Source organism: Python bivittatus, unplaced genomic scaffold (genome assembly GCF_059951505.1).
Source record: "Python bivittatus isolate LINGU-HERP-01145 unplaced genomic scaffold, Pbiv_v1 ctg000850_np1212, whole genome shotgun sequence".
In the NCBI taxonomy this organism is placed as follows: Eukaryota; Metazoa; Chordata; class Lepidosauria; order Squamata; family Pythonidae; genus Python; species Python bivittatus.
In genome coordinates this window covers 14106029-14355887 of record NW_028277112.1, presented here as the reverse complement: position 1 = coordinate 14355887, position 249859 = coordinate 14106029, and the positions used below count along the sequence as shown (strand labels likewise).

The 249859-nt window shown below is 37.6% G+C and overlaps 8 protein-coding genes across 20 annotated transcripts; 4 read left to right on the top strand and 4 right to left on the bottom strand.

The window, feature by feature from the left end:
- Positions 1-5051: 5051 nt before the first annotated feature.
- RHOBTB3 (Rho related BTB domain containing 3) lies at positions 5052-92407 on the bottom strand. 2 transcript variants are annotated; one of them, XM_088129910.1, is made up of 14 exons: positions 91232-92407; positions 68664-68789; positions 44952-45136; positions 44528-44750; positions 40934-41126; positions 32407-32558; positions 28939-29050; positions 25482-25847; positions 23024-23136; positions 20011-20131; positions 16789-16962; positions 15663-15829; positions 10492-10588; positions 5052-7986 (listed from the first exon to the last, which is right to left on the bottom strand). In XM_088129910.1, coding segments are annotated over exons 3-14 (1836 nt in total). In that variant the 5' UTR covers positions 44954-45136; positions 68664-68789; positions 91232-92407; the 3' UTR covers positions 5052-7870. The 2 variants fall into 2 exon arrangements, with proteins under 2 accessions (XP_087986036.1, XP_087986037.1); XM_088129911.1 differs by lacking the exons at positions 68664-68789; positions 91232-92407 and having other exon boundaries at positions 44952-45410.
- On the top strand, positions 49506-69030 carry LOC103059017 (carnitine O-palmitoyltransferase 2, mitochondrial-like). The gene is made up of 5 exons (XM_007430928.1): positions 49506-49681; positions 51945-52025; positions 54067-54173; positions 58758-60056; positions 68702-69030. Exons 1-5 carry the CDS (start codon positions 49506-49508, stop codon positions 69028-69030), a joined length of 1992 nt encoding a protein of 663 aa, XP_007430990.1.
- On the top strand, positions 74761-90920 carry SPATA9 (spermatogenesis associated 9). 4 transcript variants are annotated; one of them, XM_025175569.2, is made up of 6 exons: positions 74761-74846; positions 77572-77660; positions 82577-82738; positions 87389-87616; positions 88688-88783; positions 90328-90920. In XM_025175569.2, exons 1-6 carry the CDS (start codon positions 74771-74773, stop codon positions 90550-90552), a joined length of 876 nt encoding a protein of 291 aa, XP_025031337.1. In that variant the 5' UTR covers positions 74761-74770; the 3' UTR covers positions 90553-90920. The 4 variants fall into 4 exon arrangements, with proteins under 4 accessions (XP_025031337.1, XP_025031339.1, XP_025031340.1 ...); XM_025175571.2 differs by lacking the exon at positions 88688-88783; XM_025175572.2 differs by lacking the exon at positions 82577-82738 and having other exon boundaries at positions 90328-90919.
- A 390-nt stretch (positions 92408-92797) lies between the features above and the next one.
- Positions 92798-100774, bottom strand: RFESD (Rieske Fe-S domain containing). 2 transcript variants are annotated; one of them, XM_007442049.4, is made up of 4 exons: positions 100656-100774; positions 95504-95684; positions 95209-95243; positions 92798-95014 (listed from the first exon to the last, which is right to left on the bottom strand). In XM_007442049.4, the coding sequence occupies exons 1-4, from the start codon at positions 100662-100664 to the stop codon at positions 94751-94753; spliced, it is 489 nt and encodes a 162-aa protein (XP_007442111.1). In that variant the 5' UTR covers positions 100665-100774; the 3' UTR covers positions 92798-94750. The 2 variants fall into 2 exon arrangements, with proteins under 2 accessions (XP_007442111.1, XP_087986039.1); XM_088129913.1 differs by lacking the exon at positions 100656-100774 and adding an exon at positions 100383-100600.
- A 5877-nt stretch (positions 100775-106651) lies between these two features.
- GPR150 (G protein-coupled receptor 150) lies at positions 106652-110948 on the top strand. Its single transcript, XM_088130153.1, has one exon. It carries the CDS (start codon positions 108179-108181, stop codon positions 109517-109519), a length of 1341 nt encoding a protein of 446 aa, XP_087986279.1. The 5' UTR covers positions 106652-108178; the 3' UTR covers positions 109520-110948.
- Positions 110949-113244: 2296 nt separating this feature from the next.
- On the bottom strand, positions 113245-144673 carry ARSK (arylsulfatase family member K). Of its 3 annotated transcripts, XM_088130385.1 has the most exons (9): positions 144019-144673; positions 140918-141047; positions 140426-140585; positions 137810-138092; positions 128578-128749; positions 125246-125467; positions 121115-121339; positions 119084-119139; positions 117377-117501 (listed from the first exon to the last, which is right to left on the bottom strand). In XM_088130385.1, exons 1-8 carry the CDS (start codon positions 144196-144198, stop codon positions 119123-119125), a joined length of 1389 nt encoding a protein of 462 aa, XP_087986511.1. In that variant the 5' UTR covers positions 144199-144673; the 3' UTR covers positions 117377-117501; positions 119084-119122. The 3 variants fall into 3 exon arrangements, with proteins under 3 accessions (XP_087986509.1, XP_087986510.1, XP_087986511.1); XM_088130383.1 differs by lacking the exon at positions 119084-119139 and having other exon boundaries at positions 113245-117501; XM_088130384.1 differs by lacking the exons at positions 119084-119139; positions 125246-125467 and having other exon boundaries at positions 113245-117501.
- Positions 144674-145162: 489 nt separating this feature from the next.
- SKIC3 (SKI3 subunit of superkiller complex) lies at positions 145163-203763 on the top strand. 6 transcript variants are annotated; one of them, XM_025165263.2, is made up of 42 exons: positions 145163-145257; positions 146196-146413; positions 147473-147564; positions 148935-149078; positions 150756-150847; positions 151713-151788; positions 154126-154266; positions 155694-155792; positions 155946-156054; positions 156505-156645; positions 157041-157142; positions 157802-157941; positions 158920-159006; positions 159097-159200; positions 159280-159406; positions 161296-161475; positions 162640-162764; positions 163706-163959; positions 164519-164621; positions 168623-168799; positions 169664-169808; positions 169955-170033; positions 170129-170190; positions 170278-170334; positions 171593-171661; positions 172197-172271; positions 172499-172640; positions 173478-173571; positions 176047-176124; positions 176915-177039; positions 179992-180115; positions 182221-182442; positions 184210-184282; positions 186224-186277; positions 186378-186474; positions 188078-188206; positions 189655-189776; positions 191199-191357; positions 196296-196448; positions 197360-197490; positions 198234-198357; positions 201362-203763. In XM_025165263.2, exons 3-42 carry the CDS (start codon positions 147475-147477, stop codon positions 201440-201442), a joined length of 4686 nt encoding a protein of 1561 aa, XP_025021031.1. In that variant the 5' UTR covers positions 145163-145257; positions 146196-146413; positions 147473-147474; the 3' UTR covers positions 201443-203763. The 6 variants fall into 6 exon arrangements, with proteins under 6 accessions (XP_025021031.1, XP_025021030.1, XP_025021033.1 ...); XM_025165262.2 differs by having other exon boundaries at positions 147470-147564; XM_025165264.2 differs by having other exon boundaries at positions 145204-145257; positions 146341-146413; positions 147470-147564.
- A 514-nt stretch (positions 203764-204277) lies between these two features.
- On the bottom strand, positions 204278-228857 carry FAM81B (family with sequence similarity 81 member B). Its single transcript, XM_025165260.2, has 8 exons — positions 228814-228857; positions 219397-219655; positions 216274-216392; positions 212724-212853; positions 209606-209712; positions 208116-208251; positions 205569-205764; positions 204278-204552 (listed from the first exon to the last, which is right to left on the bottom strand). The coding sequence occupies exons 1-8, from the start codon at positions 228855-228857 to the stop codon at positions 204422-204424; spliced, it is 1122 nt and encodes a 373-aa protein (XP_025021028.1). The 3' UTR covers positions 204278-204421.
- Positions 228858-249859: the final 21002 nt, after the last annotated feature.

Genomic DNA, 249859 nt, shown 5'->3' with positions numbered 1-249859 from the left:
TCTCTCTCTGATTCAGCCAACCTGCATGGCACACAAAGGGCAATAATTTTCTCTTTTGATTCTTAGAACTATTTTATGGCCACTTCTGATGTTAGTTGGGTACCTCCTAAGAAGTCTATAATGAGCAGAAAAGCAAGATGAACATAGAAGTATGTACGTCCTAGACTGGTGGCCCTCTGGTAGAATGTTTGCAGTCCCAGTTAATAAAAGCTAATGAAAGTTGAGCATAAAAACATCTGGCAGCTGTTCTGTTCCTTTGTCATTGAGGGGCACCTGAGATGAGTCAGTAATCAATAAAATTAAGACAAAAATGGCCTTTTAACATTCTTCAATCCTTTGTGCGGATATTGGGTGAACAATTACTCAAACTTCCTCTGGGGGAAGAAGAAATTCTCCAGGCATTTTTCAAGGGCAGAAGATGCTTTTTGACAGCAACACAGTTACGGGAAAAACTCAATGAGAGGAATTCCCTCATGATCTCATCCTGTAAGATTTAATAAAATGTAGGAAGCCAGGAAGAGGGCAGATCCTGGAGCAATTATTGTGCAATGGCTAGCATGCAACTCTTGGTCAAATGTGAGAACAAACCATTTCAATCATGAAAATTTCCGATTTTGTCCCCTTTGTAAGAATTTTTAAAGCAAATTTTGATCAAGTTGAGAAGGAGGAGGAGATTTTTTTTGTCCAGCACTAGTAAATGATGTTTACATAAGAGCTGTGAAATAATTTAAACTTTGTTTCCTAAGGCTGCGATGAGTCAATAGGTACATCTACATTTTAATAGGGGTGATTTCAATATCTGAAAGCTTAATTTTGAAAACATATAGGTTTTATTACCTATATTCAAAATTTATTTCAAATAAATTCAAATTTATTACCAAATTTATACCCTGCCCCCATCCAGAGACACTAAGTATGTCACAGATTATAAAATTATAATCCAACAATCTATTAAAATCCAGTGTTAAGCCAGTTACTACTTAAACTGACAATAAAAACCTTGAAAACCATTATTTTTTACACAAGAATTACTCTGCTTCTCTCTCCCCACCCCCCTTCCTTCCCTGTGCAATCTAAAGAAGCAGAAATGAGCTTCAACACATATTTGCTTTTGTTTTTAAAAATTCAGGTTTAGCTGCCAGATATCGCAATTAGAAACGAGTCTCTGTTGTGGTAGAAATAATTCTTCATGTGTGTTTAGCAGTAGAATTGATGAGCCGTCATCCAGGTTAAAACAGGCTGGCATCTTATTATAGCCTTCCCCAGTTGGGTGCACTCCAGAGAGGTTGGATTTCAATTCTTACAATTCTTTATTAGACTGACCCGGTTTTCCTTTGCTCCATGCATATGAGAAATCTTATTTTTAATAGAAGTTTACACTTCTTTTAACCATAAGAATGGTTGTATTAGGAAAGCAACTATCTTGAATGATAGAAGAATTTGAAACCAGTGTTGCCTCCTGTTGTGGAGAATAAGCACAGTAAATAACAATGTCAGCCCTGTAGATTTAAATGTGATTTTCTGTACCCAAATCAACTCATTTTTTTTTAATTGTGTGTTCATATATGTATACACAATACATTTGTTTAAAGAGTTGCTCTTTAAAAATATTTTGTGTTGTAGAAAATGTTGTGAAATTACATGAACAAACCAAGGTGGTAAAGAGGAAGAGAGTCCTTCTCAAACTCTGTTTCTACTTATGTGACAAATTCTCATGTGCTTACATATTTAGAACTCAAATACAATAACTACTGTGAAGCATACATTCAAATTTGTACAGCCATGTTGTTTAATTCTGTAGCATGCAGAGGTAGTATCAATTTCTGCTCTCCTGGGGGTTCATCAAAACACATAATTTGACCATGCCTAAGCTTTTGCATGCAACTGTACTGTATGTAAGGTTTCCAATCTATTGGGATATGTGCTCTGCCACCAAAAAAATATCTGGCATGTTTTGGATATTGTTTCCTATATTTGTTTCTGCACAGACGTAGACCAGAAAGTGACATGGACCTCTTGGATTTTTGAGTACAGTAATGGGAAGCATTAATGTTGAATGAGTCTGTTGAAAGGTTTGTTATTACTTGATAAGCACATTTTCTTGTCATGTTCAGTCAAGTTGATTTAGCTTTTCCATCTATGAAGTTTCATTTTTTTAAATGAAAATTTTTTGAAAGGAAGAGGCCATTATTTTAAGTGTTGCTATGTAGTGTAATAACAGGTTCCTTTTTGAAGCCCATCACTAGATACATGTGTTAATATAACATGATTGATTTACAAAATAGGCCTTTTAAACAACATGAAACTGTGTACACCATTTAGCTTCTTCTTAGCTATCTTCTGTCCTTACAAGTAAATGCGTGATTTAAAGGTAAATTGCTAGAGCAGAATTAGTTACTGCTCATGGGAACATACCCACTAAGTTATAATCATAAAAGGTTATTGTTACAGTCAAAAAACAACATACATCTGGTCACCACCAAAAAGGATATAAGTGCTGGTAAAGTGCAGAAGAGGGCAACCAAAATAATCAGGGGGACTGAATACCTTCCCTATAAGAAAAGTCTAGAATATCTGAAAATCTTTAGTTTGGATAAAAGGCAACAGAATTTGGGGTAAGGACAGGATTGAGGCATAATAAAATCATGTATGGTACAGTGACAGTGGACAGATATTTTCTTTCCCTTGCAAAATAGTAGGACCAACCAAGGATCTTCTGATTTTGACTAGAAGGCAACCAAGAACAAGCAAAAGAAAGTACTTCTTCAATCAACATGTATTGAATCTATGGATTCATTACTACAAGCAGCAATGGCCACTATCATGTACAGTTTAAGAACGAGTTCCATTCCCAAGATCTGTCCTTAAGTTGATTTTATATGTAAGCTGGAACAGTATTATTGTATAATACTGTATAAGTAATATTGTATAATGAACTCAAACCCTTGTGTATTTAATTTGAATTTTGCTACAATAGGCTCCCTTCTTAACTATGGGTTGCCTGTAACTGGGTGTACTTAACCTGGGAACTACCTGTATTGTTTTAAAAAAGGATAAGATAAATTCACCTGGGTCAGATCATCAATGGCAATTTGTTTTGAAGACTCAATATTATCTCTGGGTTGGGGGCAGAATATTTCCAAATACCAGTTGTAGGAGAAACTAAAATGGGAGATGGGAAGGCCACCATCTCCTGTTTGCAAGCATGATGGGAGGCGCCTTGTTGGCCACCATGAGAAACAAAATGATTGGCCTTGGTCAGGAGCATCAATAGAGTTTTCTGGGCCCAAAGGCAAACATCTCAACGGGAGCCTTCATCTCACTATTAGTCATCTAAATTCGCTGCTGGATGTTAGGTGTTGGTGGGATGTTTTGGGGTGTCTATGGGTTTATTGCCAGCATAGGAGGGAAGGAGTTGTGAACTGAATCTGAATCTGTAGCTTTTTAACTAACATTAAATATAAAATGGTGTTAATGTAAACATTGAAAAGAATACTAAAATGCATCCCTTTAATTGGTTTAAAATCTACAAATGCTGCAAAAATCTCTCATGTTAGGAAGAATACTTTTTAGCAAAATTGTGCAGAATTAACCCTTGCTCCAGAGGTATCAAACTTTGCCAACATTGCTTGCTTTTCCACTATTTTTTCACTAGGTAGCAATTAACTTCCAATACAGATGTCAGGGATAAAACCTATTATATTTAACAGACTGGTCTATAATTTGCTGAATCAGCTCTCCTTTTGTAAAATGAAATCATAATTGCACAGTTCCAACCTTTCAAAATATTTGTCTCAGATGGTTTACGCAAGTAAAAAGAGTCGCTTGAATGGGTGTCCACCCATTTATATTTGTTATTAGCAATTCAAGTGAGACAAGAATCTCCAGTAACTTTTCCTGCTTTCAGTTGTTTTACAAGCTTATTTTAGAAACTACAAATATATACCAACTAAGTAGTTCACCCAAATGTGGCACTGGTTGAGATATGCATTTGGAGCCTATTGCAAGAGGAGGAGGAGGAGGAGGAGGAGGAGTGCCAGTCTTTTGGGTGTCCCCCCCCCGATGAAAGCTTGGGGGGGGAATAAATACAGACATTGTGGCAAAGAGGTCCATTTACTTTCCCTATACATCTAGCAGTTGGTTATAAGCCTTTTTCCCCCTTTATTCATTTTTGATTGAATGAAAGGATGGCTTTATGATTAAGCCTTTGAGGTCTTTTAACATAATCACTGAACAGAAAATTTCACAAAATTTGCAGCTTTATAAGCTACTATTCAGCCTATGCAAAGGAATTTGTACCAACAGGGCATCTGTCATCTTCTTTTAAAGATGTTACTAACTCAAGTCATTTTAACTGAGAACAATGTCAGGATTGGCTGAAAAGAATTTGATTTGTTAAGAAAAACATAGCTCTTGACTAAAGCCTCATTTTCAATGGAGAAACTGAACCCAAGAATGGAGCACAGTGATAGCATCGTGCAAATTGATGGGATTCTAATATATTTATGAGAGCCAGTTTGGTCTAGTGGTTAAGACATCAAGCTAGAAAGCAGGAGACCGTGAATTCTAGTCCCACCTTAGGCACAAAGCCAGCAGGGTGACATTGGGCCAATCACTCTCCCTCAGCCCTAGGAAGCAGGCAAGGGCAAACCACTCCTGAAAAAAACTTGCCAAGAAAACTGCAGGGACTAGTTCAGGCAGTCGCCAGGAGTCAACACTGATTTGAAGGCAAAGATGATAGATAGATAGATAGATAGATAGATAGATAGATAGATAGATAGATAGATAGATAGATAGATAGATAGATCAGGGCTGTGAAGTGCTCTGAAGAACGAAGCACTGGTCTCCATGTCAGAAAAACTGCTGTGTCTGTTTCCCAGCCAGGGGCTGCATTCACTCAGCCACACATCATGACATACCTCTTCCTAGTCAAATCTGCAGCATTGCATTGCCAATGAAATGCTCATAATTAAGCATCTATAGTATGTGATTTTTTTTCTACGTTAAATGCTATGACAAAATCAAATACAAACTGCTTCAACAGTGTTTGAACTACAGCTATTTAATGGATAGTCACATGAAATGAGCACTTAATAAAATGCCATATTACAAGAAATTAAATTGCACAATTAAAATCTTGTGAATTTAAAGAATCTGTTAACCTGTGAAATTATTATATACCCAACACATGCCAAAATAAAGGTGTTTTTTTTTTTAGCCAAGCCATAAACATTCTTATCCATCCATAAAAAATCAACAAATATTTTAATTGTAATCTTAGGGTTGCATCTCTACAAACTTCCATGCTGGCTTGATATCAGCATTTATTCATTAAAAAACTAACAGTGTGCTACTAGAAATGTTTTTCTTATAAAAATATATTTTAAAGTAATCCATTCAGTATGTGAATTCTATAGATTATTATTTATCAATTCTTGGGTATTAATAAATATAATACTATTAGAAATGTAGAAGCTGCTGCAGATTATCCTTCACAGTAGACATAACTGTCCATAAAAAAACTTTAAGAAACATAGTAACTTACAACTTAATCCTATGAATCTGAAGCAGTGTGAATAGATTTCATGATCTGAGATTATAGTGCAGTGTGTGTGTATTCCGAAGAAACCATGAACGCTCTGTCATTTTTATGAGCTATTTTGCAAAACATACTATCCAAGGATTTGCAGGTCACTAGTTATGAATATCTGCAGTGTCACAGGATTGTTCATTTTAATGAATTCAAAGATATTCAACAATCCAGTATTCCTACCTACACTAAGAACTCATGAACATACAGTACTCCATATGTGTCTTTTAATTCTGTCCCCATACACTAATTTTCCTTGGCTCTAGCAGCATTTTTTAACTCTCATTTTTTCTAAGTTGCAGAAAATTGAGTGCTTCTGCTTCATACTGTTATATACAATTACCTTTGTATACTACTGCTACATTGGGATGTTAATATTTTGAGGATAAAGTGTAAGGCATAACTACTTGTATACACCTATCAACTTCCAGCTGAAAGGAACATTTACACTAAATCATAATCTTAAAGCATTTCAGTCATTTGAAAAATGATGCCTAGATTTACAGATAAAATCGTTGTAATTAACTACCAGATCAATTTGTGATTTATTGTGGTTTTAGTACAGAGAATCTATGTGCCTGCTTACTTAACAAATAGTTAGGCATTGTTATATGGGAAATTAAATTCTTACTGAACTGATTTACAAAGAATATATTACAATTTTGAAATTAAAGCAAAGGAACAAGTTATAACTTGATTTTAATGTATCTATTTCTATGGTACTTACAATCATACAAAAATGCTAGAAACATTTTTAAGTTTCCTTAATAAAAATTCCACTGCTAGAAATAAATTAGTTTGTAGTATTCTCCTTGGCATTTTAAAAACAATACAAAACATTGTATAAAACACTATTTATAAGAGCCATTATAATATATCTGGGTAATGTGTGACCAATACTTAATGCAGTGCATTGTCTACAAGTGTGTGCTATGGGCCAGGTAGTTCCTGATTCAACTGTTGCTTCACTAACACTGGAACGTTCCTGTGCCATTTTTGTACACATAGAAGATACAATGTGGTCTCTACAGGTCCAGGTGGGTTATAAAGCATACACTTAGCCACATGTGCAGACAGAAAAAACAGACTACAGTCTTAGCAATAATGTGTACCTACAAAGCAATGGGAGGTACTTTCTGCCTTCTAGAAGAAACCTGGAAAATCCTCAAATCCTCAGAAACCTGGCCAGAATGTGCAAATCTATCTGGGAAAACTGACAAGTATGCCTTAACAGATAAAGTATTCTGGGAAAAGTGGGCATGCAGCAAAATCCCTAACTGAGTTTATTAAATTCTTCAGTGAAATGAGAATGGAATCATAGAAAGGACTCAGTGGAATAGTATGCTTATGCCCCAAGAGCATAAAAGGCCTGGATCCATATGATCAGAGTAAGTCAATCTAGTGTTTCCTTCCTTTTCCCTTGGTGCCTGTAGCATATTAAATATAGAAAACAAACTATAGTACAGCTTTCAGGAATGAAAGAAATATACACATGCATACATGTGGCACTGCTTGAATTTACACACTCCTTTTTAGGAATAGTGTTCTTTAAAAAATTGTGAAATGATTGTTCTTAAATTATCATCTACTTGGAGGCAAGAATGTAATATTCTTATTGTCAGAATGCTCAAAATGGGTTATTATTTTTTTCCACAACAAAAAAACTTCATAAAATGCTTCTATATAGGCAGTTATACTGGAAACAATAACAGTAAAATATTTTTCAATCATCTTTTGCTTTACAGGAACTAGAAAACCATACTGGGACTCTTTTACTATATTAGATTCCTCAGTGAGGGGAAAACTTAAATAATTTTCTGACAAGATTTTTTTTTCCAGAAATTTGATGCAGAGGAGGTACATTTTTAATTCCAAAATAGAATGTCCTTTTTACAAGCCCTTTGTTTTTACAAAATATAAAATTCCTAAAAAGCTCATAAATAACTTACTAAAATCTTTAAAAGAAATAGCTAAAAAAAATGAGCAATGAATGCAGAATCTCTGTTTCAAGCTCCTGGAATCCTAGATACATTATAAGCAACAAATATTTCAAATTAGTACATGTTCCTCTAAAAAACCTGAAATAGTATAGAATCAGACCCAACAACACAACCAAAATACATCTTGGGTAAATGCATATGCTTACAATATGTTTCACATGCTTTTAAAAGGTACAGTAGTTATTCATTAGCAAGTGCAACATTTAAGCTTGATATCGACTTTGAATTTTAAGATTCTTGAAGCATAGCTTTCAATAATTCATAAAGACAATTTTTTAGTTTACATTATTATACAATGACATTTCCGAGAATGAATGTAGTTCCTGTACTCTGCAAGCTGTCTCAGGTACATACTAGAAGGCCATCTATGCATCTCTATGAAATTGCGTTCCTCCACTGAAGAAAAAAAAGCAAAGCATTGTATATCTTTTTAATGCTAGAAGACTGCTTATCCAGCCTAGTAAGTCTGAAAGTCTAACATTTTTTCTTTATAAGCCAGAAATCTGTGTGGTTTACCTTATCAAAGTATGACCGACACTTCCTTGGTCCCACAAGATGACAACATTTAATTGAGGGGACCTGGGGTGCGCCCACTCTGCCTGAAGATATTGGACAGGTAGAAGCAATTGGAGACAGATGGACCTGCAAATAACCAGGCCCTATGCCATGAAGGATTTTATAGGTAATGACCAGCACCTTGATTTGCACTCAAAAGCCAGCTGGTAACCAATGCAGCTCATGTAGCAGCTATGACACATGGGTATGAGAGTTGGGTGGCATAAATATTTAGTAAATCATCATCATCATCATCATCATCCAATATTGCTTGTGCCACTGCATTTTGAACCAGCTGTAGCTTCCAGATAGTCTTCAAGGGCCGCCCCATGTAGAATGCATTGCAACAGTCCAATCATGAGATGACTAGGACAAGAGTGACCACTGTTTTAGGCCTGTATTTCCTTAATCCCTCAAAGCCATTTGCCCCCTTTATAAGCTTTTTGGAGTTTCCCCTGCAACCTTTGACAGTTTTGGAAAGGTTTGTAAATCTTAAGTATCCAAGAAATTGCTTCATGCAATATTTGCTGAGTAAGCCTCAGTTCTTAAGGGTTAGGACCTAAGTAAATGTAGAACGACAGATTCCACTTGATTTAAAATTGGTGGCAAGACAAAAACCTACCCTCTTGCTGAAAGAATATCAATTTATACACCTATTTGATATAGAAAACTATACAATTTGTCCCAAAATATTAAGTTATTTAGGAAACAATTCTGAGAGGAGTTCCAGTTTCTATATCTGGAAAATATTTTCAGAAAACAAACTATTTGTTTGGAAAATTTCTATGGGGTTCTTCAATTCCGAGAATATCTTTACAGAAAATGCAATTACCAATTAATAAAGGAGGATTTGGCTTTCTGAATCTGGAGCTATATCATCATGGTTACCTATTGTAAAGTATTAAACACTGAAAGCCAACAACTGGTGTTAATTTTCTGATTTGGGTAACTTTGGAATATACATATATAGCACCTTTGGTTGGATGGACAGTATCAGGATCTAAATATACTAAAACTCTAATATCTTTGGAAACAACTTCATCAGTTAGAAAGCTATGAAATGTAATGTCTAATAAAAAAAAAGATTTGACCCTTTTTCCCATGCCAAATTGACTTTATGGGGAAACCCAACTTTAAAAATTGGGAAAAGGTGGTGATATGGAAAAATTGGATGGAAGTGGGGATATTTACTTTGGACCAACTGATGGATGATGAAGATGAGTTTTTAACACACTCTGTGCTAAGAGATAAATAGCATCTATCAGATGTAACCCAAAGGCAATATTTACAGCTACAACATTTGTTAACAACATTGTTTGGACCAGCAGAATTTTCAGCTTCTGAGACACCTGAGATATTAGAACAACTTGTTAAACCCTTTAAAACTAAAAAAACTATTAGTTTTTATAGATATTGATTATCAATAAATCAATTTGATAGGCAGATGTTAAGAAATGAGTGGAATAAAGAATCAGAGGTTCCTCTATTATCTAGACAATAGGAGAGTGTTTTAACTTCTATAACAAGAATATCAATGGACCTCAAATTATGTCTTATACAACAGAAGATAATATTTAGAATTTATTAGACTCCATTACATTTGTATAGAAAAGGATTGTCAAAAGCATCATTGCTGGAGATGTAATAAGGATAATGCTTCTTTAAAACATATGTTTCTACAATGTCCTATACTTACCAAGTTTTGGGAGAAAGCAGTGGACTATATAAATATGATTCTGTGACAAAAGCTAAAATTTTCATAGGATAATATTCTTTTGAACTATATACCTAGTACATGGAACTTGACAACCGGACAACATAAATGGATTCTCGGCACCCTTACTATGGCCAAAAGACTGATATTGCAGCATTGGAGAGATAAATATGTGGCCCCATATATTCAATGGATTGATTGCACTTGCTACTTACGAGCGGATTGCCTATAGACATAGACTTTGCATGCATAAGTATAATGAACTCTGGGACTCACTTATAAAAAATACAGTAGGTTAAAAGCAAACATGATAATCATATAAATCTATTAGAAATATATATGTACTTGAATAATATTTATACTAGATAAGCATATACAGAATTGTAATTATTTACTGTTATAATGACATATTGTTTTTTTTCTTTGTTATATTTCTTTCACTTTTTTGTTAAAGCACTTTATGTATTTTTTTCTTCTTCTCTTTTTGGCAACGTATGTATCTCCATTATTATTATTTTTGTGGTTTCTTCTTTTTTTCTTTTTTGTTATTTATTTTTTATTGCTTTTTAATTAATAACAAAAAAGTTTTTTAAAAATTAAAAAAGTTATTTAGGAAACAAGTTGTTAATTACCTGAAAGATCTTCAAACTCAGGTTTCTGACTGAAGATTAAGTAATTAGAAGCAATAAAATGAAGCAGCCAATTTGAAAGGCAATCAGAGTTATGAAACTGTAAAAAAAGATTTAAAAGAAAAACAGAGGAGCATTGGTACTATAGCAAAGAGTTTGAATCAAATACAGTAACTAGAGCTCCTTAATTTGCAGAAAGATAAGTGTCCATATATACTTCTAAAGTACATCATAAGTAACTTGATTCCTGAAGTATGTATCATGGGTAAAAAAACATATATCAAATATGTTAGATGTTAGCGTTTTCAGCATAATGGATAACCATCCTACGTCTACATGTGCTACGTTTTGTGACCATAATAAGAATCTGGAGAAACAGGTTTGTATTTTTAAAGTTGCCTGAAATTGGTGAAAAGTCTATACCCACTCCTCGTTTAGTGACCGAGTTCCATTCCAACAACCAGGTTGTTAAGAAAAATGGTTGCTAAGTGAATTAAACATGACTGAGAAAGAGAGAGAGAGATGCGGCAAAGATCACTAGTTGCTGCTGTCTCAATTCAGATAAAAATTCTCTCGTACAGTTATGCCAGCATTACTCTCACTCCAGCACACACTGTCATTATTCATTATTATTATGTACTAGTATACTTTGTTGATTAGTCAATTGACCATATCAAAGCATAGGCATCAGCCAGAGTAAGATACATTAAAATGGAATAAAGTGAGGTACAGTATAAGATAAAATAGAATACAGTGAGATAAAATAGATAAATGTAGTAAGGTAAGATAGAGTAAGGACAAAAAGTAGGGTAAAATAGTATAAGATTAAATAGAGTGCATAGATATATAATAAAGTGAATATTAAAATTTGAAAACAGTATGTGTTTAGGTAAATTCATCACCTTTGCATGCAACCCCGATGTTGTTCTCTGTTGGACAGCCCTGACTATAAATTTGACTGTTCTAGTGACTACATAATTGTTTGTGCCCTGACGGAAATAAGATAATCTTTTGTTAGAGTAAATGCACTCATTGGTCAGAAAATGATTTTTTTATTACTATTTATTACTGTTGGAGTACCACCAAACAAGGAGTAGGTATAGTACTGTGCAAAAGTTTTAGGCAGGTGTGAAAAAATGCTGTAAAGTAAAAATGCTTTCAAAAATATATATTGTAATTGTTTATGTTTATCAATTTACAAAATGCAAAGTGAGCAAACAGAAGAGAAATACAAATCAAATCAATATTTGGTGTGACCACCCTTTGCCTTCAAAACAGCATCAATTCTTCTAGGTACACTTGCACACAGGTTTTGAAGGAACTCAGCAGGTAGGTTGTTCCAAACATCTTGGAAAACTAACCACAGATCTCCTGTGGATGTAGACTGCCTCAAATCCTTCTGTCTCTTCATGTAATCCCAGACAGACTCAATGATGTTGAGATCAGGGCTCTGTGCGGGCCAAACCATCACTTCCAGGACTCCTTGTTCTTCTTGACACTGAAGATAGTTCTTAATGACATTGGCTGTATGTTTGGGGTCATTGTCCTGCTGCAGAATAAATTTGGGGCCAATCCCTGATGGTATGGCACGATGGATAAGGATCTGCCTGTATTTCTCAGCATTGAGGACACCATTGATCCTGTCCAAATCTCCAACTCCATTTGCAGAAATGCAGCCCCAAACTTGCAAAGAACCTCCACCATGCTTCACTGTTGCCTGCAGACATGCATTCTTGTACCGCTCTCCAGCCCTTTGGTGAACACACTGCCTCCTGCTACCGCCAAATATTTCAAATTTTGACTCATCAGTCCAAAGCACCTGCTGCTATTTTTCTGCACCCCAGTTCCTATGTTTTCGTGCATAGTTCAGTTGCTTAGTCTTGTTTCCATGTTGGAGGTATGGCTTTTTGGCCACAATTCTTCCATAAAGACCACTTCTGGCCAGACTTCTCCAGACAGCAGATGGGTGTACCTGGGTCCCATAGGTTTCCACCAGTTCTGTGCTGATGGCACTGCTGGACATCTTCCGATGTCAAAGGGAAGTAAGCATGATGCGTCTTCCATCTGCTGCATTAAGTTTCCTTGGCCGACCACTGCGTCTACAGTCCTCAATGCTGCCCATTTCGTTGTGCTTCTTCAAAAGAGCTTGAAAAGCACATCTTGAAACCCCAGTCTGCTTCGAAATTTTTGCCTGGGAGAGACCTTGCTGATGCAGTAGAACTACCTTGTGTCTTGTTGCTGTGCTCAGTCTTGCCATGGTGCATGACCTGTGACATGAAACTGTCTTCCACTACCTCACCTTGGTAGCAAAGTTTGGCTGTTCCTCACCCAGCTTTAAGCCTCTCACACAGCTGTTTCTGTTTCAGTTAATGACTGTGTTTCAACCTACATATGAAATTGATGATCATTAGCACCTACTTGGTATAATTGGTTAATCATACACCTGACTCTAATCCTACAAAATACCTGACTTTGTGCAAGTGTACAAAGTGTGCAAGTGTAAGAATTGATGCTGGTTTGAAGCCAAAGGGTAGTCACACCAAATATTAATTTGATTTAGGTTTTTCTTCTGTTCGTTCACTGTGCATTTTGTAAATTGATAAATATAAACAATTACAATATATATTTTTTAAAGCATTCTTACTTTACAGCATTTTTTCACACCTGCCTAAAACTTTTGCACAGTACAGTATATCTGAGGACCAAATTATGTGTTGTATTAAATATATAGTGTGATGCTGCATGAATCTTCTTAAAACTATAAGTAGCAAATGCTAGGGAATTTTATGATGACTTGGATTATGGTGTGGGGATTAATCTTCTCCTACCCTCAATCCTAATGAAAACTACACATGAAAAAGGAGGTCTTGAAGTATTTAGTTCAGACCCAAATTTGAAAAGTAGATTGATTTACCTGAACACATTAAGAAGCTACCTGATTTAACTCATGGCCAAATATAAAACTTGATTTGGAAAACTAAAACCAAACAAAATCCATAAAATATTTTATAATGTTTTCTTTGTACATGATATAAAATGATGTAAAGCTGTATATATTTGGAAACACTTATACCAAATAATATGAAATGGTACAAAAAATGATCTCAACATAGTAAAACTTCAGTTTTCAGATGTTCATAAATGTTGAGTGGGTTGAACACTCCGGGAGTCACAGGAAACACTGAACCCAAGCCGCGGTTCAGAGCCTTCAAAAGGACACTAGATTCACATACACTTCCTCTTTTAATTGACAACAGAAACTACTTATCATCAATTTATTTGGAAAATAAAAACCTTCTGAAGGGCAAGTTGCTGCATACCGGGAGAATTTCCTTCTATCCTTGAAGAAAGAAGATTTAAGTAAGTTTAAAGATTAAAAAGAAAAAGTTTAACTTTGGGAAAACAGCAAAAGGGAGAATGTTGATTGTGGACAGTCAAGGGGCCAGATGGATTTGAAAGAATAGTTCTTATGGACTGTTTCAAATTTTATAAAAATACAGCTGAAGATTTTGGAATTAATTGTAAGAAAACTTACTGTGGGAAAGTTTTGACTTTGAAAATAAACAAAAGATAAGACTGGGCTTTGAAGGTTAACTAGAGAGAATCAGAGAACAATTAAAGGAGAAGACACCTACTAAGATAATGGAGGAAGATTATTTTACTTTTGATTATTTTACTTTGGAAGAAATAAAGTCTGTTTGGGAACAATGTACTCAGAACTTACTTGTAAAATTTTCTGATACTTTCAAAGTGGGTCTAATAGAGCTTATAGAATAAGAAAAGATTCTATTGGATAAAACTATTCTATTGGTTTATTATTGTGAGCCGCCCAGAGTCACCCATTGGGGGAGATGGGCAGCATACAAATTTGAAAATAAATAAAAAAATAAAATAAAAACAGAGGCTGAGGATTATTTGAATAGGGATCTTAAAATGGATTTTAAAGAATTGCCAGACTATAAAAGTTATATGGAAGATATGGAAAAAGATGTTGTGGACTTGAAAATGGAAATGTGTTTGACTACAAGAGTGATATTGAGGAAGAAATTACATTGGACCTACAAAGTATACTGTTTGATGTTTTAACAATTAAAGGGGACATTCAAGTTATAAATCAGAAAAGTAACTTTGAGAGTTATCTTATTTTAGATTCACAGAAGGGAAGTACTAAATCTCTGAAGTTGTTCCTGAAAACAGACAAGGATAAAATGATAGGAGATCAACCTGTGGGATTTTATCTGAAGGGGATTGAAGATCAAGCCTTTAAAAAGAAGGAGGAGTTTAAAGTGGACTTATTTGATCAGGTTTAAATTGTGTAAGTTATGATTTTGGGTTGTTATTACTGAAATCTTTTTTTTTTTTTAACCAGGATTGTAAGACAAGACTTTAAAGATTTTTTCATATGGGGATAAACTTTCTATGTCTTATTTGTTACAGAAAGTTATAGATTAGAATGTAAAAGGGACTTATTTGATTTAATTTAAAATATATACATTATTATTAGTAGTATTCTTTATGCTATGGGTATAAATCTTTTATGTTTTACTTATTAGAGAAAGTTATAAGTCAAAATGTAAAATGGACTTACTTAAGATTAAAACATATAGGTTATTATTACTGGTACTCTTAATGCTTTTGCTGAGTAAGATTGACTGATTTTTTTATAATTTGGCTATCATTAAGGGATGTGAAATGGGAAGAAGATGGTTTTTTTCTGTAATACTAGAGAAACTGTTAAGATTGCAAATGTTTATACTTGTTTGGAGGGGAGGGGGAGTCACTTTTTATATCTGTTTCTCTTTTTTCCTTTCTCTTTTTCTTTTTGGTTTATATATCTTTTTTAGTTCTGTATTACCTTTTATCTGTGTAAAACTTTAATAAAAATATTATTTAATAAATAAATAAATATTAGTATTGAGCAGTCTTTTCATAGATCACTTTGTTAATACTGAAAAAGGAAAACATCTTCAGCTAGTTCTTTCACCTCAGTTTATAGTTGCTCCTTTAACTGCAGTTTAATATAATAATGTAATATTTAGCAACCTGCAAGTGGTTATGTTTCATTCCATTACATAAAAGCAACCCTTACTTCCAAATAATATTGTGGAATGAGTCAGCCTTTGTTAGCTAGGGAAAAGATGTAGACAAGCAATATATCAACAGGGAATACTTACCTTTGCTTTTTGAAGCAAGCTGACCACACTCAGGCTTGTAGATGCTAATTCTCTACTAGGCATGCTCTGGAGTTGTGTAATGATATAAAGCTCGCAGATGTGCTGGAGCCTTGAAACCTGGTACATCTCAGCACATATTAAAAGTGACATGGCTTGCAAAATGCTGGCTGATTAAAAAACCAAACCCAGATTAAAATTGATGCAATAATTACATACCGATTTACATACCATATTAGTTTGTACTTCCTATGCCATGGATTTAGCATTAGTTTTTAAAGAAGCTTTGCCACTAAATATAATCTATTATAAAAATCCTTGAGGTTTGATATCTGTGAAATAGATCCTCATCCCATCTCTTCAGAATGGCAATGCCAAGGATTAATGCAATGCATGTTTAAATATGATGCTTTCATTTCTTCACACCCAAACACATACCATAAAAGTCACTTGCAAATTAATAAACAAAGTTTCCTTCTTGATGTAAAAACAAGTTGTATAAAAACTTTTATTCAACATACATGCATTTAGCCTATTTATGTCTATTGGAATCTGTGTGAATTAACTAAATTTAAATCCCATTAATTTTATTTTAATGAATAAAGATTTAGATTTTTAGGAATCTCATTTTAGGATACAATCAAGCTTTAAGAAGTACCTCTTTCTGACTACTATTGCTAATGTGTTGTTGAAATATTTTACTATCATTTAATCTTAATCTTAAGTAATAACAGAATGTTCAAAATTATTTATATCCAAATGCAAAAATCAATATATTTGCAGCTCTCTGAAAATCAAAGCCAAGATTTTCAGTCCAAGAATTCCTGTTTGAGCTATCACAGTATATTACGCTATTCAAAAATAAACCCACTAGGTTTAATATAACTTTTCCCCAATATCTGTGATTAGCATTGCAGCAATGTAATACAGTTCTATGCATGTTTATTTTTCAAATATTATGTTCAGTGGGATTTACTTCCAGCAAAATAAGCTGAGGATTGCATCCTAAGTCAGTCATGAAAAAGAATTGCAGAAATAAGCCTTTTCCTGCTTCCAAATGAAAGAACAATCTGATATACCACAAGCATATGAAATTTGAAAGTAAAGTAATAATTTAATATTTGCATACCTGGACAACAGGAGTCTGTATACAGATACTCTAGAAAAGATAGAAATGTATCTTTGGAAATTCCATAAACTGGAACCAAAAAACTATTTGATTCAATATAGTTGCCATTAAACATAGCTGCCATTACTTCACAGCGAGCCACCAGGACTGCTTTGTGAGCTGGTACTGTAGTACCTATAAGGAAAGAAGTAGGATGAAAACAATATCATGTGAGTCAGGCAGCATTCAATTTTTGGTAAGAAATAAATAAATGCTTCTGCTGCAAAATATGTATAAAGAGCAAGACTGATCAAGCATCAACATTTCAAGAAAAACCTCACACTTCACCTCACAAGGTGAATAAATCTATAGTTAAACTTGGTTTATGGTAGTTTATAACTGCCTTCCCCAATGTGATACACTCCAGCTGTTTTGGGACTGCAAATTTCCAGCCAACAGGTCCCATGCTATGCTGGATGAGAAATCTGGGTGTTACAATTCTAATACATCTAGAGGGGTATTCTGAAGCAGGATGATTTACAGCAATGATTTTATTAACACAGCAGTCATATACTATTCATTCCAATGTAGTTTTATCCTAGATAAATGTATATAGGAATTCAGATTTAATGGAATCTGTATCCACAATCTGTTTAGCATAAAATATTCTGTTTTGTGAATCTACTCCAACTGCCTTTATTATATCTAAAATTACTATCTTCTATATGTTAATTTTGTGATTCCTATTCAATTTAGTGGGATTTTTTAGTAAATATACTTCAAAATAAACCATACTATGGCTCAAAATCCATTCCTAAATAATGCTGCTCCTGTGCATGTGCCTCAGATCCAAGATTGGTACTGCAAAAACAAGTTAGCTTTGGAAATGTCTATTCTCATTAATTAACACAGTAGCAATGCCCAACACAAATTCTACCTCTTTCTCTAAAGGAAAGTAAAGAATAGACTGAAAGACATTTATTTTGCAGGTACAATGGAAAGCTCCAATTAAGCAGGCTATTTTTCTGAAAATGAAGTTGCCGCGAAGCACTTTGACATTTGATCTACTGTTATGGGGGAAAAAAACCTTTTAAATATTGCCCAACATTTCCTATTTATAATGCATTATTCCACAGCAATATATTCCAGCAAAGGTATTTATCTATAAGCACATTCATGCATGGTACTCACTAATGACTATTTAAGTGCCATCATCATTTATTCATCAAGGTCAGAACAATACTTTGCACATCCACAAAAGTATTCCCAATTATTACTTCACATATTCAGCTGAACCCTGTCATTAAAATGATTTTGGAACTGACTAATGTATTTCTTGCCAACAATTCAGTCATCATAAATAGTATGCAATTTTCATTCTTCTGTGCACTACATTCTATCAGCCCCACAAGGCAGACCAGAGCAGGAAATCAACTCCACAGGAAGGCTAAACTACCTTTACTGAGATTGGTTATAATAACAGAATCTTGCAAGTCTGGTCGTGCTGTACCTCCCCTCACTCCCCTCTCCCCACTTCTTATACTCCAGTGAATCAGGGAGGTGTTTGCTTGAGCCACTTCCAAATATTATCTTGTTTCTCAGGGCTTCAAAAATGTTTCAAATTCTTTTGCCTAGGTAGGAGTTCTTGAGCATGAAACTGAGCAAACTCAGGGAGGCAGTGAAGGACAGGAAGGCCTGGCGCAATATGGTTCATGGGGTCACGAAGAGTCGGACACGACTTAACGACTAAACAACAACAAGGAGTTCTTGTGTATTTCTGTCAAGGTCATCTTCCTTACGCTCTGCACATTCTTAAAGTATATTAAAAGAGATTCCCTTTTTAATTTCTCTAAGAAGGGCTTTCTTTAACATACAAAATATTAAATATTTTCATTGTACTCTGTTTTTAGTAGACCATGGCACCCTGGTTAATATTACTTCTTTTCTCTTTGGAATTCTGAGACAAGCAATGGCACCCATTGTTCCTTCACTTCCTACACAAAATGTCCAAAGATTAACCTTTAAAACTAAGCAGTCTCTTTCACCAAGCTATGCGGTTGCATTTTCTTCTCCTTTCAAAGGATTGTTTGTTTTTAGTTTGGGCTGAGGATTCTTTTCATAATAAAAGGATATTCAAAAAATTTGTGACTTTTCCAAATTGAAACCAAAGTAATTAAACATCATTTAATTAAATAACAATTTAAAGTCAATAAAAGCTCTTGTTATTACCCTTATGTGTGCATATGGACAAAAGCAGCTAAAGGCAGAATTTTTGCTCATAATGTGCTTAAGTATCACTAAAGTCAATGAGGATGTAATGATACACAGGATGCCCCTCTCCTCAGGTTTTTGATTGGCAACACAACAAAGTAATACAAAAATAAGTGTCCAAGGAATGAGATTTTGTTTTTCAGTTAAACACTCAGTTTTGTGGAGTCCTTGGGGTTCTCTGAGCTTGGTTGTTTTCTTGCAAACGTTTCCTTACCCCGCTAGGTAACATCTTAAGTGCTAGAATGGAATGGGGTTCGCTCTGTTTATATACTGTGGCATGCCCTGCCAGTGTTGGTGGGGGGGGGGGGGGTGTTTTGTTTTATTTTTCCCACCCTCTGGTAGTTCCTTGATTAGGGTATTGTTTACTGCTTGTTTACTTATTGTTTACAAGCAGTAAGCAATACCCTAATCAAGGAACTACCAGAGGGGGGAAAAACAAAACAAAACCCTCACCAACACAGGCAGGGCATGCCACAGTATAAAAACAGAGAGCAAACCCCATTCCATTCTAGCACTGAAGATGTTACCTAGCCGGGCAACGGAAACGTTTGCAAGAAAACAACCAAGCTCAGAGAACCCCAAGGACTCCATAGTTCAACCCTGAGCTACACATATTTGCTTCTATTGGTACACTCAGTTTTTTAAGAGTTCCTTACTTTTTTTTTTAATGTACCTTTGAGTCAGTGTTGACCTCCAGTGACTCCCTGGACCTACTCCTGGCAGTCTTCTTGATAAAGTTTTTTTTTTTTTAAAGTGGTTTGCCATTGCCTCCTTCCCAGGGCTCAGAGAAAGTGACTGGGCCACGATCACCCAGCTGGTCCTCTAATTTCTCATTTTTATGTTAATGGACTTTCAATATTGTTTCCTAATTAATTCAAGAAAATGTTGCCTTAAAGGTTCAGGAGATACATTATAGTTATTTTGTATTATTTAAACAAAATATGAGAAAAAAAGTGATACTTCATATCATACCTTGTATTTTGAACATGACATCAGCTAATACCGTTGTGTTAAAGAAAAGTCTGAGAGAGCTGTTACATAATTGTAGAGGTCTTTCTGACAAATAAGTTCTATAATTCTGTGAACTGTTAACCTGCAGAATGATAAGATGGTTAAATATTTGAGAGCTAATGCTTTTTAACTATCTATCTATCTTTGCTACTGCTTTTATAACAAATGAAATCAAATTTATCTTTGGTCCTTCCATTTCACTGTTTTATAAACATCTGCTCCATGACACTTGATCTCCAGATCTTCCTTAATTATTTTTCTACTACCATCAATTTGTATCATATAGTGGTTCATACTTTCTAGGTGTAACTGTCATCATCAGACATTTATTTTGATTCAGGCATGCTGAGTTCAAAGCAATTGGAAGATTTCAGTTCTCATTCACATTATAGATACTCACATAATGTCAGTAAGTATATTTTTCTCTGTCAACTGTGGGAGGCACAATCTCACTTGACAATTATGGTACAATATTTATTGCAAGTATCAACCTTCCAAGGGAGAAAGGGTGCCATGGGCAGAATCTTACCAGCTGAGATGTTTGTGCTCATTCCTAAATGAAAATCCAGGGAACTGGAAATCTAACCTCATAAAAAGATGTCCCAGAAAAGAACAACTGAATGAGTACTGGGCTCTTTTGCAAAGGTGAGAGAACAGCTTAAAGTGCTGCTAACATGATGGGTCAGAAGGAAGCTTTAGTACTACCACAAACAAGCAGAACCCAAGTCCTGAAAAGATAACACAAGGGAACTCCTGGGAAGGCAGTTGTGAGAAAAGAGAGACAGTCTTTATTATAGTAGTACTGTTTCTGTAAAGAAGTACACCTGTTATTCCAGATTTGGAAAATGAAGTTACCAGGAAAAATATAGGTTAGAAGAATTTGGCTTTCAAGGAAGAATTTAGTTAAAAATTCCATAATGTCTAATGCTTTAATCAGAGTTGTGTACTCTTGCAATCAACACGATTCTGCCTCTCTTTCAATCCAAAGTATAACTTTTTTGTAATAATGACGAAGCACATCTATACAATCTCACCTCACCCTACTTTGCTCTGTATTTTATCCAACAGGAAAAAATATTATATTTTATCTATCTTCGGAATGTTTTCTCTCATTATGCCATCCTACATCCTACTGATAGTGAAAGAAGGAAAATGTTGGTCTAAAGAAAAGATCATGCCAGTGCATAAACAAATAAAGACCTCTTCAAGTTAAGCTCAGCTCCCACGGACTACAAAGACACATCCATGTAGTTTTCCTGGCAATGTTATACAAGTGGCTTACTAGTGTCTTTTTCTGGGATATGTTCTTAATTTTACCAATCCTACAGCCCTAGAACTCCTTAGTGGTCTCCCATCTAAATACTAACTATGCCGAATCCTGCTTAGCTTTCAAGTTCAGACTCAGATAAGGTTGAGCAGTTGTTGCCACCTGCTGAAACATGGAAAAGGATAAAAGGCTAAATTGGCTTTTCTTTCTGTAGAATAAACAGAGAGGATGAGGGAACTTGGGAGATGGATATGTATCACCCTAGAAGTGATACATCCTTGACGTGACAGCAATTACAAGTGCAAATATTATTTTCCAATATAGCATCCACTTTACACATACAGATGCAGCCAGAAGTATTGGTATCCTTCTACTTTTTCCCAAAGAATCCCAATTTGTCATGAAATAAGTTAAAACTGACACAAGTAAATGGCATCCACCATTCTTCACAGGTAGTCCTAGGGTTACAATGGCAATTGGGACCAGGATTGCCGTCCATCACTGAGTGATGGAGTCATAAAAAGCGACGTCACATGACCACATTGCTTAGCGACAACAATCCCAGTTGCCATCATAATCCCAAGATGTGCAGGTCGTTAAGCGGGAAGTGGCAGAAGTCCCAGGTAAGAAGCACAGGGGTGACATCAAGGGGGTGCTTCGGGGGGGTGGGGGAGGCCAGGGGAGACCCTGGAAGGGCCTTTGCAGGCCGTGCATAAGTTGGGGGAGGCTGGGAGAGGGCTTGAGAGATTTGACACAGGCCGCATGCATGCAGGAAGATGGAGGGAGTGGATGGCACAGCAGGGTGTGAGTGCAGGAAGGCCAGGAGGCAGATGGCGCAGCACAAGCACAGGAAGGCTGGGGAGCGGATGGTGTGGCAGGATGTGGGGGGTGGATGGTGCAGCATGACCACAGGAAGGTCAGGGGATGGATGGCATAGTGGGGCACAAGCACAGGAAGGCCAAGGGAACTTACCAGGGCGACTTATGACCTTCCCTGCCAGCTTCCCCATTGACTTTGCTGGTGGGAAGCCAGCATGGAAGGTCGCAAATGGCGTTCAAGTGACCACGGGATACTGCAACTGTTGTAAGTGTGAGCTTGTTGCCAAGCACCTGAATTGCGATCATGTGACTGTGGGGGCGCTACAACAGATGGAACTTCAAGGACCAGTCATAAGTACTGCTTGTTCAGCGCAGTCGCAACTTCGAACAGTTGCTGAATGAGTGGCTGATAAGTGAGGACTACCTGTATTCCATAATCCATAGAGCAGGCATTTTTGATGTATGAGTTAAAATATTGTTATTAACATATTAATATTAATAATATCAGTTATTGTCTCAAAACAGTGTGCTACAAAATATTAGGTTAGAGGTATCAATAATTCTGTCCATGCCATTTAAATTGGTTTTATTATTTACAAGAATATGTTAAGTCATACATCAAAAGTGTCTGCTCTATGAATTATGGAATAAAGAACGGTGGATGCCATTTACTTGTATCAGTTTCAACCTATTTCACAGCAAATTGGGATTATTTGGGAAAAAGTGGAGAGATACTAATACTTCTGGCCACATCTGTATTAGCATTTATTTCAATTTAATATTTATTAAAAATATTAACATTCTAATAAGTATAAGCTTCATATCTGAAGGATAAAAAATAGGTCTCTTTACATCTTGTTCTTATAATAAAAATAAGATGTTAACTTGCCTTTCCTGGAATTTTCAAGATACATTTTACCCTCTCAAGAACAAGCTCAACATTACCAGGATTCTTCAGTTTCTTTTTAATGTGCTCTTCCAATAGTTCCCATTGGAAAGCACCTATAAGCATGAAACAAGTAATACTTTTAGAATGGCACACAGAATATCACTTTTAGCACAAGAAATACAGTTGTTACCAATCTGAGTCGTATAAGATCTTCCTTAAAAATTGTAGCTCTATTGCAAGGGATACTTATTTTTTATAGTTCTCACTGCATTGTCATACACTGAATCTAATAAAAGGCAATCTTACCCATTCACCCATGCCAACAGAAATTCTACTGGTACTGTGATTGAGGGCACTGTCACCCTATCACCATTTTTACTCTCCAATATGTATAAGCAGTAATTGTCTTCACTTCCAGTTCAAATGCTGATGACAAGAAGTAAACTTCATTTCTTTTCCTTGACTTTTTGCAGATCCCATAGCAAAAAAAAAATTTTTTTTCACCTCTACTCCACACAAAAAGGAGAGAAGAAAAATAAACCAAGCAGACTGACACCTTATATGCAATATAGGATCTGTGGAGTCCTTGGGGCTCTCTGAGCTTGGTTGTTTGCTTGCAGACGTTTCATTACTCGACTAGGTAACATCATCAGTGCTAGTGAATGTGGGGTTTGCTCCCTGTGGAGTCCTTGGGGTTCTCTGAGCTTGGTTGTTTTCTTGCAAATGAAGTGAGGAGTTGATAGAATGTTCATTCTTCTCTGTTGATACTTGATCAACTCCTCACTGCAGTGCCCAGAAAATCAAAGATGTACACATAGATGAAGATGAAATTATGGTCTCATTTGATGTCACAGCACTCTTTACATCCATAAAGCCCAGAACTAGCAAAAGAATCCATATCAGCAGTACCGTACAAACCGCATTCCATTTTAGCACTGAAGATGTTACCTAGCTGGATAATGAAACGTTTGCAAGAAAACAACCAAGCTCAGAGAACCCCAAGGACTCCACAGTTCAACCCTGAGCTACACATATTCGCTTCTATTGGTTTGCTCCCTGTTTATATCCAGTAGCTTGCCCTGCCAGTTTTGGTGGGGGTGTGGTTTTCTCCTTGGTAATTCCTTGATTAGGGTATTGTTTTCTGCTTGTTTGCCTGGTGTTAATCCCTGCTTATCTGGGTGTTGACTGCTGGAGAGGATGCGTTCCGGTCTTTTTGTTTCCTTCTTAGCTTTTTTATTGTTTCTTTTGAATGGTGTGTAAATGTGATTTATCTCTATATAGGATTTTCCCATGCTGCAGAGAAGTAGAAAACTGAACCAGGACTATGATGTCTCTAGAAAATTCTGTGCTATAGTAATAACAGTTATAAACTAAAGGATCTGAACATAATCTAGGTATGCTTAGTTTCTGCTGTGAACAGGACTTTTATGCTCAAAGTTTTATATTTTAATCCTGTTTGTTCCATGACTGTACATTAAATAAACAAACAATTAAAAAAATAGCTCAGGAGCCAGGAAAAGGGGTGACACAGAGGTTGTTCCAATTGGAAAACAGAGCTATAATATTTCTACCCACCCACTCCCCAAAATGAGATTCATATCACTTTCATTTATCACTGAGCCAGATATAAGTCAGCACAGCAATCCAAAACTGTTAATATCATGGGAACATAGAGCTCAAAACTTGTTTTCCAACTGGACAGAAGTCACTTCAGTTGATTACTTTGGCTGCGCTGAGATCACCAGAACTAGCAAGATATAGGTACAGCGTGAATGGAAACAAGTAACACATTCTCCCATTCATATCTGTGCCATTAAATGACTTTTAAATGTTTATCAAAGAAAATAGGAAAGAATATTACAGACTCTTCAAATTCTGCTGGGAGTCCTCTACAGATATGGCTGGCGTTCAGATTGCTGTGCTCCTACATGGTTATAAGTCTCCCTTCTGGATTTGGAAATAGAGAGGAAACATTTTTGTTCTGAAGCAACTTACAACTTACGTTGTAAAAACTTATCCCTCATGTGTACACACATATAATATCTTCAGGATCAAATTCTTTTGTGTTCCCATACTCCTTTTCTGATGCATACCCAGACCTCTTGGAGAACATGGGCATCACTAGCAATACATCTAGTAAACAAGTAAGTGGAAGTTGGTGGGAGCCCCATGTGCTTACAGGAACAACCCTATGCTAAACCCTAACCCTTTTGATATGGATATCAGGACATTGCATAATTGCTATTTCTTTTTTTTTAATGGGCTTGTCTGGAATAGTTTGATCGACTAGGCACATGTGTCTCTACCTATATCTGGAAGTGATATATCCAAAATATATGTTAACTGACTGAAAATGCACAGGCCTCCATATTAATGAAATAATATGTAGCCCCTTTGCAGTAAATAACTCTTCCTTGCTAACAGACAATAAGCAGCTGAAACTATTGTGAGAGGATACCTGAATAAATGAAGTGCAGAATATCTGTCAAACAAGAACAGAAGAATGAGTCTTTAACAATGACTCTTACGGGTGAACTGCATGATGTGCCATGTTTTAAAATGGGAAACACAGTTTCCTGATTGGCTGCAAAAAGTGTTTGAGCAGTTCTAATGATAGAAGAATCCTGAATGTCAGTTGGGCTCTTCACATTAAAAAGCAACATGAAGACGTGGCTAATAGAACATAAAACAATCCTGTGTGCTTCTGCTACCTCCTTCAAGTCTTCAGAGTAAAATATCACATCAACACACTGGCAGCAGAACAACAACTTATGTAAATCAGAGTCATAATGTGAGGCTTCACCTTTTAAGATAGGCATTTTTTCTAAAAAAAAGAAAAAGCATATGTTAGAAAAGTATTCATGAATAAACTGTTTGTAAAATCATTGTTCATAACATCACAATTGAAGCTCTGCCTTTTCATACATATGATACCATAATGCACAAACAAAAGAGACTTGGCTTGTCTTCGACCAGGGTGACTGCTTTTATCATTTGCTCACCTCCCCTTGATATACTCCCTGTAGATAACACTACATTTTACATATTTTTAGAAGACAGTTAATCATAAACTAACCAGATTGGTTGGCTTCATACAAATACTAAGCTAAAATGTGGCTGTCTTTTTCACAGCTTAGTTTGTCTCAGAGAAAAGAGGGACTATAGAGAATTTCTTAGTAAGACAATTCCATCACCAGATAGTAGACTTGGAATATCCAGGCTACAAGGATAACAATACAGAACCACAGAGTTTCATAATTCTTCCATATTTGAATTAATGGCTGATCATCATAAAGACATGTTCTTAAAGTAGTTTTGCAGTTATTCAATAAAAATGTAATAATTGAGGCAAAAAAAATCAACTTGACCACAAAACAACTCTGTGAAAGAACTGGTTGTTCAGCATCAGATTATAATTATTATGATTGAGGTGAGGGAAGATGGAAACAGCAGCAAAGAAAAGTCAGAAAAAAATCCATTAGCTCTTACAGTATTTGGCAAGCCATGAGGAGCTGCTGCCAGACACTGGTAGCTTATTACAAATTTGTGCTCTAACTACATTTATCCTGAAATCTTAAAGACTTTTACCCAAGTTAAATCCTCATAGGTAATAGCATTAAAAAAAATTTCCAGCACACAACTGCACTGTAGAATTCAGATATGATATTAGGAACCTAATTTCACTCCATATGCAACAATTATATTTCAAATCTAGTTTTTTATATTTGTATTATATTCAGAGAACAAAGAATGTTTGTAGTCTGAATGCCATAGACATTTTTGTTGCATTAAAGATGACTTAATTTTTAAATGCAGTACAGTTGCTGAACGCTTTGTTTCTTTCTGACAGAATACCTTCTGTTGAAGAAAGCCTAACTTCTTAGAATAACAGAACTAAGATGCTATCCAGGGAAATGAGAAAACACACTAAAGTTGCCACCATTGTACACATGAAGGAGAGCTAGTCAATGGACTGAAGTCACAAAAGGAGGGTGAGCACCAGAGCAATATTGCTCTCAGCCCCTTTTCTGCAGCCTTTAGAAGCTTCCCTGTCTATGAGGAAAATCATGGTTAGTCCTAAGATAGGCTTAGTGCAGTAAAATAAAAACAAACAAACAAACAAAGCTTAACCTATTGTGTCCCAAATCCTAGAAAAAAGTAAAATAATTCCTAAGCATCCCATGTATATGACATGGCTCTGCCCAGTTTGCATCATTATTTCACCTACTATGGCCTACTGCTGTTCCCAGCCACAACAAGGTTGCTCAGTCTTGTATGAAAGGACTTTGGAGATCAAAATCAGATAATTTCTTTTTTTTTTTTTTGTGCCTCCAAATCAGTCTTGACTCCTGACAACTGCCTGTACTAGATTCTTTAAAATTGAAATGTGTGGAGAGAAAATTGCATAAAGATTATGATATCATCTTATTTTTCTGCTATTTTTTAATCAGCCACTCCATGGTTATGGTAAAGAAAATAAAGAGCATTCTGAGATATCCAATTTATACTGGGGAGTGGAAGCATATATAAGCCTCTCTCCTAGCGTATAGTCTTGATGCAGATCAATATGTTCACACATGTTCTAAAAATTTTTTTGAAGAGAGCTCAAAAATTGCTGATACTTTACATCATACTAAATTTCTTTCAGAATTATCTGTACCTGGAAAGTCAGCATTAAGAATTTTATATCAACTTCTTCCTGTATTTAATATAATAAGAGAACACTATGCCCTATGTAATTGGTAGAAAATATACCTATATTCAGACACAAGTATCCACATATTCATAAAGTCCCCAGATGATACCATTATTTTAAAGAAAAAAAATTGAAATGGAGGTTCTGGTTCCCATCCAGTTACCATTTTATTCTTCTGAATGCTTCTGGACTCATAGATCATATAGTAAGGATGATATATGACCAGAGAACAGCACTTCATTTTAAAGTTCTCCTGTCCATCTTGAACAAAACAAGAAGGAAAGGACAAACCCTACAGGTAGTCCTCGATTTATGACCACTCGTTCAGTGACCATTGGACCATTCAAAATTACAATGGAGCTGAACAAGGGGGACATACGACCATCATAATTTGCACAGTGTCCCCACAATGACGAGATCATGATCCAGATGCTCAGGCGTCTGGCCAGAGATTAGGACATTGCAGCAAGTCACGGTCACATGGATCTCGTACTCCATAGCACTTCCTTGCCCACCCACACTCTGTAGTGCATGCCCCCACAGCACCCCTCACCCACCTGTCCTCCATAGCATGTGCCTGCCGCCCACCTGCAGCCTCCTCATTCTTCCCAGTGCCTACCTGTGGACCTCACCAACTCACCTACAGCCCTCACTGGCCCATCCACAGCCCTCACTGGCCTGCCTGCGCTCCCATCTATAGCACTCCACCCCCACCCCACCTGCACGCCCCCCCATGCTCCTTTTGTGGGGCTCCTACCTCTTCCCGCTTAACAACCCGCACAGTCCTGGGGTTACAACAGCAACTGGGACTGCCAGGATTGCTGTCACTAAGTGATACAGTCACATGACATCACATTTTACGACTGCCTTGCTTAGCGATGGCAATCCCAATCCCAACTGCCATCGTAACCCAAGGACTACCTGTATTGCCTCTGCATGTAATACAGGAAACTTGTAGATGGCAGCAGAAAAACTGAAGGAAAACTAGTTGGATAGTGGAAGAAGAAATAAGGAAACCACAGCTCAGTATGGAGCGACTTAAAGTGTAAGAGGAAGATTAGGACTTGGGAGGAAACTTTGGCTAGGATGAGGAGGGTTGAACAATTATCTCAGATGGAGATTCCATTAGGAAATACAATTTTAAATTCTAATTTCATGAGCTCTGCAAGTAAAAATATAATATAATCCACAGTATCACGGTCATTGGAAGGCATTATACCTGGTTGATCAAGCTGAGGTGGCTTAACTCCATGGCATTTATGGCTTTTCTTCCTTTTCTTCATTTTTTCAGATGATTTCTGATTCAAGCTTTGTATCATGAAATATTCCAGCTAAAATCAAACAAAACATGTATTACTAAATATCGTAAACTAACTCATTTAAGAAGATACAATTGATCAGTATCATCCAAGTATATTGAATTATTACTGTTGCTGCTAATCTAAGCTTTCCTGCGTGAGCACTCTAATATAAATAGTTTGAAATCCTGCTTAAAAACTGTTTAATTCTCACTAAAATCAACAGAAAGCAATCAGAGAATTATATATTTGTTACAAAAACATAGCTGACTGTAGAGTACTAAAAGAGTTAGAAAATACTCTTTTATAGTGTCAAGTATGTTTGAGACAAAAAGGTAGGGAAAATCCTGGTTCCTGGACCAAATCATCTCATTTCATTTTCTGTGAAGTCATATAAATGCCCAGCTAGAATGGCTACTAAGGGTTCTACTTCTGAGAGAGTAAGAGACAAACAGCAAGTGGTCACAGTTAATCTGATGGGACATGAGGCATCACCTTTCCCTGCGACAGGCAGGCAGAATGACATGTGGTATAAGGTCTATATGTTCCTTCCTGATTTAATGCCACAACTTTCTAAGCTCATCATAATAAAATAATAAAAGTATATCATAATAAAAATAATAAAAGTAGAATTTATATAACAAAGAGCTAAGTAATGATCCCAACTCACATGTGTGATTAAAGCCATATTATTAGTGATTTAGCCTTATGGCAGAACTAGGAATAATTAACTTATGCAATCTTTAAGGATAGATAACACAAAAATTGTGTATGTGTATTGGAGGGTGTATGCTTAATCCTAGAGTGCAATTTTTCACAACTAGTAGTTACTAGTAGAATGATCTAGTGTGATAATGCTGTGTGAGACAGTGAATATGTGCTGACATTTCATTAACCATGCTGCTTGCTTCTTCAGAGCAGATCAGAAATCGAACTTGAACTAGTAGTATGGTTAATGAAATGTCAGCACATATTCACTATTTCATAAAGCGTTACCTAGAAGTTATTTCACTATTATGAATGCTTAATCTGATTAGTTACAGATTTAAAATAATATGCAGGTGGTACCCTATATCTTTTATCTGTCTAAGGAAAGGATATCGCTACACTTCAAAATTACAAAGAGATGTATCCCAGGCTACAGAAGGAATCCAGAATATTTTTGTTCTTATGCTGCTTCTAGTAGACAGAGACAAAACTATGTTGGCAGTCTCAATGTAATCTACTTTAGTCAACAAACTGAATTCTTAAGAATCTAAAAGGAAGGGAAGTCTTAAATTTAGAAATTGCTACATGATTAACATTAACATATTAATAATATGCTCATTAACATAACCTGTGTTCTACAGACAATAAAAAATATTCCTATCTTATAAGCAGATAGAACAGATATGTTATTGACAAGCAGCAAAGCAAGCTAATCACATCCCATGTATCATAACAAGGATATCATCATCACAGAAGAATAATGTCAGAGTACAAAGAAAGTTACTTTTAACTGTGAATAACTGTTACCCAAAGGGACTTTCTGGTACTAACATATACCACTTGGCTCAGAGCTTCAATTCAAGGCGCTCATTTTTACCTAAAAGCCTCCAGCTGAGATCCAATTACTTTAGGGAACTACTTTCAACCATATAAATCTATTCATTGTCACAGTTCTTGTCCCTGGTCTTCCATTAAATCAGACTCATTTTGTGAGTTTCTAATCCACACATCCATTTATTTATTTTGCAATGGTGTCTTAATTTTGGAACTCACTTCCTGAGAAAATCCAGGAAGCTCTCTGTTTTATAATTTTATTAGTGTATTATTATAAATTCTAAGGGATGGAATATAAATCATAGAATCAATGCATAATTTTGTTTTGGGGTTTTGGGGTTTTTAACAGTTAAACTCTTGGGTTTAACTGTTATAAATCTATTTCTGGTGCTGTTACTATACATCATGCTGTATTATGAAAATTAATACATAAAGCCAACCCCATAAAGAACTAAGTCATCCTTAATTGTTAAGTAAGGCACAATGGTATGTTTCATAGGTCACACAATGCTATAAATAAGTTTAAGACACATGGTTTACAACAACATAGTTTTTATTATATATATAAAAAATAGCTGTCAAAACCAAACAAATCCATTATGGCGCAATGTGATGTGTAAACCCAATGGTTATTTCCCAATACATAATAAACCGACCTATAATATAACAAAGGTTTCTTCCCAGTAACAATAATTTAAATATAGAATATAATGACAAACCTTCATAATACCTAATCTAGTTATAGAAGTTAAATTGCTTGACTTGGACAGGCAAAATCCATATTTGAGTTTTCATTGGACTATGGAATTCACTGGATGATTTTAGGTCAATAATTTTCTTTTGACTATCCTACTTCACAGAATTGTTTTTGTGTGAGATATAAATGTAATAATAGTTATATATTACATAACTATAGCGATCATTTTTGACTATTCTATTTTCACTGTGAAACACTTCGTACCCACTGAAGCTCATTTTTAAAGTAGCTGAATCAGCAAAGTAAACTGCCTAATTTTTGAAAACAGATTAACTGGAGAAAAAAAACTTACTTCCAAATGAAGATTGGTGAATAGCAACACATATCATTTCTGATAAATAATTTGAGAACTCTTGTTTATATTTTTAAGACACTTATTCATTTGTGAATGTCATTTATTCTATGACTTTGAGTATATCTCATCTAATTCAAATTAATGGTGGGGATTATATTTACAATATCTAACATTGGTTTAGCCAGTGATTAATTGCATTAATGAACAGAAATGAATTAGCTGTCTTCCCAGCAGACCCCACAAGAAGTGATGACACTGATCTGGAATAGGAACTTCAAGTCATTAGGTTCTTAAGTAGCTTGTGCTATTCTTTTAAAATGTATATTAGAATATGAAGTATAAGAATCATGGCTAGAAGGACTACACTGACTTCTGTTGATGACTATCACTCCCTCTTTCTATGACTTTCTGCAGCATACTGAGAAAAATTACTAATCACATTTCCTTTACATAATTTATACAGTAATTATAAAAATGGTTTGGAGAGCATAAACTGAGGAAGTGACACTTTAAGTCAGCTCTCTCCAAGCTGTTGGCCTTCTGAGGTATTGAGACTGCACTTTTCAGCATTTTCAGCCAAAAGTCATGTTGGCTGAGAATACTGGAACTTTCAATCCAAACATATCTGGAGGATGCCAATGTGGAGAAGGCTGACTCATCCAATTATTCTCAGGTAAAAGCGTGAGCCCTGATTTTGTGTCACATACCTTCACAACTGTTCCCACCAAAGTCTGAAATTTGCAAACTCAAAAGAAGAAAAGTCAAAGATTTTGCATCTTAATGTATTATACTTACCACTCCACCAAAATATTTTCCTATGTAAAAATCATTGAGGCTATGCAGTTCCAAGTAAGTAGCTCCTAGTTCTTTAGCAAGTTGAATTCCTTCAGAAGCCGTAACACAGCTCCCTCTGTCTGAGATACACAAAGGACAAGTACAAGGGACTTCTGTGAAAACAAACCATTCGTGCAAAATAGTTAAATACATTGGCTCTTTTTCAATGACTTCTAATCTCCACTATATTAGTTATACGTTGAATCACAGACTATTATACCACTAAGGACATAATTGGACAAGAATTATATTATTATTTTAACTTGAAGTTTAATATTAGATGTTACTTTTCTTTTCTATATAAAATCTTTAAAATTCTTCATGCTACTTGGCATTTATTTGAAAAACAATTGGATCAAAGTTTTCTAATGATGCTGGATTGCTTCCCACTTAAATACAATTGTATACGATTTACCAAAATTACTGTTCTTGTACTGGAGTAAAAAATCTTTTTGATAAGAGGCAGAAATCTCATTCCTTGGTCTCCTTTTTGGATTACTTCACTCTGATTATAATAATCACTCCTAAAATACTTAGAATTTGGCAACAATTTAAAGAAATAAACACTTAATGAGAAATTATAATATTATTTAATGATATATTGTTATAACAGGTTAATTATATTTTAAGATATATATTTAGAATATGCCAAGTAAAATTTCACTTGTGCAACACAGTTTTTGTATTCTTCTCCAGAGCTCTTTGTAACCCCCCAAACAGTCTTTGAAAAGTTGATGGATTTTCTGGAATAATGGGGATGGAGCACTCAAGCCTCTAAGAGATTCACAGAGGGTCATGTTACTTTAAGGTCCCAACCACACTAAAAATTTTAAAATGACAATATATTTTTAAAAAGCAAGGGAGACATAAATTAAAATAAAACAAAACAAATACCTGTCACTGATCTCCTCCCAAGGGATCACCCCTTTACTTTGTGGGAGGGCTAATTAGACTGTATGATTGTGAAAGTTGGACTTTGAGAAAGAGTGAAAGAAAATAAGGTAACTTTGAATTACAATTCTGGAGAAAAATACTGAGGGTACCATGAACTGCAAGAAGAATGAATCAGTCCCAGACCAAATACTGTAAAGACTGTTCTCTTGAGCTGATAAGCAATAAGTGGAAACCACATACTTTAACATGTGATGTGAGTGGATGATTGCTTAAAAAAACTACTATGTTTGGCAAGGTCGAGGTAAGTAGAAGAAGAGACAACTGAAAAGGCGTGTGGATGGGATCAAAGAAATTACAAGGATGTCTTTGGGAGTTATTACTAGAGAAAGGCCATGGTAGTGAGCATTTGTCCATGAAATTACTTGATGGCACCAAACATCTGCACCCTGCTTTCACCTTGTTCTGTCCCCACTCTCCGATTGGCTGAAGGAACACAAAGGCTATAGGAAGCACTGGAAATTTGACTCAGTGAGACCTTGTGTGCATGAAAACACTTTGCTTACACAAGGTTCTCTATGGATCCAAACCTATGAATATGATTCTATGAATGTCTTCTCAAAAGTAAATCCTTCTTGTTCAATGAAATTCATTCTCAACTACGGTTATAGCCTAAGTACCAAAACATTCAACAGGTTTTCTCCTGGTTTATTATTAATATTGACAGTTATTGTTTCTATTAAAAAATCATAATTCATTTCACTGAAAGTACATTATCTGTGCTACAAAGAAATAAGCATATTTTTTCATTTAAGTTTTCAGCTGATGAAAACTTTCAAACTTCAGTATGAATTACAGTCATAGTGGACAGGATATCATACACAATGAGGCGAATTCTGAAGTAAAAGCTGTCGCTCAGCAAAGGTATTGTGGTTAATATTACAACATTCCTTGCTAGGCAGTCAGTAAGCCTTGTAGACTGAATAAATAATCTCTGCAAAAAATATATTCTTACAAGTAAACAAGTAAATATATATCTCCATAAAATTACTAAGACTTAAGCTTAGGTTAAAGGCTTTTTAAAATGTATAACTGTACAGACTTCTTCACAGTAAAATCAAAATTAGCTCTGTATCCATTGACTTTAAGCTTTAATGAACTGCAAATGAATTCCACTTGATAATCCCTAAAGCAAAAGGAAAAATGTTTCATCTATTAACAGTGGCACAATCGCATTATAAATAACTAAAATAAATTATTTCAATCAGCTTATCAACCATTCCAAATAAATTATATCCTTGTAGAACAACAGCAAAACAATGTAAATAAATATTTATAATTATTTCTATGAATCCACCTATTTGCCCATCTACATTGTTATTCTTCAGAAAGTATTGGGGATAGTATGTGTAGATAATTAATATTTACTCCATACTAAATTTTCATTCTAAACCAAATATTAGACAAGTGAAGACAGCCATCAACTTTAAAATAAGTTAACATTAGGGATGTGCCGCAATTCAAATCTGAGGTAAAAAGGTATTTTCATGTAGCCATCAGCGCACATACCTGCTGATGCCTCCTTAAAGAAGCTGTGTCTTTTCCTGGGCTTGCATGATAGCTGCACAAGTCCAGGAAAATATGGGATTGAATTAAGAAGGTGAGCCCATTCTTCCTCAAGGCACTATTGCACCCTGTGGTGCTCCAACTTGAATGCAGATTTCCTGGGATTGCAAAGCCACCATGTGAGTCCAAGAAAAGATGCAGCTTACTTAAGGAGTTACCAAGTGATGCAGCATGCACGCCCATAACTGCTCCAAAGCACACCACACCACCATAATATGATATATGATATTCTTAGTAACAGATACTGAAAAGAACATAGTTTTACTCTTCACCTTATTGTCTTTTTATTTGTAATGTGACTCTGGTACTGTCTGCTATTTCTCTGTGCACTGCCATGAAATACAACTTCATCAGAGTGCAAAAATGTTTTTTCCAAATCTGAGAGCATTTTATTTTTTTCTTTCCCACATAGAAATGGTCTGCAAAGCATAGAACCTGATAAAGCAACCAAGTTTAAGAATTCATGTATCAAAAGACTACACCGCTGCAGTTGCATTACATAACAGGTCCTGATGTAGCTACAATGTATAGCAATATAATAAAAAACATGCCACTGTATAGACCATGTATAGATTATAGAACAAAAGAACTTTTAGGCAAATGCTTCCACTTGAAAATAGAAATCCCGAATTACGAAATTGGAGGGTGCCATTTAAGTAGTGAAGTCCAACCCGCAGTTCAGTACTGGAATCCAGATGAAAGCACCCCAAACAAATGGTTAGCTAGCCTCCACCTAACACAAAGGGGAGTCCACCACTTACCTGAGCACTTGGTTCTACTATTAAACTGCTCTTACTGTTAGAAAGGTTTTTTCTAATTCAGTCAGAATGTATCATCCTGCCCTGAATTTGTTCTTTGTGACACCATTTCAGGTATTTGGAGATTGCCATTATATCTTCCCTATCATCTTTTCTAAGACTAAACACACCCAGTTCCTCAAAACTTTCTTCATGATCATCCTCAATGCCCTTCTCTGAACATGTCACAATTTCTCTGATTTTTTCTTCTAAGTGCAACATCAAGAACTGGGTAGAACATGAAGTGGGGTCTGACTAAAGTAAAATAAAATGGAAAGATTACATTATTTGGACATTATACTTCTGCTGATGCAATCTAAAACTGCATTTGCCCATTTTGCATCCACATTACACCCCTGGATCATTTTCAGTTTGAAATCAAGTACTATTCAGTATCTTTCTCACAAGTACAATACATACATGCCCCATGCTCTACCTGCGCATTTGACTTTTGCTTCCTAAGTAAAGAACTCTATACTTGTCTCTGTGAAAGTTCATTTTGTTATTTCTAGCCTATTTCTCTAAGCTATTATGATTACTTTGAATTTTGTTTCTGTTTTCTAACGAATTAGCTATCCCAGCCAATTTTGTGTCATCTACAAATCTGGTAAGCATTCCTTCCACCTCTTGAACCAACTTACTAAGAAAAATATTGAAGAGTTTCAGACTTAGGACTGATCCTTGTGGCACCCTACTCAATACCTCAATTCAATATGATATAGCACTGATGAGCATTCTCTGAGTACAATTTTGAGCCAACTATGTAGCTTCTTAATAACCATGTCACCCACACGTAACTATATTGCTAATCAGCTTGTTTCAAAGTGCTCTATTGAAGTTAAGATATATAGTGACTACAGCATTCCCATAATCTATTAAGGAAATTATCTGATAAAAAAATGAGATAAGATTAAGTCTGGCAAGAGCAGTTCTTGACAAATCCTTTCTGACCTAGTAATTACTGTGTTACTTTCAAGGTGCTTACAGATTGATCTTTTTATGATCCGCTCTAGAATCTTCCCAGGTATCAGTGTCAGACTGATTGGTCTGTAGCCTGTTGGAACTTCCCCATTTGGAAGATATGAACAACAGTTGAGTTGTCTCCTCCAATCATCTAAGCACTTCACTAGTTGTCTAGGATTTTTCAAAGTTATTACGAAAAAGTTTGGCTAGACCACTATCTACTACCTTCATTAATCTATTCAAAGCAAAGAGGTATTCCCCAATTCAATCAGTGTCCAGCTTTGATCCTGCCCCTTCATCCTGCTCTTCAAAATTTCCTGGTGGAATATATACTTTTTGTTGAGGAAGACCAAAACAAAATAAAACTTGAATAGTTCTGCCCTTACCAATTAGCGTTTTGCTATCTTGGAGCTGACAGAAGACTTACTGTTTTTATTTTAAACTTAACTAAAGCAGCCCTTTTTGTTATTGTTGGTGTCCATTGCTAATCTCGACTCATTCTGCATTTTTGCTTTCTTGGCACTACCTATACATTTATGGACTAGCTGTTTATACTTTTTTTTTACTTTCTTTCACTTAGCTAACTGCTGTAGCTACATTCTAATAAATGTATTAGTTGAGGAGACAGAACTTGAAGAGGAAAGAGTATTATTGGAAAATTTCTTTTCTAACCAGTGCTATACAGGTAGTCCTTGACCTACAACTATTCATTCAATAACTGCTTGAAGGTACAATGGCACTGAACAAATGGTGGTTATAACAGGTCCTCAGAATTCTGACCGTCCCAGCACCCCCACAGTCACCTGGTCACAATCTGGGCACTTGGCAATTGGTTTGCAGTGGCAGCACCCCATAATTAGGTGATCACCATTTGCAACCTTCACTGCCAGCTTTCCCAGAAAGTCAATGGGGAAGCCAGCAGGGAAGGTCGCAAGTCACTGGGGTAAGTCTCCCTTACCCACACACTCTACGTTCCACCAGCCCCTCTGCGCTCATGCCACACTGGCCACTTGCACACCCCTGTGCACCTTCACCTCTTGTGCATCCCCACACTCCCTCATGCACCCTGCCTGACCCGCGTCTCTCGCGCACTCCCTCACACCCTCCCTGACCCATGCCTCTCACGCACCCCTTGCAACCCTTCCCCGACCCACGCCACGCATCTCACACACCCCTCATACCCTTGTGCACACCTCTGCACCTTCACCCATCCTCCCCAACCCTTGCCGCAACTCTCCCGCACCCCTGCAACCTCTTGCTCCCTCCCCCACCTGGCAGCAGCCACTTACCTGCCTGCCAGCTTAGGACTTGCAACTTCGTGCAGGCTTCCCCACTGACTTTGGTTGTGGGAAGCTGGCAGGAAGTTGCCTCACCTAATGACCACAGGATTTGGTTAACAACAATGACTGGGACTCCAGGGATTGCTGTCACTGAGCAATGTGGTTGCGCTTTATGACCACATCCCTTAGCGACAGAAATTCCGGTCCCAACTATCATAACTCAAGGACTATCTGTATCTTATTTCACATAAATATTGCCTTAAAGTCATTAAATAGCACTATAAGGAATCATACATAGCTCAACTTCCAAGCATGTTTTATGATCAGATACTCAATACACCAGTAGAGAACTCATGGAAAATAAATTATTAAAATTATTTTTCTTGCAAAAAAGAAAAAAAGACTGCCAGTAAATCTCTCGACATTAATCAGTACTTTCTGCCTTCTTGCATTAAGAGTTATTGATTGAGAAATTCTGCTGCAGAATTCTTAATACTCAACTGTTGTAAAAACAAAGATAATACTAAGTTACTACCCTAAAAAAAGGGAGTACCAAAACTTTGCCTAAGAGTATAGTATAGTGTATACAGTGGGGCAAAAAAGTATTTAGTCAGCCACCAATTGTGCAAGTTCTCCCACTTAAAAAGATGAGAGGCGCCTGTAATTTTCATCATAGGTATACCTCAACTATGAGAGACAAAATGGGGGGAAAAATCCAGAAAATCACATTGTCTGATTTTTAAAGAATTTATTTGCAAATCATGGTGGAAAATAAGTATTTGGTCAATATCAAAAGTTCATCTCAATACTTTGTTATATATCTTTTGTTGGCAATGACAGAGGTCAAACGTTTTCTGTAAGTCTTCACAAGGTTTTCACACACAGTTGCTGGTATTTTGGCCCATTCCTCCATGCAGATCTCCTCTAGAGCAGTGATGTTTTGGGGCTGTCAATGGGCAACACGGACTTTCAACTCCCTCCAAAGGTTTTCCATGGGATTGAGATCTGGAGACTGGCTAGGCCACTCCAGGACCTTGAAATGCTTCTTACGAAGCCACTCCTTCGTTGCCCGGGCAGTGTGTTTGGGATCATTGTCATGCTGAAAGACCCAGCCACGTTTCATCTTCAATGCCCTTGCTGATGGAAGGAGGTGTTCACTCAAAATCTCACGATACATGGCCCCATTCATTCTTTCCTTTACACAGATCAGTCGTCCTGGTCCCTTTGCAGAAAAACAGCCCCAAAGCATGATGTTTCCACCCCCATGCTTCACAGTAGGTATGGTGTTCTTTGGATACAACTCAGCATTCTCTCTCCTCCAAACACAACGAGTTGAGTTTAGACCAAAACGTTCTACTTTGGTTTCATCTGACCACATGACATTCTCCCAATCCTCTTCTGGATCATCCAAATGCTCTCTAGCAAACTTCAGACAGGCCCAGACATGTACTGGCTTAAGCAGGGGGACACATCTGGCACTGCAGAATTTGAGTCCCTGGCAGCATAGTGTGTTACTGATGGTAGCCTTTGTTACTTTGGTCCCAGCTCTCTGCAGGTCATTCACTAGGTCCCCCCGTGTGGTTCTGGGATTTTTGCTCACTGTTTTTGTGATCATTTTGACCCCACAGGGTGAGATCTTGCGTGGAGCCCCAGATCGAGGGAGATTATCAGTGGTCTTGTATGTCTTCCATTTTCTAATTATTGCTCCCACAGTTGATTTCTTCACACCAACCTGCTTGCCTATTGCAGATTCAGTCTTCCCAGCCTGGTGCAGGTCTACAATTTTGTTTCTGGTGTCCTTCGACAGCTCTTTGGTCTTGGCCATAGTGGAGTTTGGTGTGTGACTGTTTGAGGTTGTGGACAGGTGTCTTTTATACTGATAACAAGGTCAAACAGGTGCTATTACTACAGGTAACGAGTGGAGGACAGAGGAGCCTCTTAAAGAAGTAGTTACAGGTCTGTGAGAGCCAGACATCTTGCTTGTTTGTAGGTGACCAAATACTTATTTTCCACCATGATTTGCAAATAAATTCTTTAAAAATCAGACAATGTGATTTTCTGGATTTTTTTCCCCATTTTGTCTCTCATAGTTGAGGTATACCTCAATTTTATGATGAAAATTACAGGCCTCTCTCATCTTTTTAAGTGGGAGAACTTGCACAATTGGTGGCTGACTAAATACTTTTTTGCCCCACTGTAGCTTATTGCAAGTGTATAAATTGCAATTTATACACACACTATTTTGAAAAACTTTTGTCACGATTAGGAATGATGTGTTTCTTTAGCATGCCTCATCTGTTATGAGGAAGGAAGGAAGCACTAAAGATATCATACTAGTTCTGTCCCTATACAAGTTCAGAAAAGCATACAGGTGTCCACAAGAAGGATGCAAGAGACAAAATGAAATGCCATAACATCATGATGCAAATCGCATGACTTACATATAATGAAAGTACTCAAGTACGATACAGCAGGGTTTGTGTCATGACATCAAGATGCACATTTTGTCATTTTTCTATCATTAATCGTGATTGGTTATGGACTTCTATGGAAAAGCAATACAGTACACCTAAAATCAGTGTGAAAGATCTCTGCTTTGCTCTTCATAGTTATATCAACCAAATGTTCAAAGAATCACATTCTTCAATTCATAATTCAGAATATTGCTCATGCTTTTAGATGGTTTTATAATGAACATATAGCATGATACTGTTCTGAGTTATTCTCAGTTTATTTTCTCTTTCAACTGGTACCAATCTTACATAAGTATAAATGTTTTCTGACAGAATATTAAGTGACACTTGATCAATTCTAAGAAGTACTAATTTTATCATGAGTGGTCTAATAACCAAATTTTCTCATCATGATTCGTCAAATACTTAGCATAATACTGATATCTCAGCTGTTTATAACATGACTTCTAGCACATACCGTTTTGTCTTGCACCAACAGCAGAAATTATAACTGGAACTGAACAGTGACTAAGTGTTTTCTTTATCAGTGGTGCATAAATATCTTTTACTTCTTGAAATGAAGACTTGTCATTTACAGAATATTTAATCACAATGATATCTGCTTCTCCAATGAGGTTCCGAGATGTGTACCAGTCACTTTCAAAAATATCCTATACAAAACAAAAAGATGGAGCTAAATTCCCTTTTTTATTGATCAAAAGAAGATCAGAGCACACAAAATTATATAATAACTGAAAGTTTACCAAAACTGAGCATACAAAATTTGTGGACAAGTTTTTTGGGTGTTAAAAATGTGTAAAAGTATCCAGAATGAATCAATTTATAGGCATTAAATGTATTGTTTAAACTTAATCTTGCTTTCTATGTCTTGCTTGTAGCAAATTTCATATTAATATGTCCATTTTATAACTATGTTTGCATACACAGGATAACTAGATGAAACTAACAAAGAAGTTAATGCCAGCAAAGGATTTTGAATCCAGCAGTCTAAATTTTAAGATAAACTTTCTATTCAACTATTGATATATTTTATATATAAGATACATGCATCAAAACTACCACATTTTGGTTAATTACAGCAATATCAGTTCATAAGTACACCACTAATACATTTTGATAACAGAAGCATTTGCCTTTCTAAAACTTTGTCCTTGCTAGAAACTAAGAAAACAATATAACTGAAAGTTATCTGCTTCACTGGCAGTTTATTCCTGACCTGGATTTACTGGATGAATAACTGCCATTACTTAAATTAGTTCTTCATTTCTGAAGATCAGTAAAACCAGCTATTAGGAATTAAATGCTGAAATCCTAATAAATGCAGTATTCTTTAAAAAAAAAAAAAAGCTGTCCCAACTTTCTTTTAATGATTGAAGAGCAAATAGCTAACTAAAGAAAGCATTTTACAAGAGCAGCTAGAAATACTTTTTCTGTGACAATGAATTAATATGCTAACTTACATTTTCCCACATTTTCCCAGCATGTAAGAATACCAATATACCCTTTTGAATAGTTTGTTACTCCATCTTTTATTGCAATCTTTATAATATTTATAAAGTTCAAATTAGAATCATGATATGTTGTTTATTCTTATAAGAAATGGAAGTCTGTTTCTCCAGTTACATTCTGTAAAGCTCACTACTATAGAAATGAAAGGCCAATTCAATGTCCTTATTGTCAGCTGATGAAAAGCTTAGCCCTGCTCTGCTTTTTTTTTAGCCTGTAGTATCACAATTTGCATTACTACAAAAATCACACAATATGAAAATTCTATTAGATTATCCAATATTTTAAGTAACATCAGAAAAAAGAGAACATAAGCTAAGTTCAGAATATTCAGAGGTTTGAGAAGTACCTCAGAGTGGGAATGGAATCAAAAAGAAAGGTCAAGACATAAGGTATGCAGGGACAATATCAAAACAGAGGAGACAGAAAAGAGGGCAGGAATAGCAAAATTGAAATGACATAATAAACTAGTTTTGTGAATATTCTGAAAAGTTTTACACCATGAGCATGTGTATGTACACTTCTCAATGCACATTCTGAACCTAACCAAATGATTAGGAAACATCAGTGTTGAAATTTCCAGATTTTTGCACATACAAGATATTGCTCAGCTGGTGACAGATATTTCTAGATAATGTCTTCCTATATGAGAGATTCAGAGCTTATTTAAGCAAAACAGTATCATGCTTTTACAAGAGTATCAGTAGCCTTTGAAGAACAAAATGTGCAAAAATCATGGGGGGGGGGTAGGGAGGTCCATTAGAGAACAGCAAACATTCCATCTATGAGTACTAATTAACATGGTAAATACCACAAGTGATGTCTGATTTATAATTATATAGAACACTTTACAAACATGCTGCAAAATAATGATCTGTTTAAAAAGTTACTTAATTTCAGATGCAGTTCATTCCTGAGGTCTTATATAAGACATGTGTAAGTAATGATGTCAAATTACAGTTGAGACAAAAAGTACAGGATTATCTAAATCAATAATCTACAATTATCTATAATGTTTGCATGTAAACATATGAATGCAAAGTTACTATATAAGCTTAGGGCACATTTTCATAATTACTTGGCATAGACTGTTACCTTCAGATGCACTGCAATTACTCTTCCATCCCATGATTAGAAAAGTCCTGAGTGCTAAATATATTATTTTCCAAAGTTATCTCATGTATATTTCATGTACAACATACTTCATTGAGTGGGTGGAGGGGAAGGGTGGATTGTGGCTGAATACAGAGCCAGGAAATTATACTTGTCCTAGATGTCATTATCAGAATAAATTAGATAAAGTGGTTTTGAGCATGTGTCTTCAAGCAAAAGTATTTAACTAATTTTTGCATTAATCAGTTATTAAAACTGTCACATCTCCAGACAGGAAACCCTAATCCTAAGTGAAACTTCTATACTGACACACTAAAAGAAATGCGTTTGTCTCGGACAACTGCAGTGGTTATAATAGTGTTATATAATTCTACTACTCAAGAGTGTCTGTGACAACAATGTGAAAAATAATACTGTGGTGAGTGTAAGAACTTTCTCATTGCCTATCCCACTTGTTTAGCTTATTTTTTTAGTTCTCCTGTCCACTCTGCAGATAATGATTATTTCTGCTGTGCTCTCCTGGTATTCCAAAAATAGTTACACATCCACCCCAATATTCTCTTAACTTCTCCATGCCACAGATTTAAAATATGTTATTGACATTGTAAAAGATTAATATTTTATCATTTAAAATTAAGACCTAAAGAATATTGTCCACAGCCATCAGATGTTTCAGGGGACGGAACGTACTAAAAATATGTTATCTATCAAACATAACTAAGATAAGCAGCATCTCACTCATAAGGATTATACTCCAACATCTTCTGACAATATTTATAGATGTTCATAGAAATATATCTCTGAGTTATTTCAGAGATGGGATTGTTTCTAGTGTTTAAAATTTAAACTGTTATTATTCAACTCCATATAAATCACTCAAAATCTCACATAAAGATATGAATCTAGAATCTTATAAGCAATTCTAATACTAATATTAGAAACATCACTAAAAGTTATTTTTGGCATGATTAATTAAGCAAAGTAACAGTACATGAGCATTTTTACAATTTTACACTCATGCAGTGTAAATAATATTCTAAACTGAAAGCTAAACAATATGTTTAATTCCTAACTGAAATTTAACATTGTCAAACCAGATTATAGAATATAATTCTATATTCAAAACTGTTTTATTCCATGAAAAAAACCTGTCTCAATGTAGGAATAAAAATGCTGCTTCTTTATATTTTAAACTTGTCAGATACCCCAGGTTTTATTCAACTGGGAGCCATTTATAAAAGATTCATTCTCTTTTTTTATCTAATTTAACATTTTAAGAACTGAATACCAGTTTAGCAGTTGACCCAGATTAGAACTACAATTCTAGATGTGATTACAATGAAGTAAGCCTAATGGAACACTTTGAGACTTAGGTACTTCTAAACAGACATGTTTAAGATTGGTCTATAACTTTTTTACTACATTCTCTTACCCAGAGAGGACAGTCATGTACCACCAATCTGACATTTCCAAACACACAAGCTTGATACTCGGTGAATGCAGGATTTCTAAGGTAGTTGGCAGAGTTTAGCAACAAATTACTATCAGTCTCTGAAACTAGAGCACTTCTCCCAAGATAGGTCCAGATCAAACTCTTCTGATCATCCTCGGAAAATCCATCTCTTTCATTCCCAAAGGCTACAATGTGAACAGACCTACAAATAAATAATATTTTAATGTATTAAACATTTACTAAAGCAAAATAAAGAAAAAATGGGGTGGGGAGAAGAGGAAAAACAAATGATGTTTTTTTTAAAAAAGAAATTAGATATACAGACCGGTACACACACATATAAACAGACACACAAATATATTTTAGTGGACTCAAAACGTTGAAGGAACAATAATCCACATACATGATTTTAAATCCAGAAGCACGAAAGCAAATTTCCTTGAAATTCTGCAAAAGCTGCTCGCATTACAAATCCAAAGCCATTTGAGTTTATTCTTCCTCCATTTCCTGAGGCTGTTTCATTCACCTAGTCGCATACGCGGTAGCTCTGGGGAGTTTCCGTCCATGTGTCGTTGAGCAATCTTGTCTCTGTAAGCCAGAAAGAGGGTTAGCTCCGTGACAATAGCTTGCTACTGGTGCTACTGCTGTGCTGAAGATGAAATTAGCACATAAACTCAGCAGCTACCAGCCTCAAGCTCAGCCATTGCCTCGTGACGTCAGTATACGCTACCAACAAAGAATATTAACACCGCAAAAGGAAGAGAGACTCTGTTTTCTGCAAAGCATGATACAATCAGGTAAAACACACACACAAACTACAGCTTTGGGAATAGTAGAATCTCACTGAACTGAAGGAGACTACGTGATATATTGCTGCTACTGTGAAAAAGATGCATAATAAATCCATGAGCTCACTGGCAGCCAATCCACTTCCAGAGATTGCCATATGCAAGAAGTCAGGCAGCTCAAGTTAAGACAGAGATGTCAACATTCTAGAAAGAAATGCCCCCAATTTACGTTTCTTTCCAGAACTTTCACTTGCACAATATAGTAGTTTTTAAAGCAGCAATATTATAAAACCCTTCAGATGTCACATTGTGCTGTTTTATCAGCTGGCAGGCTAATGTTAATTTTTACTTGATTGTAAAATAATCTATTGGATGCATTTTTCAAAAAGTTTGCAATAATCTTCATGTAACATCTCATTTTCTGTGATCAGTTCAAACAAATGACATTTTGAAATAAAAAAATAAGCATTTTAATTACAGTATTTGCCCTGCTGTTGGCACTTCTATAAATCAACAATATTATAGAAATATGATTGTCAACAAAATTCTTAAGAGAATATTTCTATTACAAAATCTGGTATTTGCATGAAGTAGAGAGGGAAAGAGTTTCCTGTATTTTAAATTCAGTACTTAAATCTGTATTGGTGAAATAGGAGAAAAGTATGCAACATTATTTCAGTTTCTTTCCCAAGTGCTAAGGTACGGTTATTCAGCCTCAAAATTAGAACACGTTAGATTTACAGTAACCTTAATAGACAATAAAAACCTATTGCTGCTTTTTCAATTAATTTCTTTTCCAAAATTTCAAATATAATCTCTTATTTAGAAAATAACTTGCTTAATTTAATGAATTTTGCACAGCATACATAGCAAATATATTATCTATCCAACTACCCTTTTGCAACCAACACAGCACTCTCCAGCACAAGATACTGCGCAGTACATAAATACTGTACATTTATATATTTATTTTTTATAAATATTTATATATTTATGCAGTATAAAAATACTGACAGGCTTGGGGTTGCAAAAGTACAAAAACAAATTTAGAGGAAAAAATTTGGTACCTCAAACAGCCCAGTAAGTACTAAGAATACTCAGTGTATATAGATTCTGACTGTTAGAGGGCAGAAACATAACATTCAGGTAAAGGTGAGGAATTAAGTATTTTTTATGAAAGGACTTCTGGAACCCTAATAAAATAAATGTTAATAATAAAATAACCCTCATTAAAAATGTTCCATGCTACAGTACAGTATTTTATTTTTGGTCCCACTTTTGTAAAACTTTTTTTCCTGGGAAAAACACTGTTTTGAACACTAAATACTTTCAGTGGTTTCCAGAAAATTTGGGCACACATACAAAAATCCTCAGATGGAGCAAAGAACCTGCAGCTTAGCTATCACTACTGTACTTCATATCCCCTGTCAATTCAACAAAGAAAGAGGTATCATTATTTGCTATTTCAATGTTTAGGTCCTTTCATTTTAATTTTTCTTTACATTTTACCCAATTGGGGGTGGGAGTTATCTGTGCCAGTTCCAGGCTGATAAAGTTTTTGAGCTGCTGTGGGCAACTCTCAAGGCTCTAAGGAGGCTTAGGGTCCTATAGGTCAGCTAACAATGTAACATGCCTGTTCTAGTTGATATTGCAGGCAAAGAATGATGGAAGTAAACCTAGACTTCTTTGTTCACCATAGTGGGATCTGTAATTTCCTAGAGACAGGAAGATGCTCTGCAAAGTTAAAAGAATCACAGACTTAAGCTTCATGTTTGTATGTTTGCGTGCACTGTACAGAGAGGACCAACAAGGATATGCAGTTAGAACTTAGCACTGAAAAACACACTGCATAGTGTCCCAAAATGTTATGGTCTTATTATTCTTCTAGAAAGCATTAAAAGCAGTAAAATTAAATGAAGACTGTTTGTTGCAAGCCAGCATGTTTTATTAAAAATATTAATGTGCATGTCTGTTCAAAACTATATGAATTTCAAATAAGAATCAATATATTGAAATTAAGGTTTTTTCCTTAGTAATATAAATTAACTAAATCTGTCTATCCTGATATCCTTTCTTTATTGCTGAACAGTTGTTTAACAACCACAATTGGGACTGGCAACTCAGTCATTAAGTGAAGCGGTCTCTAAGTGAAATCACAATTGTGCTTATGATCTTACTTCAGCTTGCCTTTGCTTTACAGACCTGCAAAGATGGTAAATGCAAGAGCTGGTTGCAAAGTTACTTTTTCATCACTGTTGTAACTGAGAACAATAGCTAAATGAATCAGTCGCTAAACAACTTCAGTCTTTAATGTAAATATTTAACCACATTGTACCTTATTCCCAAACCTCTTGAATAAGAGTCTCAAACTATAGTCAAAACATGGCACATAAAATGATAGCGTAAACATGCACATTAATTTTGTTCTGATAATTCAGTTATAAAAATAAGTATCACAGGAATGCATATTCCTTCCCAGTCTGAAAACAAATTTGAGATAGTATTCAGGCCTGGAATGTAGAATTATGACCTGAACACATTATCAAATTTTATTATGATCTTTCTCAGGGATTATATTACAAAGATAAAGCAAGAACACTAGATGTCAAGGTGGAACTCAAGGTTTCTCTCTCATCACAGCAAAATTAATGGACAGAACTTTTAAAGACTACAAAACACTTTTTTAAGACATTTATTTCAGACTTTATATGAGAAAATCAAACTCATGGAGAAAATAGTAATTTTCTATTTACTTTGTTAGATACTTGAATATAAAAATACTTTGAGAGCACTTATAAAGCATAGGAGTTGTGCACAATTCCAAACATGTCTACTGTATAAGAACTGATAGCATGTTTATTGACTCCTTTCAGTATTTAAAGAGAACACTTTGAAATATAACAAAAATCACTTTGAACCCCCCAAAAATGGAAAGACACAAAACATCAATGTCTGAATCACAGGCAATGCTGCTTCATCATTTCATTTTAAATCTCCTTGATTTAAAATCTGATGCCTCTGTAATTCTTTATTGCCAAACTTTCATGACAAAAGTCTGTGTTAACGTAAGACCTGGTTATAGCAGAAATAAAGTGCCCCTAATTTGTTGCAGATGACTTGAAGAATAACTAGCATAGGGTGATTAGGGAAGTTTTGTTGGGCAAGCTGCTTTCCATTAATTAGATTTTTATGGAAAAGTCACTGCCACACTATCCCTCCCTACAACCACCCCAGAAAATAATGAAAATGCCAATGGCTTTTAACATTGACTACAATGTAGTGCCATCAGGTAAATTGGAATGATATATAGAAATGATTTGTTCTTGTGACTTTACTAGGAAAATGAAACATAAAAGACTCTGACCTATTTAATAGTAATAGTAATAACTATTGTCTGACTCCCAGCAACATTTCCCCTCATGGCAGGTGAAATGCTTTAGACAGAAATGAGTCACCGCCCCAGTTTTGTTTAAGAAGGAAGAAAAACTGAATTGGAATGTTTATTTTCTTCCCAAATATGGCATATTTCTGTAATGTTTAGATTTAACGTATACTCAAGAGCACAGATCTCAAAGTAATTGACAGACTACCAAAAAACAACCCTAGGAAATTGTAACGGGATTTAAAACAAAAAACAAAAACGAACGTATACAGAGCTTTGTTTTCTTGTTACTTTTAATTTATAGATCGTGTTTTAATCTATTTAAACCCCACCACATGCATCTCCCCTGTTGGGGAGAGATGCTGCCTGTTTCTGTAAACGGGACTGGCGCCGGTGTGGGCTCTCTCAGCTATTCCCACGGCACGGTGGGTACGGAAAAACTTCCGACGCTTCCCACGTCAGTCAGAAACCCCATAAATAATTTAGTAATAAAAGCTCGTCCAGTCAGCGCTTCCTCAAACGTCGCGCCCCAGCATGAGGCGAGGGGGTCAAACGCGACGGTCAGTGAGCAAAGTAGCACCGCGCCCTCGTTCGTCGTCGGCGCTGCCCCCTCAGAAGCGGAGCGGCTTCTCGCGTTCTCTGGTTGCCTTGGATACCAGCCGGAGGCCTTCTTTCCTACCACCTTCGGCCGTTTGCCGCCATTCGGAGGAGCGCGTGCCGCCGAGGATCGGTTGCGGTGGGTTGCGCTTCGCCCTTTCCCTTCACTCTCCGCTCCGACCAGCCTGACATGCGCCGAGCGAAGCCCCCATGGGGCGCCTCGGTGCTGCAGAGCGCGGTTAACTGCCGCCAGTATTGGAGGACCGTGGGACAGCCGGAGGGGATCGTATCGGAACAGGACACGGACCATCATTTCGTGCATCGAAGCACCATTCCTACCATGCATTTCCAGCTCAGCTTACCCAGGTTCCTCAGCCTTCACCAAGTTTCAGGGAAAGTGGGAGGGGAAGTAAGCAGACTTAGAGAACACCTTCTCCTTTTCCCGCCATTCCTGCCGTGTAGGTGGACCACTCGGGAAAAACACTAGGTTGCAGGCATTTCTCCAATACTCTTTGTGAATGTAACCCAAACCTTACTATTTTAAGCCCGTTGGCCACTTGCAAAAACCGCACCCCCTTGCTCTCGGAGGGAAACCAGGAGAGCAGCTGAGCTCTGGGCTTGACCTCTGGCCCAAGATGGCTTCTCGTTCTTCTGATATAGCCCTCCTGGAGATTCCTACGCAAGGATTAGATTACACGAAGGCCCAAGCCCTTTCTTCCCTGTTATACTGACCAAGCAAAAACACTCATGTTCAAGCACTCTAGACCAATATTTCATAAATCCAGCCAAAAATACTCTTCAAGGAGGTTCCCCAGGGAGTCCACTGAGGCAAACGTTTGTCGGGAGGAGCAATTACCCAGTATTATTGAGGCTGCTGTTGGTGAGGATAAATGGGATGAGAAAAATGATCTGAGAGTGCCAGGGGCTGATCTGTTACCTGAGGTGTATGTAACCTATGCAGATAGATTACCTGAGCCAGTAAACATTGTGTCCAAGCAAAAAAGTCCTATTCCACCAACCCATTTCAGTGCAGCCTGTTACAAACTACCCCTGGCGAAATATACTCTGCTGGAAAATACTGTGTTTTCCTTTGCTTGTCACCATTTCACTGATAGGGATATAAGTAGTAATGAATAAGTGTTAACCCACAAAGAGTACAGGATCTGGAAAAAGGCTACTGAAAATGGTTTAGATTTAAAGCTGCATAATATGCAGTCCACAATGACTGTATAGTGGCTTGGAAGAATTACAAATACAGGAAAAGGAGGCTCAGATTTAGCCCAATTAAGTGATGGCCATAAAGAACTCAGAAGAAAATAGCCATTATATGATTACACTGGCAGAATTTCCTTTGTTCATCTCTAAACAAGAAATTATTGAGCACAGACACTGGGAAAGTGAGGTGTGACAACAGGAGATTTTATTTACTATTTACATCTAAAACAGGTTTTTGTTTTGTATAAAGTAACATTATAGTATAAAGAAACTTTTTAAAAATGCCAAAAAGCACTATGTATAATAAACTAATAATAAAATGCAAAAACAAGTAAAAAGCTAGTAAGAAAAAAAGTTGATACAAAAATTAACCTAATAACATAGATCCACTTTAACTAGCCAAAAAAAAAAAACAAACACCAGCAAACATACTAGACACATGAAAAAAACAGAATACTTTGGTGAAGTATTTAACCTGATATTATGTATTATTACATAATTTAAACATTTAAAATATTTAATATTTTTCATATTTTCTATGAAGTTCATATTTTACCCTAAAGGTAGAATAGTCATATTTCACCTAAAAGTAGAATTATCGGAGTGTGTTGAAGAATTAATTATCTGAAAGGCATCAAAATAATAATGAAATATTAGGAAACCCCATCTTTCTGTTTGAGCTTTTAAATTAAAAAGGTGAATTTACATAGAGAGTTCTTCATGTCATTAAAAGTTGCTTCTGAAAGAATAAAAAAAATGTTTGAAACAAATGAAATAGTTTTGTGAAGAGAGTCATTTAAGAACAGCTAATCTACAAAGAAGGGAAATATTTAATTTAATAGAAGAGAATATATGTAGCTCAGGGTTGAACTATGGAGTCTTTGGTGTTCTCTGAGCTTACCTGTTTGTTTGCAGACATTTCATTACCCAACTAGGTAACTTCATCAGTGCGAGTAAGTGTGGGTTTGCTCCCTGTTTATATACAGTAGCTTGCCTGGCAGTTTTGATGGAAGTGTGGCTTCCTTCTTGGTAGTTCCTCGATTAGGATACTGTTTTCTGCTTTTCATCTGCCACTGTTCTTTTGTGATTTGACCCTTCCTGGTTGAGTCATTGAGGGTTCTCTTGATCTGGTTGTCCAGTTTCTGTATTGGATTGTTGTATACTGGGATGTAGGTTTCTTTGTCCTCCAGTAATTCTTTGGCTTTCTGTATGTATTGTGTTCTGTCCACGGTAACCGTGGTTTGGCCTTTATCTGCTGGGAGCTTTGTATGAACATTATTCAGATCAGCACAAACACACTGCAACAACCCAAAACAAATTGGTAATGTAATGAATGGCAGCTAAGTTCATATATGGGAGGGGAAGACTAATATAAAAAGCCAATTTATAACTTGTTAATGTTACCTATTTTTAGATTGCCTATTCCTAAACTGGAGGACACTATTAATAGATACTTAGCTGCTCAGAAGCCACTATTGAATGATCAACAATACAGGTATAAGAAAAGAAATTAGCATTGTATTATTGTATAAGAAAAAAACCAAATATAGCAATTATATTTTTAAAAATACAAAATAGATTAAAATATATGAAAGACTTGTTTCTCTATATCTGATTGCTTTTGATACCCTAAATAGTCAACCCTTTGTTGTGTTGCTGGATTTTCTCTTGCTGGCCATGCCTAGAGGAAAAGTTGTGGGGCAATGCTGAATTCATGTTTTGCACCGAAAAAAATCCAGATTCAGTCCTGAACATACCCTGGTTTACTGAGAAAAGTTATTGTCTGGAACTTTAGAGAGCTGTTCTCAGTGTGTAGACAATGTGAATTGATTAGATCAGTAGACTAAATAGCCATATTCATACATAACATTCTAGGTCAAAATTTCATAGAACCCTGGTTTATCATTTACAATCAATAAACATGTATTGTTGCATCTTTCCGAATTGCTCCCACTTGGTTTGTTTTACTAGCAGGAGAGACAATATAATTATAAACTAACTAGTCTCCTGAACAAGCTTAGAGACTAATTATAGATACTGTTTCTATATTCTGTTTCTTTAGGAGAGTAGAAAACCAGAAATTCCAGTTTAGAACTTTTCTTTCTGCTTAATTTCTGGTTACTTTAGCTTCTTTGACTAATGGGGAGAACCAAACAAAGTGATTAGGTAGCACTTTGTACATGAACATAAGCCAAGATTCTCTGAAATACTGTTATATCATTACGTACAAAATACAGGCAGTTATTAGGCAATTTCTCCATGGTGCCACTTTTTTTTCATTTTTACAAGCTGTCCTTTCAGTGAAACCGTTGGCTTGAATGTATATTAATCCACAGCAGTACAGTATAGCCTAAAGTGTGTAAATGTTAAACAGTGCTAAATATGCTTAAGGAATATATTTTTACTTCTACTTTTATCTGTCTTCATTCCTTTCCTTTTCATTTTTTTCCATTATTATGATTACTATTATCAGCATTAGCATCATCCTCCTAATATTGTTTGAGAAAGTATAATGTGTGTTGTTGATGCTAAATCAGTTTACATATTTTGGTTTAATTTAATAGCCAGCCTTTATTTTTATCAATCAGCAATTCATTCCACAACTTTTTTAGGATATGTAGATAATAAAAGATGGTAAGGGATCATTCAGTTATTTTGAAAAGCAATAGAAAAAGGAGCAAAAATTTATTGTGCTGTTTCTCATTCATAAAAAATTCAAAAGGAAGGAGAGGGCTTTTCATGACATATTGAGATTGAGAAATCCATTCCCACCCAGAAGATATTTTTCTACCTCTTTTGCTTGCTAGTGTGAAATACCAATTTTATCCACTTATGATTTTTATTCAAAATGGCAGGGATTTAGGGCAGCTCAAGTCAGGACAGAGATTGGATTAGTTGCCATCTTCAATCTGTATTGTTGGAGCCCTGATTATAATTCATCTAAAAATTAATCCCTAAAGAACCAAAGCCTAGAATTATTTTTTAAAATTATTAAACTAATCTTTGCAGATTTAACTGCTAATTTTCTCTCTCATACTTGACTGTAAAATTAATTTTATGTTTATTTGACTCAGTAATTTCATGTGATAATTATTTAAGATATAAGCCACTAAAACACTGCTGCACAATCTGCATTCATTATGGTTTGTGTAGGAGTCATCTACAACATTGCAGATGGCATCTGAGAGACAACAGATTAAATTAAAAATAGCTGAAATCTCATGAGATTGCAAATCTCATGAGACTTCAGTGTTCTCCCCTGAAATCTTGCAAGATTGGGAAGAAACTCCTAATCTTGTGAGGTTAGGCAGAAACTCTGAAATCTCACAAGACTGAGCAGTTTCATGGTACATTAATATGTTTGTTCCCACATGACAGTGCACAGCATCTAGAAAAGTTCTGATGTCTAACATATATGGAACAAGAATATTATAATTAAATTATACATTATAACCTTAATTATAATTATAACAATTATAATTTAAATGACTATTCAAGTGTAATAATACCATAATTAATTCATTTTTAATTTCTAGAAATACTGTAAAAATTGCCAGAGAGTTTGGGAATGGAGAGGGGAAGATCATACATCGTGATCTTCTTGAACATGATCGGATTAATAAACATACAAGTTATATAGCAGGTTTGTTTTTCATATGCTTAATTATTCCTACATTATTTTCTTCAAGCTTGTTTTATTTGCTATTTATTTTTATTGAACAGATATATTTTGGTTTTGATGATCTAGCTTTATAAGGATGCTACTATCTGTTATTGAAACTGTAGTTCTTTATCCCGAAACTTAAAAAATAGGTTATGCGATGGCATGTTCACTCATGATGAAGGAAACAAGATAGTAAACTGTTTCTTTGGAGTTCCATGGCTCTCAACTAAATTTTGATTATCCCTTAGAGTAATTTAAAGGTAATCTGCAAACAAGTAATTTGCACTTTGATCAGGAATGATTTAGTTAGCCTCCATGATAATGAGAAAGGAGTCATAGAAAAGGAATGGACTATTTTTATCACTGTCTTACCTAGTGCTATGGCAGCAGTCCCTTACAGACTCTCTCTGAAGAAATATTATCTTGAATGGAATATAGTCATCTTCTGAACTGGGGCTTCATTGAAACCATACACGATCACTTGCAAATTTAAGACAAAATATTACTCAAGCAGAAATATTAAATAACCTGTCATGATGAAAATGTGCCTCTGTTGAAGTGTTATGTCAGGTAGACTATTTTTGAAGTTCTGCTTATAAGCTATGTTGTCTCATCCTCATTTAAAAGCTGAGAAGAATCATGTATGTAACTGTATAGCAGTGAAAAACAGGTGAAAATCCAAAAGTTTCAGACTGTTGTTTTACAAAAGCAAATTAAAATGTTTACTGCTTACCTTATAAAAAGTTCTAGGATAATATATGGATGGAATATTGTTTAGAAATCTCATATACTTATTTTGAGAAATTTGCAAAAAAAAGAATCAGACACAAAGAAATAAAATGAATAAATGCTACACGGCCATTTTAATTAGGTTTTCTTTACTTAAAGTATTTCAGCAGGTGGTAGTACCTAGCTGGCCTTCTCTGGGATCAGAAGCTAAGCAGGACTGAGGCTAGTTAATATTTGGATGAGACTGGCAGAGAATACCATTACCTTGTCTCTATGAAAGAGCTTGCCCTATTCTACTGAGTGTTGGGGAAGGAAGTCATGTTTAGGCTACCTTCTTTTGAGGATTTGTTTTCAGTTTTATATTATTTTGCTGTTTTAATTAGTATTTGTTTTAATTGTAGAGAACAAATTAAGTTCTGCATTATTGTTTGTTTGGTTTGCACAATAAAACCCTATACGGCAAGGTATGTCAGGGTCTGCAAGGCATTGCCTTGGTATTCCATGGAATACCTGACATTGAATCAGCATTTGTGTGAAATGGTATATTTGAGATTAATATTATTTGTGATTGTGTATGCCAGCCTGGATGAATCCCTGCAGTTTTCTTGGCAAGATTTCAGAAGTGGTTTGCCACTGCCTTCTTCCTAGGGCTGAGAGAGAATGACCAGCCCAAGGTCACCCAGTTGGCTTCATGCCTAACACAGGACTAGAATTCACAGTCTCCCAGTTTCTAGCCTGGTGCCTTAACCACTACACCAAACTGGCTCTCTAATGTAATATAATTAATATAATATATTTATGGCTTCATCACACTACCACTTTTTGGCTTTAAGAACAGCCATCCAGAGGAGAAAAAGCTATTGCCATATTCCAACACAGACTGTAAGAACTCAGAAGAGATTGCATGAGATCTCTCCCAGCAGTTTATTGCATAATGCTCAGTATTATTCAGTTAACAGAAACAACAGTTGAAACAATAATTTTATTTGAAATTAAACAAAGTTGCTCTGTGGTAAGTAAAACAGGTTTTTTTTTAACCAATTAATGGTACAAGTGATTAACACAGAAAGTGATGAAAAATGAAAGGGAAAAAAAGTTTATTGGTTATTGAAAGCTCTTACGTAGTGGTCATGCAAAATAATAACAAAACAGAGTGCAGAGCAACTTTATACAATGTACCTAGTGATGAAGTATTTTTAGCATATATGTTTTTAATAGAATAACAGATATGATTATGTGCTTAGGAACTTTCATAGATTTAGTAACATAGATTTAGTAACATAGTAACATTAACATAAAGCTGTTTTTTCTTCATTAAGGTGAGTTATGTTAGCAAAAACATAAGTGCTGAAAAGGGAGTTGTGATTAAGTCATTCGATTTTTCAAAATTTAATTCCAGTCAAATTAATTGCCTTTCAACTATATCCAAATTAGCAGTGTTTTATTAATGCCATCTTGTGAGTAAAGTAGAAAAATTGCTTCCCATTAATCATATTGATATACCAATACCAATAATGCAATCCAATAATAGCACAGAACTTATGAATAGCTTTGCATTTGTTACCATTTGAAGAGCTTTTGATCTGAACTTACAATCATTCCTGGAAGACTATGGTACAAACAAAGGTTTGGATAATGCTAACCAGACAATCAAAATTATCAATCTGACTGCCAGATTAAGGAAAATTCTATCCTATCCTATCCTATCCTATCCTATCCTATCCTAACCTATGGTGTTATTCTGAAATTAATCCAATTTTCCACAAGATGTTTAAATAAAATTAAGGAAAACTAAAACTGGAACACATTAATTTAATTGCAGATGTTTCCAGTATGGATTGTTCCCCCAGAATTATGCCAGAGAAATCAACGACATGCTAGAATCTTAATTGTTCATAAGAAATCCGAGAACTTGTTTAGTCAAGTGAAAATAATGGAAATACAGTACTGTATTGGGACTATGATTAACAAGCTGTTTCATGTATATTCAGGAAATGCTAAAGGGTTGTACGCTATACATCTGTTATACCGTACAAAAAGCCAAACTGAAGGGCTCAGCAAAAAAACAACATTATGTACAGGTAGTCCTCAATTTACAACCATAATAGGGACCAGAAAATTCATCGTTAAGCAATGGTCCTCATTGCTTAACGATGAATTTTCCGGTCCCTATTATGGTTGTAAATTGAGGACTACTTGTATATAATGTTATTTTTGTAATAAGAGTCACCTGTTATATACCTGTATATAATTATACATTTGTATATAATGCTATTTTTGTAATAAGAGTCACCATGACTGAGTTGGGTGGCCATATAAATTGTTTAAATAAATAAAATCGGGTGCGGTCATGTGATGCCTCACTTAATGTCCTATTAAGTGAGGCATCACATGACCACACCCGATTTTATTTATTTATTTAAACAATTTATATGGCCACCCAACTCAGTCATGGTGACTCTTATTACGAAAATAAAAATCCCAATACAAAACCCACTCCACGCCCCCCACTCCTCTGGTGACAACAATACATTTACACTAGCCATTTGATGGGCTCCAGGTCAGCCTGGGATTCCGAGGCCCGCTGGCACAACCTACTGGCAAAACCAAAAGATTTTCTGACCTTTTTTGCTGCGGTTGTTAAGCAAATCACTGTGGTCGTTAAGTGAGACATCACGTGAGCACAACTTGTGACCTTCCCTGTCGGCTTCCCCATTGGCTTTACTTGTCAGAAGCCAGCTGGGAAGATTGCAAATGGTGATCATGTGACTGCAGGACACTGCAACTGTCATAAATGTGCAGTGGTTGCCAAGTGCCCAAATCATGATCATGTGACCTCAGGGATGCTGTGATGGTCATAAGTGCAAGGACCAGTCATAAGTCACTTTTTTCAGTGCCTTCATAACTTTGAACAGTTGTTAAATGAATGGTCGTAAGTTGAGGACTACCTGTATTACCCCATGCAAGTTGGGGGGTGCTGCAGTGCAGCGCAAAGCAGCGCTTACAACTGCAGGGGTGCTGCAACTCCCCCCACCTGCCGATCTCCCCCCAATCTATGCCCTTTTGGCCGCTTCATTAAGGTGTAGGTAGGAAGGTATGGGACGCGCAGCTTTGGGAAGGAACAGGATGATGGGACGATGGCTTTGGGGAAGGAACAAGAGGCACGGCTTGGGAATGGCACTCAGCAGCAAAGGCCAGCAGAGTGGAGCTTGAGGCAGCATTTCTCACTGGCAGCAGTGGCACTGGGGTTGAAGTCAAGGCCCGGAGGTGGTGGCAGCTGGCTGAGACTGCTGAAGGCCTCGGGCCTCTATTCCAGCTCTGGTGCTGCCACTGCCAAGTGCCACTATGCAGGACAGCCAAAAGGGCATAGATGGAGAGATAGGCAGGTGGGGGGAGTTGCAGCACACCTGCAGTTGTAAATGCGAGCAGGCTGCCAAGCACCCAAATTTTGATCATGTGACTGCAGGAATGCTGCAGTGGCCTTCAGGCACAGGTCATAAGTCCATTTTTTCAGCACTGTTGTAATTTCAAGTAGTCACTGAATGAATGGTCATTAAGCGAGGACTGTGTAACTGGATTCTCTGGCTTCTTTGTCTCTGACTTCACAGATCATAACTAAAAGCACACTCAAACATATATTAAAGAAAATTGTTTTTTAAAATTGTATATTAAGAGATGTACATTTTACAGAAAATTACAAAAATAAATGCAGCTTTTCTTGTTCTTAAAAAAATGTGGGACCTGTTTGATTTTCCTTAATACCTCTGTATTAAACATTAAATATATCAAACAGCTAAATATATTTTGTTAACTGAATTCTTTTTATTTTTGTAGGACCATGGTATGACATGTATCTTTCTTCAAGAGATCCAGTTGTTTTCAACTACAACCCTTTCATTTCTTTAAATCCTGATCCCAAACCTGGATACAATAATCAAGTAGTTAGAGCAACCAATCTTGTTGTTTCAGCATTAAAGTTTCTTAACTCCCTGAAGAATGACTATTTACGGCCAGATATATACTATGTAAACCGCAAATGGGGTCAAAGTAAAATGTTCAAACATTTCATCCGTGCTCTTCCACCAACTGTATCCTGGTATGGAGCATATCTGGTAAATGCTTATCCTTTAGACATGTCACAGTATAAATCTCTCTTCAATAGTACCAGGATACCTAATTTAAGTAAAGATACATTATTTACAAGTGAATTTGCAAGACATTTGTTGGTGATGAGAAATGGTCATCTTTATGTTTTCGAAGTACTAGATCCTTTTGGTAATATTCTACATCCATCTGAAATTCAGGCTCATTTAGCACAAATAATATTTGATGCTGATCGTTTGCCTAGTTTTGAACTTTCGTATCTCACAACTGAAGAAAGAAATACTTGGGCAAATGTAAGACAGCAACTTGTCCAAAAAGGTAATGAAGAAAATTTGAAGAAAATTGATAGTGCAGTCTTCTGCCTTTGTTTAGATAATGCTTCCCCCCAAAATGAAATTGAACTCACTCATTGTTTTCTTCATGGATATGGTTTTAATCGCTGGTTTGACAAATCCTTTAGTCTGATTGTCACTAGTGATGGAAATGCAGGAGTAAATTTTGAACACTCTTGGGGAGATGGAGTCGCAGTTCTGCGTTTTATTAATGAAGTCTATAGAGACAGTACAGAGCATCCAGCTCTTGTGCCAGAATCCAGTCCAGCTTTATTTGTAACATCTTGTGACAAGCTTGAATTTAATCTCAACCATTCAATAACATCTGCTATAAGTGCTGCACGTACAAAATTTGATGAAACATTGAAAACGTTTTGTGTAAAATCATTTAAGTATGAAAAGTTTGGGAAAGAGTATATAGTGAATAAAAACTTGAGTCCGGATGCTGTGTTTCAGCTTGCATGTCAAATGGCTGTCTATCGTCAGTATGGAAAGTTTCTTCCTTCTTATGAAGCATGTAGTACTGCAGCTTTTAAACATGGTCGCACTGAAACAATTCGTCCAACATCTGTGTACACTAAAAAGTGTGCAGATGCATTCATTGGTGAACGAGGAAAGCATAACATTGAAGATATGAGAAATATAATTGACGAATGTTCAAAGTACCATAGACGCTTGCAGCTGGAAGCTACATTAGGTTAGGTCTTTTCAATATTTTGTCATTTATATGTTTTAGCTAAGTCTTGTGATAAAGTCTATGAATGATACTTACGTGGATTGTTCAATAATACTTTATGTGTTGTTTAACTCTGTAGAATATGAAAAGGATGGGGTGTCTATTGTGGGATGTACCTTACAGAAAGGATCGTTAGGAAAGTTCACATAGTTTAACTAGTTCCTAATTCTAACCTTGTTATAGTTATAACTTTGATAAGTTATGGAAAAATATAGAATGCAGCAAGCTTTTTATAAACTTTAATTCATTTATATCTGTCTTTCCTCTAAGTAACTCAAATCATTATGCTTCCTAGTTGAATGGGGATTTGAATCCTCTCTAATCCAGTGCTACTGCTGCACTATATAGGCTTTTTTAATTATTGGAAGAAAAATGCTAAAGGACACATCTTTTTCTTTCCTTATGAACATTGTGAAAATGGATTGCTTGCCTTATTCAGTATTCTACAGTCCTGGGATTTCCTGGTGATCCCCCATCCAAGCACTAACTAGGTCTGACTCTGCTAAAATCTGCTAAGATTTTTTTCCATATCAGCCAAGGTCATCTAGGAGCTACCATCTTCTGTCATCAGGAACTGAGCTTGACTTAAGGGCTATTTTTAATGATATTAACCTATATCCACTACAGTCAGTCCTCATTTAGCAATTGCCTCATTTCGGAACTGTTCATGGTTACAACAGTGATGAAAAAATAACTTCATGACCAATCCTTGCATTTTTGACCTTTGCAGGTCTGTAAAGTAAAAGAAAATGAAGTAAGAACATAAGCACAGTTGTGGTTTCGTTTAGTAACCTCTTTGCTTAACAACCAACTTGCCAGTCCCAATTGTGGTTGCTAAATGAGGACTATCTGTAGCGACTTTTTTTAAATGAGAGAATATCATCTGTCCAAATGGAGGATAGTTAGGACACACAATATTTTAAAAGGGGATGTATGATTGTTTTATTGTATTAAATAAAAATTATTTGTATTAGAGAAAGGTTTTGTGGAAAAAACAACAATAACCAAACACTGGATTGCAGTTCTATTCGGGAATTCTACAATAGAGGGAAGGAAGTAACTTATAAGCACTACATAAACTCTGTAATTTATATCTGGATAATCCCAAATTCTGCAGAACTATATATATTTATATACATTCTCTGTCTTCCAAAAATTCTGTGGAATTTTGACTTGTGATTGTTATAATTACGAAGAAGTTCTTTTCTTTTATGTCAGTAACAGCCCATGCCTTGTGAAACACCCTTCCCCTGGGGATCTGCCAGGCCCCCACACTTTTAGCCTTCTGGAAAGGCCTGGCTTTTCCTCAGGTACTGGGATAGAGGTAAAGTTGGCACCCGAGGATTGGAGATGGTGGGTCAGGCACCTTTTTTTTTTTCTTGTTTTTGCTTATTATTCTTGTGAGCCACCCAAAGTTGTGTTTTATGAGATAGGCGGCCATATAAGTTTTTAAAGTAAATAAATAAATTAGAAGCTTTTTGCAATAATTCTACCATTAAAACTTACCTTTTTCAGCATTTGCATTTTAAATCTTCGTTTATTTGTTTTACAAGCAGGTATCTCTAGGTAACATCATCCTAGAAATACAGGTTTGGATTTTTAAAATTTATTTCTTTAGACTGAAGAGAACTATTTGAGAACCAGTTTTTAATCAATAATTGTATAGAAATTACCTCTTTCTTGATGTGAGTTCACATGTCTCCTTTACAGCTTTGTTATTAGGACTAACCATGAAAGTTCTGAAATAAGCATGTATTAGTTATACACATGTTTATATTGCTGGTAGTTGTACATGTTAATAAATATATTTAGGTACCTAAAGTTATTACCTTATTAGTGGGGAATATTTATTAGTTTCTACAGGATCTACTAGATACTGTTGAAGACAAATATGCAAATCAAACATACCACAAAATTAAAGCTCATAAACAGTGTGAATCAGAAATATTCTTCACATTGGGGAACAATTATGAGCCATTACTAAATGAAGTCCATTTTCACAAATTATATTTAAGTAGGATTTCAAATTTAACAAAAGTAAATAGTTTTGGGAAAAAACTTACCTTGGCATTTATTATATTTAATTTTTCCTCTTATTTTCTATCATGCAATAGCAGTATTCAGATATAATGCATTCTCAGCATTGTAAAAGCCAATTTGCATGTTACAAAGAATTAGCATAAATGAACCCCTTCTAATATTACATTCAATGCTAAATCTATAAGATCCATTGGTATTTTAGCTTAGAAAAGGTTTGTGAGCATTTTATACATTGCATCTGACATGCAAAATAGTATTCAATTTTACAGGTAGTGTTCGCTTAACAACCATTCATTCAGTGACCGTTTGATGACGTTGAACGAGTGGTACTTACGACCAGTCCTTAAAGTTCTGGCTGTCGCAGCACCCCTGCGGTCACATGATCTCGATTCAGGTGCTTGGCACCCAGCCCACATTTCTGACCATTGCAGTGTCCCGCAGTCACATTATTGTAACTTGCAATCGTCACTGCCAGCTTCCCACAAACAAAGTCAATGGGGAAGCCTGCAGGAAGGTGGAAGTTGCGGTCACATGAGGTCTTCACTTAATGACCCATGGTGATTCGCTTAACAATGGCAACTGGGGACTGCCCTTAGCCATTGCTAAGCAGCACAGTCATGTAATGTCGCACTTTATGATTGCATCATTTAGCGACAGAAATTCCAGTCCCAATTACCGTTGTTGAGCAAAGACTACCTGTAATTCTTAAACTATCAGTATATTAATTACATGAAACTGGGAGACCTAATTCAATGTTCCCTTTTCATTTAGATCTTTTCTGTCCTATATGTAGCATGTCACAATATTACTAGTTCTTCATTATTGTGGTCTCTGTGCAAAAGGCATATGTGTTCTGCATTTGCACTGAAACTCCATCTGGAACCTTCTTCAAATGAGATTTTTGCAGGAAGTGAATCCATGCAGTTCATGCTCCTAGGCCAAAGATACAAAAATTGGCCCACCAATGCCCCTTGGGGTCCCAAGAGCACTCCTACTTGGGTGAACAGAGCTAAGAATTTTACCTCTCCACCCCATCTTTTGGAATTTGGGAAGGTAAGGAACAAAATGGAAAGAACATTTTACCCCATCAAACCTCATCACTTACATGGAGTATAAGTGGCATTAATATAAGCAATTTATTTTCAGAGAGAAGCCTATCAAATGTTAGTTAGTATTACTCTGCTTTTCCCTCTGTCTGTCTTCCTTGACATCAATAAGTGGAGCCAACTATTAGTGTCTAAGCCAACAAAAACTACCTCTGCTAAGGGATAAACCCAGCCCACGTACCTACAGTATTAGCTGATCCTTTGTTATCAGTTCCATTTGCCATTGTGGATCATTCCAAGGATACAGAACCTGGCCAGTGTTGAAGTAGCCCTTTTGGATAAACTGCTGTTATCATCTGAACAGATTGTCCACTATGGACTTGACAATCCTTGCCCTAACACACTGCCATCTGTTCAAGATCTCTACCAGCTGTATTCAGAGAATCTAATCTCCAGAAGCCCATCTGTTTTATTTTCTGGTAGCAGCTGAATTAGACTCATTTCATAGTATCCCCATTGGATATTAATTTGGCATACTGCATTGCCCCAAACCCTTGGTCTTCAAGTAGTGTAGCCAGCTTTTAAGGGTGACACTCTGAAATGTTTTTCATTTGAAAACTTACACAGGACAACATCAGTCCTTTCAGACCTTTTCCAATTAGCTAAGGATTTGCAGCAAATTCAGCTTTTAAAGAAATGGAGAAGGTTGGATTCCAAATGATCAGGTATGCTAAGTTTTTCTCTTGGAGAATATAGCTTCTTTTCTCTTATTTAGCATACAACAAAAAGGGTCTAGGTATTGCTTTACTCTTAGAGGCTTTGCAGCTTTCCAAACAACAAATTAGTATTACAAGCGTGTCTTGACTGCACCTCTACATTCCTGGTAGAGGCCACTGAATTTTGAACCTATGCTTGGCTATGTACCACAGAGTTTTCACAGGAGGTTCAAAACTGACTAGAAGGCCTGCTCTGCCAGGACATAGTGTTATCAGCAGATTACAAAAGATTTAAAAACATTGCCTGTTGGATAGATATAGATCCAACTAACTCTTCATCCTCTTCTCAGTTTCACCCTTGGTACTGTGGCACTGGGACTTTCTTATGATAAGCAGGAGATGGCATATTGAGAGAACAGTGTAGAAGCATAGGATGCCTCTAGATGTATATTTGACACAACAATTATATCAGATGACCTTCCCTTTCATTCTAGGCTCCCTCACTAAAGCCTTGCAGGGTATTACATTGGATATTTCAGTATTGACTATAGTGGCTATGATTATCCAGCAGAATTCCAATAGCAGAATGCAATAACCATGCAAGGATGTCTGTCACACTTTCCAGCCAGCCCAACTGTATTGATTATACTTTTGCAGGAAAAGGCTCCAGCCCCAATCAAGCCTGTTCTACCATCCCAACTAAGCACTAATTTCTATTATTGGGTAGCAAAGCCAAATGGAGAGGTGCAATTAATACTAGATTTTTGTGGTCTCCAGATAAATTCAAACTGAAATTTAGACAAATAAGATTGTAGAACAACTGGCCATTCTTCTATCTAAGGGATTTATTTGCATCATAGATGTAAAAGATGTTTGCTTCCACCTAGCCTGTCACCCATACCACTAGAAGTATCTGCTTTACACTGGACAGCTCTTCTCTCCAGTTTCAGGTGCTGCTCTTCAGCGTCTCCACCGCCCCAAGGGTTTCCATCAAATGCATCTCCATCTCCATCTCCATCTCTTGGGCATTCAAATTTACTCTTACACTGATCACTGGCTTATAGCTTATTTATCTCATCTGTTGTTACAAACAAAACAAAACAGGTCCAATATATTAAGTGAAAATAGACCAGAACTCATGGTTTACACAGCAAAGCCTTTCTAATCCCTTCTTGAGTGTGACAGTGTATATCGACACCCAGTTGGATTTTCAGGTAGTATGCACTTTCTAGACTTATCACTAAGCCACTTTTCTGTCATCTTTCACCCACAACACAGGTCAACAATCTCGGATTGGGCTTCTGTTATTCAGTGTTTGCTCAAATTCATGGTGTCAATCATATTGGTTATATAGCATACCAGACTTTGGAAGTAAATCCTGAAAAGGTTGTATTTGATTGTTTTTTAAAGTGAAGTATCTATTCCAGGATCATGAAAAACCCTCACAGATGTTATCAGTTTTCAGCTAACCGCCTCCATCCTACCACAGTGCACAAAGTTCAGTTGATAGGGAAGTACCTACAATAATGTTATTTATAATAGCTCTGAATGTTCACTGTGATTGCTGTTGTAGCCAGGAGACTGAGTTTCAAGTCAGTAGAAAATGTTTTTCTCCAGAGGTGGAATGAAACACTACTGTATGCATTTTATTGAATTTGAAAGATCACCAAGATTATCCATTGGATATACTTCACCAAAATGCTTTCAGATTCTAGCGACAATTTGGTGGCCACGTCAGCTTTTTTTTCTTTCTCTATTGAATTGATCTCAGGGCTTCAACTCCTACAGCAGCACATTCTCTTAATTTTGAACATGGGAATGTGCATCATCACTGTTTTTGCTATCTTCATTTGGCAGTCTTATTTCTGTGGACAGGACTTGCTAAAAGGATGTGATGGAATTCCTTGTAAAACACGATATGACTTTTTAAGCACTGCTTATATGTCAGAAATGACCTACTGTTTCATCTTTTGTCTCCCTGACAGTCAGTGCCATGGTGGAATCTTTCCATTATGCACTCCTATCTCATAAGGAGGCCATTCAGCCATTCAAGCCATTGGCCACCACAAATCTATATCTCTTTAAATTAGGTTTCCTTGTAATGATTATGTCAGTTCACTCATATGAATTGTATGTCCTTAGAGCAGATTCTCCCCATTCCTCTAATTATATCCAGATAAAATGATACTGCAAAAGAACTGGACTTTTTTTTCTAAAGACGAGTTCAGATTTCCATTTAAATACGCCATTAGGACTTATTGCACTCTTCTCTCCAATCCAAGAACATTCTTCTTTCACTGGGTGTACAGTGACCCATCGCATTTTGTATAGGCAACATCAAGGAGTTCTGTTCTTCTCTGCCTTTAAAAAGTTTCTTTACAATATTATGCAATCTGGTATAAATCCATCATTGCTTTATATTATCAGTTGGCTTATCTCACATCTGCTTCTCTCTATGGTTTGAGAAATGCCAACATCAACTTACAGACTTCTTTTTCATGGGGTCTGGTTGGACCTCTATAAAGAAACTACTTGGTCCTACCAGCTGAAATTTGTAAGACGCTACCAGCTAGACTTTTGGCCAAGAGTAAATGCCAATTCTGGCAGAGTTGCATTATCCTCTGTGCTTTCTTAACTGCAGCACTCGACCCACAGCCTTCAAGGTTCTCTTACTTATTATCCATATATGTGGTGCACAGAGACCATAATGAAGAACAGATTGCTTAACTGTAACTGTAGTTCTTTGTCTTGTCATCCGTGCATTTACTCAGCCAACATTTTCCTTGCTGTAGGTGCCTGCCTCGGTAGGTATTCCTGATTTCTGGGCTGAAATGACAGTCTCTTGAGAACTGAGGGGAATGCAGGAGTTTCTTCTAGGAGCATGCACAGTAGGGATACACTTTCTGCCAGAAATCCCACCTACAGAAGATTTCTGGTTGGGCTTGGTGCAGGCACAGAACCCATATATTTGTTGGACAGATGATCACTCAAACAACCATAGTTACAGGTAAGCAGCTAATATTTATGTTGCCCTACATTTGCATACAATAGTTGGTTTTTGAGTGTTTGGTGAAAAACAGACAAAAAGATATTTTCATAAGCATCCTATATTCCTCTTGACAAAATTCAGATGTGCGTGTATGTGTGTGTCAGTGCTTTATTAGAATCCCATGAAAAATTCTGAAGTTTTCATATTGTTCTTATTATCATTTATGAAATAGCTATTTGGTATTTTGAATAATTTGGAAATAATGAATAAAAAGGAAGATGAAAATAGTAGATAAACAACAGAATGAGGAAAAAGGTTGGGGAAAAAAATAGCTAAAAAAATAAAATACTAAAAGCAGAGAGCAGATTCGCTGTACTAATTTATTAATTAAATTATTTATTAATTAAATTTTTCAACCGCCCATCTCCCCCCAATGGGGGAACGCTGGGCGATTCACAACAAACATTAAAAACATAAAATATATAAATAAATAAAACCTTAATTAAAAACATTACTAAAAAGAAGAAGGAGAGACCAAGAGGATGAAAAATCTGAGGCTAAAGGCAGAAGGCCTCTATGGGGCGAGCCATCCCCATGCTTGAAGTATTCCCACCCCACCCCAGGCCAGGTGGCAGAACCAGGTCTTCAAAGCCTTACGGAAGGCCAGGAGTGTGGGGGCTAATCACATCTCCAGGGGCAGAATGTCCCAAAGAGCAGGGGCTACCGCAGAGAAGGCCCACCTTCTGGACCCCGCCAGTCGAAGTTCTTTCACTGAGGGGGTCCGAAGCATGCCCTCTCTGTGTGATCAGGTGGGACGGGTTGAAGTCATAGGGGAGAGGCGGTCCCTTAGATAACCTGGTCCCATGCCATGTAGGGCTTTAAAGGTGATAACCAACACCTTGAATTGGACCCAGAAGCAAACTGGCACCCAATGCAGCTCGCAGAGCAGAGGCGTTACATGGGCCCTCCTTGGGGCTCTAACAATAGCCCATGCGGCTGCATTCTGGACCAGCTGTAGCTTCCTGATACTCTTCAAGGGCAGCCCCATGTAGAGCGCATTGCAGTAGTCTATCTGGGAGATAACAAGGGCGTGAGTGACTGTTTGAAGGGCATCCCGATCCAGGAAAGGGCGTAACTGATGCACAACCCGAAGTTGTGCAAAGGTCCTCCTTGCCATTGCTGCCACCTGCTCTTCAAGCAGGAGCCGTGAGTCTAGGAGGACCCCCAGATTACTCACTGGGTCTGTCTGGGGCAGTGCCACCCCATCATTCATGGTTTCATGATTTGCTTAACTCATGGTTAATTTCATGGCTTGCTTAACTGGAGTTTATTATATAAGCCACTAATATTTGGATTCATATACCACAATTAATTATACCCCAAGTTACACGAAGTACAATGGCTAGATTCACGCAACAAGTTAAACCAAACCCAGACAAATTAATTCATGTCTTAGTGCACTATGAACCTCTTCAATCTCTTTTTGGAGGGTCATAATACTTACACTTTAACATGATAAAATAGGAGGCTTTTTTCTTGCATAGATACTGGAACATCAGAAATTATATAAAGTAGCAAATCTAATCAGATCCCATAATCCACCAAACATGAAACACTCTGAATTCCAAATTATTTCAATGCAAGAATGTTGATTGTGTCCAGAGCTTGTTAGTACTGATGAATCTTCAGAGTGAATGTATTTGGTTAGAGGGCGCTTGATTTCATCTTATTCTGTACAACAGCTATAATGAGTTCATAGTATAAATATCCTACTCACTCTTTATGTTCAATGAATCTGCCTCTTTTTTTATCCAGGTCAAGGATTTGATCGCCACCTATTTGCCTTGAAGTACCTTGTCCAGCGCAGAGGTGGAAATATTCCTGATATTTATAATGATCCAGCCTATAAAAACATAAACCATATTATCATTTCAACTAGTACGCTAAGCACTCCAGCAGTTAATCATGGTGGATTTGGACCAGTAGTGCCAGATGGCTTTGGGATTGGATATAACATGTTTGATACCTGGATAGGATGTCTCATAACTAGCTATTTGGAGCGGGACTTAGATGAACTTCTGAGATGTCTTGAGTATACACTGAATGATATATTTGAAGTCTTAGAAGAAAGAAGACTTAAGTAGTATTAAAATATTTTGAATTGACTAAATAATGATTCAAAAACAGCTGATATTTAAATAATGTATATATTACTATGAAATGTAATAGTAGATTAAGTAGCACAACAAAGCTGTAGAAAATAAACATTTTAAATAAACCTTAAAACAGTTTTAATGACAAGATATTAATACTGAAATCTTGTGTTCTCCATGTATTTCTGTTATTTCTCTTATTTAAAGATTAAATAAAATATCAACGTTTTCAATTGATTTTATTGATTTTCTGGAGCTTTACATGCCTAACAAATCAACATTTGCTGAAAAGCATAAAATTCTGGGAGTTCCAAAACCCTTATGTAAATTATTTATTAGAAGTATTTTATTTGACAAAGTAAATGCCCAATAGAATTAAAAAATAAAATGTTGGGATGGTATTTCATGACATGGAAAGCTGTGCATATATGTTTTGTCATATGAAAAGAGGGGATATTAATAGAATAATGTTAAGTGACTTTTTCCTTTTATATATTCATGCTGAAATTACTTCATATATATGAGAATCACCAGATATAGTATTGGTGTATTGTATAATGCAGTGTACTATACCAACCGTTAATAATGAGCATTATTATTTTTGTAACATTGCTTTTTTATTTGATATTTAGATCTAAGATATTTAACATATCTTATGGCCTCTTCAGCCATATACTTCTCTGAAAATAACATGTATTTCAAGCTTTTATTAGAATAAATTTAAAAATTCTGTTACTGTGCAAGTTTCACATAATGTAATGCTTGAGAGTTTGTAATCTCATGTGAAGACAATCTCCATTAGAGGGAACAAGAGACCAATTTAGAACAGAGAATTAATTATAAAAAAGATTATGGGGGATTCTGAAATCGGAATATTTTTAAATGGGATGGAAATCAGGAAATCTTGAGTCCTATTGAATATGTAATCAGATAAGTCAAGTTTCTTAAGATGAGTTGAGCAACATTACCAAGGATTCAGAAATCTTTTCATACTGTTTTTTCTGTCAGTTAATTTGTACACCCTTAACATGGCAAACCCCCTTCATGGATCACTGCCTTGTCGTGGCGAAGGGGCTTGCATAACTCAGTGAAGCCATGAGCTATACTGTGCAGGGCCACCCAAGACGGACAGGTCATGACAGAGAGTTCTGACAAAATGTGGTCCACTGGAGAAGGAAATGGCAACCCACTCCAGTATCCTTGCCAAGAAAACCCCATGGACAATGTTAAAAGGCTAAAAGATATGGCACCGGAAGATGAGCCCCTCAGGTCGGAAGGTGTCCAATATGCTACTGGGGAAGAGCGGAGGGCAATTCCAAGAAGCTCCAGAAAGAGTGAAGCGGCTGGGCCAAAGCCGAAAGGACGTTCAGCTGTGGATGTATCTGGAAGCGAAAAGAAGGTCTGATGCTGTAAAGAACAATATTGTATAGGTACCTGGAATGTAAGATCTATGAACCAAGGCAAGCTGGATGTGGTCAAACATGAGATGACAAGATTGAACATCGACATCTTGGGAATCAGTGAACTGAAATGGATGGGAATGGGTGAATTTAATTCGGGTGACCATTATATCTCCTACTGTGGGCAAGAAACCCTTAGAAGAAATGGAGTTGCACTCATAGTCAATAAGAGAGTGGGAAAGGCAGTAATGGGGTACAACCTCAAAAACGACAGAATGATCTCAGTGCGTATCCAAGGCAAACCATTCAACATCACAGTCATCCAAGTCTATGCCCCAACCACTGATGCCGAAGAAGCTGAAGTTGACCGCTTCTATGAAGACCTACAACACCTTCTAGAACTAGCACCTAAAAAAGATGTCCTTTTCATCATAGGGGATTGGAATGCTAAAGTAGGAAGTCAAGGATTAATCGGAATAACAGGCAAGTTTGGCCTTGGAGTACAAAATGAAGCAGGGCAAAGGCTAATAGAGTTCTGTCAAGAGAACAAGCTAGTCATAGCAAACACTCTTTTCCAACAACACAAGAGACGACTCTACACATGGACATCACCAGATGGTCAATACCGAAACCAGATTGATTACATACTTTGCAGCCAAAGATGGAGAAGCTCTATACAGACAGCAAAAACAAGACCAGGAGCTGACTGTGGCTCAGATCATGAGCTTCTTACTGCAAAATTTAGGCTTAAATTGAAGAGTGTAGGGAAAACCACTAGACCACTCAGGTATGACTTAGATCATATTCTTTGTGAGTAAACAGTGAAGGTGATGAATAGATTTAGAGGATTAGATTTGGTAGACAGAGTGCCTGAAGAACTATGGACGGAGGTCTGTAACATTGTACAGGAGGCAGCAACTAAAACCATCCCAAGGAAAAAGAAATGCAAGAAAGCAAAATGGGTGTCTGATGAGGCATTACAAATAGCTGTGGAAAGAAGGAATGTGAAAAGCAAGGGTGAAAGGGAAAGATATAAGCAACTGAATGCAGATTTCCAGAGAATAGCAAGGAGAGATAAGAAGGCCTTCTTAAATGAACAATGCAAAGAAATTGAGGAAAACAATAGAATGGGGAAGACTAGAGATCTCTTCAAGAAAATTGGAGATATCAAAGGAATGTTTAGTGCAAAGATGGGCATGATAAAGGACAAAAAAGGCAGGGACCTAACAGAAGCAGAAGAGATTAAGAAGAGGTGGCAAGAATACACAGAAGAACTATACAAGAAAGATCTTAATGTCCCTGATATCCATGCTGGTGTGGTCACTGACCTTGAGCCAGACATCCTAGAAAGTGAAGTCAAGTGGGCCTTAGGAAGCATTGCTAACAACAAAGCTAGTGGAGATGACAGTATTCCAGCTGAGTTATTTAAAATACTAAAAGATGATGCCGTTAAAGTGCTGCACTGAATATGCCAGCAAGTTTGGAAAATGCAACAGTGGCCACAGGATTGGAAAAGGTCAGTTTACGTTCCAATTCCAAAGAAGGGCAATGCCAAAGAATGCTCAAACTATCGCACAATTGCACTAATTTCACATGCTAGCAAGGTTATGCTCAAAATCCTACAAGCTAGGCTTCAGCAGGACCGAGAACTACCGGATGTACAAGCTGGGTTTCGAAGAGGCAGAGGAACTAGAGATCAAATTGCCAACATTCGCTGGATCATGGAGAAAGCATGAGAGTTCCAGAAAAACATCTACTTCTGCTTCATTGACTATGCAAAAGCCTTTGATTATGTGGATCACAACAAACTGTGGCAAATTCTTAAAGAGATGGGGGTACCAGACCATCTTACCTGTCTCCTGAGAAATCTGTATGCAGGCCAAGAAGCAACAGTTAGAACCGGTCACGGAACAACCGATTGGTTCAAAATAGGGAAAGGAGTACGACAAGGCTGTATACTGTCACCCTGCTTATTTAACCTATATGCAGAGTACATCATGAGAAATGCCAGGCTGGAAGAATCACAAGCCGGAATTAAGATTTCAGGGAGAATCATCAATAACCTCAGATATGCAGACGATACCACCCTAATGGCAGAAAGTGAAAAAGAACTAAAGAGCCTCTTGATGAGGCTGAAAGAGGAGAGTGCGAAAGCTGGCTTGAAACTCAACATTAAAAAAACTAAGATCATGGCATCTGGACCCATCAATTCCTGGCAAATAGAAGGGGTAGAAATGGAAGCAGTAACAGACTTCATTTATTTGGGCTCCAAGATCACCGCAGACGGAGACTGCAGCCATGAAATTAAAAGACGCGGAAAGCTATGGCAAACCTAGATAGCATATTAAAAAGCAGAGACGTCACCTTGCCAACAAAGATCCGCATAGTCAAAGGTATGGTTTTTCCAGTAGTAATGTATGGCTGTGAGAGCTGGACCATAAAGAAGGCTGAGCGCCAAAGAATTGATGCCTTTGAACTGTGGTGCTGGAGAAGACTCTTAAGAGTCCCCTGGACTGCTAGGAGGTCAAACCAGTCAATCTTAAAGGAAATCAACCCTGATTACTCATTGGAAGGATGGATAATGAAGCTCAAGCTCAGATACTTTGGTCACCTAATGCGAAGAGAGGACTCTTTGGAAAAGACCCTGATGCTGGGAAAGATTGAAGGCAAAAGGAGAAGAGGACGGCAGAGGATGAGATGGTTAGATAGCATCACTGAAGCAATGAGCATGAAACTGAGCAAACTCAGGGAGGCAGTGAAGGACAGGAAGGCCTGGTGCAATATGGTTCATAGGGTCACGAAGAGTCGGACACGACTTAACGACTGAACAACAACAACAACATGGCAAACAGGCAGCTGCCAGACTCCTGTGAGTTAACTGTTCAACCAGACATGTTTATTTGAATATCTAATATTAAAACAATTTTTTAAATGCAACAAACATCTTTTAATATCAAAAGTGCATTCTAAAACTGCTAAACATGCCTGTGATCTTTATTTAAAGTTTCTATATATCAAATAACTACAGAGAAACCATTTGCTAATGTCCCAGAGTACCGAAGTTTATATTATTCTGGGTGGTATGGGAAATTAAAATGACCACCTTGTGACCTAGAACAAATTGGTGGAAAGGAACAACATGATCAATCAGCACAAAAGCACAATATGAGTCCCACAGAGGAAATTATGACAATGGCTGGTCAAACTGGAGCCAACCCTACAGATATATGAAAACCTCTGAGGTCTTAAGAGCTACAGTTTTGTGAATTAGGCAAACATACCTTGATGTGTATAGTACATTATACAACCTCAGTCAGAAAGAGGTTGGGGGGGAGTCTCCTTTTACTTTACCCACTTAAATACATTATTGTTAGGCTAGAGTATTCTACTTTCTCTTAATATTACAAATAAGAGAATTAAGGCAACTAAAGTAAAAAAAAAATTACAACAGCTAAAACAAATCTGTTAAAACTATTGAATAGTTTTCCCTGGACTACAATAGTCATCAGAAATAATGCTCCCAAATACAGGTAGTCTTTGTTTAGCAACTGTCTTGTTTAGCAACCATTCTAAGTTACAGCAGTGATGAAAAGTAACTTTGAGACCAATCCTCACATTTACGACCTTTGCAGGTCTGTAAAGCAAAGGAAAGCCGAAGTAAGTTCATAAGCATAGGAGCAGTTTCATTTAGCAACCGCTTCGCTCAACAATCGAGTTGCTGGTCCCAATTGTGGTTGCTAAATGAGGACTACCTGTATTAAAAACAGTTGGATACTTGTGAAGACAGAAATGGAATGCACATTAAAAGCAACTGATTAACATTTGTTCTGAGAAAATGACCCATTTTTAAAGTTAAAGGTTAGAGCAATCTGCAGGTTAGATGAAAAAGCTGTGTTTTCCTCCTTTCAGTTTCCTATTACTCATGGAAAGCAATTAAAAAAATAAATACATAGTTTTTAAAACAGATCAGATAGTAGGCTCTTCCCTACATCTGTTGCCATGTTCTTTCCTGATGCCTTTGAGATGGGAGAAAAGCATCACTTATGAAACCACTGCCTTCACACAAGGATGCAGCCATCAGTTTTGGCTGTCCTGGGGGGCGGGTGGTGAGGTGAATCCAGGGAAGTGGATTCTGTCTGCCACTCTCTTCCTCCCAAGCACAGATATCATTGCCTTCCCTGCTCCCTTCCCTTCCATTTCTCTTCCTCTTCTCTTACCGCTGTGCTCAGGGGAGAGCAGCGCTGTGGCCTTGACAGCAGCTGCTGCTGCAACAGGTCACACCTGTAGCCAGGCCAAACGTAGATCTTTCCAGCAGCGGTGCTGTGCAGCAAATGGCCACAAAGGTACAGAGCTCCATAAATGGATGGAGGGGCCAGTTCTGTGGTGACCATATGTCCTCCACAAATGGTAAGCAGTCCATCCTGGAATCAGGGCAGGGAGAGTGTGTGGTTGAGCCCACTGTCTTTTATTCCTTTTTAGAAAGATGAGATATCGTGCAAGCTGAGTTCTGACTATATTTAGTTTATTTTTAGATAAGAACATTTAAAAAGCCATGTTGGATCAAAGGCCAGCATTCCGTTTCCAAAATGCTTATCTAGGTGCCACAAAGAGGATATGAGGATAACACCAATATCCAATTTATGTTCCCCAGAGTTTTGTTTTTTGCAGCCCAGTTGTGATAGTCCGAGCTATGCAAACATAGAATTCTAGTTTATTAGTATCTTGTCTGAAGCCACTATAAACTGTCAGGAGCTTGTCTCCTTCCCTTGTTCCATCTGGGGAAGCAACAGTAAAATATGCAAATTTCATTTTGCTTTCTCTTTCAGTACTTTGCTGTCTTTTTCTTACCCTTTCAGAAGCTAAACAGTCTTTTCTGTTGATATGCCACAATTTTTGTACAGTTTTCTAAGTAAATGATTGATTATTGTAATTCACCTGTCAGCTCTGTAAATCAGGCAAGCAAAAATAGACAGTTTGCTTTCCTCCTGAGATTTTGTAGTGAGATTTTGATTGCAACAAAAGTGTATCAACATGCTTGATTTCAACAAAAACTGTATTCTTTGATAGTTGGTGCTACTTTAAGGATTGCCATTGGTGGAACTTGTTTATCTGAAATCCTTTCTATTAGTGAAAACCTAGTACCATGAAAGCATCTTTTGTTTCTGTCCTTCAAAAGAGGTAATCTGAATGAAGCATGGGGGTGATATGGTTTATAAATGCCTACCTAACTCTATGATGGATTATACCTATGGATTTCAGGAAGGTTAGGGTTAGGGTTAGGGTTTCAAGCAATGAGCATGAAACTGAGCAAACTCAGGGAAGCAGTGAAGGACAGGAAGGCCTGGCGTGATATGGTTCATGGGGTCACAAAGAGTCGGACATGACTTAACAACTGAACAAAAACAATTTTTTATTTTCAAAGCCAGATTTTTCTTCCCGGGGAAGGCAGCAGTAATATCTAAAAGTCAACATGTACAATTCATAAATAGCAGCTAAATGGTCAGATAAATTTATTTAGGGCCCAGTAATCTATACATTGTCTGATTTTCTTGAATGGGACTGTTATTTTATTCTGTGGGTAGATTCACACATTGCTAAGCGATGAGTAATGATGTTTATTAAATAAATCACAATTGTCTACTATGCTGTAACCCATTCTTTACAAACTATAATGACTGTGTCCTTTGTGTTATTCCAAAAAACCCCAAGCCACATTTTGACTTAACATTGGCCTGCATTTTAAAATTCAAGAGTAGGAAATTTGGAACATTTTATTTGTTCTGAACTTTGTATAATCCAGTCTTGTTCTCCTACTCCCCCCATCCCCATTGATCTTGAGTTTTGAGGTTGAATCTGTTAATGATTATAAATCTTAACAATGCTGCAGTTGTCACAGTCGCTTTCAGGTAATGTAGGAAAAAAACCTCTCATACATTCCTTCATTCCAGTATACTGGAACTATTTGAAAGCCCTATCTGTTAAAATGAGGGTAATTTAGTAAACATGACACACACTGATTGCACCAGGTTGTACTGTGTTTTAGAGGTACATTGTGTTCTCATAAAGGTCTCCTGCCTTGAAGGTAGAGATATGCATATGTATGGATGCTGTCATTTGTGGCCTGAACCATTCATTTGATTGGGAGGCACCATCTTTTAACTAGTGGTAGCAGGCATCAGGAAAATGGCTCTTAGGCCAATTGGCTGGATATGTGGGGAGCTTGTCAGGAAATTTGCTGGACAAGGTATGAATCTTTTGATGCCTGAGTCTTGGATATAAAAAATACTTACATCTTTACATCTTCAAACCCATTTAAAAAAAAAAAATCCAGCTTCTACCAAATATACACATTCCCATACACATAACTTTGTTGAATCTGGCTAAAATAGCCAAACTCAGAGAGAAATGTCATCAAAGAGAAGTTTCAGTGAAGTGCCTACACATTTAGAAATAGACACGTATATGTGAGGGTTGGGTTAAGTTCCTACAATATGCACTTACCAACTCAGTGCCTCCAACTGCCCCCACAATTACAATAAACAGTAGTCAGTAATGAAGGTCTAGTCCTGCCAAATTATTAGCCCCTCAGAAAGAAGTTAGGAGCAGACCTGGTCAAGCTGGCTAATCTTTGATTATAAATAAAGTTTATACATATAAGAAGCTGCCTTTAAGCCATACTAACAATCCATTTAGCTCACTCTTAATGACAACAGTTCTTTGAATTCTCTAAACCCCACTACTTAAGATCCTTAAAAGGGAAATCAGGGAGTGAAAATGGGAATGGGCTTTCCCTGGGACAGAGTCACTGTAGAATACTGAAAAGAAAGGAAAGGAATATTGATACTGGGCATAGTCACGACATAGGCTTTGGAATATTATGGTTCAAACTGGGTAGGATATGGTACTCATTGATGTGGCCTAGCAAAATCTGAATGGCATTTTATTTTCCAATACTAATTTAGCAATATAATGTGTTTTCCATTATATTGGTCAAATATTGGTTGATCACCGACTCAGCCCTGCTGCTATAGCTCATTTAACACAATTTTTTACAAATATGCAGTGCTTCATATCTGAAATTTAATTTTGAAGATCAGGATTTTATTATTTTAATTATTGTATTTCAATTCAGCTGCGGTTATACAGAGAGCCTTCTTGGAAATTATAGATGAGATTAGGGAGGAATTTCCAAACCTATTGAGGCTGACACGTTCAAACCAGGTAATATTTCTTAATTATTGCATTTCCTTGCTATTTGAATGTTCAAACTTTTCATAAGGTGATTTGTTACAAGTATGTTGTATTTACTTCTCATTTTGCAAAATTTCAGCTTACATATACAATGAAAAATTTGATGGTAGAGATATTCAGCTCACTAGATACATTTAAAAAGCTGTTGCAATATTGCATGCATCTGTATGTGTAATGATATGTGGGAAAGACCTTGGGAGAATGGGCCCAGAGACTCTGCCTAGGGAACAGTCAGTTAAGAGACAGCATAACCTGCAGCTGGATGTGGGCAGGGCAAGAGGCTCAGAAGAGAGCCTCCTTAATTTCTTCAGCTGTAAAGGAGACGGAGAAGAATTGTACTTTCAGACTTGCAAGATTAATGTCAGCCTTACTAGGCATACCAGACAGGAAACACAACCAGATGAGCTAATTCCACTTTATTGTAAGGCTACAGGAATAGAATTTTACAAGTCTGAAAGTACAATTCTCCCCCGTCTCCTTTACAGATGGAGAAATTAGGGAGGCTCTCTTCTGAGCCTCTTGCCCCACCCACGATCCAGCTGCAGGCTATCCTCTCTCTTATCTGACCATTCCCTAGGCAGCATCTCTGGGCCCTTTCTCCCAAGATCTTTCCTACATACTATTACAGTATGTCATGTTCAGTTTAGCCTCAACTTTCTTACGTATGAGCACCTTAATTGAAAGTGTCAGGTAAGAAATAGGGTATGATTAAAAACAACAAAAAGAAAATAAATATCTAATTATTCAGTGCTGCAGGTATCCATGTTACACCTTTATATCATACTAAAAATGTACAAGTATAATTTACACTAGAACAAAGGTGACCTTAAATTTATCTCTGTCACAGTGACAAACTTGTAAATACTGTAGCTTATAGAGGAGATAGAAATGAGGGAAGTAGGTAACTGTTTTCTATCTCCCTGCAACATTTTTTATCAGTCCATGTTGGTTTGGTTGATTGCTGCAACTATTTTTTAACAGAACAGAACGAATAGTTTTGTTTTGTTTTTTATTGTGAACCTCCTGTGAAATCAAACTCTTGGCAAATGTTGAGCATTTCACAAAGTAATGACCATGCTGGTTCATGATGAGAGGATTTGTTCAAACGCATGTGGCAGGGAACCAAGTTGGGGAATGATGTTGTAGCAAATGACAATACTTGTTCATAATGTGCAACAGAGTTGTGAAATTGCTTTCATTTTTATAAAACAATATGATTATATAATAGCATATTGAGTAGAAACAGGCACGCTGTTCATATGATACATTAAGCCACAAACTTGCCAACTAAACTTTAGGCTTAATGTTCTGCAAACTCTATCTGTGATCATTTTATGGTTCAGTATGTTGTGAAATCAAAGAAACTGGGTTGGATAACCCACAGTTAGCTACAGATAAGCAGATCACATGAATGGAGTCACTCAGTTGCAAGGCTGAAAGCTATTGTTACAAGTAGATGCATTTTAGTCAAACAAAATATCTGTTATAACTAGTAATGTTTTAACTAATGTTGATGCCATTTATACAACGGAAGGACATAGATCTATCTGTCCACATATAAAGAATATTATAATAAGGCTTATCCATCATAAAGACATTGTCAAAACCCAAGTGAAGGAGAGTTTGTAAATTTGGAGCCACCAGATCTGGGCTACAAAGATCCACAGGATCACTAAATGTCAATAAAGGCCTTGGCTGCCACCTGGAACAGGTAGGCGGCCAGGGCCTTGGACAGGATCGCGTCTATGCGACCTCTCTTGCCACATCGGCCCCGACACTCCCCATGGTTTATGGAGGAGTTGAGGGTGCTGAAGAGGGTCAAGAGACATCTAAAGCACTGCTGCAGGAAGACAAAGACCGAATCCAACCGAACACAGGTTAGAGCCACTATCAAGGCCTACATTGTGGCGATAAGAGCCAATACTTCCCTGCCCTTATCGCATCCGCAGAGTACTGCCCGGAAGCCCTGTTTGGGATCACTAGATCCCTCCTTGGTAGGGGGGATCTGGTGATTCATTTGCAGGGCCACGTGGAGGAATTTTCAGAACATCTGCAGGACAAAATCGCTTGGATTCATTCCAAGTTAGACTCTGAGCATGGGGCACGGTCTGGGGAGATACCAGAGGATCATTCTTACCAAGTTATCTGGGAACAGTTTGATCCTATTGTTCCTGAGGAAGTGGACAGGATCCTCCGGACTGTGAAGGCCACCACTTGCCATCTGGACCCATGCCCTTCCTGGCTGATGAAAGCAGCTTGGGAGGTGACATGTAGTTGGATCCAGGCGATAGTTAATACATCCTTGCAGGAGGGAGTGTTTCCAGCTGCCTTTAAAGAGGCATTGGTGCACCCCCTCCTCAAGAAACCCTCCCTGGTTCCTACCGTACTGGACAATTTCCATCCAGTCTCCCACCTCCCTTTTTGGGGAAGGTGGTTGAGAAAGTGGTGGCATCACAGCTCCAAAGGGTTCTGGAGGAAACGGATTAGCTGGACCCTTTCCAGTCAGGTTTCAGGCCCAGATATGGAACGGAAATGGCATTGGTCACACTTATAGATGATCTCTGGTGGGAGTGGGATGATGGAAGTGCGACCATCCTTGCTCTCCTTGATCTCTCAGCAGTTTTTGATACTGTCGACCACGGTATCCTGTTGGGACGACTCAGGGAATTGGGGATGGGCGGCACAGTCTTGTGCTGGTTCACCTCCTTTCTTCAGGGCCGATCCCAATTGGTGGTGATAGGGAGCAAGAGGTCCCATCCTCGGCCACTCCTTTGTGGGATGCCACATGGTTTGGTTCTCTCTCTGCTCCTGTTCAACATCTACATGAAACTGCTGGGTGAGATCATCCGCCATCATGGGATGAGGTATCATCAGTATGCTGATGATACGCAATTATACATCTCCATCCCAGGTGAGGTAAGTGATGCCGTGACTGCCCTTTCGCGGTGCCTGGAGGGTGTAAGGGTCTGAATGGGGAAAAACAGGCTTCAGCTGAACCCTGGTAAGATGGACTGGCTGTGGGTTAATGGCTCCTCTGTATCCAGGACTTTGATATCTTTGGTGCTAGATGGGGTAGCACTGCCCCAGACAGACCCAGTGCATACAGTAATACCTCGGTTCACGAACGCTTCTTTTCACGAACAATTCGGTTTGCGAACAGCAGCGTTCACAAATTTTTGCTTCCATTCGCAAACTCCGCATTGAGTGACGAACACGACCCACGGCCATTTCCCTGCTCTGACACGTGGTCGTGGCTTCCTCTAGGCGAGATCGCGGTCATAGACAGACACTTGCTGTGAAGCTTTTTGGTGTCACCTCAAGCGAGGTTAGTGTTCTCTCTCTTCATACTGTACTGTACTTTGTTTCATATTTTTGTGGTTAAAAAAAAATACATATGGTTCAGAATGGATTAACCTTATTTACATTGAACCTTATGGGAAAATTTGATTCGGTTGGTGACCGATTCGGTTGGCGACCACGTTCGTAGGGGTCAGAACAGATCAACCTTATTTACATTGAACCTTATGGGGAAATTTGATTCAGTTCGCGACCAATTCGGCTTGTGACCAGAACCATGGAACAAATTAAGTTTGTGAACCGAGGTACCACTGTAATTTGGGGGTCCTCCTGGACTCATGGTTCCTACTTGAAGAGTAGGTGGCAGCCGTGGCCAGGAGGGCCTTTGCACAACTTCAGGTTGTGCATCAGTTAAGCCCTTTCCTGGACTGGGATGCCCTTTGAATGGTCACTCATGCCCTTGTTATCTCCCAGATAGACTACTGCAATTTACATGGGGCTACCCTTGAAGAGTATCCAGAAGCTACAACTGGTCCAGAATGCAGCTGCATGAGCTATTTTTGGAGACCCAAGAAGGACCCACATAACACCGTTGCTCTGCGAGCTGTATTGGGTACCAGTTTGCTTCCAGGTCCAATTCAAGGTATTGGTTATCACCTTTAAAGCGCTATATGGCATGGGACCAGGTTACCTGAGGGACTGCCTCTTCCCCATGACTTCAACCCGTCCCACCCGATCACACAGAGAGGGTATGCTCCAGACCCCCTCAGTAAAAGAACTCCAACTAGCGGGGTCCAGAAGGTGGGCCTTCTCTGCTGTAGCCCCTGCCCTTTGGAATATCTTGCCCCCAGAGGTGAGATTAGCCCCCTCACTCCTGGCCTTCCGGAGGGATTTGAAGACCTGGCTCTGCCATCTGGCCTGGGGTGGGGTGGGGAGGGAAGACATCAGGTGTGGGGATGGCTAGCCCCTTAGAGGCCTGGTGTTTGCTGCTCTGAACCATTGGCCTCCTGGACTCTTTAGTAATTGTTTTGTACAGGTTTTAGGTTTTATGTATATTTATTTATTGTTTTAATGAGTTGTGAGCCACCCAGAGTCCCCCATTAGGGGGAGATGGACGGGGATTAATAATAATAATAATAATAATAATAATAATAATAATAATAATAATAATAATAATATAAAGAAACTCCTTTGCTCCCATCTAGTGGTTTTCCAGCCTTTTGCACCCCCAGTCTGGTAGTTCTACCTAATGACTTCTAAAATAAAATGGATATAATGCAGTCAGGTAGACACGTCAACATTTGGGGAAAGATTATGTTAGTTTTTTTAAAATAGCAGATTGCGATAGATTGAGAAGATTGAAGAAGTTGATAGACATGTCATCATTTGGAAAAAGATTGTGTTAGGGGTTTTTTTTTAAACAGAAGGTGGATCTAAGCCCTACAAAGCTTTGGTTTTAGATATATCAGAATGCTTTTTGCTTTTGTTTCTTAAGAGTATTTGGTGATGTTGTGCTGACCCTGAAGCAAGGGGTTTAGATAGGAGCTTTGTGAAAGATTTTCCTCTTATAGATTCCTTTGTTTCCTCAGACGTTTGTCTGCAAAACTGGGGCGAGCCTCAGGAGCAGAGTGCTGCAGGGGGAACTATGCAAAAATCATGACAACCACCTCTTCCTCCTCCTCCTTTCATGGAAGAAGCCCTTCTGGCCCTGGAGCGGTCAACCTGGATCCAACGATTTATATATGCTAAAGGCAAAGCAAACCACTTCTGAAAATGTTGCCGACAAAATTGAATGCACTTGTCTAGGCAGTTGCCAAGAGTCAAAACTGCATTTTAAATAGCCTCTCACCCCTGCTTGTATTTTTAAAACATATCAACTCTAAGAGCACAAATGTTGATGTGGAAAGTTATGGAAAGTAATACAGATTGATAAAGACTGCTTAAAGGCAAATCTGTTGCATTCATAAGCAACTTGCTCCCAAGTAAATAGGTACAAGATTGCATCCTACAAAATACAGAAGAATTTTGTAATAACATATGGCATTAGATAAGAGATTCCTTTCTATGACAACAATAATTGATATTTGAACAACCTTTGGAAGATAAAAATTGCTAACTAGTTTACAGCAGAACAATCCTAGGGCCCAGTTAGAGCACACTGATGTTGAAACATTCTGACAAAGCCAGTGCACTCTAACAATAGGCTGAAATTTGGAAGATGAGTAGCATTTTCTACTCTTTTACATTTTTTAAAAAAAATCTCATGTGAAAGATAGGAGAAGGTTTAACTTAACTAACAAGAACAGGACTGGTCTAAATTTTTCTACATGTTGGAATATCCCTCCATTTGGGCCTTTCTCATGTTAGACTTTGAAAACAATCAATCTCATAAATTGGCAAGGAGATGGGAGGAACAATCCAAGATTTCTGCTCACTGTCATTCAAGCCCTAGTCACCTCCCGTTTGGATTTCTGTAATGCACTCTACATGGGGATGCCCTTGAAGACTATCCGGAAGCTTCAGCTGGTGCAAAATGCAGCGGCGGGAGCAGTTAGGTATGCCCCTATATGTTACACCTCTGCTCTGCAAGTTGCATTGGTTGCCAGTTTGCTTCCGGGTCCAATTCAAGGTGTTGTTTTTGACTTTTAAAGCCCTTCATGGCATGGGGCCAGGTTATCTGAGGGACTGCCTCTCCTCAGTTACATCTGCCTGCCCCATCAGGTCTGGCAGAGCAGGCATGCTGCAAGTCCCATCTGCCAGGGAATTACCTTTGACGGGTCCCAGGAGGTGAGCCTTCTCTGCCATGGCACCTCCTTGTGGAATCTTCTCCCCCCCCAAGAAGTGAGATTAGCTCCATCCCTCTCAACATTCTGCAAGTCCCACAAGACCTGGCTATGTTATCAGACCTGGGGATCCCAGGGGACCGGGGAGATTTTGCAATGGCTCCCTTATTGCGGTTAATATCATCCTCTCTGTTTTGTGTGCTTTTTATAGTAATTTTTTTAATTGTGAAAATTTTATGTATTTATTGTTTTTAATTAAGGTCTGTACACCACTCAGAGTCATTTTTATGTGAGGTGGGCAGCTATATAAATATGATAAATCAATAAATTTCCAACCTTCAGATCTACAGCCCTCTCTCATATTTCTCAAGGGGACAATCTAAGTTATTGCATGCACCCCAAATGCTTGGATTGGAGGCAACACATCATTAAAATCCCCCCAAGCTCTTTTATACCAAACAAGGTGGAGTAGTAGCATTTCAGAGAAGTGTATACATTACAAAACCTTTAAGACAGTGCGCTCATCAAATTTATTGAAAGGTGGAGCTGATTTATTAATCACTAGAACATGAATCATTAATATTATTTTGATGGATATATGCTTGGTTTGTATAAACTGCTTTAACTTTTTAATGCTTTACTTTTATTTAAAGACAAAGAGATTTATATGTTTATAAATTTATGATTTATATCTGTACTTTCACATCATTTTCAACAGTTTCACATGTGTTACTAGATTCACAATCTGGTATATTCAATTAGATCCCCAGTTTAAAAGTAGACAGGAACAACTTTTTTTTAATTACTATTTTTCTTTCCCTGAGCTACCCACTGTACTTCCTATTCTGTTTTGTTTTTTAATCAGTGGCCTGTTTTATCATACTTGCTGCCACTGGAGGCAGCAGGGATTCATCCCAAATAGCCCAAATAGATAAGTGCTGCAAAGGACCTGGGCCTGATTTTAAATAATAAATCAAATAAATCTTATCACTAAATAAACAAACAAAGCTCCAGAGTTTCAACTTTCCACCAGCGATCTGACTAAAAAAAGAAAAGTCCTCTGGAAAAATGGGTAGTTTGGGGGGAAAAAAATAAATGAAGTTGTTATGGCAAATTTCAAACCTGGTCCTTCCACATGTCAGGTAAGCATGATAACCACTATGCTACCAAGACAGTACTGTAGCAATAACAGGCAGCAGAGTCAAGATGGCCATCCTGGGAAAGTGCAAGAAAGGAACTTTTATTTTAAAACAGGTTGCCCTGTGTACACATGAGGCTTTAACTTTTTCTAAAAATTAGATATAAGTAATAAGCCAAAGCAAAAGTCTTTGACAGTGTATAACCCACCAGCATAAATAAGAGGCTGTATTCATGTCTCACATGTAACCAGATCTAGCAGATTATGTGAACTTGTCCCCTTTAGAGGAGTTAATGGTTCAACAGCTCAGTGTTGTAAACCCTAGAAAGGTTCTAGGTGTTAATCGCCTTGATGGTATTTCTTTCATTGAGTTTGGACTTTAAGATCTTCTTTACTCTCATGATATATTTGCTACTAACCTTCTTTTTGACTTCAGTGTGCTTGGTCAGCTTGAAGGATGCCCAGATATTTTTTGTTGTTATTGTTGGTTGCACAGTCAGCCAGATGTTTAAACTGGATTTGGAATTTTTATCTATCAAGTCCTTCCATGGACCTGGGATAGGCAGATGCTGTTGTTTAGTGGTGTTAAAGGTATCATTGCAGGATGTAAGCTGTTCCAAGTATAGTTGCCTTTTGCAATTCAGTGATGGTGACTTTGTCAATTTTGCATTATTATTTTTTCATCATCATCATCATCATCCTGCCTTTTATATATGTATGTACTGTACAGTGCATTCAGAAAGTATTCAGACCCCCTTCACTTTTTTCAATTTTGTTATGTTGCAACTTGATACTACAATCATTCAAATTCATTTTTTTCTCATTAATCTACATTCAGTACCCCATAATGACAAAGTGAAAACAGAATTTTAGAAATGTTTGCAAATGTATGAAAAAGGAAAAACTGAAATATCACGCTGGCATAAGGATTCAGACCCTTTGCAACAACACTTGAAATTTAGCTCAGGTGCCTCCCATTTCTCTTGATTGTTGCTGAGCTGTTTCTACACCTTGATTGGAGTCCACCTGTGGTAAATTAAATTGATTGGACATGATTTGGAAAGGCACACACCTCTCTATAGAAGGCCTCACAGCTGACAATGCATACTGTACCAGAGCAAAAGCCATGAGGTCAAAGGAACTGCCTGTAGGGCTCAGAGACAGGATTATAGCAAGGCACAGATCTGGGGAAGGCTACAGAAAAAATTCTGCTGCACTGAAGGTTCCCAAGAGCACAGTGGCCTCCATAATTCTCAAATGGAAGAAGTTTGGCACAACCAGGACTCTTCCAAGAGCTGGTTGCCTGGCCAAACTGAGCAATCAGGGAAGAAGAGCCTTAGTAAGAGAGGTGGCCAAGAACCCAATGGTCACTCTGACTGAGCTCCAGAGATCCTGTGTGGAGATGGGACAAAGTTCCGGAAGGTTCACTGCAGCCCTCCACCGATCTGAGCTCTCTGGCAGAGTGGCTAGACAGAAGCCTCTCCTCAGTGCAAAAGACATGAAAGCCTGTTTGGAGTCTGCAAAAAAGCACCTGAAGGACTCTCAGACTGAGGAACAAGATTCTCTGGTCTGATGAAACCAAGATTGAATTGTTTGGCCTCAATTCTAAACGTTCTGTCTGGAGGAAACCAGGCACTGCTCATCACCTGCCCAATACCATCCCAACAGTGAAGCATGGTGATGGCAGCATCATGCTGTGGGGGTGTTTTCAGCAGCACAGACTGGGAGACTGGTCAGGGTTGAGGGGAAGCTGAATGGAGCAAAGTACAGAGATATCCTCAATGCAAACCCGTTCCACAGCGCTCGGGACCTCAGACTGGGCCGAAGGTTCACCTTTCAACATGACAACGATCCTAAGCACACAGCCATGACAACACAGGAATGGCTTAGGGACAACTCCGTGAATGTCCTAGAGTGGCCCAGCCAGAGCCCTGATTTGAACCCTATAGAACATCTCTGGAGAGACCTGGAAATGGCTGTCCACCAACGGTCCTCATCCAACCTGACTGAGCTTGAGAGGATTTGCAAAGAAGAATGGCAGAAAATCCCCCAATCCAGGTGTGCAAAGCTTGTCGTGTCATATCGAAAAAGACTCGTTGTAATTGCTGCCAAAGGTGCTTCAACAAAGTACTGAATAAAGGGTCTGAATACTTATGCCAATGTGATATTTCAGTTTTTCCTTTTTAATAAATTTACAGACATTTCTAAACTCCTGTTTTCACTTTGTCATTATGGGGTACTGAGTATAGATTAATGAGAAAAAAATGAATTTGAACGATTGTAGTATCAGGCTGCAACATAACAAAATTGAAAAAAGTGAAGGGGGTCTGAATACTTTCCGAATGCATTGTATATGTATATATAATCAACTCACTGGCATATAATAGCATGTAACTATCTTTCATACAACAAATTGACTATTTTTGTTCTAAATCTAAAAGCTTTCACTATATTGTAATTATTTTTAATTTCTATTTCAGGAAACAGATCGCAGTGTTCAGAAATCTGAGTCAGTTACCACCAGGGTATTCTATTCAGCTCATGGAGCTCTCATTATGAATGGGCTAACTACACTATCCCAGTCTTCAAACTCCATTGCAAAAAGCTTGCAGCCGCAGCTTGCTAGAAAATTAACAGAGCTAAATATCTTATCACACCGTCTTTTGAAAACATTGAACACTCCCAAACAGCCTTTGTATAGGATGAAGGTAGGCAAATTAAGCTCTCTCTCACCATTTCTGAAGGTACTAATTTCTAACGTGTTAATAAGCAACAGTGTAGCTCACATAGGTTTAGCTTAATGTGTGACCCTAGCCATTGTAGTTCATAAATCATGGTTTATGACTTAGTTCAAATCTAGCTGTGGTTTACTTTTAGGAATTATGGTTAAACAAACCCTAGATTGCTATGGCATAGGAATCCAGCTCTAAGTTAGATGGACCTACGTTTTCAAAAAATTGCTTTTCCTCATCTCAAAATTATATAAGCAACAGATATCTTGGCCTAACTTAATTATTTGATGACTACATTCTTACAATACAGGTAGTCCTCACTTAATCACCACAATTGGGACCAGCAACTCCATTGCTAAATAACACAGTTGTTAAGTGAAACATCATGTGACTGACATTACTCCCACTGCAGTCATTAAGTATATCACCTGCGGCCCTGAAACAAAACATCGCGTGACCATGACTTATGATTTTACTGCTGGCTTCTCCATTGACTGCAGGGATGCTGCAACAGTTGTAAGTGCAAGGACCAGTCATAAAGTTACTTTTTCAGTGCCATTGTAATTTAGAACGGTCACTAAACAGGGCAGTTGTTAAGTGAGGGCTGTCTGTATGCTAAACCACTGATTGCTAATTAATGGCTTACTGAATGAACTACAAGTGGTTGAATTCACTTGGTATATAAGCTGAACAACATACTGAGTTACCAGCAAGGAAACTACTTTATGTCTTAGTGAGTCAGATAAAACGCTCAGTCTATTTTCTCATAGCTCCTTCCATCCTTTTTTCTCTGATAGGAAGAAAAAAAAAAATAGATGAAAGAGCTGCACCCTTCTTTTAATTAGTAACACCAGGAACTCTGTATGGAAGCCCCCTTGGTATAAAAGGCAGCTTCATATGTCTCCTAACAATTTGTTACACTAGAAAGGAAGAATAGCTTAATTCTTCTATTCAGAACAGTGGGATTTAAAAGTGCCTCTCTGAAAGAATCACACCCACCATATTGTAAAATGGATGAATGCTTTTTTCGCTTTTTTCTCTCTTCAGGACAAGAAAGTCTTCTTTTATGATATCATTTCCTACCCAGCAAAGACTGCCCTTACCAGCGTAATGTGCGCTTCTTATGCAGCACTAATTTTTCTGGTGGGTTAATAAATGTTACTTTGATCCAGCTTTTCTCATGCTAAATAGCATCTTATTCTTAGCAAATAAACTAAGCTATTATCAGTAATTATATAACTCTTAGTGATAGACTTCATATCTCATTTACTAATGAGAAAAAATTGAGTTCACACATCACATTAAGCCATAAAATGGTTTGGTTGTAACTTAGATGTGTTAAATAAACTGTGAATAGTAAGTAAGCCTTGCTTTATGACCGATGTGTTTGGCAAATACCATCAAGTGTAGAGTATCCCACATGCCATGATACTACAAACCATGTTACAAATGACTTACCATGATGAAGGAACCCAGTCAATATACTTATAAATTTTGTGTTACAATAATGAATAATGGGTAAGAATGATAAAATAGTTATAGCAGCATGTCTTAGGAAAAGAAGATAGTCCAGCCTTCCTTCAAGGTTCTGGTTGAGACCATAAATATTAACTTCATTTTTTTTTCATTTCTCATAGGATATTATTAAATTTATGCTCTGCTCCATGTGGCTTACAAAGACAGTTTATAAAACAAGATATAAAATATGGCAGCAAAATCAATATAATTAAAATTAAAATCAAACCAATTAAAATCAACAGTTAAAACTTTGGTGAAAAACTTTTATTTAACACTAGAATTGAATTAGAATGGAATTGCTTAGAGATTATTACTACTAACATATATTAAAGTCATTAAAATGACACAGAACATTAATTTACAGTATTTGATTTGTATATCACCTTTCTATCAACAGTGACACTAAAGGTGACTAATGTCAGAACAAAATCAATGATCATGTTCACAAACAGCCTAAACTAAGTTTTGTCATCTGATCTAGAATCTCAGCCAGTTCTGGATTTTCCTGGTAGTATCTAAGTTTACTTGTTGGTCCTGCAAAGAAGTGGGAGGCTACAACAACCACAAAAATGGAGTTGTTCCATCTATCTTTTTCATTCCTCCTCTTTGCGAGAGGATAAAAGAGGGTCAGAAAAGAGATGAGGGAGGTGAAGCCATCATCATCCCCATCTATAATGTCTCCAACCTTGATCAAGCCACTGGATTTTTTAAAAATGCATTTTTTGAAGTGTGGATGAAAAAAGGAGGAAATGACAGGCAGACAGTCACCACACAGATGACAGTAATCTGCTGTGGGGTCAAAGAAGTCAAGGTGGTGGCCATGACCGCATAATCACAGCCTATCCTGTTTTCACATGCATCATGTCTTGACTTTTTGACTCCCCATCCCCGATTGTTAGGCTGCTCCTGTTATAAAGGGGAATCTTTGTTCCTTTCAGTTGTGTGGCACCTGAGCTCCAGGCAAGGTGTAGATGCCAATCTCCCCTACTTGTTTTTGTCATAGCTTTACTTTTCCAATGATTTATTATTTTGCTGTAATTAATACAGTCCAGCCAGTACAGTACAGTACTAATGCTACAGGGCAACACGCTCTCCTTAAATTGGGCAAAAATGTACAACATTGGAACCTCTAAAGTTAATTTTTAAAAAATCTCTTTTTATGTAAACAGGCAGTCTCCATTAACAAATTGCTGGCAAAAATAAAAGACATCATCCAAACAGAAGAGGCTTCTAGGGAAAGCAGCAGTGAAGATGTGGATGAAAGTGGATTTCCCAGAGCCACTGAAGCAACGTCCCCCCTTCAGCAAGAATCTTCAGTGTTTCCTATTAAAGCATCACACAATGGTGGAAGCATCCATACTCTACTTTCAGCAATGGATCAAGAAAGTGAATAATGGTTCTTTTTACGTAGAATAGGCACAGCTCTGGCTTTTCCGCCTTTATGCACACTGTTTTATTAAATACACAAATATATGAAAATAGTTCTCATTTTCCATTCAGGAAATGCCAATCTTTTTATATGCTTTGGGGGGGCGCAAAGCATTCAGAAGATACGTTTTGCAAAGGCAGAAGCTCAAATGCATCTTTTTCCACATTTGACAAGGCCAATGCAACTTTTGTAAGCTTTGGCACGGCTGCTTTAAAAGCTGCCGTATGAGGAAAAAGCCCTGATTTATGAATAAATGACATGGCACATCTCACATAAAGGTTTCAGAAAGCTTTCTCTCGAAAGAATAATATTATGAAATAAAAAGGTACATTAAAAAATTGGAAAAACATAATCACGCTATTTTAAAACATTTTATAATGTCCATTGATTGGTCAGAAAACATGACACCCCAACGTTAAAGATAAAAAGTGAAGAATGAGTAATGTTAGAACAAGAAGTTGATCATTAGAAAACCATTTGGGAAATGCTGACGTTTCCTTTGGATGACCCTTGTCATAGTTTCCTAACTCTTTTTCCTTTGCCTCTTAACTCTTCTAGTATGCATATAAATAGTATATACATTTTTCTCACAGGCTCGTTTTAAAAACAAAACAAATATACTCAAAAAATAATCCATAACTTACAATTCCAAAGAGCAGGCATTTGGTTCAGTTTGGATTCTCTCCCTTCAGAAACCTTAATTGCCAGACAGCTATCAACATACTGTGTGGAGGGCATGTTGCTCTGAAAAAGCCCCTCCTACACAACAAAGAGTGCCAAGTTGTTCCAAAGCTACTGTGTAAAGAGGTCTTTGTTACTCACAACCTTTCTAGTGCACAAATTCCGACCATTAGAAGAAAAGGGCTCTGTTTGCAGCGAGGGGAGAAAGAGAAGTCTTGTTTGCAAAAATCCCAGTCCTGATTAAGTGTTACAGATGCCATGTGACAGCTCCTTTAACCAGGCCCATGAGCTCCATTTCCTACAGGGTCTCTTCCAAAATCCACCAGATGTTTGCAGTGTTGGTGCACAGGTGATTCCTCTATCCAGCCTGGGCTGGATTTTAGCACATGTAAACAAGTGGTAGGTTAGAGAGAAAATGGGTTATGGTTCATACACCAACAAGAAAATTCCTACAAAAAAATTCCAATGTGCTCCCTGTGAACTTTTAGCATTACTAATGGAACATTTGTACAGTAAATAGTTTGTTACATCTTAGTGTATACAAATTTAGCACTGAAGCTCAGAGTAAAGCATGTATTCTATGGAGCAAGTAAACAGCTATGCATACCTGGATAATTTTGGTAGTCATCAGAAGAGGAACCAGACCTTCTGAGGATATTACTAGATTACAACCCCACCAAAATACAAACTAGCACTAAAAATGTCTGTTTAAAATGGTATTTAGGATTAATTAGAAATACACAGCAACAAAACACATACACAGGTTTCTTGGAGAAAAGGAATAGGATTCAGGAGAGTCAGTTTTGAACAAAGGAATAGCAGAGGCTCGTCCTAGATGGGGATTAAGCTACAGAGAAAAGAGCTTTAATGGAAGCTGGCTTTTAGTCTTGGGCAACTGCAAAATAAAATCAAATACATCATATGAGTGGGATCTAAATATTCACTGCAGGTACAAGTTTGGATTAGAATATATTCTTTCCTGGGTCCTGGAAGATTTCTTCCTATCCCTTCCTCCCAGCCAGCTGAAGTTCAAAGAATGAAAAGCCTCCAAAAACCTTCTGCCTCAAGGGGCAAGGAAATGTGTTCGCTCAGGAATTTAGCTATTGGCCTGCATAGGTTTACCATGCTAGAGATAGAGGGATTACTGTAGCCTACAGGTCAACTGTGTGTACGTTCTAATCTTGAGCAGTGTTTCTCAACCTTGGCAACTTTTAAGATGGGTAGACTTCAAATCCCAGAATTCCCCAGCCATCTTAAAGTTGCCAAGGTTGAGAAACACTGCTCTAGAAGCTTGCTTTTTTAGAAGGGCCTGTTCCGCACCCTAAAAACAGTTCCTGGTTAATGCAAATGACCTGGGTTCTGGGTGAGTTGCATTAAGCAGACTTTTGTGGTGTGCCTACTAAGAGGCACTATGCTGCAAAATAATTGGTGTAGTACAATAAGTCATTATATCAAGAGCCAACGTGAACCTTGCTTACCATTGTGGGATGAATCAGATCAAGTGCAAGAAAAAGAATGAAAGTCTCTTGACAAAATAATTTATTTATTCAAGATCCCCTATAACATGGAAAAATAGTATCTCCCTTTATTTACACTGATAATGCTTTTAAAAATATTTTTCATACATAGGCAATCCCTAGGCTACACAAGGGCTCCATTCCAAGGACTGTTTTTTGGGAGATAGACATTGTAAGTTTTAAGATTCCAATGAGCCAGCATTACCAGCCTGATGCCCTCTAAGCACGTTAGGAGTATTTCTGTAACCCCAAGGAACGGCAGAAGGCAATGCATCCAGCCTGGCCAGAGTGAAGACCCAGCAAAATATCATGACACTGATAGAGAGGTAGGAGGCTGGCTCATATCTAACTGAAAAGACTCCATGTCTTGCAAGACTGGGAACCATATTTTGAATGATTTGAAGATCAGTGTCCCAGGTACACTACTCAGGAATACTTCTGCTGTTTTCAAAGGCACTTCAACAAGAGATTTAGAGAGTAAAGCTTGCCAATAACTTCTAACCAGGCTGAAGATTCAGTGGCACCAGATCCACTGAGAAACATGATAACGTTAGCCACTGGTTAAAATGATAGCACCGGGCTCTAGCATCCAGAGACCAAGCCTATTTCTAAACATAAAGCGGCATTCTTAATCCATCTTGGGACTGCAAGGATAGCTCTAATATACTTAAACTGAATGGTTTCAAGGATGTAAAGCTTTCTAAAAATACAGACTTGGCCACTGTAGAGAAGCTGGGAGGCAACCTTGACTATGAAGCCCTTGCAGGGACATAGTGTTCTTCCTCCAAATGGAAAAAGCTCAGGATAATTGAAGAGCTACGCTGAACAACACTTGCCGGATATAAAAATGTTCTCTTCGGGATACTGAGGCCTGAAAAAACACTCCAAGGTATTTATAAGGGAGTACCTGCTTGTCCCCTTAATTTGCTTATTATAAATATTATAATTTCACACAAATACTATGATTTTAGTTTTCTGATCCTTTTTTACTAGTTTTTTCTCTAAGCAGAAAGAGGCCAAAGCCCTCAGTTCCCTTCTCATTCCTACTTAAGAGATGGACATGACCATGACCTCATCTGCATGTAAAGGAGCTGGGACCATTCAGCAGGCTAATACAGGGAGGTGATGAATGGGGAAGGGACCTTGCTTATTAATATGTAAATCAAAAAGGGGCTAGAATACATCTCTGCCTCACCCCTCTCTGAGCAGTGATAGCTCTTGAGATATGTCCCCAAGAGAATGAGAAGAAGCAACTTTTCATCTATTGAGGATTCCCTTAGTTTTTCCCATATCCTCTCCCTGAGAATTAAATCAAAAGGCTCTGGGCTGGAAAGAATATTTCTCAGACCAGACGGCGGTTAAGAGTTGATTGGTCCCTCTAAACTATGCCTCTTCTTCAGCTATGATGTTTTCATTTGGAGCCCGGTCCAATAGTTTTATGTACAGTTATTTAGTATTTAGCTTGCTGACTAATGGGTCAAAAAGGACAGTCTAATCTATTTTCTTTTGTTTTCATAGGATGGGATAACAATGATGTGGCTCCAGTCAATAGGAAAACATGCTGAGCTGTTAATATGGATGAATAAGACAATCAGCCCTAGATCTCACCAATCCTTGTTCTCCCTTAATAATTCTGGGGGGATAACATCTCCTCCCAAGACTTTTCCAGGCTTTAGTTGTGAAATGAGGTCCTTGATCTCAGTGTGGACATGGGAGGCAGCCAGGAAGAACTTCTGAAAAGGAAGTCCCAGCTGGATTGTCTAATGATTTTGTTTTGAAAATATTCTGGACATAATTCTCCCAAGATTCTGCAGATATTCTGCAGATATTGGACCAAAACTTCTATCACTGAGGGAGCTGTTATAAAGCTAATGCATCACCAAGAAACAAGAGTGCTTTTTAGATAGCAAGACCATCATTTACATTCAACAGCATCTTAACACAAGTGGCTATGAAGCACCAATGTTATTTTTCTGCAATTTTTTCTGTTTTGTATTTTTCAGCATAGTAGTCAGAATCTTTACTGTCCGTTAAATCTGAAAGAGTCACATAAACATTTCCATTGTCCACAGTGACTCTGTGAGTCCTTTGTTTTGCTCCTTTTGATTTCCACTTGGGTACTGCAGACGGTTCTTTGGGGTTTATCGCTTGATACAATCCTTCACCTGTATTCAGAGTTATTTTGTAGTGATGCCAAGGACAAATAACACATGGTTGTCCATTGATGTCCTATAGACACAAGGGAAGAACAAAGATGTTTTTCACTAGCTTATAAGCATTCGAAATAGACATACAGACTAAATATTCTCTCTGATCGTTCAGGTAATTGTATTTGTAATGTCCCTGCACTTTTATGCTTTCTTTTATATGAAGATGTTGGTTATCATATTAACCATCATATTAAGTTGTATTGTGTTACCTACCTCTATTTCACCAAGATGTAATGGACCTCCTGCATCTATTAAAAGATAAAAATATATTAGATCAGAGCTATTAATTATTGTGGCTGTACTTTAGCTCCAAGTACAAATGGTTGGGGAACATAAATAGAAGTGGGATACTGCATGCATTCCCTGCTTATGAGCTTCCCAATGGCATCTAGTTGTCCAAGTAGTGTACTGAACTAAAGAACATGTACAGGGGACTTGCTGTTTTCACTGAGTCTAGCTACCTTGATAGTTCTACAAGCCTCAAGACACATTCTTTTCAAGTTCTTACGGTAACAGCGGCAATCCAGAGCATAAAACTTTCCACCATGGTAGAAAATAACAACTTTTCTCTCATGGACAGCAACTCTTGTTCTCTGGAGCTTTTTAATATCATCTTCTCTACCAACATAAATTGGATTGGATACTTCCTTCCTTTGAGATGGTTTGACCATGCTGCTGTCATTAATATCCTGCAAAAAAGGGAAAATGGACTATATTAAAAATTAACATGAAAATTAAATAATTGACATAAGGGTAAAATCCAACAATGCACAGTAAGAAATCTGCTCTCCTATTCCTCATAGGTTCTTTCAATGCTTGCTGAAATTTTTTTCTAGAGGGTCTCCTAACACACTGCAGCAGATTTTGAGAGGACATTGTGGGCTGCAGGGAAGCAATGGGGAAGAACTTTCCTATCTACTGAGTTGCTCCTTCACAAAATAAATTGGATTGGATGCCATTATCAGTGAACTCACTTTAAAGCAGGCTTGTAAACATGTGATCCATCAGCCCTTTTAGGTGGAATATCACAATGGTGACACAAGTTTCCTGCTCATGTGAAATCTGCAAAAACTGAAAGAATCAAGTCTTTGGCAGTCAGCAACACTGGTAAACTGCATTTAGCTGAAAAGCAGGGGTGGTCACAAATTCTGCAGATAAGATTTATAGGACCATAAATCTATCACAAAACATAACAGAAGGAAAATAAACTAAGCATGTTTTTGTCCAAGAGTGGTGTTGGTGGTAAGGAAATAAAAAATTTTAAGGTATCTCATTCTGATCCATATGGTAAGTCCCTGAATGAAACTGACATTGAGCAAGTTCAGTGCTAACATGGTGTCATCTGAAGAAGAATTCTCAAAGGAGGAAGATATGTTGAGTGTGCCCTCTGTACCAGATGAGCAAGGCTAGCACAAAATCCACCCAGAATCAATCCCCACTAGTCCAAGATCTTCTGCCAGAAACTTCAACCTAGACTCACCAGCACATCCACCCAGCTTCTATGAAAGAGTGCTGCTAGGATACAGAGGCAAAGAGAGGCCAAAGTGCTCACTTACAAGGAAGAATGCTGGAGCAAGTAAGGCTAATTTTCATATAGCTCAATGTATCCAGATGGCTTTGGAACCAGACCAAATATAATGAGCATCAACTGAGTAAGAACAGGGTATTTACAGCCTACAATATAAAGTTCTCCACCTGAGAGTAATTCATTGCCCTAAGACTGTATTATCTACCATTTGTAGTGTATGCAATTGGCTATCAGTATGTCTTAAGCCTTGTTAGAAGATATGCTCCTGATCACAAGCAGAATGCTGAAAGGATACTGAGTAATTACAAAACAGAAGGCCCCATTAAAAATAAACTGTTGATAACATATTTTTAATTTTTTTTTAAATTCATAGCTCAGATGTCAATATATGCTAATCAACATTTGTTACATTTGAAACAAAAAATAGGTTTATTAAGAAATATATCAAGATAAAGCCTCACTTCTGTCTAAACTACATCTTCAAGAGAGGGAATTAGACATAAGAGAGTAGGGTGGAGTTCCCTTTGTCTTTTAATACAGAAACTCATTTAATTAGACAGATCAGGTCTGTTTTCAGATGGTAATTGAGTTACTGGCAAAAAGCAAGCCTACTGGGCTGTCTGGCCTGTTTTTTGCCAGCAAGCAAAGGACAAGAGGCACTTTTGTAGCATCTGAACATGTGTAGTGACATCACTACTCAAGTCCCATCCTGCAGCAATGTCACCAACCAAATGTATAAAGGAAGGCCATAACTTTTTCTGCAGATACTCCTAGGAGTTGTATTCCAAGTTAGAAAAGAAAATTTGCAGGAGGCTGATGTAGCTCCTCTATATAAGTCAATCTACATTAAATCATTACTGCTAATGGGATTGTGTAACACAAGAGCACAACAAAGCCAAACTGCATTATGGCTAAACGGATGCGTAAACTCTGTTCTTCAGGAAACTTATCCTGCAAAAAATCACTTCAAATTTGACAAGGACTGCTATATTTTCCAAACTAAAATTATAATTGTATAAATTGGATGCAGTAGAGATATCCATGGACAAACACACAAAAAGTCTTACATGTTATTAGCAAACAGGAGAAGGGGAAAGCAGTGCCTTATCTGGCAAAAAAGAAACTGAAAAGAAGCAGGTGTTAGCTGTGAGAGTGAGGGTTTTTATTAGAAAGAACACACTAAGGACTTTAAGCAGTTTATATACTTTGTTATACTAAATAAACTATGTTATTGTTGTTTTATTAAGAATGCCATTTATAAAGAATGAACACTATTCAATAAAGCATTGTTTATAAGCAGACTTAATCCAAGTGAGATGAACAGAGCTTACACAATATGAGAACAATTGAAATAGCATTTTCTTAATGCTATCTTCAGCAAATAAAATACAATCTCACACATCAATCACTCACCCACAGTGGAGTGGAACCTGATTATTCATATTAGTCGGTAAGCAGACCAATAAATCTCACTATAGACAATTTAGAGGATTTCAGCTACAAGAGCAGCAATCAGCACTTGCCAATGTCTATAGAAAATCCTATTTGCTATTTAGCTTGCATTTCCCAATCCTCATTCTTCCTGTGAGACAGCCTTGCTATTGCCATGCAGCCTCTTAGCAAAAGAAACAAGCTGAGATGGTCTGTGATGTTCTATGAAAGAACTGGCTGAAAGTAAAGATACTGGCACAGCATTAACAGTGGTACCAGGCTCAGAATACAAAAATGTGAAGTGGGGGAGGGAAAAAACCTTCAATGGCTGGCCTCTTCTCTGTTAGGACCTACAGGCTCTTTTATGATGCAGTGTTGTTCCAAACTAGATCTCACCATGCTGGTAGTTTTGTACTCTCTCCATCAAATAGACAATGGGCACAGCTCATCTCGGTATACTTATTTATATCCGTATTTTTAATTAGTCTGCTACCTATTACTTTTTTTTAAAATCCACCCTGATTTAAAACAGAAAATGTAAATCCCAAATGTTATTGTCTTTATACACACACACACACACACACACACACACAAACCCAAATAAATAAATCCTTACACATATTCTCTTGATATACATCTATCCTGACTGATAGTATCCCCTGCCTTAGATAATGGAAGCACTTGCAAATATGATGTTGAGACCCCAGAATTTGTATTCTTGGATAATTTAACATTCACATTAAGGCAGCTTCCTAATGTAGTCTCTTATTAAAGTTTGCATTATGGATGTTAGGTAACTTTCATATGGAGTCTTTGGCACCAGGAGGCTTTCCCAAATTATATAGATTGGCATAATCACCCTCCAGTTATCTAACTTTTTATACTTGGGCAAAGTATTGGAAAGTATGGTAGTTTCTCAATTCTAAGCAGTATTCTGCATCTTCTAATTTTTGATTATTTAGATCCAATCCAGTTTTTGACCTCATTTTTAGGTAGAAATAGCCTTGGTTTCCTTGCTGGATGAGTTACACTAGGAGATAGGTAGGAAAGTGCAAATTTGGCACTGCAGCTTTCATTCTGATATCAGTATCAGAGGTGTTACACACACATATAGTGCCTTTGACTCAGTCTTGACTCCTGGCATTGCCTGGACTAGTCTCTGCAGTTTTCTTGCAACATCTTTGGAAATGCTTTGCCATTGCCTTCTTCCTAGGGCTGAGAGAGAATGACTGGCCCAAGGTCACCCAACCCAGCTGGCTTTAGTGCTTAAGGCAGAATTAGACCTCACAGTCTCCCACATTCTAATCCAGCACCTTTAACCACTACATCAAACTGGATCTCTGCTACTCATATGCCGCCTGTAAAAGTGATATGACTGGCAAGCAAGAGAGACAGAGATTTTCAGCGATGATTCTCCATTGGTGGAACTGCTTCAGTTGATCTCCCTCAGACCTGGATTCTAAGTACTCATCTTGACCTATAACTGACTTATAATTCTCTTGTTGTTAGGGGGTTAACAGTTACTTTTTGATTTTATCATTGCTTTATTATTTATGTTCCATGGTACACTGTCCTGGAAGAGTTTATCTGAAAAGGTAACTTATAAATGTGTCGCATACAAAATAAACAAACAGCAAACTAAGCCTGTGGGTGCTACTACTAATTCAAAATAAAGTCTCCTTTGAATGTGACTCCTGGGTACCTCATTAATACATCCATGGAGTTTTCTCGGCAGCAGTTCTGAAGTGGCTTGCCATTCCCTTCTCTGGAGATTGTTTCCAACTTCCCAATCCGCAACTCCCTACAGGAATCCCATCTATATTAAACATGCTTGATTTCTACTGTCAGCTGCTGAGACTTATTATCATTATTAGGTGCCTTCGAGTCAGTGTTGACGCCTGGTGACTGCCTGGATGAGTCCAACAGTTTTCTTGGCAAGGTTTCAGAAGCAGCTTGCCATTGCATCCTTCCTAGGGCTAAGAGAGAGTGACTGGCCCAAGGTCATCTAGCTGGCCTTGTGCCTAAGGTAGGACTAGAACTGACCACCTACCAGCTTCTAGCCTGGTACCTTAACCACAACACCAAACTGGCTCTCAAGATTTGTTATATAAGGTTTAAATTATGACTGGGTTGAACTGCAGTGTGCAGTTGGGAGGAACACCATTTCTTCAGACATGTAATAAGCTCTATTCCTTATTCCCTAAATCCCTAAATTCTCTAAATCAAGGTTGTTGCGTACATACAGGTTTTGTAGGGTAGCTGTAATTGGATTTCAGCTCAAACTATGGGAGTAGACAAAGATCTGGAGAATAATAGTTTAGGGAAGGATGACAGTGAGGTGTCCCACAGAGATATTACTTAAAAGTCCTGCGGTGGAGCCAAACACAGCAGAATTTTTTCTGTATCGCCCTACTGCGGCCTGCCTCACCACTCGCTCATTTTCTTCCTCCGTCACACAATTTTCGCCACCCGCAAGGCGGCGATCGATGCCGACGCTCTTGCCCCATCAAGCCTGAGCTCATCCGCGGTTGCAAGACCACAACATCCAGCAGCCTTCGCGCTCCCGAAGACCACAACTCCCTACAGGCACTGCGTTCAGCCCTGTCCTATTCCCTCTTCCCCTTCACGTGTCTTTTGTATGGGTATAGGAATAGCTACGAAAAGAGAGAGAGAGAGGACTTTTTCTTAAAGGAAGACCAACCTGCTCCATTTCGCCCGCCGAAGGGGATACCGTTCACGTCAGGCACCGACTGCGACTCCAGCGCTGCAAACAAGATAATTTCCCTCAGTTGTTTTTTCTCCCTTGCTGTTGCGTCACATCTGAATGGTTACTGGCGCTGTAAGCGTCACGTGATAAAAACTGGACTGCTGATTAGCGTTTCTTTATGCCCTGTTGCTTTGGAGGAAATTTACGCGGGTCTTTTTTGTTTGGAAATCCCTAATGTTTGTTTCTGCCTAGCCTCATTTATTAAAGAAACAAAACCAGAAGCAGAATGGTAACTCTGGGTTTTTGGAAAATGCCACAAAGGTTTGGAGTTGTCCAGATCGGAAGGAATAAGGGAGAGAAATGGTTAGGAAAAACCTGGATCGCAGAAGGAACCTTAAAGCTGCAGGTTCATCACATTTGTAATTGGAAGAACAGAAGTTTGGTGGGCAGATCAACCTCATTAGACGCCAAAGAGGTTGAAGGATGCCCTAGAAGAGTGTATCTCAATTTTGGCAACTTTAAGATGCGTGGACTTCGACTCCCAGAATTACCCAGCCAGCATGCTGCCTGGAGAATTCTGGGAGTTGAAGCCCACGCATCCTAAAGTTGCCAAAGTTGAGATACACTGCCCTAGAATATGCAGGCTCTGGAAGGCAGAAAACAAATGGAAAAATACTTGATCTTTATACTGGCCAAAGCTTGTCATGTGTTAGTGCACTGGGAAGGGCAGATGAAATGAAATATATTCTTCTCTCATCTCTCCCCCCTCCCCCCACTCTTTTAGAACTACCCGCATTTTTGAAGAATATGAAACAATTTATTACAGCATTTGACTTTTTCTTCCTATCCTGAATCTTGTGTTCTTTTTCAATAATATCAAAACTGGCAGTGTTTGTGGTACATGAGGCCATGTGTTCTGTCATGGCTGAGACTGGAGTATAAACACACATTTGTCAAACTACCCCAGTCTCTTTATGTAATGATATTTCTATAATTATACATTATTTAACTAATTGGTAAAATAGAAACAACGGTTAGCATAATGCAGCAGACTTGGTTATTCTATGCAATAAGCTGAACATTTGTGCATTTAAGCTGATATGTGGAAAAGTATCAAAAATAATGTATATTTCTTTAGGGAGCGATAAGAGCTGATTATACAAAAAGGGCTCTCCTTTCTAATTCAGTGGAAAATGCAGAGAGGCTTCATTTTCTACCAAGCATTCTTGTCAGCAGTACAAATGGAGCAACACAAGTGGAGCTTAGTATAATAGTGCATCAGATTTATACACCAACATACCCACTACACTATTCTGTTTTGGGTATGTAGTACTATGCAACGTGCAAAAAAAAAGTTTTAAAAAATTAAGACACAAGAAGAAAAAGAAATACAGCCCAAGCTAGTTTACATCTACATATTCAATATACCGTACCTCTCCATACATTTCTATCCTTACAAACTGTCTTCATATCCATATACCACTTCATGGATTGCTTTTATTCTTTAAACTTATCACTCTCTTATTGATGATCTCATCCAACTCCATCCTATTACAACTTTCGGTCTTTCTCCCTTTTTCCCACCTATTCACTTTTTGTATGCGTTTTGCAATTCATTCTTCAATAATTCTTTCTGTATGCTCAAACTGCCTCTAAGTACTTCTTTTGAATCAGTCACTCACTTTTGCATTCGGTCACATTCATTAATCACTCATTTGTTCTTGGCCCTATTTCTTCTGGTTTTGCCACACATAGTTAAGTATCCTATTCCATTCAATTTATTTCTCTGTTTCTGTTGACAAACTTAACTCTCACATCCATATAGCAAAGTGGACCGATGGTTTAACAGAAAATAGTACTTCATTCATTCCTTGCAACAGCTATATAATGCTACTTTTCTACCAGCATTTGCACATCTTAATCAATTTCCCCATTCTTTAATTCTATCAAAGTACACAACTTGCTCTAGTTTTTATCACTGATATGTAACCTGCAATTTATCCCTCGATTTTATCCTGTCAAACACAGCTACTTTGATCTTTAATGTTTCAGTTTTCGGCTTCATTCTTGTTTTTGCATCATACAATCTATTTAATGAATCATTTGGATTGTTAGCCAACAATAATCACATTCATGCCCCCACAAACTCACCTCTGAAGTCACTAAGTTTTTGTTATGCATTATATCCATAAGTATATTAAATAAAGGGACATTACATATCCATTCAGTGTTGAACCATTATTTGCTAAGCATCCCATTTATTCCTCACATATGCTTTCTTCCATCATATATTGCTCTTACCACATTCAGCAGCCAACCTTCTACTCCATATTTTGCAAAACACTCAAGCCTATTCATTTTATCTTATACTTCTTTTAAATCAACAAATGTTCAATAAGTTGAAATTCTGTATTTTTTATTGTAGTGGAAGGGGCCAAACATAGTATTAATAGGCAACCAAAAGGTGAAGTGTAAGCCTGGGAAATTGTTGGGAAATGAACGGAGATTTTTAAATTTGCTGCTAGTAACTTAAAAGGTTTCAAACTTCTTTACCTGCTATATTCACTGCTTTCTTATTTTGGATAAGTAAACAATTGGACATAAATCTTAAGTTGCATTCAAATTTACAGGAAGAAAAAATTAATTTTGTACCATGCAGATGTTGTATCAGCTTCTGATTACCTGGGGATTAATTGAAACATACAATTTGACAATGCTTTCCTAAACTTTGGCATGCAGGTATAAGTTGCTTATTGTGCTTTTCTATTTTTATTTATTGTGAATTCACCTTTATTATTTTTTATTATATTAAACCTTCTCAAGGCTTTTAAGTGTTTCTTCTTCTGTCATTCCTTAACTATCAAACAGATGTGTTATATTGGTATATACAAGTTGAAAAATAAATAAGGAACAACACTACTAACAATCCTTGTTACAAACTATCCATGGTTTCTTTTATTCTATTCTCCCTGCTCCTTTCTAAAAATTGTGCCTTGTACAGTTCTTATCTTCAAAATTCCAATGTTTCTAATTAATGGGGAGGGATGGGGGGAGAGGAATCACTCCAGTATGTTATGGCAGACCTATTAAGTGCATATTCTGTTTATTTGGGTTATAGGTAGGCAGCCTGCATTTCCTTTCAAAGTCTAATATTTGATGGTATGCCTTGAGATTCTGACATCACCTTGCCAACAAAGATCCGCATAGTCAAAGCTATGGTTTTTCCAGTAGTAATGTATGGCTGTGAGAGCTGGACCATAAAGAAGGCTGAGCGCCGAATAATTGATGCCTTTGAACTGTAGTGCTGGAGAAGACTCTTAAGAGTCCCCTGGACTGCTAGGAGATCAAACCAGTCAATCTTAAAGGAAATCAACCCTGATTGCTCATTGGAAGGATTGATAATGAAGCTCAAGCTCAGATACTTTGGTCACCTAATGCGAAGAGAGGACTCCTTGGAAAAGACCCTGATGCTGGGAAAGATTGAAGGCAAAAGGAGAAGAGGACAGCAGAGGATGAGATGGTTAGATAGCATCACTGAAGCAATGAGCATGAAACTGAGCAAACTCAGGGAGGGAGTGAAGGACAGGAAGGCCTGGCGTGATGTGGGTCATGGGGTCATGAAGAGTCAGACACAACTTAATGACTGAACAACAACAACTTGAGATTCCCATTCCAAAATGTTTTTCCGTCCTTAATGCACACTTGTAGAGGTTCCATGGTTATCCAGAGTCCTGTTAGCAGCTCAGTTATTCATATTACAGAGAGGGATAAAAAAAAATCTATCTGCAGACAACTTGAACTGGCTTGGAGCTGGATATTGGGAAGGCTTATCGTACCTCTCAAAGTATGGCTATAACTAGATTAAAATAATTTCATCAAATTTAGTAGTTTTCATCAAATCTGTCCCAAAGGTATTGGGAGTGCATTTCACATAATTCTCAACCTAAAACTAAGAAGGGCATTCGATTAGGAAACAGTAGTAAATACATTAGAATTACTGCAGAATAATGATGTTTGAAGATGTTGGTGTCACAATATAATTTTCAAGTTAATTTATTATAACTACGTCTCTTTAGGTCTGGATCTAGATTTATTCAAAGTACAGCTGCTAAATAGAATTTCATTTAAAATAGTTAATTTATATAGCAAGTCCTATTTGATTTCATTTTTAAGTTTGGATCCAACCCAGTGCTTGAAAGATTGAATGCTTAATCAGTGCTTTGTGCCTATATTCATTTCTTTTGTCCCCTACCCCCACAAGTCATATAACAGATAAGCTAAATTGCCCTAAATCCAAGGAATATTTCATTTAAACAACAAAACGTTCTAAAACTTCTAAATTTATTTCTTGATTCTTAGATTATATTACTTAATATAATAAACCCTGGGGTCATTTTTAAAATGTTTTCTGCTTATTTTGTCTTTCATTCAGTGAAGGTATACTTATCGGTAAGTTTGCTCAGGTGGAAATAATGTTAGAAGTATAGGAAATTTATGGCTTGAGATGAATATACAAGTGAATTAATATTGCAGTATTACTCTGCAGCTGACCTTCCTTCTTTCTGTGGCACTTGTTTGTTTGTTTGTTTGTTTGTTTATTTATTAAAAACTCTTGGTGGTTACAAAAAAGAGACACAAGAAACAAAATATAATAAACCAAATGGGTAAAAGTAAGAGGCACACAAACTAATGAAAACATAGACTAAAATTAAATTAACTAAACTGAACAATAACCAAGCCATATGGCCCAAATGCCCTCCAGGAGAGCTATTTTTGAACAGCTTCTGGAAGGCAGTCAAGGTGGGAGCCAACTGCAGGTCCACTGGGAGGTCATTCCAAAGGACTAGTGCAGGAACTGAAAAGCAGCACTACTGAACCTTGGCCCCTTCAACTCTCTGAAGTAGGATAGTATATTGCTATTAGATTCTCCTGGTTGGATTGAACTGGCCAGCCAATTCCAATGGGAGAATGTGGTCTGGCAGATAACAATGATATTCTGGACATCTAGAAAATTTTACTGTGGTTCTATTCCAGCTTTTCAGATAGATTCAAATAGTGTTTGGTTAGAGAAAGCTGCTGCCGATCTTTTGCCATGAAAATACAGAACAATATTATAAATCAGAGCATGACACATGCCTCTTAACAGGATACAACTTTCATTTCAAACTACAAAGACGATAGGATTATTATGAGTGGAATTAAACTTGCAAACAGGTTTTTCTAATCAATTGGGATAGAAGGATGGTCACTACTGACATAAAAGTGCCATATAATTCTTTAATCCTAATGCCATTTTTATTAAGTAGAATGCTCTGACAGCCAAATTGCCATTTTATGCTTGTGATCTACTCAGTGTTCACCTTTCTGATTCCAGATTGGCATCACAACCATCCACTGAGGCCTGTACCCCAGTTAAAGGCCCAATATTGAGCCTAGACCCCTCATCCTTACTGTTTCTTTCTTTCAACCTCCTCCTGAAAACCTTAACAAGAGCAAGAAGCAGCAGCAACCTTCCTTTGTCTTCCCTCTTCCGATTGCTGGTGAGGATTATTTCCAGACGCACAAATGGTCAATGGAGATAGTAGTACTGTAATGTGGTAGACCAACAACATCCAGAGTCAATATTGCTACAAAACGTGCCCAAAGTCATATCAAAATTGCTGTGTTTGTCTATCACCAGAAGCCAATGAATTTCCTTTAAAAATCATTGTTCTTTAGACTTCTTTTAAAAGTCAACAAAATAACAGCAATGTTTAAACACACAAAATGAGTTTCATGAGGAAACATGAAAAATGTGGCACATTTGAAGCCTGACATATTTATTGCTTCATGAAAAGGCTTTAGAGTTTTAGTGTGCCTGAGTTTTCCTCTTTCTACTATGCTGGTAGAACAGACAAAAGTGAGACAGAAGCTGGAGAAGTAGTCCAAAATACTGGGAATGCATAGAAGCTATTTATTTATTTATTTATTTAATAAAAATATTTCTCTATCATCATATTCCAAGTGTCTCTGGGCAATATATAAACATAAAATCAAAAACACAAAGTGCAACCAAAACCCTAACTCTTAAAGCAATAAATAATCATAAAATGGTGTCAAAATTTTATGAACTATCAGCCACCGAGGGTCCTATGAAATAAAATGCATGCTTTCTAAAAGCCAAAAGGATTGGTAGTGTTCGGACCTTTCAGGGAAGACTATTGCAAAGGAATGAGGCCATGACATTGGGCAACTCTCTCAACCCCTCAGAAAAGAAGAATCATAAACTTCCTCTCAGGAAGAGTCAATTTTATCAGGAGGATGGAATCACAAATATATGAGACCCAATTCTTAGAAGGTTACCCTCCTCCCTCCAAAAACAACCTGAAACCACATTAGTCTTGTTACCAAAACAAGTTAGGTAGAAACTGTCCTACCTACCCAAGAGTGGCTTCAAGCTTCTTATACCATACGACAGGAGAAACACAAGAATCTGAACCTTGGCTTTTCTATAAATTGGATTTGCATTTGATACACATCAGTCACTGAAATTCTTTTGTAATAGCTTCATAAACCTATTTATCTGAGCTTTCATGTCCTTAGAAATTTTGTGCCAATTTCTTGCCTAGCCGGTCTAAAGAAGCCTGACAGACACCCTGCATTCAAGCCAAGTAGGGCTGTATAGGTTAAAACCAACAATGAACAAAGAATTATGCTACTTTAGCCAACATTTTGAATTGTGTCAATAGATTTCACTTTGAAATTATAAAGCTCAAGTTACATTAGCAGCTTAATCTTATATATGGCTGTTCAGAAGTAAATCCCATTAAGTTCAACTTACTTCCAGGTAACAGGATAGGATTGCAACATTGTCATTCAAGGCTTAGGACCTCATCAGTGTCTGTGTGTGTCTGCTATGAAAAAACTTCACTTGCTAATTTTCAGAATCAAATTGTAGCCTAGCCAGCTAGGTTTTTTTGGATCAATTGGTACTTTTTACCTCTGATAAGCTTACGAAAACATATGCAATCCTGTTTCTAGTGAAGGCAGTTGCAAAGCTTCAACGGATTTTAATACATCAAGATTTCAAACCACTAATTTTTGTAAAAAAAAAAAAAAATCCCTCTTCAACAGGTTTCAGATACACGGCCATATTTTTGCCAGATACAGGATTCTACCGAGCAAGCAAACAAGCATCGTGGTGTCTGTAAAGGAAAGCGGGGCGGGGTAGGGTGGGGGGTGGGATGATTTCATTCAGATGTGGAAGACAGCTTTACAGAGTGTGCGGAGAAACCTTGCTCAGCTCAGGTAGGCGTGAGAGGCTGCTACTATCGCTGAACTGGAGGAAGGGGAAGATGGCTGAGGGGTGGGCAGAGCACAGGCGCGAAGGCTCTATTCTGGAGTGCCCACCCACGGTGAGTGCCAGGTGACAGGCAGAGCCCCTATATATGCTGCCGAGGCACGTCCGTCCACACACAATCCTCACGGCTTCTTTCTAAGAATAAAGTTTGTTCCCAGTCTGGCGGCCAGAGGGAGCCATGGATGATGCGCTCAAGCCAGACAGCCAAGCTCTCGGACTCAACTTGTCCAGCCCTCAGCATCCCGCCTGGAACTTGAACCTCTCTTTCCCCTCCCGCTCGGCTTTTCCCGGACAGCCTGCGCGGACCATCGGGGCGGGAGCAATCATGCTGCTGGCGCTGGTGGGCAACTGCCTGCTGTTGTACAGGCTCCGCTGCGGAGGGTGCTGCTGCGGAGGTCGGTTCAGGAGGCGGCGGAAGATGGATTTCCTTTTGGCGCACTTGGCCATCGCCGATCTCTACGGATGCGGGCTGGCGCTGCTCTCCCAGCTGCCTCCAGCAGAGGACGACGATACTGCAGAGCCCGGAGGCGCGGGGTGGCCCGCCGGAGACGCCACCTGCCGCTTGCTCCGGTTCCTGCAAGGCTCTGGGCTGTTGGCGCCGTCGCACATGCTTGTTCTTATCGCGCTCGAGCGACACCACTTGGCGAAGGGCCCTCCGCCCCCGCGGGAATCGCCACCGCCTTTTAGGCTAGCCCGGAGCACTCTGGCCGCGCTGGGCTGGCTCTTGGCGCTGCTGCTCGCCCTGCCTCAACTCTTCGTTTACAGAGTGGCCCCGTCGCAGCCCGGAGGCCGCTGCCTCAGCATCTTCCCGCAGCTGCCCCGATGGCACCGACAGGTCTACGCCGGGTACGAGGCCATCACGGGCTTCGTAGCTCCGGCCTGCCTCTTGGGCGGGACCTGCAGCCGCATCCTCGCGGCCCTCAGCGCTTCCCAAGCCAAGGAGGAGGGGCCGCCAGAGGGGGGGGCCGGCGGCAGCGCTCGCCGTTGTCGCGTTGAGCTGCCTGGCGTCCCCGGCCCCACCCCGCCCCTTCTCCTGCGGCTTTTGCCAATCGCCAAGTGCGCTTCCCGCTCGCCGTCTGCCCCCCGAAGTCTGCCCCGCGCACGAGCCAGGGCGCTGCAGCTGACTCTGGCGCTCGCCGCGCTGTTTGCACTCTGTGGTTTCCCGCGTTTTATTTTGGAAATGGGCGTAGCCTTTGCCTCTCCCGAGGGCACTGCCCACGAAGCCCGGACGACCCTGAGCAGCATGATGGCGGCCACCAACAGCGCCCTTAATCCCTACGTCTGCCTCTTATTCCATAGCTACCGGCCCTGGGCGCAGCGCCTCCAGCGCAGCCTCTGCCGGTGCCCTGATGGACAGCCCAGACGGCGGGCTCCCCACCGACAGCGTCTGTCGCCCCAGGCGGTCGCGGATCGTGCGGAACTTTGGCTCTGCCCCTGCCAAACTAAGACGCCTGCCATCGCAACAGCAATCCCCCAAGAGAAGGAGGAGACCCGGGCAGTTTGTGAGAGCGGCTTCTAACGCCAAGGGCCGCGTTTGAATGCTGCGTACGATGAAGGAAAGAGAAGAGACCTTTCGACGATTAGGATGGTGTTAAGTCTGTTTGGGTTTTTGACATTATCTGCTCCATTGACTAGAGTAAAATAAGAGATGCCAGGGCACTTGCCTGCCTGCAGGTCATACTCTCTCATCTTCAAAGGCTTTACACTGAAAGACTGAGAAGGGAAAAAGCACTCTGCACTTGCTTAAGAGCCCACTTCCAGAACTTGATCCAGTGTAGGAATTGTGTCCAGCAGCTGAATCTCGGCACATCTTGCTCAATTTAAGCCCATATAAAACTACATTCCCATTGTAAATGAATTCTGTTTTTACTGTTTTAAAGCTGGCTCTTACTGTAAACACTCATATGGAATATCAGAATATCTCAACTACGTGTCTTCAGCCTTCTGAGGTTCTATTCATTTTACTATATTATCAGTGTTCAAAGCAAATGGGACTGTTCACACTTTCAGTAATTTGTATCCAAAATCTGTTGGACAGAACAGAATCTCACAACAGAATTTTCTATTTGTACACAAGGGGATATAGCACATCAGTCAATGTAAACTGTTTAATCCATTGCTTTCACCATGTTCGGACATTTTGTCTTGTAATTTGATTGTTACATTTAGAGATGTACATGAACCAGAAACTGTTTTTGGTTGTTTTGTGCACAGAACAAATACTGTTACTTGAAAGTTCAGCTGGACCATTCTGGGTAGGTCCTCTTGCAGCTAGACAGAAACCTGGAACATTATGGTGGTTTGGCATTTTGTCCAAGCACTTTCCTAGTGAGGAGGACAAGGTTGCTGCACCTTGGCCCTGTCTCCCTTTCCCTACACAGTTTGTGGGCCAGCCTATTCACCAATCTCCCCAATGCCTTGATCTCTGCTGCTGTACTTCTGTCAGCCAGCCCCCCTGACCCTCCCTGAATCTTTCCATTCCCTTATCTCCATTTAGTTGCTGCTCTTTCCAATAGACTTGCATTTTCCCTGCTGTCTCCCACCCCAGAATATTTCTGCCCCAAAGGGTGTTCTGGGTCTGTGCTCAAACCAAACACACAGTAGTCCAGTTCATGTCCAGACGAAATGCATGTGCTTCGATCTAGGCACAGACCATCAATTCTGCATATCCCTAAATACAGTTTTATTTTTTTACTTTACCAGACAGAGCTGGAGAAACAAGGAAGGCTACTTTTGTTGCTATGCAAAGAGATTGTATTATTAATCCCTTCTGTCATTTTGTCATACTCCATATAATAATTGCAAATAAATGAACCAATATAAAATGAGATACACGGTTTATAATAAGAGTCCTTTCTGTTCATTATAAAGAGGTTTACTTAGATTTATATTATGAATTCCAATGAAGGCTGTATTATTGATACATGCATGTACATAGAGAATGGCAAAAATCAACAGATACAAAATAAACCTTGCAGAAATTGAAGGCTTTCAACAATGTTTTATAGAAATCCATCTGCCTTACAACTGAATATTAGTAGTATTTCTTTAGCTGTAAAGAAATGTCTTGTATATAAGCAACCAACTTTGTCAACTGCAGATATAACACAGAATACTTTTACTTTTGAAAGCTAATGTTGAAGGAAGGCTCCAAGATTTAAGCAAACTTTCTGTTTGTTTTGTTTAGTTTAATAGACTTACAATCATCTGCATGACTACTAGCAGTATCAGAAGGAGTTTATCCTGGTCAGTAATTTTTTTTTAACAATTTGTTTCTGAACTATTTATAATATAGCATTTTAATCTTCTATTTATATTCACAGACACCCCCAAAGATTTCCACAATAAAAAGGCACAGTGCAACAAACGTTTGTGCAGTACCAACCAAACTTATCCTCTGTCCTTTCTGTTTTAACTGTGCTATATCAAATGGCATTAGGATGGGTGGAATGGTGGGTAAACACTAGAAAAACAGAATAAATTTTATAAAATCAAATCCAGGATATGGAAGCATATTTGTACTGGAAAGATGCACCTACAAGTGATAGGTGACTAAGGATGATTAAAATTAATCAGTGATAACAAGTACTGATCAGGACAAAGTCCAACTTGTTTATTAATGTTGAAACAAATGTCAACTACTAATCCAATCGGTCCTTTCAGAGGCAAAATTACAGATTTTATAACATCTAATAAGATTTTGGGAAGCAGAGAAGGAATGACGGGAGCACAGGAACATCTAGATTTATTTATTTTTCTCACAATAGGAGCAATGACATTTTTTGGAGTAGCTGGTTGGCTGGCAACCTGTCCTACCTGCCTTCCTTTCTTTTTGAAGGCAGGACTGACTTGACTAATGATTTTGTTGCACTAGGTTCAAACAATTATTAGCCCCAATATCATGACTAAGCTAGAATGTGAATTCAGGTGGCCCCAGCCAACTGTCCTTGGGATCCCCGAGATGCTGTCACAGGTATCAATAGACTTGTAGATATCTTCTTTGGGCTCTATTAATGTTAAAATAATTTATTTTTAAAGAAATAAAAGCTGTGTTTTGCTATAAAACGGTGCTATTTTCCAGCATTTTCTTTCCCAGGATACCATTGGGTGCTACATGGAGCTCATAAATATTTTCAGAATATAAAAATAGCACCCAACTGCAGGTCAGTGTGTGGCTTGGAAGCATTTTCCTTCCACCCCTGAAATGAGATAAAAATAAGCTATGGGGCAGGTATGTAGCACCCAGAAAGGAAAGAATGGCGGGAAGGGTTCCCACTCATTTGCATGCTGGTAAATGTATACTTCTTGGCTGGCTATTCCCCATACAGCAGTTGTTATGTGAAAATGTCCATAAGATGCAGTCCAAATTCCAGAAGTGCCCACCAGCCCAAAGAGGTTGTGAATTTGTCTTGTAAAGAAAAAACTTCATAACTGGTGAAATGTTATGGTCTATAGCAGGAGTACTGTTGTTCAGGCCTTCAAAAAATCAGGTACAAAAGTCTGTGTATACAATATATACAATTTGCAGGAACAAGAGATCAAGATGAGAAAAACAAAGGGACAAGCAATGACACCCAGTGAAACCTCCCGCTGTTCTATAGCCTAAAAGGGGACGGCCAGGTCTGAATGTGACACTTTATTATGACAAAGTGGGAGAGGCAAATTCAGCAGAGAAGGAAATGGGAGGGGCATCCTTTTTCTTCGTCTTTTTTTTTTTTCCTGCAAGAAGTCATCTAGTTAGGAGGCCTTTTTAAACTTCACATGTGCATCTTCATTACTCTAACCCAGTGTTTTTCAACCTTGGCAACTCTAAAATGTGTGAACTTCAACTCCCAGAATTCATGCTGACTATAAGGACGTATACATGTATTTTGACAACAGTAACTCTTCCAGAGTGTTTTTGACTTTGAAGTTAGCCTTGTGATTTCCTAGGGGCCTCCCATTTAAGTGTTAATCAGGGCCTACCCTGTCTAACCTTTGAGCACAGACCAAGTCCAACCAGGGGCTGCCATCTTCTGAGACATTAATGGAAATAACGTTGCTATTTGTAGAAAGCTATGTTAAGAACCAAATGTGTACATGTCACTGTAATGACTGATATACATCTTGTTCATATGTCCCATATGCCCAAAGTGTTAAATATGAAATAGTAGTTTAGATCCAGCACAATATTTGAATTAGACTATAAGGTTTGTAGCCCAGAATCTATACTTTCCAATGAGACTCTAGACTGAGGTTTTTCCAAAGAAAATACAGCTTTTATTTTGGCCAAGAGAAAAGCAGGGTGGACCACTCTCTGTCCGACTGGCAGAGAGAAGACAGAGAACAGCCACACCCTAAAACAGTTTACAACAGCTTTTATACCTTTTTGTCATCAGGAAGCATCTAGGAGGAGGGCCACACACACAAGTGTGCCCGCCTTCTAAGGCTGACATAACATTAGCTTAAGCAGCATAAACTAATAGTCAAGTCTCTAGTCCTCACTTGTTCCAGGGGTTCCTCATATAAGGCATTGCTATCTAGCTTGCCCAAATTGTGCAGAGGATGTGGTTGCATTGTGTGGTTAGAAGCAAGAGCAGGTGCAAAAGTTCATGCATGCTCAGGAAATGTGTCTAGGAGCTGGGAGGAGGAAAGGGGAAAACTGCAGACGTTTCTCCTTTTCAGGACCTCTGATACGAGCAAGCAAGACACTGGGCCTTTAGCTTAACCACATCTTCCCATTTCTTTTTGCAACTCTGCAAACTGTTAAAATGTCCCTTTACAATCAGCATAACTTTTATATGCTTAGCACCTTATAACTTTTATAAAATTCCTACTTGCAAAAGCATTCCTAGCTTCTTTAATAGCATCTAGACTGACCCTTAGCCACACAGTCACTAGGTCAGCAAAAGCTTGAGGTACAGAAGCAAAGAAGCAACAGGCCGTTAACGCTCACTACAAGACTAAATGAAATCAATGGGACAAGTTGATCATTACTAAATCAATGTACTTTAATGTATTTATAAGCATAGTTAACTCTGACTACTGATAAAACAACAAAGCTATTGCACAGTATAATACTAACAGTGGCTATTGGTCATGCCTGATACCAAGCTCCAATATGCCTCAGAATACCATGTTGCTGGAGAATTTTGTGTTCTCATGTCCCATTTGTGAGTTTCTGTTGAACATCTGGCGAGTGTGAGGGTAGTCCTGATGCACTAAATGGGCCTCTAGCCTGGCCCTGCATGGTTCTTCATAATGAAGATAAATCCAATTTAAAATTGTCTTGAAAACAAGAAATCATATGAAGAATGGCTCTTTAATAATTTCAGCCAACATTTTGATAGTTCTAAACAGAACATGTCTGGGAAACAGTCCTGCACATGCTATCATTGCTCAATGGTTGGGCCAAATGTTTTCATGCAACCTGCTACAGTGTTAAATACTTCATCTTGGAAGACTTACTTATGAGTCACTTAGAGCATTTGTTCTCAAGTAGAAAAATAAGATAAAGTGCTTAGAAACAAGTGAGAAGGAACAAGGAATTAGGCTTTGGCCTTTCAACTGCTCCAAATCATATACAATTGAAAGGCTGCTCTTAGCATGCTGTTTAGTCTAAAAGTCTAGTTTTGGCACAATATGCTCTGCAGAATTATGCCCTCATGTTTGCTGTTGCAGAATGTGACAAGTCCCAATGTCTATGCCAAACGTAATTTGGCCTCTGTCTACTGCAGCAGGCTGCAGAGCTGCTTTTGGCTTCCCTATCCTCTAGCAAGCTGTCATATTCTCATCTCAGCAGGTTAGAATAAGTATAAGGACTGATTCTTGAGATCATTTATATTACCTTCTTGCCTCATTTCTTTGCTTTTTATGAGAGACCGTCATACTCGGACTCTCCTCGGAGGGAGTAATTTGGGGGTCTACCTTCAGGGCCGTTGTAAGGAATATGCTGAGTATCTGGCGGGTAAAGTTGCTCACATCTGCTCTGTGTTGAATTCCAGTCTTGATGCAAGGCCAATGGGGGCTATGGGGACTGAGTCTTGCATGGTTATCTGGGAGGAGTTCAAGCCTGTTGAACCTGAGGAAGTGGACAGGGTTCTTGTAGTTGTTAGTTCGGCCACTTGTGTTAGATCTGTGCCCCTCCTGGCTGGTCAAGGAGAGGACAGGTAATTGGGTCTGGGCGGTGGTTAATTCCTCTTTGAGGGAGGAGGTGGTCCCACCGGCTCTTAAGGAGGGCATGGTGTCCCCCTTTCTCAAGGGGCCATCGCTCAACCCAACTAATAGTTTTCATGCAGTCTCCAACCTCCCCCTTTTAGGGAAGATTGTTGAAAAAATGGTTGCACGGCAGCTTCAAAGGGCTCTGGATGAAGCAGATTATCTGGACCCTTTCAGTCAGGATTCAGGCCACGATATGGGACTGAGACAGCATTGATGACCTCTGGCGGGAGCAGGATGGGGGCAGTGCTTCCATCCTTGCTCTTCTTAACCTCTCGGTAGCCTTCAATACCATTGATCATGGATATTAAGACTGCATCTGCATCATGGTTTAGGCCTTGCATGATGGCCAAAGTGGGACCATTGGTTAAAAGAGCCTTAATTACAAACTAAAAACATGGTTTATAATAGTTTTACTCACCTAAACCAACTAACTCAGAGGAAGATTAATCTGTGGTTAACTTTGATTTTCAGCCTCTGAAAATGAGAATAAACAGATATAGGGAAGGTTCAATCTCTCCCCCACTGTGATGCTGCAAACTTAATTGGGCTACTACCCAATTTTAAAAAAATGTTTTATAAAAAAGTTTTTTAAAACAGGAAGTTTGGTTGACTAACCGAAATGGGGTTAATCAACAAACCACAGGTGGCTGGAGACTGAAATATTATTTGGCACTGAACCAAAAGTACAGACTTGGCTTAGGTGTGTTATAGAAATATACTTTAGGTTAAACTGTGGTTAGCTTTATGCATGCATAGATCTTAGATGCCTTTTCTTTCCTTCAGTGTAGTTGTGAGAGTATCATAATTTTCATTTCCTTTCTAATTAACTGCACTTTATAATTATGTCTCATAACTGAAACTATGATTCCTATTAGCTTGTTTTGTTCAACCATTGTTGTTGTTGTTTAGTCGTTAAGTCGTGTCCGACTCTTCGTGACCCCATGAACCATATTGTGCCAGGCCTTCCTGTCCTTCACTGCCTCCCTGAGTTTGCTCAGTTTCATGCTCATTGCTTCAGTGATGCTATCTAACCATCTCATCCTCTGCCGTCCTCTTCTCCTTTTGCCTTCAATCTTTCCCAGCATCAGGGTCTTCTCCAAAGAGATCTCTCTTCGCATTAGGTGACCAAAATATCTGAGCTTGAGCTTCATTATCGATCCATAGTTAACTTCATAATTGCATTATGAAGTTGGCTTATTTATCTAAACAAGTCTTTGGATCAATGTTATTGGACTGAGAATTTCCATAAGCCTTGCCAATTAAAGCAAATAATGCTGTGGGGAGCCAAGGTTCTGATACCCTCTTAAATCACAATTAAGGCTAAACAACATAGTTTGTTTGGTGTTAGATAGAATGCATTTATACCTCACACTAAGCCATGTTTTCTTCATGGCTTATTGAATAAACATTGGACTGGATTCATACAACACCAAAATCAAACAAGCCACCACTTGGAGAACCTTAGTCAAAAGGAAAAGGCATGGTTCTGATCTCCTCAGTGCCACATTATAAGAGTAGAGAGGGAGGAGCTGATGAGCTTGAAATTTTTTGCATTGAAATAAGGCCATCAGGGTAGCCAAATCATTTGGAATGTAAGGTGGTCAAAGGACACAACGTGCATGACCATGTCATTGCACAAACGCCACAACTTACATACTTCTGTTAGATGTTGGAAGGCACAGATGTGATGGCATCAGCATTCACCCAATGATGCTACTGCACAGGTAGGGTCACCACTTTCACTGCAACATAACTAATGGCAGCAGTATGTTACCCGTTATCAGGTTTTCCTCTTAACCAGTTTTGAATCTGGCTACCACATCCTGAGTAAGGAATTGGTAATGTTAAGTGCAGTATACACTGGCATAATACTTAACAATATTTACATGTTAATAGGGTGAATTTATATAAGGAGATGGGGAGGCTGAAAATAGTGAACAATCCTGATTTTATGGTTCACTCGTCATAGCAGCAAGGTATAATCATTCATTATACCCATGTTGTCTGAACTTTTACTAATTCATTAATTAATATTTCCTTTAATCCATGTATCAATGGCACGTTGAAATTTCTTTGGGTTCTTTTTCCAGCTCCAATGCCATCTGAGGTTAGCTATTGTATCTGAATAATTCTGTCCTAAACTTTGCTTCCAGCTGATAAACTGCTGTTTATTATATTGTTCAACAGCAGCAGAAACTTTTGGATAGTTAATGATAAGGTAGAGCTTTTTGTTCAAAGATTGTGTGACTGCTGGAAACTTTGTAGCTACATTTGTTAGTTCATCTGGGTCAGTTGAAAGATCTGCAACAAAGAAAAAAATAGGTTAGGAGAAATTATAGTAAATGTACTGGGGCTTAATTAGTTAAAATAAGTTTTAAATTTAATTTAATTTAATTAGTTTTCTAAAACTAAAATTACATAGTCTGATTCCAATCCAGTTAAGATGTTGAATCACCCCAGTAACAATTAATGTTCATTAAATCAAGAAATTATTGCACTCTTGCAGTAAGCACTGCAACTGTGCAATTCCTCCACCAGTTACTGTACGTTATCATACTAGAATATCACCTACACGCACACACTCTGCAGCAACTACAGAAGAAAAATAGGCCTCTAGAATTCAACATCATGCTTACATTGTTGGTGACACCGAATTCATAGGTTGCTCCATCTGCCATCTGAGCAAACAGAGTGGGTGGGTGTGCTTATACTATCAGCGGTTTGAGAAAAGCCGCTGGAAAAGGATTTTAAAGTATATGAGTGCACCATAGCTCTCTCATTTGTAGAGGAAGAAAAAAAAGCTATTCCCTTCCATTTCATACGCAGTCTGCAGTAAATGCAAGTCTTGATAATCATAGCAGTCTCCTGAGTGGGAGTGGGGAGGAGGTGGGGGAAGAAAAGTTCCCAGTGAAACTTGGCTGGTATTTTACAGCCCACCTTTGAAAGTAGAGATGGGGTGGGGAAATAAGTTCAGAGAGGAAGAGTGCTTTGATCCTCTATCAGCAAGGTAATTTAATTCTGTAAAGGGAGACAATAAAGCTGAGGACTTGCAAAAGCTGTGGAAAAAAATTGAAGGTCTTTTTTTAATGATCTAATTGGTCCTCCTTCACAAAGGGTTGCCTTCCAAGAAAGGGAAAGTGTTGGGGATGTACAGACTTTTGAACCATTTCCATTAATGAATAATTTTATTAAGGGATCAGAGGTTACTTATAGCTTAGGGGCTGCATTCTATGTTCCCTCTAAGGTGCATGTGTCTGCATGTACACACTGCTCATGAAACCTGTGCATACGGTAAAAAGTAGAGTGCACACAAAATTAAGTTTAAACAATAATAATAAATGTAGCCACATAAAGCTCCAGGCTTGTGACCTGCAAGGAGTCCTGCACAAGCTCGCTGCCTTGGCTTAATTGCAGCAGCGAGGGTTCCTTGGCACCACCACGATGCGGACTGAGCTGGAGCGCCCTGTGACAGGAGTTCCTTCTCAGTCTGCAATGCAGCAGCAGCGCCAAGCATCCTCTTCTGAGGCAGAGGGCCTGTGTCTTTTGCCCAGGACAGCAGGCAGACAGGCCTTTTGCCCAGGACAGCAGCAGGCAGGCAGGCTTAAAGTTGTAGCTAATCTGCTCCAGGCCCCAGAGCCTCCTGCAAATATAATAATAATAATAATAATAATAATAATAATAATAATAATAATAGCAGCAGCAGCAGCAGCAGCAGCAGCAGCAGCAGCAGTAGTAGTAGTAATCAGTAGCAGCAGCAGCAGCAGCAGCCAAAGTGCTCTGGGACTTTAGAATTCAAACATACAAGCACCTGCCACACAACACCCCAGATTTAACAACGTTGATAAGAAAGACAAAAAAGTCTGGATAGTGGACATTGCAGTACCTGCAGACAGCAGAAGAGAAGAGAAAGAAGTGGAGAAAATCACAAAACACAAAGACCTGCAAATAGAAGTAGAACGACTATGGCAAAAGAAAGCAAAGTACCAAAAGTAATAGGTGCCTTGGGTGCAATTCCAAAACTTCTGGAGCACCACTTGAACCCCATCAGCATTGACACAATCATCATCAGTCAATTGCAAAAGGCAGCTTTATGTGGAACAGCATACATCCTGCAACAATACTTTTAACACCATTGAGCAATAACATCTGCCACCCCAGGTCCTTGGGAAGGACTCCATGAGCAGATACAAATGCCAGATCCAGTCTAAACAACTGGTTGACTGTGCGACCAATAATAATAAATTAAATTTATATGCTGCCTGACTCCCAGCTACTCTGAGTGATTTACAGTTGTTAAAAACATTTAAAACAAAGAATGATATAAAAACACAAAAACAGCACAAGACAAAAGAACAAATATGGTACAGAAAACAAACTCAGTATCTTCAGTAATTCTCAAAACTGTTATTTTCCCAAATAGTATGTGTGTGGTTATGCAAATTAAAAAGCAGTCACTGAAAAACTACACAATCAAAGTAGAGAACTTATCATATGACAAGATTTTTCAGTGAGAAGGCTTCATCAGGCATCCAAAATCTAATTCTGCTAAGTGATACCTTTCTCTTTTGCTAGTTTCAGTCCATATAACTGAAAATATGCATTATTTGAATTCTGTTCTAAATTTATATTATATATAGTAACATTGTAAGAATATCCCTGTCTGGATTCTTTAAACTGTTAACTTCAATATAATGGCATGTAGGTTATAGGATAAATTTAATAAATATTGGGACTGTACACCAATACAGGAACTCAATTTATTATTAAACACAGATATATATTCATTAGGATTTTTATTTGTTTGTTTGTTTGTTAGATTTGTCACTAGGACTCAAACCCAATTTTTGCATGGTGCTAGTGTAAGTCCAACACTGGATTGACAAAGAATAAGGGATTTTTAAATTTTTTAAATAAAAGCAACAAGTAAGGATTTGACAATTAAGTTAAATGCATCATGTCACAGAAGGCCTAGTTCTGCACCTCAATGTTAGCAATCAAAGTAGGGAACCTATCATATGAAAAGATTTTTCCTTGTCATATGATAGGTATTTTCAGAGTAATGAAATTTTCAGGTTAACCTGAAAACAGACCAAGGAAGCCAACGAAGATAGAGCAACACAACTGAGCAAAATAGCCCTGAACAGTCTCATTGGCAACTTTACTAGTTCTAGTTCTCCCAAAGTTTTTGGGCAGAAAGTCAGAGTCTTGTGTTTCCGTAGTTCTTTCTGCTTTCAGGACCTTGCAGCCCATTAGACTGTTGAAAAAAAAAATGTTGAGCATTTTTCCCAACCTGGATCCCACCCTCTTGTCTCTCATTGGAAAAAGGATTGTGACTTCTAGAAGTATCAAATATTCAGAGTTACTGGCTATCTACAGGCCATTAGATCTGCTACTTTTTTCTGATTCTCACCACTTTGAATCATACATGGATTTCTGAGGTACTTGACCATACTGGCTCTTCTCAAATTGGACACAGTTCAAGATGAGATTGAAGCCCACATTTATGGGCCCCAGGAGACCGGAGTAGGTGCTGGAAACTTAAAAACAGAGCTGTCTCCTGCTGTGGCCAGTGCTTCTAGCACCCTTTGACCTATAGTTCTCTATTGTACTGTATGATGAATTAAAACTGCCTGCTAATTTGCATTGATACAAATTCTTACAGGGATTTGTTGACATGATTTTTATTTTTAATCACTATTCTTCATCCTAGATGTGCATCATTCCTTTTCTGTTCTTTTGCTGAATGGAACAAGGGATGACACAAATGCATTCTTTTGCAATTTTGGGTCTTGTGCTGGTACAAGATAAGGATGTGTAGCTGAACCTGCGCAGTATGGAAATGAATCAGCTTATTTTGATTGTGCAGATCACATCAGAGAATGAGAATGATATTTTCATCAAATGGTAACCGTACCAAACAACTGAGGAGACACAGAATGGCCATCTGAATAAGCAATGTATTTCCACTTGTCAGTTCGCAGCATGTAGGTTGAAGAATTCACATTGCAGCCATGAAACTCACTCAGAACCCAAGGAGGATGTAACTTTCTAGATAGGGCTTTATAATCTCCATTTTCTAACATCAAAGGCATCAGCGAATATCCACTGAGGTTTTTTGGTATGGGGATACATGCAATATCTGAAAAAAAATGTGCCAATTTGTTAGAAATAATTAGAAGGCTGAATTAAGAAACAAAATGTGTAAAATTGGAGGTAGAGGAAGAGAAATTATACCATATCAACCAATTCAACTCTTTGTCATATCCTTTTGCTATTCTGGTAATATTCCTGCTCCTCTTTTATTTTAAGTTCCAAATGGATCTTAGCAGCATTATTCTATACTCAGAGTTAAGACCCGTTATACTGAATAGAGCAATTCTCAATTTTCTGAGCATAGGATTGCAATCTAATAGTCTTATACATGGTTGTCAGACAAAATAAATTCTACATGAAGATCTCAGTTCCACTGAGTTAATGAGATGCACCTTAAATTTATTTATTTATTCACACACACACACACACACGTGTCTGCTGAGTTCATATTGATAAAGAGATATGAACTTAGATCATACTCTATCATACAGATATTATCATAATACTGATTCAAAAAGGCATAATATTCATTTTCTATTATATTTTGTGAATATGTTTTCAGGAGATGGTTGCCAACATTGGTTCTTCTCACTGGGGTCAAATTTAATTAATTAAATGTACTCATGGGACATTTAGTATTCATGTTTAGAATATGGCACACACTATCTTTTATACTCTTTTTTCAATAGTTCAACTCAACAGATATTGCAGTCATTTTCGTGTGCATTTACATCCTTGAAAAGTTTATTTCAGTTCAAGGAACATACATCCTGTAAAATTACTCAGAACTGAAGCTACATCAGATGCTCTTTTAGGGTGCTGGCATTAAATGCATAATTATATATTTAAGGCATGAACTGTAGAGATAAATGGAGAGCATACATGTAAAAGAACATATTATAAAATAAAATGGTGTGAATAGAGAAAATATACTATTTATTAGAGAAAAATAATTTATTTCTTCATCAATCAGGATGGCTGAGAAAGTAACATTAATCATTTGTTTTATTACTCATCTAAATAAATTAAACCTTGTTGATTTGTGTTTTTATTTTTAACTTTCTGATTACAGGATAGAGCAACCAGGAGAACATATGGGGATTAACAGAACAGGAAGGACAGTAATTTAAAAATACAAACTTCAGGAAGAGTGGGGGGAAAACACAATTGGAACAAAAAATCGCCAACTAGACTGGAGGGTTGAGGATTTGAAAAAATTATGTGCTACATGATTCACCTGATTAGTAAAGATCCTGTTAGAATGTAGCCTTGGAAAAACTGACTATTTTGTAGCAAGAAAAAGCATTCTCAGTTTTTGAACAATTGTTAAATCATTACTTCAAAAATATCAACCTATTGAGAAGGCTTAGCCCTTATTCCAAATTAACTTTATTTGCCCTCAATAGTTTTGACAACTCAAGTAAGTATGTTAATTAGAAGTCATTATCAGTTCATTACATTCACAATGTAATTCCCTATTGGTTGGGATCACTAGAACAACCATCCAAGAAGCACTGTTCTTGCTTTCATTAATGTATATAGTGCCTTACATCCATGACACTCAAGGAAACTGTATCGATCAGATGCAGATCTCCATTTTAGAAAGATTGTTTTATGTCGTATACAAGGCTTAGATTAATACAAATGAAAAGGAAGGCAATTACAAGTCTGAGAGACTTTATTAGTGTATTAGGTGTTGCATATCTTCCACTAGGTAGAACTAAGGGCCAATAATTTAGACAATATGTAACAACAACTTGGAGATTTCAAAAAGAGATCACTTCCTTGTAAAATGTGCCAGTGCCACAAACTGCTAATTTGAAGAATTTAGAGGCAGGAATGCCCCCTCCCCCACAAAATGCAAGGCAGTCTATAGGCTGAATGCCAGAGACTTCCACAGATCCCAGTTGAAAGTCAAGCTGAACATCCAGTTGTAGGGGAAGAAAGAGGAAATTGGAACAGATATCACAGGAAAACAGGTCAGGAAATAGGAGAGTTGTTTCCAACCAGAGATGGGGATCTTCAAACATCAGATCTGATGGGTGACCAGCAAAAAGAGGGCCAGTTTGGTCTAGTGGTTAAGGCACCGGGTTAGAAAGCAGGAGACTGTGAGTTCTAGTCCCACCTTAGGCATGAAAGCTGGCTCGGTGACTTTGGGCTAGTCACTTTCTCTCAGCCCAACTCACCTCACAGGGTTGTTGTTGTGGGGAAAATAGGAGGACGAAGGAATATTAGGCATGTTTGCCACCTTGAGTTATTTATAAAAATAATAAAGGCAGGATAAAAAAGATCTAAAAAAAGAGTCTCTTAAGATCAGATAGAGAGTCCTGAAAAATCAAGGTGTCCTGTGGGGGACTGTTGTGGCAAGCTGCAAGACTTCCTCCACAGCAGAACAGTGAGAATGTAACAGCAACTTGGTAGCATATAATTCCATTATCCCAGGACCATTGGTAGGACAAAACTAGTAGCATTCTGGATTTCTGAAGCTGCACCTGAACATAAGGATCACTCTATAGCAACTGTTAAAGAGCCTGCAAAGTTGTGAATCTCCAACTCCACAATATTCCAGTTTCTGAGACAATGCATGGCACAATTGTTGTGGGGACTGGGGATGTACCTCACTTGGAAAACGGAGGAATGTGGAGCAGGATATTACAGGAACACAGGTCAGAAAACAGGGTATTTTTTTCTAATCAGGGGAGGGGATCTACAGCACAGTCTTATTTAGCAAGAGTTCCTGTCTTTGCTTAATTAGAAAGGAGCCATGCTGATCTCTACTGCTTGGCTTTCTTAGCTGGTAGTTGTATTTAGGGCTTGGCATTTTCCTAAGGATAGTTTCTGACTTCTTACTAAATGAATCAGTGACCATTTGCACTCATTCAGACCTATAACTCACAAATGGTTGACAGCATTTGAATCGCAGGCTGAGAATCTACTATGTTTTCCTCTTCAGCCTTAGAATCAGAAGAATCCATAGCACTTTAATCAATTACCCCAGATAATGTCATCAAACCATACATTGATAGGTTAGCTTTGTTCCTTTCCATCATTTGCAGGGCTATATAACATAACATTACAAAATACTCCTAGCCAAGACAACAAAAATATGAATTGTATATACAGTTATTCTAAGGTTTTCCAGATACTCCATAACTAGGAAGGGGTCCACCAGCTCCCAAAAAGGGGAAGCCCCTCTTGAGGAGACTGGCCAGAAAGCAACCAGAAAAACCAGCTACAGTATCTTACCATCTCTGTAGTAATGAGGGGCACTGGGCCAAATGAAAAGGTATTAATGCTTTGAAAACTGGAAATAGTAACAAATACACAAATCCTAAAACAATTGTGCCAATAAGAGCCACTGGATTGAGGATTAAAAAATACAAGTGGATATAGGGAGAAGCATTTTTTGATGCACTGTTTTGCCAGTTTATATCATGTGAGCACCAATCACCAAAAGGGAATTAGTTGCTAGAGTAAAGATAATAGTTTGAAGAACCATATTCCCCAAAACACAAGAGGTATAGAAAAGTGTAGATTATTAATCAGACTATTGGTTTAGCCCCCAAGAAAGACCAGGAGAGGCTGAAGCATATCTGGCCAATATCTTTAGTACGTGACCATACTTCTAGGACTACCAGTTGGCAATTGTATAATCTTACTGACTACATTAGCTCCAACTGGATGGGACCATATGACTGGTCTACAAGGCACCGGCCTCATTCTCAATCATCTTTCTTTGCCTTCAATGTCATTGCAAACTTTGATTAATTGCTTAAGGTCTTGGCAGTATTCTGATAACTTTGTTATTCCTATCAGCTAGGACTGCCCCATGTAATTAATCCAGAAAGAATAGATAAAGCAACAGGTAAAACAATGGCAACAAACAAAACTTTAAAAAGGTAAACAATCCCATAAATATTGATTTTACTGCTCTAGGATAAATGTTGCTTACCAAGCATGGTGGGATAGATATCCACAAGGGACACCATATTTGATACAAACTGTGACTTAATATTTGGCCCCATTATAAGGAGGGGAATATGGGAACTTGCTTCATACATGCTCATTTTATAGAACTGTCTGTGTTCCATAGCAAGTTCTCCATGATCTGCACTAAATATTACATGAGTTCTTCCAAGCAGTCCTGTTTCCTTTAGAGCAGAAATTATCTCACCTGCAATACAAGACAAGAAAATACATATTGCGATATTAATTAAACAGCACTGATGATTGCAAGGATTCTGAAGAATACTTCCTTGCTAACAAGAATATTTGGTGATGAGTGATCAGGAAAGGCAGTTTAGTTTCTCCCTGAAAATTCTGACTAAGTTTCTTTCAAAGCTTAATATCACCAAATTAACTGATTTCCAAAACTCCAGAAGCTTGTACTTGAAATACTATTTTGTGAAACTTAGATTTAATATCTATGGCAATTCAAAATCAGAACAATGAAATTAAAGGCCTGTCTCAAAACTAAAATGTCTGGAGATTAAATCTTCGGATCGGTGTTACATTTTTTTCCTCAGATTTTACGAACTACCCCACAAAATTTAGCTACTTTTACACATACCTTTACGTCTGGGCTGAAATTTAAAAAAAAAAATGACTGATGTTTCTGAGTCATCCATATCTGGTCTTGGACCATAATAAGAGTTATATTATGAGTAGGTAATTAGTAAACAATGAACATCCTCACACCAGCTTAAAAGCACATAGTCTAGTGATTATATTGCTTCAAAGCCACAACAGCAGAATCTTCTTATATTTTCTATCTAGCACTTCATAGTGTAAGGCTTTGCATCCTATTAATAAGTATGTTTTTCAGTGTACAGAAGTTCTTAAGGTATATCTAGCTGGTTCAAATGAGCAATATAATATCAGGTTGTAATAACCCAGAATCAAAGGCACATATATTGAATGTTCCATATTACAGATGCTTACTTTAACATGATCAATTCCTAAAGCCAAGAATAATCCTGATTAAAAGCTATATAAACAGAGGTTAACTTCTAAATAGTTGTTTACTTCACATCTAATATATTTCAAATATATGACCTATGTCAAGCACAAAAACTGACATTTCCCTTGAGTTTGTGAACTCACTGCTGGTTTTCAAGCAAGAATAATTTGAAACGGCTGTGAATCTACAGTAACTGAAAACCTGTAATGCATGAAAAGCGAAACATAAATGTTGATTATATGTGAGCTGTTTCAGTCAAGATGTTTGTAGCCAAAACAGGACACTGAAGTCACTGAAAACTTGATCAAAACCCTTCTGGGTTATTAGATTTCACAAATTTGTTTGTTTTCATGCCTAATTTTTTTTATCCCACCTTTATTATTTTTATAAATAATTCAAGGCAGCAAACATACCTAATACTCCTTCCTCCTCCTATTTTCCCCACAACAACAACCCTATGAGGTGAGTTGGGCTGAGAGAGATTGAATGGCCCAAAGTCAACCAGCTGGCTTTCATACCTAAGGCAGGAGTAGAACTCACAGTCTCCTGCTTTCTAACCTGGTGCCTTAACCACTAGACCGAATTTTCACATCTTTGGATAAACGGGGGCTGACATTTTCTGAATAAATCAACATTCCAGCCTAGAAAAAGAAGATTTAAAAGCAAACTCTATGGCATAATGTAATTTCAAATATTTGAAGAGGAGATTTTTCATTTCACCTAGTTCCAGTGAGGGTTTCTGGATAATCTTCCTCTTCTTTTTGCTATAACAATGGCTACGTACTAATTATCAGAAGTCATGAGCCTAGATCATTGGTTCTCAATGGGGACGGTACCGCCCCCTGGGGGGCGGTGGGAGGATGCTGAGGGGCGGTGAACTTGTTTTGGGCGGTAGGGGGGCGGTGGGCATGTTTTGGGCGGTAGAGGGGTGATGAGCATGTTTTGGCATTCAAACTTAATTTTAAAACTCCCCCCAAAATTTATTAAATCGATTATCCGGTTTACACCATTTGTACCAGCAATAAAACGAACTTATGCGACGGCTGCCCTCACACACTTCTAAGAATGGTGAGACGAATTTGTATTCTAGGTAGGCTGACCTTGAAGAACTCGACACTACGATTCTTCTCCGATCCCAACCAGCACAGCGCATGCGTCAGATGTTTTCCCGCGCGATTAATCGCAGCGCGTGCGTCAGCTGTCTTCCCGCGCGATTAATTGCAGTGCGTGCGTTGAGTGTCCTTTCAATATGAATGTTTGATTTGACCCGTGTTTCTTGAGTTGCTTTTCGTTCGCTTCATTTCTGTTTTTTCCCCTCAGTTTCGATTTACTTTCATTGTTTATTTGGCCAGTCGGCTAGGTAAGTGCGCTTATTAGTTCTTTATCTTTATTTTTTTGCATTAGTCATTTTAATTTTAATAAAAGGAATGCAATTACCTTCCAGGGCAAAAGTATCGAGTTAAAACGAACAAATTTGGTGTGTAAGTCTACTGAAAAAAATTACTTAAAATCTTTGCCTTTTATAATTCAGTAACTCCCCCCCCCTCCCCATACCCTAAATTACAGGATTTTCACAAAGGGTGGCGTTGAAAAATTTTCCGCTCCTTAGGGGGGGTGGCAGCTTCAAAAAGATTGAGAATCACTGGCCTAGATGCTAGGTTGAGGCCACAAAGGAAGATAAGGTACAGGAGTCCAAACAAATACCTCTCCCTGAAGTCCCTCCAGGATCCCACCCTTCACCACATTCCTTCCACGCAGCCAAAAGACAGTACTACAAGTGGTGGTGAACTACCACCAACTGCCTTCAGCAAAGTAGTAGGAGCCTATTTAAATACCAAGAACTAGCCCCTGAGGGAAGAGCTGTTTTCCTTGATCCAAAGAAATATCCTTTTCACGAGGGTGCACGTGAAAGTATTCCAGAATGTTATGAATCTCCCCTGCTCTAAAGGGCCAAGAAAGTAATTGATCTTATAATTGGTAGCGGCTACATATGCACATTTCCAGATATAGTTTTGATGTCATCACGTGAAAGACTTATAATGCTGAGTATTTTAACATGGCTGTATTATATTCTTCATGAATCTATACAGGCAGATATCTAAATAAATAAAGGATAAAGGAAGATCTAATATAAAATACCTTCAAGCACATTCTGGGAAAAAAAAAAAAAAGCTTCCAACAGATAAGAGTTCTAAAATTTCTGACAATGTACAATTAAAGACTACAGCTTCTGCATCACTAGGATCAGGATGATAACCACGTTCAGTGTTATACCATGAATATATACATTATGAAAGTAGTAAGATACTAGGACTATCACCTACCTAGCATGGCATCCGTTTCTGCACACATGGCATAATAATGTGCTCGAATGTTTCTGATTTCTTCCTGTGTAAATTGCCCACTGCAGTTCTTGGTGTAAGAAGAATAATAATCAGCTGGGTGCATCTCTGAAAATGGAGACCATTTTGGAATCTTTATGGCATCATACCTCACCTAATAACAAAACAGAAATGTGCCACATCTGATAAAAAAGCACTATTGTGCATTTACAGTTTGCCAGAAGTTTTCAAGTAGGTGCCAAAAGTAAATATGCTATTAAAAATGAGATTACAAAGGAGAGTTTTTCTTCCCTAAACTGGTGGCTGCACAGAAAAGAAAAAACTGTTTCCGAGTTGACAGCTCCTGGCACTACTAAGACCCTGCAGAGCCGCACCATCTTTTTATCTGTTACATATTTTTAAATAAGAAAAAGATGGAAAAGTGATGGGACGGTTACAAATAGAAGACAATGTTGTCTGGACATTTTGTTGAAGTCTGTGACTGAGCAAGGTAACAGTACAAAAACCTTGTTTGAAACCACTCCTGCAAACTTTAATTTAGTTACAAACCTAGATCTGGATGGGAGAGTCACAACACAGTTTGATTTCTAATCTGTCTTCTTAAAAATAACTTTTAGTTCAAAAATACTGTTCTTGAAATATTACTGAGTTACTGACTTCTGGGGAAGAAATGGCGAACTGCAGACAACTGTGGTGGAATGAAGAGCCACAGTTCTGGAAGCTAATTCTTCTCCAGACAAGGAAAAGACTTGAGATTGCCCACAAGTACTCCATACAGTTGCTCCTTGCGAGGAGACCACAAGACAGTGATCTCCGGTGAGTTTACTGCTCTGAGAGATGAAGGAATAGACATCTCTGTTCAAACTGTGGTCAGCGCCTTTCAAAAGGACACTGGGTTTGTATACTTTTTTTTCTAATCACTTTTGGAAATTGGTTGTTAACTGCTTTTCAGCTATTAGGAACCTTTGGATTGACAGGTTTTACAGCATTGGGTGAGTTTCTTTCAATTCTTAGCGAAAGAAGTTTTAACTACAAGTTTAAGGACTTAAAAAAATTTTTTGGAATAAACAGAAAAAGAGTGATTAGAATCTTGATTTTGGAAAGTTACAAGTGGACTCAGGGTCCAGATGAATTTGAAATAAGATTTTGGAATTAATTATAAGAATCCTTCCCATGGGAAAATGCTTTTGTTTTGAATTCTCTTTAAAAAAGTGATAGGATAAGATTTTGAAGGTTGGACACTAGAGGGAACCAGAAGGAACTAAAGATTACAAATAAAAGTGGAGAACACTTAAATTTGACTTACTATTACAGAATGGAGCAAAATTTTTATTGAAGGATATTTTTGAACAATGGACCCAGAAATTAATTTTAAGAGTGTGTGCCATTATAGATAGATTGTGCTTGAAAGATGTTATGGAAGAAGAACAAGTTTTACTGGATAAGACTGAAACTGATCTGAAAATGGATTTAAAAATGATGGACTACAAGAATGATATGGAAAAAGATGCTACACTGGACATACAAATGAAACCGGCTCATGACTTAAAAGGGATATACAAATAATATACAAAAGAGTGACCTGGATAATTTTCCTATATTGGATTTACAAAAGAGTCTTGTTAAAGTTTTGAATAATTTTGTGAGAAGGGACAAAGAAATAATGAAAAGAAATCAAGTTCTAGGACATTATTTGAAGGGACTAAAGATCAAGATTATTAAAAGTAAAAGAAAAGAATATAAAGTTGGTTTATTTGATCAAAGTTAAAATAAATGTGTTGTTATCTCTGGTAACCCTTAATGGACTTTTACTGATCAGGACTGAATGATGAGGGTTTAAGGGCTTGTTTATAGATAAGAGATGAGATATGGGAAGAAGAGATCATTTGTGGTATTTTGATAAGTTACTAAAATTGTTTATACTTGTGATGAAGGGGGAATTCATTTCTTTATATATTTCTTTTTCTTTACTGTATTCTTATTTCTTTCTTTTCTATTTTTCTTTCTATTTGTTTTTCTTTTTTGCACTTTGTTTTTTCTTTTTTTAGTTTGTATTAGTTTTTATCTTTTTAATTGTAATTTTTAATAAAATACTATATAAAAAAAGAAATGTTACTCAGTTACTCATTTCAGTTACTCAGAAATGTTACTAAGCACAGAGGTCCCTTCCTCTGAGACTTACAATCTATTTTGAGGACACAAAGGAAAATAGAAGCAGGAACAAAAGAGGAATCATATGTATTCTGCTCAGTAATGTCTACTTAAACTTAATTGAAGAACAATTCCCTATGAACTGTGCCAAAAGAAGGATTTTAAGGGAGGTGCCCAGCCTGATCCTCAGTGGACATCAGTGCAAAAAGTCCCACAATCACTGCTGTCTCTATCATGGTTGATTCAGCAGTGTTGCATGTCCTTTGAGAGACTCCATGTCCACAATTACCATGGCAATTTTTTTTTTCTGCCAGTGTTAAAACTTTTAGATATCATAAACTGAATATTGAAGCCAGTGCTGTTTATTGTCATAAGGTACTGCTGGTTTTAAAGAAGTATTGAAGTAGGCCTTTTGAAGCATATACTCATATCCTATAAATGCCTTACGCATCTATAATGCATTCTCTGGCTGCAAAACGTATCTTTCCTTGCTTATAACAGCTCATGTATCTTAGAACAAACCACATGCCTCAAAGATGAATTCAGCTGATATACTGCCTTACAGACCATCTGCTTAGCAACATAGTGTACTATGAGAGCATCATGTTGATGCACTTCTCTGAGCTGAATCACCAAAGGAACAGAGAAGATGGTTTAATGCTAAGCTCTATTCCAGTCAAAATGGGGGAACCACAGAATTCATTCCACATCTCAGCAGAACATTCAGCAGCACGTGGCCATACGTACCAATGGCAAACTAGTGTTTAAAGAGAGAAAAAAAGACCAAGTCATCATTTACATTTACATGATGATGCATCTGCATTTAGTGGCATGATGACAATCCTACAGTTCTAACTCTGCTCAGGTTGATTATTTTGACAGAATGCTCCAATTAGACAGCCATACTTAGATCAGTCATTTACATTGGAGGTGGCACCACAGGTATATAAATGCATTGCGTTTGTCACTAGGCAACCTCATAGACAGAAAACAAGATGATGTATTGGTTCCTTCAATAGGGCTCCAATATACTTAGATAAAACACACGTTTCTCCTTATAGTAGCTAAGAAGAAACAGCAATACAAAGTTGTTCTGGCTTTATTTTTCTGCCACAAAACACCTCCCATCAAAACACCTCCCCAGAATTAAAGCCCTAAATCAAAGATAGGCTACTACTGCCCTCCAGATAACTTTGGACTGCAATTTCCACAATACCTTGCCACTGTCCATATTTGTTGGAGGCTAGGGGGAAATGAAATCTCACCAATTTCCTGCAAAAACTTATTTAGTATAAGATGGGACAGAGCAAAACTTGGACAGGCTTTCAACATTCAGTTATTCTACCTTACAACAATAAACAGTATTCCTGGAATCCCTGCTACAGTGGGGCAAAAAAGTATTTAGTCAGCCACCAATTGTGCAAGTTCTCCCACTTAAAAAGATGAGAGAGGCCTGTAATTTTCATCATAGGTATACCTCAACTATGAGAGACAAAATGGGGGAAAAAATCCAGAAAATCACATTGTCTGATTTTTAAAGAATTTATTTGCAAATCATGGTGGAAAATAAGTATTTGGTCACCTACAAACAAGCAAGATGTCTGGCTCTCATAGACCTGTAACTACTTCTTTAAGAGGCTCCTCTGTCCTCCACTCGTTACCTGTAGTAATGGCACCTGTTTGACCTGGTTATCAGTATAAAAGACACCTGTCCACAACCTCAAACAGTCACACTCCAAACTCCACTATCGCTAAGACCAAAGAGCTGTCGAAGGACACCATCAATAGCTAGATAGCTAGATAGCTAGATAGCTAGATAGCTAGATAGCTAGATAGCTAGATAGCTAGATAGCTAGATAGCTAGATAGCTAGATAGCTAGATAGCTAGATAGCTAGATAGCTAGATAGCTAGATAGCTAGATAGCTAGATAGCTAGATAGATAGATAGATAGATAGATAGATAGATAGATAGATAGATAGATAGATAGATAGATAGTAGACCTGCACCAGGCTGGGAAGACTGCAATAGGCAAGCAGCTTGGTGTGAAGAAATCAACTATGGGAGCAATAATTAGAAAATGGAAGCCATACAAGACCACTGATAATCTCCCTTGATCTGGGGCTCCACGCAAGATCTCACCCCGTGGGGTCAAAATGATCACAAGAATGGTGAGCAAAAATCCCAGAACCACATGGGGGGACCTAGTGAATGACCTGCAGAGAGCTGGGACCAAAGTAACAAAGGCTACCATCAGTAACACACTACGCCGCCAGGGACTCAAATCCTGCAGTGCCAGATGTGTCCCCCTGCTTAAGCCAGTACATGTCTGGGCCCGTCTGAAGTTTGCTAGAGAGCATTTGGATGATCCAGAAGAGGATTGGGAGAATGTCATATGGTCAGATGAAACCAAAGTAGAACGTTTTGGTCTAAACTCAACTCGTTGTGTTTGGAGGAGAGAGAATGCTGAGTTGCATCCAAAGAATACCATACCTACTGTGAAGCATGGGGGTGGAAACATCATGCTTTGGGGCTGTTTTTCTGCAAAGGGACCAGGACGAATGATCCGTGTAAAGGAAAGAATGATTGGGGCCATGTATCATGAGATTTTGAATGAACACCTCCTTCCATCAGCAAGGGCATTGAAGATGAAACGTGGCTGGGTCTTTCAGCATGACAATGATCCCAAACACACCGCCCGGGCAACGAAGGAGTGGCTTCATAAGAAGCATTTCAAGGTCCTGGAGTGGCCTAGCCAGTCTCCAGATCTCAACCCCATGGAAAACCTTTGGAGGGAGTTGAAAGTCCATGTCGCCCAGTGACAGCCCCAAAACATCACTGCTCTAGAGGAGATCTGCATGGAGGAATGGGCCAAAATACCAGCAACAGTGTGTGAAAACCTTGTGAAGACTTACAGAAAACATTTGACCTCTGTCATTGCCAACAAAGGATATATAACAAAGTATTGAGATGAAGTTTTGATATTGACCAAATACTTATTTTCCACCATGATTTGCAAATAAATTCTTTAAAAATCAGACAATGTGATTTTCTGGATTTTTTCCCCCATTTTGTCTCTCATAGTTGAGGTATACCTATGATGAAAATTATAGGCCTCTCTCATCTTTTTAAGTGGGAGAACTTGCACAATTGGTGACTGACTAAATACTTTTTTGCCCCATTGTATGTGAAGATGGTTTTGTGGAGAAATTGTTTCATTGTAGAGCTGCAATGCAGGAGCCATGGCAACAGAGCTAGAGAGTGTGGTAGCCATTGTAAAACATCTGGGAATAATTCAGTAGGAATAGAAATAAACAGCAGCAGTTGACTCCTCTTCATGAAAATAATAGTATCGTCTGGTTCTTATTCAAGAAAACAGTGGGATTTTTCCTGCCTCAAAATAGAAAATGTAAACAAGTAGAATTACATTTTATGTCCTATCAGACAGCAATCATCATATAAAAAAAAGGCCTTGCAGTTTCTAGAGAGGGCGGAGCTGGCGTCGCGGCGATACGGCGGGCGATCCTGGGCTCCCAGGATGGCAGCCGATATCTCCTCCCCCGGACGGTCCCGATGGACCTAAGCCGTCCCGTAGAGATGGCGATCGCAAAGGGCACGTCCCGCGGATCTCAGGGACGCCGCAAGTCCCAGATTGATCCCGGGAGAAGCTCTTGAAGCCGGCGGAGGAGAGCCAGCCAAAATGGCTGCGAAAGCCGGGACAGCTCCAAAGGAAGAAGGAAGAGAAGGGTGTCAACTGGGTGAGATGGACTTTTACTATTCAATTATTCTTAGAGAACACCTTAAGTAACTTAAAGAGATTTTTAAAAGTGAAGAAAAGTGGATTAAGCGGCGAGATCGAGCCTTATAAAAAAAGGGGGGGAAATTTTTTTTTTCTTTTCAACTTTCCCTTCTTAGTGGAATTGGCAAGATGTTTTTCTCTTAAAAAAAATATATATTTTTAACTGGATTGGCTTTTTCTTTTTAATACTCAATAACTCTTTATCTTAAGCCTTTTTTTTGACTAAGATTTCTTTATTGTTGTAAGAAATTTATACTTTTTGATTTTGAAATGGGGAAAGTGGAGTTAAGAGAAAGTAAATGAAAGAAAGTTGCACTGCCATCTAGAGGCTCAACATAGTGCTCTTTTTCTTCTATTGTGACGCATGCTCAAGGACCCTGTGCTTTCTAAAAAGATAGTGGGATGTGCATGTTTATACAGGTGCCATCCGTAACTATAAACAAGAAAGTGGAGTTGAAAGCGATTTTGAAAATATTAAGATGGAAAGTTTGAGCTAGTCACAAGAGCCCTGATTAGTGGCAGTAGCTCTTCTTTCTGCTAGAAGCTCTGCTTTGCTCTCCATTCCCCCCTCAGTTGGATTTTTTTTAAAGAGACTTAGTCTTTCCCTTCCTCTCCTTTTTTTTGTTTTTTTTGTTTTTTTTTGTTTCTTATTTTTGGCAAGAACAAAGATAAAGAATCCTTTGACTCAATGAAGGTTTATCAATATAATAAACTATACGAGAAACACAATGCAGAAAAAGATTTTTAAACTATTGAGGATGACTATAAAAAACTGGAAGAAGAGCTGCAGAAATTCCCGCAAAAAAAAAAAAAAAAGAAAAAAAGATATTAAAGCTAAAATGGATTTAATTAAACATAAAACGGGATCAATGGAAAAGGAAGAAATAGTACAAGAAATCAGAAACATTAAACAGAATTATTATGAGGCTTATAAACTGAGAATTAAAAGGGTTAATCAACTGATAAATGAAGAGGGACAGACTTGTTCTTGGCACTGAGGGTGAGAAAAAGATTATACAAGATTATAATGGAAAATTGTACTAAGAGAATGCACAAAAAGAAGAAGTAAAACAATATTGAAAGAAACTACTTCAGATGTTTAAAGAAAAAACTAGGGGAATGCAACAATGATGGAACTGACAGAAGCTTCAAAAAGCAGAATGTTTGAAAGGACATTTATTATTACTTTCTCTTATCCAATAATATAGAAAAAGGAATAAACAGCTAGATATTTTGGGATATTGAATGAAAAGGGTGAACTCAAAATTATGCAAGCGCTGGAATAAAGTATAAATCTGAGATATATAGTTAAAAATTGTATTTGATTCTAAATGTTTTAAGAGATTAGACATTTATATATGATTGAATATAGTAACATATAGATTTTAAACTAGAGATATTTTTGTTGAAACATGTAGTGAAGAATCTGGTTAGAACTGTAACCCGGTTAGAACTGTAACTGATATTGTAACTGATATTGGTTAGAACTGTAACTTTTAAGAATTGGAAAAATTAAAAATTACTTATGCAGGAGGAAGTTATTGAAAATTATGAAATGTGCAGAGATGAGTTAAATTGAGATTTGAAATTAGAGTAAGAAGATAAGTAACTTGTTTTTATTAATGATTGGATGAGAAAATATAGTAATGTAATGGATTAGGAAACTTTATAATAGAAATTTGATATTAATTATTATATATATATACATATAATCGATAGATGAAAATGTATTACTAATCCTATTGAAAGTTAAAATTTCTTGTAATAAATGATTTTATAGATTAGCTATGAATGATTAATAATTGTTAATTGATAAGTATACAAGTATATTTTGAATAGATGATATGAGAATTTAAGATTATGAAAGGGGCACCAACGAGTTGGTAACTGGTTGACACACGCTATAAAATGGAAGATGCTTTTTTTTTATGCCTTTTTATGGTTTTGTTTGTCCATGTATGTTTTGTGTTTGTTGTAAAAATAAAAAATATTTAAAAAAAAAGAAAAAAAGAAAAGGCCTTGCAGTTTCTCTAGGAAAGATCAATCCAAGAGTCAACATTGTGGTAGGACCTTATGCTTTATATACAACAAGAAACAGATTGGCAAAGTCTATACTAGGAAACAGCATAGTTGCTCAGTTTACAAAATGATGTTATCATATGCAACATATACTAACTTCGGCAGCAGGTCCTATTTTTTCTGAAAGTTAAGAACGTTGCCTAAGGGATACAAGGTGGGCAAACTTTTCAGTACCAAAGACTACATGGACATCAGTTACTAGACAATATACTGTATCTGTTGCCAATTTAAATCCCATAGGATTCAAGCACCCACACATGAAAACCCACCTTTTAAAAGAATGATACCAATGCTGTTATTACTATGCCTACATGATGTTTAACCATTCATAATCCACCATGTGTGGGACAGCCATGTTTTTTGTAAAGCAAAATGCATTTGCTCACATTCGCTCCCCACATCATCTTACTATCTTCCACATTTTATCCCATTAGTGACTTTAGTGTGCAAGCTCTTTCCAGACAGCAATCTTCCTGTGCAGCTCTGTAACATGCTATGTATGTTTACAGAACAGTAATAAATATTAATAGTGGGTTGGATCCAGATTTAGATGCTTGTAGCATCTTGTTAGCAAATTTCCCCACTAAGTACTTCCTGTACTTCCTTCAGTCTCCTGATGCTGTTATATTACTGAATGGGTAGCACCCACGGCAAACTACACTGCTAGCATAGGTGTTTCAGAATCACTGGTGATGCTAGTGAAACAATTGTAATGCCAAAAGATGTTGCTAGAGCAGATGTGCCCTCCTTGGCTTCCAATAATCTAGCCCAGTTTATTTTAGAAGTGCTGGCTTATAATAACCCAGCATCTTCATCCAGGCTAGCCAATGGCTGACTCATGCAAGCTGAGGATGACACTGTGGTCCAACACTTCTGGAAAACACCAGACTACAGAAGGCCGATCTAGCAGCACGGTCAAAGTCCCCCAGCCGTGGAAGCTCACTGGATAACTCTGGGCCAGTTACTTCCTCTCAGCCCAACCTATCTCACAGGGTGTTGTGGGGAAAAACTGGGAGGAAGGAGTACTATATACATTGCCTTGAGCTCCTGAATAAAAGGAAAGACATAAATCAATCAGTCAAACAAATGAATAATAAATATTAGACTGAGGTTGGACTATGTACAGATAAACAATAAACTGATAAAGGAATTCTTAAATCCTTTTCAAATGCCATGTATATACATACCCTTTGTAGCCAATATGGAGATGTGAGAAATGTAGATGCCCCATAATTTTCTCCTGAGGATGGTGAAGGATATGGGTGAGGCAAATTTAGTCCCAAGTACAGAACAAAGGACTGTGATAATTTAGTTGCCTCATTTTTTATCCAAGTTGTTGCTTCATCAGTAACCTTCCAATCTTTTTGCATGACTCTTATGTATGTCTTGTTACCTATGAGTTTAGCCACAGGTCTGCCTTCTTGCTGAAGCAAAAAATCAACATTTCTGGTCCAAGCCTCCACACGGTTACTGAAAATAAGAAGAGCTTTCAAAGTATGCCTTTTTAATCAACACATAATTGCAGGCAAATTACCCAAGATTGTGATGCTAGCTTATTTTTATTAACCATAGCTAAAGTTAAAAAGTTCAGGCTTTATATACACATAACCAAGCTACACATATTCTAAACAGTGTTTCCCAACCTCAGCAACTTTAAGATGAGTGGACTTCAACTCCCAGAATTCCCCAGCCAGCTCATGCTAGCTGGGGAATTCTGGGAGTTGAAGTCCATATATGTTAAAGTTGCTGAGGTTAGGAAATACTGTTCTAAAGCTTCTATGTTCCTATTTCTCTCACAGCAGCAACAGAGTTAGAAAGCAAAGGTAAGAATGCATGAGTCTGAGGCTAGCTGTGATTCACAGAATCATAGAACTGTAGAACTGGAAGGGACCACAAGTCCAGCTTTCTGCAATATTCCGGAAAACCAAGTACAGTAAGGTTCTTCCTTGTAATAGCAAATACAGGCCAAGATATGCTGATCCAGTTCATACAACATACTAAGTTTGTGTGAATTGAGATCATGGGACAGATTGTGATTAAGAAGTACTTCAGTCACAGTCTACATCTGTCTATGGCTCTGTTTCATTACTGACCTTAGCCAAATATCATTCAAACCGGACTAATAGCTAGCAGAGACTTAAGCAACTATTAGTTTCCATGGAAACAATGTACAGTAGACTGGAGAAGTGACTTCAAAGCAAAGCAGATTCTGAAGCAGATTCTCTTCTGCTTCCAAACGTTATTATCCTCCATCCATACATGTACATTTCCCATGCCCCCCCCGCGCCAAAAAGGAATTGGCAAAGAATTCAACTTCTCTATGATGAACCACAACATTTTCCCTGTCCTGCTTGGGGTTTTTGTTGTTATCAAAAACCAAACAATCTCTGCTTCATATCATAGATTTCTAGCTACTACAAAAGTCATGTGACCTAACGAGTGTGACCTAAATCTCTGCTAAAAAGTGGCCTATTGTGTTATATGGTATATTAGTACATCTCTGATTAATGCTAAAGCGTGGTTTACCACATCATGCAAATCAGACCACTTAGATAGTTTTCTGTTGGCTCCTTTTGTGGCAGCCTCCCATAGAATTTCTAAATGCAGGGGTTTGAGTGACTGGTTGTTATTTTACTTTAGAAAATAGTTTGGGGTTATCATTTCTGGAACAGACAGACATTTTCCTATATTTATTTCTATTCTGCTTCATTTCAAAATGAACGGGTTGCATACAAATCAAAACGAGAGGGCAGGGGACACAAATGATATACCACATTCACATCTACAGCTTTACAGCGGGACAAGTTAAGGGAAAGGATTGCTAGATTCCCCTGGTTCTGTTTCCTCTCTGACTGATCAGCATCTGCCTGTTGAGAGAACAACCATCAGTCACTCCTTATCAGCTTTAACTTGTGGTGGGACAGGGCTAGGTGAGTGTAGACAAGTGCTTTGAATAACAGGTTTATGAATTAAGTAATTCTAAATCCATTTTGAGATTAATATCCATGTCCATTTGAGATTAATATCCATGTTCATTATTTTTTTTTTAAAACGATGAAAAATATCAAGCATTTTATAGGCTTTGTCCATTCTCATCCTCACTCCACTATCTCTTATTTAAACACTTACTTCCCCTTCCCTGAAATTCTCAAGAACTGCATATGGCTCCAGAGAAAAGTTTGTTTATATTCTGTTTTCAATATTTACAACACGGTTTCTAGCACTATCTGAGCAGATAGACATACCAGGTTGGATTCTATCAGATAATAAAATCCCTCTACACTTAATTTTTGTATTCTTAGGACTAACGCAATATCCAGACAAGATTTGACATAACGTATGAAGTTGGATACCAAACACGACTTTGAGGAATGTGAAATACGCAATGCCAAATTAGTACAAAATATACAAGACACGTGATTTTTAAGCAGTGTCAAGCATACCTGCCTTCCTTCAGTTCATATTTCAGATATAAAGCACCATTTTAAAGGGAAGAATGTCTAGTAGTAGAGGAATAGCACTGACTGAAGCAGTCCCCTAATTAAAAATTTTGTTCAGCTATAAAATGGAAATCATCAAGTTCCATGAGGCTAGGGTGGGAAGGAACCGTTCCTTACCACAGTTATTTTTTTTTAGGAATTATATTGGAAACAATGTTTACTGTATGCCCTTGACCATGAGACACTTTGCTTTCATGCTGAAAGATAAAGCACTGAAAAGCATTTAATCAATTAAAAGAGAAACAACAAAATGACCCAGATTTCATCAACAAACCCCAGAGATATATTTCCTTCTTTTCTCACCTTAGTGAATGATGTCCAGAAGTATAATCTAGTTTTCCATATTTTTTAATATAGTAGCCTTTATTTTCCATAAGGTCCATCCATGTTGTATAATTTGGATCTAAGCCCTTGAAGTTATTCCAGGACTCGGTTAAGTGAGTGAAAAGGCCACTCCACATAGCTAAAAATATATATATATATTTGTTGAAGACCTCATCAATACATAAAGCCATAATAAAACAATGTGTTTATACAACTGTCTTCTTCACCTGATACAACCTACAAGGCACCCCATAAGACAAGAACCTGCGACTTTGAGGATAATTTCTTGCCACTGTATTTCTATGGCACATGCTGTTCAAGCTCCAGGAGAACTCCTACAGCATGAAAACCCATCAAAATCTTCTCTCTCTCCTTTCCAAGGAAAGAATATATTTCCTCTGTAGTTCCTTTATTCTTTTGCTCTGCCTTTTACTCAAATATTGATTTCTTCTTTTTTATATACAATTTTACCTGCACGGGATGGACAGCATATGGGAGAATTGGTGTAGGCATTAAGAAAGAGACTGCCTTGCCTCCTCATGAGGGTTATAAAAGGCAAAGCTACTGTTTCATTTTCTGGGTGAAATGTTAGCCTTCCATCCTGCAAGAAAACAAAAAGGCAGTGTGGGAATACATCTGGAGATTAATTTAAGCAATATTACAAACCACAGTGTAAACTGTCCGCCAAAACTCACAATCCATATATACTAGATCCAAAAGAAATCTATTCTATGTATTTTGTTGAAAATTAGATTTTTTTTTTCCTGGGCGTTTTTAGTGACAGAAGAGAAATGGTTTGGTGTAGGGGTTAAGGCACCAGGCTAGAAACCAAGAGACTGTGAGTTCTAGTCCCCCCTTAAGCAAAAAGCCACCTGGGTGATCTTGGGTCAGTCACTCTCTCTCAGCCCTAGGAAGAAGCAGGCAATGGCAAACCAGTTCTGAAATCTTGCCAAGAAAGCTGCAGGGACTTGTCCATGCAGTTGCCAGGAGTCAATGCTGGCTACACACACACACAGACACACATACACACCCCCGAAAAATGAGATTGGAGGCTAAAATCAAGGCAATTCAGAGAGAAGTTAGCAGCTGGTGGAACTACAGAAGAGTGTGGCGATTAAGGATAAGACTTGGCTACTGAAAAAATACAAGGGCGTGACTTCATCTGAAGCCCTAGAGACTGCTAAACAAAGGCTCACAGCACTGGCTACCAAGCTAAGGAGATACACTAGAGAAGCAGAGACCAAGAAGGTAAATGTCCTGTACCCCAAACACCGTATATGGGGACGTGGTGGCATAGCGGCTTAATGACGCTGAAAGTTGCCAGCCAGAAATGGTCGACACTTCAGCGGTTCAAGCCCAGCTTTCGCGCAGCAGAGTGAGCTCCTGCTTCCTCCCCCAGCTCCTGCCAATCCAGCAGCTCGAAAACTTACGTGAGTAGATAAATGCGTACTCTCACCCCAGGGCCAGCCTTATCCTCTTGTAGTTCCCATGCTCTTGCGGTGAACTAAGAAAACGCTTATCTCCCTGAGCCTGGCCTTCATAATTCCATTCCATCACACATAGGAACCACAATGAGGAGGCAAGGAAGACAGCAACATCCAAGTACTACCAAAGGATAAGACAGGTCCTGAAGAGCCAGCTCAATGGGAAGAACAAGGTCCCATCAACATGTACGTGTAGTCATCAGATACCCTGCTGGTATAGTGAGCTGGCCAAAGGAAGACATGAACGTTGCTGATGTGAAGACCCAGAAGCTCCTTACAATGTACAAGTCCAACACCCAGAGACTGTACACCAGCCGGAAAGAGGGTGGGTGAGGTCTGGTGAGTGTCAAAGCCACTGTCCTGGGTGAAACCCAGAGCATCCAGGAGTACATCAGTAAGTTGGCATGCAAAGATGAGCTGCTGAGAGAATGCCTGAAGCAGCAGCTGACACGGGAGGAAGTTCAATCAGAGGAAGTGCTATGGCAAGACAAGACCCTGCATGGGATGTATCACTGACAGATAACTGAGGTGGCTGACATTGGGAAATCCTACCAGTGGCTGGAAAGGGCTGCACTAAAAGACAGCACTGAGGCACTGATCATAGCAGCACAAGAACAGGCAATAAGTACCAGATCCATAGAAGCAGGGGTCTACCACATTAGACAAGACCCAAGGTGCAGACTGCAGAGAGGCCCAACACATAGTGGCGGGGTGTAAGATGCAGGCAGGAACAGCATACACTGAACGGCACAACCAAGTAGCTGGCATTGTCTACAGGAATGTCTGCACAGTGTATGGGCTAGACCCTCTCAAGTCCAGATGGGAGATTCCACAGAAGGACATGGAGAATAACAGGGCTAAGATCCTGGGGACTTCCAGATCCAGACAGACAGGCAGGTACTGGCCAATCAACCAGACACTGTGGTAGTAGACAAGGACCAGAAGACAGTGACAGATAGTACTATGATTTTTAAAAAGTTCCTACGTACATATGTATTTAGAACCAGAATTTATAGCTACGAACCAGATAAATTTCCACTAAAATACAGTAACTTTACAACAGCATAATGAAACCTATTGGGTCAAAAGTTTAAAGGTTTCTGGTTAGGGTTACTTCAAATGATGTTACAGAAGGAATTCTAATTGAGAATATTCTCTGTTCTGCCTTCCTCCTCTAGATATTGGAACTGAGAAATTTCCTGTCCTTGTAGCCATAAGTGCTACAGTTCTGATTTCAGTGAACTTATAATTTGATTGGCCTAAGAAAGATACCATGATTTTTAAAAATTTCTCATAGTCTACATTGTGTTTTAAACATGGTATGTTTAAATGCTTTTGTCTTTTAATGGGATCCTACAATACCAGTCTGACCTGTGCTCAGGCAACTGTGTTTTTGCCAGCGATCTCATGTCGAAAAGCACCAGGCCTATTTTTTCACAAAATCCATTAGTTTTTTTTCACTAAATCCACTAAAGGTAATCCCAATCACCTTCCTCACCATTGTCTAAGAACACAGAAACAATGTTGCAAAATGTCCCACATCCAACCTATCATTTTATTAGTTGTGTTGGTAGGTCCCCTAGTGTACACAAAGAACAGTGTGAAATGTCTGCACAACCTATTTCCTCATTCTGTGATCCCAGTTAGGAGAGCAATTATCTTGGAAAGATGTAGTTTCATGCAAGTTTACTTGGAAGTATATGGCATTGGTTCAATGGGCAGATGTTCACAGGATTGCAGTTTACACAGTGGATGTACCCAAACTACTTGGATAAAATTTAGCAAACTATAAACTGTGCACCAGATTTCTAGCATCCATATCTTCTTCAAATGGGAAGAGACAGAAGGGTGAAGCAGCCAAAAGAGATATATGGTAGGAGAGCTCTCCAGAACATGATGCTCTCCTAAAGTACAATTAGATCTTCCACTAATGATACTCCCAAGATAGCTGGAGGGCACTACATTGGCGAAGCCTATGGTAACTGAAAATGTGACTCTTTCATGTCATCACCCCTTTTTTCCTTTCGATCAAAGACAGTGGAAAACAAGATCTCTAAAAGGCTTTTTCAAAGAAAACAAAATACTTACAAAAGAATCACACATCACCATCACAACATTAGGCTGTCCACAAATGCCACATTTCTCTTTAGGACCGAGCAAAGGCCTCGCCTTTACATGTCTCCAAGAAGCAAATCGCACCAGCAGGAGGCCCAAGCCAATTATCATATAGTTTGAAAAGGATGCGGGGTTTCTACCCCCTCTACCCATTTCTTCCTGAAGATTAGACCAAAGGCTCCAGGGCCCTTCGGTCAGAATTCCTTCTCGGAACCCATCTTCACTTGGCACAATCAGGCGAGCGATCTTCACGCATCACTTGACTGCGGCCGCCGGATGATTCATTCGACTGCTAGGAAGCTCGTGACGGACAAGGAACACCATTATGCCCGGGAAAAAAAAGTCAGCTGCAGCAGGGAAAACTACGATTCCCATGATGCATATTGCGAAAAATTAGTTCCTTAAAGCCCATCCCTTTAGTAAATGAATGAGTGGAAACGATTAAGAGCTGCTGCCTTCCTGCCCGAGGTTAGGCACGTGCAAAAGCTCATCCATTTCTACCGCGCGAAAGGCGAGTGAAACGGGAAAATTAAAAAATGAGGTGGCGAACCATAGCGCCCATAATGTAATGCGACAAAGGAAGAGGCTACAGACAATTACGGCATGGATACTGGACTACGGACCGCCGTTCTGTGAAGAGTGGAACTATCCATAGGTAATAATAGAAAAGCAGGAAAGCAGAATACTTGTGCGGCGATGTCGTCCTGTCCTCGCCACCTAATGTCAGAATCCAATGCGAGAATATATGCTTCGCGTAGAAAAAAAATAAGAACTCAATCTTCAAGCTGAAATTTTGCAGCATAATTTTTTTCACGAACGATTAGGTGCGTTGCTCGCAATATAATCTAATATCATATGTACCAGCAATAGAGATAAGAAAATCAGTAATTAAAGGTGCAGTTCTACGCATTACGTCCAGTAGTAAAAGGGAATTTATTCTCCCCAATTACTTCAGAATTGAAAAGTTTGATACTGTACAATCAGAGTAACTGCGTGGAATCGAATAAAAACGTCTCCACCGATGAACTACAACTCCCACCACCACGCGAAAGCTGCACCGAACAACCTCGCGTTGTTTGTCTTCTGACGTCAGAGAAAAGGGAGGGGAAGTTTAAAATAAAAACTCGGCGCGCTTGCGCGGTGTTTTGCGAATTTGAGGAAACGATTGTTGGGGCTGCCGGAAGTAGTTGTGTCCGGGCTCAGCGACAGCCGGTGAGTGCCTGTTGTGCGGCCGTGGGCCTTTTTTGAGCCCCCGAGCGCGCTGCTTCTGCCGCTGTGCCTGGTTTTTGCTTGTTTGCAAAGGAAACGCGATTAATCTTGCGCTTAAGCCGGGCTGCGATTTCGTTGGGGGAAACCGAAGCGATCAGGCTCACCGCGCAGTTCTGAGCACCGTGTCCCGCCCTCCTTAATCTGGAGGTCCGCCTGGTCCACGGTTCCCTTTGCTACGTGGCCTTTGGCCTTGTCGTCTTAGGCTGTCTCCAGTCAAGGCTTTTTTTTTTTTTTTGCACAGAGGTGCGATGTCCCATCCCAAACATTTTGTGCAACGTCGCCTCCCATTTATAATTCTCCTGGTTTTCCCCACCACTTTTCTGTCTCTAGAAAGTCTGTTAAGGAGAAAGAACTTCATAATGTATTTGACTGAGATGACATTCATTGTGCAACTGCCCTACCTACCTCCTATTGTTAGCAAAGCAGGATAATTCTGCAATAAAAACTGTGTCTGGAAGCTTGAAACATGCTAAATCCTCTTTCTCATTTATCAACTTCACATGTAGTGTACATGTCATCACATTTGCCACATACTTTTCAACCCATGTCTTATATTTTCCTCCCATAGTTGTTTTTCTGCTAATTATTTTGAATTATTTTATGCTCACTGGAGCCATGTCTTTTGTTTTGTTGTATATATAATTCTGAAGAACATTATGGCCATTCTTAAATTATAACTTGATTATAATGATATTAGTATATGTGATTATAGCAGCGCTAGCAAGTGTTGTGAAATAGAATTACAGTGAAGCAAGTGTTGTGAAATGGAATTAAGACAGTAGTTCAGATGTTTACCTACTATGAATACACAAGTTTCAAATAAATCCCTAATTCTGTTCAAATCTACAACATATTTGTAATTATGCTGGTTTACATTTTAGGCTGCTTCTAACAAATAGTATTATAAAATATTTTGAATAACCTGACTGAAGAGTTTCCTGCAGACCTGTAGAATAATACATGTAGAGAAATCCTACCAATGAGAGATCTCTGAAAGTGAAGGACATGCTTTATTCAAAATTCTAGTGTGCTTAATTTGGCTGGGTTGAACTGAGAAAGAAGCAACATCGTGGGGAAAAATAGGAGGCAGGAGTATTAGGTATGTTTGCTACCTTGAAATATATATTAAAAAATGGATAAAAATATGATAATAATGCTTTTGTTCTTTGTTTTTTCTTTTCTCTTATTGAGCTAAAAAAATGCTTCAAATTTCCTTCACTGCCATAGAAAGAAAATCATGATATTAGCCCCACATTTCAAAGCTAATATGCATTTCCACAAATTCTGCAAATGGGGGATGAATGGGAAGGCCTAGGCATCTAGAGGGGAGATACATGACAAAGCGCGTATGTCACAATGCAAACTGTGGGATTTGCCTACTGTACTTATATGTGACATTAGGATGCAAATACAAAAGGCCAGGGCTTGTGTAGTGTTATTGAAGCAGAGGTTTCATCATTTTTTGTCATCACAATTTATTCTGGATTGTGAATCCTGTATATACTCTGTAATTGTATTCTCTCTAACTTACCCATTCTAAATGTGTTTTCATCTTTGCTGAATAACAATGTTAGTGCCAGTCTCACACTTTAGTGCTGTACTGCACTTTCCTTGATTGGATAGTCTGGTTTGCTACTGCTGGCCCACCATAACTTTTCTGGAGTCATTTGGGAAGCCCCCAGATCTGCTCCCTGTGGTCTATGACCATCAGTGATTTCCAACTTACACTGAATGAACTCCGAGTAACTAAATCAATGAGAAATTTAAGGTTACTGTGTGGTTCCTTGTAAGCCAGAATTTGTTCTTGATTTACACTTCTGGCTTGTACAGAATGTAACAAGCCAAGAGCTTAGGTTTTGAAAAGCACTGCAGATTTTCAATTTGTGATTGGCTTTGGTACCCTAAATGACAAGAGTAACCAGGCAAGAATAAACGCATGCATGCTCCAGCATGGAATTTTTTTCATATAATATGCAAAGCTCTCCTGAATTTTAGTTTACTGCTGCTTATATATGCAATCAGTATGTCCTTGTCAAATATGTTTCTTTTAATCTAGCTACACTGTTGAGTAAACTACTGTATTTTTTATTTTACAAATAATATATACCAAATGTCTTAGTATAGATCAGTAACTTTCTTATGTTAATATTACTAGTAGTCATGTCAAACAAGGAAGTGAAAGCAGCATTGAAAAGTGCCAGAGACGCAATAAGAAATAAAGAGTATAAAGAAGCACTGAAACATTGCAAGGTAATTAATAGTCAAAGATATAAGTTGTCTGCATTAAAATGTTACGATATGTTCATAGTACAGTGATACCTCGGGATACGAACGCCTCTGCTTGCGAATTTTTCGGGTTACGACCAGCTCTGGCCCCAAAATTTTACCTCGGTTTGCGAACTCCGCCTCGGGGTACGAGCCATTTTCCGCCCATGCCACGTGGTCCGCGGCCATTTTCTGCCCGTGCCACGTGGTCCGCGGCCATTTTTCCGCCCGTGCCACGTGGTCCGCGGCTGTTTTTCCGGCCCTGCCGCGTGGTCCGCGGCCGTTTTTGCGCCGCGCCGGGCTGTTTTCGCGCCGCGCCGCGCTGGGCCGGGCCGTTTTCGCGCCGCGCCGCGCTGCACCCGGCCATTTTCGCGCCGCACCACACCGCGCCCGGCCGCTTTCCGTGTGGTCCGTGGACGCCAGAACGGATTAACGGTAATTACATTGAACCTTATGGGAAATTGCCTCGGGTTGCGACCAAATTCGGGCGGAGGGCGGAACGGATTAACCGGATTTACATTGAACCCTATGGGGAAATTTGCCTCGGGGTGCGACCAAATTCAGAGGGCGGAACGGATTAACCGGATTTACATTGAACCCTATGGGGAAATTTCCTTCGGGTTACGACCAACTCGGGATACGCCCAGAGTCACTGAACGGATTAAGTTCGTATCCCGAGGTACCACTGTACTATAACTATCTCTGATACCCTTTAGGGGATTATCTTTGCCATTCAACAAACTTGTATGGTTATTCCTCTTTCTCTTTTGCTGTGTATTCTTTTATCTCCTGCCATGCTATTGTATGCAGCAGTACAATAGCTTTCTGATCCTATCCTTTGGGATTTGTTTTTCCTTTATAACTATATAAAACTTCCTGGTTCATTATATTAAGCTATAGGTTTATTTAACCTACTTTGTTGAATTAGCCACAATCAGTTTACAGACTACAGTGGTTGGGTTCATATAACATATTAAGCCACATGGAAGCATATGGCATTATTGTTTAGTTTAGCATCATTTGTGAACCCAACTACTGAGCTAGGTTGTTAGTTGGTTTAGTACTGTCCTCAGAGACTGGCAGTGGTAGGATGTTTTTCCACCAGCAATCCTATATATAGTGAAAATGCTGGGAATTGAGTCTGGAGCATTGAGCCATCCAGAACATATTTCCTGCAATCAAGACTCTTCCGTAGTTTTAGATGGTAAGTTACTCTGAATTTTTGGGTAAGGTAATGCATAGTCTAGGACAGTGAATCTGAATAAGACTTTTTCAGCTATTAAGTCGTTTAATAAATGTATATCTGAATTGCAAAAAGGATACTTCATGTTTTCACTTGAATTTCTATTTAATAGGCAGTATTGAAACAAGAAAAAAACAATTATAATGCTTGGGTATTCATTGGCCTGGCAGCTGCTGAATTAGAACAACCCGAACAAGCCCAAGGTGCATACAAGAAGGCTGCTGAACTTGATCCTGGGCAGCTGCTGGCATGGCAGGTATGTATGAAATTAATCCCATTTTCCATTATTTTTTTTTAATCCGCACTCAATCATTACCAATTCTGCGGCGACTGCCTGGACGAGCCCCTGCAGTTTTCAAGGCAAGGTGTTTCGGAAGTGGTTTGCCATTGCCTTCTTCCTAGAGCAGAACCAAGCTGGCAAGCGCAGGAGGCGGGGTTTCTGTTGCTTCGCGCCTTTTTCGGATGTGCATGGCTTCTGCGTTACTGGCAACTGGTCCCGTCTCCTTTGCAAGGCTCCGCCAGCATTTTTCCTCCCACCGGGGTGAGAGTACCCATTTATCTACTCACATAAGTTTTTGAGCTGCTGGGTTGACAGGAGCTGGGGAGGAAGCAGGGGCTCACTCTGCTGTGCGGAGCTGGGCTCGAACCGCTGAAGTGTCAACCATTTCTGGCCGGCAACTTTCAGCATCATTAAGCTGCTGCGCCACCGTGTCCCCTTTTCCATATAAACATGTTTATAGGAATGAAGACATATATGTGTTTATATGAATAAATTGTAGATCGTTGGCAAATACAGTAGTGTGCTGGACTCAAAGATAAGAGGCCTTATGTGGGATTACAGCACTCTTCCTGATTGAATGTAACAGAATAGGACTTTTTCCCCCTTTTTCCTTGGCTATTAGCTCATTTGCACGTGTGCAATACAACGTTTATTACTTAAGATGCTTTGTATGCTTTAGCTTTATAAATTCTTCATCTTCAGTCACCAGAATAGATAGTAGAGCCTCAGAAGACAAGGCTTTGCCCAGTGGAACACACTGGCTTTTGGGTCAATGACAGTTTTTCATTCCTATGGCAAATCAATTCATTAATGTTACATGAGAAACAGTTGGCAGTTAGTACCTTAAAAGGTTATACAGATAATCCTTGGGTTACGTCCATTTGTTCAGTGACCATTCAAAGTTACAGCAGCGCTGAAAAAATTGACATATGACTGGTCCTCAAAGTTCTGGCCATCGCAGCATTCCCACAGTCATGTGATTGCAATCTGGGCACTCAGGTGCCCGGCTTCTAATTACAATGTTGCAGGGAGCCGCGGTATTCGCCATTTGTGACCTTCCCTGCCGGCTTCCCACAAGCAAAGTCAATGGGGAAACTGGCAGGGAAGTTTGCAAGTCACTCCCACTTTTCCTCCTGCCTACAGCATCCACACGCGCAGCCTGCGCTAGCCCTCCCATGACTTGTGCATGGCCTGCGCTGGCTCTCCCCTGGCCTCCCCCACCCTCTGTGGCACCCATGCACCCCCCTTTACTCCTTACCTGGGACACCTGCCTCTTCCTGCTTAACTGTCTGCGCATCTTAGGGTTACAACGGCAACTGGGACTGCCCAGGATTGCCGTTGCTAAGTGATGCAGTCATGTGACATCATGCTTTACTACTGCAATCACTTAGCAACGGCAGTCCTGATCCCAGTTGCCATCGTAACCCAAGGACTACCTGTAATCAACTCTTTTGTTTGTAAAGAGTAACTTGATATATTGATTCTCATCATGAATTGTTTTAATTCATTTCCTGTGATTAAAATAGGTTCATGTTATGTTGAAAGACATAGTCCTTAAAGGTTGATAATTGAATTAAAGCTGAAGTTAACTTGGGGCTACAAATCACACATTAAATGTTTGCGTCAAAAGTGACATTCTTCACTTTCACCCAGGGCTTAGCAAATTTGTATGAAAAAAGGAACCATACAGATGTCAGAGAAGATTGGATTAATGTTTACCAGAAACTGCTAGAACTCTATGAAAAGTAAGAAATAGCTGAAGATTTTTTGGCATTTTGTAACAATTAGCTGTCTTATTATGTTATTAATCCCAGCATAACTTATTTTGTTACATAGCATCTTTAACTTTGTAAAAAGAATATGTTTTTATAAAGATATGTGAAAAAAATTAACTTTGACACAACTTTTATCAGCTGTTAACCTTCTGTCATATTTATTTAAAATTTTCCTTTTGTGTGAAATTTCTCCCACCCATTCATTAGATGTGATTATTTCACCCTTGTTTTGTGGGTCTGCATGCATCTCTCTTTTCTTTTAAAATTATTTTAAGAACATGGATGTTTTCAGCAATAAAACTATGGTGAAGGATTGTTAGTAAGTCATGTATTCCTTCAGTTAGGAAAAACTTCCTCTCCCCATTTTTACTTTTTTTCTGAGAATTGCCATGTAAAGAGGCAGCTAACAGCCATCAGTATATTAAGCCTTCGTCTACCTCCAAGCAGTATTAAAAATGCCATGTTCTCACTCAGAAGGACTGAGGAGAAGAAGAAAGAAAACAGTGTTAGGTGGAACAGGGACCAGGTAGTTGTAAAATTAAAGATTACCAAGTAGAGAGCAGTAGAAGGGAAGCCATGTCTGTACTAGCTTGAGAAAGACAGGAAGATCAAAAAGGATGATATGGTTAATACTGGTAGAAAAAAAATGGTAGAAGCCCAAAGAAAGATGGAGAAAGGATGTCAGTAAACTAGATGCACCCTTCATATACATAAGATGAGGAATGGAAAGCAGGATAGGACAGAAAAATGCAGAAGAACTTATCTTTAAAAATGATTATCTTTAAATGTTTTCCTATAAGTAATTAATTAATTAAGTAATCTTATTTTTTCTTAGCACTGATCAACAGAAATGGTGTGAAGTATGTAAAAAGCTTGTGGAGCTGTATCATAAAGATAAACAATATCTTCAGGTTAGTTACTGTTTTGCTGATTTTCACTTATTTTGATCATTGTAAGCAGTCCCTTTTACAAAAAAATGCTTCTTGGGCAGATAGAGAGAAAGTTAGCTGATTTTGTATTAGTAAATATCATGTGCTTTGTATCCCTTGAGCTTCCCCAACATTATCAGGCATTCTTAAATATTCAATGGCGGGGGGGGGGGGGACACGTTTGAGTAAGTAGTACTCAGTTCTAGGACATCTTAGAATTTACTTAGAAGTGGTACTAGAACTAACCTTGCTCTTGGATGTTGAAGGCATTTGTGGCTGTGAAGATTTGTGGCTGGAAGTATTTTGTTCATCTCATATGTCATTTCTGTGGATTCTAGTATTGTCAGGTCTGGCCCTAACACTACATGCATTTGTTAAATTTGATTAGATTACTTATTAGACCCAACACATTTTAGATTAGCCTTCCTGTGCAAATGATTTGTGTTCTAAATTATATTGTACTCTGTTTTCGTAATTGCATAGTTTTGCTTTCTGCCAGGCTGCTTTTCTGATCCTCCAGATTTTAGGTTTCCCTTGGTTTTATTAATTTCCCTCTTACTGTAATTTTTATGGCCTGGTGGGTCTGCTCTGGAATTTTTTCACAGCATCTTTAGGAATAGAAGTCTTTGAGAAATTTTGACTCAAGCATTTTATGTCAATGGTGCAGGATTAGATCTCAATTTTACTTTTATATTTTATACTGTCAGTTGTCCTTAGGTATCAGTGAGGAAGCCATTAGATGAATCAGTTATTTTATAAATAAATACTGCAAGAAAGCCTGTGGTAAATCCTTCTTTAGGACTTAGCATATTAGTATGCCATCTGGTGAATAAGCCACATTATATTTGCTTTTGATTGCTTCCATTAATGTCAGTTTTCTATTATTGCATTGCCCTGAAATATGCTGGTTGCTTCTTCTAGAGCACTTCAGTGCTGCTGAGGTATTACTTTTCAATTATTAATGGAAGTGGAATTTAAAAAGTAGTTCTTTCCAAGCACTCATTGTTATTCTGTTTTACCCTGTAATGCTAATCCACTAAAATTAATTGAAGGTACTGTTGAGTTGTGCTAGATTCTAGGTGACTGTATCTATGCAATTTTCTTAATAGTTTTACAGAAGTTATTTGCCAATGCCTTTTTCCCTTTTTTTTTTTTCAATTTTCCCAGCCTAGTTAACAGCTGGAATTTATTTATTTATCAAATTTGTCACCGCCCATCTCATTAAACGACTCTGGGCGGTTTACAAAACAATTAAAATCAATTAAAATTATAATATTACAACAACAAATACAAAATAAAAAGATCCAAAATAATTGGCGCTCACTCAGGGAGCGTCATCGAGGTGCTAGCCACCCCCAGGATTGGGTAGAGTTGTTATCCACACACAAGACAGTCCCTTAGGTAACCTGGACCCATGCCATGCAGGGCTTTAAGGGTGATAACCAACACTTTGAATTGGACCTGGAAGCAGACAGGGACCTAATGCAGCTTGTGTAGTAAAGGTGTTATATGCGCCGTTCTTGGGCACTCAAAATTAACCATGTGGCCGCATTTTGAACCAGCTCTAGCTTCCGGATACTCTTCAAAAGTAGCCCCATAGAACGCATTGCAGTAGTATAGCCAAGAGATGACAAGGGCATGAATGACTGACTGGAGAGCCTCCTGATCCAGGAAGGTATGTAACTGGTGTACCACACAAAGATGGGCAAAGGCTCTCCTGGCCATGACTGCCACCTGCTCCTCGAGCAGGAGTCGTGAGTCCAGGAGGACCCCCAGATTACGCACCAGGTCTGTCCGAGGCAGTGCAACCCCATCCAAAACCAAAGATGGTAAATCCTTGGATCCAGAGGGGCCTCCAATCCATAGCCACTCTGCCTTACCAGGGTTCAGCTGAAGCCTGTTGCACCCCATCCAGACCCTCACAGCCTCCAGGCATCACTCACCTCACCCAGGATGGAGATGTATAACTGCGTATCATCAGCATATTGATGATACCTCATCCCACGGTGATGGATGATCTCACCCAGTGGTTTCATGTAGATGTTAAAAAGGAGCGGAGAGTTCCGAACCCTGGGGCACCCCACAAAGGGGGGGCCACGAGCTGGACCTCTCACCCCCAATCAACACCAATTGGGATGACCTTGGAGGAAGGAAGAGAACCAGCACAAAACTGTGCCGCTCACCCCCAACTCCCCATTCCCAGATGGTCCCTAATTCAAGTACTAACCAGGCCAATCCTGCTTAACTTCAGATCACCTGGCTTTGATTAGATGCTGACATATTGAGAAGCTGTTGACATTTGACTGATTTTCTTGATAGGTGGCTCGAAGTTGGCACAAACTAATAAAAATAAGAAGAGAAGGAGGTGCAGACAATGCTGAACTTCATCAACTTTGGAAGAGATTAGTCCAGTTGCTAGAAGAGGGCATACATCTTAAAGATAATGAAATAGAGCAATTGGTAAGCAATTGAACTGTCCCTTAGGTTCAGACATAACATTTACTGTTTTTGAACCCTTGACATTTATAAAAATGCAGTTCAGCCTGGAAGGACAGTTCAGAATTTTCATTTTACCAATAGGAAGTAGACAGCTTGAATAACACCATAAATGACTACTGTTCTGAATTCTGACTTACTAGTAAATCCACTGACTAGCTCATCTTGCAGGAGACTGCTGCTAGCAAACCATAGAGGGGTCTGTTTGAGATTTGTTTGTGTTGTTGCTTGAACCAGGGTTCAATCTGATGATAGATTAATGTATACATGCAAATATGTACATGCCCCTTTTTCCTCCAGAAGTTAACAGGAGGCCTACTAGAAACATGAGGTAAATTCAGATGATAGCTTAATCTGTGTTGAACTGATTGACACATATCTCTGCCATGCTAGTTTAGTAGCTAACAGGAAGTAAGGCCTCCAACCTGTAGATAAGGAACCTGCTAGTGTGTCAACTTCCTTCATCCACTGTCAGATTGTCTAAACTGAGCTACGTTTCTGTTTATCTTGCTTGAATTAAATGTAAAAAAATATTTTAAAATTGTTTTTAACTTTTTAACATGTTTTGTTGAATTAATTTATTACTATTATTGTAATCATTAATGTATTAATAGTTTGTTTTAAGTTGTTTTTAATGATGAAAAAGAAAATAGAAATTTTATAAATAAAGTAAAATGAATACACTTCTGTTTATGATTCCTGATAGTTTTCTTTAAAGCAGGGGTGGCAACATGTGGACCTCAAAATGTTGTTGCACTGCAGATGGTATTATTTGTCACCATTGGCAATGCTGGCTAAACCTGGTTAAGGATAAACATAGGGAGAAGAGGAAAAGCACTGTTTGCTTAAAGAAATTCTTGAGGGAAAGCTGGCTGGATGGTTTGGAATGAAAAAGAGCATCCTAACTATTTCCTTGCTTGTTTTTTTAAACTTGGTTTCTCCAAGCTGCTTTCCCCCTGTGGATATTGGGAATGGGAATGGATTAATTTGAGAAGAGGAATGGTTGGTGAAGAAATAACTGACAACTCTTTCATTTCTTTCTCCTTGAAGATCTACCACCCTTGGGTATCTTTATGCTAAAAAAAATGCCAGAAATAATAATACAACTACCTGTACTTATTTGGCTTTATTTTTTTTTCTTAGCTATTGTTGAAATAGGGTTAAATGATTTTCAGGTGTTAGGCATACATAACACTAAGTTGGGATATGGAATAAGCCATAGTGGAACATGATGAAAAGTTATAATGGGTGGGCTTGCATGATCCACTAAGCCCAAATAAATCTCATTAGGGCTGAATATGAACTTAGTCTCACTATGTCATCATTAGTTAAAAGCTTGCTAGTTTTTGGCTCTGTTGTTTCATCTTACGATGACTATATTGTTTTTTCAGTTCCTTAATGCATTTGAAGAGGCAGTCAATTCTTTAGAACCAGTTCCAAGTGAAGAGCACAAAAAACTTTACAGAGAATTCCTTCAGAGTTTGTCAAAAGTAAGGATACTGTTGAAATGTAAAAGTGCATGTTGACCACTTACCTATTTATTTATTTATTGATACTTCTAATTTGGACACCGCCCATCTCACGAGGAAGTGACTCTGGGCGGTTTACAATTTTGCTAATTGTTTTTCTATTCCTATTAAAAGTTTCCTCATGAGACTTCTAGAATGAAGAAGGCCTGTAAAGAAATGATGATTTTCTATCCTGCTGCAAGTTATCCCCTGGAAGTTCTTTGCTTACACTTCATTCAGTCAGGTAATTTGAGTAGCTTCTTAATTTTATATTAATTTTTATTTATGAGTTTGTTCGTTTTCCTACTCTTGTACCTTCCATTGTAGAATGTGCTGTGTTCTTATCACATATGTTGAAAATGTTCAGCTGTGCTACATTATGCTATTCAAGAGATTGCAAGGTGGAATTGACTAAAAAAATTCTTATATAACATCCTTTGAAGGTTTGAAAGGTTGCATTTAACTACAAAGATTGATCTGGGCTAGGACAGCATTTACACATTTTAATCTGCCTAAGTGTATATACAGTATAAGGGGTGGGGAAAGGCCCTAGAAATAGTTTTCCATGTATGCTTTAGAAAATAAAATATTTTTAAAAGAGAAGCCCAGGAAAAAGAAAATGGAAAATTATGTGGTATGTTTTAGTCCTGTCAGATTTTAAAAAGTGAAATAAAAATTCCTGTGTGTGTACTAGGTAGCTTGACTGAGGAGGCCCTCAGCTGTTGTCAGAAACTTTTGGATATTGATTCAAGAAGTGGTCCAGCTCTTATCATTTTAGGGATTCAGTCCCTCCAAGAAAGGAATTACAATGAGGCTGAAAAAAAGCTTACAGAAGGTAAGTGATACAAGAAGGAAATTGGGTCAGTAAAGTATTCTAATAATTGAACTGAAGTAGGATCGCATCCCATTTATAAATATCTCATGCCTCTTAGGCAGACATAATTGAATTTGACCTAATCTTTCTGAGTTGAGCCGGTGGTTGCCATGTTTCCCTTCTGTCCTTCTGCTACAAACCAGTGGAATTGCTGCTAAATGATAGCCTGATCATCATGAAAATCATTTAATGGCCAATTTGCCCAATATTGTTGTATTGATTTTTTGGATATTTAACAACAAATGCAAGGTTCTTTTGGGTACAGTAATTCTCTGGTGTATGAATTGAATATTCATATGGCAAGGACCATCTGTTTTTATTTCTTTGTGATATGTTAAATCAGACTTTCCTGCCAGGTTTGCAGCAGACCAGCCAGTGTCCAGTAGGATGGTGTTACTTAGGGAAGGTGCAAATGAAAATGCATAAATACAAAGAAGCTGTTCATTCTTGCAATCAAGGTAATTGTTGAGCAATATAAAATGGTATTTATAAAAATATAGGCTGCTTTCTCCTAAAACATTTCACAATGCGATTATTATTTTTATAAGTAGTCAGAAAACACTGAAAGTAATAAAACAATACTTTCAAAACCCAGTGGAAACATGAATTGCAGATCTTACCCTAATATTTAGCAGTCAGGAACAATTTTAATAAAGAGGTTTCCAAGCCAGTTTTGAGAAAAAGTGGAATTTTTTTTGAGATAGAAGTCTGAAAAATAGTTTCACAATGTTAGTATTAATAACATAAAATGCCTAATAGCTGTTACAGTTCTTACAGTACTGGGCACTTGCAGTTTTTTTTAGTATATTTATTTGCATTGTGAATATTATTTCAGACTCCCTTGATTCTAGAAAGAATTGGCTTATTGGAATATGCTACATATTAAAAAATACTAATATAGATTTCAGATATATAAGTAATTTTTTTCCTGAAATTTCTTAATATGGTAAACATAAATATATTAAGGCATACGTTGTTTTTTATGCCACAAAATTGTGGAGCTTATCACTGGTGTCCTATCCAGCTAGAAATATGAAATTTTAAAACTTTTTTAAGCCTATGAAGTGGCAGTGATTATACATAAAATATAAAACTTGAACACTTTACTTATTTACAGCTTTAAAGATTCTAGAACAACTTAATAACGCAAGTTTCATTCAGCAACAGAAAAATATTGCCCACCATTTCAGAGCAAAGGCCTTCATTAAAATTCCAAGTGCTAACTCTGCTGATGAAGCCATATCTTCCCTCAATCAGGTATGTGAACAGCTTAAAAATTGCTTTCATTAATAAAGTCTGGTGTCAGCTTAAAAAAATACTAGACAACTCGTGACCCGTTGGGTCATCATTTCAGAGATATTTCCTTACCTAAATAGAGAAGCAGAATGACCAAGGGCAAAAAAGCAGTGGGAGTGTGAGCAACTTATGACTTGCTGCCGGCTTCCCCGTTGACTTTGCTTGTGGAAATCTGGCAGGGAGTGTCAAAAATCTCCCTCCCTCCCTCCCTCCTTGACCATGATAGATCTGGTGAGCTGAGCAGAGACAATGGGAGAGGGGAGATCCCACAAATGGTATCCACATGATTATTGGATATATGAATAGTTTTTTAGAAATGAAATAAGGATGCAACACTTAATCACAACCTTGTTGTAGAGGCTAGGAGACTTTAATGATAATGATATCCATTGATATGGTTCCCATCAGATTTGAGATCTCAGATCTCCTATTCACAAGAGAAGAAATCTTTCCATACATGCCCATGGGTAATTTTCTTCTGATGTGACTAGGTACTAGGACTTGGTTCTCCTGTCCTCATTGCCCACCCCCACCCCAATGCTAGGAAGCGATTTACTTTTGAAAGGTTTTCTATGTAGTAAGTTAAATGTTACAAGCTTTATGCAGTTTGCTGAAATGTTATGTAAACTCTGTTGAAACAAATATTCTCAAATTGCGTAATCTATTCAGAGTGAAAAAACCAGTGTAGTATTTTGGAAGTGTCAGTGTTATTATGTAAGAGATTTCGTATGGACTCAGTTAAAATGGCGATGAGTGCACCGTTGGGAGACCTGAAAGAACAGGTTAGAAATAGATCGTCATGGAGAAAATCTATCCATGTGATCACTAGGAGTCAAAAACGACTCGATGGCACATAATCAGTCAATCAATATATAGCAATCTGTGATATGGCTTTAGTTTTCTGAACTTTGAGATTTTCAATGTATTTCTGGTTCCTAGATCTTGGATAGAAACAATGATCCAAAACTTATAGCTCTTAAAGGACAGGCCTATCTAAAGAAAGACCTTACTGATGAAGCTTTGAAGGTTAGTGTCTTTCCCTTTTAGTAAGTCCACCTTTTATTTAAAATATGACATTGGTGCATTCAACACTGAGAATTTTACATTGTGCTACAGATTGCACAAGAACTTAAGCTGGCACATCCAGACCTGGCAGAAGCCCACTATCTTGAAGGGTTGATTCATTATAGGCAAAAGAAGTATCATCAGGCAGAAATGAGGTAGATTCATATTCATTCATGGGGGTTTGGAGGAAGGGGCACATGATAACCTAAATATTTACATAAGTGTTTTTCTTAGTTTCCAAAGAGCTATAGCAAAAGAAGCTGAAAAAGCTGAATTCCATTTCCGGCTGGGCCTCACTTACTGGTTTATGAATGAAGAGACAAGAAAAGATAAATCAAAAGCCCTCACTCAGTTTCTGAAGGTAAAATATAAGTGGGATCACTTACTACTTCACATGATTAGTAATTATTTTCCTTTCTCAAACCCTGTGAATATTGTCTGTAAGAGTAAGCAACTTAGATTACTCAGCAGGAAAACTCAGAGCACTGGGAGAGGAACAAGAGGCCATTTCCTTTCTCTTATCGGGTCACAGCAGTGTGCTTCTCTTCAGTGAGGTTGGGAGTTTGGGCATCACTGAAGAGGGTACATGCAAGAATCCCAGGAGTGATAGAACTGGCAATTTTTTTGTTAGCATATCTCACCCTAATTTGAACCTGGTAAAGAGGGATAAGCTAGTTGTCAACTTTGTACTGTAAATAACTTTGGGTTTGGGAGTAAAATTCTTGGTCTACAGATGTAGAGTCTTAGAAAAAGTGTTATAATGCCTGTGATAAAATGGATGCTTTAGGAAGCAACGTGAGCAAGAAGAAACTAGTCCTGGTCCCACAACTTTAAAATGATGGAAATACAAAATAAAATGTATTCAGATTTTCTTTTAGAACAAAGAGTGTAATCCAATGGCTACTCATAAGAGATGTACTTTGACAGGTTTGAAGAACAATATAATTAAGGAAGGGTGGATCAGAATGGTTTGCTGTTTTGGACCCTTTTTTATTTAATTTGTTTGTTTGCTTATTTATTATTTTGTACCACCCAAATCACAAGATATTGGTGAACAACGAAAAACAAAAAACCATAATATTCCAACCCCAATAAAATAGTCTTGATCATAAAACTAAAAATCTGTTGAAATAAGTCTTCAGGGCCTTCTGGAATGAGAAGAAGGTTGGGGCCGAGCATGCATTAAAGTGTGGGGGCTGTTACAGTGAAGGGCTGAACCTAACTTATACTCCATACACCTTAGGACCAAAGCTTTCAGAACAGATGAGCAGAAGCATGCTTGAGAAGGGAGTCCCTGATAATATCCCAGCATTATGCCATGTAGGGCTTTATAGATGATAACCAGCTCTCTGAAATGGGTCTGGAAGACTACTGGTAAGCCAGTGCTGCATCTTCAAGAGTGATGTAATTTTGCAGTATTGAGTTTCCCCAACTAGCAGCCTAGCTGCTGTATTTTGCAGAGTTGCAGCTTCATAGTCATCTTCAAAGGCAGCCCCACGTAGATCATATTGTAGTAATCTAGTTGCATGGTGATTAGGCTCTGTTGGAAGGGTTTCTTGGTAAGGTAGAGTATAACTGTCACAAAAACCTGCCTATAGCTTCCACCTGCTGTTCAAACAGGAGCTGAAAGTCCAAGAGGACCCCTAGCACTTTAGGGGAGCATCACCCTATCAAGAACTACCACAGGGGTTGATGTTTCCAGATCATCCAGATGCTTATGAATGAACAGCAGTTCTGTCTTTGTAGGGTTTAAACTAAGCTTGTTTTTGCCTATCAGCCCTATACATTAGAAGTTTTATATATACAACCCTTCAGCTTTGCTACTCCCAAAGTATCATTAAAAATATCACGAGCATATTAATGGAATTGTGATATAAAAATAGCGGATTAGTTTTAAAAAGTAAAATCTCAGTTCCAGAATAAAAAATAAGTTTTTAAAGAAAAGAGTAATTTTAAGAACCATTTTCAACCAAGAAAACCCACTTTCTCGTCATCTACCTTATCATATGAGTGAGAGTACTATGAGGAAGGTCTCCAATAATTATCCTAATATGTAGATAGTTTCATGTGGGAGAAGGTGCTTCCTCAATTATCCAAGTTCCTGTAACCAAAATTCATTGTATTTGTGTTTTGGATTACATTGGTACAAAAGGTACCATTTGACATATTTCGTTTACATTTTTATCGTATGTATCAAAACTGTTCTTAATGCAAATAATGAATGGTAATATTCTGATATTTGTTTAATAGGCAGCAAAACTGGACAATTTCCTGGGAGATGCTTTCCATTATTTAGGTCAATATTACAGAGATGTAGCTGGAGATAAAAACAGAGCTCTTGGCTGCTATAAAAAGGCTTTTGAAAGAGATAAAACAGATGGCGTTACTGGAGCAGCCGTAGTAGACTTGAGCACTGAGCTTGGAGACTTGGTACTGTATATCTCATTTGCACTTTTTAATGTATCAGAGTAATCAGAAAAGCTGTAATAATCTGTATAAAAAGGTTTCAAAAATATTTAGATGTCTTGCTGTGAAGGAAAATTACAAAGTTTACAAGTAAAGAAATTTACTTCAGAGCTTCCAAATTGCTTCTCCACATCCCCAAATGTTTCTCACAAATTCGTGTGATTTCAGAATGTACAGACATCGGGGTACAACAATCAGAAATATACAAAAATATACAAAGATACAAGTTTATATGTGTTAGGGTTGACTCAGAGGAATGGCAGGCACTTTCCACAGCATTTCCTTCTACTTTGTTTGCTATTTTGTCTTTGAGATGCAGTGATAGATTATATCACACTTTTACTCACCCAGATTGATTCTGCCACCCCATTTACTTCCTTTACTCGTTTTTTCTAAATTTGCTCCTGCTGTGGATTTAAATATTATTTAATACACATTAAAATAGCACAGGTAATAGGCTATGTGAACAGTTTATAGAAAAACTGGCCATTTGTGGGGGAGGTTCTCTGTGTGATATTTGGCCTTTGCGTTATGTTGTTGCTGTTACAGCCAAACTTGCAAGCAGGCAAATATATAAGATTTAGGGTTTTTTTTCCTTTTACCTGGCATTTCAATTGTTATTTTTCAGCCAATAGAGGGAGCTATCTGGATGAACATTTTTAACTGTCATAATTTTGATAGCAATGGAAGGCATAGCAATTCCTCTTTGATATTATAACAATTTGACAAAAACTGGAAAAGCCAGCTTTATTTCCCTATTCCTTGAAGCCAAATTGTGGTCGCTGTCGGCATATCTATTAGTAACATGGCATATGGATTAGTAATGCTGGATACATAATAGGTATGAATGTAGCAAAGAATTACTATGACCTGCATGTTGGGAAATGCTAGCACTTTTGAACTTAACAATATTTTTGAGCATTAGTTTGAAATTAAAGCCAGCCCTTCTTCCGGTTCAGAGGAGCATCGTTTCTAGATAGGCTTGAGCTTTGTGCAGTGCTCACGAATGAAATCTTTGGGGTTTGCCTTTAATTCTACAGTAGGAATCGTAAGAAACTATGTTTGTTCTGTCTTTTGCAATTATATGTATCATAACAAATTGTTCATAATATTTTGCTTGTGTGTTAGGAAACTGCCCTTGCCATCTTGACAGAGGTAACAGAACAAGCAAATGCTGGGAGAGCAAAATGGGCCTGGCTTCGCCGAGGACTTTATTATCTAAAAGTGGGACAACATTCACAAGCAGTGGCGGAGTAAGAAAACTTACAAATTGCATTCATTATTTTATTCAGAAGGCAAGCTTAATTGATGGTCTGATGATGTCTGTACACGTTTCTTTTTTAAAAAAGCAAACTTACTTTCTCTCTGTGAATATTGCTATTTGGGGCTGGATTGCAGTAAACATTAGAAGTCTTTCCTTTTGCTTTTATGTAAAACTTTGCACTCCTTTGTCTTGTACTGATGGAATATTATGGAGCAGTTCACCAAGGGCTGAAAAAATTCTTACCCTATCTCATATGGTGCTTCTAGATATTAGAGGATGTTATTGATCTAAGTATGTTAAAATTTGGCATGGCCACTCAGAAGCAACCAAAGCCATCCTATATCTTACCAACATCATCCTATTGCTAGCTCTCTGCTACTTCTCTTCGGGTAGTTGCATCTGTGAGCATAATCTGAACCCCAGAGTGTTTGTTAAGATAATAGAAAGTGGGAAGAAATTATGTGTGCAATCTTGAAGTTTTTAAAAAGAATATGGAAATAAATGTAATAATAAGTTTGTCATCTAAATTAAGTTTTGACAGTTCAGTCTTGTCTATTTGCTACAAAGAAGTTTGTACTGGGATCCTGCATGAGTCCAAATGAAATGAACCCATGGTGATTTTTGACTGATTGTCTTCTAAAATTAACTGTTAGCTGTGCTTTAAATAAAGGATAGCCCAAATAATCAGTTACTTTTTGTTAGTTTTTGCAGATATACCATCATAGGATTTTGGTTTTGGTTTGTCTCAACAAATGGTCTATAAATTATTTTTAAATAACATGTAACATTACAAATGTGGAAATTTTTATTTGGTGCTCCATTTGCTTTTAGCAAAGTCTCAGTGTGGGTATTATAAATAAAACATTTTTTAAAAAATACTTGAATAGAAGATGGTTTATGAACTCATTGCTGGGTTTTCAATGTGTCTAGTTTGCAGGCAGCTCTGCGAGCAGATCCAAAGGACCCCAATTGTTGGGAATCTCTAGGAGAGGCATATCTGAGTCGAGGAGGCTACACAACAGCACTGAAGTCATTCCGAAAGGCAAGAGAACTCAACCCCAAGTCTATATATAGTATTTATAAGGCTGCTGCAATTGAGCAAATTCTTGGAAAATATAAAGAGGCTATTGCAGAATATCAGCATATTTTGGAGAAATCAAAAGATTATGTCCCTGCACTGAAAGGTAATTATATATTTTAGGTATAGGAACATGCGCAATATATTTATTACTAAGCTGTTATTTCAGTATAATTTTCCACTTAACATATATCAGTGCCTCCACTCCCTTTGAATAGCCATTTATAAACTTAATAAAATATGTAATTTTTCAAAAATTGCAGGAATAGCTATTTGGTTCTTGAAACATGAGAATATTGTTGTTTTTAAAATTCCCTTAATTATGCAAGGAATTGTTGAGTCACCTAAACATGTGCCAATTGCTGGTAAAATCACTTATTAAATGTTTCATCTAACCCCTACCCACCAAAATAATAATTCCTTTTGTCTCCTTCTGTATTTCAAATAGGAAATTAAAAAAAAAAGTTGAAGATATTTCTTCCCCCTCTATTTCTTTTATGTATTTAATTATTGACTGCCACATTTCTGTTCCTATGCACCCAAGAATTTATTTTAATTAATAGCCATATGAAATGTTTTTCTAGCATTTGATACTTTGTTCTTAATTTATGTTTGTTGTAGGATTATCATATCTTAATGAGCTTGCTTTTTTTAAAAAATAACAGGTTTGGGAGAGTGTTATCTCATGATGGCAAAGTCTGCTCTTGCTGACTATCTGGATGGGAAAGCTTTGGACTATATAGAACAGTCCCTTGATTTTTTGGCACGGTTAGTATTTTTATAAAGTAATTCTCCATTGTTGACGTGAAATATACTCTTTTTTTTCAGGAAATGGATTGCAGCCTATCAACCCTAACTCCCACAAATATAAAATGCAACCAAGTTTTTCCTCAGCTCAGTGGAAAAAATCAGGAGGCTACAGTGTGGAAGGGACCAAACAGGGGTCTCTCCTACTTTGCTTGATTAGAGATATTCTAAATGGACCTCTCTTACATTGCTTGGATGCTACCACCAACAGAATAAAAGCTCTGGATTCAATCTGTTGACTTTTAATCAAACTAACTGCTGGAAACTCATGGCCTTAGTGAGTTATGATCCACTTTCTGATGAACATCCTTAATACAGTCAGTTGTCTAATCAAGAAATTATTGCATTGTATGGTATTGAGGAACATGACTATGTTTACTTGCTTCTCTTGACTTTGATCTCTCCATATGAGTCTCCAGATAACCACATTGGTTGTCAGTAGGATATAGCTTTATGACCTTTCTTTGCATTTTGTTCCTTAGCTTAGCTTAAAATCTTCCATGTTTGCTAACATACTGGTTATTACCTAGGTGGGAAGTAAAACCTTCCAGTGTCTTCTTTGGGTGAATGTATTCTGTTCATCAGAAAGAAGAATTCACTTTTTGTATATCTTCAGACTTAATCATACCTATTATTATTTTCAAATAGATCATGAGCATTGCCACATTGTGATCATCCATAAGAAAGAGGTGAGGGGCCATAAATTCAGAAATGTCCTTATTAGTACATTTTATTGTAGATTATTGTAGATTCTTGTTGGCTATATAAGAACTCCTTTGTCCTTTGTTAAAACAAGAGGTAACAAAGAAGTATAGGTGTATTCTAGAGGTGCAAGTTATAGAAAGAATTAATGAATTGAAACAGATATGGAACAAAATACAAAGAATTACCTGAGCTGGATGATACAGAGCTTTCTATGCATATTTGATAAAATGAAAACAGCACTAGAAGTTTAACTTGACAGTTAAAAACTGAAACCAGGAGATACCCAGGATATGAGCCTAGACCACAAGAACATGTGGGCAGTGATCACAAGCGTTTAATCTTTAACTATTAGGCTTGTGGGCTGCCAACCACAAGGGGTAAAGAAAAACAAAAATGTTACAGATCCCTAAACCTATATTAAAATAGCCCAAACAAAACAAAGAAAGTGTATATAAGCCAAGCCACGAGCAAAAGAAGCAAAAGACAGAGATAGCCGAAAGATTAAAGGCTTTAAACTAACCTAAGGAACCAAACCCAAAATAAGAACTGTATCAAACTGACCAGGAATAGGTCACCTGGAGATTGACTATATATTGTTTCATAAGGAGAAGCCAAAGTCAGAGCAATAAGTCATGTTCATCAGAAAAAGGATCAACTCCAATCTCTAGTGCTTAGAGTTTCCAAGATTCTCACCCTTGCCACTAAGGCTTCGAAGGAAAAGTAGCCAAACAGACACTCATATGTTTGAAAATTTGGAAGTTGTAAGGAGTAGGAGGAAACTGATAATGGCATTTGTTTTAATAGCTATAATATATGGCTTGCATTTATGTTAAGAAACAGTAGAACCAATTTGGTTTGAATGAACAGTAGAACCAATAAAGCCAATTTGGTGTAGCAGTTAAGGCATCAGGCTAGAAACCAGGAGACCATGCATTCTACAGGTAGTCCTCATTTAGTGACTGCCTCATTTTCAGTTACAACAGTGATGAAAAAGTAAGTTTGTGACCAATCCTCAAATTTTTGATCTTCGCAGGTCTGTAAAGTAACAGAAAACTGAAGTAAGATCTTAAGCACAGTTGTGGTTTCACTTAGCAAGTGCTTCGCTTAACAACCAAGTTGCGGGTCCCAGTTGAGGTTGCTACCTGTAGTCCCATGTTAGTTACAAAGCCAGCTGGGTGATCTTGGGCCAGACACACTTTCTCAGTCCTAGGAAAGAGGCAGTGGCAAACCACTTCCAAAAATCTTGCCAAGAAAACTGCAGGGACTAGTCCAGACAGTCATCAGGACTCAACACTGACTTGAAAGCATGTGTGCATGCACACACACACACACACAAACACAAATGCAGTACATAATTTTCCTGGAAAACGTGCATTTCATCCAACCCTCAAATAATGTTTTCTGGCCTCCTTTTAATTGCTGTCTGTTAACCGTAACAGTATAACATTTAGGATGAATAATCTAAACAAGATTAATTAAAATATATCCAGACAATGTTGTTGTTAAAATTAAAATATTATATATTCTTCGTAAAAAAAAAAAAAGATGAAATTCATGCTTCAGCTCAAAGCCTGTAAGGTCACTCACATTAATGTTACTTGCATTACAAACTAAAGTGCCATTAATGTCTTGATCCAACGAAAGGACAACCCCCAAACAATCTGTTAGATAATGAATAAGAACAAAAACAATACCTGAGGGTGATTAATTCCCTAGGTTATTTTATCTACTTAGGCAAAGAAACATGATGTTTAAAAATATTTTGGACCAAATTGGTGTATATATGAATAAATAACAGTAAGTTGAAAAGAAGTTGCAGAATTTATTACTATGTAATAAATCTAAATGAATAACAAATGTGCCATCAGACCAAAGATAAACAAATGCCAGATATAGTTTTTTTTAACAGATGTTGTAAAATCAACATAAATTTAACTGTCTGAAATGCAGTGGACTGTTATTTTGGGTGGATATCCAGATGAACGTTTGGTCTGTTATGTCCAAAGTGTTCTAAATTGGGGTGTCATTTAAATTGAGATTTTATTTTAGGTGTAGCTGCAGATAGGCCTATGATATTGGACTCTATTCTTGCAGTCTAGGACAGAAATAGTTAATTCAAGGAACTAGAATCTATGAGCTTTGGTTAATAGTATTTATTAGAAGGAATGTTAAAATTACAACATAAGAATTCCAGCAAGTAGCCTATTTTTAAATGGAACACCTATATATAGGCAATGTAGGGTGGCAAAACTCTTCTCCATTTACCCCTGCTTTTTCCACATACAGGCCTGGAAACTTGCCTCTTTTATAATGGAGACATAGTCTGCAATGGTTCACTGTTTTGATAACTCATTCCTATCAGTGTGAGGAGTAGCTCTCACGTTTGGTCTGATCTAACATGGTTCTGATGTTAATCTTATAAGAAAAAAGGAGTTCTTTGGGTTGTACATTTGTGAGGTGATAGTGTATTAGTAGAGTATAGTTGATTTATTTACAATATACTTATAAATTCATATATTATTTTTCACTTTGTTTAAAAAAGTGGTAGAGAAAAACTTGGAACTAAAATAGCCCTTAATATAATCCCATTCTGTGCCAAAAGACAAGAATGGGAACTCTATCTATGAAGTCTTCCTTGGACATACAGGTGGTCCTCATTTAACGATCACTTGTTCAGGGGCCATTCAAAGTTACAATGCTGCTGAATGAGTGGTACTTGTGACTGGTCCTTGAAGTTGAGGCTATTGCAGTGCCCCCACAGTCATGTGATCATGTTTCAGGCATTTAGCAACCAGCCCACACTTCCAACCATGGCAGCATCCAGAAGTCCTGTGATCGTGATTTGTGACCTTCCCTGCTGGCTTCTGACAAGCAAAGTCAATGGGGAAGCCAACAGGAAGTTGCAAATCACAGTCACAACTTAATGACCCACATGGTCCTTGCATAACGACAGCAACTGGGACTGCTGGAACTGCTGTTGGTAAGCGGCACAGTAACTTAGTTTTTCAACTTATGACCTCATCTAGTCCCAATTAGCATCATTAAGTGAGGACTACCTGTACATCTAGTTTGCCTTCTTAGAAGTTACTCTAGAAGGCTATGAAACTGGTGAGAACAGCATGAAAATAAAATAGAGGCTGCAGTGGGAAGGGGGAATTGGAGAAGATTAATTTCCTTCCACTTGAGAACTCTGTTGAAGCCTAATGCTTTCTGCTCATGGTGAACTCTATTTCTAATAATTTCTTTCTATCTTTCAGGGCAGCAAAATATCGTCCAGAAATATCCTGCCTTTGGAAGTTGCTTGGAGATGCCTGTAACTGTGTATGTGTTATTTCACCATCCAAAGTGAATGTGAAAGTTTTAGGATTCCTTATTGGTCAGAACATGGAAAAATGTGTGCTCCAAAAAAGTGATCTGCTCAGTCTTGGGGGAAGGTAATGGACCTTCCATAATTCTACAAGTCTGGGTTTGCTTGAGTGTCTGAGGGATTGCTTTTTCTTCTCTGAACCTGTCCAGTCACTTTGATCAACAAGAGGAGCCTTCTGAAGATGCCCCCATTTCCAGAAGTTTTGTTATCTGATATATAGGAGAGGACTTTCCAGACTATGGAATGCTTTTCCTTGGGAGGTGCATTTGCCTCCCACTCTCTCAATATTTGGGAAAATGGCAAAAGTGCATCTTTTTTACTAAGAGATTGTTAATTAACGATGAATTGTTAGTAGTTCTTAACTTCATTGATTGTATTATGTTTTGTGTGTGTTTTGATTTTGGTAAGCTCCTTGAGTGCTTATGTAAATGGAAAGGTGGGTTATAAATGTAGTAAATAAATCTCTCTCACACTGAGGAATGGGGCAAAAATTGTTATGCTAAATGGTTTGATATGTAAAGGGTTAAGAATGAATATGGCCAATAACCAGTATAGCTGTAGTCAGGGAAAGTGGAGGAAAAAAAATCATGGAATACAAGAAAGTAAGTTGGGACAAATCTAGTTGGAAAAGAAATATATGGTTTGAACTGTAGCTGAAAAATTGGCTACAGTTCTGATTTTATTAGAATTGAATGCAAGATCTCAGATTCTTTGGTAGCAAAATTGTCCTCTATTTCATTGCAGTATTGCCACAAGATTAAAATCTGTTCAGATTTTTCATTGCCTATCTCTGTTTGCACTGAGCAGTGTTGCTATCAGATAGGAAAGTTTTGTAACAACCCTTGAAAGCACCCTTAAGAATATAATTCCACTTCCATCAGTTTTGCTAATGCAAGTAATTCTCTTCCGTGGATGATCCACGTTTCCACAGATGTTATGGTAGAGGACTAAAACTGATGTCTTCGCCAAATACATGGTATGATCTTGGAATAAATTATTATAATCAAGTACAGCATCTTGCAGCAATGGGCAGTAACAAGAATGAAATCAGTGAACTTTTAGAGAGATCCATGCAGGTAATCTCTTCAATATAATATACAATATTAAGCCTACTGCTTTTCTAGCATATCTAAACTGTAGATTAAGTACAGCATTCCTTAGCACAGTATATAACATTTAACATGGTGTTGGATTACAATACTGAGTTCTCGGTTTTTTTCAGTGTCTGAAAAAAGCAGTGAGATTAGACAGTAAAAACCATCTCTACTGGAATGCCCTTGGTGTGGTAGCCTGTTACAAAGGTAATTTTAATGTAAACCTGTAAAATTTTCCTTTTTTCACAATTTAAAATTTTATCTACCACAGAGGATGTTATAGCCAAATCTATATTTTTTAGGTGTTGGAAACTATGCTCTTGCACAACATGCATTCATTCAATCTATTCAAGCTGATCAAATTGTAAGTACTCTTGGTAGCTGTATCTGTTTCAAAGCTGACTACAAGAATATTCAATTCATCTTTGTAAAAACCTTTTCTTTTGTTTAGAACGTTGTTGCCTGGACCAATCTGGGAGTTTTGTATTTAACAAGTGGAAAAATAGAGGTAAGTGCATGCGTGTCTATATGTGGATGCTTCTGAACATTATCTTCATCAAAATGATTAAGTACCAGGAAGTAGGTGATATACAACCAGTAATGAAACAATGTAAAATGTTACACTCTCATTAGAATAACTTACTGGAGCACTTAAATATTAATACATACAATCTGAGTGCTGACCAATATTTATTATAGTTATAGTCCATCTTTCCTCTAGAAGCTCAAGGCAGCTTACATTGAGGTCTCCCTTCTTTTATACCAACAATAGTTCTGTGAGGTAGGTTAGGATGAGAGAGGATGACTGGCCATAAGTCAATCATGACGAAGATAGACTTGAAACTGGATCTCCCAAGTCCAACACCTGAACTGGTATCTCATACTGGCACTATTTACTTATTTATATATATACATTTTGGGTGATGAACAAAATCATTGAGCACTTCTTGCTACAATTAGGTCTCTTGCATGATTGTTTCTCAGAAACTGCTGAGAGGCTTCAGCAACAAAAACAAAAGAAATGTATTTAACACTGTATTTATAAATATAGAATAGAAGAGCATATAGGTAGTATTGGGCCTGGAATTTCTGTTGCTAAGCAAAGTGGTCATTAGGCAAAACATCACGTGACCGCGTCACTTAGTGTTGACAGCTCTGGTAGTCTTGGTTGCAGTCATCCGGCGAGGACCTCACACTTCTGCCCTGCGCGAACTGCTGGCTCCATCCCCAGCTGGACCTGGTGAGCTACCTTCAGCAGACGAGGCTCCACTGCCCTGCCGCACTCGCCTCTACTTCAATTTCCTCACCCACCTATGTCCCCCCAAATCTCTGCCCTTTTGGCCACCCTGCACTCTGCCACTGCCTACTCCTGCTGCCCCCAGCTGACTTTCATCATCTTCTTCCTCCTGCTGTTGGCCCAGGACCCAGGCTCTGGGTGAGGGCATGGCCCTAGGATGCGTGCAGCAGGGCGGCGGAGCCTTGTCTGCCAAAGGAAGCTCACCAAGCCTGATAAGGGAGGAGGCAGGGTGGCGGTGCAGGTGGCGGCTGCCCAGGCGAAGGTGGCGGCTGTTGGTGCTGTGTGCTAGTCATTGCCAACTAGTAGTGATCTGAAACTTTGCAGTCCAGGTGTAGTAGCCTGGAAGTTTGGATCAAGCCTGTGAGTGGGAAAATCATGCATGTATAATATTTTCTATAGTTATTTAATACATATTTAATCCTTTTCATCCAATTTAATAATTCTGTGTTGATTTTATGTACTCTTCCAGCAAGCACATGAAGCTTTCAAAGTAGCCCAATCTCTGGAACCCTCCCATCTAACCTGTTGGATTGGGCAGGTAGGGTCTAATCTCTAACTCTTTCAGATACATATTTATGTAGCAGTAGTATTAGCAATTAAACAGTATATGTCTAATACAGTTTCTATTGAAAATCAAATTGCCAATATTTGACTTTTGTGGGTGGGTGGGTGGGTAGTTAGGTAGGGAGAGAGGGGGAGGGAAACCCTGTCTTATCCTTAAATTTAATATAGATAGAATATTTTTCATTCAAATTCAAGACAGTTGCTTTTCTTGTAGTGGTTGATTTTTATATGCTGGGACCTTCAGAAGTGACTAAATTTAGTGGCATTTTCATTTTATGTTGAGGCATTTAATGCCTCTGGTTATTTTTTCAGAGATTAGGGAAGTCCTCACTTAAGATTGGAGTTAGTTCTGCAGATGTGAATGAAACTAGCTGGATTCAATAACATTTTGCTACCTGAATTTAACTTCTTATTAATCAATCTGTAGTGAGGAATAAACAGGCTGTGCTTGAGGGACGTACTGTCAGATCAGATCTGAATTTTTAATTTTATCTTTTTTCTCTTGGTAGGCCCTTGTTGCAGAAACTGTAGGGAGCTATGAAACAATGGATCTATTCAGGCACACCACTGAACTCAGCATGCATGTAAGCACTTTACAGCTGTAGTAAACAACCCAAGGGCTGCTTTAATCAGATGTATTATATGGCACTTCTGAAACAGAACTGTAATTTTTGTTTGATCTGTACCCTCAATATATTTGTGAGTTTAGCTAAATCAACTAGGTGGTTAACTCTTGGGTATATGCTTAAGTAACAATAAAACACTTGATTTCCTAGCTGAGCAGTTGTTAATTCCAGTTCTTCTCTAACAGACGGAAGGTGCAAAAGGCTATGCCTACTGGGTGTGCTCAACCTTGCAAGATAAAACGAACAGGAATACTGAACTGTATAAGTACAACATCCTTCAGATGAATGCTATTCCAACAGCACAAGTTGCTATGACCAAATATACAGGTAACTTCATCCTATACTTAAAATACTAGATGATTTCAGTTAGATTAGTCAGAATAGAACCCAGTAATCATTGTGAGGATTGGAACAGAAAAAAGGAAGTACTGTTTTGGGCAACTTATGAGTTTCAGGTTCATTGCTACTTCATGAAGGATCAATTTGTGATTTATCATTAGCCATGACAGTTAAATGGAACCTCAGTGAACCTTTACAGCATACATCTAAGTTCCAGAGACTGGAGATAAGCAGGGAAGAGCTGCTGTATTCTTTGTTGTGCCTATAAATACCTCAGAGGCTCAGGCTGGCCACCGCTGGAAACAAGGCAATGAGTCCGATTACTCCTTCAAATGAGCCAGCAGAGCTGCTCCTACATTGTGTAGCCTAAGCCTAGAATAGTGATATACCTTTTCTTTTTCCCTTTTCTCCCTTCCTCCCTTCCTCCTTTTACAAATATGCTAAAAGTTAAACCCGGACTTGGAGATAACACAGCCTTCCCCAATCTGGTACCCTCCAGATCCATTGGGAAGCCAACTGCTGGTAATTTTAGAAGTTGCAATCCCCAAATGGGCTGGAAGAGCAAGCTGGGACACTAACTGCTCTGTGGCAAAGGGTAACGTGTAGAATAAGGTTCAAATGTTCCCTCTTGAAGGTAATTGTATATGAGATGACCACTTATTGTTTGTACCTTACACCCGGAGATGACAGAATAAGTATAGTTTATCTGAAATATTTCCCTCCACTTCTGTAAATGGTTCTAGAGACATGTTTTGGAATCTAAACTTTAGATTTCTTTATTATGCTCTCCTATTTTCTTTTTTTCATTTTGCACTTTTTTTCCAGAAAGAATCCAAAATGATGCATGTGCTTTCACAATGCTTGGTTATTTGAATGAATATCTTCAGCTGAAAAAACAGGCAACAGATGCATACCAAAGGTAACCTTCTTAAATAGCACATTTTGAAATATCAGTGGCAACTTGAGTCCAGTGTCTTCCCCAGTACCACTCACACTAGTATAACATACATATCAGAAGCGTATTAAAATAATTTTCATTGATTTGACCTAGTAGTAATGTAATAGCCATCTGAACAACAGAATTCCACATACTGTAGGTCTCCATACTTTTTTATATGTCAGGGAAAGATATTTCGGTAGAAGACTCAATTAAAGAGTTGAAAGGCAATACAGATCATGTTCAATTGCTTCTGTTTGGTAAAAATAATATACTTAAAATTAAACATTTTTTCCTGTGGTATTAAATTCTATCTTGAAAGTTCAGTAACAATAAAAGTAGAAAAATATTAAAATAACTACAGTTATTAGCTAAACTTCCTCATGTAACTTCTATATTTCTGTCCCAAGCATAAGTTTTAAAATACTTCACACGAGGGCTCAAGCTTTTGTTAAATCTCCTAGGAGGATTTTTTTTCTTTTCTTTTTTTGGACAAAACTTTTTACTCAATATCTTTGTCAATCCTATATTTTTATTAAAGAAATTTTAAAAGACTAAAAACATTCCAATTTTGAAAGAGAAGAATAAGGAAAGGAAAGTTATAAGTAAGTAAAAAAAAAAGTGCAAAGAAAGAAACAAAGGAGAAAGAAAAAGTTATAAAGAAGCAGCTTCTTATCGTCTTAACATCCGTTACATTTATATTTTACCCTCTCTCTCTAAGGTTATAACACAATTTCCTTCTTTCCATAGTCCTACCCTTTCTAACCATCAAACTAAAAATCACAAGTTCATTTTTTTTCTTTTTTCAGCAAAAAGTCCATAAGGGGTTTCCAGTCACTAATAAATGTAGTTATTGTCCTTTCTCTAATCAAACAAATCAATTTTGCCATCTCTCCTAATTTTGTCATATTCACCAGCCATACCTTCATTGTGGGTATTTCAGAATCTTTCCACTTTTGTGCATATAATAATAATCTCACAGCAGTTATCATGTATAAAAAAAAATCTTCCATAACTCTTGTCTATCCATTAATCCCAACAAGAAGAATTCTGGTTTCAATTGAATAATAATCTTTAAAATTCTTTGTATCACTGTATGTATTTGAACCCAAAATTTTCTAGCTCTTTTGCAAGTCCACCAGGCATGATAAAGTGACCTTTCATGTTTTCCACATTTCCAACATACTGTAAATTTGAAGTACCTTTATACATTCTAAATAATTTTTCTGGAGTCACGTACCAACAGTACCTCATTTTATAAAAGTTCTCTTTTTTAATTATGACATGATGTAAATTTCAGTCCTTTCAGCCACATATTTTTCCACTGTTCCATCAGTATACAGGTAGTCCTCTAGTCGCATGGGTCAGGATGGGTGTGCGGGGGTGCACAAGAGGTGCCACACAGGTTGGGGATGGTGTGTAATGGTGTGTGAGAGGCACCGCATGGGTCGGAGAGGGGGTGTGGGAGTGCACGAGTGGCTGGCACCGTGTGAGCACAGAGGGGCTGGGGGAGGGTGTGTAGGTGGGGAGACTTTCCCCAGCAACTTTTGACCTTCCCTGCTGGCTTCCCCTTTGACTTTCTGGGAAAGCCGGCAAGGAAGGTTGCAAATGGCGATCATGTGATCTCTGAGTGCTTAGCCATTGATCATAAGTGCAAATGGATTGTCAAGTGCCCAGATCGCGATCACGTGACCACGGGTGTGCTGGAACCGCTGTAACTCTGAGGACCAGTTGTAACATTCATTCAGCACCATCGTAACTTCAAATGGTTGCTGAACAAATGGTCATAAGTCAAGGACTACCAGTATTATGTCCAAAGTTCTTAGCACATTTTATCATTTTAGCAATTACGTGTTCATCATTTGTATATAGTTCAATTTCAAATTTTGTCTTGTGTGGTTCAATTCCAAATGTCTTGTTATCTACCTTAAATCTTTCTCTTAACTGGATATATGAAAATCATTGAAAACTAAATCCCTCTGCAGTCAACTGATCTCTTGATTTCATCTTATATTCTCCATGCTCTTGTTGTAACAACTCTCAATAGGTTAACCATCTTGCTTTGCCTGCTGTTTGTTTTCTATAAAATGCTTCTTGTTCTCATAAAGGCATTTTTAGGTATAATCTGGGTTTATATCTATTCCGTATTCTCAATATGGCAGTTCTAATATAGTGATTTTTAAAAGCTACATTAACTTTATTGTACCAAATCTCAGGTCATGCCCTTCTGGTTCTAAAATTCTCTTATTTCTCATCTTTGTCTATCCTTTTTGTAGGACATATACACCTAAAATTGACTTTAACAAGTACAGTAATAACAATCAAGCTCTAGATACTAAATCTAAATAATTGTCTCTCTGAAATCAGAATATAGAATTTTGAACCTCCCACACATTTTATAGGAATGTTACTGATGGTGAAATGTCTGGAAGTCTTATTTCTGATACTTTTTTTCAGGGCAGTTCTATTGCTGTCGAATTCTGATGATAGAGAGAGATATAATGTAGTAATGAGAAATTATGGAAGATCACTCTGGTAAGTTGTAAGCTAAATATATTGTTACTCTTATCAAATTAAGATTCTCAGTCCTAGAAAGTATGTATTAAATGAAAAATATGCCTCTTAAAGTATTGGGAAATCAACTTGTGAGCTTCCAACCACTCTTTTGCAAACCCAGAGCTTCCTGAAATCATGTCACAAAAATTTGCCAGCAAACCATTCCTTCCTTCCTTCCTTCCTTCCTTCCTTCCTTCCTTCCTTCCTTCCTTCCTTCCTTCCTTCCTTCCTTCCTTCCTTCCTTCCTTCCTTCCTTCCTTTCGTATAGATATGAAGTAAAACAGGAATGCTCATTTTACTAAAAAACAGAAAAAAGCCACCAAATTAGAAAAAAGGTCTTTAAAATTCCACTCACTCACCATCTAACGATATTAGCACTTACCCTATGCCCCTTATAAATGTTGATGGCTCAAAGCACGAATCCCCTACTGTTGGCTCTTGATCAGTTCCTGTAATATGTAATGGAGAAGCAGTTGTTAAGATTCAAACACACTGAGATGTTACAAGTTAAACTCTTTCAGTTAAATTTTACCTTCAGATATGTTTATAGCCAAATAGTTCAATTCTGAATCAAAGTTTTAGAATATTAATGCAGGTGATTTATAGATAATCTAAATCACATTCAGAAGTAACACCATTGCCTGATAGCTAAATTATCAGGCACTACCCACTAGGGGAGAATTTCACCCAAGAATTTTGAATTTTAGTCTGAATGTGTGTGTGTGATTTATTTCTTCTAATTGGACTTAGTTCTGTTTCTTTTTAAAAGTGCTCTTGGCCAGTGTGATGATGCCATCAAGGCTTATTTGGCGACTCATTTGATAGAATTTGATGATATTGTAGGAATTGCTCTGGCTTACTTCAAGAAAGGACATTTCCAAGAAAGTCAGAAGGGTAAGTGTTTCTGTTGTACAATATCTCTTCTGAAGAATCTGTGTGAAAATCACTACTTACAGTGGGGCAAAAAAGTATTTAGTCAGCCACCAATTGTGCAAGTTCTCCCACTTAAAAAGATGAGAGAGGCCTGTAATTTTCATCATAGGTATACCTCAACTATGAGAGACAAAATGGGGGAAAAAATCCAGAAAATCACATTGTCTGATTTTTAAAGAATTTATTTGCAAATCATGGTGGAAAATAAGTATTTGGTCAATATCAAAAGTTCATCTCAATACTTTGTTATATATCCTTTGTTGGCAATGACAGAGGTCAAACGTTTTCTGTAAGTCTTCACAAGGTTTTCACACACTGTTGCTGGTATTTTGGCCCATTCCTCCATGCAGATCTCCTCTAGAGCAGTGATGTTTTAGGGCTGTCGCTGGGCAACACGGACTTTCAACTCCCTCCAAAGGTTTTCCATGGGGTTGAGATCTGGAGACTGGCTAGGCCACTCCAGGACCTTGAAATGCTTCTTACGAAGCCACTCCTTTGTTGCCCGGACAGTGTGTTTGGGATCATTGTCATGCTGAAAGACCCAGCCACATTTCATCTTCAATGCCCTTGCTGATGGAAGGAGGTGTTCGCTCAAAATTTCACGATACATGGCCCCATTCATTCTTTCCTTTACACGGATCAGTCGTCCTGGTCCCTTTGCAGAAAAACAGCCCCAAAGCATGATGTTTCCACCCCCATGCTTCACAGTAGGTATGGTATTCTTTGGATGCAACTCAGCATTCTCTCTCCTCCAAACACGACAAGTTGAGTTTAGACCAAAACGTTCTACTTTGGTTTCATCTGGCCATATGACATTCTCCCAGTCCTCTTCTGGATCATCCAAATGCTCTCTAGCAAACTTCAGACGGGCCCAGACATGTACTGGCTTAAGCAGGGGGACACATCTGGCACTGCAGGATTTGAGTCCCTGGCAGCATAGTGTGTTACTGATGGTAGCCTCAGTTACTTTGGTCCCAGCTCTCTGCAGGTCATTCACTAGGTCCCCCTGTGTGGTTCTGGGATTTTTGCTCACCGTTCTTGTGATCATTTTGACCCCACGGGGTGAGATCTTGCATGGAGCCCCAGATCGAGGGAGATTATCAGTGGTCTTGTATGTCTTCCATTTTCTAATTATTGCTCCCACAGTTGATTTCTTCATACCAAGCTGCTTGCCTATTGCAGATTCAGTCTTCCCAGCCTGGTGCAGGTCTACAATTTTGTTTCTGGTGTCCTTCAACAGCTCTTTGGTCTTGGCCATAGTGGAGTTTGGAGTATGACTGTTTGAGGTTGTGGACAGGTGTCTTTTATACTGATAACAAGGTCAAACAGGTGCCATTACTACAGGTAACGAGTGGAGGACAGAGGAGCCTCTTAAAGAAGTAGTTACAGGTCTGTGAGAGCCAGACATCTTGCTTGTTTGTAGGTGACCAAATACTTATTTTCCACCATGATTTGCAAATAAATTCTTTAAAAATCAGACAATGTGATTTTCTCGATTTTTTTTCTCATTTTGTCTCTCATAGTTGAGGTATACCTATGATGAAAATTACAGGCCTCTCTCCTCTTTTTAAGTGGGAGAACTTGCACAATTGGTGGCTGACTAAATACTTTTTTGCCCCACTGTATATTTTCTGATGATTTGTGATCTTAATGCTTGTTTACCAAGATCACAAGTATTTATTCCCCAGAAAGAATAGTTATAGACTGATTTCATCAAATCTTCCTGCAAATTGCAACTTAGTCATAAAATAACATATTGACAATATGAGTTACCTCTGCAGCTAAATATGGTTTGCCCAAATTAACTTTGTTTCCTAGGACTGAGCTGCAGTTTAGTTCCATGCTTGTTCATTGTGCTGAGAGAGATTGTTGAAGTGGGTCCATAAACTCTGATTGGCCTTAATTTCTGTCAGTGGCAATCCTTAGCCTACCTATTTCAACATCTGAAGCAATAATGCAGCAGAAAATGTACGCTTCATCTTCCTGGGTTGGGAAGTTGGAAGGAACATTTTTTGTGGTGGACAGAACAGAACATCATAAGGTATTAATGTGATGCAGTCTATATGGGCTTTGGGTGAAGATGTTATGAAACTGAAGTTTGTATAAAACAGTAACCACTTTATGTGATATATTTTTATAGACCATATAACAGTTATGCATGCGGCAACTTTGCTTTTCCTTATTGTGGCTACATCTCAAACATCTAGAGTTGTTTAATTTCTAAAATGAGAGGAGATGGGATGCAAGGGTCTGTTCTCTAGCCATAATCCCTAGCTGTCTATTCTCAGGGAAAAAATTAAGTGAGCTCCTTGATAAATAAAACTAGGTTGGTCTTCTCCATTGCAATCTCCTTCTGGCAACCTCATCCCTGCTCCATATATTTTATGTTTGACATAAATATTCAGAATTGCTTAGAATTGTATACCAACTTGAAATCTGTATGTATGTGTCTCTGTCAAATGGAGCTTGATTCACGACGACTTTCTGGACATGCCCACATAGTTTTCTTGGAAAGTGTTTTGCCATTGCCTTCCTCCAAGATGTTTTTTTTACTCATAGCATAAATCATATTCCACTTTAAAACCTTTGAATCATTGCTTGAAAAAGTTCTCTACCCCTTAATTTTTATTGCATTTTTATGCCATTTTACACTGACACCTGACACAATCCACCTATTAATACAATGACTGCTTATATGGTCCTTATTTTTTTTTAGTCAGAACAAGCTAGATGTTTAATTTCACAACATATCTTGGTCTCTTATTAGTTAAATATTCAGTATTTGCTGTTTTTAGAAATTCATAGCTGAGTTCTTTTCAGGAATGTGTGTGTGTGTGTTTGTTTATTCCTAGAGAAGTATTTGATTAAGGTTGCTGTCTTACCGTTGTTTTGAACTTCTAATTTTATTCCTAGCTTATGAGAAAGCACTTGCTATTGCGGAGTATGAGCAAGATAAAGCATATATATTAACAGCCCTTGCAATAATAGAATATAAACAAAATCGAATGGATGCTGCAAAGACCCTCTTATTTAAATGGTAAGGAGTAAGTACAGCTGTATTTCTCTAAACCTATTAAAGTATTTTAGAGTCATCCTAATCCCTTTTAATAAGCTTAGAGGACTGTAGGCAAAATGGGATCATTGCTGACTAGAAGGAATCCAGGGGTCTGCAGAAACATTTTAAAAAAAGAAAGATAAACAGGAAATGTCTCCCCTCAGGAATAACACAATGCAGTCACAAAATATAAAATTATAGTTTGGCAGGAATTGAATGCTCTTCCTGGAGGGAATTTTGGGTAGCTTTGAAGAAGGAAACTCCTTTTTACAAGGGTTATAATTACATTCCTGCAACTTCCATGTGTTCTATTTAATAGCAGAGTCAGTGGTTATGAATATCTGAAAACTTGAAAGACCTCAGAATAAGGTGCAAAGACTGAAGAGCATCCTCAGTTATACAGAGGTACAGGAGTTTGTGGGTTAAATAAGAAGGAAATCCCAAATTGGGCTGAGAAGATGGATATTTTAGTTTTCCCATTTACAGAAAGGAAAAAAAGGATGGGGTCAAAATGCTATCTGCCTAACTTCTGGTCCTTTAGAGTTTAGTCCATAGTGAATGTAGCTGAGAATGAAATATTCATGAGTTAGTCCCAGCACCTGCCATTTCTTCCATAACTCCAGTGACTCAACAGCACTATCAAATTTCTTTTAAAGGCTGACAGGAGCATGAACAAAACCAGGCTTTGGGCTGAGATGTATTGTACCAATTTGTTCCCTATTTGCAATCTTTTGCATAAATTTAATTTGGATATATGATATTATTGCCTTAAAGAAGAAAAGAAACAAAAACAACTTGGGATATAGTTGGGTTTGTAATTCACAAGAACAATTAATTCATTATTATCTCACTTTTTGATGAATGGTGATATTCCTCAATGCAGTAGTAGATTGCAACGGCATTCCCAACTATTGCCAAATTACCCATTAATATGCCTTTACTGCCTCCAATTTCTATTAGTCAGACGTTTGTTAATTTAAAATTTTGTATCTTGAGAGCTTTATAGCTTCTGTAGTCAGGTATGTCAGGTAGTGGTTTCTGAAAGAAACTGCTCCATATGATTTCTGTTTGGAAGAGGCTTTCCCAGAAGGAAATTATTTGACTATATATGACCCTAGATTTGAATATGACTACTCTATAAGTAAAATCCTTCATGGCACAGGACCAGGTTATCTGAAGAGCTGTCTCGCCCCCGTTTTGTCAGCCTGCCCCCACTCGGTCCAGCAGAAGGGCATGTTGTGGACTTCACCAGTCAAGGAACTTTGGCTGGCGAGGTCTAGGAAGAGGGCCTTTTCTGCTGTGGCCCCCACCCTGTGGAACAGCTTATCACCTGAGGTGTGGTCCGACCCCACTTTCATGGCCTTCTGGAAAAGTGTGAAAACTTGGCTATGCCAGATGCCTGGGGGCCAGATGGGGGCTCTCATTGTTGGAATTGGCTGGTGGGATAATCGATACTGCTCCCCCCAATCATCTTGAATTGTATATAGTCTTTTTTAGAATGATTTTTAATATGGATATGTATATTTTTATTGTTTTTACTACTTTGGATTTTAATTGTGAACCACCCAGAGTCACCCTCTGGGAGAGATGGGCAACATATAAATTTAATGAATAAAATAAATAAGTCCTGGATCATAAATGTCACTGATGAAAGGATTCACAGAACAGTAATTGCCATATTCACCAATGTAAATGTGCACTCTGCATTGCTTGTTAGGACTAAAAATCCAGCTATTTTGTAATCAAAGGATAAACATGAAGCTTATTCTCACTGAGTCAGACCCTTGGTCAGAGAACTTTAGAAGGGTCTACTCCAGCGGGCAGCAGATCTCTATAGTCAGCTGACAATGATGATGGGACTGATTTCTTTCAGCTGAGAATATTAAGCCTGAATATGGGATCTTCTACGTGTAGAATGAGTTTTTCCCCCTAGAGCATTTTCCAATGTTTTATAAGCATAAACATTTTTCAGATATAAGATGGCATTTAGAACTGTAAGTATTGTGCCAAGTATACAACAAATTCTTCATATTATACCTTAAGGTAATACTCCTTAGAGTAATAATTTTTCTGTGTTGCATTTACAGTTCTATATTACAGGAACCTAATATGGAAAGTCTGCAAGCTTTATGCAGTTTAGGGCTGATCAAGCAGGATTCTACACTTGCAACAGCAGCACTTAAAGAACTATTAAAGCACACAGGAAAAAAAGATAATGTTTATAAGAGGTGCCTTCTTATATCTGCTGTCTATGCATTACAAGGCAGAAATCTGGCTGTTCAGAGACAAGTTTCTAAAGCTGTCCACAGGTATGTAATTCATTTTCTAAAGCAAGCTATATTACTTTTGCATAGCACCCATTCCCAAAGAAAAGTGCTACATTGAAATCCTCTGAGTTTTACTTGTAAAAGCCATCCGGTGGTTTACACAGCTGAACAGGTAATGTGAAGATTTGCAGTTTGATATATCTTCAGAGTAAAAGCAGATGTTATTATATGACTACTCTCCATCAAATAGGATTATCTGGATTAGATAGGATTCTTATTCAGCTAATATGAAGCCAAAATATTTTCCATACTAATTCTATGATTTAGGGGAAAAAATGAATGTTCTCAGTTTATGTAAGATCAGACAATTATATTGACTTAAAATATAACTCAGCATGTTTGAACATAATTCTGCCTGCTCATACTTCTCTGTTAAGTGATTTATGTTAAATGTAATAACATTTACAGGTAATCCTCAGGTTATGATGGCAATTGGGACTGGAATTTCTGTCGCTAAGCGATGCAGTTGCCATCGTAACCCCAGGACCATTCAGGTCATTAAACGAGGACCTCACATGACCGCAATGTGGGAAGAGGCAGGAGTTCCAGGCAAGCAGACTGGTGGGTGAGAGCTACAGGCATGGGGCCAGATGCCATGTGTGGGCAGTACACAGCATGGGTGGGTGGGCGCTACTGAGCATGAGCGAGCAGGAGATGCCACGGGTGGGCACTATGGAGTGCAAGCGGGTGGGCGGGTGCCATGAGTGAGCCCTACAGAGCATGGACAGGTAGGCAAAAAATCAGTGAGAGCAGGAGTGACTTGTGACCTCTTGCCAGCTTTCCCATTGACTTTGCTTGTGGGAAGGCAGCAGGGAAGGTTGCAAATGGTGATCACGTGACATAGGATGCTGCAACTGTTTTAATTGCAAGTCAGCAAGGAAGGTTGCAAATGGTGATCACATGACTGCGGGATGCTGCAACTGTTGTAATTGCAAGCCGGTTTCCAAAGGCCTAAGTTGCGATCGTGACCATGGGAATGCTGCGACAGCTGCAACTTCGTGGACTGGTCGTAAGTCCCCCTTCAGTGCCCTCATAACTTTGAATGGTCACTGAATGAGTGGTCATAATCCATAAATTAATTTAGAAGCAACTGATTTGTCATATCAATACTCAATATTACATCAAATTAAATTACTAATGATATTGGTGCAAGGTTCAAAATTGGGAGGCTCACCAGTTAAAGACTTTATCTGTCAGCTCTTTCTAACCTAACTAAAGCCCCAACAAAGTTCAGAACAGGACTGAGCATAGATTTTCTGGCTCCGTTGTGCTTCAGTGATGATATTAGATATGAGTAATGGTCCAGTTTTCAGATTAGCAAAGGATACTTGCTCCACATTATTTAAAAAAAATGTTTAGAGTGTAGTTTGAATTGAACCATGAAGAGTTGAAAAATGCAAAGTATGCTATTCAGCACTAATTGTAACTGAAAAGAGATTTTTTTAAAGTCAAGTACAGTTTTGCTACCTTCTTTTTTTAAGAACTTGATCTTGCTGCATTACTTTGAAATTTAAATCTATTTAACCTGCTTACTATTTTTTCAATTAGTTCTAATTAATTTATTTTTAAATCACAGATCTTCACAGATGCTACTTTTTACTCTATTAAAAGGACTGTGAGCATAAGTTAGAAGTTGCTATGTTAGAAACTGTTACATAGAAAGTATGTTTTATAATTTCAGTCCATGTTAATAGATTCTACTGCTGTAGAAAATTGTGATTTTAATTCCGCTGTGGTCTCTTACCTAAGCAACCCAGATAATCCTGCCCTCTGGTCCCTGCTGTCACGACTGGTCCCTCGGTATGTGCCACAAAATGCCAAGGTAAATATGAATAGATGAAAGTACAATACAGTACATGCTGAATTACAGATTTATTAAATGAGCACATGGTACTAAAAGGAGTTTTCAAAATTAGCATCAGCATCATAGTTCAATCATTTTGACAAGCAAACCGTCTTCACATGTTCTGCTTGTCAAATTGGTATTAAACTATGTTTAATACACGTTTAAATGTTTTAAAAATGTTGTTTTTTAAAAATAAGGGTCATATAAGGCAGGTAACCTCCAACATAGCAGCTTGGTTAGCTGAACCCTTTTGTTCAGCCCCCACCTCCCCGGTCATTACTACTGCCTGCCCAGAGGGAAGGTTCCCTGAAGATAAATGGGGGAAGTTAGATTGACAATCATTTCAGAAGACTGCACCATCAGACCCTTCCTTCCCTTCCCACAGACCCACTACCATCAGCTACCCTATGCAAAGAATCCTACCAGCTGTCCTGCAGGAATATATCTATATCTATATCTATATCTATATCTATATCTATATCTATATCTATATCTATATCTATATCTATATCTATATCTATATCTATATCTATATCTATATCTATATCTATCTTTTCTTTTCTTTTCTTTTCTTTTCTTTTCTTTTCTTTTCTTTTCTTTTCTTTTCTTTTCTTTTCTTTTCTTTTCTTTTCTTTTCTTTTCTTTTCCAGTAATATTTATTGCATTTTTATTTACAATGATTTATATTGCTTGTAGCTGCTTTTGGAGGACAGATATCCTGAAAGATGGGTAGAAGCAGATGTAATAAGTAAATAACATAAGATAAACTAATGGTGACCATGGATCCTTCTATGATTATGTGAAGGAGGTTAATGAAAAAAAATTGAAGTCTCTACTGAAAATGCTAATATCTGACACTCCTTTTCCCCACACCCTCAAAAGTTCTCCTTAGCTGTAATGCATGTATCTGATTGATGGAACTCTTCAGTAAGTAGCAGATATGCTGGTGGAAAAGGTAATTGATAATAGAGTTGGAATAGAGAATAATGATTATTTTAAAAAGCACATTCTCTTCTATTTGTGCTGGCAGTTACAGTTTGCTACACATATTGCTAGCTGGCATGATGTAGCTTTGGATTTTGCTGGTATGTGCGTGCATTTTATAGTTCTTGCAAACTTCCTTTTGTCTGTATCACCATTTTCTTAAGGGCTAAGGTATAATAATGAGCTGTTATCTTTAGGAAAATAGATGTTAACTCAGCTGTTAAGCATGATTCTTTCCAGTGTGCTTGCAGCACCAATACTGGGGCCCCTTCCAAACACCTACCAGTTCATCCCCTTCCCCTAACTATCAGGAACATTTTTGTGCTGCTGTGCAGCCTTCCACAACTGTCCCTACTTTTCCTTCCTTGAGCCACATAGTGGGGTTTTTTCCCCAGTGGCTAATGGGCAAACACCAAAAATGGTAGCTACCTGCTTTCCTTTTCTTGTTCTTCATCACTAGATTTGTTCTTTGTGGTGAAGAAAAATGCAGAAAGTCTCCTCCTATGAGCCACTGCGCAAAGCCTTTAAGGGAGGAAAACAGGAGATTGCACCAATGGGAAAGGTTCCAACCAATGGAAACCACCTGCTGTACAACTCTGGATAATGTTAACTTCATAATCTGTGAAGTTAATGAGGACACGAAGTCTGCCAGAACTCCCATGGAGTCATGGAGATAGGCGGCGGGGGGGGGGGGGGAATGCAGTTTTGCCTGTTAAAAGACCCTAGATCTCACTTAGTCCCAGCGCTTTCATTTAAGATTTGTCTCATTATGTCAACAAAGATGTACAAAGGAAGACGAGAAAGGAACCAATTTACATATCATGTCTTCATCATTTTAAAATATTTAAATCTGCATATTTGACCATTTTTGCCAAAGGCAGCAGAATCATTCTGGCTTATTCTTAATTATTCTGATTCATTCTTATCTTACAGGGTGGGGCTGTGGCAGCAAGTGTTGCTTGTATTCTTGATCTAAATCATGGGAAGGTTAGTGTTTTTGTTATTAAAAATATGAATATTACTTTGGAGCAATACTTTTTATTTAAAAAAATCAAAATATGCATTTACTCTATATTCTTTTGTTTAGAAAGCCTTGCTGAATACTGCAGTTAATCAGCTGGCCATAGGATGTCACAAAGCTGAAAATAAAAAGAATATTCAAAAGGCAATTCATCTTTCTCCAGGTGATACTTACATTTAAATCTAGTGCTAATAATTCTTACTCTTAATTTTGAACCAGATTCAGGGGCTTTTCCAGAATATATTTTAACAAGTGATTCATAGATTCAAGACAAAAAGGATGGGTTACAAGCTATTATTTCTTTATTGAGTACATTTACATCCCACATTTTAGCAGATATAGTATATGCTTCCCAGTTTTATTCTCACAATAATCCTGTGCAGCAAGTTGTGTTATGGGATAATGGCTGGCCAAAAGTCACCTAGTGAACTTCGTGACTGAATGGGATCATGCACTTGGATTTCCCCAGTCCTAGCTCAGCACTGTAAGCACTAAGGACTATTTATTTATTCAGTTTATACAACCATCTTGTTGCCAAGCAGCTCTTTCCAAAATGGTTCATTCATGAATGGTTTTGTGTGCAGAACTGCTAGAATATTGAACATACGGATGTTTGGTCGAGGTATAAAAGAAATGGGGCTCTTCTTGTTCTGGATATGGACAAAACCCAGTTGTTTCAGATAGAAGTAGTAGGGGAGGTAAGAGTGGAAAAAAGCCAAAGATGCTTGTGGTGGCTATGGGAAGGAGGGAAGTGAAGGCACTGGGATGTTCAAGGGGGCAGGTCAGACAGTAGAATCTGCTGCACTTGAGGCACTGGCAGTAGAGGAGAGGGAACAGAAGACACTGGGAAGATAAGGAGAGTGGGCAGGTTAGTGAGACATACTATGCTAGGAGCTGTTGAGGGGAGAGGGTGCAGTGTACAACAGCATCACTCTGTTTACCTTGTAACATCACTCTGATATCCCAATGGGTTATGTTTTACAAGATCTGGAATAAAAACATTGTGGGTTTTGTTTCTACTGAACTGTAGCTGATCAAAATGATTCGGCAGAGGTTCCTGGATGCTGTTTGTTTGGTGTTCAAAAGAATACACATTTTCTGATTTGTGTACACTTCTATCAAGCACTGTTGATTGGTTACATAGGAAAACCAAGAGAACAAATGCTGATATGTGAGCTTGGCTAGCTGTGATTTAATGGCTTGGTCAAATTTAATTTGTACTTGCGATTTTAATAGCAAACTCTGAAGATAGTTGAGAGACAGTATACTTTGTTTCTAATGTTTATTACATCATTCCAAACTTTTACACAGTGTCTCAACCTTTAGGGCATGTACATGGAATGAGAACTGAAATCCAAGGCAAAAGAATAACATTCATGCTTGGTTCTGTGATTATGCATTTGTCAATATTGTTCCTGATACTTAAAATTGTTTCACAAGAGCACTCTGTTTCTGAAAGCCTTCAGTGCCTTCTCTGACCTTATGAAACCCCTTGTGGACAAGGTTAAATAAACCAATTTTACTACCCTTTAAGTACTACATGTAACTTGCTCTTAGGTTCTGTATCATTACAAAATAAGTACCTAAACAATAATTAACATCTAACAACAGAATTTTGTATGTGACTCAGGCATGCAGGATGTGGTGATATATTAATTTTACACTTTTAAGTTTTATATTGTTGTGTACATCCACTTGTTTAACTATTCAACAGTTTCGTGGCATCGTTTGAAAATGACATCTTCCTTGTATTCATTTCATTTCAGATGATCCTGCAGCTTGGGCAGTACTCCTGGCTGCTTGCCATGCAGAAAACACAGTTGTTCATCTGCATAATAAGCAGCCGAAGCAGACACATTTGGAAAAAATGATTGTCACCACAATCTCAGCTAAGAGTAAGGCCCCTTTTGTTCTTACAAAACAACTATTCTTACTGTTTTATTTAACTGAAATGATCATTAATGAGAATATTGGTGCATAGGGCTGCAGCAAAGTCTATACAATGTAGATAGAAAAGAATGCTCTATTCCTTAAAGATAATTCAAAAAACTGTGCAAAACTTAGAGATTCTACATATGTTATGCTCTTAAACAATCATTGCAAACACTGTTGGCAAAGATGGTATACAATTTGGTTGACTTGCTGGGGAAGATATGGCAGTAGAGTGTTAGGAAGTTGACATCTGTACATTGTATAGTAATGGACCTGTTTAGTCTCAGGTTCTTTGCATCTGACTTTGGTCCTTCTAGCACTCACATAGTATGAGGTGGGACAATATCATTTTCAGATGGGGGGGCATCGTTCCAGTACAGGTGGTCCTGCTTAACGACCACTCGTTCAGCGAGCATTCAGACTTACAACTTTGCTGAACAAGTGGTACTTACTTGTACTTTGTACTTGTACTTACAATGGTCACAGCATCCCCATGGTCATGTGATCATTATCCAGCTGTTTGGTGCCCAGCTCACAATTACAATGCCACAGCATCCCACAATCACATGATCACCATTTTTAATCTGTCCCAGCTTCCTACAAGTTGCAAATGGCGACCACATGAAGTTGCACTAGATTCGCTTAGCGACAGCAACTGGAAGTGCTGGAATTTCCCTCGCTAAGCAGCGTGGTCATGTGACATCATGCTTTACGACCACATTGCTTAGTGACAGAAATTCCAGTCCCAATTACCATCATTAACTGAGGACTACCTGTACTTTCCTTTATTTGACAGTCCTCTTGCAAATACAAAACTCCTATAGCAAATGCCATTCTAACTAAACTCTTTCTACAGGCCACAAAAACAATTGTCTTACAGCAAAAGAAACACCTTAGTTACATAGTAAAAATGTAAGAGCTTAATTCAACCAATGATGATCATCTTTCCTGATGATCAAATATGTCAGTAGCTCAGATAACAAATTACATACCAACATCCTATTAGTTATTTTGGGAAACAGTGAACTGTCTCTTACAGATTAGGAAATTTACTCTCTTATACAACTGTAATAAAGTCAGGCTTTCTTTAATTTCTTTCCATTGTTGATTGTAGCAGCAGCAAGATGCTTGAACTCAAAGGTAAAGGTTCCTAAAGAGTTGAAATCTGAGGAATAGAGGATAGTGGGGAATAGGGGATCTCAATTATCAACTTTCCAAGGCTAAATTCTTCTGTCACAGTGCTGAATGTTTTACAATTTGAAACACAGTTATCTATTTTTAAAATTTGTGTTGCTTTCATGTAAAAACAACTATATTCTTTTTACTGATTAGAATAATATACTTTTTGTTATAAAGACTTGGAATTAATATATGGGATATTGTGAAATAATGAACTTCACATGCTTTGTAGCGAAAGAAAAGGATCTTCCAGTTTCCAAAGCTCAAGAAATTGAAGAGTGGTCTCTTTTCCAAGCTATTACTGGTTTAAATGAGGCAGGTAGAACTTCAGAAGCTGAGGCTTTCTGTGAAAAGGTATGACTAATGTTAAGATGCTTTGTGCTGTGAATCTTGTATTTTAGGTAAGCCTACTCAAAAAGTCTGATCCAGATTGTTAAAAATTACTGCAGATATTGTGCATACCAACTTGACTGCTTGACCCAAAAGATGTGATATAGAAGTGGCTTTATGCTATCAGTGGAGTGCTCCATATACTGTACACAATATATGGTACAGTATATATTGTACCATATCTGGAAATGTTTTCTCTATGTAGTCAAGGAAGGAAGCAAGATGCTTCGTAAAAGCCAGCTGAGAGAGAGTGTGTGTGCCCCGTTTCCTTACCATTTTATCATAGATTTAGGCCACAATCTTTGTACACTTGAGAATGATAATTAAATGCAATGGAATTTACATTAAATAAATATACAGGATTAGATAATAACCTTTGCATGTTAAGGATTTCTTAATTCATACTTCCCCTTTGTATCTCTTAGATTTTTTATTTAATCTTTTCCCATAATTTAAATTTCAGAAATCTGGAAAATCACAGATTCCATTCTAAATGGAAATATCCATTCTACTTAATGGATTGAAATGGGATTGCTTATTATGCTTAGAATAGAACTAGGGTTGGGTCCAGACTATTCTGACTTTCTCCTATATACTTAATATTTTGATCACTTTCTGTGACAAAAGTGAAAGCCCCCTTAGAATATCTCACTAAAACCATATGAAAAGTGATGGTGAGTGTACAACAGTGACAGTACTGGTTTTGCCTTCAGTAGAAAAACTGAGATTCGCTTTGGATTTGTCTGTAAAAGTTGAAAATATTTTGTCTTTAATTTACTATCCTTCTGCATAATTTCCCTTCCTCACTAGTTCATTAGGTTTCTCATGGGATTACTGTAAATTAAAAAGAAGCAGGTAACAAGGTTAGTAAGTTGCAATTAGTAGTTGCTTCTGATACACTTTATTATATTTATAATCTTCTAATATTCTATCTAAGTTCTTTTGGTGGATTACAAATAATTCAAAACATGAACACAGTTTTAAAAATACCAAAATAAAATTGGCAGCATTAATAGCACAAAAAATGCAAAAATACAATTTTGTAAAAGTCAGAAGTTAATTGAATTGCAGTTATTCATGCATCAATTGCCAGTAAAACATGCTTAAAGTTACAACTTCTCTACATGAAACATGGAACCAACACAGCTGCTTTATCAAAATGTGCTGGGAATCTTATTTTGAGCATTGTGAAGACATTTTGATTTCAGCAAAATAAAATATAGAATCACTGGTTTACCATTTCTTATCTCTCCTGTTTTTGCTTACTGATAACTGAAATAACTGGATTCTTGACTTATTGTGTTGCTAGAATAACTGCTCTGCTTTTTTGTGAAGTGATTTCTAATTATTTTCTGCGTGCAACTAAAAAGTGGTTGTTGCCTCTAGGGATTAAACATTTTTCCTGAGCAGCCAGTGTGGTACCTGCTCCTAAGGCAAGTTCAATGCAAACCACTTTTGCAGTCTCACAAAGAGCTTCCTGATGCCATCTTGGAAGAGCTCCGAAAGGCAGTTCTCTCCAACTCTACATTGATTACAGCTTGGCATGTAAGTTTGTCTATATTTATCCATGATTGGCTTCTCTATTATACCTCACAGTTTGGGGAGTTCTTCACCTAGTCCTTTGTATAGTAGTCCTTCTGCCTTCCCCGCAAAGGCTGCTGAAGATTGGAAGGTAAGCAGAGTAGAGTTGGAGATCCCACCTCAGCCTATAGCATATACCATTAAGTAGTGTCCCTGGATTTTTTTCAGTTGCCTGAATTGAAGAGGCAACTGTTGGCCAAAGGGAAATCCAGTGCTGTCAGTTTAGTTGAACATGCTTTCATTTGGATCCAGCCCAGTATGTCCAAATTAGGAATTGGAAGTTCATGGATGAGCATGATTTTCAACATAGATCTTTCCAGCAGACATGTCTGTCCATAGATGTATATTGGGAATGTATTTCTGTAAGTATACAGCAATCAAGTAAGTATTATAATCAAAAGATTAATCAAATTTACCAGGATAGCAAATTTTACAGTCAGACTGCTTAGTTGTCCTGTTGCTTTTAGCATTAAGACATTAGAGTCAATAGAGGTTGACATAAATACTGGGAATAATTCTTAATCTTGCATCAGCACATTGGTAGTTGGTAGCTTCTCCAGATGATTTTTAGAATCAGAGTAGTCTTTGCATCGTAGTCTTTAATGCCATTCTTCTGCACTTAAATGCACTTGATATTTTGCCCAGAAAATAGAGCTGTTTCATTACTGGAAGCAAAAAATGTTTTGACATCACGACCAAGAAATAAAAGAACAAAGAGTGAGTTAGAGAATGAATTGTTGCCTCAATATTTCTGGATGATAAGAACATCAATCTGTGTTTGGAAGCATGTGTGATATAGAATTAAATGATTCTCCCTGTGTTTTTGCCCTGTTTTTTCTACCTATTAGAAATCCTTTAATATTATCACTAATCATTGAAAATATATACTAGTAACTAAATTAAAAAGAAGAAAAGGCTTGACTATGAGAAAGCTACATACCAAAACACTGCTTCCCCTCATTAATATTGTTTGGGAGTCTTATTACATAAAAAAAACTTTGTTTAATAATTTTTATTTTATTAGTCCAGGTGCATTTAATATGTCCAATATAGTTTTGTAAGCTTCTTTGCAAGTCACAAATCCTTATTACAATCAGATTATTATTAATACTGTAATAATATTGCTGAAAAAAATTATTGCAATATGTATTCTATGTCCAGTTCATATAAATACAGTAGATGTGGAACTTAAAATATTGCTCATGTTTCAGATGTTCTATTTTCTGCCTCTTCAAGAATCCATCAGAAATATCACTAAGCATATCTATTTTATTTATTTAGTAATTATATAGATGCCCAATCAATGTATGACTCAGGCTGGCACACATAGAAATAATAACACATCATCATCATCATCATCATCTAATGTATATACTGCCCAATTCCCAGTAACATATACAATAATGGTAAAACAAAAATTAAAAAAACAATAAAATCAATGGCAACAAAAAATTAAAACAAAACAAAACATATCAAGCACAAGGCAACTTCATCCAACCAGAAGAGTCAAAAATAGTTAAGACACACACAAAATGTCCAATCCTTGGTGGAAAAGCCAGATCTTAGGAGCCTTCTGAAAGGCAGGTAAGATCAGGACCACTTGGATCTCAGGGGGAAAGATATTCCATAGGGCAGGTGCAGAGAAGTCACATCTCCTGGGTCACGCCAAAGGACACTGCTTGAATGATATGACCCAGAGCCTTCCCACCCTGCCAGATCTTATTGGAAGGGCAAAAGTATTCAGAGACTCCTGGCAAATAGAAGGGGTAGAAATGGAAGCAGTAACAGACTTCATTTATTTGGGCTCCAAGATCACCGCAGATGGAGACTGCAGCCATGAAATTAAAAGACGCTTGCTCCTTGGGAGGAAAGCTATGGCAAGCCTAGATAGCATATTAAAAAGCAGAGATGTCACTTTGCCGACAAAGATCCGCATAGTCAAAGCTATGGTTTTTCCAGTAGTAATGTATGGCTGTGAGAGCTGGACCATAAAGAAGGCTGAGCGCCGAAGAATTGATGCCTTTGAACTGTGGTGCTGGAGAAGACTCTTGAGAGTCCCCTGGACTGCTAGGAGGTCAAACCAGTCAATCTTAAAGGAAATCAACCCTGATTGCTCATTGGAAGGATCGATAATGAAGCTCAAGCTCAGATACTTTGGTCACCTAATGCGAAGAGAGATCTCTTTGGAGAAGACCCTGATGCTGGGAAAGATTGAAGGCAAAAGGAGAAGAGGACGGCAGAGGATGAGATGGTTAGATAGCATCACTGAAGCAATGAGCATGAAACTGAGCAAACTCAGGGAGGCAGTGAAGGACAGGAAGGCCTGGCGCAATATGGTTCATGGGGTCACGAAGAGTCGGACACGACCTAACGACTAAACAACAATTCAGAGACAGGCAGCCCTGAAAATAACCAGGTCATGTCCCATGAAGAGTTTTATAGGGCACAACCTTGAATCACACCCTGAAGCATACTGGTAACCAGTACAGTTCACAGAGTTGCAGTGTTACATAGGCAGATAACTACTTGCATTGTCACATTCTGGACCAACTGTATCTTCTGAATGGTCTTCAGGAGCAGTGCCATGTACAGCACATTGCAGTAATCCAGACAAAAGGTGATTAAGGCATGAATGACTGTAAATAGGACTTCCTGATTCAGGAATGGTCACAGTTGGCACTAGATGGATTTGTGCAAAGGCCGTCTGAGGCACAGCTGCCATGTGCTCTTCAAGCAAGAGCCATAATTCCAGGAGGACCCTCAATTTGTGCACCAGGTCTTTCTGGGGTTTCACAACCCCATCTAGAACCAAAGGCAGAAATTCCCTGAATCCTTGTGGCCCTCAAATCCACAGCCACTCAGTCTTGCAAGGATTGAGCTTGAACCTGTTTCCCCTATCCAGATACACAGTCTCCAGACCATAGGTCATTAACAGATACAATCAAGGCTGTTTTAGTACTGTGCCTATGTCTGAAATTTGACTGAAAGAGGTCCAGGTCATCTACTTCCTCTAGAGCCCTCTGAAGTTGCAGGCCAACCACCTTTGCAGCAACTGTCACCAGAAAGAGTAGATTGGAAATGGCTTGGATATTATCCAACTCCATTGTCTGTCTTGGGGAAGGGGAGACCATCACTTCCTTAAGTGCAGTTGGAACCCCCGCCCAAAGGTTATATTTACCACCATTTGGACTGACCCACATGTCACTTCCAGAAGGCATTCATCAACCAGAAAGGACACATTAACAGCTGTGAGGACTCTGTTCACTTCCTTGGAGCCAATAGACTACACCATACCTCAATCAACTCAACCAGACCTGCACAGCTGAAGTCCAACTCAGAAGGAATCCAAGCTACTTTATCCAACAAATGCCTCAAATATTCTTCATAGCACATATAGATGGTTTCTGACCTACCCCTCCCTAAGAGGGATTGGATCAATTTAAACAAAGCTGCTGAACTGCAATCTGGATGCAATAAGAGAGAAAAAATAGCTGTGCCTTGCTACTCTTGTCACCAAGATGTATCCCTTGATAAGGGCTCTTACCCATGTTTGCTCTTCATCTTTCAACAGCAATACCTTGTATGTGTCTTCTGCTGCTTCATCTCCCAAAGTATCTCTGAAAATCAGGAGACTTTCTAGGACCCATGTGCAGAGAGAGGCCATGCAACTGTGATCTGATCTAGGGACATCACCAACTCTTATTTCAATGGTGACTAAGGCTTCAGTTGAATTGTGCATGAAGTACAAGAACTTTCCCAAGCATTCTCTGAAATCCCCAGATGCCTGAGGTTGACCAATCAAATGAATTCTACCTCCCTGTTATGGTACTGGGTACAGAGAACTTCAGAAGAATAAAAAAATGATCCATTTATTAGAAGGAACAAATACTAATATCCCCCACCTCTAGATCACTTTGCCACTACTTTGAGACAAAAACTTGATCCAGTGTGACCCCCCTGCCCACTTCAGGAAACAAAGCAGGCAGAGAAAGTGATGAAAAAGTTTTGTAAGATAATTAGTTGCAACACTACATGACCTAAGGAGAAACAAGAATGAAATTATAGTTCCTTAGATCCATGTTTTAAAAATAGAGGTCTGAAGAAAGATAGATATATGATATATAGCTGAGTTTGGTAAAAGCTTCATTTTTGTATGGTTTAAATTATGAAAGTCTTTTATCAGACTAGGGAATTTGGTGTGCCTAACTGAAGCAGAGAAAAGCATGATTGAGAATTGAGCTGTTCAGCACCATGGTCAGCTTCTCTTTTTAATCTTAAACTTGAGTAGGCTCCAGCTAGCACATTTAATCATCATATTTGAGATTCATTTGGAACGCAGTGCAACAGTGATACTGTTTGAATGCTTACAGATGACAGTAATGAAAGGCAGTGCTGAGTTTTTTGAGTGATGTTTGCTTCCTGGGAACCTGATTTTATTTGTCCCTTTTGGCTAGAATCAGTGAGCACTGGGATCAACACTATCTTTGTATGGCTTGCCAACGTTACCCATAGTCAGTCAGGAAAATTGATACAGAAACTCTCTGGAGAAGATGTTTATTATACTTTTGCATAAGTTGCCTTATCAACTACAGCACATTGGGGAAGGAGAGCTATATTCAACATCTTTAATATCTTTTCTTTCCTTTTAGTCTCAGACTTCATTGCAAATTTATGAATTTTCTTGAGTTCTGTTTGCTTATACCCTTCAGGAAATCTCCAGATTATTGAGTTAAATATTTTCTAAGTCCCTTTATTTTGAGTTTCAGATATTTTACTTCTTTTAAAACAACCTTAGCTGTTCAAAATTTCGCCTTTAATACAATGCTTATAGTAATGTTTAAAGACTAGGAATTAAATATAAATCACGCTTTTGAGCAATGGATTTGATTCCTTTTTCTCCAGTGGTTGGCACAAGTCTATCAGTCACAGGGAATGATGGTTGCTGCAGAGATGTGTTACCGAAAAAGTCTAAAGTTGGCATCCCAGCAAGGCAACTTGAGTGGGAAACTCTCTAGTCTTCTAAGACTTGCTAAACTTGCCCTGGAAATCTGTATGGTAAGAGGTTTAAATTGCTAAATGACAAAGTCAGTTAACTGCAGTAATCTGAGATTAAAATATAAACTAGTTCTTCTCAATTAACTATTATGGGAGGAATCAGAAAGTATACAGGCAAGATGTTTTGTCTATGCAAATTGTATAAGGTAAATTATGCTAATCAGATTTCATCACAAATGTACTATAAAATAATAGCATTTATGAGCTATGAACTGTTCTTAGAGCTTTACACTTGTTAAAAGAACAGGTGTTCCACACTGTCAAGATTGTACCTGTTGGAGCTTGAATTACTTTGCTACTTGTCATTAAACATTAGAGAGATGAATTTTGATATTTTACAATTCCAGCAATTCAGTTGTTAACAGCGCATACATACTGCTAAAACAGCCAGTGATTTCTCTTTAATACATCCTGCTGGAAGTCAGGTCACTGTTCTGTTAGTGGAGTCAAAAATACTTTGTCAAAATGTTTCATTAATATAATTGATGGCAAGGAGTATAGTTTTGGATGGTGGGTCACATTCAGTGATTTTTATACAGGAGAATATTTTGATCAATGAGAAATCATAGAACTTATGAAAGAAGATACTGATGACATTTTCAAAATAGTATTTATTCATGAATGAAGGCCTCTTTTTGTCCATGATATGGAGAAAAGAGTTTCATAGAAAATAGATTTAAACAAATATTTAGGAACATTAGTAGCTTTGGCTAATCCATTGTACTAAAAGTACTAGAAAGCTACTTCAATATGTTAGAATTCTATGTTACTTTTCACACTAATTAAGTCCCATATGGAGGTGGTTGGAAAAGATGGTATATATCATATTATAAAACCATTTATAGTTTTAATTGCTATTGTACAATGGTGCTTAATGTAAGTAACTGGGTTTTTTTGTGTTTTGTTTAAAGGCCAATGTTTCAAATGATCACTGGCCATCTCTAGTTCAAGAAGCCACAACAGAAGCTATGAAAATTTCCTTCTGCCCACTGGGTGTTCTATTTCAAGCACTTATGCAGTACAATCGTAAAATGGGTTCACGGTGTGTATTGGTTTGTTATTACATTACATCCATTCATGAATGTGGCTACATTTTTATGTAATGAGAATATCTTTAATTCAAAAATGTCTAGATGGCATAAAATAAAAGATAGTTGAGGGTTGCTGTCATAAAGTGTAAAATTATATTAAGACACAGAAAAGATTCTTGGTTGATGGAGGCAATATCCGTAATGGCCAAGATCCAAACTAGTTGTTTCCCTGTGAGTAAGGACATGGTTCTTGCAAACTGAGGTTGGTGTGAAAGTTTAATTGTCAAAGAAGCCTTTTAAAACTGCAGAATAGTTCTTCTCTTTAGGAGTGGGAACTGTTATAGGAAACTCAAACAGTACTTCTGGCTGCTCATACAGTTGTTTCACTTGCCTGGAAATGTTCTTTGAACTGGGGCAATCTGATAGAGTGATAATGAAGACATTTTCTCACCTGTAGACAGTCAACAACTGTTCAACAGGATGTTGATGGTATCTAGTTTCTGCGTCCTTCTAATGGATCAGTTCAGCATTTCATTCTGTTAATGATGTGCTATATTTAGTTTTATGTTTCAGGATATAAATTTTTCTGCTCTTTTGTAGTTAGTGAAATTCATGCTTACTTGCAAACATAAATTCATGTAAATATAAGTATATATTTGAATATTTAAAATGCTATAGATTGCTTATTTTGCCATTTTCTCATCACATCTTATAACATCTAATCAGTATTACACTTTTTCTGTTTTCTTTGTAGAGAAACACGTCGTATGTTAGAGAGAGTGGTATATCATTCTGGATTTCCAGAAACTGTAGCATCAGTTGCCCGATGGTATCTCTTAAGACATTTATATGCCAAAGATGATTGTGAATTAATAGATGTAAGAGCCATTATTGCTATATATATATATATATATATATATATGGTTTCTCAATGCTTTATTTAGGAGTTTGATACAGTGGGACAAAAAAGTATTTAGTCAGCCACCAATTGTGCAAGTTCTCCCACTTAAAAAGATGAGAGAGGCCTGTAATTTTCATCATAGGTATACCTCAACTATGAGAGACAAAATGGGGGGGGGGAATCCAGAAAATCACATTGTCTGATTTTTAAAGAATTTATTTGCAAATCATGGTGGAAAATAAGTATTTGGTCACCTACAAACAAGCAAGATGTCTGGCTCTCACAGACCTGTAACTACTTCTTTAAGAGGCTCCTCTGTCCTCCACTCGTTACCTGTAGTAATGGCACCTGTTTGACCTTGTTACCAGTATAAAAGTCACCTGTCCACAACCTCAGTCACACTCCAAGCTCCATTATGGCCAAGACCAAAGAGCTGTTGAAGTACACCAGAAACAAAATTGTAGACCTTCACCAGGCTGGGAAGACTGAATCTGCAATAGGCAAGCAGCTTGGTGTGAAGAAATCAACTGTGGGAGCAATAATTAGAAAATGGAAGACATACAAGACCACTGATAATCTGCCTTGATCTGGGGCTCCACGCAAGATCTCACCCTGTGGGGTCAAAATGATCACAAGAACGGTGAGCAAAAATCCCACCACACGGGGGGACCTAGTGAATGACCTGCAGAGAGCTGGGACCAAAGTAACAAAGGCTACCATCAGTAACACACTACGCTGCCAGGGACTCAAATCCTGCAGTGCCAGATGTATCCCCCTGCTTAAGCCTGTACATGTCTGGGCCCGTCTGAAGTTTGCTAGAGAGCATTTGGATGATCCAGAAGAGGATTGGGAGAATGTCATATGGTCAGATGAAACCAAAGTAGAACGTTTTGGTCTAAACTCAACTCGTCGTGTTTGGAGGAGAGAGAATGCTGAGTTGCATCCAAAGAACACCATACCTACTGTGAAGCATGGGGGTGGAAACATCATGCTTTGGGGCTGTTTTTCTGCAAAGGGACCAGGACGACTGATCCGTGTAAAGGAAAAAATGAATGGGGCCATGTATCGTGAGATTTTGAGTGAACACCTCCTTCCATCAGCAAGGGCATTGAAGATGAAACGTGGCTGGGTCTTTCAGCAGGACAATGATCCCAAACACACTGCCCGGGCAACAAAGGAGTGGCTTCGTAAGAAGCATTTCAAGGTCCTGGAGTGGCCTAGCCAGTCTCCAGATCTCAACCCCATGGAAAACCTTTGGAGGGAGTTGAAAGTCCGTGTTGCCCAGCGACAGCCCTAAAACATCACTGCTCTAGAGGAGATCTGCATGGAGGAATGGGCCAAAATACCAGCAACAGTGTGTGAAAACCTTGTGAAGACTTACAGAAAACGTTTGACCTCTGTCATTGCCAACAAAGGATATATAACAAAGTATTGAGATGAACTTTTGATATTGACCAAATACTTATTTTCCACCATGATTTGCAAATAAATTCTTTAAAAATCAGACAATGTGATTTTCTGGATTTTTTCCCCCATTTTGTCTCTCATAGTTGAGGTATACCTATGATGAAAATTACAGGCCTCTCTCATCTTTTTAAGTGGGAGAACTTGCACAATTGGTGGCTGACTAAATACTTCTTTGCCCCACTGTACAGTCTTCAACACTTTATGAAAGGTGAGCAGGTTTGGGACCATATCTCAAGAGGTATGGTGTTCAAGAGGGCAGGCTCTGTGACAGAAAAGGCACTATTAATTGAACTGCCCATTTGTTCTATTTTCCAAGAAAAATGTCTCTCCCTTCATTCCTTTTTTGTTTCTTCAATATGATGAATGCAAGTCTGAAGTAGCAGTGGGGGAAGTGCTTTATCTGCTTTCTAAAGGAAGGACAGTTACTGCTATTAAGTGGGAAGAGTGATCAGATTCTCCTGTTACATGTTCATACCAATTGTGGCCTGCTTCAATTTTAAGTTTTGAAGAGAGTGGGGGTGGGATGGGGCCTTTTGCTATCTTACCACATTCCAAGGATTCTGTTGTAAGGAATGAACTAGGAAAAATGAAAAGTGGCCTGGAGATTCATTAGCCTGGAGATAGCACATTAATTAATTAACTTACCCCAATATCCATACATCAAATTGTAAGCCACACAACTAGGAGTGTGCACAGGTTATGTTTTCTTTTAAACACAAACCATCATGTTCTGGAAGTTATACTGAATATTTTTGGATTAGCTGCAGTTTTACAGAAACAAGGCCCAGAATGTTTTGGTGTTTCCGGGTTTCAACTGAAACAAAATTCAGAGGGATCCCGTAATGATTATACAGGGCTAGCAGAACAATGCTGAGGTACATTGCTCCCCTCTGCCTCTGGGTAGCCATGTCTCCCCCTCATCTCAGTGTCGTTCTTTTGCTCCTCTCTCCCCGCACAACTACTGCTGCTAATGCCCCGGTGTAACATATCCTGTTGGCCTGCCCATCTTCCTATCCCCTTCCCTTCCCTGCCTCCCCTTAGTCACTGCTAATGCCCCCGCCTCTGCACCTCTTGATTATTGCAATGGTCTTACAGTAAAGTTCAGAGTCCCAGTACAGCATGCCCCACTAGCCTAGCACTTTTCTTTCCCTGCCTCTCCCCAGCCACTGCTGCTACTGATGCCTATATGTGCCCTTACTGATGAAGCCCCTCACTCTTGGCTTTGGCCTGGTCTTATTCCCCACCCCCACCTACTTTAGCCTCATTTCATTCTATATACAGCCCAAAATATCCAAAAGATGGATGTTTCAGAGCAGGTACAGATCACCCAAAAATAGCATTCCCATGCCTGGAATGGTTTAGGTCCAAAATGTTTTGCAATCCCCACATACAACCAAGTTGCCTACTTAGCTTGTGACTTATTAGCAAGTAAGTAAACATCCTTAATTCTTACACTCTGAAATATTCACATTAACGCATAATTCTTTTTCTCTGTTTTCCCAATTCTCCTGCAGGCTCTTATAGCAAATGCCAGAGCTAATGGAGATACTCGAGTTTTGGAATTAGACAAGAAACTCTCAGCAGCAGCCTCCTAGCACCAACATTAGTGAGGGATCAGAATAACTTTGGAGGCCTTTGGAAACATCATCTTCGTGATAAATGCCTTGACTTTAAATCAGAAGTGCTAACAGTTCAATTTGTATTAAAAGGAACCAGTTATTAAACAACCCAATTGAAATTCAGTTGAAGTTTACTTAATCTGTGCTCCTTCTGAGAAATTCCAGTGTATCCTAGTGGCCTTGGAAAGCACAAAGGTTTGACCTCTGCTCTAGTGCAGAGTAAGTATGACAGATTTCTGTCTTTGAAATGGAGCCTTATAATACATCCATGTGCTAAATAAACTTTGGGCAATGTCTGTCTTCATAGCCTGCTAAGACTGCGCTGTTTCTGTCCATGTCCATTTTTATTACCATTTAGCAGTATATCTTTCTGCAGCTTCTCCAGCAAAATAAATAACCTTTTAACTTGGTGGGTGATGAAGCAATAAAACATGTTGAAACATTGTATACAAAATGTTTACATCTTACTCTGCATGCACAGACTTTTAATTCAGAACCCTATGATTTTAACCAAACATCTATTTTCTTTCTGGCTATATTTAATGTTATGTGTCAAGGCTGTCTTTCACAGCATAGTTGCATCAAGCCTTTGATTTCTGACAGATGATGGGCAGAGGGTAACTGAGAAAAATAGATTTTCAGTTCTCTTGTGTTCTTCATTACCTTCACAAGAGTACATTTTGGAAGTAAATATTTTTAGTTTAAATTAGATTCGAGGATGACATGAGGCTAGTCGATGTTCCTCATGCATCAACTTCAAGAGTTTTCAGAATACATTACCTTGGAATACAGCATGGAATAGGTGGCAAATATAAAGTAGAACATGCTATATGTTATTTCATGATTCTTTTCTTAAGCTGTTTTTAATATGTAAATGTTGAGGCTATAATTTGGAGCCAAAGGGTGGAGAGGGGTTGTATTTTTTAATTTCAAGCCATTTCTGTTATTTAAAATTCTTTTTTACACCGCACCACCCCCTATCTCTCTTACCTACAAGCAAGATTAAATAGAAGGACAAGTTTGGGGCAGAAATGTGCCAGAAAAGAGGATTAAAAAATGTTCCTTCTACATTAAATTCCAATTTTCAGTTCATTAAATTTAATTTATTATGTTTACATGCTGCCTGTCTCCCAGTAATTCTGGGAGGGATAGTAAGAAAAATCTGAGAACTAGCACTCCCTTTGACTGGATCGCTCGTATTTAACCCCTCTTAAGAATTCTTCACACAAATGCATTAAGCTCTAATTGTTTTGCTTTGTAATGTAGGTTTTTATTGTTAATGACAATCAGTTTGCTTGTCATTAAAGTGAAATTATATTTGTTGTGCTGTTAATCATTAGATTAGATAATTACAGTAACTCTACATTTCAGTGTCTAAAAGAATAGACAGTTTCTTTAGAGAAATAGTTCTTGATTTCGGATATTCATACTCAACACTGCCCTTATAAGCATCAGTTGTGGAACCCACTTCTGATGTATGAGGACTGACAGTATGATTTAGTCTGCATTTTATGAAAACTGATCTAGCCATGTTGGATAATTCAAGGAAATACATGAGAATAGATTTTAGCAAGATTTTTTACTGCTTATGGTAAAAACTTTTCCTACTCTTGCTGCCTAGCTAGTCCCTGGTCCTTTTGAACTATGCTCCCCCACCCCTTCCTTGGCGGTCAGATTTGGGAAGGTAAAAAGCAATAAAGGAAACCATCTGCCATTGTATTAGAATAATTCTATATATTTTAAGGTCAGTGTTTAGTAATCGTATAAACCCTATGCTAGAAAAGGGTTTATACGATTACTGTTATCTAGCCTATAAACTTAAGACACTTCATCAAGTTTCAGTGCTATACAGAAGCAAACATAATCCCCAAATGATGGGACTGAAGAAGAGAAAGGTAATTAATTTCCTCAGTGCTTTACAACCTGAGGACATTACTAATGGAAGCGTGTTAAAGAATGGCTCTCTCTTAGGTTGTTGGCCCCAATTCATCCTCCACTCTAAATAATCCCTTTTTAAAAACTGATGGAACCTCGTAATTGATGCTAAGATATTTTTTCTTCAGAGAATGATTTGAAGTGCGGCAATGAAGTTTTTTTCAGGAAGCAAAAATGTTATGCCGCTAATCACCTTTGCAGCATTCAGCCACTTGATTTCAGTCTTATAGAATACTGCAAAACAAGTTCCATTTGAATTTTTAAGAATATTTGTAAGAATAAATTGTGTCTGCCATCTCATTGTTAGAAAATGTATAGGAAGTTGGTCAAGGAGGGGCACGTTGCTTTATCTTTTTTTTTTTCTAGTTCCATAGCTATCTTGACAAAAAGATCTTTTGACGTCTTAAATGTCTAACAAATTTAAGTAGTTTTACGAGACTTGCATGTCTGTTCCTCTGAATATATCTAGGCATATGGCTACATCTTTGCAAACTTCGCCTTTTCCTTCTTACATATGAATTGCAGAATTAAAAACAAAGTGAAAAACAAATTGGTAACTAGAATACTGCATGTAAAAGTAATCATTTGAATTTGCAGGACTATGAAAATTGTAAAAGTTATTTTTTCATAAAATTAGACAAATATTTTAGGAAAAGTATTTTTCTTTTTCATAACTGATAACAAAATTACATCATGAGCTAGTAAGATTGTTTTAGCTTCTCTGTGAGGGCAGGAAAAATGCTTGTAGTTTGAAAACTTCAGGTTATAAGTGTGAATATTTGGTTGTAATAGTTTATCAAAATAAATCAAGTAATGGCTTATTCAACAATTTCTGTCCTTGCATTTTTTTCCAGATATAAATGAAGTGTGACTATGATTCTATTTTAACTTACATCTGTTCAGAATTATGACCAGAGATACAGGAAAACAAGTCTGATATTGTAGAAACAAGAAGTTAACTTTTTAAACCTTTTCAGTATTTTCCCTTGATGGAACAACTGTAAATGCTAAAAAAATGTATTAGTCTTGATGTTCAGTGAGTTTTCGTCGTAGCTTTTTCATATCTTGCTTGAATTTCTCTTCTTCAAGTTTCAGCTTTGTTGTCTGTATTTGTTTAAGTGCATCAAGAGAGTCACGGATGGACTGAAATCCTGGTAAAATAACAGGCATCTTTTAGTAAGGTTGACAAAATGTGATGCTAAGGTACTATGCGGTGGCGCAGCGGCTTAATGACGCTGAAAGTTGCTGGCCAGAAATGGTCAACGCTTCAGCGGTTCGAGTCCAGCCTTCGCGTTAGCAGGGTGAGCTCCTGTTTCCTCCCCAGTTCCTGTCAACCCAGCAGTTCAAAAACTCACGTGAGTAGATAAATGGGTACTCTCACTCTGGTGGGAGGAAAAATGCTGGCGGTGCCTTGCAAAAAGGAGTCGGGAGCAGTTGCCGGTAAGCGTGAAAAACCGCGCGCGCCCGAAAAGGGCGCGAAGCAACGGAAACCCCGCCTCCTGCGCTCGCCAGCTGGGCTCTGCCCTAGGAAGGAGGCTCTGGCAAACCACTTCTGAAACAATTGCCTTGAAAACTGCAAGGACTCGTCCAAGCAGTCACTGCAGAGTCGGTAACGACTGAGCGCAGATTTAAAAAAAAAAAAAAAGGTACTAGTATCACATTTTGTGTTTACACTGCATTCCAAAATTATTTTTGACTATTGCTTCTTAGCCTAAGATCATCATTTGATCTGTCATTTTAATGTGTTATTGAAATATTTTCTGAACAATTCGTTCAATTAAGTGAATGCCACCAGTTTTAAGATGAGTAAATTTTGTTCTCCTTTGCTGCATAATAATGGTGATGCCTGAAATCAGCCTGATTATAAGTACATATATATATTTTCTGGTATGAACACTGAAAAGAGTAGAAATAGCAGTAGATCTGAACTGACTGTTTCTCTAGCCAAATATTGGAATAATAGTTACTTCTGCTGAAAGCTGATTTTTGTCCTTAATGACACAAGCATCCTTCATCTCAGGAAAGGTTATAAATTGAGCCACAGCAAGGAGACCTTCAGTTTTCCTGCTATGGTATGATTTGATAATCTGGAGAATGATAAATTTGGGTGGACAGACAACACACATGTAGACACACAAATGTACATAAGTCTGAAAAGTAACCTCACCTGATCTGTATTCATTTTGCATTTCTTCCAGTTCATTCCACATCAGCTTTTCAAATCTAGTAATCTTTGCATGGAGTTTATTTTGATCATTTTTCACCTGGCTGAGTTCCACATCAAACTGCAATGTTTTTTCTGTGTTTTCTACTCTTTTGGAGACATAATATAACCCATCTTCCATTTTCTTTTCCGCTATTTCCTTTTGAAAGGCATTGTGAAAAATGAATAGAATGACTAAGAATATTTATTCATTCAGTATAAATGAATGAAACTATTCCTCATTCTCTGTTGTAATTTTTTTTTCTGCAGATGTTCTATAATCTTTAAAATTTATTTTTATTTGTAAACTTTTACAAAAGTTAAATGAGTGACTCTAATTTTTGTGGAACAGCCAAGAAGTTTGGATGGATTTAGAGATAATTTAGTGTAAGAGGCTGTTAGGATTCCAAACTTTTTTATACATGTTTTGCTATGATGGTCTCTGAAGAAGTTTCAGCTAATAAAAACTATTTGGTGCAGCCATACAGATTTGCTGTAAACGGGGGTGTGGGATGCAGCGTTGTGGATCTCAAGTGTATGAGCATCTCTGTCCTGTTTACTACAATAGCCTTTTTCCAGGTTCCCATGTGAGCTTGGAAAAAATGCTGCTGCAGTGATTCCTTATTTTCTGGCTCATGTAGAAGTCTGGAAAAAAAAAAAATCAGATGAACAACTGGCCATGAAGCAGCAGTCCTTTCATCGTGTTTAGATCCATCATCATAAACTGTTGAACACTGTAACTAAAATCCAAGCTGCTAATTCAAGATGTAAGTAGCAAGTACATCATTGGTCTCCTAATCTTTTGAGGGAAAAAAACAACAGGAGTCAATCATGGCCTAAATTCAGATAGGTTGGTCTCAGCAGTTTATATTGTTCAAAATCATGGAACAGTTTTTCGCAACCTAAGTTTAGTTTGTGGCTCTGTCTGGATCAACACCAGTTCTCCCTGTCTGCTCTCCAGCTATTCTCTCCATGCTAAGTTTTGAATAAAAACACTATATTTTTAAGTTAATGTTTAATTTGACCATGAGATTGCTTTTTTCTTCCCTCTCCTACACCTTTTTTTCTTTTTTGTTTTAAATTGTGTTTTCAGGTAGAATTATCCTAATTCTGATATTTATAAACTGCTTTGGAAGCCTTGTTGAATGAACAGTGGGGTGTAAATAATTTTTAATATATTAATAAAAACAATTTTATATGCTATTTTATAAATATCTCTATTATCAAATGTTTCTAATTCATTTCTGTTATTAAGTATAGCAGATTCCTGCACTAATATAAGCACAATATTGTTTAATGAAACGGAACTTCCTAAGAAAGAATCTGAGGATTTAAAACTGAAAGGCAGAGCCATTTCTAACTGGTGAGGAGCCCACAGTGATTTTGTTTCCAATAATCAAAGCACTTAGCAAACATTGAGTTAGGGCTTCAATAGTTTTAATCTATAAAATACAATATTTAAAACTTGCTGCATGGTGCAATAATTTAGGTTTAGTACTCCTGCAGTATGATTGTTAGGTTATTTTATAAAACAACTAAATTTTTTACTTCTGAAATTAAAGTGAAGTGTTCCAGTTTATCCTACCATGTATCCTCCACAAAACCCGCCCAAATCTGAGGAAAGTTATGTTCAGATAGAGGGTCCTGGTCCTGGATCAGCTATTTTCTGAAGCTAAACACTCTGCCTAAGTGCTTGCATGGAGCCAACAGCCTTCCTCTTGCCAAGAACTGAAGCTGTAATTCAGATTGCAGTTTGAAAAAGAAGCACTTTGCCATCTGTTAGAGACTTATTTAAGATGGCATATTTTATTGCCTGTGACTGAAAGAACAACATCCATAATGTAGCAACTTAAAATCCATACATTTTTGACTGTCCCAATTCCCCAGAAGTAACCTTAGTATATTACCTTTCTCTAGCAATATATTGAACACAAAATATAAAGATTAATGGGCTTTCAAAGTCTAGTAATAAAATCTGACTGGCTCCTTTTCTTCCTTCATGTGTTCCTGACTTATGTGCTTATGCTGTAGGTTCTTTGTGAGGTACCCTTCTCACCATTCTCTTTCCTTGAATTCTCTGCCAGCTCATCCCCATTGCTCAGAGAGCCAGTACTATTCATGTAAGATCACTGAAAATGTTAACCAGATTAAAAAAAAAAGTTTAGATTTTCTTTTATCCTGCCTTTATTATTTTTATAAATAACTCGAGGCGGCAAACATACCTAATACTCCTTCCTCCTCCTATTTTCCCCACAACAACAACCCTGTGAGGTGAGTTGGGCTGAGGGAAAGCAACTGGCCCAAAATCACCCAGCCAGCTTTCATGCCTAAGGCAGGACTAGAATTCACAGTCTCCTGCTTTCTAGCCCAGTACCTTAACTGCTAGACCAAACCGGCTCTCATTACATTTTACTATCTGTTTAAAATCTTTTGTCCTACTATTGTTAAAAGAGGCATTTTAACAAAGCATGTTATATTTGTATTCTTTGTATGAATTATAAAAGTATTTACCAGTCTGTCCTTCATTGTGGCAAAAAGCTGATTCGTGAGATAGACTTGTTCTTGTTCAGATCTCCTCAACTCACTTTCGATCCACTTTCGTTGGTTTTGAATTTGATCCTTAAAATCATTTAAAATACCATTTATCCTAATATTTAAAGAGAATTACTTTTTAATTTTCATGAAAATACAGTATAAAAACTGCAGTTTAAAACTTTAAAAAAAATCCTTCTGGACCATGATCTCACTACAATGCATTGAATCATAAGTCAATTTTTATGTTAATTTTTTTGTTAGTTCAGTCTTAATTTTCTCATGACAACCAAACTTGTGTGTGAAAGTTTCACTCAGACAACCACCATAAACTTAAGTCAGATTTCACGTCACAAATAAGATTTATTCCATATACTCTTGGATTTTGCCATTTTTGATATTTAATGGTTCTCTGAAGTGGCAACATTGTTGTATTTAGATTCAAGGCTATAAATACTTATATAATATTTGGAGACATGTAAACGAGAGATCTTTAAAATGCAGTTTGAAAGTGATCAAAGGCTTATGTATTTTTAAGCATTGTAAGTCAGCTTCTGATCACAGCTTTTATATTGGCAAACCCAGTGCTTTTGCAAGTATAGGAAAGGAGTTGAATATGAGCATCAACTACTCTTGGGGTTGGGGGGCAGCTGATGAACAGATATGTGAAAGACAAGAATGAAGTGAAGAAACAAACACTTCTCCAAACACTTCTAAGTTGTCTTCTTCTTTCTGTTTTTTAAAACATAAATACTGATTTTACAGTTATATAGAGATAAATAGATCTATTTATCTTGCATCTGAGTGCTTCAGATCTGATTCAAAAAAAGTAATTCAGAATGCAAGAGAGCACAATCATAGTACCTGTCTGTGACTTATTAAAGCAGCTGCACCTTGCCAAGATTAAGTAGCCATTGCAGAGGGGCATTCACTGCAGCCATATCAATCTTGGAAACAATACAGCTACTTTAATAAGTGTAGACAGATGCTGTATTCAAGCTCTTGTGTTTAAAAGCAATTCTTCAAAATGAAAACTGAAGCACAGTACAGCTGTATTTTAGATCTCTTTACATGAGTTAGGAAGATAAAGATCTGATACAGTTATGCATAGCATAGATACCCCACTCCCAGTTTTTACAGTCTTTTTCCTACTCTAATCCCTTAAAGCTTCATTCCGTATTTACATTAGCTTTTATCATGATTTTCTGCCTTTTTTCTATTTATTTCAGTTTCATGATAGTTCTTTTGTCATTAAATAAGAAAAGCAAGGCCTTGTTCTTAGGGTGAAAGCACTGAATTAGCTTTGCTAAAAAGATTTATGAGATTTCAGGAAACGTTTATCCTTGCTGGCCTGTCAGGATTCCTAAAGGCAAGTATATTAATTTGGTGGTGTTCTCTCATGCCAATACCATTATGCTAAAACTTCTCACCAAGTACATTAACATAATTGAAAAGCTTTGATCACCTACTTGAAGTCCAAGAGCTGCAATTCATGGTGCTGATCCCCCTGTATTGCCTTTAAATTTGAAGTTTGCTCTGAGTTTGAAGTCTCTATCTTGCCTAAAAGCTGCATTACCTAATAAGAACAAGAAGAAACTGTATGAGCTAGAATCCCAGCATTTACATTAAATACACGTTACGGTTGCAGTGACTATGGGAAAAGCCAGAATTTCAGATAGGCTCATTCTTATAAGCTTTTCTCACAATTAATTTTGCTGTATAATAAAAGATTCCCATCAACTACACCAAAATAATTATTAGTGTCCAGCATTTGTTGGATTTTGTATAGAAACTGTGCACAGAGATAATCAGATTATACATAGATTGCTAGGGAGAAGGTGAAGATAAGGCCCTTTTTTCTAACATACTACATTTCCAGGCAGAGCTGTGCCGTGTGCTATTCCATTTTGGGTAGTTAGCTTGTGTGAATTCTTTTCCTGTCAAGCTTTTAATTGACCCATTCTGTCATATTTCTGCATGAAAGGCTTGCCTTTGTTTTTACATAGTGACTGCCTCATACAGCAACTGTTCGCAGTTATGACAGAGATTAAAAAGTAACTTTGCAACTAATCCTCACATTTGTGCTTACAACCTTCACAGGTCTTTAAAGCAAAGGAAAGCTCAGGTAAGATCGTAAGCACAGACATGGTTTCACTTAGTGACCTCTTTGCTTAACCACTGAGTTGCTGGTTCCAATTGGGGTCACTAAATGAGGACTACTTATATCAGTAGCTCATTTTATATGATTATGACACACATTTATTCTATTTTTCGTTAGTTGTAGAAGCAGCTTGCTTTCTAAGATTACCAAGGGAGGGCAAGTTCAAAATAACTTTGTTTTACATTCTAGATAGAACATTTCTGCTTACATCCTGTCAGGAAGCATGATCCTTTGGTAACAAGAAAGACAGGAGATTTGTGGAATAAGGTGTGGTTAACATGTTGTGAATAGTGATAAGGACACCAGATGAGCATTTCCTAAGGAAACAAGGAGTCCACTCCATAATAGAGAGCTGGAGAAGAACTTTTGATCTGTGGGCTAAAGTCAGTGTATGAGGCCTACTCATCAAGTTATGGAAGCCCCTGCCAAAGTCCCACCTGAAACCTTGGCCTTTCCCCAAAGTCCTCATGTTCCTCACCAAGAAGAGCATGACGCACGTAACGCCAGGTAGCGTGGAAGCTTATGGCTGCCTCCCCTCCAGGTTGACCACTGGCCCCAACAATGGTGGTAGACATTGACAGCTGCCCAGGAATCAAATTAACAAAATGAAAAATAAACTTGCCCTTAATCAGGAGCACAGAAAAAGTAAGAGTGGGAAAAAGTCTATTCACTTAAGAATAACTTTTAATATGATGAACCAGAGGAATACACTTCACCAAAATTTTTAACAGCAAGCACTAGGTGCAATTGATTAGTGTGAGAGGATAACCACATAAAAATTTTAAGTGTATCAATAACCAGGAAATTTCAATGGAAGAACAATATTATATTTTCTCTGAAGATTATATGATACAAGATGTTTTATTGTTGGTTTATTACCCGGTTTTGATTGCTAAAATGGATAATTCATTTTCAAAAAAATCCTGAAAATATAATGCGCAGGCAAGATCATTTTTTCATATTTGGCAACGATATGATTAACTTCAATTCTGGAAAATGATTCACACCAGTATGAAACAAATCTTAAAAGCTGAATTCCTATTTCAACCTACAATATTACTATTAAACTTCACTAAACCATGTATCCTGTCAGAGTATATAGAATTGGCTCTATATATGATAATTGCTGAAAGGATATTATATCCTTCTTACTGGAAAGGTTGTCAGATCCCATTAATGGAAGAATAGTTAATCAAGCGTGGGAATATATATCAATGTTTAGAATAACTTACTATCTTAAAAGCAAACTGGGAACCATTCTTAGATTATAATCTAAAACATGGATTGGTACCACATACAAAATTTGGGTTTATCTATGCATAGAATATATATTTCAATTTTATAAGATACATAAATCAAAATAGATATTTTGTAATATGGACTGAACTTACTACACTGTACAGTTCAATTTGAAGATTTATACTGTGTTGACCATAGTCTCTGTTACTCATTTTTAGCTTAAATTGAGTAGTGATTCTTAGTCCATTAATATGAGTATTCAAATCTAATTAATTATATTTTAGATAGCAATAACCTCCATAACATTTTAAAACCACTGGTACATATATCTGTATTATATTATTTTGTTCTTTTTTATATTATCTCCTGTTTATATATTTTCTTCAGAGTGTTCAATTACAAAATAAGAGAAAGAAATATCAATAACCAAATGCATTTTGACCTCAAAAAGTCTTCTTCAGCAGAACAGATCTAAGAACATCGCTCCATCCAACAATTCACTCCAATAAAGAAAAAGTACAAAGCTGTCTTGGAACCTTAACTTTGAATATCTGATGTGTGGAGTCTGGTTGAAGTTACCAGATGGGGAGCAAAAAAAAGAAAAAAATCTGTTCACAAGCAATTTTGTTCCAGATCTGAGTTTTTATATTTAAAAAGGGCTCATTAATAAGGCTCAAAAGTGATAAGTTAAAAATTAGAATTTATATTTCTTCCATTTAAGGCAGTGTTTCTCAACCTTGGCAACTTTAAGATGTGTGGACTTCAACTCCCAGAATTCCCCAGCCAGCAGGGGAATGCTTGGGAATCTCAGGACCTTTTATGTGTTACCAAAACAAATAAACAAACCAACCCTCAATCTTTTTGTGTTTATAATTGTATTAATAAGCTGATGTCATTAGTTACAAAAAATGTTAGAAATGGTAAGTATTGTGATGATGCAGCATCACTTCTCAATCTCCACATTTCAGCTCTGCGCTATGTTAATTATACAGATGGCTATTGCACTCATTCTGAATCTTTATTCTATTATAATGCTGCTGAATCCCCTTCCTCACCAGTATGAAAAAAAAAATCTGTTTTTGTCTTCCATTAACATGAATCAGCAATTTAAAATCAAATGGAGAAGCTGGATGATTTCTAACGTACAGTACAGATTAATAAAAATAGATTCATTCAGAGCCACTCACCTTCATCTCAGCATTATTCACATAATTGTCCAAGGAAGACTGGACAGCATGAATTTCTTTCTCTAGTTTTGAAATCTCATGCCTGGTGATACTGATGTCTCCAGAGAGTTTGGCAATGCTAGCATCGCATCTAGAAAGGTGAAACAAAGAAAAGTGTAGTTTCTCTATTTCATTCATTCCATAAATTCCCACTTCTGTTAATCACTCAGAAGTGTATCTCCAACAAGCAATTTTCTTCCCTAAGGAAGAATTATGTATTTCATACCTTTATTCTTACCTGACTCTTGAAACCCTTCATTTCAGGTGCCTGACTACCCACCTCTGCAAGCTGCTGAACTTGGCTAACTGTAGATAAACAAAGGCTGCACTACAGTATTTGTTTCCTTTTTGAATTTACCCTAATGCTAAGTACATGTGCTCCTCATTTTCCAGGATATTTGGACAAATCATAAAGAAAGATGTAACTTTTTTTCCTCTCTTGTAGCTTCCAGATTCCACCTCTATGCTCCTTCATCCAAGTTCCCCCAAAGGCTGGTGCATTACTGTGCAATCACTTGTGGTTCACAGTCCTTACACTTTTCATTCTTCCTCTACATTTTATATTTCTGGGGTAAAACCAACAAATCCTTTAGCATGTTGAGGATTCACCAGCGTAAGGTTTACAGATCAAAGTTCATTTTATCAGATACTGTACATGAACAATACTTCATTACACTTAAATATACATTAATTATGTGCCATCAAGTCATTTTTGATTCCTAGCAACCACAGACAGATTTTCTCCAAGACGATCTATCCCTAAACTGTTCTTTCATGTCTCCCAATGGTGTACTCATCGCCTCTGTAACTGAGTCCATCCACCTTGCTGCTTGTTATCCTCTTATCTTTCTTTCTACCTTTCCCAGCAGTAGAACCTTTTCCAGAGAGCTGACTCTTCACATAATGTGTCCAAAGTAGGATAATTTGAGTGTGGTGATTTGTACCTTGAATTGATTTGTTTAATGATCCATCAGTTTGTTTTCTTGGCTGTCCACAATATTCTCAGAAGTCTTCTCCAACACCAGAGTTCAAAAGCATCGATACTCTTCCTATCCTACACAAAGTCCAACTTTTGCTTCCATAAAGTGGCACAGGGAATACCATAGCCTGCACAATTCTGATCTTTGTAGGTATAGACACATCATGGCATTTGAATATCTTTTCCAAGGCCTTTATGGCTACTCTACCAAGTGATAAACACACACACATACTGTACACACACATAGATAGGTGTAAGAAACCAGATATTTAAAAAAAAAAAAAACTTGGGACATCTATCCTGCCAATTCAACATGACATTTCATTCCACACATCTGATGAGTAGATTCTGGTTCACAAAAGCTTCTAACCCAGAAACCGTTCTTTCAGACTCACCAGACTTTGTAACTGATGCAACATAGACTAACATGGGAAATCCCCAGAATATTTTCTCAATAACCTTATTTCCTAGAAGAACTTTAATTTTCCTCTTTTCTGAGTACCTTGCGACATAGCACTCTTTTTCCTAGAATAATGGCCTTGTTGAACATGTTATGTTCATAAATATTTTGAGAAACCTACTAGTTCTGGGCTAATTCTGTTGAATCAAACTCAATCTGTTATCTGACAGAATACAGCCAGGTCAACATAAGAGAGACTATATCCCCCTATACCACAGTGTGTGAGTAAATAGCACATATTCTGAAATAATCTGCTGCATAAGGAGAAGAGGGTTTCAGATACATACAAGAGAAAAGTGTTCATAGTAACATTCATTTATGCATTCATTTTATTTTATTTAGAGACCACCTGACACCAGAGCGATTCTGGACACCTTTCATCTTAAAAAGAGTAGAAAACAATAAAAGAAGGGAAAAAAATCTCTTTCATCGGTATTACTGATTTTTCATTCTTGGAAACTAGGCCTGCTCAGTCTGTCTTTAGGGGAACACTGTAAGTAAGCTATATACAAAAGGTGCTTACATGGTGGTATAAATCATTTCAATGTACCATAGCATAACCTAAGATTAATTATTCATACTCAGTTTCATTAAAATATAGGTTGTTTAAATACGGTACTAGTGTCACTATGACAGGAGTTTGTGCTGAGCACAGAGATTTGTGTTCCTGCTCTTGGTTCCTTTAAAACAAACAAGCAAACAAATAAATATCAGAAGGAGTCACTGACCTGAGTTAATACAATAAACCATGGAATTATAGATAAATATATAAATCATTGCATATTTCTATCAATCATACAATTTTTTTTTTAGTATTTTCAGTGTTAATGTTAATTAATGTTAATTAAACACTAATACAAAATTTAATTACAAAATTAATACAAATATCATTTTTAATTATTACATTTATTATATATTAATTATATTATGTATATTATACATAATTATACATATTAATTATTACATGTAATGTAATACATGTATTACATGCAAAGATTAATACAAATATTACTGTTGTATTAATGTTTTAAACGTATTAATGTTTTTGTAGCAACTGAGGCTTAGAAAATAGTCTTAGAACCTATCCTGATTTTTACACTAATGAAATAAGGCTGCATATTCCAAAACTATCCAAATGAGCAGTGACAAACATTGGGGAAAATGTCTATGCTAAATTTCAAAATGCCAAATTTCTACATACTATTCATTCTGCTATGTTCAGGGGTGTCCACAGGGTATAGACAAAAAAAGTAAAAATGGCAGCCACAACAGTGCAACCAAAGCGCTGCCTGTTTTTTATGCGACCACACCCTGTAGACATCCATGGCTATTTTAAGTATATTGATTCCAGACAGTACTCTTCCAAGCCCATTCAGCAATCTCTTTTGGTTTGATTTCTATGCCAGCTTCTACAGTAATTATATTTAAGGCAGTCCTCACTTAGCGACCACAATTGGGACCAGCAACTTGGTTGCTAAGCAATGCTGTTGCTAAGTGGAAAATTACCTGACCGCATTGGGCTTATGAACTTATTTTTCCTTTGATCATTAAGTGAAGCGACACAGTTGCTAAGCAAGAAATCTTGTGACTGCGACTTATAATTTTACTTCTGCCTTCTGTATTAACTCTGCTTGTCACAAGCTGGTTGCAAAGCAGACAAATTGCAATCATGTGACTGCGGGATGCTGCAATGGTCGTAAATATGAGGATTGGTGGCAAAGTTTTTTTTTTTAGCAGCAACGTAACTTCAAATGGTCGCTACATAAGGCAGTTGGTAAGCGAGGACTACCTGTACTTTAGTGGCTGCAAGGAGAGCAACACAATACTTTCAATTCCTTTCAAAGGTAAAGGTAAGAGAAAAACCTCCTTCAAGTCAAGTACAAAACTCTTTTTCTTTGAATTCTGTGTCTCATCTTTAGGCGCAATATTGTGTTTACGCAAATCCCAAAGGAAACATTTCTGATTTTCTCCTTGAAATTGTAATGTCAGGAAGGAGCAGCATATACGCTTGTACTTGCCAAGATTAAAACATGGTTTATCAAGCTGTCAGAAGGTAGCTCCCACCAACTTACCTTGCCACTCTTCCACGTAGGTCCCCAACTCCCTGCAGGTGTTTATGGTCCAGACTTTGCATAGCAAAATTAGTTCCTGATGTTACATCGTCTCTGGTTTTTATTTGTCTTTCCAACTCCTGGAATGTTATAAGCATTGTAAAGGACTGTTATATGTGTCACTGTTTATTGTTTAATAAAGCCTGCAAACAGCCTATACTGTATCAGCTGGGACTGCAAATATCCTATACTAAAACAGCTGAGGCACTTTATTTTGGAACCCAAAAGGCTCTGCCAGCAGTCTGCTCAAGTAACAATTCAGAATTACATTACAGAGCTAAATAGATTGCCTTCACTGGTCAGTATTTGTTCCCTTGCCTTACAACAATAAGACTGGTAGTACCTTTGGAACTAAGAATGTGCAACAGTAGTATTTGCATACATATATCACACATACATACATAGACAGTAAAACCTCAATTTTGCAGATGAATAAGGGTAACTTTTAGACCCAAATATCCTAAACCGTGCAGCTCTTTTATGCATGGATTTTATGCTTGCACATAAAGTTTGTTAAACCAAGATCAAATAAACAGGGACTTATTGCACATATATTGCCTGCGATATTTTCAGTATAGAAATGTTAAGAATGGAAAAATTTCTAAAGACCATGCAAGAATATTTTTTTAAATGATAGGTAGGCTAATAAACCACATCTATACACTTAATGGGACTAGAACGAAGATTTTTAGCCTGGTGCCTTAACCACTAAAGCAAACTATCTGGCTGTATGTGTCATGCTATATCAAAATAAGGAAAACATGACAGTTTAAAGCAATGTGCCACACAATAATGGCTCATGTACTCTCCCTCCTTTTTTGTAGCCATGAGGAGACAAAAACCATCTACTTCTCATGTTAAATAAACCACATTAAATTGAATTCAAGTAAATGTGGCTATTTTTAACTAGCAAACAACTGGTTTAAAACCATGGCTCAGTCCTGGTTTGTTCTTAAAAACTTCAATTAGAAAGAAATCACAGTCAAGAGTTGGTTAAAAGCAAAGAGGTGTCTGACCTCTTCCCTTCCTAAGAAAGAATGGAAAAAAAGGTTAGTAGGGGGGCCCTAGGTTGGTCATAGCTTACGCAAATAAAATGAATTCAAATATACCTGTAATTGTAAGCCACCCAGAGTCACCCTCTGGGGGAGATGGGCGGCATATAAATGTAAAAATAAACAAACAAACAAACAAATAAAATGACCCATTAGGGATGAGTTCATATATTGTACTGTGTGGTTTGTATGGTTTTAGTATAGTGCAATGAGCGAATCCAGCTGTTGTGTTAGTAAAGCACATTTTATTGCATAGCATGATTTGGATCCAGAGATTTAATTTTAAAACTACAGTACCACAAATGACCATTATTTAGTACAGGGGATGTGTGCAGGAATCAAGACCTTATTGAAAGTCTTTGCCTATAGCCAAGTTTGGGAGAATATCTGGTTTTGTCCAAGGACAACATTCTGTTACTGATATTGACACTCCTGGCCCTCTTCAGGGGCTACAAACTGTCCACAATGGAATTGTACAAAGAAAGAAAACATCATCACCATGTCTCTCTAATTTCTTCAAAGTGCTTAATTATTATTTCATGAATATAATTGAACTTACTGGTGTTAAGTATTCTTTAAAATGTTTTAAATTATATTTCCCCCCTAATCTGAAATCTTCTAATACAAAAATGTGCCTATTCTACTAATGGTATTTTTATTTGTATATGCCAAGTGTTGATTGGTTTGTCCTGATGTTTTCACAGTAGAAAAATTCATTATGACTTTTAAGACTTATTCCAACATGCTGTGTACTGTTAATGGAACCATTAGCAAGACTCTGAGAAGACTTCTTCCTGATGACTTCTTCTACAAGGACCCAAATTATTCATTATTATGGCAGACTCACATGTAAGGGAAGCCAATTAAAATTATCTCAGTGTCAGGAATTATTTCATTATAATTTTTTTTTCAAAAGTCCTAGGATGTGTGTTTTGTGTGGGAAAAAACCTCTTGACTTGCAGATGATCACCTATGGACGTAAGTCAAGCCATTTTTGCCAACACAATAATTTCAGTAGTAGGGCAAAATTTCCCTTTCCCCCAGTTCCATGCACTGAGATGAAAATAATGGGACTGGATAGCAATCCAAGACCTTAGAGCAACTATGTCTGTAGAATACCAGCAATGGAAGAGGGTAGAGAAAAACAAGCATGGCATCTGAGGTACTTCTAAAATGAATTATCAAAAGCAACTGCATATTTATTTTATCTGTCCTGACTTGATGTATTTGAAAAAAAAATGTGGGAGAAGAGATGGGAAAACATCTATAATATTCAGTGAACATGTTAGGCAGCTCTACATCTAGAAGCCATTATAAATATCCTGCATTATGAGGTAATAGAATTCTGGACTTTCCTAATTTGAAACTGTAGTGCATTTGTAAGTGTGTGTATGTACATGCATGGGGGGATGGGTTCTTCTGAGTTTTCATAATCTGTGTGGTTGGGGGACACTTATTGTCATGTTTCAGCCATATCAGGATTCTTGACATGAGTCATAGACATTAGGATCCTCAAACATTGCTAGAAGGCTATAGAGGAAATGCTCTGGAGGTTTATCACCTAATGAAGACTTGAAAGAGTTTTAGAACTGTAAACTGTCTCTGCATCCCAGTGAATAAAAGGGCAAACAAAAAGGAATCAAATGTCAGCTGAAAAAAGCTTTAAGCTAAACTAACTTATAAACACTGAACTTTTCTGAATGCTATATCTATGTATAGAAAAGTTTAGGAACAAGCTATGCAAATAATTTATCTGTCTTAGTCCAGTTCTCTGAAGTGGCTTTTAATTTGGGAGAAGTGGGAAGAGATCTATCTGTGCCAGGTGCCTCTGTCACTTGAGGATTTCCCCTGTCTAAATGGTGTGATCCTTAAGTACGCTACACACAGAAAAAAGCTGGCTAGACGTCCTACCTTCCTGGGAGGAAAAAAAGACATAAATATTCTACTATACTTTAATATGAATTTGACCCCTTTGAAGCTGAACATTGCATAACCTCTGAAAGTTTAATAAATTGCCAGTAACTTCAGATACCTCTATGTCATGGCTCAGCTTTTTAACAATACTTGTGATTGTCTGGATGTGATTTTCCAATAGCTGGTGGGCTGCTGCCTCCCCTTGCTGAAAGCTTTTATTTCCCTGAAGGCATGAAACAATGCCATCCCTGATCCGAAATGCCTGATCCAGAAGAACAGCAGTGGTACGCTCCTGATTAGATATCCGGTCTTCCAGGGAATTCACTCTGCTTCCAGACACATTAGGAATTGCAGGCAGAAATGGCTGGCTTGGAGTTCTGTCCAAAGGAACCACATGAGTTAAGTAGAAAGGAAGTTAAAGGTAAGCCATTTATTACTACATCAAGCTATAGCAACAAGATAAAATAATGAAGTACATTTAGGCTGCAATTCTTGCCTACACCTCAAGTGGCATATTGCTATCTGTAATGAATGATTTAATATCTAAAAAGCTTTTAGATTAGAGGAAGAGGAGGAGGAGGAGGAGGAGGAGGAGGAGGTGGTGGAGGAGGAGGAGAAAGAATTCAACTCTGGAAAAATGACAGACATTTACAGTACATAGCAAATACAGCAATGTGTTGTTGGAAAGTAGACACAGTGTTGTATGCATGTACGTATGTATTTATTTATTTATGTTCCAAGACCAAGTCATAGAATTTAAGAATACAGCACACCATTAATACATGCATAAATAACTATATATAGTACATGCATATATAAAAGAAATAAACCCTATAAAGTTAACATTTCACTGAAGGCACCAAACATTTCTATAAGCTAAAAATATAAATAAAATTGTTGTTATTGCCTTTGAAACAATACAGTTGAGGTATTGATCATTTAATAAGAATACCTCAATCTCTCCATCATGAGTGTTTCAGACTCAAGAGTGGGTGTATTAACTCTGATCATCCATGTGAGTACAGTGGGCTCTTTAAAAGGATGTGTGAAACAGATTCAACTTCTATGTTTGAGCAAATACATACTCAATCTTCATAGGGTTGTTGCAATATGATATGTTCTTTATTCAGGAAATAATTCACTCCTATTCTTATTTTAATGATGCTCAAAAATCAGGCAAAAATTATTAGAGTTTAGGTTCAAGCTCCAAAACAATTTAAAATGCCTTCTATTCTGTGCCAAGAAAATAAGTGTATAACAGTTAGTGAGTAATTTAAGTGCAAAGGGATTATAGAACAATTGTCTTGATCAAGGCCTAAACTGAAAGTTATAAATGAACTGGCCATATATGATCTCAGCATTTTACATGGGAACTTACTACCCTCATAAAGTTGCTGTAAGACAAAGCAAGATAAAGCTCATGAACCTGAAAATACATACAGTATTAAAGAAGTTATATCAATTATTAAAAAGAATATAGTAAGTCCTAAGGGACTGCACTAAGATTCAGGCTGTCTTACACTCTAACATACAGAAATCTCAGGGTGATCTGAAAACATTTCCACAGCCTCACAAAGAAACACATTTTGTGTGCAGCTGCATAAACATCATTGCTGAGTAGGCAACTGCACGCAGGCTTCCCAATGGGTTGTAAACATACTTTATGAAGAAAAAGTTTAATAGTAGGAAGGAAGAATTGTGTTTTTAATGTCAGAGGGAAACAAGGATTGATATGTATTCTGCCAAAGGCAGAAGGAAAGATTGCTTCTACATTCTTTCTGGTGAATATATTTCCAGCTATTCTGGCTCAGGTAGAAATTTTACAAGCTATTTAATTACAACCTAATAAATTTGTCGAACTCTTTGTTGGATTTTTATGCCCAACTCAGCAAAGCAAATAATAAATGCATACATTGTTGTACAAATAGGGTTTTACATATGAGGTATACATAGAAGAATTTACATGATTGGAAATTGTTTGTCCCTTAATCTTGGAATCTGGAATCACAATTCTGAAGCCAGACAGAAAATTATTCTCACTGTTTTAATTACTATTTCCTTTTCCTTCATGGGTTGAGGGGAGGAAGAAAAGAGATTTTTTATCATAATGATTAAAAATAGCCAGTATTTCTTAATTATTATCTTAAACAAAAGGCTTTATTAAAGTGGATCGATTTGGCTGAAGGACATGGTAAATTCTGAACACTAATTTACAGATTATTTTGATGTACCAAGATTTAATCTATTCTCTCATATTTAACATTAGAACAATAAGAAACATATAGGAGTGTGGGTGTTGGTGTGTATAGATGTGTGTGTGAAAGAGAGAGAGAGAGAAAGGGAGAGACAGATCATTATTAGCTCAAATCAATCCACTGCAGGATAAAGGCCTCTTCACTGTAGGTTATGGACCATAATCTACATGCTAGTTTAGTGCAGGTTGGTAGACAGATATTTTTCAATTTCCCAATCTAGGGCTGAGACAGAGTGACTGACCTAAAGTCATCCAGCCAGCTTCCATGTCTAAGGGAGAACTAGAATCACATTGGCTCTCATGTGTATGTGCATGTGCGCAGAGTATAAACCAATCCTTCCCTTTGGCCTTAAATAGGAACATTTAGATCAGCACAGATCTCACAGGAATCATTCAATTCCTATTTTCATAATACACAGCTTAACAACCTAGATTATACTAATTCATTCTTTCTGCTATATGTTTTAGCCCTTTCATTCATAATTAAACCTATAATTTCACATCTTGCATGTATTCATCAGTTCTACTCCACAAGATCATACCACTTTTATTCAGCTCCATTGCATTCTTCCCCTTTCTCTTGATTTCAGACACCCACAACAGCATTTTTTTTCTTTATGTAGTCATTGATCATTTCATGTTCTTTATCACATACTCATCTTACATTCCAAATTACACTCTTTCATATGTCATGGTTGTTATCAAATGGGCCTACAGATACTGACTTCTGCTGCCTGTAATGGCTTTGGTCAATCAAAACATCCACATAATGCTTTTTCATAAAACAGAGAAGGCATAGACCAGATTATCAGCTTTAGTTGTACCCATGCCACACATAACATTCCCTGCTAATGGTAAACACAGTACTGAGCTGTTCTGGGACACTTTGGTCAGTATACCACAAGTACAATGAAAGCTTACTTTTACCCCAAGGATACTCACACTATTTTATGCAAGTTAGGATCTTTAACCTAAAGATTATTTTGCAAACCAATTTGGGAAATAGCCTTTAAAACAATAAACATTGTTAAGAGAATAGCAATGAAAACACAAACAACAACAACAACAAAGCACTCAGTGAAGAAGTAACAGTCAATGGAAATGGACTGAAAGCAAAAAAATAATAATCAGTGGAGAGTAGCATTTAAAACACTATTAAGGGAACAGCAGTGAATAATCTCGGGGTGCTAGCAATGGAACAACACATATACTACAGTTTTTAAGGAAGAGAAGAAAGCCAATATATGATCTTTTTTTCTTTGAATGATCTGGATAAGCAGCAGAGAGGAGGGAGGAGACTGATACATGCTTCTTAGCATTTAAGTCAGGAGTTCAGCAGAAGACTGGAAAAATGCAAAGAGGGATTACTGATAAGCCATTTTATATTGTAACATGCATATATATTGGGGGGGGGGGAGACAGAAAGGATAAGGACATCACACTTTCCTGATTCTCAAGAACTGATAGTAGACAGAGTCTCTAGAAGTTCATGAAAGGACAGAAAGAAGGCATTGGTTCTTTCTGATCATCCATCAAATCCAAAAAAAAAAAAAAGCATCCAGCAAATTGCTGAGTCATTTCAACATGCCTCTTGGCTTCTTAAAGTTATGGTTCATCTGGAGCTGGGATTCAGATCAATTCAAAGGATGGACATTGGTATCTCCTTTCTCTGATCTAGACCCAGTTGACCAGATAAAGCCAGCTGGCTCTTCCAGCCCATTAAGAATTAAGGTTGCTCCTGGGACCCAGGAACTGTGTGGTTTTGAGACTTTAGGAGATAATGTATTGGAGGGGCTAAGTTCAGCTCCTTGAAAGCCCAGCACTCTCCTTGGGCTGTAAGTGCAAGTCCAACTCAATGGAGGACCCTGACAGACCTTTTCCCTCTTCATAGTCTCACTAGCTGGGCTCATGTCCAGTATGTTAAGGAGCTCTGGCCTCAGGGTTCAAAGAGGTTTATCTCTGGAAAAAAGAAAACCTTGCGAAGTGTTGGGTAGGGGGAAAACCTGGTCACCTAATTACACAGCTTCCCTTGAGTGGCTTTGGCTATTGATGGAGATAAAGGCTCAAAGTTAGTTTTTCTCTCTCTCTCTCTTTCTGGATAAAGTCAGTGGTTTTATACTGTGTCTGCCTGATGTGGATTATTCGGGGGCTCCTAAATTGTAATCTCATCCAAGAAGGTCACAAATGACTTCTCAGTTTTGACTGCCTTAACAAACTATTGTCTTAACGTTATTCCATTCTTCTTACATTCAAGATGATCAGCACTGATGAGGTCTGTAATGCAATCAACCTTTCACCAGAATGTCTGTGTGCTCATTCCATCTCCCCACAATTGAAGTGTTATCCCTTTAGGCAGTGTTGTCATTAAACTCAACCCAAAAGGTCACATTTGCAAGGGGCAGGGGGAATAAGGAAAGGAGGATTCCTCTTAAACACTGCCCTCTAATAACCCTATGTCTCCTTGAATATCTGATATCAAAATTTTTTATCCTGTACAAGCCTAAAATGGTACAATATCAAGATTCCTAGGATGAGTCTTTCCAGTCTAAACTTAAGGGGAGGGATTTCTTATTGAATTGGGAACATCATTATATAACTCTTGATATTCATCTTCTAGGAAAAAGTGAAATCACTGAATTATATTGTAAATAGTTCTTATAGAATTCAAAGAAACTTATTATAACACTGATATTACTTCTGCCACGTTCAGGATAAATATGTGCCTATATCAGCACAATCACACACATAACAGCATGTAGTATATTGGTAGAGGATCCCCAGCATATTTGGATATGACAGAATAAACTTGTTTATTTTGTCAGATCTTATGATATGTAGTTTTTTTTTCTGGAACAAAGATCAATGTAGCAAATCCTTCCAATGTAAGACTCATACTATCAGCTGAAAAAATAACTAGAGTTACAGTTACACGCTCTCTAAATTTTTTCATTATTTAATTGCTTTTTGGTTTGCTTTTTCTGGCATGTTTAAATATAAATTTCCCCCCTGGTTTGAGTCTTCTGAAAGCCCACAAAAGGGAACTAAAAAGTTCAGTTGTCTTCTGCCCTTCATGCTGGTTCTTTCATCAGTGTTTATCTCAGTGGGAAGCAGATAATGAACTAAAACATTTGTACAATGCAAGTCTTTTTTTTTTTTTTACAAAGCCAAGTTTGGAGAAACTGTTTTTAGAAATAGCTATGGGAAAATCAAAGGGTAATCAAAACTGCATTCCTGGCATCTGCCTTATGTAAAATGAGGGGTGAATATCCTTTTCCCCATGAAGGGCTGCTGACCCACTGCAAAAGAAAACTATGGGGTGCAGCCAAAGCTAACACTCAACTGATCCACAATCAGAAATGTCCAGTTCGCAGGAATGAATCACAGTGGACCACCCCATTTCTCTCTTTTGGACAACCCCACATAAAATTAGGGCGGTCACATCAGGCTTATAAATGCCAGATTTTCTTTTCCAATGAAGAGAGCATTTTTATTAATTTAGGAGCTAAGAGTTTTTAAGAGAGAAAAAAAATCAGTATAGAATGAGCAAATCTGGGGGTGGGAATGGGCCATAGATTTTTTCAGTCAGAGGGGTCCAAATTCATTCCTCAGTATCTCCAGCTGGGGCTGGGAGAGACTCCTGTCTGGAATCCAGTAAAGCTTCTGCCAGCCAGTAACAACTGTACTGAGTTAGACAGCCAGGTAATCTGACTCACTGTAGGAAACTACTTGTGTTTTGCCTTTTATATGTTTTGAAAGGGATGGTGTGATATATTTATCACCTTAAAGATACAGTAGGCACTCCAGCATGATGTGGTTTGTCTCTTTGGGCTTAGTTGCCACGTGAGGTTACTACTCTGCTTTGTAAACTAATGTTTATTGCTTAGAATGTTTTGCAAATCCAATCAATTTTGATTTGTTCAATAAATTATGTTTAAACCATGTCTTAGAGTGATATATGAATTACAACTATATTAATAACCAGAAAAGGGAGTATGAATGTGAAGAAAATCAACTGTTCAAAACTGGAGACCAGGCAGCCTGGATCTATCCACTAAAGTCTGAATCAGAGAATGGAAAGGGTTGGAGGAACACTTGGGGATCTTTGGGTCCAACCCCTTGCTCAGTTCAGGAATCAGTTACTACAGCAACCCTGACAAATGGCCATCCAGCCTCAGTTTAGAAACCTATAAGTGAAGGGGAGTTTAGAGTGAGTGTGGTGAGATTCTGTCTAGCAGATGCTAGCTAATAAAGTAACTGAGCTGTTCCAGTACTGTCTCGTGGAGTTTCTTGGGCTTAACCTGACATCAGTCTCGCCAGACTCACTCTAAACTCCCCAAGCCAGCAACTAAACACTACGAATTCCTTAGAGTGGTGCCAGTCTCATCCTCTTCACTTTCCCATGTTCAAGCTGTGGGCTGAGGAGATGCTACTGTCCTTGCACCTTCCCATCCCAATCCATCACAACGATAGAGATACTGGGAGAAAGGTGAAAGACCTGGTAAGATCTTGGCTAATCGTTTAAAGCAAAAGGAAAAAAAAAAAGATAGGGCAATAATTCCAATCATTGGAGATGAAAGAGATGAAATATATAAAACTTCAATGGATATTAATTGTCAATTTTTAAAATGTTATTCAGAATTCTATAGTAAACCAGAGGATGTATCGGATGAAGATATAGAGGCTTTTTAAAAATAAAATTAATCTACCACAATTAGATGTTACACATAAATACCTCTTATTTGCTCCACTATCTGAGCTAGAGATTAAACAAATAATTTTTAAAATGGCAAATGGTAAAACACCAGGATTAGATGGATTTTCTATTGAGTGGTACAAAACATTTACAGATCTTTTGGTGCCAAAACTTTGTCAAATATACGAAAAGATATTTGATAAGAGAATTTTATCACTGGCATTTAAGTAAGCTTATATTACAGTTATACCAAAAGTAGATAAAGATGATACTCAGTGTGCTAATTATTGTCCAATCTCATTGATTAATGTCAACACAAAGATTTTAACGGCAGTGTTAGCAAATAGATTACAGCAAGTGATATCGTTCATTATTAAGAATGATCAAGCAGGGTTTATAAAAACTAGGCAAGCAGCAGACAACGTTAGGTTAGTTGTAGATTTAATAGACTTGAATAAAAACAAAGATCAATTTGTAATTTTATCATTAGATGCTGAAAAAGCCTTTGACAAAATACACAAGCAGTATATGCTTGCTGTAATAAATTTGGATTTCCCTTGGAATGTATAAATTGGATTAGGATATTATATGAGTTGCCCACATCTAAAGTAAAGGTTAATGGCATGTTTTTTTCCTACTTTTCCACTATTTAGAGGAGCTAGACAAGGATGTCCACTTTCACCCTTGCTTTTTAACATTTGCATGGAACCCTTGGCTTGTGCTATTAGACAACACAGGGGGATCTATTGGGTAGTGTACAACTCAGTTGAACATAAATTGGTTTTATTTGCAGATGACATTCCTTTGTTTATTTCTAAACCTCACACTACTATTCCAGTGTTGATGCAAATGATAGATACCTTTAGTAAAGTAGCAGGATACTCTATTAACTGGTCCAAATCAGAATTGATGCCAATAGGTGAAAACTTGGTTACCTATTCATTTAAGGAATATCAGTTCTGTATTTGTACCGAATCTATTAAATATTTAAGTATGTGTATACCAAAGGATATAACTCAGTTAGCAACATATAATATAAATAAAATATAGAGAGAGGTTTCTTCAGATATTCATAGATGGGAGTCATTAAACCTCACCCTTTGGGGAAAGGTGAATGCTCTCAGAATGAATATTATTCCCAGATTCATTTATATTCTGAGAGGAATTCCAGTTTTTATATCTGCAAAATATTTTCTGAAAATAAATTCTTTGTTTAGATAATTTCTATGGTGTTCTTCAATTTCGAGAATATCTTTACAGAAAATACTTATTTATTCATTTGGAGTACGTATTTTACTTAGCTTGGTATTCTTTTTTCCCCTCATATATTCACTATATGTATCTGAAATAGATGCGATTAATCAAGCCTTGAAGTTTTCACGGCTAAAATTTGTGGAAAGGATTTCTTAGTGTTCCTAAATCCACATTTTAATTACATGTATTTAAGATGAAAACCACTTATTTCTGCTAGGATATATTACAGTGTCAAAATAAAGATTTCAAGGAATTCTATTTTTTATTAATTTGAGCTGCTCTAATAGATAGATCTTTGTCCAAAAAAGAATTAAAATAAAATTGAAAAGAAGTTTTCATATATTACTTAATATAGGAGCAAGCTCATGAAAATACCTATTGCAATATAAATAGCATTATATTATTGGGAAAATAAATAATGGGCAAGTAGTCTGGATAGAATTTAAGAACCGATGCTATTACTGGGATGTATGCAGGCTGTGGTCAAAAACATCAACATGGCAGTCACAATGGTGCAACACACATAAAAACTGACAGTTGCCATCTTGACTTTTTTCACCATTCCCTACAGATACCCTGCTATGGCCAAAGGAATTTCCTTGGTTACCAAACAGTTGTCCTGGAGTATTCGTGAGAATGTGAGCAGCAAAAAATGGAAATATTATCTATGAGCAGTTATTTAAATAGCCTATACTTTTGGTCAGCATTCTCAAGGAAATATACTGAAGCTCTTAACTGTCATAAGAAAGTTATAAAGGGATTAGTGTAGTTCAAACATAATTCTTAAATAATTCTTTGTTTTATAAAGTTTTTAAGATCAAAACTAGAGTTTTATATGTTTCCTGCCTCAGAATTGCAGAAATTATGCTCTTGATTTTTGGTGGCCCAAACTAGCTCTTTAGAGATCCAAACAAACAAACAAACAAACAAACAAACAAACAGGGTTACAGGGTTGTATATGATTCTGGGATCTCCATTTGGTTACTCATAGGACATAATTTGATGCTTTAGGAATAAGCTTCTTTGAGGCTTGGGCCATATATAACCCTTCTCACAAGTCATGGTTATGAGAAGATAGGAAACATATGCATTCTAGTTTAAACTAATCAACTTGCAAGGCCAAATTAATCAATTCGTGAGACCCAATTGTGATTAGTTTAAATTAAGGTTTATTAATGCAAGTTAGAATTGCTTCTTTTAATTTATTAATTTATTAGCTAACCATAATTCACAGTTAACAAAAAGTAGATACTTCCAATTTTCTTCTGCTTTACTTTTGTTTTAGAATAGTTATATCTTGGGATCACTGAAATACTAGAACATGGTTCACTTACTTCTCAAGGTATTTAACCAACTCTGTAGTGTTCTCTGCTGACATTTTTATTTCAAGTATTATCTGTAAAAGGAAACATTTTTTTCACATTCATTAATCTAACCATTTGCAGCCCATTAATGAAATAAAATGTCACATTATTAAATGGCTTGCAGAAAATTCAAAATAGTCAGATAATGAAAATTAATCACCTTTAATTCTGTTTATATAGAACACAATCACTGTTAGCAGATAAGGGGATAACTTGAATTCATCTAATCAGGTCTGAGCCAACATACGCAGACTATTCATATTAATGTACAGTAACATGTTTATAATTACTTTGTTCACATTAATGTTAAAATTCCACTAATTTGAAAGGAAAGGAAACTAAAATTTGCTCTTTTCATCTGACATCACAACTTCTTAATACTGCTTTTCCATGGTGGGAAATAATTCTTTTCATATGTTATTGCATGATGACATTCATATGACATGACTTACAATGCAGAGTACAGTCCAGGAAAAGGCAGTTCTACAAGACCAATACGTGAAGATCTCTCATGTGGAGCAAACTTTCATTCCTTCTAAGTGTGCTCTTAATCATGAATTTGCTCCAAGCAATGCAAAAGGGACCTGATCTGAGCACAGAAAGTTATCAATTTGATATCAAGTTATCAAATTGAAACAAGATTCCTAGACCAGCCACCTGATTTCCTAGTTTTTTGTCAGAGCACTGTGTTTTTAATTGGCAGAGTATATAAGAATGTATTTTATTCCACCCAGATGGTGAAACTGAACTTCTAGGATAATCAAATAACTTTTTCTTTAGATTTAGTTTAGCCATTTTAGGGAACATGCAAGAAAACAATCTCTGATAAAACAAAATTCCTATATGATGGAACTTCAGCATGACAAACATCTATAAAAACTAGACCTATGTTTTATCTGGCTGTTGAATACCCTGGCTGAAAACATCTGGTAAATATCTTCAGGAATTTTTCTTTTGGTGTTCCTAATGCAGTGGGAGCAAATTTAAGTGAGCAGAATTAGCTGTTGGATGGCAACTTTCATCAAGGTACAAGGCATCCCATCTGGTACACACATTTCTCTCCTCTAAGATAAAAGAATGACCAGTGGGCTTAGGTGGAAATTTTGTGGTGGAGAGCTGCTTCTGTCACGTCTGTGGCTTGAGGCACTGTCTAATGATAGGGCTGGCCCTGACAGTTGCTCATTGATATTGGATGTGCTCTGTAGGCAGAAGTTTGAAGTTACTAATTTGTACTATCGCTACAGAAACAGGTAGAATGTGATGAGCAAGACTTCTGCCTCTGAACTTCTTCAATCAGTCAGACTACTCAGCAAAGTAGAAATTTTTGTTATGTTTTGATTTGATTTATTGCTGTAAGGCATCTTCCAAATATTCTGTCCTCAGAGTTGGCCTATAGATTTGGCCTATTACTATTGCTCACAGGCACCATAGGCTATATAATAAGATAAAGAAATTGAAAGCACAAGATAAGAAGAAGAAACATAGGTAAAACTAGTTTACACCAACATAATTCACTATACTTCTCCAGACCTTTCTATCCTTATTATCTGTCCTTGCTTCTACCATTTCTATACTCTACAGTACACTGCTTCATATCTTGCTTTTTGTTATTTTAATTTCCCATCTCTTTCAGTTCCATTGACCTCCAACTTCCTCAGTCTTCCCCTTATTTTTGACCCATTCACTCTTCCTTTACATGTCTGTTTTGTGATTTGATCCTTGTTCATTCTTTCTGTATGACTAATCACCTCCATATACTTTTCATACTGGTCATTCACTTTTGCATTCAATCCACATTCACTCAGCAGATACTTGATCCTCTCTCTTTTTTTGTAACACAGACGCACTTCACAGATGCCCAGTCGTATCAACATTTATGCATCCCTTGATGTAGCCAACTCTTATTTTACCTTTTTCCCAGCAAATATTCATTTATCACCTCAGACCACATACTACACACTACCTTTTTTACCAACATTTTCATATCTTAGAAATTGTTCATCTATTTTCCCATATTTAATCAGCTTTCTGCCAAGTTAGTGACATTTACCTACCTGCTCTAGTTTTTCACCATTAATGTATAACTTGTAGTTGTTCATACCATTTACTGTGTTGTTAATAATTCCATTAGCAATAATATAGTATGACCAATGTACCAGAAGCTATCCAAATAACCAGTATTTTTCTCAGCTGCTCTTTTGTCTTTTATATTACATTATTTATTTGTATTTATTAGATTACATGGCCACCCATGTCAAATACATGACTCTGAGTGGCTAACAATATTAAAAATAATAAAACCACATACATGATTATGATTAGTAGTGACTCACTATTTGCTGTGATGTCATATAGAGAAATACTAATAACAGAAACATCAAATTAATTTATCTCATGGGGAAAAAAATCATAAGTAGAATTCTAAAATGCAGTAAACAGCATGAGGTAACTGTATCTTACCTCAGACTAAAGAGAGCTAATTCTATTAGTCCAACAACTCCTGCAAACTTGGCTGTTATCCAGTTCTGGAAGATGCTTAAAACTGGCATCGTTTCCTCGGTGATGTCATGAAGTCAACATTCCATTTTCATGACTTGTGATGAAACTTGGGAACCTGTATTAGTAAAACATATTATTATACTGGTATTTAATTGTGATCCTCCAGATGATACCATACTGTAACTCCCAGAAGGTATAACTTACTTGTTCAGTGATAAGGAATGCAGGGAATTGAAGTCCAGCATGATCTAAAATGCAATGTTTGTTTGTTTTTGTGCCTTTGAATCAGTATTGACTCCTGGTGACTGCCTGGACTAATGTCTGCAGTTTTCTTGGCAAGATTTTCAGAAGTGGTGGGACTTGAATGAGACTGACTGGCCCAAGATCACCCAAGCAGCTTTCATGCCTAAGAGAGGCCTAGAATTCAGTCTCCAGGTTTCTAGGCCAACACCTTAACCACTACACCAAACTGGCTATTATTATTATATTTTTATCCTGTCTTTTTAAATTATATTTTGGTCAACTCAAGGGGGTAAACATACCTAATATTCCTGCCTCCTATTTTCCCTATAACAACAACCCTGTAGGCGGGTTGACTGAGAGAGAGCGACGGGCTCAAAGTTGCCAAGCCAGCTTTCATGCCTAAGGGAGGCCTAGAACTCAGTCTCCTGCTTTCTAGGCCAGCACCTTCACCACTACACCAAACTGCCTCTCTTACATCTATTACTGATGTTTATCCCTTAATGAGGCTTTTTTAGCATCTTTATTTGCATTTTCAACAATGGAAATTGTTTATCTGGGTTGAAGGAGGGGAAACTAAGCTTTAGCTGTTTGCTTGTTTCCATGGAATTTATGTTCTTGAAAGATTACTGCAGAAACAAACTCTTTCAATTTAGTGGTGAACCGGCATTATAAGTTACCTTTGGGGCAGTCAACCTCTCTCAGCCCTGGACTGGAAAATTGAAAAATATCTCTCTACCAATCTGCACTGAACCAGCATGGCAGATTATAGTCCATAACCTTCAGTAAAGAGACCTTGATTCTGCACTGGATTGATTTAAATTGATGATAATACTAATTTATTATCTATGTTTGTAATACCATTGATGCAAACAATTACCAAAAAATTTACAAAGATGTTTTTTCAACAAGTTAACCAAAGAATACTTATGGCTAAGCCTGTATTCAATATTTTATCAACAGTCTTCTATGACAGGTATACCCAAATCCACTGAATTCTTGAAATTCTAATTTCTTAGGACTATAAAACTGGCATAAAATTTATACAAAGATAATTTTGAGAAATACAGTTAATGTAATTTAACACAATAAAACAAAATGGAAACGCAGTTCAAACATAGTCAAATAATTCAATTATAGCCTCTTTAGATCATTGTAGTATTTCAAGGCCTCTGAGGGCATCTCATATCAGCAATTCCATTAGAAATATGAACTGATATTTTATTTTGATTTTAATGTTGTTGTTTTTTTGCTTTGTGACAAGCTATGAATCAGTCACATTAATATTCTAGTCCCAGAAAAACCTAAATCAAAGCTGAAAAAAAATCTTAATATTTCAGCTGAGTCCAAGATGAATGTCCATTCTAGTATCTGTTCCTCTGGCTTGCCAGGAAGCTGCTAAAATGTTAAGAGAAAAATGACCAATACCTGTTGGAACACTTGGCAGAGGAGCTACCATACTTCGTTCTGGGTGATATTCAGAAAAGAAAAGCTCTGTATGATTGGTGTTTCCATTTATCATGAAAGGCAGCAGATAGATTCCACAGCACCCAGCACTCTGTTACTAAACTCCTTTTGTTTATTTTTGTCTCTAGGCAACCAGAATGCCTACTTTCAGTCCCGGAAGTGAGCAGGAAAGCTAAGAGCTCCTACCAAAGTATGAGTTATATTTGTTTTTAATTCTGTGCTCTGCATTTTGCTTTTCTGGAGCTGGCATACACCCTTCTGTAAAAGAACACAGCTGATTTCATCCAGTGAGGCTAGATATGATCCACTCTCATTTCATCACCTTAAATAATAGAGAAATGATCCAGTATTCTACCTTTATAGGAAGATCCAGTATGGCCATCCTGCTACGCCATATTGCCAGGAACACCTTCTTTTTTTATAACAGAAACCTACACAAGTGGTTAGGTCTGTATTATTTTCCTAGTTAACTGTAATAATGCAGTACATTGTTGAGGTTTGTAAGCTTGGTATAATCTACCAAGGGTGGTGCAAGTTTATGAACAGAATAGACTCCTTTAAACAAGTCATGGTGATCAGCTCTCCTTGTAATGGGGGGAAGGGTGCATTTATCTCTTGTGAGTTATAGCTGAAATTAAACATTTATGTGGACAGGCTGGAAAAGATGTTTTGTCGTTGCTCCCGAGCAACACTCAGAAGTTCTAGCGACACAGAGAAATTGACTATTTAGTATGTTGAGGATCAATCAGCTGCTGCTGTTGCAACAGGCGTGGATGCAATAAAAACAAGATTGCTTGTAAGAAGGAATCTAGCACAAATAGAAATAATAACTGGGAATAGTACAGACAATGGCCAGAGATAGATGATGAAATGGAGAGAACAAAAAAGAAACTTCATCAAATTCTCATTACTTGTCTCTTTTTCAGTTGAATGTTTTGACTTGGAGCAGTAGCTTTATCTATCGCATACATGGATAGCCAGTTGTGAGAAATCTTAGTGCTATCTTTATTCATTATAAGACATCTCACCATTATCAGGTTTCTAAAGAGAACCATTCAGTACATTGTCTTGATGTAATTAGAATACAAATGCCCACTCAGGTACTATTCTTTGCCTAGTGCAGAAGAATCTGAAAATACTGCTGGTCTAGCACTGTACAAATTGCTTTGCTAGTTACTCTCAGTGATTAAAATGGCATGGATGAAGGGGAAAAAAAAAAAGAAAGAATGAGGCAGTGGCACAAAGTAGAGTATTATGCTGCCAAGAGCAGGATGCAATAAAACAGCAGCCATGACATCATCAAGACTGTGAAGTAGGAGAGTGATGGTGATAGAATCCATAAAAAAATTGAATTTTGTAGGAAAGGTCTCATCTCTTTTGAGGGGATGGAATACATCAGCACTTCTAATTGTTCCAATTGCTGGGGCACTTCAGTTCTTACTTGACCAGAGGAATGAAGGCAGTACTGATAGGCAGTAGGGCACTGTAAAAAGTAAAGGCTATAGGCTTTGGAAATTCTGAATGGGACCTAATACAGAGTGTGAAAGAATGTAAATCGGGTCTTGAGGCAGGGGAAGATAGTAATTAAATGTTAAGAAAGGAAAAATGATAACTCAATCCTGAGAAAGTTGAAAGTATGAGAAAGAAACTCAAAATAACCCCGCCTTGATTTTTGTTTGGTAGAACAGTGGGAGAGAACAGGCTTTCAAGATTCTGTTATCCCATCCTACAACAATAAAGAATATTCCTGGAATCCTATTGCTCCTGTTTCCTGACCTTGCCTATCTTGAAGGATTGACACAGGGAGATGAGAGAGTATGAGTTGTTGACAAGACCAGAAGCAAAAAGCATGAGACCTGACACGGTACTGTTTTGCCCCATCCCAGGCTCAGAAACAAGTCCAAGGAATCCAGTACTACATATGAATGGGAAAAAAATATTTAACTGTAGGGCTATTATTAATAGAGGGCTTGACTGATTTTGCAGTAGCTGATCTTCTTTATTATTGGGGCACCTTATATCTGCAATAAAAGCAATGTATGTAGCTAAACCTTATTTTTGACTCTTCTATTTGTTCCTGAATGCTGGCTGTGTTTCTAGAGAGAGATTTACTGCTGTGACCTTGGTGAAGCTCTGACAAGAGAACTGGGCCACTCCAATAATCAGTGGTTGTATGGGGCTGAGCTTAAAAAGCGTCCAGCCTGATTCATACTTGGATGGGAGACCAAAGGAAGCCAAAAAAGATGCTGGAAGAAAACAGTGACAATTTCTGTCTTCCTGCCAAGAAGAGTTCATGGCCATGGCCATGTAGTCATCAGGAGCTCAGCTTGAGGGAGACTTAGTTTACTTTTATGGCATGCTTAGGGTCAGGACCACTCAGCAAAGCTGGATGATTCTTGAGATGGAATCTGCTGTTCACCTAACTGCATGTCTAGCTATATATATTATCCATATAATTACAGAGTTCGGTCTTGATCCATGGCATCCAAGGGACAATTGTAGATTGATTATTCCATGAATCTAATTAGACAATCAAGGTTGGTCACACTTCAACTGAGTTCAATTCTTTCTTGCCAACTGCAAAATCTGGATAGATGCTGTTTTCTGTTCTTTAGACAGGCATAAATCTATCTATCTAAATATAGAAACTATTGTTCATATTTTTATAGATCTCAAGATGACAATATTAAAAATGCACTTTTGCATTTAGGAGAAGAGTATTTTGGACAGATGGATTTTTGTGCACCGTGTACCTAATGAAAGTCACCAGAGGCTTGGTTTGGACTTAAGAGAGCCACATATTGTTCTCCTTGAAACTAATGCTTTGAAATCTAATATGATATATTTAGTCCTGAAGCAAACAGATGGGATGTTCAGATTGGATTTTGGTACTTTGAATCTCCACAAAGTTAAAATTATGGGTTTTTTTCTTCCTGATTTGAATAAGTGAATGAATTCTAATTAAATTATAGATGGTCTTTCTATCACTCTGTAATATACTTTTTCTGGGATGAGTTTTTCTACTTCCACTTTAGAATATCTTTTTAATTTTTTTTAATAAGTTGCTTTTTGGATTGTTTCAGTGTTCTTTTATTTCTGAAATCTGTAAGAACACACTACAACATGATCAATATTGTCTGTATATTTCCCCCTTCGCTTTCCAGCTAAAACCTATTTTGCAACAAAGAGAAGGAAACGAGAGAAAAACCAAATAAGTGCTATGTATGTTCATTACCTTTTGCACATAGCAAAATCAAATCCTGATATTTTCCAAGTGAGCTCTTTTTGAAAACAATAAAAATGTTCATAAAATGTTATTTATTAATCAAATTTGTATGGCTGCCCATCACACAAGAAGTAACTCTGGGCAGTGTACAACAATCTGATAAAACAACACATATATAAAACAATCAGTATAAAAATATAAGAATCAATAGTAAAAGATAAATAATATAAAAAGAAAATATATACAAATCCTAGGCAAAGAGAGAATACAAATAACCCCCTCAGCAGTGGAGCCATCTAAGCACGTCTCTGCTTCCCTGGGAGCCCCAGGCCTGATGATATAACCAGGTCTTCAGGGACTTCGGAACATCAAAATTTTGGGGGGAAGAATATTATACAATAAGGCGGGAGCCACAGCAGAGAAGGTCCATTGCCTGGGACCCACCAAATGTACATCCCTAGCTGATGGTACCTGCAGCATGCTTTCTCTGCCAGATCTAATGGGGCGGGTTGATGTAATCAGGGAGAGGAGTCCCTCAGATAACTCGGTCCCATGTTCATCAACCGTTCATAATTGACATGATTTGATTAGGGTCTTCATTTTCCTATAAACAAAGAGGTATTGTACTGGTTTGGTTTGTACTGTTTATTTTCCTGTGCTTGGGTGGCTATAACTAACATTTGGCTTTTTGTTTTATTACACAGCACCAAGAACACATTCTTCTATTCTCTCTCTTGCTACTTTTCCCTGTTGAGCATTTTAGAAGAAAATGTGATATAAATAAAGTTTCCGGTGTGGAGTACAATGTTTTTATGAATGCCACAGTAAGGTTAGATCACATGGGATGATTTCAGTTTGTGATGGCTACATGTGACTGATTTCAATCATTTTAAACCACAGTGAAATTCACAAGACCTGGTATAGTGACAAATGTGAAGGTAGCTAAATCTGTTGTGGTTAATTGAATTATAGGAGGGGTGAATAAATTCAAACTATGCAGACACAATAGTCATATAAATGAACCAATTTCATAAAGCATAAAGGTGGAAAATAACCAGTCTGCCTCATTTATTATCTATACTTGGAAAGACCCTGAAGTACGTCACGCTAGATATCTAATTCTCCTGGGTTCTTGTCCCTCAACATTTTTTAAAAAGGTAATGCTAAGAGTCAGAGATAATTACAACTGCCTGTATCCTCTTTTGTTGAGGCTTGGACAATTACATTGTCCCTCTCATACTTTTGAACAAATTTAATCAGTCTTTCCATGCACAATGGCTTCCAGATATATTGGATTACAACTCCCATCTTCACCAATGTGGTTGTATTGACTGGGGATAAATGGAGTGGTACCCTCCCAGGGTGGCAAACTATAAGTTGGAGGAACTTAATCTACACAGAATTACTGTGCGCCTTCCACCAGATTTTCTACTTAAGTGGACTGTATCCCTTCATTTTCAGTTTATCCTGGAGCTGATATGTTCCATTATTTACAAAGGAAATAGTGTAATGTTAAAACTGGATACAACACCTATGACTTTTTTTTTACCTGACACCTTTATTAAAAAATAAAGAATCAAACTGAACATTGTGTGTAAGGTTGTGAAAGTATACAAGCCAAATAAAATCTTTAAACTGCTTTTTCTATTTAAAAAAAAAATGAAGGGATGAATTCAACACTTGGCAACTACATGAACATATCCATATTTCAACAATATGGAAGTGGTTTCTAGTGCCTTCTTACAGGACACTTTTTTGACCACATATTAAATTAGCGCTACATCATTAGGTTGGAACCATGTAACTCCATCAACAAGATAATATAGCAATGCTTTGGGGTTTTGTGAAATTACAAACCTTCTCTGTTCCTTAGTGCTGTTACCACCCCCTTTCCCCCTCATTCTTATGAATTTTGCAGTTATCTTCCAGTTATCTTAAGCTCTTTTTTTTTTTAATGCTCCCTTTTCTAAACTCCACTTCTATTCCTAAGAGTCTCTTCTGTGCCTATATAATTTCTCTTCAGACTTGTTATGTACTGTCATTTATCCTCCTACACAATTGGCTTCCTTAATGTAAAAGCAGAAAAATTCAAATACCAGCCTAGAATAGCAAGCCCAGAAGGAATTACTTCTTGCTTAATGACCGTTCATTTAATGATGGTTCGAAGTTACGACAGCCTTGGAAAAAGTGCTTTACAACCTGTACTCATACTTATGACTGTCACAAAGCATCGTACCACCCCCTGAAGTCATATAATTGCAATTTGTGACCTTTTTTACGATGGTTATTAAGTGAATCACATGGTCATTAAGTGAATCATGTAGTCCTTAAGCAAATCACATGGGTGTTAAGTGAATTCTGGCAAAAAATGTCCATTGGAGAAGCTGGATTCATTTAACAACCATGTAATTTGCTTAATGCCTGTGTGATTCGCTTAACAGACATTGTAAAAATGGTTGTAAAATTAGGTCCGGTCACGTGGTGACTTGCTTAACAACTGCCCCACTTAACAATCAATTTTCTAGTCCCTATTGTGGTTGTTAAGTGAGGACTACCTGGACGGGTTTTAAATACCAACTGTTTTGAGCCTGAATATACAGCCTAGCTATGGCTTTTCTAAGTACAGTTCTTTGGAGGTTCCCCAAATATGACCAGCTTCTTTTCTCTCCATATTATCTCTTCTGCTGGCATATTTGGCAAATTGGTAAGCAGAAAAAGATAAATAGGTATGCACTAAGCTTTCCACATTCTATAATGAAAACAGAATCAGAAGGGACACCATTAGCCTTCTAACCAGTTCCTTTCTTTGTGATTCCTAAGACATGCTTCCACAGCCATTTCTCAAATACAATATCCACAAAAAATTTCTACAAGCACTTTAAAGCAACTTCATTCTTTAAAACATTTTTGCACCAGAAATTTAAGTTAAGTATACATTTTTGGATCCTAATTTTACCAGAGATTAACAATATTTGAGAACATCAAAAAGGGGTGGGGGGGTTCACACATATACTAAGCCAGAATTTTTTAAACTTGATCTGTTGGTCAAGTTACCTGGGTTGCAGTGACCTGGACTGCATAATATTTGATGACAGCCAGTGTAGTAAAGTGGTTAAATGACAACCATAGAGACCCATACTCATCCATAATAACTCATTTGGTGACTGACCTGTCATTATCTTGCAGCCCAGTTTCCTCTCAGGGTTAATGTTGGGATAAAATTGTACAAGCGTATACTGCACAGACAGTTTCTATATCCCTGGAGGAAAGGTTGGATAGAAATTGAACTAAAATCAATCATGTACATTAAATCATAATGAATGAATTCATACATCATGTTAAGCCAATATATGATTGTGGCAATAATGTTGAATGAGGAATAGAAAAACTCAAATTAAAATCCCCCTTGTATTGAGTTCACTAGGTTATATTAGGCCAGTCATCATTGCTCAGAGCCTATTTCACAGAGTTCTTGTGAGGATAAAATGGAGCGGCAGAGCAGAGAGAGACAGGCACTTATTCATTCTCCTTAGCAGAAAAATAGGAAATAATTATGGAAAATAAAATTTTAGTTCAGTTGAATTTCAAAAAGGCATAAATGGAATATCCCCTCTACCGTAGTCTTCATTTTAGCAGGTGGTAGCATCAGGCCAATGTCGGCTTGGCTTGGAAGCTAAACAGGGTAGGGTAGGGCAACTATTAAATTAGTAAGGCAGCCCAATCAACAACAAATTAAAAAACAGCTACCATAAATCAGCTCAACTAGGCAGTCCATCATCATAAATAGCACTGAAAGCCCAACAGAACAAAATAATCTCTAATGCCTTGTAAAAAATACAGGGTAGGAACCCACAAATCTTAGTGGGAAGAATGGGAACCCTCAGTGTTCCCCTTGTGAATCATGCACAGGACAAGCCCATCTAGTGAGGAGACATGGTCCTGAAGGAACATGTAGGGCTTTATAGATTGAAACCAGCACTTTAAACTAGATCTGGACATCTGTTGGCAACCGGTGCAGTAATGATGGAAGAGCGGGAATGTTATTTCAAGGTGAGTTGAATTTCAAATTTGTCACTGCTCATCTCACTGCAGAGCAACTGAGTTAATCCTGAAAAGATGAGTGCATCATTGCTTTCCTCCCTCCCACCCCATTTTTTAAATTACTTTCATATATTAATAAGGATATATGTACCTGGAAAATTGCAAATTTTTCCTCAATAAATAAATGAACAAGTATAACTTGTATAATGTTTTTGACTCATTGGTTTAATTGGGTTCTCTTTATCTAGTTTTAGGACTTGTATGGAGAACAGATCATGTTTTAGGTCATATTTATGCAGAAATATTGAACATTCAAAAGAGTTCACAAAATTTTAAGCACCACTTGTAGCTGGAAAAGAAGGAGCAATCCATATTTAGTCTTCTGACATTTCCCTCCCTTCTTTGAGGCTGGCTGAAAACAAGCTAAAAGCAAATCTCCCAGCCAGCAACAACTGGACTATAATCTTGTAAATTTGGTCAACAAACTAGAATCAGTGAAACTAGTTGCGGTATTGATTCTGTTTTATCTGTGTGACATTTTCGGCAGAGAGAACAGCTGATTGAGATCAGTCTTTTAAGAAAGCAATACTTTTTTCTTTTCTTTTTCTTTTCAATTTTATTCTAGGCCTCTGACCTTGTTATACATAATAAAGATTTAGAATTCTTAATGAACCACTGGTCCTCATTCTAGGAAAAGGAACTAGGCTTTAGCAAACATCATTCAGTTGGGTCAAGCTATTGAAGGATGTGAGTTGCCACTTGCCTCCTTTACGGTATATCAATGGCAGAGAGGATTTTTCTGAAGTAAAGGAGCTGTGGCAGCATATCTAGTTGGTGTTTGCAGGGATGGTGAAAGAGGGCTTTGGGTGAGGATTTGGAGATTGCAAGGCCCAAACCACATCTCATTTATGCACATGTGCCCCATTATACCAATCTTTTCCCAACCTTGTACATTCCAGATGATTTAGACTACAGGCCCAGTATTTTTCAGATTAGTATTCTGACTGTGTAGAGATTATAACTGAGGAATACTGGCGTATAGGACTACAACCTTATCTGTGGAATCTAACCAGCAAGTAGCTGATATGATTTGTTCTCAATTAATGGTCAAACTGGTGACTGTACTAATTGATTTAGTTAGTATAGTGGACTCTGGCCAAAGAGAATTGAGTTCAAAACTTTACTTAATTTTAAAACTCACTAGGTAACCATGAACCAGCCTTCTTTCAATCTGACCTGCCTCATGTTGTTTTGAAAATAAACCGGGGCAATTTTTATCCACGTGTCATTTTGAGATCATTAGAAGAAATTCATAGTGATAAAATACACACAAAACAAAAACTTCTGAGACTGTTTTCTCAGAATAAAATATTATATGTATCACAATTAATATGAATTTTCTGTTATTCTTATGTTAATTTTCACAGTACTATCCAATTCATTTCTAAAACACTGTGGTCTGGCTTTTGCAAAGGTGGTTACATGGAACACCCAAGTTCATGCTTAAATGTGGAGAAGGGCAAAACGTGGCTTTCTCATTGGGATGTAACTCTCAACAACCTTAACTAATTACTGGAGCCACAGACCAACATCCTCAGAAAAGCTGTATACATTATGTTTAACCACTTAAAAATATCCATAAAATGTCCTACAACTGGAACAATTTGATTCATGGTTCTTTCTGATATTGCTATGGCCTGAAAACGTGATGTTTAGTGAATTCCACAATTTCTAATTTCTAGCTGAAAGGATTACAAATACTTCTTACTATTTTGTGTTCAAAACTGAGAAAATTTTGCAGTCTTGCCTTTTTTTTTCATTGCACATTGTGGAGTGCAATTAATTTGTGTACAAAAATAGGAGAAGATACTTGTGGCAACAGGTTCTTCTCAAAAGTAACAGACAAACTGGCTATATTATTTATGGCAAATGGAATGGTTGCTTTCTTCACTATTCTTCCATCTCAGCCATCCAATTTAAAAGAGTTTCAATCCATTGTGAACAGAAAAGCTACATTTGACAGAAAGCGCCATGCCCTGGCTCTGTTCTACTTTCTCTGCAACAGTAACCACAGAATTACTATACCAATATAAATTCCCTGTAAGAGATTCCAAGGGCAATTTACTGCTAATGTGTAAAAGTACTCAAAGCACTTGCTCTTTCTTCTATTCATGAAAGAATCTCAGTGATTTTTGGAATAGCACATAATAATTCTATCAGTCTTCTCTTCAACTTAAAATCAAGAGCTGTCTTTTTCGAATCCTGTCTTAACTGTATCAGTATTGATTTTTCAAGATATTTCAGTATATACAGTAGTTCTAATGTGAATCAATGTAGAAAACACCTTACTCCCAACCAGAACGTTTTATGAACAAATGGAATTAAAGGTATGAAACCGACATACCACTTTAAAATAAAATTATTTTGGAATTATATTAAATCATTTCAATATAGATTTTTTTCAAAGACAAAATATAAAGGCATATACTAGTATGGTAAGAACTGGCTGAGCTGAAGTTTATTGATCTAGAGGATGTTACTCTTATTAAATAAGTAAATCAACTGGTTCAAACTTTGCTACAGCAGAGTACTCAGAAAATTGTTGTAAGAAGCTTTCAAGTAATTGAACAATTTCACATTATCAAGATCTTTAATTATTTGGCATAAGCTAATATTCAAAAGTGATGTTGTCAGCCTAATTGTAACACAGACAGCCCTCTACTTACGAACTTTCGAGTTACGAACTTTTGCTAATATGAACACACCTGTTCAGAACTCCAGCTCCAAAAAGAGGAGGCGGCAGGAAGCAGGGCAGTGGTGTGGGCAGAGGAGTCCTGTCTTCTGCTGCCAATACAAGGAGCAGTAGCCTGCAGACTGTGGAAAGTGCAGTGGGATGAGCCGGTGGGACGCAGTGTGCTCTGTCGCTGGGTGAGGCAGGAGAGGCAGCAGTTGCCCCAGGTGAAGGTGGTGGCTGTGAGGGAGGTGCTGTTCAGGGTGGTGGCAGAACTGGAGGAAGCAGAGGGATGAGTGCTTCCTGGAAATACAGAGTGCACTCTGCAGTTTGTGTTGGAAACCGCTGGCCCTTCATAAGGCCTTGCAGGAGGAAGGCTGAAGATTGCAGCCTCCCAACACGCAATGGGTTAGGGCTAGGCAGCACCTGTCGCACACTGGCAGCATGGGTAGTTATGTGCATCCCTAGATGGACCCATATTACACCTCTGCTCTGTGAACTCCATTGGTTGCCAGTTTGCTTCCGGGTCCAATTCAAGGTGCTGGTTTCGACCTTTAAAGCCCTATATAGCATGGGGCCAGGTTATCTGAGGAATTACATCTACCCATCACATCAGGTCTGGCAGAAGAGGCATGCTGTGGGTCCCATCTGTGAAAGAGTTCTATCTGATGGGACCTAGGAAGTGAGTCTTTTTCTGCTGTGGCACCCACCCTCTGGAACATGATTCCTCCTGAGCTGAGGTTAGCCCCAACCCTTATGGCCTTCCAGAAAGCTCTCTAAATGCATTTTTTTCAGCAAGCCTGGGGATCCCCTGGCAATAGGGAGCCTGGTTATACTGTATGTAAACATCTTCCCTCTTGTGGTATTGTTTTATCCATGCTTATTGTTTTAATGAGTTTGCAGAATGTTTTAATTCTTGGTTTTATTGTACGTTGCCCAGTCACTTTGGGTGAGATGGGTGGCCATATAAATTTGTCAATTAAATAAATAAATAAATAAACAAATAAAATAAACTGCACCCTCTTATTCATGTTCCTTAACTATTAAAATGCAGTAGCATATTACATCTGAGCAATGGTTTTTAATAAGTTTGCCTATTTCCTTCCTTGTTATTGTTAATATTATACTCCTTCTAACATGTTATCAGATTAGTTTTCAAGTACTTTAGCTTTTTAAAAGCTGTAATCTAATAACCCAAAGAAGACTTTCTTCTAAATAAAGTTTAAAAAAAATGTATAGTACTGTGCTACACATTTTATGTCTCAACAATGATCTCTGCCAAAGTTCTCATTCCAATGGAATATTTAAAGTCTTTAATAAGTAAAGCAACATCAGATAATTTAAAACAGAATATACTAAGTGATGTACACTTTCAAAGCTGTATCCATAATAAGCAAAGAAATGGCTTCAAGTCTCCAGTAGCAACAGATGCTTTGGCATCATTTTATTTATTGCAAAGATTTTTCTATCATATTTTAATCAGGATTCCCCAATCTGTTGCCCTCCAGATATACTAGATCCACTTCCAGAGTTTCCTGACAGAAAGGCCTTTAACTGTGCTAGCTAGCAATTTTTGAAGCTGAAGTCCAACACACCCAGAGAGAAGGAGGCTGGAGAAAGCTGTTAAAAACTAATATTAACAAACACATTGCTCAGCTACATGTAGAGGGATCAGAATGAAAGCTGAACTTGAATTATTGAAAGAAATAATCTGAGAATCTTGTGTTAATAATGTCAACATGTATACATATTGTTTTAAATTTTGGCAGATGCTAAACTCTGACAAGGAAGTTCTATGCTAGCTCCAGTCCTCCTTTAGTTAAAGGAAGAAAAAAACTGCTGATCAGATAAATAGCATGACAGCTAATAGCCTGATACCATAGTTTATTCATCTCAGTATTCACAGTAGTATGAAGTATGATAGTGACTATTTGGCAGCAGTTCTAGGAAGCACAACTGAAAATTAATGTGGACTGTCTTTTTTGTTCTTCTTGCTTTAATAAGAATAATGAAAAATAAAAAGACTTCATCTTACCATCTGCCTAAAGCAGTTTGATTCTTTCTTCTTCCAACTGGATAGGGGGTCAGAGTGATTCCTACAGTCTAGGAATAAATTTATACAAAATGTTATATGTGTCATGTTCTTGAAGCCTTAGCTATTTCTGGAAAGATTTTCATTATTTGCAAGATCAATTTGGGTCTGAATCACATCATTATAAAATATAGAAGTAAGCAAGGTAGCTTTTTTGTTCTGCTTTGCTTTTAGCTTTTTGCACAGATATACATAGAAAAAGTTGGGATGTTGTCATTAATTTGTAGCCTTAGGCATACTAGGGTCTTATTTGGAAAATAAATTTAACCTGTATTGTGTGGGGGCCTAATTATATTCTAATGAAAATACCAGTATGAGTTGGTTATCAGAACATCTATCAGCTTCCATATAGCACTCTCCACTTCTAAGACTTCTGAGCCAGCAGTCCCAATACACTTGAAGATGTCAGGTTGGAGAAGGCTGCCCTAGGGTTCCAAAATCTCAATTAAAAAAAAAAGTTATATATATATATATTTTAAATTAAGCCTATATAGCGAACATTGACAAAACACTCAATATAAATAATGTATTTATTTAGTACTTTACATTGCATGAAGTCATAATGGCTGGATTTGCATAGCACGTTGACTGAATTAAGCCATTTTCTAGAATTGCGCAAGACTTGGAATCACAGACTAATCACACGGACTGAGTTTGTCAAAAACATAAGACTCAAAAAACTAACCAAGGTTTTAATTAATCAAGTATTGTGCAAGTTCAGCCAAAGGGTATCTCATAACCTTTAGAGTAATAATGAAAGGAAAACCAGAATTAGGTATTAAAAAGTGAAGAGGGATTGAAGATGAGAAACTGTTATCTTCAAACTATAATTAAAATAGATTTGAATCAGAGTTCTCCAGCTTGAGCACTTAGCTACTACAAGAATGCTTGTCTAAGCTGAATGATTAATCGCAATTTAAAAAATGAGACACAGATTTATGGACAGCACAGTTACTGGAAGATTTCACTGGTTCTTTTATTGGAATTACTAAAATTCTATCAACTCTCAACATTCAGCTATCAAAATGTAGTGCCAAAGGATTATTTAACAAATTGTAGCCTATAGGTTATTCTTCCCTACGAATCCATACTATGGTGAAAAGGCAATGAATGCCTGAAGATACAGAAAGCTCCTATACATATTTTTAAAATTAACTTAAAAAGACTTCTGTTTCTTCATCTTCAACATTTTTTTCTTGCTAAAACAAGTCCAATTCACTACTGTCACTAACTAGAACGTGTTCATGAGAGCATGTTTAATCAGTAGAATTCAGAAAACATCTTAAATTGCTGTACTTTATTATCTGCAGGGTTCCAACTTATTATTGGGGAATTTTGTCCACTTGTACAACATTTGCAGATAAAAGCTGAACTCTACAGCCTACAGCCACGTAATAAATAGCTGCAGAATTCATTGTGATCAAAGGAAGAAAGGCAATAAACCAAAATTAGAGATCAGAGATGAGAAAAATCAAGTATACTGTTTATTAGAAAAATAGACCATACACAGACATCAGTCAAACAGGAGGAGTAATTATGGAGAACCTGTAGGGGGAGGAGTAAGGAGTAAGATTTAGACATGGAAGGTGAGGGTGTTCCAGATGAATGGGGGTGGAAAATAAGAGAATGTATAGGCATATAGGAATCTAATTGGGACTTAAATGTAAATAAATTTGACATCCAGAGATATGAGCAAACCTTATCTGTGTTAATGCGGAGAAGGAAAGGAAAATTGGAGAAAGAATTTGTGAAGAAAACAAATAGCATAAAACAAACCAGAACATTTATTACCTATCATTTTCCAAAATTTAAGACTATGCAGATTAACATGAAATGTTCTCATTTTGGCTTTCATAGGAGTTGAAGAAACAGATGGGGTTTTATTGACTTGGCTCATGGACAGGCACAACTAGTTGCTATATATTTCCTGCGTTAGTGCTTATGGGTTATGATAATTCATTTACTTCCACATTACAGTGATAACTTTAGATAACCAATGTAAGATTCAAATAAGCAGAGTAGAGTTTTGAGTTTGGGCGGCATCAAATTCTGCATCCTGCACATGCCTGGACAGAAGTCAGTCTCATAAATGTTTATTCCAAATGTAAATCCCATTTGAATTTTTTAGCCTTCCAAACTGTGATGATGCTGAAATCTGACTGTATGTGACTTGTCTTATCCAGACTCTTACCATACTTGCAAGGACACATAGAAAGGGAAAAGCTATTTTTCTCTTCCCACTTCTTTATTTTATGTTTCTAATTTCCCTCTCAATAGTTGTAGTAGAATGGGAAGTATGTATGATAGCTTCAAGGTTGGCATTAATTTTTCCAATACCAGGAGTATATTGGGCAAATGGGAAGTCTCTATTATAGATCCACACCCATTTTCTGATTCACAAGCCCATGGATCCCCATTTTTGGACCTATCAGATTCTTTTAAATAATATGTTTAACACATATGTAAAACAAGAAACCCATGCTTGATTTTGTCCAGGCTAACTATGAGCCATCTTTGAGTTCATACATCATGTTGGCTTTCCGGTTGAGAGCTATGCCGAGCTAAATGTCCCTGTGTAGAGGGACGGTGATGTAATGGAGATCAGCATGGGATGCAGGATCCTGGCCACCAAAATGCTCTCCGGATTAAGGAGAGATCTTTGAGATAGCCCACATGACTCTGCACAACCACTCCTCATGAGTAAACTGCAGGAATCATCTTTTCGCGGTTTGCCTATGGGTTGAGTGACTGGGAGTCGAGGGAGGAACCATCTTTGCTCACAGCTGTTAATGTAGACTTTTAGGGGACAATAAGCTTGACCAAGCCTTACTTCTTAATCACTTTGGATTTTTCTTTTCTGTGCCTTAAAAGGATTAAGACCCTTTGGAATGGCAAGTTATATTGTATTCGCTAGGTGAGTTGCCTTCTCCCTAGAGAAAGAACTATTAAATGCAATTTTAAAAGCTTCTGAAAAATATTACTTCTTGGATTAAACAGCAAAAGGGTGCTCAGAATATGGACTTTAATAGTTAACAAACTTCAATGACTAAGCTGAAACCAAATAAATTCCACAATGTCTTAGTATATTATGGGAAAACAGCCATCATATTAAGCCATCATGTTGTGTGGACCCACCCATTGTTGTTAAACCACAAATTGTGATTCAGCACCATACAAATGTGTGATTGAGTTCGTACATTGCACAAACAATGTTTTAATGAATTTAATGAATAAGCCATTATTAGCTGGGTTTCCATGACACACTTTCAACTTCCAATGGCTAAGTTCACTGAAGATGTTAAACTAAAACTATGTAAATCAATATGGCATCTTGCTGGGGTAAACAATGTCAAAGTGTTGTGATCTTGGTAGTAGATGGAATTAAACTTCCCTTAGGCTTCACCAAGCCTATGACTTCCCTTTTCTAGACAGAGAGTACTGAATTCTTGGGAGTTATGTGTAAAGACTAGCAGTGTTTTCTTTGCTGGTATCTAGTGGTTGTCTGAATTTTTCCAGTCTAGATCTGGTAGCCCCAGCATACATCTTCCTGAAATGATGATGATTTTGAGTGTTATTTGGTTTTCCAAATAAGGCCAGGATTGGCTGGATGTGTGTAAAATATGGTTTACAAACTACAATAGCAGGTTCACACAAAGTGTCCAAAGTGAACAAAGACATTGTCCTTGCATGTTGAGAAAACCTTCAATCAATCAGTAAATCTCTGGACAATGGCTACTTCAGAAACTGACAGGACAGTTTTGCCTTACTTCCATCAATACCTTCTGATTCCAGAACTAGTTAGAGGTAGAGTTTCCACAGCATGGTAAGCTAAAAATATAACTGACTAGTTTATGATTTTATTGTAAAATTAATACAACTACACTAAGGAAAGAATGTGAATGCAAATAAAGCAAAACAGGATACTAAAAAAAATGAAGTAGAAAAAAAACTAAATAAAAACTAAATTAAATACAGTATAAAATAGAACAATTATAACTATACAGAAATTGCTACAGCTTAGTTTTTAAACAACAAATTGAATTTGACTACCAGAAATTGTATTGTCCAGTGTTTCCTTTATCCCAATAAAGAACTCAAAGGCTAAGAGATGACACATTGCATCAAACCAAACTTAGATATCTAGTATAAAAGTATCTTTCCAGGAACACATGATGACCTTCTTGGTAACAGACCAAGCACAGCAAATTGAAATTTTATCAGAAATAGACATGTTCCAAATGTTTGGAATATAATTTAGCAACACACTAATATACAGAACCTGGTTCACCATATAAAGAATATTTGACCATAAGAAGCTACCCAAGGGCACCACCAAAACATGTATGAAGGTGCCTTCAAATTTATTGCATCTCCACTATAAGGTCAACAACCGATATTTTCTAAACTTCCACTGATGAGTCTGGTAGACACAGAAAAGTATTTCTGATTAACTTTTTTTTTAAGATCATTGGACACATATTCAACATTTCTTAAAACCTGAGACCATTAATTTGAAATACAGGAAATCTCAATTCTCTTTTCCATATTTTTTTAAATTTTTTATATTTTATATTGCAGTTTATACTGCAATAAATTTATTGCAGTAACTTATTTTTATTTTTTATCCTGCCTTTATTATTTTTATAAATAACTCAGGGTGGCAGACATACCTAATACTCCTTCCTTCTCCTATTTTCCCCACAACAACCCTGTGAGGTGA

Excerpts from the sequence above, each read along its gene's own strand:
- RHOBTB3 (XM_088129910.1), bottom strand. Across the intron at positions 16,963-20,010 it reads TGTCATGTTCAAAATACAAG|GTACTACAGTACCAGCTCAC; the intron begins GTATGATATGAA and ends CTTTCCTTATAG. Across the intron at positions 7,987-10,491 it reads TGAGTTTGAAGATCTTTCAG|TGGAGGAACGCAATTTCATA; the intron begins GTAATTAACAAC and ends TTTTTTCTTCAG.
- LOC103059017 (XM_007430928.1), top strand. The coding sequence starts at position 49,506 with ATGCGCCGAGCGAAGCCCCCATGGGGCGCCTCGGTGCTGCAGAGCGCG. Across the intron at positions 49,682-51,944 it reads TTCCAGCTCAGCTTACCCAG|ATTGCCTATTCCTAAACTGG; the intron begins GTTCCTCAGCCT and ends ACCTATTTTTAG. Across the intron at positions 60,057-68,701 it reads GCAGCTGGAAGCTACATTAG|GTCAAGGATTTGATCGCCAC; the intron begins GTTAGGTCTTTT and ends TTTTTTATCCAG.
- SPATA9 (XM_025175569.2), top strand. The coding sequence starts at position 74,771 with ATGGCCACAAAGGTACAGAGCTCCATAAATGGATGGAGGGGCCAGTTC. Across the intron at positions 74,847-77,571 it reads CCATATGTCCTCCACAAATG|CTGCGGTTATACAGAGAGCC; the intron begins GTAAGCAGTCCA and ends ATTTCAATTCAG. Across the intron at positions 82,739-87,388 it reads ACGATTTATATATGCTAAAG|GAAACAGATCGCAGTGTTCA; the intron begins GCAAAGCAAACC and ends TTTCTATTTCAG.
- RFESD (XM_007442049.4), bottom strand. Across the intron at positions 95,244-95,503 it reads TCTGGATTGCCGCTGTTACC|ATGCAGGAGGTCCATTACAT; the intron begins GTAAGAACTTGA and ends ATCTTTTAATAG. Across the intron at positions 95,015-95,208 it reads TACATCTTGGTGAAATAGAG|GACATCAATGGACAACCATG; the intron begins GTAGGTAACACA and ends TTGTGTCTATAG.
- GPR150 (XM_088130153.1), top strand. The coding sequence starts at position 108,179 with ATGGATGATGCGCTCAAGCCAGACAGCCAAGCTCTCGGACTCAACTTG.
- ARSK (XM_088130383.1), bottom strand. The coding sequence starts at position 144,198 with ATGGGTAGAGGGGGTAGAAACCCCGCATCCTTTTCAAACTATATGATA. Across the intron at positions 138,093-140,425 it reads TCTGGACATCATTCACTAAG|TAACCGTGTGGAGGCTTGGA; the intron begins GTGAGAAAAGAA and ends TCTTATTTTCAG. Across the intron at positions 128,750-137,809 it reads CTCCATATTGGCTACAAAGG|GTGAGGTATGATGCCATAAA; the intron begins GTATGTATATAC and ends TTTTGTTATTAG.
- SKIC3 (XM_025165263.2), top strand. The coding sequence starts at position 147,475 with ATGTCAAACAAGGAAGTGAAAGCAGCATTGAAAAGTGCCAGAGACGCA. Across the intron at positions 149,079-150,755 it reads GGCAGCTGCTGGCATGGCAG|GGCTTAGCAAATTTGTATGA; the intron begins GTATGTATGAAA and ends ACTTTCACCCAG. Across the intron at positions 157,942-158,919 it reads CCATATCTTCCCTCAATCAG|ATCTTGGATAGAAACAATGA; the intron begins GTATGTGAACAG and ends TCTGGTTCCTAG.
- FAM81B (XM_025165260.2), bottom strand. The coding sequence starts at position 228,857 with ATGTCAGCAGAGAACACTACAGAGTTGGTTAAATACCTTGAGAA. Across the intron at positions 205,765-208,115 it reads CCACAATGAAGGACAGACTG|GAAATAGCGGAAAAGAAAAT; the intron begins GTAAATACTTTT and ends GCCTTTCAAAAG. Across the intron at positions 204,553-205,568 it reads GCAAAATGAATACAGATCAG|GATTTCAGTCCATCCGTGAC; the intron begins GTGAGGTTACTT and ends TTATTTTACCAG.